The sequence below is a fragment of the Megascapheus bottae genome, chromosome 17 (assembly GCF_031878675.1).
Source record: "Megascapheus bottae isolate mThoBot1 chromosome 17, mThoBot2.hap1, whole genome shotgun sequence".
Classification (NCBI taxonomy): domain Eukaryota; kingdom Metazoa; phylum Chordata; class Mammalia; order Rodentia; family Geomyidae; genus Megascapheus; species Megascapheus bottae.
The window spans coordinates 50636031-50886457 of record NC_143525.1 but is presented as its reverse complement, the minus strand read 5'-3'; the positions used below and the strand labels follow the sequence as shown (position 1 = coordinate 50886457).

Sequence of the window (250427 nt, the reverse complement as noted above, 5' to 3'; positions counted from 1 at the left end):
GCTAGGATTACAGGTATAAGCCACGGAATGCCCTGCCTATCCCATGAATTTTTTTTGCCAGTCCTGGGACTTCTGACTTTTTCTGTGTATATGCTACCAAGGACTGGACCCCGGGCTTTGAGCACTAGGAAGGCCCTCGACCACTAGGCCACCCTTCCAGCTTGTGCTTTACTGCTTGAGCCATAGTTCTGCTTCGGGCTTTCTGGTGGTTAATTGGAAATAATGCTCTCGTGGACTTTTCCTGCCTGGGCGGCCTCAAGCCACCATCCTTGGATCTCGGCCTCATGAGTAGCTAGGAGTACAGGCCTGGGCTAGGGGCGCCTCCCTCTATGGTCTCAGAGCCATGGAACTAGGCTGGAATTTTTTTTTTTGCCAGTCCTAGGGCTTGAACTCAGGACCTGGGCACTGTCCTTGGGCTTTCTTAAGGCTTGCGCTCTACCACTTGAGTACAGCACCACGTCTGGCCTTTTCTATGTATACGGCACTGAGGAACTGAACCTGGGTCTTTGGGCCTGCTAGGCACATGCTCTACCACTAGGCCGGCTAGGATTCTAAGCTTGAATAAGATGGTACGTAATGGTAGAGTCCCTGCAGAAAGCACAAAGGCGAAAATGCAGTCACCCAACAGGTCCAACTGGGCTGTCCTGCAGACCAGCACGTGTGCCATTCGGTGTATGTGTGTGTGCTTTTTGTGGACCACATCACAGCCCTGGCAGTGCGCGCTATGTGCGCGCGCCAGTTCTGGGTCCATGGAGGTAGGTGCGAACTACCCTATCTCAAGAGAATTCAGGTGGGTTAACCCTCAAAGGTATGTGAGCTTGCTAAGCTTTATTACCAGTCTTAGGAACATGCACTGGAGGGCGGGGGCGGGGATGAGAGTCACTGGGGGAAATCTGGTATTAAAAATAGACTATTTCCTGGCTTTAAAAAGGCAACTGGCTCAGTGGCTCATGCCTGTAATCCCAGCTACTCAGGAGACAGATGTGAGGCTCACAGTTGGGCGTGTGTTGCCAACACAAAGGGGCATTGCTTCCTGTCCACATGACAGTGGCTACAGACACTGGGAGGCTGTGTAGAAAGATTTACCTAAACCAGGAGTTCGGCCTAGTGGCAGAGTGCTTGCCTAGCATGCATGAAGACCCAGGTTTGATTCCTTGGTACCACATACATAGAAAAAAAAGCTGGAAGTGGTGCTGAGGTTCAAATGGTAGAGCTCTAGCCTTGAGAAAACTCAAGGACAGTGCTCAGGCCCTGAGTTCAAGCTCCAGGACTGGGGAAAAAAAAAGTTACCTAACTTCTCCAGACATGAGCCTGAGGCCGCAGTGCTGTGGGCACTAGATACTGGAGGGAGGCCAGCAGAGGGCAGTTCTGAAGGCCCTGGGTGTTTCAGGGAGGCCAGCAATGCTGAGTGCAGGAGGTGGAAAGGGGGTGCTGGGCTTCCTACCAGGGCAGGCCCACGCGGCCCAGAGGTGTGGGGACCGAGCAGCCACATCACAAGCTCCAGGTGGGGAGTGAGGCAGCTGATGTGCTCCTGGGCCTGGGCTGTGTTGGGAGGCTGTAGGGGGGTCCAGACGCTCAGGCGGGGTGGCTGGATTAGCAAGGCAGCCTTGAAATCTCCAAGGGAAAACAGCAAAAGCTACGAGCTGGGAGCGGGGATGGCCGATGTTTTCTCTTTCCACACAGAGAGAGTGAGAAACAGATGTCAGTCAGTGCAAGGGGCCAGAAACCTATTCTTAAGATCCTAACTGCTCAGGAGGCTGAGAGCTGAGGATCAAGGTTTGAAGCCAGCAAAGGAAAACAAATCCAAGAGATTTTGCCTGCAATTAACCACCAAAAAGCTGGAAGTGGAGCTGCAGTTCAGCAATACAGTGCCAGCCTTGAGCAAAACAGCTCAGGGATGGCACATAGGCCCTGAGTTCAGGCTCCACAGTCCCCAAACTTAAAAAAAAAAAAAAAAAAAAAAAAAAAAAAAAGCAGATGTCAGGTTTAGGCCTTCTCCAAGGGCCTCTCTGTCCTTGGGGCCTACTTAGGAGGGCCTAACCCTGCCTTGCAGCCCTGGTTCCTGCCAGTGTCAACCTTCAGTGTAGTTGCCAGGCCAGACCTGGGTTGAAGTCAGGGCCTGAGCACTGTCCTTGAACTTTTCTCAAGGCTGGAGCTCTACCACTTGAGCCACAGCACCACTTCCAGCTTTTTTCTATGTATGTGGTACAAAGAATCGAGCCCAGGACTTTGTGCATGCTCGGCAAGCACTCTGCCACTAGGTCATGCTCCCAGCTCTCAGGCATTGTTCTTTGCAGGACGTTGCTGGTGAAATTCACTGGACATTTCAATCTTTTCCATTTATCCTACAAAAAGAAAATTTAAATCAGACTCAACATTTTGTGTGTGTGTTGGGGGGGGGGGTCATGGGCTTGAACTCTGAGTCTGTGCACTGTCTCTGAGCTCTTCAGCTCAAGGCTACCCACCTTACCCCTGGAGCCACAGTGTCAATTTCAGTTTCCAAGTAGTTAATTAGAAATAAGAGTCTCACTATCTTTGATGCCTGGGATGACTCTGAACTGTGATCCTCAGATCTCAGCCTCCTGAGTGGCTAGGATTACAGGTGTGAGCCACCACGCCCAGCTCCACAGGTCATTTCACAAGTCCATACTAACAGGCAAGGGAGCTAGGCACCAGTCAGTGGCTCACGCCTATAGTCCCAGCTGCTCAGGAGACTGAGATCTGAAAACTGAGATCCAAAGCCAGGCCAGGCTTGGCCCACACAGAATCATGGGCAATGCCATCTAACAACAGGCTTTGTCTTGATGTCTCCTAATTTCACTACTGTGACAGGCTGGACAGCTCATGGTCAATTTTTGCTGAAAGCCTCAAAAGCAAGCTATAGGCTGGGCACCATAGCTCACGCCTGTAATCCTAACTACTCAGGAGGCAAGACCATGAGGACAGCCACGCAGAAAACTCCAATCAACCAGCGAAATATGGCATGGCTCTAGTGGCAGAGCACTAACCATGAGCAAGAACGCAGAGCAAGTGTGAGGCTGAGTTCAAGCCCTGGTATTAGTGCTTGTGTGAGCATCACGCACACATGCACAGGCACACACAAGCCCCACTCCAAGAAAATACAAACAAACCGTGCCAGAAGTGTGGCTCCACTGGTAGAGGGCTATCTAGCAACCACGAGGCCTGAGTTCAAACCTCAGTACTGCTAAGCAGACACACGTAAAAGGACAGGAACATCCGATGTGTGGCTTCTAGGAACTTGCCAGAACAAGGCTTGTCAGTCCCTTCTGGGGGGGGGTCTTTGGCTGCTGGAAGCTTCATCGACCAGATGCTTCTCAGATCTGAATCACCACAACCCTTTTTCTCAGCTCCTGGGTGAGAGGAAAGGCTCACCTGGGGAGGACAAACTGCCTGGCCTGACAGATCTGCCCAGGGTGTCACTGCGTCACTGCTGCGGTGGCCACCACAGGTGGCTTCATCTCTTATGCTCCTCAGAGCTGGCAGTGCAGACAGAAACTTTCCACAACAGGAGAAAAGGCAATTTCCATATCAACGCAGGGTTCTCTCGCTTGGCTACAGTGGGGAAAGGTGTCTTTCAACCTGTAAACAAGTCCGAAGAAACAGCAGCAGATTCCTCCCATATGACCGACCAGAGGTTCATGTGACCAGCACTTCCCCAGGGCCCTGGAACTGCAAACATGCACACCACCCCCACGGCAGTCTCTGTGGGCCAGAATCTTGCCAGGTTCCAGGATGAGAGGCAGAGGAAACATCCCCGAGCTGCTCCGGTACTCCAGTAGTCTGTGGCACCCGGCTCTGCACCCAGTGTAATACACTTGACAATTTGACTTTGTCAGCTGCAGACATCTGCTGATGGCTCACGTGGTAGAGTGCCCACCTAGAGCAAAGAGCTCAGGGATGGCACCCAGACTCAGCGTTCAAGCCTCAGGACCAGCAACACAAAACACCAAACACCAAACACAAAAGGGGCAGCTGTCGGTGAAGCCTGCTGAAAGAGTCCGCGAGGGCGGGGGACATATCACCTTTAACAGGCCTTCTCTTTAGAGAGGAGCAAGGGTGCCATCCTTAGTGATGCAACCTGGCAACATGTCCAGAATGTGGAGCCAAGAGGCAGGATGGTGGGTGAAAACAAGCGAAGTGGGGGAGGAAGAACCAGAAATGGGGCTAACATGTGTCTTTGCACTGAGAGCCAGGCCAGGGCAGAGGCAGGCTTCTGAGCAGGAAGCTACCCGACCCCTTCAAGGCAATTCTGGGGAAATGGCTCTAAGTTCTAGAAGCCATGACCCTGAGAGGTGACAGGAAGAGGTGGACAAGGCTGCATGCCCAGTATGATGCGATAGACCTGAACCCCTTAGTATGGCAGGCAGCCCCGAACCTCACAGGAGGTAGGCAGGGGTGGTGAGGTGTAGACTGGTGGACCAATCTGAAGACCTTCAGGCTTCCTAAAGCCTTTGGGTCCTGCCTTGCCCTCCAGCCACATGCCCAGCTCTCCTCATGGGCTCCTTTTGCCCTCTGTAAGGCACAGACCTTTTAGGTCCAGCTGTGGGACAGAGAGCAGCAGCCAGGAAGGATCTGACCCCTTTGGCCCGACATGGTAACAGGTGGGTTGAAAGATGAGCCACTCCACAGGATCCTGTGCCAGGGCGGGGAGGGCGGCTCAGGTTCGGCCTTCTCCTGGACACGCATGACTTCGCAGCTTTATACGGCCCTGCTATCCTACATAAGCAGGAGGCAGGGGTCTGTCGGACCACACAGCTTCCTTGCCGATCACTGTGCCACAGGGTCCCCTGCGGGGCGGCCCTCCGGGCCCAGGATGGCCAGCAGCACTGGACGCTCCTCCCGGCAGTCCCCAGCAGCGGATCGAAGCGTGCGTGCTCCTCGTCATGGCCTCCTCTTGGACCCTATCCGCCAGGGTGGGCTGGCCCAGGTGGCGCCTCCTCCGTGCTGGGAGGGTCTCTTTGGACGCCCTCCACGCCTCCGGTGAGTGGGCCGGAGCGGGCCTGCTGGCGGGGCTGAGGCCACGGGCGGTCAGGGCCTTGGCCTCGGCCGCTGCGCCGTCCAGGCCTGGCTGCGCTGCACGAAGCCCTGCTTTCTGGAAACCTGGAGTGTGTGACGCTGCCGGTCAGATCTGGGGCCGACGTTCGCCAGCGAGACGAGACGGCTGGACGCCCTGCACATGGCTGCAGCGATGGGTCCCGGAGTAGCCAGTGAGACGGGTGGGGCCCCGGGGCGGCCCTCGAGGGCCTGAGCCGCGCGGCGGCAGGTGGGGCCGCCCTTCCGAGGGTCAGGTCTCCGGCCCCCGCCCCTACGTACCTCCTCTCCGCGGGCGCGGGCAGGGCGCGGCCACCGACGACGGGGCGCTGCCCGCGACCGGGTGGACCCGGACTTCCCGGGCCTGCTGGAGCTGCTCCGGGGCGCGCGGAGGGGCTGGGCCGGCCGGAGGGCCGCGGGGCCTCGGCGGGTTTCTCTTTGCACTTCCTCAATAAACGGGATTCCGAGCCGGCGGAGCTGGCTGACTGCTGGGCCTCGGCGAGGCTCCGGGGCGGCCGGGCCGCCGCGCCGCCGCCGCCGCCGCCGCCGCCGCCGCCGCCGCCGCCGCCGCCGCCGCCGCCGCGCCCCGGGCCCGCGCGCCGCGGCGGTCACGCGCCCGCCGGCGGCCGCCCCTGCGCCTGCGCGGCGTGTCGTCACTTCCGGTCGGCCCACCGGCGGCGGCGGCGGCGGCGGCGGCGGCGGCGAGCCGGGCGAGGTGAGGCGGGCGCGGCTCCGGCGGCGGGCGGGGCGCGGCGGGGCGGAGCGGGGCAGGCGCGGTCCCCGCGGGAGCCCGGCCGCGCCGCCCGCCTCGCCGCCCCGCCCCGGGGTCGCGGGATCGCGGGATCGCGGGGCGGGGCGCGGCCGGCGGAGGCGCGGGGGCCGGGCGCGGCCGTGGACGTGGCCGGCGGTCGCGGGGAGACGCCTTTCCCGCCGCAGCCCGGGACTCTGCGCCGGCGCTGCGCCTGGCGGCCGTCCGCGGCCACGGCGCCCCGGCGGCCCCGGCCCCGGCCCCGGGCGGGCGGAGGATGCTGCGGGCCGCCGCGGGCACCGGGGGCTCCGGCCGGCCCCGCTGCCCGCTCGCCCCACGTTGCTGCCGCCGCGGGCTGCGGGCGCCGTCCGGCGGGGCGCTGGCCACCCGCGCGGGCCCCCCCGGGGAGTGGAACCGGCGGGCCCGAGCGCGAGGCCGGAGGCCGGGGCGGCAGCCGCCGGGTCTTCCCAAGGCCCCGCCTGGGCCGCGGTGGGCTCGGCGTGAGGAGGCGCCCACAGACCCGGGGCTGTCCGAGCCCGCCCCCGCCCCCGGTTGGCCCATAAACCACTTCCTGAAGCGTCTCAGGCCGCAGAGGCCAGAAGAGTGGGGAGCACCCGCCATGGAGAGCCCGTGGTCAGCTGCGTGATTCTCTTGCACAGCATCCTGGCAGGGCGGCCACTGTGGCCGCGGTTGAGCCCGGCTCTGGCCTCCCTGTCCCCGTGCTGTCTTGTGTCCCACTCCTTGACCCCTGATGGCCAGTGAACATCAGAGAAGACATGGGCCTCGTGGCTGTGCCTGGAAAACAGACATTTCGGAAGCCTGGCAGGGGTGCGGCCGGTGGTTGAGGCAGGCTGGGGAAGAGGAGGCAGACCTGCTGCTGTGACCCCAGGTCCTGGCTGGGAGCCGAGGGGCACGTGGGTCACCTCGGCCTTCTGGTCCAGCATCGGGCGTGAGGGGTGTGTGTGAGGTGCCCACAGCAGAGCTGCCTGTGGCTGGCCATGCCAAGTCTGCCTGTAGCCAGGGGGCTGTCCAGTCACACGCTATTCTAGGCCTCCTTTCCATGAGTGGGCTGACTCTACATTCCACTTACTCTGTCTCCCCACAGGAACACACCCCCCCCCACCCAGTCCTGGGCTTGAACTCAGGGCCTGGGCACTGTCCTTGGACACTTTTTGCTCAAGGCTAGCACCCTTCCACAGCATAGCACCATCTCTGGGGTTTTCTGAGTACATGGTACTGAGGAATCGAACCCAGGGCTTTATACATGCTAGATAAGCACCACCACTAGGCACTAGGCTATGCTCCCAGTCCTTTTTTTTTTTTTTTGCCAGTCCTGGGACTTGAATTCAGGGCCTGGGCACTGTCCTTGGACACTTGTTTTGCTCAAGGCTAGCGCTCTGCCACTTGAGCCACAGCACCACTCTTGGCTTTTTCAGTGTTTGTGGTATGGAGGAATTCAACCCTGGGCTTCCTGCATGTTAGACAAGCCCTCTACCACTAGGCCAAGCTCCCTGCTCCCTTACACTGTGTTATCTCATGCTTACTGATCAGCAGGGCAGGCCAGCCTGCTTCTCTTTTTTTTTTTCTTTCTTTCTTCTTTCTTTCTTTCTTTCTTTCTTTCTTTCTTTCTTTCTTTCTTTCTTTCTTTCTGTGTTAGTACTGGAGCTTGAACTGAGGGCTTCTCCCTCTTGCTTGAGGTTTTTTTTTTTTGCTCAAAATTGTGCTGTACCTGGGGCCGGGAGTTTGGCCTAGTGGTAGAGTGCTTGCCTAGCATGCACTAAGACCCGGGTTCGATTTCTCAGTACCACATACTTAATAAAAGCTGGAAGTGGGGCTAAGTCTCAAGTGGTAGAGCTCTAGCCTTGACAAAGTCCAAGAACAGTGCTCAGGCCCTGAGCTTAAGCCCGGGACTGGCAAAAAAAAAAATTGTGTTGTACCAATTTTTTGTGTTGTACCAAAATTGTGAGTTAGATAGACCTTCACTGGCAGATTTTTACTGTTTAGTGGAGATAAATGCCTCACAGACTTTTCTGCCAGGTTGGGTTCAAACTGTGATCCTAATATCTCAAAGGCTCTTGGGTAGCTCAGAGGGGAGGCTCTTGTTGCTGGTGGGGTGTGTGGTGGCAGGTGGGGAGAAGCCTATTGATGGGGGATCTGCAGCTGGGAGCCTGTCACTGAGTGTCTTCACTGGACTCCAGACCCCTCCATCTGGACAGGGCCTTAGATCATAGTCTCCCAAGCTGAGAGGTTAGTGAGTGCCTGCTGCAACCCAATTTAAAAGGCACAGAGGCTGAAAATGTGGCCCAGTGGTAAAGTACCGACCTAGCATGCATGAAGCCCTGAGTTCACTTTCTCAGTACCACATAACAAAAAAAGCCAAAAGTGGCACTGTGGCTCAAATGGTAGAGCACTAATCTTCCGCAAAAGAGACTCAGTGACAGCACCCAGGCCCTGAGTTCAGGTCCCAGGACTGCCCCCCCCCCCCCAAAAAAAAAGCAAAGCAAAACAAAAACAGAAGAGCTATGGTTCAAGTGGTAGAGAGCTAGCCTTGAGCACAAGAGCTCATGGAGGGCCCGGAGTGTGGTCTAGTGGTAGAGTGCTCACCTAATATGCACAAAAGCCTAGGTTCAATTCTTGCTACCACATACATAGAAAAAAAGCTGGAAATGTTACTGTGGCTCAAGTGGTAGAGCTCTAGCCTTGAGAAAGCCCAAGGACAGAGCTCAGGCCCTGAGTTCAAGCCCCAGGACTGGCAAAAGAAAAAGCTCATGGATAGCGTCCTGGCTCTGAGTTGAAGAGCTAGAATTGCCGTGCCATTTGCTCACGCACGCGCACACACACACACATTCTGTGAGGAAATGACTAGTAGAAAGGTAGAAAGAAAGCGGAAAATAGCAGGGAGGTGTGGTGTGGAACTTGAGGTAGCCTTGCCAGCCTTGCTGTTTATCTAATGGTGGCCTGGGGGATAAGCCTGGGGCAGCTTTATTCACTCTACGGGGAATCGCCCCTAACCCTCAGCCCTTCCTGACCCTGGTCATTCTCCTTTACCTAGCTGTGACAGACAGCTTTCTGTGGTCCCATGAACTTCTAGGCTTTGCCGGGTGCTTCTGCAGTCTTGTGTGGGTCTCCCAAGCCCACTGGGCCCTGGGGTTCCGTCCCTGCCTACACACCTGTTAAGGGACCTTGCTCAGCTGGGGTAGTGCTTCGCTCCTTGACTGGGAGCCAATGCTCAGAGCTTAGGTGTCCCTCTCATGAACCAGCCAAGCCTGTGCCAGCAGGGCACTCAAGTAAGGCCATGGCATGTGTGCAAGCTGGGCAGCCATCAAGCTGAGGCCTCCTGGGGCGGGGCAGGATCGCTACAGAATGGCATTCTGGGGGCAGCATCCCTGGAGGAGCAGCCAGTCCTGGGCAGGAAAGACAGACTGCAGGGTCAGGAGGCCACTGAGGTCTAGGAGGCGACGGCAGAGACTGGCCAGCCCTCTGGCTTTGAGGGTATGGTGAGCTTCTGCCCTTCTGCTGGCATCTTTGGGGAAGGCTTTCCCCACTGCTGTGGCTCAAATGGTAGAGTTCCAGCCTTGAGAAAAAAAACAAAAACAAAGAAACAAAACCCAAGGACAGAGCTCAGGCCCTGAGTTCAAGCCCCAGGACTGGCCAAAAAAAAACAAAAAAAAAGGCCTATTTCCCCAGGACTACACAACTCCCCTGAGCTCATAGTGAGGCTGTGACAGACAGTGCCAGGCTTCTAGTCACTGGGTCCCGCCTGGCAGCTCCTTCTAGGGACTCCCCTCCTCTGGGGGGACATGCTTTTTCCTGGCCTGGTTCGGTTTGTCCTTAGGGCACTGACTGCTTACACGCCAGCCCCAGGGAGGGAAGCTGGGCCACTTGCTCAGGGAGTGTCTTTCTATTTCAGATAGGAAGCTGAGAGTCACAGTAGCCAGCAAGGGCAGAGCTGGGAGTGCCCATGAGCCCTTCTGCTCAGGAGATGAGTCTCGGCCTCCTCCTCCCTCCCTCCCTCCCTCCCTCCCTCCACAGCCACAGCCTGCCACCCAGGCTAGGTTTATTCCACTCTTCCAGGGAGGAGGGGTGTGCCTCGCCCGCTTTCCGCTTCCTGTGCTGGAGGGGTTGCTGCTCTGTCCCACTCTTGTGTTCTGGGGCTTCTGTTTCAGAGGCCAAGGGGATCTGGCAGCAAAGAGCTAGGACCGGACACCCCAGCGATGACCAGGTGGGTCTGAGGCAGGTGGAGGGGGGCTCCATTGAGGAGGGTGGGGCGTCCTGTGAGCCCCAGGCCTGGCCCCATCCTCACGCACTGTGCTCCCCGTAGCTCCCCCGTCTCCAGAGTGGTTTACAACGGCAAGAGGAACAGCAGCCCCCGCTCACCTACCAACAGCAGTGAGATCTTCACCCCTGCCCACGAGGAGAACGTGCGCTTCATTTATGAAGGTGAGTTGCAGTTGCCTGCACTGCCGCTCCTCATCTCAGAGCCCCTCCGGCTGCCCTTGCACTCTAGAGCGCCTCCCCATCTCTGTTCCCTGGCCCTGGGGTCCAGAGAGACCCCTGGAGGAGCGTGTAGGAAAGTGGGCCCGGCCCCAAGAGAGTGTGCCTCTGGAGCCTGTGCCCGGCCAGGGTGTGGCCGGCGTGCCAGCCGAGAGGTGGGGAAGGAGGCTGTGTGGCGTCAAGGATCCACCATACAGAGGAGAGGCGTGCTAGAGGAGCAGGGCAGAGCGCTGCCAGGACAAGGAGCGAGGGACAGGCGTGGAGGGAGGCTGCCAGGGCAGAAGTTTGTGAGGGGGAGGTGGGTCTGGGCAGCCCAGCATCCAGGCCAGACTCTGCTGGACCCTGACCGATGGCCTTCTTGCTACAGCCTGGCAGGGCGTGGAGCGAGACCTGCGCAGCCAGCTGCCGGGCGGGGAGCGAGGCCTGGTGGAGGAGTACGTGGAGAAGGTCCCCAACCCAAGCCTGAAGAGTGAGTGGGGGCTGCCCTAGGAGGGAGGCACTGGAGGGGCAAGGTGGCCAGCCAGCCAGCTTTCTGCCTGGTGGAGAGTCTCCCGAGACCGGGGTGGGGGGGGCAGTGCCCAGCGCCGACCTCACTGTCCCTGGCAGCCTTCAAGCCCATCGACCTGAGTGACCTGAAGCGCCGAAACACTCAGGATGCCAAGAAGTCCTAGGCCCCTCAGCACCCCTCCCTGGCCTGCCGAAGACCAGGATGCACTTGATGGTGGTCCCTGCTGTCTATGAGCCCCACTCCAGGAGGGGGAGAGGGGGCCAGAAACCCCAGGGCCAGCAGGATTGGTGGCCCACGCCGCCCCCCCTCCCTGAGCCTTCTATCCTCTCCGGGGATCTCAAGTTACCCTTGCCACTGGGGAAGCCCCAGAGGCCCTGACCCCCAACCTGTTCGGTCACCTGTCCCTGCCCTGCACTTTCCGGTTCCTGGCCCCTTCAGGCTCAGGAGGGAGACTCGAGGCCTGTGTGTCCTGGGCTGTGGGGATGGGCTGATTGTGTCCTGAGATGACCAAGAAGTGGAATGGGCCTGACCTGTGCCTGGCTCGCCCCTCCCCCACGCCGCTGCTCCTCTGGCCTGGACATCTGGGAGCGCTTCTCCCCTGCCCCCACTGCCCAGCCTGCCCCTTCCTTGCCTCAGCTTCAGAGTGGCACCAGCTCTGCCCGGGACGGTGCTGACCACCCTGAAGGGGTCCCCAGCCACCAGGCCTGGCTCCCTGGTGCCCGCAGCCCTGTGGCTACAGCGGTGCTCTCGGGCAGGGCCCCAAGGCCGACCTGAAGGAGTGGTGCTGCCAGGCCTGTCCTGGCTCTCTGGGGTGTGCTGGGAGGGTCACAAGGGCCCCCTTTTCTTCCTGTGCCCTCTGGAAGCCACGCGTCTCTGTGAATAAAGGAGGGTGGCACTGGGCGTGGCCTCGTGGTGGTCTTGTCAAACCCCTGTCCTCCAGCCCACAGCCCACACAGCCGGGAGCCCCACGTGAGTGCCGGCCGGAAGCCATGCGCCCTCCTTCATGGCAGTCTGCGAACACTGCGGGAAATTGGCCTGCCCTGTTAGAGAAACAGGCAGGTGCTGGGCGGGGAAAGACCTGCTGCGCTTGACCTTCAGGCGTGGGTCTGGCCCTGGAACATCCCCGCTCTGGAGGCAAAGCCAAACAGAATTGATTCCAGGAACACCCTTTCCCAGAAGAGTATTCCGGGGCTCGAAAGGCCCCAGGGAGCGAGTCACAGAGGGGACAGGGCCTGTGATAGATAGCTGGAGCCACGTGCCAGCCCACCCCTGGGAGCCACGTGCCAGCCCACCCCTGAGGCCTGTGCGGCCTGGTCCCAGCCAGGCTCCTCCCAGGCTGGCGTGGGTGGGTGGGGGCGGGGCAGGGTGGAGTGGGCGGGCCCTGGGCTGGGAAGCACTGGACCAGTGCACATGCCTAGTGAGGTCCAGCTGCTCTTGAACCCGGTCAGAGCTCCCGTCCCACAGGACGAGTGGGCTCGCACCTGGCCAGATAAGGCACTGCACACATGACCTTGAACCAGATTGGGCTGTGACTGGATTGTCACGGTTGCCCCATGCCAAGCGCCTACTGCCACCGTACATCTCCCCTGGGGGCACCTGGCATCGGGCAGGGTCTCCGCCACCCCTCAGGAGGATTCCAGTGCGGGCACTGCGGGCTTGCTGTGTGCCTGGGGCTGTGAAGGCCCCTCGCGTGGCTGCCGGCCAGACAACACTTGCTGCCTTGACAACTTTAGAACAGTACAAAAAGTTGAGCCACGCATGGTGGCTCACGCCTGTAATCCAAGCTACTCCAGAGGCTGAGACCTGAGGATGGTGACTCGAAGAAGCCAGCCCTGGCAGAAAGTCTATGTCCCTATTCAGTAGATGCAGTGGCTCTCTTTTTTTGTTTTGGTGCCAGGCATGGGGCTGAACTCGGCCTGTACACTACCCTCGGACATGTTTTGCTCAAGGCTAGCACTCTGTCCCGTGAACCACACTGCCCTTACAGCTTTTTCTATGTATGTGGTACCAAGGAATCAAACCCAGGGCTTTGTGTGAGGCAAGCACTCTACCACTAGGCTAAACTCCCAGCCTTGTCCTTAGGCTTTCTTTTTTTTTAATGAATTTTTTTTTCATTTTAGTTAACTTTTTTTTTTTTTTGACAGTCCTGGGCTTGAGCTCAGGGCCTGAGCACTGTCCTTGGACTTTCTCAAGGCTAGAGCTCTACCACTTGAGCCACAGCGCCACTTCTGGCTTTTTCTATGTATGTGGTACTGAGGAATGGAACCTTGGGCCTTCCTGCATGTTAGGCAAGCACTCTACCAGTAGGCCAAACTCCTGGCCCCTCACAGACTTTTTAGTGCCCTGGCTGGCTTTGAACCTTGATCCTCAGATCTCAGCCTCCTGAGTAGCTAGGATTACAGGCATGAGCCCCTGCACCCAGCCTCTGGCTTTTTCTATTTATTTGGTACTGAGGAATCAAATCTGGGTCTTTGTGCATGTTAGGCAAGCACCCACTCCGGGGCCCTCTGGGTGGTTCTTGTAGGGGCCCTGGGGTTGAGCTGTCCTTGGCCCCCTGGCATGTGTCCCTCACAGGGAAGCTCTGTCCTGCCAGGATACCCTGGGGAAGGAAGGACAGCAGGCCCCTTTGTGGTCCCCAAGTCAGAGCTGTCATTTGTGAGCACCAGACCACCGAAGGGGGTTGCTGCCAGTGCCAGAAAAAGTGAGGGGTGCCACGGCGCCTGGACACACCCACAATCCCTTCCCTCCTTGCTTGTCTTCTTCCAAGAGTTTGCCTGGTGAAGTCAGGAGGTCAGTTCATCTGGGCGGGACAGCAGGCTTTCTGCAAGGGGATGGGTGGCAGGTGCCCCTCCCGCAGCTGGCTCCCTCCAGCCCTCCCCCATTTGTTTTGCCGTTTGCTGGGCCAAGTGGTCCAGCAAGGGTGGCGGGGGGGGGGGGGGGGGCGGGGAGGGCCCCAAACGTTAGATCAGCTATCGGCCTGCACTGGGCCCCACCAGCGCCCTCACGCCAAACCTGTGTCCACCCAAAGGAGGCAAGGTGGACCTGCATCCAATCACAGCTTTCCTTCTTACCCAGCCTCTAATAGCACAGAGCATGTCCATGTGGCCTGAGCACAACCACATCACATCGTAGCCTGGGCATGGCAGTGTGTGCCTGCAATCCCACGTGGGGGCTTGAATGGCAGAATGCCAGTCTAGCAAGGATGAGTCCTCTGATGTCCAAGCACACTCAGGCAGGCCACGCAGGATTTGAAGGCCAAGGGCCCCATTCCCTGAGTCTGAACCTTTTCAGACTGCAGCGGTGGAGTTTTCCGTTCTCCCATCTGGGGAGGGGGCGGTGCCTCGGCACAGAGCAGCTGTCTCTGTCCCCTGTACTGTCTTCCTGAGACTGGACGCTAGAGAGGTCATTTCAGCCATCCAGTGGAAGGCAGGACCCTGTCCTGCCACAGGGGGAGCTGTTGGATCGGGAGCTGGCGGAGGGGTGGGGGGCTCAGCACAGGCAAGTGAGGGCTCTGGTCCTTGCAGCCTGGGTCTAAAGTGGATCTGGAGCTGGGGACGGACAGTGTCACTTAAGTGGTACAACAGCTGCCTAGCAAGCAACAGGAGAGCTAAAATTCAAACCCCAGTACCAAAAAAAGATCAAGTGGTGCGGCAGTTACCCGGGATTCCTGCCCTTGGGGGTGAAGACTGGGAAAAGAAAGACAAGAAAAAGATGGGGTCGGGAGGACTGCAGCCCAAGTCAGCAGCCCGAGGCCATGAGCTTAAGACTAGCGCCGTTCATTTCAAGTTCCAACCTTAAATACCTTTTTTAAAACCAGGACAGTGCCAGGGGTTACCTTCGTACAAAACAGCGATCAAGTCTCACATAGGTTAACTGCGAAGCGATTGACACAGCCCAAAGTCATGAGAACAGCTTCCTTCCTTGTATACTCAATTGTGCAGGTCCAAGGTCACTGACCCCTTACTCGGTCCCCAACAAAGTAGATTCCAGAAAACCAAGGGTTTATTATTTTGAGTGTGTGGGGTCACGGGGATTGAACTCGGCCTGGGCCATGTCCCTGAGCATTTCACCTCAGGGCTACCGCTTCGCATTTTCTGTAGTTAACTGGAGATAAAGAGTCTCAGGTCCGGGGCCGGGAGTTTGGCCTAGTGGTTAAAGTGCTTGCCTAGCATGCATGAAGACCCGGGTTCGATTCCTCGGTACCACATACATAGAAAAAAGCCAGAAGTGGTGCTGAGGCTCAAGTGGTACAGCTCTAGCCTTGAGAAAGTCCAGGGACAGTGCTCAGGCCCTGAGCTCAAGCCCAGGACTGGCAAAAAAAAAAAAAAAAAAAAAAGTCTCAGGTCCTTTTGTGCCTGGGCTGGCTTTGAACCTTGATCTGTAGATCTCAGCTCCTGAGTAGCTAGGACAACAGGCGTGAGCCACCACACTGGCTTGTTTAATTTTGCCAGTCCTGGGGCTTGAACTCCGTCTGGACACTGTCCCTGAGCTTATGTGCTCAAGGCTAGCACTCTACCACTTAAGCCATTCCTAGCTCTTTCTATTCAGATAAATACTCATGAAGTGCCTTGCCTGGACTGGCTTAGAACTATGATCTTCCAATCATGGCCTTCAGGGTAGCTAGACCGTGCTTTTGCTTAAGACTAGCATTCCACCACTTCAGCCATGGTGCCACTTCTGGCTTTTTTTCTATGTATATGGTACGGAGGAATCAAACTCAGGGCTTTGTGCATACTGGGTGAGCACTCTACCACCAGGCCAAACTCCCAGCCCTGCATTTCTTTTTCTAAGTAACATGTAAATTGTTACCTGTGTATTGTTACCTCAATGCATATTTGTGTTTGCCTTGCCTATCACCGTCTCTAGTTCTTTTTCTTTCTTCCTTTCCTTTTTTGCTAGTCTTGAGATTTGAACTCAGGGCCTGAGCACTGTCCTTGGATTTTCTCAAGCCTCGACCTCTACTACTTGAGTCCCAGCACCACTTCTGGCTTTTTCTATGTATGTGGTACCGAGGAATCAAACCCCTGTCTTTGTGCATGCTAGGCAGGCACTCTACCACTAGGCCAAACTCCTGGGCCCCCCTGGCATCTTTTTAGACAGAGTGTCACTGCTTAGGGAGCTCGATGGAAGCACAGGTCTCTATCACAGCATGGTTCCAATGCTTTTTTTTTTTTTTGCCAATCCTGGCTTGAGCTCAGGGCCTGAGCACTGTCGTTGGACTTTCTCAAGGCTAGAGCTCTATCACTTGAGCATCAGTACCACTTCTGGCTTTTTCTATGTATGTGGTACCGAGGAATCAAACCTGGGTCTTCGTGCATGCTAGGCAAGGACTCTACCACTAGGCCACGCTCTGGGCCCTGATACTTTTCTTTCTTTCTTTCTTTCTTTCTTTTTTTTTTTTTTGCCAGTCCTGGGCCTGAGCTCAGGGCCTGAGCACTGTCCTTGGACTTTCTCAAGGCTAGAGCTGTACCACTTGAGCCTCAGCACCACTTCTGGCTTTTTTCTATGTATGTGGTACCGAGGAATCGAACCCGGGTCTTCATGCATGCTAGGCAAGCACTCTAACCACTAGGCCAAACTCCCGGCCCTCTTTTTTTTTTTTTTTTGGTCTGTCATAGATCTTGAACTCTGGACCTGGGTGCTGTCCCCGAGCTCTTCAGCTCCGGTTTCCACTTCCGGTTTCCTAGTGGATAATTGGAGATAAGAGTCTCATGGACTTTAGTGGCCAGGCTGGCTTTGAACCGCGATCCTCAGATCTCAGCCTCCTGAGTAGTTGGGAGGATAGTCGTGAGCCCTGGCACCGGGCCTTTGGGGATCATGCACAAGCCAACCAGCTGTCCTCCTCCCTGCAGGGGCACACTCCCTCTGGAGCCCCTCACACGGGCTCCTCCCTCTGGAGCCCCTCACGCGGGCTCCTCCCTCTGGGCCGCTGGCTTACACTCAAGTATTGGCCCACCTTCCTCCTTTCTACAAGGTACCGCCCTGGGTCCTTACCTATTCCTCTGGAGAAGGGGACGGAAGTGCGGGACTGAGAGGGGACCAGGAGCTGGGGCCCAGGGCCGGGCGGCTGGGTTAGAAAGAGGGCTGCCAGGCAGTTCCTGTTGATTGGCTCTCACCTGCCCCCACCTCTGCCTCTGGTTCCGCTAGCCTGCTCCAGTTTCCCTTGGGGCAGGGATGGGGACTGGGGTAAAAGAGGACAAGGGCACAGGGACTCCAGAGGGGGAGGGCGTCAGAGCCCCGGGTAAGCAGGCCGTGGCCCCCCCAAGCTCAGCTGACGGGAAGGACAATGGCTGGCCCAGGGCTCGGGTCAGCACCCAGTGGTCCAGGCTCTGAGGGCCTGGGCTGTGTGACCCCAATGCAGGGGACCTGAGGCCTTCCGCAGGCGCAGCTGCCTCCATGAGCCCCAGTAACCCCGGTTGGGGTGACAGGGTGAGCCCCTCCACTGGGGCCCCAGCTCTAGGTGGGGAATTCTGTTTACCTTTCAGAGTGGCCTGCTGTCCTTCGATGTGCCTAATTAGCTAGGCTGTGCCTGAGCCGTTTCAGCCCACGTGTCCAGCCCTCCTGAGGCGCCCCACCCCTGGCTCCCAGCACCACAGGGGCACAGGTAACTGGCGGGCTTTCCCCCGCCACGGAGGCTGCCTCCTGGCTGACTGACCACAGCTGCTTGGGCCTCCCATGTGGACTGGCTTGCCTCGCAGCACAGGCCTGGGCTGGAGCCTGGCTGTGGCTTCGAGTCAGGGGTGTCCCAGCACCTCCTGGACACACCAGTGGCTTCCCTCAGACACCACACCCCGCCATGCTCCTCTCCGGGAAGGTGGGGCCCTTGGGGGACCGTGAACCCCAGGGGATCACTAGCCCGAGCCAGGACAGCAGGCCACGGGGAGAAGGCACTGCCGGCCACCTGGGGACCCTCCAGCCAGGTGGAGCAGGGGCAGAGGGTGCCCTCAGAGGACGTGCCGCCCCACACCACCCACTCCCTGAGCCCGGCCCTCCGCGCCCGTCCACCACACACTGCCTGGGACACGGCTCGAGCTCTTTACTGGAGGACACGTCCATGTACAGGAACCTGGGGGCCCCAGAGTAAAGACCACAGCGCTCCCCTGCCCAGCTCCCCACCACACCCACGTCCGTCCATCTGGCTGTCCCAGGGCAGGGAAAGATGCAGACATCCGGCACCGCTGCCTGGCTGCCCTGCCCCCAGCTGCAAGTCCACAGCGTGGTTCTGGAGGCGCTCAGGTCGGGCTCGCACACAGCCCTCGGCCAGCCAGGGGGGCCTCCACAGACGGGTCCCGGACGGTCCTGAGCTGGAGCTTCTGGCAGGGGGCCCCCTGGCTGCCGGAGAGCTGCTCCGCCCGCAGCACCTTGCCCTCGTGCCAACGTCGCCAACGCCGCCGCAGCTCCGCTTGCACCTAGGGATGCCAGGGCCATCCTGGAACCCGTCCTGGCCCCGTGGGAGCCCACCTTCCCGCTCCCCGGCCCTGCCAGGCCTCGCCAAGGAGCCCAGCTTCAGTCCTGAGGCTCCCCCAGCAAGGCAAGCAGATGCCCAGGGACCCCTGCATGCGAGGAGGCCCAGCCCTGGACCCTCAAATGGGAGGCTGGGATGGACACACAGGGGCGCGGGGGCAGAGCCTCTGAGCTTCCCCAGCCCAGGTCCCAGCCCCACCCACCTACCTCCCTATTGAGGAAGCAGTAGAGGACAGCCACCAGCAGGCCCTGGAAGGACAGCGTGGTCAGGCAGCAGCCTGACCACGAGCAGCCCCGGAAGGGCCGCGTGGCCAGGGCAGCAGCCTGGCCCCGTGGGTGGGAGGGAGTGGCAGAGGTCACCTGGAAGGAGCTGAGAAAGAGGTCAAAGAAGAGCTTGGCGGAGCGCAGGGTGCCCTGGGCCTGCTCGTCAGTGACAAACGCGAAGAGCATCTCGTGGACACCCAGGAGGGGGATGAGAGTCAGCGTGGACTTGGCCAGCCTGCGAGGGCCAGAGCCTGAGCACCCGCGGCCGCCTCCCCCCGCGCAGGCCCCTCCGCGTGGGCCCCGGCCCTCCACCGGCTCCTGCCGGCTCTGACGGGGCCTGGCCGAGCCCCCTCACCCACCGGAGCTTGTAGTCTGCGTAGGGCGTGCGGTGGGCCCGCAGCTTGACCACAAGAAGGTGGACGATCCGGACGAAGATGCAGAAGTTGATCTGTGTGGGGTGGACCCGAGTCAGTCCAGGGCAGCCGAGGACCAAGCGGCACCCGGGTGGCCCCGCTTGTCCTCTCCTGTAGGGGAGCCTGTAGCCAGGCAGGCCTGGAGCATGCATCCTGCGTGGGCAGCGCGTGGGGTGGGCAGCGCCCAGGGGGAGGCCGGGCCCCTCCTCCTCCTGGCAGGATACTGTTCTAGTCAGGCTGGTGAAGGCCAAGGAAGGTAGGGGAGGGCAGCGGGTCAAGAGTGCCTCCCTGTGGAAGCCGGAGCGGGAGCGGGAGCGGGAGCCGGAGCAGGGAGGCAGGAGCAGGAGCAGAGCGGAAGCTGGAGCGGCGGCCCGGAGGCAGGAGGCGGCTCCACGGCTCACCAGGATGGCCAGGAAGACGGGGACACGCAGGATCCACCAGAAACCCATGTTGTCATTGCTGGTCCAGCACCTGCGGGCGAAGCAGACCCCAGACCCCGCCTCCATGCTGCTGGGATCCCAGGATGCCTCTGGGAAGGAGGGGGGGGGCCCGTGCCTGGGCACTGTGGCCCCCAGCCCCACAGAGTCCCACCAGAGACCCAGCACCCAGAGCCCGATACTCACTGCACATTCTCAAACAGACCCTTGACCACCGCCCAGGGGACGACGAACAGCAGGGGCGCACCTGCGGGGGCAGCGGCTGTGTGCCGGGCCAGGCTCCCCCGCTCCCCCGGCCTCCCCCAGCCTGCTCACCCCAGCCGATGCCGAGGTAGGTGGCAAAGAAGCTCCTCTTGGGGAGGGCGGGGTGGCTCAGCAGGCCGTGCAGGTACAGGCCTTCCACCAGCAGCCAGCAGTAGTTGGCCACGACGCCGTACTGCATGACCACTGCAGCCACGCGGCAGCCAGCCACGGCCTGTGCGGGGTGCGATGTGAGCGAGGGCCACGCCGCCCAGAGGGCTGCGGTCACCCGGCCGGGCCTCCCCAGCTCACCCCGCTGCTGAGCCACACGCCCACACTGAGGTCGTCTCCGAGCTGCTGGCTGTAGCGGGACTTGAGCAGCCCGTCGATGACGAGCACCGAGCTGGCCTTGAGCACAAAGGACGCGAACAGGTTCCCGTGGACGTAGTTCCGGGTGCAGTGCAGCTTGCTGTGGGGACAGAGCGAGCGTCAGCGCCGCTGGCCTCCCCGCCACTGCACTGCCCGGGAACCTGCGGGTGCTGGCCTACCTGAGGCCCAGGAGGACGGCCAGGGCCAGGAGCAGGGCCCCCAGCGACAGGCTGTAGCCCATGGTGTAGATGACCTGGAAGCTGCTGTACAGCTTGGCCACCTCCCTCTGCAAGGCACGGAGCCGGTCAGGCAGGGCGACGGCCCGGCCCCCCGCTCCGCCTGTGTCCCCCGCCGCCCCAGGGCGCACCTGCACCTCCATCTCCTCGCTGTCCATCTGGCACTGGGAGGCGTTGCGCCCTGGCTGCCCCTGGGGGCCGGGGACCCACCGCCCATCAGGCCCACACCTCTTGAACACCAGGCGGTGCTGCACTGGGGCAGGGAAGCAGCTCCGGTCAGCGGCCCCCGGTCCAACCCCACCGGTCTCCCCGGGTCCTCCAGGCTACCTTTGTGATGCCATGGCAGGTACCAGGGACAGGAGACGTTGGCAGTGGTGTTGGGGGCGGTGTCAGGCCAGCAGGCATACTTGTCGAATGTTCTGTTGCAGACCAGCTCTGAGCAGCCAAAGGGGCCCCTTAGCAGGACGGAGACTGGCCAGGACGTTTTGTCTCCTTCCGAAGCCTTCTGGGAGACCGTGCCCACCTCCCCTCCATGCCAGCCCGGTCCTAAACTTGCTCAGGGCACCTTCCCTTGGTGCCCTTCTCTGCAGAGTGCCCCACAGTCGCAGAGGTCTCCCCTATCCTCCTGCCTTCAGGCCCTCCTCCTCTTAGCATCTCCCCAGAACCCAGCTTCCCTGCCAGCAGCGCAGGCTGCCCCCCTCTGTCTGAATGACAGCACAGCCCCTAGGGTGGGTTTGCCCCAATCTTTCTGCACCCCAAGTGACTGATGCTGGCCTGAGCCTTCAGGCCAACCCCCTCCCTCTCCCTGTGTTCTCTGCCACCCCACCTGCCCCTCTGTGTACTTGCCCATGGCAAGCTCAGCAGAAACACAGGCAATGTCCCGGGCTAGGCAGGGGGCCGCCAGCAGCAGGCAGAGCAGCTATGCCCAGGCCCAGGGGCATTCTGCCATTTCTGCTGTTTCCTGTCTATGACTGAGCAGATCACTCGCTCAGTTACCTCACCTGCAGATGCAGGCCAGGGGTGCAGCTTGCAGTGCCACAGTACCCAGGAAGCCTTCCTGCCGGAGGGCTGGGCGGGGCACAGCGGGGGAGGGGTGCTCGCCGGTGGGCGTGGCTCACCGGTGGGTGGGGGCAGCAGACTCAGGTTGTGGTGACACTGGTCGCCATAGAGCTTCCACTTCTCAAACAGGAAGTCCATCGCCTGGGCACCGGGGGCCTGGGGCTTCAGGACAAGAAGAGAGAGCGGAGACGTCAGCCCTGAGGGTGGACAGGTGCCCGCCCCCGGGGCAGAGGCCTGGGGGCGCCCACCTGACAGGCCAGCAGCAGCAGCAGCAGCTGGCTGCAGCAGGGCCCGGAGTGGGGCATAGCTCTGCGCAGCCGGGCCCCGCATCGGTCAGGGGCGCCCTTCGGGTCTTCCGGGGATGCACACCCTTTCTGGGGCTGCAGAGGACCAGAACGCCGGAGCCTGAAGAAAGTCCAGACCAGGCAGGGCCTGCCCCCTGCCCCGACCCAGCCCTACGAGCCGGAGTGCTGAGGACAGTAGAGGAGGCAGGGAGGGGACACAGGATGGTCGTCAGGTCCAGGCAGAAAAGGGGCCGTGGTTGGGGCTGTCTCACCTGCCCACCCCCGGCTCCGTTCAGTGGCAGCCGCTCCCTACCTGCTCACCCACAGCCTCCCCACCTACTCTAGGTAGGCAGCCTAACTCGGGGCACAGAGTTCAAGAGCAGGGTGCCTGGGCAAGACACCCCTGCCACTTGGCCCCAGTGCTAGGCCAGCTTTCAGGACTCCAGGAGCCAGGTATTTGCGGGTGGGGGGGGGCTGCTCAGGTGATCTTTGAACGCATCCTTCCAGGCATTTCTGCTCTCCTCCCGCCCCCCTGCTGCTCCTGGGCTTGAACTCAGGGCCTGGGCCCTGTCCCTGAGCTTCTTTTGCTCAGGGCTAGAGCTCTACCACTTGAGCCACAGCACCACTTCCGGCTTCTTCTATCTTCTTCTATTTATCCAGTACTGAAGAACCAAACCCAGGGCTTCAAGGGAGCTAGGCAGTCACTCTACCACTAAGCTACACTCCCAGTCCAGCCAAACCACTCTTGAGAGGTCCTTATTTACTTATCTATTTATTGTCAGTCCTGGTCTGGAGCTCAGGGCCTGAGCACTGTCCTTGAGCTTTCTCAAGGCTAGGGCTCTACCACTTGAGCCACAGCACCACTTCCGGCTTTTTCTGTGTAGGTGGTACTGAGGAATCAAACCTGGGTCTTTGTGCATGCCAGGCAAGCACTCCACCACTAGGCCACGCTCCCTTATATATTTTGTCAGCCATGGGTCTTGAACTTGGAGCCTGAGCACTGTCTCTGAACTCTTTTGCTCAAGGCTAGCACTTGTCTCATGGACTTTACTGCCAAGGCTGGCTTTGAACTGTGACCCTCAGATCTCAGCCTCCTGAGTAGTATGGCAGGTGGGGGCCACCACAGCAGTGTTTGTTCCCCCAAGTGGACCATGGCAGAAAGCAGGGCCGAGGCAAGTGCAGAGCTCTGGGTCACACAGGGCCTGGCAGAAGGCCATAGTATCTGACTTGGGGGTGGAGGCCTGAGCCCAGGCTGAGGGACCCACAGAGTGGAGCACCGGTGGGAGGGGCCAGACATCTCAGCCCTGGGGTCTCATTGTCCACCCCGGGGCTGCCCGGCCCTCCCCTAGAGCTGCTGGGCTCCAGCACCCAGGGAGGGAGCGTGGGACCCGGGCCACCACTGGGGGGTGGACACGGGAAAAGGGGTGCTGGCTGCCCTGGGAGGAGCCCAGTTCTGCCTCAGGATCCCTGCTGGGAAATGGACGATGCTCTCTGATGCCCAGTGAACTCTGGAGACTGAGGAGAGGGAGCGCGCACTCCGGGCGGGCTGTGGCCCAGCCCCTCTCCCTCCCAGGCCCCGGGGGGCTTTGGCGGCCCTGCCACCTCCCTGCCTTTCCTCCTGAGCTCACCCAGAGGCCCTCTCCACCCCCACTGCCAGGCTCGGGGCTCCCCCTGTAACCCTAGTTGCTCAGGCGGCTGAGATCTGAGGGTCGAGGTTCAGCCTGGGTAGCAAAGTCCATGAAACTCTTATCTCCAATTAGTCACCAAAAAGCTGGACAAGGAGCCGTGGCTCAAGTGGTTGTGCGCTAGCCTTGAGCAAAAAAAAAAAAAAAGCTTGGGATAGCCCTCAGGCCCTGAGTTCAGCCACGGACTGGGGAGGGGAGGGGAGGGCAGGGGAGGGGAGGGCAGGGGAGGGCAGGGGAGGGGAGGGCAGGGGAGGGCAGGGGAGGGGAGGGCAGGGGAGGGCAGGGGAGGGGAGGGCAGGGGAGGGGCCCAGGCCCGAGTCAGGCCTCCGGTCTCAGCACCTAAGGGGTCTCTGATAGGAATTTGGGAAGGGGCAGAGGCCGGCAAGCCCTCGTCTAAACACTCCTGTGACTGGCACGAGAGCGGGCGGGCGGGCGGGCAAGCCAGAGGAAGCTGTGATTTGGGGGTCTCTGCAGGAAGCGCAGGCACCCCATGGCCTGTGAAGAAGAGGGTGGACGGGAGGGGCCGGGAGCGCCGGGCGGACCGCGGACTCAGGGCAAAGGGCTCTGTCCCCGAGGGTCACCCACTGTGGGGTAAACACCGGGGTCGCCATCCACAACCTGGACAAATATTTGTGGAGCCAGCGAGCGCCTGGGGCCCAGGGTGACCGGCAGCCAGGTGTGGAGGGACAGCGCGGTGGCCCGGTGAGCAGGGGCGGTGAGGAGCGCGGCGCCGCTCTTCCCGCTGGACTGGACTCAGATCCCTGAGGATCTGAGAAGCCGGGTCCTCCCCCCTCCCCAGCCCCTCCGTCCTCCCCCTCCCGTCCTCCCCCTCCCCCTCCCCAGCCCCTCCCGTCCTCCCCCTCCCATCCTCCTCTCCCCCCTCCCCAGCCCCTCCCGTCCTCCCCCTCCGGTCCTCCTCTCCTCCTCCCCCTCCCATCCTCCCCCTCCCATCCTCCTCTCCCCCCCTCCCCAGCCACCTGGGCTGCCTGCTGCTCGCTGGCTGGCCGCTGGCCGGGCAGGACTCGGACCCCTCGCAGGGCGCAGGGCGCAGGGCGCAGGGCGCAGGGCGGGGTCTCCCCGGCCCGGGTCGGGGGCTGTTTTCGGAGGGGAGCAGCGCGGTCAGCGCTCGGGAGCGGGCGGAGCGGGCGGGGGTCGCCGGGCTCCCTCCCCTCCCCCTGTCCAGCGGCCCGGGGCGGAGCGGGCGGAGCGGGCGAGGGTCGCCGGGCTCCCTCCCCTCCCGGGCTCCCTCCCCTCCTGGCCCCGACGCCCTCACCTTGCTGGGCAGCAGGCGGTCAGGAGCGGGGCGGAGCAGCCCGGCCTTCCCGAGCCGCGGCCTCGCCGGGCGGCTGGACGGGGAGGACCGGAGGACGGGAGGGGGGAGGATCGAGGGAGGAGGACCGAGGGAGGAGGGGCGGAGGGAGGAGGACGGGAGGGAGGAGGGGCGGAGGAGGGGCGGCCGGGCCGGCGGGGGTCGAAGGCCGCATGCGGGCGCCCCGGGCGGGGATCCCGCCGCCCCGCGCCCCCGCTCCCCCCCTCCAGGCCGGCGCGGGGGCCGCTCCGCTCCGCTCTGCTGGGGACAGGGTCGCTGCCCAGGGGACGTCCCGGCGGGGCGGAGCGGGGGACAGCGAGGGGACAGCAGGGGACAGCGAGGGGACAGCGGGGGGACAGCGGGGGGCAGCGAGGGGACAGCCGGGGGCAGCGGGGGACAGCGAGGGGCAGCGAGGGGACAGCGGGGGACAGCGAGGGGACAGCGGGGGACAGCGAGGGGCAGCGAGGGGACAGCGGGGGACAGCGAGGGGCAGCGAGGGGACAGCGGGGGACAGCGAGGGGACAGCGGGGGACAGCGAGGGGCAGCGGGGGGACAGCGAGGGGACAGCGGGGGACAGCGAGGGACAGCGGGGGACAGCGAGGGGACAGCGGGGGACAGCGGGAGGACAGCGAGGGACAGAGAGGGGACAGCGGGGGACCGACCGGGGACGACGGAGGACGGCGAGGGGATGGCGGGGGGGACGGCGGGGGACCGGAGGGGGTAATGGCGAGGGGGCGGCAGGGGGGGGGCGGCGGGGGGACGGCAGGGAACAACGGGGATACCCGCCTTGGCCCAGCTCCACAGGTGGGATCTGGGGATCTGGGGATCTGGGGAACTGGGAATCTGGGGATCTGGGGACCTGGGGACCAGGGGACATGGGGATCTGGGGAACTGGGGACTTGCATAGGGTGGACGTGCGCGGGTGGACGTGGGTGGGGTGGACATGGAGTGGACCTGCGCAGGTTGGGGCTGTGACCGGGCCCTTTCCTGTCGGGTCTGGCCACGTGGAGGGCAGGGCTTCCTCCTGAATCTGGACGACCCAGCTGCGGCCAGCATCGTGCAGTGGCGCTGGACGGCAGGGGCGCCTCGGTCCAGGGCCCTTTGACCCTTCCAGGGAGCTCCATGGCCCCAAGCTGCCCACAGAGTGCTGCCCAGCCACCTGGGTCATCCCCACCGCTGTGCCCGGCTGCCCTCTGCCTCCTCGCCCTGTGCAGGGCATGGGACCAGCGCCGGGCCAGCAAACCCTGGGAAGCTTTCAGGCCTTCCCATGCCCTGTGGCCCCCGGGGCCCCACGGCTGTGCCTTTTACTACAAAGTTCTCCATGCTCATCCTACTGAGTGAAACAGGCCACGTTGCCACGTGCGTTTCCTCATGAAGGACATAAAGGACCAGCGTATGGGAGAGGAAAGGGGAGGTGGATAATCTTAAAATACATGGCACCCGTGTGTGAAGATGGCAAAAAAGGAAGTTCTCTGCAAGGCAATGCATGCAGGATAGGCGCCCCTCCCCAGACTCCCTGGCCCGCCCTCCCCACGCCTCCTCCTTGGAGACCCTAGGAGGCCTTCCACGAGGCACTTCCCCCACCTTCAGGCCCCCTCCCCTCCTCTGGAGTCCCCCCTCGGGTTCTCCTCTGGCTCCTGGGTCAGCTCCTGGGCTGAGGTCAAGTCTGAGGGGAAGACTCACCTGCAGACCTCGGCTCCTGCTCCGGGGGGACACAGGCCCTTTCGCCTGTGGGGCTGTGCACCTGCAAGTGTCGCCTCCTACCTGGTTCCTGTCCTTCCACACCCGTGAGGCACCCAGCTTGCTCTGCCCCTGGACCCCTGCCCCAGCCCCTGACTCAGGAAAAGCAGCCTGGAGTGTTTTGCCTTCTGCACCCTCCTTCCCTCTTTTTTTTTTTTTTCCCCAGTCCTGGGTTTGAACTTAGGGCCTGGCACTGTCCTTGAGCTTCTTTTGCTAGTGCTCTACCACTTGAACCACAGTGGCATTTCCAGCTTTTTCGTGTATGTGGTACTGAGGAATCATGCTGGGCAAGCTCTCTACCACTGAGCCACAGTCCCGCCCCCAAACCCGCTCTACCATCCTTTCTGAACCAGCTGAACCCCTGCCCCAGAGCAGCCTGTTCTGTTTTGGCTCAGACAGTGTCCAGGGGGCAAAGGTCAGGGGGCAAAGGTCTCACATCAGGTTGCACCTGTGTGGGGGAGCCTGGGTGGGGGCAGGGCAGGGCAGGTCTGCCAGTCACCCACCCCACACCCCACCCCACCTCCCTGGCTGAGCAGTGAGGGTCCTCTGGAGGTCCCGGGTGAGGGGCAGGGGAAATTCTGAACCAATGCCACCGTGTGGGGGGCAGGAAGAGAATGCGGGAGAGGGGAGAGGACCCCACACCCCAGGAAGGGGAAGCCACTCAGGACGGAGGGGACGGGAGAGGACCCCACACCCTGGGAAGGGGAAGGGAAGCCACTCAGGGCGGAGGGGATGGGAGAGGACCCCACACCCTGGGAAAGGGGCCTGGGTGCGCAGTCCACTGCTCTAGGCCCAGCAGGTCAGCTCAGTGAACCTGACAAATCCCCCCTGGCCAAACACTCAGGCTCCTCCATCTGAGTCCCACTCGTGGTCACCTGTCAAATCCAGTCTAAGCAGCAACTCTGTTCTGTCAGCAAGACCCCTCCCCTCTAGACAGGACGCCCAGCCCCTCTGCCCCGAGCACAGCAGAGGCTCTGGGGCTGGCCTGCCTTCCGCGGAATCCCACGAGGGCAGTCTAGCCAGAACCCTCCCTCACCCCCACGTTCCTACCAGCGATTTTCCACCCACTGGGCCCCACCAGCCCCTCGGCTCTCTGCTGCAGTGCTCTGAGCACATCCGACAACCCTGGATAAATCACGCTGGCTGGCCTCTCCACTGTCCACTTCTGAGTTTCTCTGACGTTTGAAAGACATAAACAGAGCTGGGACTGGGAGTGAGGGGGGCTGGGCCTTCCCACGTAGCCGGCAGGCGGCCAGCCTGGGACCAGGGCGCTCGGCACGTCCACCCGCCTTGGGGGCTCTGCACTGGAGGGGCTGCCAGGCCATGCCCGGGGCAAGCTGCAGACCCAAGTGCAGGAGCGGGGCCGGGCCTCCCATCAACAGGTCTTCTCCCTCCCTCCCTCCCTCCCTCCCTCCCCCCCTCCCTCCCCCCCTCCCCCCCTCTCTTTCTTGTGGGTCGTGGGGCTTGAACTCTGGACCTAGACTCTGTCCCTGAGCATTTCAGCTCAAGGCTACCCACCTACCCCTGGAGCCACAGTAATTAATTGGAGATAAGAGTCTCATGCTTTTAGTGCCAGGGCTGGCTTTGAACTGAGATCCTCAAATCTCAGCCTTCTGAGTAGCTAGGATTACAGACGTGAGCCACCGCGCCCGACCATGTCTCTCTCTCTCTCTCTTTTATTTTTTCTGCATTCTTTTGCAAATCTAGGGCTGTAACCCAGAGCCTGGCATGCTCTGGACAAGGGTTCTTCCACCTGGAAGCCTCCTTCCATGTCTTTCAGTACTTCTTTGTTTGCTGAAAGCTTTAAATTTGATTTGTAGTCCTCCCAACTCGGCCTCCCCGTGCTAGGATTACAGGTGTGTGCCGTGCTCAACTTATCTTAGTATGTGTCTTTCTCTCTTTTTGTCCTGCTGGTTCTGGAGCTTGAACTCAGAGCCTAGGTGCTGTCCAAGAGAGACACAGGGTGGGGTAGGGTTTGCCCAATGACAGCACGGTACCACTTGATCCCTAGCTCTGTTTATGGGTTTTGGTGGTCAGTTTGGTAGTTGACTGGAGGCAAGTTTCCTAGACTTTTCTTGACCAGGCTGGCTTTGAACTTCGATCCTCAGATCTCAGCCTCCTGAGTAAGCAGGGCTATAGGCTGAGCCACCAGCACCCAGTGAGGCAGTGAGGTTTTTTTTTTTTTTTAATTATCCTTAAAAAGTTCTACAATTCACCTTGCCACATGGTATTTTTTGTTTGTTGTTGGTCAAGGGGCTGAAACCTAGGGCCTCGACGCTGTCTCTGAGCTTTTTTACTCAAGGCCAGTGCTCTACACTTGAGCCACAGCGCCACTTCTGAGGTGAATTGGATATGAGTCGCACAGACTTTTTTGTTGCTATTGTTCAGACTGGCTTCAAACCAAGATTCTTGAATTTCCACCTCGTGAGTAACTAGGATTATAGGGTGAGCCACCGGTGCCCAGCTTTCAGTCTGGTCTAATGATATAGTGAATCACATTTACCGAGTTGTCAGTCATGGGGCTTGAACTCAGGGCCGGGTGCTGTCCCTGAAGTCTTGATCCTTGATCAAGGATGATGCTCTACCACTTTGAGCCACAGTGCCACTTCTGGTTTTCTGGTGGCTAATTGGAGGTCTCACAGACTTTGTTGCCTGGGTTGGCTTTGAACCACGATCTTCAGATTTCAAACTCCTGAGCAACTAGGATTACAGGGGTGAGCCATCGCCATTTGGCTTTTCAGGACATCTTCTTTTCTGCATCTGTCCCTTGGGCATTAGTTTAGTTCGTTTTCTTGCACTAAGAAAATGGGTTTGGGGTACCAGTAACGGTGACCTCACAATACAAGCTAGAAATTGTTCCCTCATTTTTTACTTCCTTCAAGTTTGTATAGATTTGATGTTCTTGCCCTGTGGACACAGAGACGGTCCCCTCTTTCCTGTCTTTGGCAGGACTGGGAGGTTGAATACGTGAGCTTGTGAGGTAGCCCTCTGGCATTCAGCCACACCACCAGCACTGCATGGAAGGACTAGAGTGCTTTTTTTAAAAAACAAAAACAGTCCTGGGGCTTGAACTCAGAGCCTGAGCACTGTCCTTGGGTTTTCTAAAGGCTAGAGCTCTGCCACTGGAGCCACAGCACCACTTCTGGCTCTTTTCTATGTATGTGGTACCAAGGAATCCAACCTGGGTCTTCATGCATGCCAGGCAAGCACTCTACCACTAGGCCACGCTCTTGCCCCTACTTTTTCTTTTTTTGCCAGTCCTAGGCTTGAGCTCAGGGCCTGAGCAGTGCCCTGGATTTTCTCAAGGCTAGAGCTCTACCACTTGAGCCACAGCACCACTTCTGGCTTTTTGCTACGTATGTGGTACTAAGGAATCGAACCCGGGTCTTCGTGCACACTAGGCAAGCACTGTACCACTAGGCCAAACTCCTGGCCCCAACTTTTTTTTTTTTGCGGGGGTGGGGGAGTCAGTTGTGGGGTTTGAACTCTGGGTCTGGGCCTGGGCACTGTTCTGAACTCTTCATCTCAAGGCTAGTACAGCGCCACTTCCCATTTTCTGGTCTCGTGGACTCTTGCCCTGTGTCTTCAGCTCTCAGCCTCCTGAGTAGGTGAGATGACATGCGTGAACCACTGCCACCTGGCTCAGGATGCTATGTTTGTTTGTTTTGCCAGTCCTGGGCCTTGAACTCAGGGCCTGGGCACTGTTCTTAGGCAAGGCTAGAGCTCTACCACCTGAGCCACAGCACCATTTCTGGCTTTTTTCTATGGTGCCAAGGAATGGAACCCGGGTCTTCATGCATGCTAGGCAAGCACTCTACCGCTAGGCCACACTCCCGGCCTCAGGGTGCTATTTTTATGGATATTGCCACATTACTTCCTAAAATAATTCTGCCATATTTCAGTGATGAGACTCCAGTCCTGCCAGAGAACTGGAGGTTACTCAGCTCTGCTGTGTGGAGTCCTGGGCCCCCAGCAGGCCTCCTTCTGCCATAGCAGTTGGCAACAGACAGATTAGAGGCTCCTTGGGGAAACGGTCTCCCAGCTGGCTCTTTAGCTGTGCAGACAGTCTAGGTCTGCTGGCCAGCTGGCGCCGGGGTCTCAGCTGGGGAGACAGAAACCTGCATCCTGCAGCACTCCCCTGGGCCCTGCTCTTCTTCCCACACACTCCGGGAAGGCTGCAGCAGCTTGGCGCCTGCGGCTAGCCTGGAGCTAGTGTGTGTGTGTGTGTGTGTGTGTGTGTGTGTGTGTGTACGCATGTCTCCATGTGTGAGCATTGGTATCTGTGTGTCCAGGTCTATGTGTGTAATAAGTGCATGTGTCTCTGAGCCCATGGGTGGTGGAGATGTGGGCTGGATTGTGTGAACCCCTGGCCTGAGGGGCTCCTGTAGGCCATGTTCTGGCACTTCCCCAAGTCCTAGAGGGCTGAGTGCGCCTCAGGGACCAGCAGAGGCAGGAACTCGGGCGGGCGTGGGGAAGAGGTGCCTGCTGAGCCCGGAGTGGAAGGCTGGTGAGCTCTCATCTCCAGGGTGGAGAGGTCTGGCGGGCCTGCAGGTTGGAGAGGGGACTCAGGGGAGACAATGCCTGCCCAATGCCAGCCCTACCCGGCCCCCACCCACCCTGACATCTTCAAGAGGGAAGGGTGCTGCAGGGCACACCCTGCTCTGGAATCACGGGAAGCCTGGGGGGTCAAGTCCAAATCCGTGTGGAGGCTGGAGTCTTGCAGGGCGAGTTGTGGGGAGGGCTCTGGGCCGGGTGACTCTTCCACAAGGGAGGCCTATGGCATTCTCAGCCCAGGCCTAAAGACTTATGAGGGGGAGCTCTTGGGGTGCCTGTGCCTGTGACAGGGGGTGGCCCTGCAGTGACCTCGGTGGCCGTGGCAGCTGGTCCCTGCTCTGGTGAGGGACTCAGGCTGACAGGAGGCCTGGAGGGGACACGGCATGTGGGGCCTAAAGTTCTCACCCAGAAAATAAAGCAGACCTGAGGGTGCCAATGGGGTAGGGTGGGGGAGACTCTCATGGAGATAGTAAGAAGAGTGGGTGGGAGCTAAGGGGGGGGCAGAGGCCCCGCCCCGCCCACCATGCACATTCCTGTACTTGTCCCAGGCCCCCTCTCAAGCACACCACCCTCAGTCACCCACCGTCCAGTCCTAGGTCCAGAGCAAACGTCACCCTCCCCCTGCCTCCCCAGCCAGCCCGGGTGGCTCTCCGGGAAAGGCGGCCTCTCCGCTGGCTGCCGTCCGCCCTGGCTCCCTGGGTGCTGGTGATGCTGGGGCGCTGCGGGGCTGCAGGCCTGCGGAACCCAATCCCACCCCATCCCGGGCGCCAGCTGAGTTCCGGGGCGGCTGGGCGGCCGGGCAGCACGGTGCCCCCAGGCCTGGCGGGCCCCCCGGCAGGAGGCGGCTGGCACTGACGTCCGCCCGGAGTGCGGGGCGTTTGGAGTGTGCAGATCGTTCACGACTCCAGCCAGGCGCGGGAAACACTTCCGCTACTTTTCCTTCGCTGGCCGAGGCCGGCTGGCCGGGGCGCGCCGCGTGGCCGCCACCCAGGGGCCTTCCGCGGACCCGCTGCGCGCGAGGCCGGCCCCGGGGCGCGGCCGCGGCGGGAAGGGCAGGCCTGAGACGGAGGAAGTCGCTCGGGGGAGGGCCCGGAGGGCGGAGACCGGCCCCGCGGGGACGGGCCGCGGGGGACAGCGGCGGGGCGGGCCATCGGCGCGGGAGTCCCCGGCCCGCGGGGCGCAGCCCGCCGGACGCGGGGCCTGGGACGAAGGGGTGGGCGGGGCCTGACGGCAGAGAGGGCGTGGCCCGACAGCCTGGAGATGCGGTGGGCGGGGCCTGACGGCAGAGAGGGCGTGGCCCGACAGCCGGCGGGGAGGTGGGCGGGGCCTGACGGCAGAGAGGGCGTGGCCCGACAGCCCGGCGGGGCGGTGGGCGGGGCCTGACGGCAGAGAGGGCGTGGCCCGACAGCCCGGCGGGGCGGTGGGCGGCCGGTGGGCGGGAGGGCCGGGCCGGGTCTGGGCTCCTCCGGCTCGGCTCTCCCTCTGGTTCCGGAGGGAGGCCAGGGAGCGCCCGGTCGGCGTCCCCGCGGCATCCGCACACGGGCCCCTGCGGCCCACTTGGGACCTCTCCGGGACCGCTGGGGCGGCCGGCGGCGCGAGCCTCCCCTCCCCGAGCGTCTGGAGCCCCCGGTCTTTGGGAGCCCGGGGCACGTGAAGCACCGGACCACCAGCCCAGACGCGCGGAGTCACCGGAGCCCCGTTGGTCCCCCCGGGGCCGTGAGGAGCTGGGCAGGTGGGGCGGGCGCCGGGGCCCAGGCCGGCCGGTTACGTCCCATTTGATAGCGGTTCGTGGGAGGGCGGAGTCCCCGTCCCCGTCCCCGTCCCGGTCCCCGTCCCCGTCCCCGTCCCCGTCTCGGTCCCCATCCCCCCTGCTCCCAGGAGGCTGAGACCCGAGACCGAGAGACTCTAAACCAGGGATAGGTGCTCGGCTCCAGGGAGGGCGGCAGCCTTGGGGCAGCGCCAGGCCGGGTCGACCCCAGGACCTCCGCCGGCAGGGGGTGAAGACGAACCGGGCGGGGGTGGCGGGGAGGCGGAGGGGCGCGTGCGGGGGGTGGCGGGGGGGGGCGTCCGCGGGGGGCGGGGAAGGTGGGGCCCCCAGCAGGGATTTCACACCCCACCGAGGGGGTTCCAGCTGAGTGGCTGCAGGATTGGCTCACATGCTGTCATTTCCAGGGCGCGTCCACCGGCCCCGGCGTTGGCCAGGCGGTTTGGGGAAACCTTGAGACTCTCCATGGCTTGGATTTCCGTAGAACCGAGTCTGAATTCAAAATGGCTGCGCTGTGGTTCGCGCTCTACGGCCGGGACGAGGCCGGGACGAGCCGGGAATGGGCGCTCATCGGTGACACCGACAGTGCAGCGGCCCGTGGCTCAGGTCCGTATTAGCTGCGCAGAAGGCTGAGATCTGAGGATCCATGTTTGGAGCCAGCCAGGGAGGAAAAAGCCCCAGGGGCTCTGTAGAAAAGCGGCCCAGGGACAGCTCCCAGCCCGGAGTCCAAGCCCTGCAAACGCACAATAAAAAGGGGCCAGAAGTGCGGCCTACTGGTACAGTGTCTGCCTAGGACGCACGAAGTCCCCAGTACCAAAAGCTGCAAGTGGTGCTGTGGCTCAAGTGGTAGATCGCTAGCCTTGAGAAAGTCCAAGGACCCAGGCCCTGAGTTCAAACCCCAGGACCAGCCAAAAAAAAAAAAGTGTCCAAGGACAGTGCCCAGGCTTTGAGTTCAAGTCCCAGGACTGGAAAAAAAAAATACAAATTGAAAAAAAAAAAGCTGGAGCAGTGACACAGGCCTGTCATCCAGTTGTGTGGGGGTGCAAGTAGGAGCTCAAAGTCCAAGCAAAAGTGTGAAACCCACAGACGCAGCACTGTGGTTCAAAAGACAGTGTATTTCCTTGAGCAAAAGAGCTCAGGGACAGTGCCCAGGACCTGAATTCAAGACCCAGGACAGAGGAAAAAAAAAAACTGCCCAAAGTAACAAAAGCAAGAAGGGCTAAGGACGTGGCTCAAATGGCAGAGCCACCCCTCCAGCACCCTCTCCTCCAAGTTTTCCTTCTCTCTCTTGAACAAGGACCAGAGCTTCTCCAGTCTTGTTTGTCCTTCCTAGTGTAAATTCCAGCTCCCTGGGGGTTCCGGGAGAGCACTGCCCTGGGGAAGGTCGGAAAGGTCAAGGCCCTGGGCTCTGGACTTGGCCGGGTACCAATTATATAAAAATCCTACTGGTGAAAGCAGCAGGGTAAATCATTCCCTGAAAGCAGATGCAGGCTCTGGGGGAAGATGCTGGTCGGCCACTCACATCCTCCACCTAAATCTGCTCAGGGCTGCGAGTCCAGAGTGGCTAGGACGCAGGCGTGGGCCAAAGGCCTCCCGCTCCAAAACCATTTTCATTTGATCAGTGTGTTATCTCCTTGCTTATGTTTTGGTCAGAATCCACTGAGAAATCTGAAATCATGAAAGAAGTGGTTGTATAAAAGAAAAAAAGCAAGATGGGTGTCTCTCAGTGAAGGAAGTGCTTAGCCCAGCCCTGGAAGCCTCAAGATGGGGCTGCAGCCATTAGGGGGACTTGGGTCGACCACTGCCAGTTCCTCTAATTTCAGGACCAATCAGAGGAACCAGACATGTGCCCCTGAACCCCACTGGAAGGCAGCCAGGTTACCCCCGCCTCCACCTGACCCCCATGAATTAACAGCCGAGCCCAAGGCCCAATCCCAGTTAGCCCAGTTACCTCTGGGCTTGTGGAGGGGGCCTGCCTGCCTGGGCTCCAGCCCTGCTTGTTTCCTGACAGTAAATGGTTGCTTTCTGTGGGTAAACTCGATCCTATAAGAAAAAGGCCTGAGACTGACGGAAGACTGCCCTGCCTTGGCACTGGGCCCAGAGGCCCAAGAGGAAAATGAATCAGCTCTTGGACCTGGGTTCACATGACCTGCAGATGGGCTGGGAAGGTGGACGTCACACAGGACTGGCTACTCCTCTCTAGCCTAACAGCCCGGCGGGGAGGAGGACAGAGGTTTCTACGGCAACGCTGCCCTGCCCCCAGCTCTGTACAGGGCAGGGAGCTTGGACTGGCTGGCATCTTCCCCTGCCCACCCCACCCTGCACCCTGCTCTGCATGGATGGCTGCCAGGCCTGACCAAACCAGACTGGGCAGTTTCTAGACATGAGAGGAGGCTGGGTGAGGTGGCAGCAGCCCTTGGAGGAGACCTCAAAGCAGTTTTGAGAGCCTGCCAAGCCAGCAGCCAAACCAGCAGCCAAGTCAGCAGCCGCAGGGTGTCCTGGGAGCACCCCACTCCATGGGGAAATTACATTACTTTTGATAATGCAGACATTAGAACCAGGAATTAAAAACAACAAAAAACAAGCAGCTAAGCAGGGTGGACCAGGTCTGTCATTCTAATTATTTGGCAGGCAGAGATCAAGGTATCCAGGTTTGGGGTCAACCTAGTGTAAAGCTGGAGATGAGGCCAAACCCTAAGCCAACCCAGGCCAGGCTCGGGTTGTACTGTGCCCCCCCACCCCCTGCAAGCCCCAGACCCCTGAGTGGTTTCCAAACTCTGTCCCTTTCCTGTAAGGGTCTCCTCCTCCCCTCCGACAACAGAATACAGCCTTCAACTGTGAGCAGTGTGAAACCAGGAATTCCACTCACAGGTGGACCCCAAGGGCCGGTGCGTGTGGAAACACCACACCAGAACCTTCTCAGCCCCAATCAGTAACAAGGCTCCCGAGTCCCTGCCACACGGAAGACAGGTGGTACCTGGCCCGGACCCTGTTGGTCATGGGGCTTGAACGCGGCCTGGGCGCCGTCCCTGAGCTCTTCAGCTCAAGGCTACCACTCTACCCCTAAGCCAAGCCCCGCTTCCTGTTTTCTAGAGGTTAAGTGGAGATACAGAGTTTTGTGCCTGGCTGGCTTTGAACCTTGATCTTCAGATCTCAGCCTCCTGAGTAGCTAGGATGGCAGGAGTGAGCCACCACACCCAGCCTGGCTCTTTTTAGTTGATCATGGGGCTTGAACTCTGGGCCTGGGCACTTGGGTGAGCACTTCAGCTCAAGGCTAGTGCTGTACCACTGCTGGTTTTCTGGTGGTTAACTGAAAATAAGTCTCATAGATTAGTGCCCTGAGCTGGCTTTGAACCTCAATCCTCATAGCTCAGTCTCCTGAGGAGCTAGGATGACAGGCGTGAGCCACGTGTGTGTGTGTGTTTGGCTGGGGTTCACCCTGAACTGTAATCAGCCCATCTCAGCCTCCTGAGTAGCTAGGAGGACGAGCGAGCCTCAGCCTTCCTAACTCCTGGTGGGCAGACAGCCTTAGTGCAGGAGCAGTGCCTGCCCTCTAAGGGTGGGTGAAGAACCAGAGCAGGCCACCTGGGTCGCTCTCCTTTATTAGACCCCTGCAGAGCCACGTGGGCAGCGGTGCAGACAGGTTTGGTGCCTGGCTCTGCACAGGGGGATGCAGGGCGCTTCAGTGGCGGGCAGGGTCACGTGACCGCCAGCGTAGAGGAAGCCAAGCCCTGGAGGACCATTAGCCCGCTGCTCTGGTGTGAGGGACGCGGGTGGCATCAGGTGGGAAGTCACAGCAGGCAGTCTTCTGGCAAAACCAACTACAGCTGGGGCTGGACATGGCACTGGATGCCTGTCCCAACACGGCAGTCCTGTTCACGGTCCCCTGTCCTGCAAGCGCTAGCTTCAAGGACTCGGGAAGAAAAGTGCACGAGGCCATGTGGCCCGGTGGCCAGCTGCGTGGACACTGGCTCTGTGAGAACAAACATGGGCCGGAGGAGGGGCTGCAGGGAGTGGGAGGCAGAGCCAGGAAGCCCCTCCTGGCGCTGGGCCGCGTCCGGCAGAGCAGTACAGTGCAGGGACCTGCCTGGAGCCCTCTCTTCTCTCCCAGGGGGCTGGGACAGAGCTGAGGTGACCTCCAGGGTGAGGGTGAGACAAAGGCCACTGGAGTCAGCCCGGCCCAGGCAGGTGGGAGCCTGGACAGCCCAGGGCCCAGGAGACCAGGGCCCTGCCCCAACCCACCGCTCTTCTGAGGAGCCCGGTGCCATGATCCTGCGGCATCAAGTCGGCACTCGGATGCCAAAGTGTTTCCGGAGTTGTTCCAGAAACACAAAGGTGAGCACAGTGTGGGGCACGAGACGGATGCCAGCGGGAAAGATGCCCTGAAGGAGACGCAGAGATGGAGATGGGGGTGGGGCAAGTCTTACCCACCCCACCCCGGCCCACCCCACCCTGCCATTCTGCCCCACCTTGAAAAAGGCCAGTGGTCCAAGCTTGGCGGTCTCCATGAAGCAGTGGAAAACACCCTAAAGAGGGAGATCGGGAAGACGAACAATGGCTCTCAAAGACACGCATGAGAGGAGGGAGTGTGGCTGAGTGGTAGAGTGCTTGCCTGGCATGATTCCTCAGTACCACATACACAGAAAAAAAACTGGAAGCAGTGCTGAGGCTCAAGTGGTAGAGCTCCAGCCTTGAGAAAACCCAAGGACAGTGCTTAGGCCCTGAGCTCAAGCCCAGGATGGACCAAAAAAAAAAGATACAGATGAGTGCCCAGGTGCTGGCTGGCTGGTGCGGGCCTGAGCACACCTGTGAGTGGCCTCTAGCCAAGGACCAAGGCCTCCCACGAAGGTATGCTGGGTAGCGAGGCCATGTGGCCTGCATGGTCCAGCCAGCCAGGGGCCATGGGCAGGGAGGATGAATGGAACCATGGAGCAGAGCGGCAAGGGAGAGTCAGGGCCACAGGGAGACAGACACACAGGCACACAGGACGGTCTGTGGGACAGGCAGTGGGCTTGGCTCTGTGCAGGGGTCAGATTGGGCTCAGGCAAACTCTGACACACGGGGGCCTACACTTAGGGCCTCGAGCAGCTCTCACGAGGTTTTCCTTGCTCACAGCCTGGGTCGCGGGGATCTAGACACCGTCTAGGGATGCAGTGGCTGTGTCCCCAGGACACCAGGGCTTGGAGCCAGGCCAGCAGCCACCCTGCCCTCAGGAGAGGCGCGAGGGGAGCAGAGCACGGTGGCGGGAGCAGCTCCTCACCTGGTACTCGCCCCTGGAGTTCATCAGGCGCGTCTTCAGCACATCCAGGGGCTGGCACAGGAACGTGGCGCAGCCGCCCTGGGGAGGAGGCTCCTTACCAACCAGCTGGTGGGCGTCCTGTCCACCCAGGCTGCCGTGGGCACTCCCGACCCCCTCCGCAGTGGACCCACGGATGTGGTCCAGCGGCTGGACAGCCTCCGAGCGGCGCTGGCCCCCCCCCATGCCCACTCACCGCGATGAAGCTGGCCACCAGGTGCGTGACGATATTGTCAGGCAGGTGCCCCGTGCTGAGGACCAGCTGCTTGGCCTGGTCATAGCAGGACAGCTGAGGGGAAGCAGCAGTGGTCAGGGCCCAGGGGAGCCCTGAGCTCGGGGAAAGTCGACTGCACCCCACAGGGAGGTCATGGGGGTCAAGCACCTGCTCGGCCTGTCACCCCATCAGTCACCACGCCTGGTCCGACGGGCAGGCCTGTGCTCACCCCCTCAGCGGGCCAGCGGCCCACGGAGCCCTCAGAGGAGACACGGGAGACTGTCTGCCCAGAGGGCCCGCCACGCCCGCTGCCAGCTCTGCCTGGCACAGGAGCCCTACCTGGCCCACGGTGACCAGAGCCCCGCGGCTGGACGCCATGGTTGCACCGGAGAACAGCCTCTTCATACCCTCTGCAGAGGAAGCACAGGTCAGGCGCTGGCCCCCGGCTGAGCCGCTACCCTTGGCCACCGCCACCGCCCCCTCCCACCACCATCCCACCTGCACCCGCCCCACTGCCCCCGGCCGTCCCGTCCCTGGCCGTCCCGTCCCCTCACCTTCTCGGGCCACGCGGTACAGGCCATCCAGGGCGTGGGCATAGCTGTCAGGGAGGCAAAGGGACAGGTGAGACGCGCCCGCCCTCTAGCCCGCCCCAGGCTCTGCAGGTGCCTCATCTCTAGGCTGGCTGCTCCGCCCTGCCTGCCGCTTCTTCGGGCCCGAGAGCCCAGCACAAGCATCAACCAGTGCCTTGCGGGGTGGGGGCTGCGGCACCCGGGTCCACGCAAAGCCGGCCTGCCACGCGCTGAGACCTTACCCTGCCACAAGGGACCCAGAAACTGCGGGGCCCCTGAGGGGAAAGCTTGGCGGGCTCAGCCTGTGACCCTGCAGCAAAGGCAAGGACAACGCGGCGGGGTAGGGAGTGGCCGCGTCTGGGGTGACACCGGTGGCTTCCCCTTGTACCCTCAGCCCCTGTGCGTGTGCACACACCTCCCCCGCCCCACTCCTTACAGCAGACTCCGCCAGCCACAGACAGGCCCAACACGGGCCCACAAGACTCCTCTCCACAGAGGAGCCCAGAGGCAAGGGACCCATTCAGAGTCAGGCCCTGAGCTCAAGCTCCAGGACCGACTGTGGGGGGGCCCTGGTTCTGGAGAAGGCCCGCCCATCCCAGAGGCCGGGCTGCTCAGAGGTCTGCTGGCCTCCGCAATCAAGCCCACTACTTACTTGCGTCGCTGGTCCGGGGGCAGCTTCACGTCGTTCTGCATCCTGAATCAGGGGGAGGGGCAGGTGTGGTGGGGTGGACACACCGGCCCCTCACAGGGGGCCAGCCCCCCCTGCACCAAACTGCAGATCCCAGCAGTCACCCCTGGGGACAGGTACACACAAACCTGACATTGACCAAGTCGGCAGGGGTCCCCACAAAGCCTCCAATTAGACCTGAGGCGACAGAAAACATCAGGGCAGAGGACAGGGGGCCAGCGCCCGCCCCCATCCCTGGGCGCCCCCATCCCCTGCCCAGAACTCACCACTGGCCCCGCCCAGCAGGACCTTGCTGTAGAAGGGGAGGGGGCCCTTGCTGTCCTTGGACAGGTGGTCTCGCAGGCTCTCGTAGATGGCAAAGCGCGTCAGCGAGTAGGTCATCTAGGGGAAAGCCTGGCTCAGAGGCCGCCCTGGCCCCGCAGGGCCTGACGTGGGGGCAGGAGGGGCGCCCACCTGTCTGGCCAGCGAGGCGCTCAGGCCATTGTAGAGGGCCAGGACCCCGTCCGTTCGCACCACATGCAGCGCCATGCCCGTCATGCGCATCTTCACCTCCTGCTGCGTCTGGAGGTGAACCTGGGGGGGGGGGCACAGAGCAGTGAGGGGTGCGGCCGGGGCCAAGGGCTCCTCTAGAGATGGGGACAGAAGCAGGGCCGAGAGGTGCTCCCGTGGGCTTGTGTCCGAGGCTCTGCCCAGGATCCTGCCTCACACAAAGACCATCAAACCAAAACAAAAAAACCCTGAGGGAACAGGGAGCGCGTGTGCCTGCCTGGCACGCAGAAGGGGTGCTGAGGCTCCAGTGTAGAGCACTAGCCTTGACAAAGTGCAAGCCCCAAGTCGAGATTTTTTATTTTGCAGGTCATGGGGCTGGGCGCTGTCCCTGAGCTCTTCAGCTCAAGGCTACCGCCCTACCCTTGAGCCAAGCCCCACTTCCTGTTTTCTAGAGGTTAACTGGATGAGTCTCAGGTCCTTTGTGCCTGGGCTGGCTTTGAACCTTGATCCTCAGATCTCAGCCTCCTGAGTAGTTAGGATGATGGGCCTGAGCCAACAATTTTTTCTATGAGCTTCCAATTTTTTTCTATGTATGTGATACCAAGGAATCCAACCCCGGTCTTTGTGCATGCTAGGCAAGCACTCCACCATTAGGCCAAACTCTGGTCTTTTTTTTGTTGTTTGTTTTGCTTATTTGAAGGTAAGAGCCTCATGGAGCCAGGAGTGTGGCCAAACTCTGGGCCTGGGCACTGTCTCTGAGCTTCTTTTGCTCAAACCTAATGCTCTACCACTTGAGCCTCAGCACCACTTCCGGGTTTTCCTATGTATGTGGTACCAAGGAATCGAACCCCGGTCTTTGTGCATGCTAGGCAAGCACTCTACCACTAGGCCACACTCCCAGGTCTCCAAAACTGTTTTTTTTAAGAGTCACAGTGAGCAGATGTTAGGAGAAGGAAAAGGCCTGACCATAGCCTTCCCTGCAGCTGGGCCTGCTGCCCACTGTCCCTTGACCCTGGCACTCCCCAGTCCAGAGGGCAGGCCTGCCCTGACTGGGTAGGAACTGCAACAGGACAGCACCTGAGCGGGCAGGGCAGTGACGTCTGAGGGGCCTTGGGGCAGTGGACCACAGCCAGCAGTTGCTTGGCCTTGAAGGCCCGGCCAGCCTGACTCCCACTGTGGAGGAGCAGATCCAGAAAAGTAGAAAAACAAAAACCAAACAGCCACCTCAGCCTGGAGGAGGAGGAGCCCATCCCCAAGCAAACTGGGCTTCCTTGCTTTGCCATTTCACCACTCCTGGCCCAGAGCGGCACGGGTGCAGTCCGCTCCAGGACAAGCCGGGAGGCCCAAGACTTGACTGAGCCAAACGCCGGCAGCCCTTTATGAAGCAGGAGCTGGACGCCCGAGGACAGGGCTGAGGAGGCAGGGCTGGAGGGGCCCGGGCCGGCGGGGCGGCTGCAGCCTCGGCTCTGCACACAGCCCCTCGGCCAGCCCCGGGAACAGGGGGAGGTCTGTCTCATGGTGCTCCATAAGGCAGTAAGAAAGAGCAAGTAAACTTCTCGGGTGGAGCCCGGGGCCTCAGACGTCGGGGGCCGCCACAGCGAAGGCCGCGGCGGGCCGGGCCGGGCCTGGGCCGCCTCCGGGCGCCCGAGCGGCATCGACCGCCGGCGGCCGAGGTAATCACCGGGTGCTCACCCGGGCGGGGCCCCGACCTCCGCCCCGGGCCCCGGCTCCGGCCCCCGCCCCGATCCCCTGCCCCGATCCCCGCCCCGGGCCCCGGCTCCGGCCCCGACCCCCGCCCCGATCCCCGGCCCCGATCCCCGCCCCGGGCCCCGACCCCCGCCCCGGGCCCGGCCTCACCTTGAGCAGGTCCAGCGGGTGGGTGCAGCAGGCGGCCCCGCAGGAGGCCAGGCCCCCGAAGTACCAGCGCGACACACGCACCTCCGACGCCATGGCCGGCCGAGCCGCCGCACCCGGCCCCTCCACGGCCGACGCCGGCGCGCAACTCCGGCCGCAACGACCCGCACCCGGTTCAAAGAGCCGGCACGCGCCCGCGCCGGCCGCAGCCAATGCGCCCGCGCGGCGTGGGGCAGGGCGGGGCCGGGGCGGCCACGCCCCCGGCGCGGCGAAGCCCCGCCCCCGGGGGCGTGGCCAGCGCCGGAGCGCCGGCGCCGCAATCCCTGGGCCGCCGGGAGCCCGCCGCCCGCCCGCCCGTCCCCGCCCCCCCGCGAAGTCACCCGGGTGGGGTCACGCGCCGCGGCCGTGGGCCGGCGCCCGCCCCGGAGGGCACATTCGGTGCTTGAGGACTGGACGACATCCCCGCGGGGCGGAGGGCGGCGCCGGGCTCGGCGCAGCCGCAGCTCCCGGGCCCTGTCCCGCGGACGCGGGCCGACGCGGGGCCGAGGCTCCCGGTGGAGCGAAGGCGTGAGCGGCCCAGACCTGAGCGGAAGCTGGGGGTCACCAGCCAGCCGGGAGCAGCCACCGTGGTGTGGTTTATGTAACCCGCGAGCGACCCCAGAGTGCGCACAGTGAAAGCAGCCCCGGAATGGCCCGTCTGGGTTGACGTAACCAGGACTCCCTCCAGCAGGGGTGGCGTTTGTTTTCCACAGCCCCAGAGCCGCCCCGGCCGGCCATCTAGGGCTCCCCCATCCCGCCCGCCCGCCCTCCCCCCAGGGCAGATGGCAGCCCCGCCTCCCCTCAGCCCGCTGCGCGGTGCCCGCTGCGCGGCGCCCGGACAGGGCCCAGAGGTCGCCCGCCGGGATAAAGCCTTGCTGAGACCTGGGCACCACACCAGGACCCCGCAGACTGGAGCTTGGGAACCAACAGACCACCAGTCAGGATGTAGGACAAGTGGTCCGTGGCACAGAAGTGGCCAAGCAAAGGGCTGCCGGGCCCCGTGTGGTATAAACGAACTGGGCTGGTCACAATGAGACCAGAGCAGGGGCGATGGAAACCTCAGTGCAGGCCGACCAAAGGCAAGTTCCCAGACCAGAGTGGAGGATCTGAGGGATAGAGCTCATCAAGGCCTCACCTCCATCAGCCCTCGGGGCGCCAGGAATAGGGTGAAGACCTGCTTGAAGAAGCCAGGCCTAGAGCTAGAGACGCCTGTGTTTGCGTGGTAATCTTGCTGTAGCCCAGTCTCCTCAGTGACTCTAGCTCCACACCCTCAGACCCAGCTTGAAGGGACTTTAAGCTGGAAATGTGAATAGCCAGAGATTGGAGGGGGGATATGAAATAGAAAACGTGTCAAAGATGGAAGCTTTCTAGGAAAATGTTCTTTAAACCCCAGACCAGGGAACCCAGTAAGATCCCCAAGGAGGCAGCTGGGTATGGTGACATGTAACTGTAATCCCAACCCTGAGGAAGCTGAGTCAGACTGGAGAGAGTTCAAAGCCAACCTCAATGTGGTAATACAGGTGCGGGCAGCTGGCCAGGGAAGAAATGTCAAGCCCTTGAGACTCTTTCCAAGCCAGAAGGGCCAAGTGCTGGAGTGAGCCTCACGCCGGTAACCCTAGCTACCCAGGAGGCTGAGGTCTGAAGCCAGCCCGCACAGGAAAGGCTGTGAAACTGTCTGGGCTGGCTTTGAACCCCAGCCTCCCCTCCTGAGCAGTTGAGGTTATGGGCAGAAGCCATGGATGCTCAACTCCGTGAGACTCTTAACCACCAGAAAAGTGGGAGTGGTGCTGTGGCTTTAAGCACTAGAGTGCTAGCCTTGAGTGTAAAACCTCAAGGACAGTGTCCAAGCCCTGGATGTGGTGCTACACCTGTCATTCTAACTACTCAGGAGGCTGAGATCTGAGGATCTCGGTTCAAAGCCAGACCAGGAACTGAAGTCCACGAGACTCTTACCTACAATTAACCTCCAGAAAGCCAGAAGTGGGGCTGTGGCTCAAGGGCAAGGGTGGCAGCCCTGAAGAGCTCAGGACCAACACCCAGGCCCACATTTCAAGACCCACAACCAACCGGCCTTGCACCAAAAAAGCTGAATGAGAGCACAACGAGTGTGGAAGCCTTAGTAGTGGTACACATGCCCACACAGCCCCAGAGGGAAGCCTGGACAGCTGGGTAAGACCCCTGACTCCGTAAGGCCCATGTGCACGGCACTCCGCAGCTCCTGCGGTTCCTGCAGCGTGGGTGGGCGTGGGCAAAGCCATGGGCTTTATCCTAGGCCACTCTTGACTGGCCTAATGACCTAGGATCTCCTTCACAGGTGACGGGGCCACCCCAGGTCCGCCTGGCTTTAACAAGCCACTTGAAGGATCAGCAGACAGGCACCTCCAGGGGTTCAGACCACCCTCTGCCAACACTGGTTCCAGCAAGCCCATGCGAAGGCCCTTCAGGGGTCACTTGCAGCCCACCGCAGGACGAGGGCCTCCAGGCGCTTTTCACCAGGGTGTTGCTTCCCGTCCACACTGGCGGTGCCAGATCCTAAACCTCAGGTTTCACCCGGGTGTGAGGGTGCCCGCCCAGGCCCTAGCTCCCAGCCCCCATGGCCTTTTTGCCTGGCCCCAGGTGCCTGCCAAGTAGGCTGACGTCACGGTGCTGTGCTGGAAGGGGCCCAGATTGCAGGATTGCCAGATTGCCCTGTTTCATTAGGTCTGCACCGTGCCACGCAGTGCTCCGCCATTGGCCTCCCACTGCCCTTCTCAGTCCCTCGGGCCAGGGGCCTCGAAACGGCCTCCAAGTGTCTGAGAGTGGAGAGAACACCAGTCGATACAGTGACGGGTGGCAGGGCAGGGCAGGCCCTGCACAGACTTATGCCACAGCCAGGTTTGTGGAAGGCACCATGAGCCAGCTGCTGGGTCTCCCAGGTAGCACCCCAGGGAGGTCAGAGGTGTGGCAGCCAAGCCCAGGACCACCACTGCAGCCCCCGGCTCACGCACACAGTGCTCCATGCTCGACTCCCAGACAGCCTCCTCGCTCCTCACGGCCTCAGAAGGACCAGAACACTGAGATGAGCAGAAACGAGCCTCGGGGCTCCAAACCCCAGGCCCTCCTCTGAGGGAGAGTTCTCCTGCACCAACGCCCGGTCCCACCTGCAGCTGAGCATGCCCGATCCCCACACATGCCACAGGTGCCACACGCCCAGTCCTGGGGTCCCCGTGGGCCTCAGAGCACAGTACCCAGGCTGCAGGTGAGGCCTTCCCCCTTCTATCAGAGACCTCATTGCAGTCAGCAGCTCAGCTCCCGTTTGCCTGAGCTGGGCTTGCACTGTGGGCTAAAATGGCCACCACCTAAACAGAACATTCCACACCCACACCCTGGCCCTGTGGCAGCCCTGGGGCCGAGAGGCCAGTCCAGACACCATCAGTAGAGGGACGGAGCATGGGCCACTGGGGAAGGTCCAGGCCACCCCCCACCAGACCGCCACCTTGATCACACCACTCCAAACATCCCGAACCGTGTATTTTCCTCAGCCGCACAAGGCCGTGTCAGCTCAGCAAGTCCCGATCCGCTCTGCGCCCCGGCACAGGCAGGGGCAGCCATCGACCCCGCCTCCCACCCTGAGGGCTCCAGCAGCTCAGCAGCCCAAGGCTTCCTCAGGAGCTCCGTTCTGGGGCGGTGCGGGGGGATGAGGCCTCGTGGGTCCCTTGAACCCAGTCCACAAGTCCTCAGAGGGGGCTACTCCAGCACCACCGTGCCTCCTACAGCCTCCAGAGCTGCCTTGATCTTCTCAGCCTCGGCTTTGGCGACATTAGCTTTGATCTCCTGAGGCAGGGACTCCACCAGTTTCTTAGCCTTCCAGAGATAACAAAACAAAATCAGAACTTAGGGAAGCCCGGCTGCCACAAGCAAGGTTTCCTGGAAAGGCCCAGCCCCAGGGCCTGTCAGCACAGGGCCGCAGGACACAGCCCCAGGGTTCGGGGAGGGGGAAGGGACCCACCTGGACCAGGTTTATGCCCTGTATGTAGTTCTTGATCTCCTTGATCAGTTTCACTTTGTCAACAGGCTTGGCCTCAGTCAGGCGGACGGTAAAATGTGTGCGCTCTTTCTTTGAGGAAAGGACTTCTTCTTCCGCCACCTTGGGGGGCAGAGGAACGCAGTGAGACAATGGGGCAAAGCCACCGTGTTTGCTGTGGGGCTGCCCCATCAGCATGCAGATGAGGGCCAGGCAGATCCCTGGCTTCCAGGAAGCATCTGCTTATTAATGACCAACCAGCTTGTTTTCTTGTGCTGCTGTAGCCTCAGACCTGACTGCTTCACCTAGAAACCTTTCTGTGGCCCCACAGGGAAATGCTGTGACATGAGCCTCGCACTCCTGGTTTCCTGACATGACACCTAATCTCTCACCTTGACAACTGTAACTTAGGGGCTGGGAGTGGGATTGAGAGCGGGCCAGGAGTTTGGTCTAGTGGTAGAGTGCTCGTCCAGTATGCACGCAGTGTGGCTCGGTGGTGGAGCAACTGCCTAGCACCTGTGAAGGCCCAGCTTTGATTCCTCAGTACCAGATAAGTAGGAAGGTGTGGAAGTGGTGCTGTGGCTCGAGTAGTAGAGTGCTATGGTCTTGAGCAGAAGCTCAGGGACAGCGCCCAGGCTCTGAGTTCAAGCCCCAGGACTGGCAAAAAGAAAAAAAATCAACAACCCGTAACTTACAGAGAAGGAAGCACAATACTCAGGTACGGGGGAAATACCACACTGTGCAGTGGTGGTGCCCCCGGTCCTCCGGGCAGGGAGGAGGACTGGAGGGCTGTGAGCCCCGCAGCGGGGCGGGAGTGAGCTGCTGGGGCCTGGATGGGCTCACCTCGGGGGCTGCGGCAGCAGCAACAGGCGCGGGGCCGCCCATCGGCACAACTCCCACGTCCTGGATGTTCAGTGTTTTCTGCAGGAGGAGCGGAGAAGGGGGCGGTCAGGCCTGGCTGGAGCCGGTGTGTGGGCGAGGCCCTCCCCGGTGGACACCGCGTCCAAGCGGACACCCCGTCCAGCGAGAACCCCGTCCAGGCCCACCCCAGCAGCCACCCCATCCAGGTGGACACCCTGTCCAGGCGAGAACCCCGTCCAGGCCCACCCCAGCGGCCACCCCATCCAGGTGGACACCCCATCCAGGCCCACCCCAGCGGCCACCCCGTCCAGGCGGACACCCTGGCCAGGCCCACCCCAGCGGACACCCCATCTAGGCGGGAACCCCGTCCAGGCCCACCCCAGCGGACACCCTGTCCAGGCCGACACCCCGTCCAGGCCCACCCCAGCGGACACCCCGTCCAGGCGGACACCCCGTCCAGGCCCACCTCAGCGGACACCCCGTCCAGGCAGACACCCCGTCCAGGCCCACCCCTGCAGACACCCCGTCCAGGCGGACACCCCGTCCAGGCCCTCCCCGGCGCCGCACCTTCAGGAGCTCGTTGAGGTCGGAGATCTCCAGCAGCGTGAGGCCGGCGATGTCCTGCACCAGCTGCCGGATCTTCGGCGGGTACTCCTTGGGGGCGCTGTCCAGGGGGGCGCCCGCCAGCGCCTCGCCGGGCCGCGGCCCGCTGCGCCCCAGCCGCCGCACGGCGCTCACGCTGGGTACCTGCGACCTGCGCGACCCCCGCCCCGCCCCGACCAGGCGGCTGTCAGCGACGGGGGGTGGGGGTGGGGGGGTGGAGGGGGTGGAGGACAGGGGAGACCAGGGGGACCCGGGGAGACCAGGGAGACCCGGGGGGACCACAGGGACCAGGGGGAGACCACGGGGACCAGGGAGAGACCAGGGGTACCAGGGGGAGACCACGGGGACCAGGGGGAGACCAGGGGTACCAGGGGGAGACCAGGGTGAGACCACGGAGACCAGGGTGAGACCACGGAGACCAGGGGGACCAGGGGGAGACCACGGGGACCAGGGAGAGACCAGGGGTACCAGGGGGAGACCACGGGGACCAGGGGGAGACCAGGGGTACCCGGGGGAGACCAGGGAGACCAGGGTGAGACCACGGAGACCAGGGTGAGACCACGGAGACCAGGGGTACCAGGGGGAGACCACGGGGACCAGGGGGAGACCAGGGGTACCCGGGGGAGACCAGGGAGACCAGGGTGAGACCACGGAGACCAGGGGGACCAGGGGGAGACCACGGGGACCAGGGAGAGACCAGGGGTACCAGGGGGAGACCACGGGGACCAGGGGGAGACCAGGGGTACCCGGGGGAGACCAGGGAGACCAGGGTGAGACCACGGGGACCAGGGGGAGACCACGGAGACCAGGGGGAGACCAGGGGGACCAGGGGGAGACCACGGGGACCAGGGGGAGACCAGGGGGACCAGGGGGACCCGGGGAGACCACGGGGACCCGGGGGAGACACGGCGCCAAGGTCGGCAGCCGCGCGCCCCGCCCGCAGCCGCGGCCGCCCCGACGCCGGGGGCCCCGCCGTACCTGGAGAAGCGGAGAAGCGCGGCCGGAAGGCCGAGGCGCGGCCCCCACGGGCGGCAGGCGGCCGCCGGCAGCATCGCTCCGCGGGCTGGAAGGTCACACGCGGCCCGCGCGGAGGCGACGCTCTAGCCGCGAGCAGACGAGCCGGGCCGGCCGCTCTAGCCGCCAGACCTCCGAGCAGCCGAGAGGAGGAGGAGGAGGAGGAGCGGGAGGAGCAGGAGGAGGAAGGACGCTCTAGCCGCCAGGCTTCCGAGCAGCGGAGAGGAGCCGAGGAGGGAGGCAAGAGCGGAAGGAGCAGGAGGGACACTCTAGCCACCGAGCAGTCGAGGAGGAAGGACGCTCTAGCCGCCAGGCCTCCGAGCAGCCGAGAGGAGCTGCAGCGGGGGGAGGGGGGGGAGGACGCTCTAGCCACCGAGCAGTCGAGGAGGAAGGACGCTCTAGCCGCCAGGCCTCCGAGCAGCCGAGAGGAGCTGCAGCAGGAGGGGGGGGAGGGAGGACGCTCTAGCCACCGAGCAGTCGAGGAGGAAGGACGCTCTAGCCGCCAGGCTTCCGAGCAGCCGAGAGGAGCTGCAGCGGGGGGAGGGGGGGGAGGACGCTCTAGCCACCGAGCAGTCGAGGAGGAAGGACGCTCTAGCCGCCAGGCCTCCGAGCCACGGGGTGGGAGCGGGGCGGGGCGCCGGGTACCACCTGCGTTTCCCCGCCGGCAGAGGCCTCGGCGGAGGCCCCGCTCCTGTGGCTCACGCCTGGAACCCCGAGATCGGGAGGGAGTCGGAGGGAGTCTCGTCCGAGGAGCCAGCGAGAGGCCGGCGCGGGGGCCAGGCTGGAGCCCCGGGGCGCGGGAGCCGCCGTCGGGGCTCTACGGTCCCGCGGCGAGACCCTCCTGGGACGGCCGCCTCGCGGGAAGCGCAGAGCCCTCCGCCCAGTGACCCCACCCCGCCTCGCCCCGGGGCGCAGGGACGGCTTGAAAGCGGGCCCTGCCAACCCCCCCTCCCTGGAGGCCCTGGGCTTGAACCCGGGTCTTCCTGCGCGTTAGACGAGTGCTGCTCCAGGAAACCACACTCCCAGCCCCACTCACACGTTTTGAAACACGTTTTATTATCACTGTTTTGCAATGGGGAGGAGACAGCTGAGAAGCAGAGCGGCTGGAGATGGTGGAACCTTCACCGGTGCTGGGCGGGAGTCAGGCCAGGCCCGGACACCACACTCAGCTCACTTTGGATGAAGGTGGGCTGCTCGCACGGGCCTGCACGTCCGCACTCCAGCCCCCTCTGGCAGCTGCCCCCTTACCACGCGACTAGGGGTCTGGAAGGTCCTTGTCCTTCCCTCCCCTCCCGGAGGGCAAGCTCTGGGGGAAAGTGAGAAACCAATCAGGACTAAAGCAGGGTGACAGGAGCCAGCAGACCAGGTTAGAGGATGGAGGGCTGGGGAGGGGCCCAGGCCCTGCTCTCAGAAGGGACACTACAGGGCACAGAGGGAAGAGGGAAGGCAGAACAAAACATCTAGTTAGACACAAAGGCGGTTTCCAATGAACCATAGTGTTACTCTGGGCGGTGCGTTCAGGGCCCCAGGATCAGTCGAATGAGATGAGCTGGGCTTCGCTGCCCTGGGCTGGTGGTCCCTGCAAGGGTGGCTGCTGGGTCACAGCAGGCTGCTGCTGAGGCGGGCCGCCAGAGGGCGCGATCTGCAGGAGAAGAGCCACAGTGACAGCCTTCCTTTTCCACAAAAACTACAAAAGCTCCATTCCAGCCCAGCTCCCAGCGGTCCCTGGTCCAGTCAGACTCAGCTTAGCCCCTGGCTAAAATGCAAATTTCTCTAACTACATCGGCGTCCTACATGTAACTGAAGAGGTCTTGCAAATCTGTCCCCTGTAAGCTGGTAAACGGGAAGGCCAGCAGGGATCAGCCCCCAGCCCCGTCATACTCTTCCTCCTCCCCATCTCCCCCCAAGGAAGCCAACTGTCAGGGAGGGGAACGGACTGGAGCATCTCACCTGCTGGTACATGGGCTGCTGCCCCGCCATGTAGGGCTGCTGGGGTGGCAGAGACGCATCCTGGCCGGGGAGGGTTGTCATGAGATTCTGTGGACAGGAAAACAGCGACACTAACAGTTACCTCCATAACCAGACAGGAGTCTTCTGGCTTAACAAAACCACGTACCCAACGGCAGGGACTCCAGGAGGGGCAGGTGAGGGCGGGCAGCGGGGCCTTCTCACCTGCATGCTGTACGGCTGGTAGCTCATGGACACGGACTGATTCCCCATGTAGCCCATGCTGCTGGACTGTGGAGGCTGAGAGATGGCTGGGAGGCTCTGAGGGGCCTGGGCGGCCACGTTCTGTGGAAGGAGATCCACAATGTAGAGATGGGGCTGGGGGGGGCGGGTGAAGGGGCCTGGGCAGCACACACACCTGGTAGCCTGGGGTGGGAGTGGGCTGGTAGGAGGAGTACGCTGGGCTGGCAGTGGGCCCGGCCTGCGTCCCCGGAGCCCCTGCTGGGTACACGTAGGCACTCACCATGCTGGGATCTGGGACAAAGGAAAGGCATGTGAGCGGGCTCAGCATACAGAATGGAGGTGGGATGGCAGGGTTTCTGAGGTGTTCCTTGTGACTTCTGGAACCAAGGTCATGTTTCACATTCTCAATGAAGCAAAATAATGGCTCACGCCTGCAATTCTAGTTACTCAGGAGGCTGAGGTCAGAGGATCAAAGTTCAAAGCCAGCCCAGGCAGAAGTCAGTGACAAGAAATTCTTCTCTCCAAATACAACAAATAAGGTGGAAGTGGAGATGTGGCTCAAGTAGTAGAGCACAAACCTTCAGCACTTAAAAGCTCAAGGACAACTGTCAAGCCCTGAGTTCAAATCCTAGGACTGGCATAAAATAAAACCACATGATATGATAAGGTACACTGAAAAATGGGGTGAACTCAGAACCAAGATGCCAAGTGCATTTGAATCCAGAGGACTTCATCCTGAAGGGATCAAGGACAGCCAACTCAAGACTTCTTGAACTCAGCTTGGGCCCTGTCCCTAAGCTCTACAGCTTAAGGCTACCATCTTCCCCTTGAGCCAAGCCCCACTTCCTGTTTTCTAGAGTCTCAGGTCCTTTTGTGCCTGGGCTGGCTTGAACAACTTGACTCTCAGCTTCCTGAGTAGCTAGGGTTACAGGCCTGAGCCAAGGCACCTGGCAACTCTAGTTTAGATTTCTGTGCCCAGGAGCAGGGCTCTACATGGCCTGAGGCCACAGACAATAGGAATGAAACACAGACTTATATCTACCTGGGGGTCACTTTCCCCACCCTGGCTGGGTTAGTGGTAGTCCTCAGAGGCAAGTAGACAAAGCTGGGCCCCTGGCTCACACCTGTAATCCTACTCAGGACGCCGAGATCAGGCACTACAAAATGAGACTTATCTCCAATTAACCACCAGAAAATGGGATGTGGCCCTGTGGCTCAAGAGGAGGTAGGGGAGTAGCCTTGAGCTGAAGAGCTCAGCGCCAGTGACCAGGCCCAGAGTTCAAGTCCCACGGCCAACAATAAAGAGAAAGTAGACAGTAAGGACAGTAGGGAAAGCAACTCTGTATTGTAGACAGCAGAGCTCCTGGAGTTAAACACACACAGACTTGTGTTGATAGCACCTAGAAACTGAGCACCAAGGCCTGGGAAGCTGCTTTGTTCTGGCTTTGCTTTGGGATTTAAACTTTGGGACCAACTTGCTGAGATCTTTTTTGTTTTTGTTTTTTTGTTGGTCCTGGGGCCTGAGCACTGTCCCTGAGCTCTTCAAGCTCAAGGTTACCACCCTATCCCTGGGCCTGGGTATTATCTCTGAGCTCTTCAAGGCTACCACCTTACCCTGGAGCCAAGCCCTACTTCCCATTTTCTAGAGGTAAATTAGAGATAAGAGTCTCAGTTTTCTAGATGTTAATTGGAGATAAGAGTCTCAGGTCCTTTTGTGCCTGGGCTGGCTTTGAACCTTGATCCTCAGATCTCAGCCTCCTGAGGAGCTGGGATGACAGGCGTGAGCCACTGAGCCCACTAATACCTTTAAGTTCCACAAATATTTTATAGTAAGATTAAAGTTGAGAGAAACATTTTGTGATTTTCATGTAAGTGGGAGATACAGATTGAAGCTGGCTTTTTCTTTAAATAGCACATTGTGTTTTATAGCTGGGGACTGAACCCCCGGCCTTGAACATGCTAGATTACTTGAGCCATATCCCTCGCTGTAGGCTCTTTTCTGTGCTGGTACAGGGGTTTGAATTCAGAGCCTCTTGCTCTGGCTGAGCTTGCTGGGTGCTTGGCTTTTGTATTGTGTGTTTATGTGTATGACAGTCCTGGGGCTTGAACTCAGTCAGGGCCTGGGCACTATCCCTGAGCTCCTTTGTTCAAAGCTAGCATTCTACGACTTTGAGCCACCGTGTCACAATTTCTGGTGGTTATTGGAGAGAAGAGTCTCATACAATTCCCTGCCTTGGCTGGATTCAAACCAAGATCTTCAGATCTCAGCCCCCTGAACAGTTAGGATTATAGGTGTGAGTCATCAGTGCCTGGCTGTATCTTATGGCTTTTTCACTGAAGGCTAGAGCTACCACCTGAGCCATGGCTCTACTTTTTTTTTTTTTTTGCCCAGCTGGCTTCCCAAAATGATCTTCACAGCTCAGCCTCCTGAATAGCTAGGGTTACCAGTGTAGGGTTACCAGTATGCACCACACACATCTAGCTCTTTAGTTTTCCTTTTTCCTTTACTGGTAGCAGCCTGTGCAGATCCACAGAAGAGAAGAAAAAGCAACTGAGAAATATTCACATTAGGGAATCTAGAAAATTCTTCTGTCGCATATTTGTGACAGTCTTTTTGCCAGTCCTAGGGACTGAACTAAGGGCCTGAGCACTGTCCTTGGGCTTTCTCAAGGCTACCACTCTTCCATTTGAGCCACAGCACCACTTCTGGCTTTTTCTATGTAACATGGCACCAAGGAACTGAACTCGGGTCTTCGTGCCCTAGGCCAAACTCCTGGCCCCCATAGTTATGACTTTCTATAAACTAAAACCAAGAGAAGCAGCTGTGGTGTGGGACCACCCTGGCAGGCAATGATCCTGACGCCCCGGCAGGACTTTACCAGTTGTGCTGCTGGGCATGCTGGAGTAGGGGCCGGCAGCCGGTGCTGCGGGGTTCACGTAGACACCGTGCATGGGGGAGCCCTCTACTGAGCTTGCTGGGCTGAAGGCACCAGGGAAGCTGGTTGGACCCGAGGGCTGGAAGATCACAGCCCCAGTTGTAGGCATGGCCTGGAGCTGAGGACAAAAGAAGAGATGGCAGTGAGTGGGATCTATGGCTCAGGAGGGGCAGGGCGGGGAGGACAGCACTTGCCTGGGCATAGGGCAAGGGGAAGGCAGGCATCTGAGCACGCATTTGGACCGTTTGCTTCTGCTGCTCTAGGCGCATCTGCCGCTCCTTCTCCTGCTCCTGCAGACGCTGGATGGCCAGCTGCCTCTGCACCTCCAGATACTCCTGCAGGGGACAGGAGCTGGTCAGACCAGCCCGGACTTCCCCTCCACCCCTGGGCTGGCTGGCTGGTGTACCTGCTTCTTCTGCCGCATGATCTCCAGCTTCTGGGCCAGCTGGATCTGGCGCTGACGCTCAGCCTCCTCCGCGGCACGACGCAGCTTCTCCCGGTGCTCCTCACGCAGGGCACTCAGCGCGCCCCTGGCATCGCGGATCTGTGCCAGCTTGTCCTGCAGCCCCTCATAGTACACTGCGGAGAGGAGGCAGGGCAGCTCAGAAGACACCAGCACGGGCAGGAGACGCAGAGGGGGCAGGGAAGGTGGGACCTCAGTGAGGGAGCCATATCCTCAGGGGACAAGAGTCACAGCTGCCTCTGGGCACCTGGCACCTACGCCTGCGCTCGTCCAGCTGGTTGAGCAGCTCCAGCAGCTGCGGGTGCATGCTGTTGATGGACTGGAAGAGCGAGAGCACGGCCGAGTCGTTGGTGATGCTGCGGCCCCGCATGTGGTTGCTCTTCATGCGGTTGACGAAGGTGGTCACAGCGTTCTGCAGCGCCTTCAGGAACTGCTCGTGGCTCTCCTCCGACTCCCCATTCTGGTACTGCTGCTGGGACACGCGGGAACACGGAGCTCGTCACACCCCAGGCTTGGCCAGCCTCCTTGGGCCGGCAGCGGCAGCAGCAGGCTGACTGGAGGCCAGAGGCGCCCACAGTGCTGAGGGCCTGCAGGGGACCCCTGGAGGCAGGCGGTTTACACGGGAAATAACAGGCCCCCGAGGCCAGGTTCCTGTCTATCAGCACCACGCCAGTTAGGGCAGCACTGAACACAGCCCCTGCCCTGGCGTCCCAGACCTGATCTGACTAGTGGGGCTGAATGGAGACTCAGCCAGGTGACCTGGGCTGCTCTAGAATGGGCTGGCTCCGTGGACCATGGCGCAATGCAGACGATGCCCGTCAGGAGAAGCCCTGTACACACAGCAGGGCCAGGGTGGTCATGATCCCCCCGCGCCCCCCCCCCCCCCCGTGAGGGGAGTCACAACCTACCTCAGTGAAGGGGCCGCGGGAGGATGGCAGGGAGTCTGCTTCTGGGAGGGGAGCCTGTAAGAGAGCAGTGGTGAGAGGGCTCCGGCTCGCTCTCTAAGGTCCAGGCCCAAGAATACACAATGACGTCTCACCTCCACCATACTAGCAGGGGCTACATGTCCCTCCCCAGGCTGGGTAGCCGGGTCCGTCAGGGGCACGGGCGCAGATGGCGTCGGGCTCTTCCGAGCCTCTTCCTGCTTCTTCTCCCAGTAGTTCCGGTTGAGGTATCGTGCAAGCTGCGCAGCATCAAGTGAGGGTCACTGTGTGTGCCAGGAGCAGGACTAGATAGCACCCACACCAGGGCCCTTACCTCAGGGTCCATGTCCTCAGCCAGGGGTGCCGATGAGTTCTGGGGACACAAAGAAAGGTTGAGGGATCATGGGCTAAGGGAGCTATGATGTGGCAGGGACCCAAATGGCACCAGACAGCCATGGCATAGCTGTGCCCGGGCACCTGACAGCCTCACTGCACAGGCAGCAGACGGACCATTCTCCATCTCTTAACACAACCTCAAGACATTGGGTCAGGAAGCTGCTGCACATGGCAGCTTGGTCCAGGGCAGCACCGGACCGCTCTCTTGAATTTCTAGGACAGGCACTGGGACGTTTCTCTGGCACATTCCTGGTGGGGCCTTCCTGACACCAGGGAAGGACATTCCTCACAGTGGAGTGCCAGTTGTAAAGCCTACAGAGTTTGCAGATGACCTCCTGAATCTGTCCCCCATACTGACAGAGTGTGGAAGGTGGGATATGTTCCCAAGACGGCCAGTCCTTTAATGTCCAAGGGAGCATTAGCTCAGGCCTGGCATCCTAGCTACTCAGGAAGCTGAGATTGGAGGAGCGCCATTCAAAGCCAGCCTGGGCAGGAAAGTCCGTGAGACACTCAACTCCAGTTAACCCCCAGAAAACCAGAAGTGGCACTATGGCTCAAAGTGCCTTCAGCCTTGAGTTGAAGGACTCAGGGACAGTGCCCAGGCCCAGAGTTGAAGTCCCATGACTGACAATCAATGCCCCGGTATGCAAGGAAGTGTGGAAGAGAGGAAGACAACTTTGGGGAGCTGGCACTCCTAGGGTGCTCAGAGGGAGATAAAGTTGTATCTCCTATCTGACCAATAGAAAGAACCCAGAAGCCAGGTGCAGTGGTTCACGCCTATAACCCGAATTACTCAGAAGGCTGCGATCTGAGGCTCAAGGTTCAAAGACAGCCCAGACGCAAAGGACCTGAGACTCATCTCCAATTAACCTCTAGAAAACAGGGGAAGCAGGGTTTGGCTCAAGGGTAGGGTGGTAGCCTTGAGATAAAGAGCTCAGGGACAGCGCTCAGGCCAAGTTCAAGCCCCATGACCCACAAAAAAAAAAGAAAAAGAAAAAGAAAAAAAAAAAGTGCCCTGCCTGCCTGGCCAAGCCTGGCACACTTACCACAGGGGAAGAGTACAAGCTGCTGGCCGGGGGCGCTGACGACGCCAGGGGCACAGGATCCGCCTTGGGATGTGCCGTGTATGTTGACTTCTGTCTCTGAAGCAGAACCAGGGGTCACGTGGGGATCGTGTGGCCCAGACCTGTTCCCACTATCTCCAAGGAGACCCTGCAAGGGTGTACAGCTCACCAGCCTCTCCTTTTCTTCGGCCTCTGACTGTGACAGGGCCAGGGCCAGCTGCAGTTCCTCCTCTTCCTGCAGGGCCGTCTCATCCCGCTTGGGAGGCAGCTAAGGACAGAGAGGGTGCATCAGGACAGCCCTAGAGAGGGGGTATTCTTGGGACTGCAGGGGCCATACCTGGGACTGCTGTGACAGGGGGCTGGTCAGGTACTCTGGAGGCAGCTCTGTGGTCGAGGCAGCCTTCCCTTCTGCTTTCCTAGGGGCAAGAGGAATGTTACAGGGGACTGCATGCTCATGTGAATCCTGCCAGCTGCCCAGGGTCTCTCTGGTAGGATCTGTAGTGCACTAATGGTGGTCACACAGGAACAAGTGACCATAGGAACAAGTGACCAAGGGGCTACCCTAGGAAACAGCAGTGGGGCCTGGAGTGCCAAGCCACCTGCCATGCCAGTGGGTTGCTTAGCCTACGTCATAGTCCATTTTCTTGGATCAAAGGAGTTCAAGGTTTAACTTTTATGGTTATGGAAACAGATCAGGGCTTTCTAGATTTCTTTTGCCAGGGCTTGAACTCTGGTGGTTAATTGGAGATAAGAGTCTCATAAGCTAGTTGGGCACAGTGGCACATGCCTGTAATCCTAGCAACTCAGGAGGCTGAGATCTGAGGATCACGGTTCAAAGCCAGCCCAAGCACTAAAGTCCCTGAGATTGTTATCTCCGATTAATACTAGAAAACAGGAAGTGAGACTGTGGTTCTGGGGGTAAGGCGGGACCCTGGAGCTGAAGGTCAGCACCCAGGCCCAAAGTTCAAGCCCCACGACCATTCCCCCTCCCCCCCCAAAAAAAAAAGTCTCATAAGCTTTCCTGCCCAGGCTGGTTTTGAACCACGATCCTCAGATCTCAGGGTAGGTAGGATTATAGGCATGAGCCACCAGTAGTGCCCAGCTCCCCAGCTCTTTTCTAGCAGAAAATAGGTAAAAACATGTGTCACAGAGGAGAAAGGAGAGGAAGAAAAGCGGGACAGCACTCAGGAGAAGAGTCACCCTCACATCCAGTGTCATGAGCACCATGAGGAGGAAACGGGCAGGTGCACAGCCACAGGACGGCCCCCGGCCTGGGCTCAGGTGGGACCCCACACACCACGAGGAAAGGAGCTGCTCCCCAGGAAGCAGCCTCCAAGGGTCATGGCACCTTTCTCTTGGAGCTCCTGCCAGAACACTGAGCTTGAGCCTAAGCACCAAGTCTCTTGGACATGAGTCTGCTCCTGAGGTGTCTACGTTCCGACAACAGAGGCAGCCAGGAGGAGGGAAGGCAGAGCAGTGTGCCACGTGACCTGACAGACCCTAGTAGAGAGCTGTGTAAGCACTTCCAGGGGCAAAGCAAAGCTGCATCCCCTCCTAATGCAGCCGGAAGTCACACGTCCTTGGTGCTGCTGATAGCCTGGCCTCCTTGGGAAACTTGCCAGTAGTGTTCAGGCATAAAGGACCAAAGAGCCCTCACTTAAATAGTGAAAGTAAAATAGCAGCCAGCAGCTAGGGCTCCTGCCTGTAACCTAGTACTCAGGAGGCCGAGATCGAGGGTGATCGTTTGAAGCCAGCCTGCGGAAGGAGTCCCTGAGACTCTTCCATTAGCTACAAAAAGCCACAAGCAGAACGGTAACGAGTGATAGACTGCTAATCTTTTTGTTTGTTTGTTTTTGCCAGTCCTGGGCTTGAGCTCAGGACCTGAGCACTGTCCCTGGACTTTCTCAAGGCTAGAGCTCTACCACTTGAGCCTCAGCACCACTTCCTGCTTTTTCTAAGTATGTGGTACCGAGGAATCAAACACGGGTCTTCGTGCATGCTAGGCAAGCACTCTACCACTAGGCCACACTCCCAGCTCCTAGAGTGCTAATCTTACACAACAAAGTGAAGCAACAGCACCTAGGCCCAGGGAGAGCTAAATACAAAAAAAACCCAAAAAACAAAAAACAAAAAAAAGCTGAGTGAGAATGCAAGGCCCTGAATTCAAGCTCCAATGCTGGCACAAACAAGTAGGCAGAGATGAAATATACATGACTATGACTATGGGCACATGCCTGGGCATTAGGAGGGGAAGGGAAGGGCCTGTGACAGGACACAGTGCCCACACCTGAGGGTGCCGCGGGAGGGGTCCGGGAGCTGAGCTGGGGGACTCACTTGTTGAGCTGCTCGTAGCAGGGCTCGCAGACGCGTACCTCCTTCTCGATGCCAAACCTGGGGATGGTGGAGTACTTGGAGGAGCACTTGCCACAGAAGATCTGCCCACAGGCCCGGCAGTGGTGCTGCGAGATAGGGCAGAGTGGACCTGGTCAGGGACCAGGGCTATTCTGATACCCACCTGCCAGAACTGCCCTAGACATGCCGAGGCTGGGAGCACGCTGACATCATGACAAACAGAATAAAAGCCATCTAGACACATTTCTAGGTACTCAACTTCAGTTACCATTTTGGGGAAAGGGAATAAAATAGAATAGAAATAGAACAGAAATGTGTTGATTCTACCAATGACAAGAGCTTTTCGGTGTGCAGCAGGTCCTGTGAGCCTGCTCAGGCCCCAGTAATTTCCCAGCATTCCCTATAAATAAAGCCACAGGCCCTTCAGTGGTACAGGACAGTAGCTCTGGGGTCAGAGTCCCGACTAGCTAAGTCTCCTGAAGAAATGGTGACCCATTAGAGCAGCCCTGAGTAGGTTCTCAGATCCCCAGAGTGCAGCTGGGCCTGTGCAAGGCAGGGATCCCAGACTTTAGCTGAGAGTACTCATTTCCACCAAATCCTGGTGCTCCCTCTCCATGCGCACACAGCTCCAAGAGGGATTTGCTTCCAGACCCACTGACGGCAGGAGAAAGCTCCATATCACACTGACAGTCAGCAGCCTCCGTGGTGGCCTCAGGGGTCCCGTGAGTGAAGACCCCAGGTGCTTGGCACTCACCTTTCGGGTCACCACCCCAAACTGCACTCTGCACCGGTGGCATTCCTCAGCGTCCACCCAGTCGGGAGCCTGGAGGGGGAGGAGGGCAGCAGACTCAGGACTACAGCCCTTCACCCCACAGCGCCCAGTGGCAGCAGAGAAGAGAGTCTGAGAAGAGCCCAAGGGCTAGAGCGGCATGGCCAGGCCTGCCCCACACAGGCTCAAACTGCTCAGCCCAATGTTTAGAGGAAAGAGTCCCACCGACGTTGACATGTGCCACAGCTTTAGGAACGAGGAAGCATACCTATCTGCATACTTATTTGAGAACTGTGTAGCCTTCGTCTATGTTTTTGTACATGTTTGGAGCCCAGTAGCCATATTGAAGGCCAGCACACACACGATGGAAGACGGAGATCTCAACCTCAGTCAGAACAGAGTGGTCCCAGTCTCTTCTTCAGCCCACCAGCCCCCAAGCAGTCCCACTCCCATCGCCCCCACACGCCCCGTTATGATCGCCAAGGCACTCACTCTCTCAGCAGCAAACATAGCGTCGCTTTCCTTGAACTCTGGAAAAACATGTCCTAGGTAGAGAGAAGGCTGTGATTGCCATGGGTCCACCCAGGCAAGCTGCTGCTCATCCCTGAAAGCTGTCCCCTGGCAGACATACCAATGACACTGGGCTCTAGGCACACAATATCCTGAGCCCCTGTCCGGCTCTTAAACTGGCTCCAAAGCTACTGTAGCAGCCGAGGAAGATACAAGGGCTCTGAGGGGAGACTCAATTACCATGGCCGAGCTCTACTCTGGGTGTGTGCTGCTTCTCTGACCCTCCACGTGGCACAGTCAGTGTGCTGGGGGCACAGGACCTCTGAACCACAGAGTTTCATGTTTCCCTCTTACGTTAGGTCCTGGAACCCAGGGGGCTTCTCAACAGGGCTTCATGTTCCCAGGGCCAGAATGCTCTCTAAATGAAGTTTTACTATATGCTGTCTTTGGTCACCACCAGTCCCTGACCCACAGAAGGAGGTTCCCAAAGAAGGAACTTTTCCCTCGCTCCCATCACCAGTCACTCAACGGGGACTGGCCTACCCTCCCTTGCCCCTTGTCACTGGGCCTATTTGGTTCAAAGCCACTCAGGAAGGCAGCCTTGCAGCTGATGTTAGCTATGTTAGAAGGACTCATCCCTGACTCCAACTCACCCTCCACCTTCATGATCTGGTAAGTGTCCTGGACCACCTTGTACTTGGGCTCGTTGCGGAAGGCATGTGCCCAGGCCTGGATCAGGTACAGGATCTTGTTGCGGACATTGGCTTCCACTTGCCTCTGTGGGGCAGGAAGAAGTAAGGAGGGCCTCAGGAGGCAGGAGGTGTCAGAGGTCTCAAGGCCCTGTGCAGACTGGGCTGGCACAGAGGCCAGCAAGCGTGGGGTACCAATCTGTCCCCAGCTCCTCTGCACACACCCTCACATGTCTACACTTGCTCAGGACGACCCTGACTCTTCTCTACAGACAGTAGACTCCAAGAGTCAAACTGTCCCAGCTATATGTCCCTTTATACCTTTCTCACTGGCACAGCATCCTCCTATATCCCCACCCATCACGGAACGGCAGGCACCACTAGCCTCCAACAGTCAGAGCCCATCAGACCTGGTCCATGAACCATCACCTCAAGCCAGGGACAGCTGCGGTGGAGCCTACGGCTCTTTGGCTCACAGTCCAGAGGTGCCAGGTAAATAGCCATTCCAGACGCTTCTCCACACGGGGGGAAGCTCTGAGCCACTGTGCCCACCAGGTGAGTGCACAACCTGGCCTGGAGTCTGGCCACTCCTGGCCCTTGGTGCTGACGGGACACGTGGGGGGGGGGGGAGGTGGCGTGTCGGGTTGGGGGAGCTGTTCTGAAAAGCTGCAGCAACAGTGATCACGCTGCCTCCCCCAGGAACAGCGGTCACACTCAGTCCACCAGCACCCTGCCTCCCCCAGGAACACGTGGCCCAGAGCACCAGCACCAACAGAAGGCAGTATACTGTGCAAGAGCAGGGGCAGTGTGCCACTCCCCCACCCTGCCTCCAGCCAGGATGATATGGGGGAATGGCCAAGGTTCTGAAGAGGCCAGGCTCCAGGTCGTACTGGAGAGGGAGCAGCCTCACCTTGGTGGGGATTCCCTTTTTATTTCAAACCCCTGCCATACCACCCCTGCCTGCATCACCACCCACATCACAATCCCTGCCAGTGGCCGCAGGGACCGTCTCCAGGTGATCAAGAGCGCTCTCCCCAGCTGGGGAGGAGTGGAGGACCCTCTTTCCCTGGGACAGCTCCTTGCTCTGCCATCTGCCTCTTCCGTGCCCTGGGGATGTGCCTGCTACTCAAGCCTCCTGCTAACGTGGCAGCTGTGACCAACCCGTATGCCCACCTCAAGACCCTGCTCCTATTCCCGCCATTTGGAACCACAGTCCCCAAAAAGCAGCTCTTTCCAGGCCCAGATCCTCCCTCTGTGCTGCCTCTGTGACTCCAGCACTGCAGCAGGCTGAGCCCGAGTTCACAGCTCCCACATTCACCCTCCACTAGGCCCAGTGCCCTTTTCCAATGTGGGTGCTCAAGAGCGCCCCAGAAATAAAGGGGACGATATCTGCCACCGGCCAGCCCCCAGCTCTGACACACCTTGAGCAGCTCCTTCAGCTCCTCCATGGTCTGCTTGTTAGCCACCTCATCATGCACTGTCTGGCCACAGTTCTTCACCACAGACTCCATGACCTGCAGACCCCAAGGGAGGAAAGGGCTGGGCCAGTAGAGAGACAGGCCTGCCAGGCTCTGCGGGCCATACAGCTTCTTGTTGGAAATGGCAAGTGGGGGCTTTGGGGGAAGGTGTGTCTCCTATCACATCCCCTCTGTGGTCATGGCCGTGGCCAAGCACTCAAGCGTTTCATGCAGGGATCAAGCCTGGAGAAGCAGTAGCTTCACTTCTTCCTGTCCCCACAGGGCAGTGGAGCTCAGTGGCACTGCTCACCACTGCACTCAAAGTGGAGGAATTCCACTATTGTCCTCTGCACAGGAATGTGGGACAGGCTGCCTAACTGCGAGTGGACAGTGACCCTCAAGGTAGGAGATCAAAACACACTGAAACAGAACTGAAGCAGTTACCTCTAGGGCGTACAAGGCCACATGTGGATTCTTGTCATTGACTTTCTTCTTGATGGAACTTACGGCATATTTTGCTCTGAAAGAAAAAGAGCAAAGCTAATAGCAGAGAGATAAATGATCTCAGCAAATTAGCTGAGGAACTCCATCTACCATCCTATTAAACAACCGGGTATCTTCAAGTTGTACAAAGAAAGTCCTTTTATCGTTCCAAGATAACAAAACCCCCAGCTCGAGGATTATGTGACTCTGTGCGTGCAGGCCTTGTGCAGTGAGCTGTCTGGGACAAACAGTGAGTACCCAGCACAGTCCATGGCTGCCCCTCCTTACTTACTGCGTGTCCCCCTGACGGATCAGGTCACAGATCTGCAGGATAGACTCCCAGTCCGTCTCCAGGAGAAGCTGGCTTGTGGCTTTGTCTAAGGGAAAGAGATGTCATCACAGGGGCTGACTCTCTAAGCAGCCACCAGAGCTGCAATTCATTCATTCCCCTTTCTTTCCCCCCAGTCCTGGGGCTTGAACTTGAACTCAGGGCCTGGGTACTGTACTGCAGCTTCTTTTTTCTTTCTTTTTTCTGTGGGTCATGGGACTTGAACTCCCCCTGGGCATTGTCCCTGAGCTCTTCAGCTCAAGGTTACCACCCTACCCTTGAGCCAAGCCCCACTTCCAGTTTTTCTATAAATTAATTGGAGATAAGAGTCTCAGGGTCTTTAGTGCCTCACTGGTGTAGAACCTCTGTCTTCAGGTCTCAGCCTCCTCAGCAGCTAGGATTCCAGATTCCAGGTGTGAGCCACCACACCCCAGCCTATGAGCTTCTTTTTGCTCAAGGCTAGCACTCTACCACTTGAGCCACAACAGACACTGTAGCTTTTCCAATTTATGTGGCACTAAAGAACGGAATCAGGGCTTCACGCATTCAGGGCAAGCACTGGACCACTAAGCCACACTCCAGCCCCATTCATTCCGTTTTTAAACACTTGGGCAGAACGGAAGACCATGAAAATGGCCACTGCGGAACAGCCACACCCCTCAAGACCCTGCTCCGACCATACTCATGAACCACTCCAACCTCAAAAATAACAAAAGAATGGCTATCATCCAAATGCTATCATTTGTGAAATCAATCAATTCTCCTGCAAACGAATTAGCTACTACCAGTTCCACCCCGCTCCCAGACAGAGGCCAAGCAGAGGCAGGGCCATTGCCTTAAGTCACAGCTTGCCACACACTTTGAAACATGAGCCTCCGCTACCTCTCAATACTGTCACCTGTCACTCAGAGTCCCTATCAGATGTTCTACCCCTCTGATTAGCTAGCTGTTACGGGGTAAACCCTCAGACACTCAACCAGTCTCCAGACCTCCACTTGAAGCAATATGTGGGGTGAAGGGAACTGACTTCCACGTTCTCCTCTTCTTTCCACACCCATCAACTCTTACAAATAGGCACTAAGCTACTGCTCAACTTTGCATTTTTTTTGGGGGGGGGGGTCCTTGGGCTTGAACTCTGGGCCTGATGGCTGTTCCTGAGCTCTTCAGCTCAAGGTTAATGCTCTACCCCTGGAACCACAGTGCCACTTTCAGTTTTCCAGTGGTTAATTGGAGATAAGAGTCTCAAGGGCTGGCTTTGAATCTTGATCATCAGATCTCAGCCTCTTGAGTAGCTAGGATGACAGGCGTGAGCCACTGGCTTTGCACATTATCCTATCTTTTTTGCTCATCTTAGAGAAGACACAGAAACAACCTGAGGGCTTGTAGCCTCAGTACAGCAAGCCCAAGTACTGATTCAGCTAATTTACAGATCCATTCTTGAAGTGTTGAACCATGCAATAAACTGAAATACTAAGCCTGTGCACCCCTAGAGGAGGAAGGTGTCTCATCCGAGATCCCCTGGAAAACATGTACATTGTGCCAGAAAGGAGCCCAAGATGAGCAAGTGAGAAAGGGTATGGTGCATGCAAATGGAGAGGGGTAAGGTGTCCAGGGTCAAAAAACCAAAGGAAGAGAGGAAGGCGAAGGTGGCCAGAGTAGTGAGAGCAATGGAGAGCTGTCTGAAAGGCGGCCAGGCACTGAAGAGCGAAATCCTGAAAGGGGCCCGGGGCCAGAGATGGGACCGGTGAGGGAGGGCGTGGGCACGGAAGGCAGAACCCGGCCTCAGAAGGTGGCAGGCCGGCGCCGACCAGCGCCGCAGCCCGAACGTGGGCCCAGTCCAAAACCAGGACGGAACGCGGACGCCCCGCCCGCTCTTCCCCGACCTCAGTCTGCAGGGGGCTCGGTGAGGGGCCCCTGGCGGCCCCCACGCCGAGAGTCCAGGCCAGCGTCCCCGGACGAGCCGTCGGGGCTGCCGGGTCCCCGGGAGCGGCGCGGGGCTGGGCCTCGTGACTCAGGACTCGGGCCCGAGCGGCCCGGGACCGTCGGCCGGGGCGGGGGGGGGGGGGGGAGCACGGCCCGGCGCGGGCGCCCGGGGCCCAGCGGCCGGCGCGGCCCGGGAGGCCACACCCGAGGCCCGGGGACGCCGCCGCGCGGCCCGGAGCCGCGGGAGGGCGGCCGGCCCGCTGCCTCGCGAGGCCGAGCGGGCCGGAGCGCGGGCGGGCGAGCGGGCGCGTTACCTAGGAGACGCTCGAAGGTGCCGCTGCCTCGCCCCATGGCGACCCCGGACCGGACCGACGCCGACCAGCTCCCTGGCTCACAGCAGGCGCGCCCCCCGACTTCCGCTTCCGCCTTCTCCCGCGCTCGCTCCCTCTCGCGCTCGCGCTCGCTCACCCTCGCGCGCACGCGCACGCCGCCGCGCCGGCTCCAGAGCCGTAGGGAGGCGTGGCTTCCCTGGGGCGCGCGTCGCCTCGATCGAGCGGCGACGGCGGAGCGGTGAGCCTCGGGAGCCAATGAGCAGGGCGGAAGGGCGGTCCATCCAATGGGAGCAGCGAGGGGGCGGGCCTTGCGGGGCAGGGCCGCGGGCGCCGCGGGCCGAGGGCGCGGGGTGGGATGTGTCTGCTGCTGGGCGCCGCGGGCGTCGGGAAGACGCTGCTGGTGAAACGCCTGCAGAATATCCTTCGGGGCCCGGCGCGGGGGCAGGGGCGCGGGCGGGCGGGCGGGGGGCCGGGGAGCCGGGGGCCGGCGCGGGGTCCCCCCTCGGCTGCTCTCGCGTCCTTAACAGTTGGCACAGCTGAGCTCCCAGGACGGCCCGGGCGACCTGGGCGAGCCTCCGCCGACGCGGCCCACGGTGGGCGCCGACCCTTCGTGCGGGCCAGGGGGGTCCCTCGTCGGGCTCCAGGGCCGGGGCCGCCGCCGGTGGACGGACCTGAGCCTGGCAGGCGCGCCTCCCTCCCCGGTGCCGGCCCGGCCCATCCGCCTTGACTGCCGGCCGCGGGGTCTGAAATGTTGGGGCGTAGGCCTCGTGCACTTGGGTGCTGGCGTTTATGTCTCGGCGTGCTTCCTCCCACAGGTGGGCACCAACCTTACAGACGTCGTGGCCCCGAGGAGGATCACCATCCGAGAGCTGGGCGGGTGCATGAGCCCCATCTGGTCCAGTTATTTCGGAAGCTGCCATTCTCTCATGGTGGGTCATGAACTTAGGAAGGTTTGCCCACACGTAGTCAGAGCTGCCAGGCCCCAGTTCCTACTTCGTTGTTGTTGTTTCAGGCAGTCCCGGGGACCGAACTCGGCCTGAGCACGGTCCCCGGGCTTTTCCACTTGAGCCCCAGCACGGCTCCCGGGGACTTCCTGCATGCTAGGCAACCACTAGGCCAAACTCCCGGCCCCCAGATCCTGCCTTACAAAGCACAGGGGTTGGGGTTCTGCTATTACGGAAGTGGGGCTGAGGCTGCGCTGGCCTCAATTAAATGAGCTGACTTTAGAGTTGCCCTGTTTTGGTCCCTGGGTTTGTCCTACATGTAGGCATGATTTCTACGTCCTTTTGGTTAAATGCCTCCTTGCAAGACCTGTGCTCCAGCTCTGAGATGGAGAACTGATTGCTACGTTGAGTGGACTACCCTGTAGGTGAAAGGAGCTAGTGACACTCTGCTTCTGCATAGACCCACATCTCTTTGTTTATTGTGGCCAGGTGATGTAATCCTAGATACTCAAGAGGCAGAGATCTGAGGTAGGAATTCCTGCATTGGCAAAAATGTCCAGGGGATCTACCTCCAATTAACCACCAAAGGAAAAAAAGAGAGAGAAAGCCAGGAGTGAAGCTGTGGCTCAAATGGTAGAGTGCTTACTCAGGGACAGTGTCCAGGTCATGAGGTCACACCCCAAGAATGCAAAAAAAAAAATAAAAAAGCTGGGCATTGGTGCTCACACCTGTTGAGGAGACTGAAATCTGAGGATTTCAGCTGGGAATCAGCATGGACAGGAAAATTCACCAGAGATTTTTGTTTTGTTTTGTTTTGTTTTTTGTAGGTCATGGGGCTTGAAATCTTGGGCCTGGGCACTGTCCCTGAGCTTTTCAGCTCAAGGCTAATACCCTACCCCTGGAGCCACAGCCCTACTTCCGGTTTTCTGGTGATTAATTGGACATAAGAGTCTCATGGCCTTTAATGCCTGGGCTGGCTTTGAACCACGATCCTCAGATCTCTGCCTCCTGAGTATCTAGGATTATAGGCATGAGCCACCGTGCCCAGCTCACCAGACTCTTATTACCAATAAATTATCAAACAAGGAAGAAAATAGAGTTCAAGCACCAGGACCAGCACACACACACAAACACACCAAAATATTATTTTCACTCTTAAAAAGCTGTCATTAGGGGCCGGGAGTTTGGCCTAGTGGTTAAAGTGCTTGCCTAGCATGCATGAAGACCCGGGTTCAATTCCTCGGTACCACATACATAGAAAAAAGCCGGAAGTGGTGCTGAGGCTCAAGTGGTAGAGCTCTAGCCTTGAGAAAGTCCAAGGCCAGTGTTCAGGCCTTGAGCTCAAGCCCAGGACTGGCAAAAAAAAAAAAAAAAAAAAAAAAGCTGTCATTAACTCAGGAGGCTGAGACCCAAGGATGAGGTTCAACGCCAGGCCAGGCAATAAAGGATGATAGACTCATCTCCAGTTAACCACTAGAAAACAGGAGATGGCACTGGGGCTCAAAGATAGGGCAGTAACCTTGAGCTAAAGAGCTCAGGGATAGTGCCCAGGCTCTGGGGTAGGGTGGTAGCCCTGAGCTGAAAAACTCAGGGACAGGGCTCAGACCCAGAGTCCAAGCTTCACGACAAAACCACAACAAAGCTTTTGTTGGAAAAAATTAAATAAAAAAATAAAAAGCCTAAAATGGTACTGTTCCTCAAGTGGTAGATCTCTAACCTTGAGAAAGCCCAAGAACAGTGCTCAGGCCCTGAGTTCAAACCCCAGGACTGGCAAAAAAAAAAAAAAGCTGTCACTAGCCAGGTGCCAATGGCTCAAACCTATAATCCTAGCCACTCAAGAAGCTGAGATCTGAGGATCACAGTTCAAAGCTAGCCCAGATGCTAAAGTCTGAGACTCTTATCTGTGGTCTAGGGGAAGAACGCTAGCCTTGAGCTGAAGAGCATAAGAACAGCACCCCCAGAGTTCAAGCCCCAGACTGACAAAACAATACATGTCTTTATGAGCCAGGTGCCAGTGGCTCACACCTGTAATCCTAACTATTCAGGAGGCTGAGATCTGAGGATCAGGGTTCAAAGCCATCCAGTGTAGGAAAGTCTGTGAGGCTTATCTCCTATTAATCACATGAACACTGCAAGTGGGAGGCTAGGATGTGTCTTAGTGGTAAAGTACTTGCTTAGCAAGCATAAAGCTCTGGGTTTTAATCCAGAAACAGAAAAAGGCAGAAGTGGTGCTGTACCTCAAATGGTAGACGGCTAGCCTAGAGCAGAAAAAAGTATAGGAACAGTGTCCAGACTTGAGTTGAGGCCCCATGAGTGGGGGAAAAAATATTGAGATATTGGGAGTTCAGCTCTGTGGCAGAGCCTTCGTCCCCAGGACAGCACAATTACACCTTCCCAAGACGTGTCTGCGGTGCTCAAGGAAACAAGTTTCACCAAGATTATCTTTTTTCCCCCCTCGGTTGTGGGACTTGAACTCTAGGCCTGGGCACTGTCTGAGCTCTTCAGCTTAAGGCTGCCACACAATCCCCTTGAGCCACAGTACCACTTTTCTGGTGATTAATTGGAGATAAGAGTCTCACAGAGGGCCGGAAATTTGGCCTAGTGGTTAAAGTGCTTGCCTAGCATGCATGAAGACCCGGGTTCGATTCCTTGGTACCACATACATAGAAAAAAGCCGGAAGTGGTGCTGAGGCTCAAGTGGTAGAGCTCTAACCTTGAGAAAGTCCAAGGACAGTGCTCAGGCCCTGAGCTCAAGCCCAGGACTGGCAAAAAAAAAAAAAAAAAAAAGAGTCACGGACTTAGTGCCCAGCCTGGCTTTGAACCGAGATCCTCAGACCTCAGCCTCCTGGGTAGGTGGGATAACAGGCGTGAGCCGCCATGCCCGTTTGGGGTTATCTTCTCTAGCAGGAAGTCACTCAATTGTTGTTTTTCTTTTCTAGTTCATGATCGATGCCTCTAATCCAGCTCAGCTCTCTGCGTCCTGTGTACATCTCCTGGGTCTCCTTTCTGCAGAACAACTTTCACAAGTTTCAGTCCTGATACTCTTCAATAAGATGTATGGATCTGTGAGCGGGGAGGTCATGTGAGGGGTGGCCGTGCCTGTCCGGGTGCAGCTGGGGCTGGGCATGTGTGTGGTCGCCACCACTCTGACAGAGCACTTACTTACAGTGACCTACCTTGTTACATGACCATAGAGGAGATGAAGTCACTGATCAGGCTCCCTGACATCATTGCTGGAGCCAAGCAGAGCATCTCGACAGCGGAAATCAGTGCCAGGAAAGGCACAGGCCTGGCTCAGGTGCTGCACTGGTTGCAGGAGCAGCATAGATCCGGTGGTTGACGACAGGCTAAACAAGTCTGGCTGGCTCACCAGGAGGCAGAGCTCCATGAATGCCTTCAGTGGTCTGACCCAGAAGAGAGGGCCATCAGTTCCTGATGTCTGAAGATGACTGTCCCCAGTGCTGGGAGAGGGCACTGGCCTGTGAGTGGCATCTGGGGATGATGGTCTTGGAATCATTTCCCTGTCCCCAGGAAACCCACTGGACTTAGGCCAAGGGGCTCTTATTACAGTGTCACCAGGGAGGCCTGGTGCTCTGCCTGTAATACAGGCTCCACCCCCTTCCAGGAACTAAGCCTCGAGTTAGAAACAAGAGCTGGCCCATACCAGTGGTCCCTGCCACTGGGGAGGATGGGGCAGAAGGATCACCTAAGCCCAGGAACTGGAAGACAGTATGGGCAAAACGGGTAGACCTTTGCAGAATGTAAATTAAAAGACAAGAGACAAGCCCCAAGCACTTAGCATTGTCATTGGTTTACGCCGCCCCCCCCCCTTCCTGACACAGCGCAACTGGTGACTACTGCTCCAGTGAGTCATGGCACTTGAACTCAGGGCCTTGCTGCTATATCTGAGATTTTTTTCTCTCTTCCCTTTTGAAGAAATTTATGGAAGCCCAGCACTGACGACTTACACCTGTAATCGTAGCTACTCAGGAGGCTGAGATCTGAGGATCACAGTTCAAAGCCAGCCCATCACTAAAGACCATGATTCTTACCTCCAATTAACCCTCAGAAAACTGGAAGGTAGGGCGGTAGCCTTGAGCTGAAGAGCTCAGCACCCAGGTCAAGTTCAAGCTCTGTGACCCCCCCCCAAATATTGTTTGGCGCAGATGCTCACGCCTGTCATCCTAGCTACTCAGGAGGCTGAGATCTGAGTATCGCAGTTCAAAGCCAGCCCAGGCACTAAACTCCGTGAGACTCCAATTAACCACTAGGATACAGGAAGTAATGCTGCGGCTCAAGTGGTAGAGAGGAAGCCTTTATCTTTGCTGGGGTACATTCACAGGCCTGGATGGGACCCATTGGATAACCAGATTTTCATGGATTTTTGGCCAGGACACAGAAAGTGAGAGGTCTCAGATGATCTGAGCTTTCCACCTGAGAACACTTCAAGATAGTCAGTACTGCCCTGCCATGCCATGTCCTGGCTGTCATTATTCCCAGACTGGTTCAGGGACTCAGGAGAAGTACTTGGTACCAGAGCCAGGACATCTGCAGACTCAATCCCAAGCCTGAAGCAACCAAGTAACTGCCAAAAGGCCTTTCCTACAAGAGCCTGGAAGAGTGGAGAAAACTCAAGCCTGGGGCACATACCCCAGGCAGGCCTCTACATGCCCACTGCAGCCAAGGGCTGGAAAGCAGGGTTCTACCAGTGTGTGATAACACACAACTGGGAAGCCAGGGCTCACGCCTCTAGTACTAGCTACTCAGGAGGCTGAGATCTAAGGATCGAGGTTCAAAGCCAGCCCGGGCACAAAAGGGCACAGAAGGACCTGAGACTCATATCTCTAACCTCTAGAAAATGAGAAATGGGGCTGTTGTTCAAGGGTAGAGCGACAGCCTTGAGCTGAAGAGTTTAGGGACAGCACCCAGGCCCAGAGTTCAAGCCACATGACACCCCCCCCCCAAAAAAAGCTGGATGTGGGGCTGTGACTCAAGTGGTAGACACTAGGCCTTGAGAAAGTTCAAGGACAGTGCTCGTACCCTAAGTTCAAGCCCCAGGACTGGTGGCAAAAAAAAAAGACTCATTTCAAACACAGCAAACATTCAATAAAAATAAACTTCATTCTGAAAATACAAACTTTGGCAAAAGCAATCAAGATCACACCCAACTCCAGAACTTCACAAATGCTCCAGGACTGCCAGTGTCACCCGAGCTTCCTGTGACCCTGGGGAAGGCGTGAGGGTCCCGCAGGCAGGCAGGCAGGCAGGCAGGCAGACTTTCTCAGGTGAAGCACGGGCTGTTCTTGATGAATAATCCAACCTGGATTTCTTGTGTCAGAACTGGGGCTGGACTCTGGCACTCTACGACTGGAAAAATACTTCCTCTTTCTGGCTTTTTGCTGGTTAACTGAGGGTAGTCTCTAGAATTTGTCTGCCCTGGCTGGCTTCAAACCTAAAATCAGGATGTGAGGCTCCTGAGCTGCTAGGATAGTAGACAGGATCCACAAGTGCACAGCCACACACTGCATCCATCCTCTGGCAGTGTTGGGAGACCACCTCAAAAGCCCCTGTTCTGGATAGGAGTCTGCCTTCTGAACAATCTCAGGCTAGAGACTGTCTCTTGGGAGTTCTACTCTGCTTCCTTGAGAGGTGTTATGTGGGACACAGACCTGCTTCAGTCCCCATGCAAGCTAGACTAGTCTTAGGGCTCTCTTCTCTGTAGGGATACTAACAAGCAGGCTGGGGCCCTGGCCCTCACAGCCATCTAGGTGCTGTCTGCTAGGCCTGCCTCAGAGCCTATCTACTCGCCACTGTCCTGCCAGCCCGTTCTGCCTGGCCTCTGCCTAAGTTGTTTCTGAGACACAGCTGGCCTACATTAGTAGTTTCAATAATTAACTGTTTACAGTCAGTTATGGAACTGAATTCTTCCTAAAGTGACTTTGAGTCGGGACTTTTCTGTTGTGAAACAGATAGGTTTAGTGAACAAGACCGTGGTCCCGTTGGCTTTGTCTCATTCGGTGCCCTTGCCTGTACAAAACACAGGATGTGCCCCCAGCCACTCCTGAAAGGACAGCTATTGGGGAAAGAAGAAGAGAAGACCTGAGAACAGATGGTGCATCTGGTTTCAGACTTTCTCCAGCAAATGCTGCCAGGTGGCTGGGCAGGTGTCCCTGCTGCCACCATGGTGGGGCGGAGGCAGCTGCTGCTACTGCTGCTGCTGCTGCCGCTGGAGCTTCTTCAGGGCTCTATATGCCTCCACAGCCCGCACCCTTTCTTCCCCCAGGATCCGCTGGCGGGCCAGTGAGGTAGTCAGAGGCTGTGCTGTGCCAGGGCTCAAAATCTTCTTCAACATCAGCGACTTCTTCCCAGGCTGAGGAGGAAGGGAAAGCTGAGGACAGGCTCGGGAACAAAGGGAAATAGCAAAGGGCTTAACTACCCAGAGAGCTCGAAGCCCAGTGACAAAGTACCACCAGATCAGATCCCGCAGCAGACAGCACCCTGTGCCTCGGCTACCATTCCTTCCTGTGCTAGGGAGCAGACAAACTGCTCCCCACCCCAACCCCTCCCCTCCCATGGCATGACCGAACGCTACATACCTGGTCTCTGCTGACACTCCTCCTGGGCTGTGCAGTCAACTCTGGGGGTTGTAGAACTACCTCTCCAAACTTCACGGAGTCTGGCGAGACAGGGCAGACAGAGCTCGGCATGGTGCTTGCACAACCTCCTCTGAAGGCCCAGAGCCCCAGCCTCAGGTCTTGCTTGACCCCTCCCCCACCCCAAGGACTAAGACACAGAACTCTGACTGATCCATGGGCCCAGCCACTGACTGCAGACCAGCGGGAGGTCCCAGACACTCGCAGGGGTCCGGTGGGAAAACAGGAGTGCTACCTCGCAGCAACTCCTGCTCCAGCATCTCCACAGCCTTTGCCTCCTTCTTCTGCCGGGCTTTATCTACTCGCCGCCTCTGGAACCTGGGAAGAAAGCACATTATCCAGATTGCTCGGCTCCAAGGAGGAAGCAGAAGTCACCCTGACCTCAAGGGGTATGGGAACAGAGCAGAGAGCCCTCTTACCACCAACTCCACAGCAGCCCGGTACCCTTCGGGTTGGTTCCCAGGGAACATCTGACAATGTCTGCAGACACTGGAGTGAGGGATACTCAGCACTCTATCTATGGATGCACAAGGATGGCTGCACCACAGAGGATCGTTAGTCAGTCCTGCTGCTGTGCCTACATGCCCTCACAAAACACCACCTTCGGGCCGTGGGTTTGGCTAGTGGTAGAGTGCTTGCCTAGCACGTACAAAGACCTGGGCACCACAAACTTATAGAAAAGCTGGAAGTGGTGTTGTGGCTCAAGTGGTAGAGCACTAGCCCTGAGAAAGCCCAAGACTGGCAGCCAGGACTGGAAAAAAAAAAAACAAAACCCACCACCTACATGAGGTGGCACCAACTGCACTCACAACAGTTGCAGAGGCCAATGTATCATAGTACTATATCAGTTAGGTGTTTTTCTTTTTTTGGTGGGTCATGGGGCTTGAACTTGGCCTGGGTGCTGTCCCTGAGGCTCTTCAGCTCAAGGCTACCGCCCTACCCTCGAGCTAAGCCTCACCTCCTATGTTCTAGAGGTTAACTGGAAAGAAGAGTCTTAGGTTCTTTTGTGCCGGGGCTGGCTTTGAACCTTGATCCTCAGATCTCAGCCTCCTGAGTAGCTAGGATGACAGGTGTGAGCCACTGTGCCCGGCTTCACAGTTAGGTTTTAGACAAGGTAATTTTCTTTGGCTCATAACAGTAGTCACAAGAATGCAAAGAAAGAAAAGTAACATGGCTTTTAGAGACTCAAAGTGCATGTTTTTCAATGCAGCAAAAAGGAGCGGCCGTGGCAGTTTTCCCTCACCTTTGGTGAAAGCCTAGGCTGATCCATCTGGGACACTGTGATCTTAGCTAAGATTACAGATAAGAGCCACTAATGCCTGACAGCACTTGGCTCTTTGACTTTTTTTTTCTTTCCCACTTTCCTACAGTAGCTAGCCCAAAGATAAACAACTGATGCTGTGTCTCCACTTTTCAAGAAAAGGGAAAATGTAAAGCAAGGTCTTTCCGGAGCACCAAGTCCCCTCCCTGCACCTTAAAAAACTCTGTTCTGGGAAGTGGCACTGTGAGTCAAAGTAGTAGTGCACTAGCCTCGAGTATAAAGAGGCTCAGGGACAGTGCCCAGGTCCCGAGTTCAAGGCCCACGACCAACAAAAAAAGAAACTCTGGGCCGGGCGTTTGGCTTAGTGGTAGAGTGCTTGCCTAGCATGCACGAAGACCCGGGTTCAATTCCTTGGTACCACATACACACACACACACACACACAAAAGCCGGAAGTGGTGCTGTGGCTCAAGTGGTAAAGCTCTAGTCTTGAGAAAGTTCAAGGACAGAGCTCAGGCCCTGAGCTCCCAAGACTGGCAAAAAAAAAAAAAAAAAAAAATTGATGCCCACTATTGACCAGGACAACAAAATGTTGCCTATTGTGTCCTGTCACCATGGGATACAGCCAGTTGAACCCATAACCCTGCCTCCTTGAGAATATAGTTCCAGCTCACTTTTTTTTAAGTGGGGGGGGGGGACAGTCTTGGAACTTGAACTCAGAGCCTGAGCATTGTCCTTGGGCTTTCTCAAGCTAGAGCTCTACCACCCGAGTCACAGTTACCACTTCTAGCTTTTTCTATGTATGTGATACCCAAGGACTCGGAGCTGGGTTTTTGTGAATGCTAGGCAAGCACTTTACCACTAGGATAAAATCCCAGTCCCTAACTCACGCTTTCTTCCGCTCAGACTTCTCCTTCTTCGGAGCTGCCTCCTCCTCCGGTTGTCGGTTGGCCTGGTTCTTGCTAAGGAAAAGAACATGCTGGGTCTCCTGTTCCATGCGCTGTATGTAGGCACGATCAGATTCCCCCTTCATCTGCCTGAACTTCGGAACAACTATGTCAGGTTCTGTTCCCTTAGCTTCCATCTCCAACGTGTTCTTGAAGACCACCTGAGCTGAAGACAAAGAGCAACCCTAGATATGGCATGACCTGAGAATCAGAACATTGAGTCATGCTCAAGGTTCCCCTCCCAGGTTATAGCCAAGGAAGACCAGGCTCAAATAGAGGCAAAGAAAGAGGGTATAAAATACCCAGCACAGGAGCTGGGAGTTTGGCCTAGTGGTTAAAGTGCTTGCACAAAGACCCGGGTTCGATTCCTCGGTACCACATACATACAAAAAAGCCAGAAGTGGTGCTGAGGCTCAAGTGGTAGAGCTCTAGCCTTGAGAAAGTCCAAGGACAGTGCTCAGACCCTGAGCTCAAGCCCAGGACTGGCAAAAAAAAAAAAAAAAAAAAAAATACCCAGCACAGGCTGGGAATGTGGCCTAGTGGTAGAGTGCTTGCCTACTATGCATGAAGCCCTGGGTTTGTGCACATACACACAAAAAGCCAGAGTGGTGTCTTGGCTCAAGTGGTAGAGCTCTAGCCTAGAGAAAGCACAAGGACAGTGCTCACGCGCTGAGTTCAAACCCTAGGACTAGCAAAAAAAAAATCATACTATTTATGTTTGCATGTGTACTGTATTAAGGACTAAACCCAGGACCTTCTGCGTGTTAAGCAAGTGTTTTAGTACTGAGCTACATGCCTAAACAACAGAATTTATACCTTTCCCCCCCCCCCCAGTCCTGGGCACTGTTCTTGGGTTTTCTCAAGGCTAGAGCTCTACCACTTGAGCCACAGCACCACTTCTGGTTTTTTTCTATATATGTGGTCCTGAGGAATCCAATCCAGTATTCATGCATGCTAGGCAAGCACTCTACCACTAGGCCAAACTCCCAGCTGGTGACTCATGCCTGTAATCCTAGCTACACAGGAGGCTGAGATCTGAGGGTGGCAGTTTGAAGCCAGCTGGGGAAGGAAAAGTCTTGAGACTCTTACCTCAAATTAACCACAAAAAGCCAGAATTACAAAAGACACTGTGCAAAATTAAATGTACTCATCATCTGACTCATGGAGTTGTAATCATTTTGTACATTACCTCTATAACAATAAAGTAAATTAGTTTAAGAAAAAAAAAAAGAGGGGGGGGGCGGTGTCAGGTGCTCGACCTAGTTGTAGCGTGCTTGCCTGGTGTGCACAGAGACCTGGGTTCGATTCCTCAGTACCACATACATAGAAAAAGCCAGAAATGGTGCTGAGGCTCAAGTGGTAGAGCTCTAGCCTTGAGAAAGTCCAAGGACAGTGCTCAGGCTCTGAGCTCAAGCCCAGGACTGGGAAAAAAAAAAGCCAGAAGTGGACCTGCGGTTCAAGTGGAAGAACGCTCGTGTTAGCCGAAGAGCTCAGGGGCAGCACCCAGGCCCCAGGCCGCGTTTCCGTGAGCTCGCAGCAGGGACGTGTACCTACCCTCCTTCTTCCTCTTCTTGTTACTGAGAGGGTTCTTCATCTCCTGGCGGCTCCTCATGATCTCTCTGAGCCGAAAGGGGATCTCCTGCTCCTCCCGGTTCTTGGGTTTGCGGTTCACTTCTTTCTTCTGTTGGCTGTAATGGAGAAGCTGGGGGTGAGACTCGCGTCCAGCAGGACACAGGCAGAAGCCGAGTGGAGTCCGGGCTCGAGTCCGGCAGTAAGTAAGTGCCCTCCACCGGTTCCTGGCCACGCCGGGGCGGCGGGCGCCCGGGCGGGGCCGGCCTCGGGGCCCTGGACCCCGCAGAGAGGCCGCGGCCCCCCGGAGTGCCTCCCGCGGGATGCTCACCCACCGCGGGGCGAGGGCCGCTGCCCGCGCCGCCGCCGCTCCCGCCGCGCCTCGGGCCGTCCCCGGCTCCCCGCCGCCGCCCGCCGCGCGGGAGCCCCGGCCCGTCGCCCAGCTCCAGCCATCGCCGCGCCGGGCACTTCCGCAGAGAAGCCACTTCCGTCCTGCGCCAAGGCCCCGCCCCGCCAGGGAGACTTCCGGTTCCGGGCCCGCCCCCGCTCTTCCGCCCCCGGCGTCCGGGGCCGGCCTGCGGCGATGTCGCTGCGGGCCGTGGGCCCGGGGGGCCGCGCCGTGGGCGCCGTCCTCCGCCGCTCGGCAAGTACCGGCGGGCGGGGTCGGGGGAGGGCCGCGCCGAGAGCCGCCGCTTCCGCCTGGCGCCTGGGCTCCCCGCGTGCCCTGGGGGCCCGGCGCTGGGCGGCAGGAGGTGGCACACGAGCGCAGTGTGCAGGGCGCAGGCCCGGGAAGGACGCCGAGGGCCGAGGCGGGGCACGAGGGCTCCCTCGGCGTCTGAGGAAGGGTCCTTGGGCTTGTCGCGTGGTGAGGGCCACCGTGACGCCATTAGACAGGACAGGCTGTCAGGGGGGGCCTGGCGGAGCGCGGTGCCCGTGCGGGGAGACGCAGGTGTGACCAGGAGCGCTTCTACCCCACCCTGGCCCCCTCCTCGGACCGTCAGGCACCCAGCCATCGGAAGGGGGGGCCCAGGCGCCCCGCCTGCCGGCTGGAGCACACACCCAGCACTTGACTCTGAACTCGGCAATTCTTACCGGTCCTACCTTGTCCTCTTCACACCGACCGTTATGTCCATTTTGGGAACGACACGGAGCCACCTGTGCAGTTAGAGGAAGGCTGAACATTCCCTAGAGGTGGAGGCCAGGGGGGTCTTGCTGGCTTCCTGGAGAGTCATATTTCTCTACATCCACAGGGAGCTCGCTGGCTCTCCATCTGCGACTGCTGCCAGAGGCTTTCTGGAAGAGGGACTGTTCTTCTGAGGCGCTACGCTGGAGTGGGAGCTGGTGATGGCCACCAAGATGTGGGGCTGGACCATGCGGAAGGGGGGGCCGAAGCAGGGACAGACAGTGCCAGGAAGCCACCCCACCCGTCCCTGCCCAGTGGGGGTCCCTTCGGATCTTCTTACCCTCTGCCACCAGAGCTCAAGCCTCCTACGAACTGCTGCATGAGTGGCTGTCCCAACTGTGTGTGGGTGGCTTATGCAGAGACTCTGCTGCACCACTACCAGGATGGAGGGGAACGGGCCTTGGCTGCCCTGGAGGAGCATGTGGCCGACGAGAACCTCAAGGCCTTTCTCAGGATGGAGATCCGGCTCCACACTAAGAGTAGAAGCTGAGCCCCAGACACCCTCACTTTGTGCACACACAGCACCTGTTCAGGAAGCAACTGTGCCCCTTTGTCAAACTCCTTTCCTGGGCTTGTGCCTTCTGGGAATAAAAAGGGCTGTCTCACTGACTACCTAAGAATAAATGAGTTCCGTGTGGTGGCTGCATAGGAAGCTTTTGTAGTCTCCTTGGCTGATGGTGACCAGCTCCTACCCACCTGCAGGGTTCAGGTGATAGGCTCATGCAGCATCTCCGGAGTCTTGCTGATAGTTCTCATTAGACTCTGAATGTCACTTGTGAGGCTGGGTGGGAAAGCCCTTAGCCCTTTTTATCTGGTAGAAGAGCTAAGATATCCACAGAGTGGGCCAAGAGCATAACCTGGTGGTAGAGTGCTCACATAGCATATATCAAGCCCCGGGGTTCAATTCAATTTCTCAGTACCACATACACAGAAAAAGCCAGAAGTGGTGCTCTGGCTGTAGTGGATAATGCTCCACAACCTGAGTTCAAGCCCTAGGACTGGCAAAAAAAAAGAAAAGACATCTCCAGAGAAGCCACTGGCTTTGCCCCTTGGAGTGGGTGGAGAATAGAACTATCTGGGGGAGGGGAAGCAAAAAAAAAACAAACCCAACTGTCTGAGCTTGACAATTCTGCCACATTGGCAGCATTGCTCTTTTATCCTTTAGTTTGCAGGTGCCTGCCTATCTATAAGTAACAATGCTGGCCTAGACACCCCTTTCACTTTAGTGAAAAAAATCAAAGCAGAACCCAAGAATCAGCCAAACATACATGCGTGGTAAGTGTGAAAGAAACTCCCACGTGAAGTAAGTATCCTGGTCTAGTGTGAGGGGACACTGCAGGGCTCTGGAGGGCAGGGGAAGAGGCACACGGGGCAGGTATAGAATCCTGAGGGTCAGGGAACAAGAAGCAGGGTGAAAAGAGGGGCAAAATAACCAGAATGCCTGGACCACACAGAGTTGGGACCATGAAGGCCGTTTGCCGTGGTGGGGCGGGCAGGACCAGTCCCAGGGCCAGAGCCAGCCATGACGTGGGCAGGGGCTTCAAGAAGGCAAGTCCACCTGGACGCAGTTCAGGATCACACTTGCTCCACACCTTGGCCATCCTTACAGTATCCTCCCCTCAGGCCTCGGACCAGTCTGAGCACCTTCTTCTACTTCCAGGATTGTCAGTTATCCTCCCTCAGCAGCCTGGTAATCTCATTCGTGGCAGTCAAGGGACTCCTAATCCAATCATTGGAAGCCAATAAATGCTGAGCCACTGCCTTGCCTAGCCAGGTCCAGCCACACTGGAACCTGTGGCTCCAAGACCCACACAGCTTTTGGTAAGTATGACCCACGCCATTGCCTTTCCTGGCAGCTAGGCATCTGCCCATCTCCCTGGGGTGGAGGGGAGCTCACCGGCCTTTACTGTTTCAGCGAAACCCTGAGTCTTCAGGAGCCTACCTTTTGCCTGTCATACCTATCACCTCTGCCACTGTCCCCAAGACCAGTGATGGTCTGGGAGCCTTTGGACACACGTGACCAGCTCCCCAGCCAGGCCAGCCAGGCTAGGGAGCGTTTCCATGGAGATAGCACTGAGTAGTGGAGAGCTACCCACAGGGCCTGGGCCTGGAGAGTGGGGTCTACCATTTGGAAAGTAAGGGACAAACAGCCAGGCCATCCTGGTTCTCTCCCAGGGTCCACCCCAGAGTAGAGAATGGGCCTCGGGAAAGGCACCCCCAGAAAGAGGCCTCCGGTCCTTGCCTCCTGGTCAGTCTCAGTTGGGATGTTCATCTGACAGTGTCCCCAGGCTGGATCAGTACCACACTGGAGGCCTGCAGCAGAGGGAACCTCAAAGTGGTTTCTGGGACATCCAGGCCTCAGCACTGTCTCCTGTCTGTCTTCTATGCGTAGCCTCAGAACCTTCTGGCTGTCTGTGAGGCCTGTGTTGGCCTGGAAGATTAGGATTCTCCCTTTGGCAATAGGCTTAGAGGAAGCTGAGCTACCCTTGGTCAAGGTCACTGGGGCTTAGAGCTTGGGGTGGGGGGGAAGAGACCTTTCAGTGAGGTGCCTGATGCAGAGCAGCGGTGTCAGAACCTGGAGGTAAGTCTGGCTCCGAGCAGGCCCAGGGACAGTGAGCCAGTGAACTGCTGAGGGGCTTGTCTGCCAGCCAGGGAGGGACAGCATAGCCTCCCTCTCCCTCCCTTTGTGAAAGGAGTCGGGGGGTGGGAGGGTGGCTACACAGCTCAACAGGAACCTGGTTCTGAGACAGACCCCTTCCTCCATTTTGTCAGATATTATGTATCATCCTTGTCCCTCAACAACAAGCAGATAAATAGAAACGAAGACTATCTCCCCAGCACATGGAGAGGAGGAACGTGGGCTAGTGTGAGGTGTGGATAAAGAAATCAGGATCTAGAGGCAGAAGCCATGGGGTCAGAGTCAGGAGAAGGGGCCTGGGTGGCTGAGGGCAGCCCAGAGATGACTGTCCAGAAGGGCCAGCCAGAGACCAGAGCAGCGGACCTGCAGGCCAGGTGAGGTCCGTAGGAGCGTCTTCTAGGCTTTCCTGCAGGGGCGGAGACGAGAGGTCCTGGCTTGACATGTCTCGGGGCTGAGCCTGTGGATCTAGGCAGCCACGGGGTGGAGGTGGCATCTGGTAGCTCAGGCAAGGGGACCAGAGGTCAGGAAGGGGACCTCAGTGGGCCTGGAAGGTGGCTCCTTGGGGCAGGAGCTGCTGCCTGGCTGGTCCTGGGTCCTGGGTCTTCCGTTCTGGTGGGTTTGGGTCAGACTGGGGGTGCGGAGCAGGAAAAGTGCCCGGAATCCCTGGCTCTCTTCCCACAGCGTGTAGGAAGAATAAAAACCCAGCTTGAAGCGGTCCAGAAGCCAAGGGTCCCTGCACTCCACCAGCCTCACCATGAACCTGGAGCCACCAAAGGTGGAGGTCCGGTCAGCTACCAGGGTGATTGGGGGACCGGTCACCCCCAGGAAGGGGCCGCCCAAGTTCAAGCAGCGGCAAACCAGGCAGTTCAAGAGCAAGCCCCCCAAGAAGGGCGTGCAAGGGTAAGCCGAGTGGAGCCGGGAGTCTTCAGAAAGAGGAGAAGTGGAGGTGGGGCTGGGGGAGCTTCCACAGCCTTGCTGGGGAAGTGTTCTCACCCTCTTAATTGGGGCAGGAACTTCCCGAGGCCTGAGGAGGGCTAGCGGGCAGGCGGGCCTGGCGGCACTCTAGGTACTGTGGGACGTGGGCCACTCCCTCCCAGAGTCTCAGCCAGTGCCTCACCCTAGGGAGTGTGTGTCCACAGTCACCTGTGTACGTGCACACACACGTACTAGAACCCAGCACGCTCCCATAGATGCCGCCTGTATGTGGCTACAGCAGAGTAATGGAGGCTCAGAATTTTTTATTTTCAGGTGTGACTCAAATGGTAGAACATCTGCCTAGCAACCACAAAGCCCCAAGTTCAAGCCCCAGGACCACCAAAGAGAAAAGGCTCTGTGCACAGCACTGCAGGGGAGATGGAACCATTGCCTTGGCTTCTGCTAAAGGCACCGTGGCTCCTTCACAGCCTCGCAGGTGGCATCATCTAGTGGGTGAGCCAGGGAGAGACTGATGGAAGCCAGACAGCAGGCAGGAGGCAGGCACCTACTCTGTAGAACTCCAACCCAGTCCCGTGAGAACCCACTGACACCTAGCGACCTGCCTCGGGCCCCATGTTACACAGTTACACTGGAGGATGGCTACAGAAGGCACCGGCACGCCACCCCCGGTGAGGCCGTACTGGGCTCTCGCACAGGCATGGCCGAGCCCCATGCACCTGGTGGCTACGACCCTTCGCTGCTGTAGCCTAGGATGCGTCTCCGTGTTGGTGGAAGGAACCCCTGCCCAGCGGCAGGAAGTTGAAGGGAGGGCTGTCTCTTCCCTGGACTCCAGCCTTACTTCAGGAGGAGCTGGGTCCTGACCCCTCTGTCCTTGCAGGTTTGGGGATGACATCCCTGGAATGGAAGGTCTGGGCACAGGTATGACAGTGGGCAGTGCCCCCTGGAAGGGCCCCCAGGGCCCTCTGGAGGTACTCCCAAGCTCCCTGCCTACTGCTTGGGGGGCACTCTTGGTCCCCCTCATTTCTGTCCTCCGATTCCCTCCCCTGATGTAGACTTATGAGGCGAGGGGAGTAGAACCATTTTCCTTGTCCCCAAGTCCCTTCCATAACAGTCCTTAAGTCTACCCGAGGGCACACCCTGAGGGCTCACCCTTAGACCCATTGTGGGGTCCAGACAATATTCCTGGAGAGCTAGGGTGTCCTGGGAGAAGAATCCTGGGTCTCTACTCCCATCCTGGGCAAATCGTCATCTCTACTTGAGGTGTGAAGAAAAGGGAGACGGGACAGGGTGGCCCCCGAGCTGAGGGACCTCATGACCCTGCCCTTTCCCGCAGACATCACCGTCATCTGCCCATGGGAGGCCTTCAACCACCTGGAGCTGCACGAGCTGGCCCAGTATGGCATCATCTGAGCAGACCCTGGCCTGGAGCCCTGACCCCCATGGGCCCACCGTGAGCCTGCTCAGGATCTTTGTGGAGCCTCAGACCAGCTGGCCTCCCGATGAGAAGACCTGAGGCCCTGAATACCAGTACTAGGAAGCCTGCCCGCTGCCCCCAGGATGCCCTCCGGCCTTGTAGAGGTACAGGCCCACCCCTCAGGTCTGCACCCTCCCCGTGGGCCACCTGGAGTCTGCACAGGGACTGTAGTACAGGACGGCTCCCACAGGCGGTCCCTCACACCCCAGCTCTGCCCTGCTCTCTGCGGGTGAGCAGCTCTCCCTCCCCACCACCCTTATACCTGGGTGTCCTGGGGAGGTTGTGGGCAGGCCGTGTAGGGAGGCCTGGAGGTCCCTCATTCCCACCAGTCGCACTGGCCTTCCCAGCATGGGTCACCTTTGTTTTTCCTGCTTGAGAATAAAACTAGCATGTCCTTGCTGGCCTAGGGTATGTTGGTAGGGGGCCTGGGTGAAGGGAAGAGGGACTATTCAGCCGGAATCATGGGAGAAAGCAGTAAGGCTTACCAGGTGGATGGCAGAAAACCTATTCATCACATACTTTACCAAGCCTTGTCCTAGCAGCCTTGGATTCCTAAGATAACTCTCCCCAGTCCTGGTGGCTGTGGTTGGTGCAGCAAGCACGCAGGTGAGAAGAGTAGACCCCCCTGAGGAGGTGGGGGTGATGAAGGCGTCACAGCACCACACACCATGAGTGGCCCATGATATCTCCTGTGTGCTGGCCATCTGACACCGTGCCCACCCATGTTAGGTGTATGCCATGTGATGTGGGGACTCTGCCAACCCAGGCGGGGACGAGGCCTCTCTGGCAGCACTCAGAACAACAAATGCTCCTTCAGCTGGACAGATGTGAATGTGGAGTTGGTCCCCAGGAGAAGCCATAGTGGTTCTCGGAAGGCCCTCTGTGACCCTGCTGGGACGGCTCACACAGACCATGCTAGCCCTGGAAGTGAAGTGAGCCCTGGGCCACAGGGTCTTAGGCCATCTTTTTTTTTTTTCCCCTCCAGTTCTGGGGCCTGGGCACTGTCCGTGAACTTCTGTTCAAGTCTAGCACTCTACCACTTGAGCCACAGAGCCACTTCTGTGTATGTGGTACCAAGGACTTGAACCTGGGTCTTTGTGCATGCTAGGCAAATACTCTACCACTAAGCCACATTCCCAGTCCTCTTCACCATCCTGAACTGGTATGGCTCCCAGGGTGGGAGAATCCAGGCTACTTGCCACCTGCAGTTTGCTGTAGGAATGGTAGTTAATTCTTTTTTCTATTTATTTATTGCCAGTCCTGGGCACTGTCCTTGGACTTTCTCAAGACTAGAGCTCTGCCACTTAAGCCTCAGCACCACTTCCTGCTTTTTTTTTCTATGTGTGTGGTACCAAGGAGTTGAACCTGGATCTTCATGCATGCTAGGCAAGCACTTTACCACGAGTCCAAACTCCTAACCCTTCTTTTTTTTTCTTTTTGTGGGTCATAGGGCTTGAACTCAGCCTGGGTGCTGTCACTGAGCTCTTCAGCTCAAGGCTACCCCTGCTGGAGCTGGCTTTGAACCTTGATCCTCAGATCTCAGCCTCCTGAGTAGCTAGGATTTCAGGCGTGAGCCACCGTGCCCAGCAATGGTAGTTAATTCTAATAAACAAACCTACTCTTCCCAAGGAAAAATCACCTTTTGGCGGGGGTGGTTGGGGGCTTATCCCCTACCCCACCAAGTACCAGGAAGGGGGATGTGGCCTCAGGGGAGGGCAAGTGTCCGGTGGGAAAAACAGGGAAACTAGGGGGCCAATTACAGGTGGATGGAGCCAAGGTAGGAGACAGCGATCAGAGGCAGGAACGCTTACCCCAAGGTGTCCCAGGGGAAGCAGACCTGGCCTGATGGAGGACCACGGGAGCCTTTGCAAGGAGCAAGCAGGTACCTGTGTGAGATGGAATGGCAGTGCAGAGAACTGCTTCTAGTTCTGGAGGCGCAAGAGGCGGGCCAGCTGAGGAGGAGGCCAGGCCTGGCAGGATAAGTGACCCAGGGTGTGTTTCCTGGCTGGTTATTCTGACATTGTCCTGGGAAGGGGTTTCTCCTCCTCGGATAGCTCATGAAGGCCGGAGTGTCTGCTGCCACTTTGAGGCAGCGAGGTCCCTCAGCAGCCAGGCGGCTAAAAGGAACTCAGCCCCTTGGGCCACAGTGAGGGTGATGGTACAGCCGCCCACCATCTGCACGTTGTCTCGTAGCCACTGCTGCAGCCTGGGTCCACAGCCCTGCAGGTACACTATTTGTGCAGCTCTATCCTCATCCAGACGCAAGGCCCCGAAGCCACACTGAGTGTTCATCAAATCTCCTTCTTCCCAGGGGTGGATGCAGCAGGAGGCAGGAACGCTGCAGGCCTGCACCCCAGGAGAGCTGCAGTTAAAGTACCTGTGGGGTGGGGCATAAGCGGCCTCAGTCCTGGAGGAGGTCCCAAGACCAGACCGAGAGACGGCCCCCTCCCACCTTCACATTTCCACTCCATATGCACAGGACAGGCACACACGTGCACACGTCTCCACACACACACACAAGGCCCCCTCCCACCTTCACATTTCCACTCCATATGCACAGGACAGGCACACACGTGCACACGTCTACACACACACACAAGGCCCCCTCCCACCTTCACATTTCCACTCCATATGCACAGGACAGGCACACACGTGCACACGTCTCCACACACACACACAAGGCCCCCTCCCACCTTCACATTTCCACTCCATATGCACAGGACAGGCACACACGTGCACACGTCTCCACACACACACAAGGCATGCAGATACAGTCCACAGTGTGCTCCTGCAGCTCACACCTGTAACCCTAGCTACATAGGAAGCTAAGATCTGACGACCAAGGTTCAAAGCCAACCTGGGCAGAAAAGTCCCATGAGACTCCTCTCTTCAATTAACCCATAAAAGCTGAAAATGGAGTTGTAGCTCAAGTGGTACAATAACAGCCTTGAGTAAAAAAGTTAAGGGAGGGACCAGGTGTGTGGCCTAGTGGTAGAGTGCTCACCTCACATGCACAAAGCCCTGGGTTTGATTCCTTAGTACCACATACACAGAAAAGGCTGGAAGTGGTGCTGTGGCTCAAGTGGCAGAGCATGAGCCTTGAGCAAAAGGTGTCCAAGGACAATGCCCAGATCCTGAGTTCAAGCCCCAGGACTGGCAAAAAAAAAAAAAAAGGGTTCAGAATCCTAGCTACTCAGGAGGCTGAGATCTGAGGATCAAGGTTTGGAGCCAGCCCAGGCAGGGAAGTCCCTGTGAGACTCTTACCACTAATTAACCAAAACTAGAAGTGGAACTATGGCTCAAAGGCTCAAAGGAATAGAATACTAGCCTTGAGTCAAAAGTTCAGCAACAGGGGCCGGGAGTGCGGCCTAGTGGAAGAGTGCTTGCCTGGCATGCACGAAGAACCAGGTTCGATTCCTCGGTACCACAAACATAGAAAAAAGCCAGAAGTGGTGCTGAGGCTCAAGTGGTAGAGCTCTAGCCTTGAGAAAGTCCAAGGACAGTGCTCAGGCCCTGAGCTCAAGCCCAGGACTGGCAAAAAAAAAAAAGTTCAGCAACAGTGCCCACGCCCTGAGTTCAAGCCCCATGGCTGACAAAAACAAAGCAGTTAAGGACATTGCCCTGGGCTTGTGTTCAAGCCCTAGTACCAGCATAAAAACAAAACAAACCCCCCAAATCCAATGAACAATACACATATATATGCCCACCATATGTGCATGCAAAAGGTATGTATCTGCATGTGAACACGGTACACGAGATACATGTGCGCATGCTTACACACTCAGACACACATACATAGATGAGCACACACACACGCATGCCTGACTCCCAGCTTCCCCTCTTGCTGTGCATGGGAGCTCTCTGCCCTTGTGCTGGAATCCTGGCTGTGTTTATTGGAAGGCTGGGGTGGTTAGGGAAGGTAAAGAAGCCTGCTCCACCATTGTGCGTTCATGTGAGCAGACAGTGGAGAGTGAGGGTAAGCCGGGCTGGGCTCTGCCAGAGGCTTCGGAAGTGGTCAAGGCTCGGTGAGAAGAGGCAACACTGGGCCGGAAGGAGCCGTTTGGTGCCTGTGGGGCACGGCTACCATCACTGCCCAATCCCAGATGCCCTTCTACCAGGCCAACGCCCGTAGGCTCAGACCTCAGTCCTGAGAATCCCCACTGCTGGCTACCTGCTGTTTCCCTACACCCATTAAGCAGGACTAGTTTTTAAGAGTCTTTTGCAGGGGGGGAGGGGACAAGAAGGGATGGTGGTCTGAGAATGTGGCCTAGTGGTAGAGTGCTTGCCTAGCATGCTTGAAGCCCTGAGTTTGATTCCTCAGTACCACATAGTTAAAAACATAGTACACAAAGTCAAAAATGGCACTGTGGGCTCAAGTGATAGAGTGCTAGCCTTAAACCCTGAATGGAACTCTGTGGGGAGAGAGACAGAGAGACAGAGAGGGAGGGAGGGAGGGGGAGAGAGGGGAGAGAGAGAGAGAGAGAGAGAGAGAGAGAGAGAGAGAGAGAGAGAGGGAGAGGAGAGAATGCACACGTGAGAAATCCTTAAATAGACCATAAATCCTGGATTGCCCGCCCTCTCCTGGTCTTATCGTCATACCTGGGGCCTGAACTCAGGGTCTGGGTACTATCCTGGAGCTTTTTTGCTCGGGGCTAGCTCTACCACTTTGAACCACAGCCAGCTCCCCTTCCAGTTTTCATTGGAGATAAAGTCTCAAAGACTCTCCTTCCCAGGCTGGTTTTGAACTGTGATCCTCAGGTCTCAGCCTCCTGAGTAGCAAGGACTACAGATGTGAGCCACCAGCACCTAGCCTGAACCGCTCTCTTAACAAAGGTCAGTCATTCGCGTATGTACACACGTCCAGCCATGACACAGAACTCTGGGGGGTTAGAACAAGAAGGGTCTCCTGAGTCACTGAAAACGTTATTTTCGCCGCTGCTGAGACATGCTGTGTGGTGGCAGGTAACCAGGTGACGTGCTGGCCTGCTGGCTCTGCTTCTCCCTCAGGGACCCTGTGTTCCTCTGGCCTGGAGCCAGGGTAAGTGAGGGGCTGGAGGGTCGATTTGAGCCAGAGCCCTTGGCTCAGGGAGGAGCAAGTGGTCGCTCCTATGTGTGTATGTGTGTGTGGGCCTGTAAGGACGGGAGGACGGGAGTGTGTGCGCTGTGCGGCCACGCGTGCCCAGGCCAGCCTGTGTGCACAGGTGACGGAGGGCCCTCTGGGCAGCGCCTCCGTCGCCCACAGCTGGACTCACAGGTTGTGCTGCCAGTCCTGGTAGGATGCTGCTCCACAGCAGTGCAGCCCCAGCTGGGCTTGGTCGAGGAGGAAGCGCAGGTCAGGGTCGTCCTGGTAGAGAGTGACGGCCATGGACAGAATGTGCTCCAGGCCATCCTGCAGCGGGCCCCAGAGGGCCAGCACCAGCACTCCTGCCAGGGCCTCAAGCGCCAGGCAGGCAAGGACAGTGCCACAGAAGCAGAACAGTAGGCAGCGGCTTTCACACAGGGCACCCAGGCAGCCGGCCAGGCTTACTGCACTGACAGCCAGCCCTCCCAGCGTCAGCACGAGCATGGGGTCTTCAGGCAGGGGTCCTCCCTGGTCACTCCCCAGAGAACCCTTAACCGCCAGGCCCCAGAGTCCGCCTGCCAAGGCCAGCAGGCCCACCAGGGAGAAGACGAAGTTGGACAGGAAAATCAGATACTTGACACAGCTGCTTCCCATGGAGAGGCTGGGGCCCGAGTCGCTGGACACAAGTAGACTGTTGGCGAGGGACGGCTTCCGGCTGGCAGCGTCCTGCAAAGGAAAGAGAGACCAGGAACCCTCCCTGGTAAGACCGCATTCTCTCAGACCCTGTGCCAGTCAGCCAGGGGGAGGCCTCACGGCAGAGGGCCGGGAAGGGTGGAAGGAATGGGAGGAATCAGCCTGGTGAAGGGTGGAGTGGATGCTGAAAGGCCTGGCGGGAGCCCGGAGCCCGCACGGGTGGGATGGCCCAGGCCTGTAATCCTTTTCAGGAGGCTGAGATCTGAGGATTTTGATTTGATTCTCCCCCATTACCCGGCAAAAAGCTGACGCTCAAGTGGAAGGATGCCAGCCTTGAGCAAAAAACCTCAGGGACAGACAGCACCCAGGCTCTGAGATCAATTCTCAAGACACTCTCTCTCTCTCTCTCTCATAGGTATACACACACACATACACACAAATACACAGACAAGTTAAGGGACAGTGCTCATTCTGGCACAAGAGAAATTAAAGAAAAAACTGACTCATACCTGTAATGGTTGCCACACAGGAGGAGGCTGAGATCTGAGTCTGAGGATCACAGTTCAAAGAAAAGAAAACCAGGCCATGGGCTGGGAGCGTGGCCTGGTGGTAGAGTACTTGACTTGCATGCACAAAGACCTGGGTTTTGGGGATGGGAGCATGGCCTGGTGGTAGAGTGCTTGCCTAGCATGCATGAAGACCTGAGTTCGATTCCTCAGTACCACATACATAGAAAAAAGCCAAGTCGGGCGTGGTAGCTCACGCCTGTAATCCTAGGTACTCAGGAAGCTGAGATCTGAGGATCAAGGTTCAACGATAGCCCCGGGACCTGAGACTCTTCAATTAACCTCTACAAAATGGGAAGTGGGGCTTGACTTAAGGGGTAGGGAAGTAGCCTTGAGCTGAAGAGCTCAGGGACAGTGCCCAGGTCAAGTTCAAGCCTCATGACCCCACCCCCCAAAAAAAATCCAGAAGTGGTGCTGTGGCTCAAGTAGTAGAGCTCTAGCCTTGAGAAAGTCCAAGGACAATGGTTAGATCCTGAGCTCAAGACCCAGGACTAGCCAAAAACAAAAACAAAAGAAAGCAAAACCCAGGCCAGGGCTAGGAGCATGGCCTAGTAGTAGAGTGCTTCCCTTGCATGCATGAAACCCTAGGGTCGATTCTTCAGTATCACATAAACAGAAAAAGCTGGACATGGTGCTGTGGCTCAAATGGTAGAATGCTAGCCTTGAGCAAAAAGAAGTGTAAGAGCAGAGTCCAGGCCCCGAGTACAAGTCCCAGGATTGGCAAAAAACAAAAAAATGAAAAAAACAACCCAGCCCAGACAGGGAAATCGAGAAAACTCTTATCTCCAATTAACTACCAGAAAACCAGAAGTGGAGCTGTGGCTCAAATTGGTAGAGCACTAGCCTTGAGCACAAAAGCTCAGGCCCTGATTTGAAACCCCACAATTGATGGGGTGGGGGGAGAGTGCTGCTGAGCAACTGAGCCTCTAACTTCCTTTCAAACGAGGAATGAATGCATGCTCAAGGTCTGGAGTGAAGAATGGGTGGTGCTGTCCTCCCTTCCTATCTGTGCAGTGAGTCAGGGCCCCTGTTCTGCCCACAATGCTCGTCCATGGCAGGCAGGATACTCTTCCTGCATTTGCTAGGGTCTGCTTGTAAGTGCACCCAGGAGGGTTTCTCATGCAGGCCAGAAAAGCCCAGGCCCTCCAGGACAGGAGCTGGTCCACAGGCTATCCCTTTTTCTTCCTCTCCCTCTGAAACCAGCTGTGCCGCCGTTCCAGGGTCCACTCAGCTAGTCCCATTAGTGGAGCCCAGGCTCTCAGGGCAGGGAGAAGGGCAGCCAGGTCACCGTGGAAGTCACCTGGAGGACGCAGAGCCTTCCAAGGGCCTACCTCACCCTCCAGCCCGACGCTAAGCCAAGCAGGCCAGGCTACAAGGGGCCTCTGGTCTCTCTCTGTGGGGCCAGCAAGGGAGAGACAGTGTCAGTCTGATGACCATTAGATTTAGGGGAGACGTAGGAAACTGTGGCCAGCTTTCTGGGCAGGAGTCCCATTCCAGGTCTGATTGAATCAAGGGCTCAATGATTCTGAGCTCAGAATAGAGGACATGAGGCTATTTTTCAGCTCCCAGGCTCCAGAAAGCATAGACACCTGTGGAGCTCAAGTGGCCAGATTCGATCTGTCCAATGCCATAGAGTTCACAGCTGGCCTCAAGAGACACTGTCTCCATCTGCTCTGGACCTAGACTCACAGAGAGACCCTGTAACGGTGGCACCCGGTTGAGAGAACTGCAGTAGTGAGTAAGAGAGGAACCTGATCAATGAAGATCTCCCTAATCCAGGCCAGTTTTGTCCACCAGCCTAACAACAAGCCCCAGCATATAAACAGGCTTAGGGTGGGGTTGGAGAGTGAAATGCCAGGTCCTCCTGAGGCTTCAAGGCTTGGACAGCCACTGGGCACTGACTCACCTGGGACAGCAAGGGGCTCCTTTCTCCCTCCTCCATCTGCCACGCTGGAAGGAGCAGTCCTTGGCACAGGTGCTAGGTAGCTGGTCTTTCTCGGGTAGCAGCCAGGGATCTGGCTTGATTATGAGTTTTGCAGCCCAGAGCTGCAAGCTTCAAGCTCTACCCGCAGGCCAGATCACAGGGAGATCATGTGAGAAGTCACATCTTCGAGTTTAAGGCGGGGGCTGCCAGTGGAGATGCAGATGACCTTTCTTCCTGGCCCTGAGGTCTGGGCCTTGGCTGTGGGGATCCCTTGTGCTCTGCGCAGTTTGAGGCGAGGTGGCCTTGCTCATGGCTATTGCTGCAGGTCTCCCGGTGGGCCTCGGTTCCTCCATCAGCCCGGCCTGCCTCCTCAAAGAACTCTGCCCACGAGTAGGTTCGCAGTCACACTCCCAGGCGCTCCCAGCAGCACACCAGTGACTTCAGCCGCCACCTGCCAGGTCTGATTGTCATGTCGGCGGGCTCAGGGGGCCCGTCCTTCGCTGTGATCACCACCGTGCTCTTGTGCCGCTACAGGAACAGAAAGCTCGCTCCCAGACCCTCAGTGCGGACTGTCCATGCGCAGCTCTGGGTTGCTCTGCCTCTGCCTGGGGTGCGTGTGACCTGTGGAGGCCCGGTGGAAGAGACATCAACAAGACCCTCTGCACCCCTTCTGCACGGGGCCGTTTCAACGCACCCTGAGATATTATTCAAAGGTGGAAAGGACGACAGTTCTGACCTCTGCCCTGGGAACGCGACAGTGAGGGACACAGAAGGTCCTGTCGTTGACTCCTCCTCCCATTAAATAGCAAATGCCAGACTGGAGGTGTGGCTCCAGGGATGGAGTAAGAAACCCGAGCGAGGCGGTGGCTCCGTGGCTCCAGCGGCGGAGTCAAAGACGGGACCTGACCTTGCGCGTCACTCCCGCCGTTCCAGAGCCAAGGCTTGGTGCGTGCGTGCGTGCGTGCGCGCGTGCGTGCGGTGTGCGTCTCTGCGGGGCGGGGCGTGGCGGAGGCGTGGCGGAGGCGTGGCCCGACGCTCTCACACTGCGCGTGCGCGCAGCCGTTGGCGGGGCCGGAACCTTGTTTCGGGGCTGCGCGCCCGGCGGAGCGCGTTCAGTGAGGCACCGGACGTCGGTCTGACTGGCGCAGCCGGGCGGCGAAGCTGGAGCGGCGGTGGCGGCGGCGGCGGCGGGAGGCCGAGGCCGGGACTGAGGCTGGGGCCGGGTTTTCGAGGCCCGTGGGGCGGCAGGCGGCGACGACGGCGGGGGCTCGGGGCCCGAGCCCGGAGACAGAAGCGGCCGCCATGGCCGAGAGCATCGTGAGTGGGGCGGCCGGGCGGGAGCGGGCGCCGGGATGAGGCAGCAGATTTGCCGGCGTCCTGGGCGGGCCCCCGCGCGGCGGGGCCTGGCGCGGCCGCGGAGACGGGGCCGAGGCGGGGCGGCGGGGCGGCGGGGCCGGGGACACTCGGCTAGCCCGGCGAGCCGCCCTTTCGTCCCGCGTCGGGACGCGGGCGTGGACTCAGAACACCACCAAGCCGGCCGGCGGGCGGGCGGACGGGCGGGCGGGCGCTCGCGGCGTGGCGCCGTCGGTGTGGCCGGCGGGCGGGGACGTGGGCTCCTGGGCCGGGTGGACTAGGCGGAGGAGGGTCGGGGCAAGGACGAGGGCAGGCGGGTAGTGGTCTCGCGTTCGCCCCTGGACAGCCTCTGCATGTGCCCCGGTGTCCGTGTCGTGGCTACCCGCAAAATCTAGCTTTGAGTTTAAGCCTTTTTTTTTTTTAATTTTTAATTTTGATTTTTTACCAGTCCTGGGGCTTGAACTCAGGGCCTGGGCACTGTCCCTGAGCCCCTTTTACTCGAGCCTAGCGCCCTATACTTGAGTCACAGCACCACTCCTGGCTTTTTCTGTGTATGTGGTACGGAGGAAGCGAACCCAGGGTTTTATGCATGGTAGGTGAGCACATTCCCAGTCCGGAGTTTAAGGCTTTCCCCTAAGGACTCCCCCAACCTGTTCTGCTGCGCTCAGGAGTCCTCTACCCACCCCACCCCTAATTCCCATTTCTCTCCTTGGAGATGGGCAGAATGAATACAACTCCCTAGGGAAACCTCAGACTGGCAGATACCTTTCAGAAATAAAATTTACCAGCATGGATGACTTGATCAGAAATATATCAGTTTATTAGCATGTAGAACTGCTTTCAAACTTTCTACTTGCTTTACTGAGTTAAAAGCTGGTCCCAGTGGGTTCTAGACTTTTCCCACTAATTCTCATGAGTCTAGCCTCTCATGGACAGTATTGGGCTTTAGGCTGCGACAAATTAAAACACCATTAAGAAATTGCTTTCTTTCTTTCTTTTTTTTTTTTTCCCCAGTCCTGGGCTTGAGCTCATTGCCTGAGCACTGTCCTTGGGCTTTCTCAAGGCTAGAGCTCTACTTGAGCCTCAGCACCACTTCCGGCTTTTTTTCTATGTATGTGGTACCAAGGAATCGAACCCGGGGCTTCGTGCATGCTAGGCAAGCACTTTAACTACCAAACTCCCGGCCCCCTTCCTTCTTTTTTGTTAAAGGTTTTTTTTTTTTTTTTTAAATCTGGGTGCGGTGGCTCACACCTGTATCCTAGCTACTCAGGAGGCTGAGATCTGAGGATCAAGGTTCAAAGCCAGCCCAGGCACTAAAGTCCATGAGACTCTTATCTCCAGTTAACTACCAGAAAACCAGAAGTGGCATTGTGGCTCTGGGGTACAGTAGCCTTGAGCTGAAGAGCTCAGGGACAATGCCCAAGCCAAGTTCAAGTCCCACGACCGACCAAAAAAAATTTTTTTTTTAAAGTTGCTTTTTTTTTTAAGTTCTGTAATGATTGTCATATATATTTTATTAATTCTTAACTCCACCCATTTCCTTTTTTTTTTTTTTCTTTTGCCAGTCCTGGGGCTTGAACTCAGGGCTTGGGCACTGTCCTTGGACACTTTTTTGCTCAAGGCTAGCACCCTGCTACTTGAGCCAAAGCACCACTTGTGGCTTTTTCTGTGTATGTGGTAATGAAAAATTGAACCCAGGTCTTCATGTATGCTAGGTAAGCAATTTATCACTAGACCAAATTCCCAGCCCTGTATTTTATTTTGTATTTACTATGAGAGGCCCAGTCAAACTTGAATGCAGTACCAGCTGTGTTTTTTTTTTGTTTTTTTTTTTTTTGCCAGTTCTGGGGCTTGAACTCAGGGTCTGAGCACTGTTTTTGGGCTTTCTCAAGGCTAGAGCTCTACCACTTGAATCACAGCTCCATTTCCAGCTTTTTCCATGTATGTGGCACTGAGGAGTCAAACCCAGGTCTTTGTGCATACTAGGCAAGTACTCTACCACTAAACCAAACTACTGGCCCTGTCCTTGGGCCTTCTCAAGGCTAGCACTATACTGCTTAAGCCACAGCCCTTCTGACTTTTTCTGTGTATGTGGTACTGAGGACTTGAACCCGAGTCTTTGGGCATGTTAAGAAAGCTAGGCCACTTCCAGCCAGCGTTCATCACTTTTTACATGGTACAGAATTGGAAATAGATTTCAAAATGGATAGTGTGAATATATTTACCTTGTGGTGTGTATTAGTAGATTTTTTTCTAAATATTGAACCTAGAGTGAAGAACACTAAAAATCGTTAGTCAAAATAATTAACACAGGCAAGTGGCACTGTGGTTCAAGTGGTAGACTGTTAGCCTTGAACTCAGTTGCTTAGGGACAACATGCAGGCTCAGAGTTCAAGCCCCTGGGCCAACAAATTAAATAAATAAATAATTAACACAGGTGAGGGAGAAGAAAATCAGATGTGACTACAAAGTAGAAGGAGGGGAGGAAGTTTGCCTAGTGGTAGAGTGCCTGCCTAGCAAGCATGAAGACCTGGGGTCAGTTCCTCAGTACCACATACATAGAAAAAGCCAGAAGTGGTGCTAGCCTTGAGAAAGCCCAAGGACAGTGCTCAGGCCCTGAGTTCAAGCCTTAGAACTGGCCAAAACGAAACAAAGAATTGAAGGAATTGGAGCTGGAGCTCAAGTGAGAGAGCGAGCCATGAGCAGAATAGCTCTGGGACTGCACTTAGGGCTTGAGTTCAAGTCCTAGGAGCGGCACACATATACATACCGCAGAAATGTACATAGTAATTTTTGCTCTTTAGCATTCATAATTTTTCAGCACAAAGTCTGAAAAAAAAGTTGGGAAAATGTAGTAGTAAAGTCAAGTGAAAGCTGTTAGAAGAGATAGGGTCATGCTATTGTAGGAAAATCTAGGTTACATATTTTATAGAATATCTATATCTATATATCTGTCTCAGGGACTGGGTGCTGTCCCTAAGCTTCTTTGTGCTTGAGGCTGCTGTTCTACCACTAGAGCAAGAGTGCTACTTCTGCCTTTTTCTTTTCTTTTTGTGTGTTCTGGGACTTGAACTCTGGACCTGGGCGCTGTCCCTGAGCTCTTCAGCTCAAGGCTACCACCCTACCCCTTGAACCACAGCCCCACTTCCAGATTTCTGGTAGTTAATTGGAGATAAGAATTTCACAGTCGGGGCCGGGAATTTGGCCCTGAGCTCAAGCCCAGGACTGGCAAAAAAAAAGAATTTCACAGTCTTTAGTGCCTCGTCTGGCTTTGAGCCATGATCCTCAGATCTCATGCTCCTAAGTAGCTAAAATTACAGGTGAGAGCCACCATGTCTGGCATACTTCTGGCTTTTTCTAAGTAGCTTATTGGGTTTGATTCCTTGGTACCGCATACACAGAAAAAGGCAGAAGTGGTGCTATGGCTCAAGTGGCAGAGTGTTAGCTTTGAGAAAAAAGCTCAAGGGCAGTGCTCAGGCTCTGAGTTCAAGCCCCAGGACCAGCAAAAACAAAACAAACAACAACAAAAAGGCCTGCTAAAGTTGATGATGATGTGAGACCTACCCACCTTCCTTTCTCAGCCTTTTACTTTTCAGGACTTCCTGCATGTTAGACAGGTAGTTAATGTTGTACCACTTAAGCTGTCCTCCACTGTCCACCTTTCCTTTTTCTTTTCTTTTCTTTTTTTTTTGGCCAGGAGTTTGGCCTAGTGGTTAAAGTGCTTGCCTCGCATGCATGGAGACCCGGGTTCAATTCCTTGGTACCATATACGTAGAAAAAAGCTGGAAATAGTGCTGAGGCTCAAGTGGTAGAGCTCTAGCCTTGAGAAAGTCCAAGGACAGTGCTCAGGCCCTGAGCTCAAGCCCAGGATTGGCGAAAAAAAAAAAAAAATAGAGGCTTCACGGGGTTCGATTCCTTGGTACCACATATATAGAAGAGCTGGCAGTGGTGCTGAGGCTCAAGTGGTAGAGCTCTAACCTTGAGGAAAGCTCAAGGACAGTGCTCAGGCCCTGAGCTCAGTCATCAGGACTGGCGGGGAAAAAAACAAAAGAGGCTTCAGGAGTTTGGCCTAGTGGTAGAGTGCTTGCCTAGCATGCATGAAGACCAGATTCTATTCCTTGGTACTACATTCATAGAAAAATGCTGGAAGTGGTGCTGTGGCACAAGTTGTAGAGCTGTAGCCTTGAGAAAGCTCAAGGACTGGCCAGAATAAATAAATAAATAAGGGCCAGGAGTTTGGCCTAGTGGTTAAAGTGCTTGCCTAGCATGCATGAAGACCCGGGTTCGATTCCTCGGTACCACATACATAGAAAAAAAAAAGCCAGAAGTGGTGCTGAGGCTCAAGTGGTAGAGCTCTAGCCTTGAGAAAGTCCAAGGACAGTGCTCAGGCCCTGAGCTCAAGCCCAGGACTGGCAAAAAGAAAAAAATAAAAAATAAAGGCTTCACAGTTTGCCATGGGAGAACACGGGGTTCTTCCTGTGCTGTCATCCTTCATTGTATGAAGACATTATTTGTCCCCTGAAGAGGGTGAAAAAGGCTAGGTACTGTTGGCATGAGCCACTGGTGCCTGGCTTAGATGAACATCTTACTAGCCCCAAGTAACCATCTTTTTAAAATTTGTAACAGATCATCCGAGTCCAGTCTCCAGATGGTGTTAAGCGGATCACAGCAACAAAAAGAGAAACTGCTGCAACATTTCTGAAAAAGGTATCATTGGTGTGCTCATTTATCTTTCAGGATCTCCTTCACTCTTCACTGCTGTGCTTCTCTTTTCCTCATTTCCTTTTTCTTTTTTTTTTTTTTTTTTTGCCAGTCCTGGGCTTGAGCTCAGGGCCTAGTACTGTTCTTGGACTTTCTCAAGGCTAGAGCTCTACCACTTGAGCCTCAGCACCACTTCTGGCTTTTTTCTATGTATGTGGTACCGAGGAATCGAACCCGGGTCTTCATGCATGCTAGGCAAGCACTTTAACCACTAGGCCAAACTCCCGGCCCCTCATTTCCTTTTTCTTCCATCAAACAGCTAAAGTTCCTGGCAAAATGCTCCCTTGGCAATAGTGTGTAGTGCTTTCTCTATAGAAAAACATTACTATGGAAGAGGAGCTGTGGCTCAAGTGGTAGAATGCTAGTCTTGAGCACAGAAGCTCACAGACAGTGCCTAAGCCCAGAGTGAAGCCCTAGGACTGGCTAAATAACCAAAGGGATCTTTTTCTTTCAGGGTCCTACATTTAACAGTAAGAATCTCCATGATGAGAGCTTTTTGTGTCTATTTGTCTTGTCTATCTACCTATCTACCTATCTGCCTATCTGCCTATCTGCCAGTCCTGGGGCTTGCTCTCAGGTCCTGAGCACTGTCCTTGAGATTTCCCAAGGCCAGTTAATGCTCTACCACCTGAGCCTTAGACACACTTCAGGCTTTTTCAGTGTACACGGTACTGAGGAACCCAGGGCTTTGTGCATGCTAAGCAAGCACTACCAGTAGGCCACTTTTTTTTTCCTTTTATTACAATGACTTTATTGTTGTTATTACTATAAATATTCTGTGAGTGTTGGTATTGGATCTAACTTGGCTTTTTCTTTCAAGACTGGGTTTAAGACTGGCTCAACCATTTGAACCACACCTTCACTTCCTGCTTTTTTTTTTTAATAGAGATAAGAGTCTGACATTTGTTTGCCTGGATAGGCTTTGATCCATGTTTCTCAGCCTTTTGAGAAGCTAGGATTACAGTGGGGAGTCAGGAGTCACTATCACCTGGCTTGAACTTGGCCTAGGCCTTCTCCCTGAGCTTTTCAGATCTAGGCTAACACTACCATCTGAGCCACAATGCTACTTCCTTCTGGCCACTTCCTCATTTTCTGGCTTTCTGGCAGGTAATTAGGAATAAGAATATCAGGACTTCCTTTCTCAGGATTTACTGGGCTGGCTTTGAACTGCAGTGCTCCAGTCCCAGCCTTCTGAATAGCTAGGATTATAAGCGTGAGCCACAAACTTGTATTCTTAACACTCAAAATTTCTGGGTGCCAGCAGGTAGTATTGCTCAGTGTTTGCTGAATTTATGTTTGATTTCTGGCATGTAGCAAAATGCCTTGCACAGAAGATATTTCTATTGACTTTGTGGTATCATTTTGCACTTCTTCCTGTTTTTAGGTTTCATATTTGGAATTGTGAGTTTACAGTTAATTTAAAAGTAAACATTAAACTTTGTAAACATTACTATGACTCTTAATTCCGACTTTTTTTTATGGAGTGGGGCACATAGCTGTACTGGATTTTAAACTCAGGGTTTTCTGTGATTGCTAGTTTCACATTCTACCAACTTGCCTTCTAGTCCTGCATTTTTTGTTGCCAGTTTCAGGATTTGAACTCAGGACCTACCCTGCCTGAGCTAAGCCTGCCTGCGTGGCTGACACTTAACACTCAAGCGATGCTTCCAGCCTATTGTTTTTCTAGTCATTTTGGACATGGAGTTTTTGTCGAGTTTTCTGCCTGGGCTGATGTCAAGGAATGGCTGGTCAGTGTCAGACTTCTGAGTAGCTCGGATGAGTCTGGTGCCCAGCCAGCTCTGCTTTTTGCTGGTTCTTTTGGAGATGGGAGTCTAGCATCGCTTTCCTGCCCTGGTAGCCTTGAACTTCAGTCCTCTGAAGATCAATCTCCTGAGGAGCTAAGATTATATACAACTTGCATTGCTGAAATATTTGTTTTGCCTGTCTTGGGGCTTGAACTCAGGGCCTGGGCCCTATCCCTGAGCTCTTTTTTTCAATGCTAGGGCTATCATTTTAAGCCATAGTTTCACTTGCAGTTTTCTGGTGGTTAATTGGAGATTAGAGTCGAGTAGACTTTGTTTGGGCTGGGTTGTCTGTCTTTTGTTTTTTTTTTTTTTTTTGCCAGTCCTGGGGCTTGAACTCAGGGCCTGGGCACTGTCCTTGGAAACCTTTTGCTCAAGGCTAGTGCTCTGCCACTTGAGCCACAGCATCACTTCTGGCCTTTTCTGTACATATGGTACTGTGGAATCGAACCCAGGTCTTCTTTCATGCTAGGCAAGCACTCTGACCACTTGGCCCTTTTTTTTTTTTTTTTTTGTGGGTCACAGGGCTTAAACTCTGGACCTGGGCATTGTCCCTGAGCTCCTCAGCTCAAGGCTGCCTCCCTACCCCTTAAGCCAGAGCCCCACTTTCTGTTTTTTAGTGATTAATTGGAGTCTCATATTCTTTATTGCCCAGGCTGGCTTTGAACCACAATCATCAGAGTACCTAGAATTACAGGCGTGAGCCACCGTGCCCGGCCCCTTCCATCTTTTTTGAAGGTTAATTAGAGACAGAAGTTTCATTGACTTTTTTTCCCTGCACTGGCTGCGAACTAAGATCTTTAGATCTTTTGAATAGGTAGGATTCAGTCTGAGCCACTGACCCTTGGCTTGCGTCTCATTTTTTTCCTTTTGAGACCAGAACTCAAACTTGTTATCTGATACTTGGGTTGTGGACTGGTGCTCTGCCACTTGACCATGCCTTCAACTTGTTGCTACAGATGTTTTGGTCATTTATGGGGCCTGAACTTTGGGCCTGGGTGCTGTCCTTGAGCACTTTAGATCAAGGCTATCACTTTACCTCTTGAACACCACTTCTGAGGTTTTTGGTGGTTAATTGGAGATAAGAGCCTCACAAACTTTGGTGTTTGGGATGGCTTTGAATTGCAATCCTCAGATCTTAGCCTCCTGAGTAACTAGGATTACAGGTGTGATACCTTGGATACCTTTTGCTCAAGGCTAGTGCTCTGCCACTTGAGCCACAGCACCACTTCTGGCTTTTTCTGTGTATATGGTACTATGGAATTGAACCCAGGGCTTTGTGCATTCTAGGCAAGCACTCTAACACTAGGCTATGCTCCTGACTCCTGGCCTTTGCTTCTTTGGGGCTACTTTTTCTATTTGAACTGGCACTTGCATGAATGGTGCAAATTTCCTTAAATGAGTGTGACATAATGAGTTTAACTAATGAGGAATCATGGCTCAACTAGAATGCCTTGATGTGTTGTGGTATGTGTCATAATATTGAACTAATTTTTCAAATCCGTTTGGGCTTCTAGGTTGCAAAGGAGTTTGGCTTCCAAAACAATGGCTTCTCCGTTTACATTAATAGAAACAAGACTGGAGAGATAACCGCATCATCCAGCAAATCCCTCCATTTGCTGAAGATCAAGTAAGTGATCACCTAGGAGACGGTGGCATAAGGGAGAGCCATAAGCCATTGACTACCTGAGGCTGCTTAGGACTGATCCTGTTCTTCCTCATGCTGCTGTACTTACTTTCATGTTAATTGATCCACAGCCCAGGGAATCTGCCGTTACTGCTAAGTAGGTCTGAATGATGTTACAGAACTCTGAAATATGTCTAGAGAAGTTTCTAGCCACAGTGTAGCTCTGCGGTAGAGTCCCCTGCTTGTCCGAAGGGAAGGACTTGCCTTGGAACACAGCTCTGTACAGGAAGAAAGGATTCCATGTCAGCGGTGCTGTCCAGTCCAGAAAAGCAGGTTGCAGTGTGGCTTCCTTTCCTCATTCCTTTGAGTCCATTGTGTCACTGAGGCTTCTGGGTGGGTGGTGTTTTGTGTATGGTATTTTGGGCACAGCTGTGTTGCTTGGCTGTTTCCTGGCCTTTTCCATTCTATAAGCATGGAGTTGAGTTGAATGTTCGTAGTTCATGTCTGTAAATCTAGCCACCCAGGAGGCTAAGATTAGGGTTCTAAGCATGTGAAGGAAAAAGAAAAGAAAAAAAGTCTGAGACTTTTATTGATTTTTGTGCTGATCCTGGGCCTTGAACTCCAGACCTGAGTGCTGTCCCTGAACTGCTTTGACTTTGAGCTCTTTGGTGGTTAATTGGAAATGGTCTGGTGCACCTTCCTGCCTGCACTGGTTTCGAAGTTGAATCCTCAGATTATAGGCATGAGCCAACAGAGCCCAGATAACTCTTGTCTTCAGTAAACTAACAAAATGCTGGCAGTGGAGCTGTCACTCATGTGGAAAAGTGCTAGCCTTGAGTGAAAAAGCAGGGTCAGCTCAATACTGATGCTCTGACTTCATGGCATGCCTCAGAACCTGTATCAGAACAATTGATTAGTTGTGTCCTGTGGAGATGAAAGTATTTATGTGGTACCAAGGAATTGAACCCTGGTCTCTGTGCATTCTAGGCAAGCACTCTACCACTAGGCCAAACTCTTAGACTGTTCTTTGGTTCTTTTTTTTTTTTTAAAGAATTTATTAACATTGATTTTTTTACATCATATTTCAAATGTCAAGTTTAACAAAACAAGTATTCAAGAAGGGAATCTCTATATACAATCACTGGCACGTAGACTTTATGTTCTTTGCTGACTAAATTGTGTAGGCACTTGCGCGTGCATTTCTGAGCAGAGAGCTTGATTTGCCTTCATTCTTCACTCTGGTCACTGGAGGTTGGACTGAACATGTAGGCGGGCCGCCAGGTGTTTGTTCACCAGTCAAAACAGTTTTCTTCTCATAGCTTGGCTACCTGTAGCTTGACAGGCTAGGGCAGGTAGGGAAAAAGACAAAGCATTTAAAGCATCTGTTTACTTGTTTTTCCACAATTTTTTTTTAGTGGATTCCTATGATTTAGATTGTATCATTCATTGTTGTTTGTAACCTTTTCCAGAGTGACTCCATTTCTCTTTTTTTTTCGGCTTGAAGTCTGAGGTTAATCACTATCTTTGAGCTCTTCAGCTCAAGGCTAGGGCTCTACTACTTTGAGTTGCAGAGCTACTTCTGGTTTTCTGGTAGTTAATTGGAGACAAGGGTCTCACAGACTTTTGTGCCTGGGCTGGCTTTGAACCATGATACTCAGACCTCAGCCTCTTGAGTAGGCAGGATTACAGATATTAACCACCAGTGCCTGGCTTAATTTTCATTTTTAAATAGTCTTGGATTTCCTGGCTGGATGTTTGGCCTAATGGTAGAGTGTTTGCTTAGCTCAAGTGGTAGAGCTCTAGTCTGAGTTCAAGCTCCAGGACTGGCAACAACAACAACAAAATAAAAAGCACAACAACAACAAAAAAAAAGTGTTGGATTTCCTTTGTAAGCTGGTTGTAGACGCCTGGCTCTCACAGTGGCCATGTTGCTCTTCCAGCTGTATCTGGAAAAGGTAGTGGGTTTTTTTTGTTTTTTGTTTTTTGTTTTTTTGGTGGGTTATGGCGTTTGAACTTGGCCTGGAACTGTCACTGAGCTCTTCAGCTCAAGGCTACCATCCTACCCTTGAGCCAAGCCCCACTTCCCATTTTCTATAGGTTAATTAGGTCCTTTTGTGCTTGGGCTGGCTTTGAACCTCGATCTTCAGATCTTAGCCTCCTGAGTAGTTAGGATAACAAGTGTGAGCCACCGTGCCTGGCTTGGGAAAGTTTTTGTTCTCATAGCAATTTGTGTCTGTTTTAGATTTTTTTTTTTTTTTTTGACCAATCCTGGAGCTTGGACTCAGGGTCTGAGCACTGTCATTGGGCTTTCTCATAGTGCTCTACCACTTGAGCCACAGCACCACTTCTAGCCTTTTATGTGTACATGGTACTGAGGAATTGAACCCGGGTCTTTGTGCATGCTAGGCAAGCACTCTACCACTAGGCCAAACTCCAGCCTCTGTTAGAATTTTAGTGCTTGAATTCTGAGTCTGCATCTAAGTATGTATATATCTGTCTGCCCTTGATATTGAACTTATTGCCCTTTAAAAAAAGTGTTTTTTTTTTTAGTTTTTCTTTTGAGAAATTATATGTGGTGGAACAGTTCCACAGAATCTAGATTTAACTTTCTATGAAGAAAGTTTATGTTTGGTCCTATGGTCACAAGGAGGTGCTATGGAGCTAGAACTTTGAGTTGAATCTTGGGGCTTCCTGATCTCAGCCGTCAGCCCTTCTCACAGCCTGGCAGAGAAGGCCCCTCATTAGAGCTAGCTTTTTTTTGGTGCTGTGTAGTGGATGGAGGCAGACAGAATTTTTCCAGTTTCAGCTTGTGGATTCTTCTCAATTCGTAGGTTCTCTTCTGTTACGTTGCAGTTTCATCTCAGGGCCTGGGCACTGTCTGTCCTTGGACACTTTTTACTCAAGGCTGGTGCTCTGCCACTTGAGCCACAGCACCACTTCCAGCTTTTTCTGAGTACCTGGGACTGAGGAATGAAACCCAGGGCTTCATGCATGCTAGGTGAGCACTCTACCACTAGGCCACACTCGTGACTCGACTGAGGACTTTATGATGGTGGAGTTTGCCCTCTCAGCTTGGAACTTGCATTTGGCACAGTCTGTATGTCTGACCCAGCAGAGTAAAGATTGTGCTGACACTTTGTATCTTTTGCACAGGCATGGGGATTTGCTGTTTCTGTTTCCTTCAAGTCTTGCTGGACCCTCATCAGAGATGGAGACATCCACCTCACTGGGGTTGAAGGCCTTCGTTCCCAGTGTGGTGGAGGACGAGATCGATCAGTACCTCAGCAAGCAGGACGGGAAGATTTATAGGAGCCGAGACCCACAGCTGTAAGTGCCGCCCAGGGCTCTGGAATACCTGTCGTCTCCGTTATTTTGTGTATTTTGAGATAGGATATTGATATGTAGCTCATGCTGATCCTGAACTTCATTCTTTTCTCAGCCTCTTGAATGCAGAGATGTTGTGTACCATGTTACCTTCCTTTCAAACATAGAGGACTTAACATCTGAGTGCTATTGACAGCTACATTTTCACTTTTTTTTTTTTTTTGCCAGTCCTGTTGCTTGAACTCAGGGCCTGGGCACTGTCCTAAGCCTCTTTGTGTTCAAGGCTGGTGCTCTGCCACTTGAACCACAGCAGCACTTCCGGCTTTTCTCTGTGTATGTGGTACCAAGGAATTGAACCCAGGGCTTTTGTGCATTCCAGGCAAGTGCTCTACTGCTAGGCAAAACTCCTAGCCCCACTCCTTTTTATTTATTTTTTTAAACTTCCCCCCTGCTATGTGAAATAGTTTATTACTGAGCTGTTTCCCAATCCTGGGACTTGAACTCAGGGCCTGGGCATTGTCCCTAACCTTCTTTTGCCTAGTGATAGCACTCTACCACTTGAGCCACAGCATCACTTCCAGTTTTTCTTCTGTATATGGGGTACTGAGGAATGGAACTCAAGGCTTCATGCATGCTAGGCAAGCACTCTACTACTAAGCCACATTCCTAGCTGTAGGTGTGATGTCTTTTACTCTATTCCCACTCTAAGAGCCAATCCATAAAGTTAAATTATTAGTAATTATTTGTTGCTAGAACAAATTAGCCAAGTTGAGCTGGTGAAATGGTCACTACACAGAATGTGTTATCACTACCAGCACTATGATGCCAATAATGAAAGCAAAGACATTGAGAGGGGAGGGAGCTCATGCCTGTAATCCTACCTACTGGAGGCTGAGATAAGAAAACCTCAATTCTAACTTACTTGCAAAAGATGTTGCTCCTTTGAATATGCACTTTTGACCAGATTTATATGAAACACTGGTGCTAGTGTGCATTATTTTAGAATTTGTTTATTTATTTCTGTCATCGGTCCTGAGCTCTGGTCCTGCATGCTATCCCCGAGCCTGAGCTCTGCACCTCAAGCCTATTGCTCTACCATTTGAGCAACAACATTACTTTTGGTTTTCTGGTGGTTAATTGGAGATAAGAGTTTCATGGCTGGCTTTGAACGTTGATCCTCAGATCTCAGCCTCCTGAGTAGCTAGGGTTACAGGAATTAGCCAATCCCCAGCTTTATAATTCTTTTTAAAGGAACCAGTTGAAAATGTCCGAATTTGAAATCAGATGCAAAATCATCTGAGCAAAGCCTATTTAACTCTGTACTGGAGGTCTTTTTCTTTCTTTCTTTCTTTCTTTTTTTTTTTTTTTTTGGAAAATGCATCCTTCTGGCTGGGTGCATCGGGTCACGCCTGTAATCCTAGCTACTCAGGAGGCTGAGATCTGAGGATCACAGTTCAGAGCCACCCCGGACACTAGAGAACTTGAGTCTATTATCTCCAGTTAATCACTAGAAAATGGGAATTGGGGCTATGGCTCAGGCATAGGGTAGTAGTCTTGAGCAGAAGAACTCAGATCTTAGGGACAGTGCCAGGCCGAGAGTTCAAGCCCCATGACCCACAAAAAAAAAAAAAAAGAAAAAAAAGAAACCAAAACAAAATGCATCATTCTGTACAAGTACAGTGTGCTGACATCGAGATGTTGGGATCCCAGTTGCTATATTAGCAGCTTTTATGTCTTAGATGGAGGAACCCTAAATGTTCAGCTAAAGTTGGTGTGGAGTCATTCGGTGATCAGAGGTGATCAGAGCCATTAGCTAAAACACCTCTTCCATTTGCCATTCCTCCTGGCCGTTCTGCACCCCTTCCCCTGCTGATGTGGGCCTCATTAGAAAGCGTATGTGCATGTGCGTGAGAGTTAATTCTGACCGGTCATCAGTAAAAGCGTCCTTCATCTGAAGGAGGCATCTCGGTTGTGGTGTTGAAATGTCAAACTCATACACACCTAAGAATTCTGATCCCATTTGGGGTGGGATCTGATTGGTTGAGCCTTGGAGGGACTGTAGTTTGACATTTCCACCATTTTCACCACTGTCCTCAACCAAGTAAGCATGTCTCTATTGTACATGCTCATGTTTTTTTCTGTTTTTTTCTTTTTTTTTAATCGTAATTAGTAAAAGGGTTACATGATATTTGCCAGATAGAAGGTGCATTAATTCACATACATTGATACCCTTTCACATGTCTTGGTCCACATTTCCCTCCCCCTCCCACACCCCCCAGCTCATGTTTTTTTCTGAAACTGAGAATGTCTTGAATTCTTAGAGCCAGGCATCGTCCAGAGTATGCATGAAGTAGGCATATTCCAAACATGGGTTCATACACTATTTTGGTTTTTTTTGTCATATGTATATATTACTGGCTTTCTTATTAATTCCTCTCCCCCTACCCCAAATCCAGAGTTTGCACTTGGTGCTTCACATTTTCCTTTTCTTTTTCTTTTTTTTTTTTTTTTTTTTCCCTTGCCAGTCCTGGGGCTTGAACTCAGGGCCCGGGCACTGTCCTTGGGCTTTCTCAAGGCTATTGCTCTACCACCTGAGCCATAGCACCACTTCCGGCTTTTTTGTGTATGTGGTATGGAGGGGTGGAACCCAGGGCTTCATTTATTCTGATCAAGCATTCTACCACTAGGGCAAGCTCTCAGCCTGTGCTTCACACTTTGTGTTGGTTACTAGCTCCCTGCAGCTCCCTGCAGACTCTTTGGCCCAGACTAGCTTCACACCTCAGTGCTTATGCTATCAGTATCCCCAGTCATTGGGTTACAAGGGTGAACCGCTGGTTATTAACATCTTATTACTGATTGATGGTCAGCATGGGGCCAGAACTCAGGGCCCAGGCACAGCCCCTGAGCCTCTCATTGCTCGAGACTAGTACTCTACCATTTGGGCCACAGTGCACTTTAAGTTTTGTGGTGGTTAGTTGAAGATAAGGGTTTCACAGAGCTGGGTCCTGGGGGCTCACGCTTGTAATTCTAGCTACTTTGGAGGCTGAGATCTGAGGATCTCTATTCACAGCTAGCTTGGGCACTAAAGTCTATGAGACTCATCTCCAATTAACCACCGTACAATCGGTCTTGGCACTGTGACTCAAGGGATAGGATGGTAACCTTGAGCTGAAGAGCTCAAGGACAGAGCCCAGGATCAGAGTTTAAGCCCCATGACAGACCCCCGCCCCCCAAAAAAAAACAACTGGGGAGACCGAGGCAGGATTCCAAGTTTGAAGGAACCTAGACTACATACAGAGACTGCCCATGTGGTAAGGGAAAGTGGCTGGGTAGATTGATACCTTTATACAATCACCGATTTGATGTGTCATTTGTTGGTCATTCTTTTCCCAGTACATGCTAGATTGAATATTAAACTATTAGGGGATGGGAGTTTGGCCAATTGGTAGAGTGCTTGCCTAGCATGCACCACATACTTAAAAAAGCCAGAAGTGGTACTGTGGCTCAAGTAGTAGAGCTGTACCCTGGAAAAAAAAACCCAAGGACAATGCTTAGGCCCTGTGTTCAAGCCCAGGACTGGCCAAAAAAAAAAAAGAATACCGTACAGCATTCTTTTGGCACTGTGGCAGGCTTCCCACCATCCTGGTTAACATTCCTCTAAAACCTGCTGTACTTTCTGTAAGAGGTGTGGCAAATACCAGCCTCACAAAGAGTACAAGAGTACACGAAGCTAAGGACTCTATTTATGCCTAGGGATAATGTCCTGATAACAGAGAACAGAGTGGTTATGGCAGTCAAACTAAGCCAATGTTCCAGAAAAGAGCTGAGACCACAAGAAGATTGTGCTGAGACTTGAATGTGTTAAGCCTAACTGCAGATCTAAGAGAATGCTAGCTATTAAGAGATGCAAGCATTCTGAACAGGGTAGAGATACAAAGAGAAAGTGGCAATTGACCCAGTTCTAAGTTTCAACTTTTATTATTATGAAGCCGGTACAATCGTGATGTCTTAAGTTTTGTCTTTTGTAATGAAGGCAATAAAATCCTGAGGTCAAATTAAAAAAAATAATATACATTTTAAACATGTAATAAGTGGGGAGGCAGCAGCAGAACAATAGCCTGAGTGTTGCTGTGCCTTCCTTCTGCCTGTGCTCTCTCCAGATGCCGCCATGGCCCCCTGGGAAAGTGTGTGCACTGCGTTCCGCTGGAGGTGAGTTTGCTCGGGGAGCCCTGCCACTCAGGATGGGGTGTGGTGCATCCTGTGCAAGCTGCCCAGAGGCTGGGCCTTCTTTTATTCGGGCAGCATTGTGGGTGGATTATGAATGGCTAAAGCCTTTGTGATGAAGGGCGGTGTGCTCCCTGGACAATCCTCTTAAAATCTGACTACGAGCTCTGCCTGTTGGTTTTGATTTACTAGACTAACAGGGCTGGTAAGCAAGGCCAACCTGATTTTCCTCTGGCAGCTTTTTAAAATTTCACCCTTTACCTTGTAGGTTTTCTTTTCCTTTTTCTTATCTTTTTCTTTTTTTTTTTTTAAACAGTTTTGGGGAAACCTTTTGTTATTTATTTCCAGTCCTGGAGCTTGAAATTAGGGTCTATGTACTGTCGTTGAGCTCTTCCAAGGCTAGCACTCTACCACTTGAGCCACAGTACTACTTCTGGCTTTTTCTGTGTATGTGGTACCGAGGAATTGAACCCACGGCTTAGTACATATCAGGCAAGCACTCTACCACATTCCTGGCTCTCTTTTTCCAGTACTAGAGTTTGAGCTTTAGACCTCTTTGTTGCTTGTTTGGCACTCTGCCACTTGAACCATTTTTCCAGGTGACCCTTACATTTGTCACCAGTTTGAACTTAGAGCCTCCTGTTCTCACTTGACTTTTCTTTGTTTTGTTTTTGTTTGGGGGGGTGGGTGTTGATCCTGGGCCCAGAAATCAGGGCCTGTGTGCTGTTGCTGAGCTCTTGTGCTCAAGGCTAGTGCTCTACCTCCTAAGAGTCAAAAGTTCATTTATAGCTTTTTGGTAGTTAATTGAAGATAATAGTCTGAAGGACTTTCCTGCCCTGGCTGGCTTTGAACCATGATCTTCAGATCTCAGCTTTCTGAGTAGGATTACAGGTGGGAGCCATTACTACATAGCTTAGTTGATTTTCTTGCTTATGGCTGGTAGTTAGCCACTTGACCAGTGCCTTCAATCCGTCATTTTGCTGGCTAATTTAAGATGGAATTTTGCAGACTTTTTCTATTTTTTTTCATTTTGCCAGTCCCAGAGCTTGAACTCAGAGCATTGAGCACTGTCCTTGGGCCTTCTCCTCGAGGCTAGTGCTTTGCCACTTGAGCCACAGTGCCACTTTTTTCTAGTAGTTAATTAGAGATAAGAATGTCACCAACTTTTGTGCCCAGGCTGGCTTTGAACGGCGGTCCTCAGATCTCAGCCTCCTGAGTAGTAGGATTACAAGGTGTGAGCCACAGTGGCTGGCATCTATCTATCTATCTATCGATCGATCGATCGCCTGTCCTGGGGGTTGAACTCAGGGCCTGAGCATTGTTCTTGGGCTTTTTCCTCTGCCACTTGGGCCACAGCACCATTTCTGGCATTTCTTTTGTTTTTGTAGGTCATGGGGCTTGAACTGTGGGCCTGGGCACTGTCCCTGAGCTCTTCAACTCAAGGCTACCGCCCTACCCCTTGAACCATAGCCCCACTTCCGGCTTTTTCTGTGTATGTGACACTGAGGAATGGAACCCCATGTCTTTTTACTCTACCTCTAGGCCATGCTCCAGCCTCCTCCTGCAGACTTTTCTGCCTGTGCTGATTTTGATGTGTGGTCCTGTAGGTGATAGCCTCCTAAGCAGCCAGGATTAGGGACGTGAGCCATGGACATGGAATTTGAGAACTTCTTTTCCTGACCTTGCTTCACACGTAGGTCCCCTGATCTCAGCCTCCTGAGTGAACAGGGTTATAGATGGAAGTCATCAGTGCCCAGTCTTCCTGCTCTCAGTGTTAGGCAAGCACCATACCCCGAGCAGCTGTTCTCCAGGCCTCTCGAGGCTTGCTTACATAGTTTTGTTGGAACTTACTTGGCATAAAAAGATTTTTATTTTAACTTGGATTCAGATAAGTGGCTAATTGGCTCACATAGAAAAACTTGATTCTGACCTTGAACTTCTGGCCAGGACACTGTCCTTGGACATTTTTTGTTCAAGGCTAGTGTTCTGCCACTTGAGCCACAGCGCCACATTCGGCTTTTTCTGTGTATGTGGCACCGGGAAATTGAACCCAGGGCTTTGTGCATGCTAGGCAAGCACTCTACTAGTAGGCCACGCTCCCGGCTCCATAACCTTGAACTCTTGAGGAAGCAGTACTGTCTCTCTTTGCCCCTTGTGTAGCGGGACCCTTAGGCTCCTGTGCCCTGGCTGGCTTGTGACCGCTCACTTCCTCTGTGTGTGTTGGCAGCCATTTGATGAAGACTACCTGAATCACCTGGAGCCTCCTGTGAAGCATATGTCCTTCCATGCCTACATCCGGAAGCTGACTGGAGGCGCCGACAAGTAAGCAGCCACTGTGGCCTTGGCAGGAGGAAAATTCCTTTTTGCATATTGGACAGTGGTTAAAGGAAGTAGGGTATGGAAGTAGGAAAGGTAAAATCAGCAGTGACAAAACCTTGGAATCTTGGATCCTAGGGGTTTTTGCTCGTTTGAACTTGTGTTTGAACTCAGGTCCTTATACTTGCTAGGCCGGTTCCGCACTGTTTTCTTTACGTTTTTTTTTTTGGTCGGTGATGGGGCTTGAACTGTGGGTCCAAACACTGTCCCTGAGCTCTTCAGCTCCAGACTAGTGCTCTACCACTTGAGCCACAGCACCACTTCCAGTTTTCTGGTGGGTCATTAGTGATGAGTCTCACAGACATTTATTATTATTATTATTATTATTATTATTATTATTATTATTATTTTTGCCAGTCCTAGGTCTTAAACTCAGGGCCTAAACACTGTCCTTGGGCTTTCTCAAGGCTAGAGTTCTATCATTTGACCTGTAGCACCACTTCCAGCCTCTTCTTTTCTTTCTTTCTCTTTCTTTCTTTCTTTCTTTCTTTCTTTCTTTCTTTCTTTCTTTCTTTCTTTCTCTTGCTTGCTTGCTTGCTTTTGCTTGCTTTCCTTCCTTCCTTCCTTTCTTTCTTTCGCTTGCTTGCTTTCCTTCTTTCTTTCTTTCGCTTTCTTTCTTTTGCTTGCTTGCTTGCTTGCTTTCCTCCTCTCTCTGCTCCCCTCCCCCCTCCCTCCCCTCCCCCCTCCCCCCCTCCCCCCCTCCCTCCCCCCTCCTCCCCTCTCCTCCCTCCTCCCCTTTCCTTTCCCCAGTCCTGGAGTACAAACTCAGGGCCTGAGCACTGTCCTTGGGCTTTCCTCAAGGCTAATGCTCTACCACTTGAGCCATAACAGCACTTCTTGCCTTTTCTGTGTATGTGGTACCAAGGAATCGAACCCAGGTCTTCATGCATGCTAGGCAAGCACTCTACCACTAGGCTAAACTCCCGGCCCTCCAGCTTTTTCTAAATATGTGGTTCTAAGGAATTGAACCTGGATTTTCATGCATGCTGGGCACACATTCTACCTCTAGGCCGCACTCCTGGCCCTCTCATGGACTTTTGTATCCGTGCTGGCTTTGAGTCTCAATCCTCAGATCTGAGCCTCCTGTGTAGCTAGGATTACAGGCGTGAACCACCAGCCTTTGCAATTACGCAATTACACAATTACGCTTTAATAAGAGAATGTCTTACAAATGTGTAAATATTGGGCTAACTAACTATGTTATTAGCAACAGATGAGGCTTCCTCTTGGGGGTATAAGTTAGATCAGTACATTTCCAGTGGTATTAATAGGTGTTAGGGAAGGACTGGGGGTAAAAACCCTGCTTCTGGGGTCGGGAGTGTGGCCTAGTGGTAGCCTGATTGCCTAGCAAGCAGTAACCCTGGGTTCTTTTCCTTGGTACCTTATACACAGAAAAGGCCAGAAATGGTGCTGTGGCTGAAGTGGTAGAGTGCTAGCCTTGAGAGAAAGCCCAAGGACAGTTCCTAGGCCCTGAGTTCAAGGCCCAGGACTGTCCAAAAAAAAAAAAAACCAAAAAAGCAAATTAAAAAACACCTTGTTTCTACAGGGCAGGCCTCAATAGAAAATGAAGCTACTGCTAGAGTCATTTTAACACATTTTCCTGATATGCTGGCCTGGAGGAGATGTCACCTGTTCCAATGCCCTTCTTGCTTCCAGCCAGACTCCTCACTATCATCACAGTGACTCAGTTGTTTCTCTTCTAACAGGGGGAAGTTTGTTGCCCTGGAGAATATCAGCTGTAAGATTAAGTCAGGCTGTGAGGGACACCTCCCGTGGCCCAATGGTATCTGTACCAAGTGCCAACCCAGTGCTATCACACTGAACAGACAGGTGAGATGTCCCTAATTTGGTTTTTGTGGCTGAGAAATTTGTCTTTGTTATTTGGTGCCGGGGTTGTGACTTGTTTGTGCATACTAGCCAAGTGCCTAAAAGTAAACAAGGCTGGGTTCCATCCCTAGGATTGGAGTGGGTAAAGAACAGACCAGATAGTACATATTTTGGCATGTTTTGGTATACAAAAATACATTGAATTGAATATCTTCATCTAGTTTACGTATTAATTCTACAGAAATACAGACATGTAGACAATATCATGTTTGAGAATCACACCGTTGCTGACCGTTTCCTTGACTTCTGGAGAAAGACGGGGAACCAGCATTTCGGGTACTTGTATGGACGGTACACGGAGCACAAGGACATTCCCCTGGGCATCAGGGCTGAAGTAGCTGCGATTTATGAACCTCCTCAGGTATGCAGTGCTGTGCAGCACCTTACACAACAAACGCGCACCTCTGCTAGTTGTCATGGGGAAAGTGGGAAGTGAGCTGTCACTTCTTCCCATGCACTTGTTGTTCTCTCTTGCACTGTGCATGCCCCCCATCGGTGGGAGAGCACACACATTTATTTCACTTTTTTTTTGGTGCAGGTAATGGGGCTTGAACTGTCACTTTGCTTTTTTTGCTCATGGCGAGCACTTTACCACTAATGTGCCACCAGCTCTACCTCCAGTTTTTTGGTGTTTAATTTGGGATAAGAGTCTCATAGACTTTCTTCCCTGAGCTGGCTTCAGCCTTCTGAGTAGCTAGGATTACAGGCATGAGCCTTTGTGCTTGGCTCTCACATTTGTTTTCTGAATACTATATTGTAGAAATATTCTCCGGCATGACTCATGTTTACCAACTTCAGTATGTTGAACAAGTACTGATACGCATGTCATCCAGTGTAGTGAGTGCCTCTGGCCAGAGCCGTTGCTCCTCACTGTGGTTCTACCTCTTCCGCCCTGCAGCAGGCAGGAGTGATGGGGTTTCTAGGGCATGACTGGTCATCTAAAAGTCTTCAGAACCTCAGAACAGGGCCCACTGAAGTGGCTCAGACCTGTAATCTCAGCTATACTCACAAGGCAGAGATTGCTTTGAAGCTAGCTCAGGCAAAAGTTAGTGAGCACCCATCTCAAAAAATAAGCTGGGCATAAATACTCCAATAATACATATGCTACTATACTCTACTATACTTTACTCCTATAATGTACTCTGGGATAGAAAAGTCTGTGAGACTCTTTAGTTTACCACCAGAAAACTGGAAATAAAGCTATGGCTCAAAATGATAGATCATTGGCCTTGAGCAGAAAAGCACAGGGACAGAGCCTGGACCCTGAGTTCAAGCCCCATGATTGACCAAAAGAAAGAGGAGAAATTGAGGAAGGACAAGGGAGGGAAGGAAAAACAGAAGAAAAATACATAACTGAAACAGAAACTAGCCTCCTGACTTTCATCTGCATCATTGGAGGCTTGAGATTACAGGTAGTGGACAGTCTGTGGATTGAGACTGCTGACCTCCTATTCATCCTTCCTTAGCCTCTGATGCCACTTGTTGCTCTGATTAAGTTGAGCTCCAGATTTTACCCATCAGTAGAAGTGGTAGTGTCCTCTATGTGAGTGACACCCAGCAGAAGAGAAAGTGGCTTACTGTTTTGTCAGAATTTGACTAATTTACAAGGATGCCCCACGAATATAACCCAGTTCTGGTTGCAGAGTTCCATCTTCATCCTGCACAGCTGCATTTAATGATTCCAGCTACAGCCATTCTCCATCCAATGCCCCAGCTGAGCACTGTGCCATTTGGTTTGCAAGTGTCAATCTGAGGTGCCTGTTCATCTTTAGTTCTCTCTGTGGCCCTGAGCACCACCCTTGCCACTACCACTCTCCATGGCAGGAAATGTTCAGATGCGCAATAGAGATAGCCTTCCTTTGTCCTACACTCACCCAGCCTGAAGCCACGGAGGAAGAGCTTGGTGTGGGCCTAGGTGTGGTTAGCCAATGTCTAGCAGGGAGGAGGCCAGGCGTCCTAACACTGAGTAGTAGTGGAAGGTGTACAGTCCTGTCTGTCCCCGCCTGCTCTCTGACTGCCTTCTCCCTTTGATCCCCAACAGATTGGCACACAGAATAGCCTGGAGCTTCTTGAAGACCCAAAAGCTGAGGTGGTTGATGAGATTGCTGCCAAACTTGGCCTGAGGAAGGTATAGGGCCTTCTGTCAGCCATAAGGACTCCGTTGTGGGGATGTGGGGATGTGCATGTGTTCACTGGGTGCTGATAGCTTTATGGTCCTCTGACTCAGTGAGGTGGGAATATTTCCTCAAGTCCTGAGCCACTGCTGTGCAGGGTATTTTCATCTGCTCTCCTAGCCCTTGGAAGGCTGAGGCAGAAGGATGGAGGCCAGCCTGTGCCACATTGTGTGACCCTGTCTCATAAAACCAAAGCTAAACCAAAACAATAAATGCATCATCCAGAGCAGTGGCCACAGCTACCACCTGGCATTATGTGCCAGCCACCATTCCTGAGGATGCAGCTCTGCTGCACAAATACCCACCTCTTCCACACTCATTTTCCGTCTTGTTCTTCCATCATGCTTTGATTTCCTGTTTATAACCTGGATCTACTTGACAAAGGGAACAGTTAGAAGATAGAAAGATAATTATATTTTCTGTACGTTGACCTGGTTTGTCTCGTGTCCTTAATAAGGTTTCTTAGGTCAGTGTTTTTTATTTTTATTTTTTTCACAGTATTGGGGTTTGAATTCAGGTCCTCGATCGCTCTGCTGGAGCTCTGCCCGAGCTCTGCCCCTTGGGCTACTCCTAGCGCTGATGTTATGGATCAGCTTGGGTACATCCTCATGGACTTTGCTTCTTGGGCTGGCCTGAAACCTTGATCCTCTGGATCTTAGTGTCCTATAAGAGAATTAAAGGCTTGAACCACCAGTGCTTCTTTGTTCAGTTTCTTTATTCAGTTGGGTTTATTTTTTTATTTTTTATTTTTGGTTGTGAGGCTTGAACTCTGCCTAGGCGCTGTCCCTGAGCTCTTCAGCTCAAGGCTACTGCCCTACCCTGGAGCCAAGCCCCACTTCCCATTTTCTAGAGGTCAGTTGGAGATAAGAGTCTCAGGTCCTTTTGTGCCCGGGCTGGCTTTGAATCTTGATCCTCAGATCTCAGCCTCCTGTGTAGCTAGGATTACAGGTGTGAACCACCACGCCTGGCTAATTTTTATTTTACTTTTGATATAGTCTTGCTATGTAGCCCATGCTAGCCTCAAAACTTGGGATAACCTGCTTCAACTTTCCTGTTGCTGGGATTATAGGTGTGTGCCAACATACTCAGCTATGTAGGAAACCACATAGTCATAGACCAGTAAGTCCTGCCCTGTATTTATCTAGCCCAGCAGCACCAGAAGGAGTTTTTGGGTCTGCCCAATGGGGCTTGCCTAATTCCTGAAAACAGGCTTTGAAGACACTTCTCAAACTTCCTGCATCATATATTTTAGGAGAGATCTTTAAAAGATACTTTTTTTCTTTCATTAAGGTTGGCTGGATATTCACAGACCTTATCTCAGAAGATACCCGAAAGGGCACAGTCCGATACAGTCGAAATAAGGTAAGTTGTAGGCTGGCTTGGCCTGGTAGCAGGGTTTGTACTGGTAAATGGAGGCTGAGTCTGTTTGGTGTGTGTGTCGACCCGTGGGGTGGGTTACGCAGAGCTTACAGCCCTCCTCTTGTGGGTGCTTTTAGATGGGACATCTGAAATGTGTTTGTGTCAGTATGAATTTTGAGATACTGGAGATTAGCTTTTAGTACTTTTCAAAGAAGAAATAGAAGTTTATTTTGACACACTGCTGTGAAGTTTATGTGGCCTTTCTCTTGTTTTAGGACACTTACTTTCTGAGTTCAGAAGAATGCATAACTGCAGGAGACTTCCAAAACAAGCACCCTAACATATGCCGTCTTTCTCCTGATGGGCATTTTGGATCCAAGTTTGTCACTACAGTAGCCACAGGTATAAATGGGGAGGGAACAGAATACTATAATATGCTGCCGTGTTAATGATTTGCTTTCCTTCACAGCATTTTTCTTTCTTTTGTGATAGTATTGAGCTTTGAACTTAGGGCTTTGTTCTTGATATGGGAAATTGTCTACACTAGAGATCCATCCCTAGCCTTCTGGTTTTCTGGTACTTCATTAGAGATGAGTCTCCTGCGTCCCCACCCCACCACCGCCCAAGTCCTGGGGCTTGATCTCAGGGCTTGAGCACTGTCCTTGTACTTTCCCAAAGCAAGTGCTCTACTACTTGAACCACAGCACCACTTCAAGCTTTTTCTTTTTTTTTTTTTTTCTATTTGTGAATCGTGGGGCTTGAACTTGGCCTGTCCTGGGCACTGTCCCTGAGCTCTTCAGCTCAAGGCTACCACCCTACCCTTGAGCCAAGCCCCAGTTCCTGTTTTCCAGAGGTTAATTGGAGATAAGAGTCTCAGGTCCTTTTGTGCCCGGGCTGGCTTTGAACCTTGATCCTCAGATCTCAGCCTTCTGAATAGCTAGGATTACAGGCATGAGCCACCATGCCTGGCCACTTCCAGCTTTTTCTGTGTGTGTGATATGAAGGAATTGAACCCAGGCCTTCGTGCATGCTAGGCAAGCACTGTACCACTAGGCCAAACTCCTGACCCTACATTCCAGTATTCTGTTGATTAAATAAAGATGGGACCTGGAGTAGTTTTCTGCCTGTCCTGGCTTCAAACCACAGTCCTCCAATCTCAGCCTCCTAAGTTTCTAGCAGTACAGGTGTGAGCTAGGGATTTTTGTACAGTGGATTCATTTTTTGTGAATCCGATGGTTTTTGTGTTGATGGTCAAAACCTGAAAAGCAGTACTCATCTGAATTAGTTAAGTCAGATTTATTTTCCTAAATTGTTGTTGGAGTCTAGTACTGAAGATTGTTGTTTTGATATGGCTGAAGGAACAGGGTCTACATAGTCTAATCAGAAACAAGTAACACAATAGAACAGTAGAGAAGTAGGTGCTGGGTTCATAAAATGAGCGAAGAAATTGTGCTTGATTCCTCACTTCCCTACACTGCTTGGAGGGCTATATGTTGTTGGCTGTGAGCCTGGGTGAGCTGGGAGAAGACCTTGTATCACCCTTGCTGTCCATACCATCATAGTGCTAGAGGTGATGCTTGGAGCACCAACCTGCTGGGGCCATGTAGGTTTCTTTAAGGTAGAAATGCTGTGTGTGACGACATGCTAGGACTGTATTATTGAGAATAGTTTGCAGCCAGGCATGGCATTGCACATCTCTCATTGCAGTGCTCAAGAGGGTGAGGCAGGAGGATCACATGTTCAGGGCCAGCCAGGCTACATAGCAATACTTACCTGAAAAATTAAAACCGGTCCAGGAGTGTGGCCTAGTGGTAGAGTGTTGTCCTAGCATGCACAAAGACCTGGGTTCGAATCCTTGGTACCACATGCATCGAAACAAGCCAGAAGTGGTGCTGTGGCTCATATGGTAGAGTGCTAGCCTTGAGAAAGCCCAAGGACAGTGCTCAGGCCCTGAATTCAAGGCCAGGACTGGCAAAAATAAATAGCCAAACCAGAGACTGCTGTTCATTCCTCTACACCTGGTGCACCCATCCCCTTCAGGTGAATCACCCATCCTGCTCTTGTTCCCTAAGATACTGAAGCTTGTAGGAAGGAGGGCTTTGTCTTTGTTTCTTGATATTGGTATAAGATGGAGGCCATGTACTTACTGCACCGCCTTGCAGTGTTGGAGCAGATTTAGCAGTCTGGATGGGGACTGTGTCAGCCAAAACCCATGACAGACCTTTGTTTCTAAAGAGCATAGGTTGGTTCTGAATGTCTTAGTAGATTCTCTTTGAAAGTCTGTCTCTTACAGGTGGTCCAGACAACCAGGTCCATTTTGAAGGGTACCAGGTGTCTAACCAGTGTATGGCACTGGTTCGGGATGAGTGTCTACTGCCGTGCAAGGACGCGCCTGAGCTCGGCTACGCTAAAGAGTCCAGCAGCGAGCAGTATGTGCCTGACGTGTTTTATAAGGTAAAAATGCCCCGGCGCACACCTTTAAGTTTACAACCTGACCTGGATGCCTCCCGTGCTGGTGATTCTGGACTAGTGTCCACTTGTCAGTCATTTTGTCACATTTCTGGGCCTTGGTGTCAGCTACTTACCTAGGCTTTGGTGGCAATGTGAACAGCATGCTCTGAATTTAGATATGTGACAAATCAGAAAATAGTTTTAAAGTTGAAAAGGCAATGAAGGATGTGTGAAACTATTATTAGAATTTGTGTACTGCAACCACTTTGTGTGTGTGTGTGTGTGTGTGTGTGTTAAGAGATTCTTTTTTGTTTTTGTGGGTGTGCGACCATCACAGGACTTGAACCCTTGGTGCTATTCCTGAGCTTTTTTTCCCCCTTCCCTTCTCTCAAGGCTAGTATAGTCTTGGAGAAAGGAAACTCCATGCAGTTCAAGGGGGAGCGGTGGGGAGAGAAAGCAGGCCATCAGGTGTACAAGATGGAGTCAGGCGAAGCCAGAGGGCTTTTGGCTGGAGGCAAGAGATTATAGGGGGAAGGGTCATAGCGGAGCAGGATGACCTCTGAGGATGGGGAAATGCTTTGGACTAGGGGACCCCTCTCCCTGCCTCCAGACATGCCAGTTGCCAAGGTTACAGCGCTGAATGGGGATTTCCAGGGTGCACAGGAGAGCGCCAAGGGAAGGAATCATTTATCTCAGGCAGACTTAGCAGCTCGTGCTTTTGTTTTTGTTTTTTGTCGGTCATGGGACTTGAACTCTGGGCCTGCACGCTGTCCCTGAGCTCTTCAGCTCAAGGTTGTTACTCTGCCCCTTGAGCCACAGCACCACTTTCAGTTTTCTGTAGTTAATTGGAGGTAAGAGTCTCATGGGCTTTGGTGCTGGGGCTGGCTTTGAAACACAATCCTCCGATCTCAGCCTCCTGAGAGGCTAGTGTTCTACTTGAGCCCCAGTGCCACTTGTGGTTAATTGGATACAAGACTCTCACAGACTTTTCTGATGGGGCTGGCTTCAGAGCACAATCCTTACATCTCAGCCTCCTGAGCAGTTGGGTTACAGGTGTGAGCCACTGGTGCCCAGGCCTCGGAGATTGTTACTGCACTCACTTAGCTACTTGAACTTAGCAGTCTGCTGATCTCTGTTCATTTTTATTTCAGTCTTTTTTTCGGAATGTTTCTATTTTGTTGCAGATTCATTATTAATCTTCTAGACGATTACCCATTTCAGTTATAATTTCTCCCCCTCTTTTTTTTTTTTTTTTTTTGCCAGTTTTGGGGCTTGAATTCAGGGCCTGGGCACTGTCCTTGAGTTTTCTCAAGGCTAGTGCTCTTCCACTTAAGCCACAGCACTACTTCTAACTTTTTCTGAGTATGTGGTACTGAGGAATCAGATCTATGGCTTCATGCATGCTAGGCAAGCACTCTACCACTAGGCCGCACTCCTGGCCTTTTTACTATCGTAAAGGTGCTGTACAGAAGGATTAGTACATGTCATATGTCAGGTAATGAGTACACTCTTTTTTGGACAGTGTTGCCTCTTCCTTTGCTCTTTTCCAGTTTTTTCTTCCAGTTCCTCACCAACAAGTTGTATGGTTCATTTTCATTATAGTATTTGTTCATCCTTTGTCCCTCCATTTCTTTGCTCCCCTCCCCCACCCCCCAGGACAGATAAACAAGCCAACAAGGAAGACTTTGAAATAGCTTTCTGCCCTAAGTACGCATGGATATATTCCATCCCTGTAACTGTCCCTGGTGTGGTGGCACACAGGCGAGGTGGAAGTGGCAGATGGCCCTTTCAGGAGGGCTCCTGGCTGGGAGGAAAGGCCTTTGGGGATTGTGTGTGCTTGATCACATCATGGGCTGGTTACCATCTGCAGGTCCGTCTGGAAGACTGCCTCTGGGAACCCCATGTAGGCCCAGGGCCAGGGTGGTTGTTTTGTTGGGGTGGGTTAAGACTGTCTTCCTGATTGCTTGCAAAGCATAGAAGAGACCTGTAGTTCTCATCATATCAGACTTGTGTAGCTAAGCTTGCAGCACTTGTTTTCTTCCTGCTTTTCCCTCAAAGATGGTACAATTAGTCACTTCCCAGGCCACACAACCAGCTGCTTCATCAAAAGAAAATTTGTTTAATAATGCTCATTATGCATTATGCTTGAATCTTAAGATTTCAAGTCTATCTAGTGATATCCATCAACTTCTTTATCAGGGCTTGAGTTCAGGGCCTGGGAGCTATCCCTTAGTTTTTCTTCTCTACCCCTTAGTTTTTCTTCTCAAAGCTAGTGCTCTGCTACTTGAGCCACAGCTCCACTTCCAGTTTTTTGTTGGTTAATTGGAGGTAAATATCTCATAAACTTTCCTGCCCGGACTGGCTTTAAACTGGGATTCTTATATCTCAGGCCTTGAGTGGCTACGATTCCAGGCATATAATATTGGTAGCCAGCAGAAGTCAAGTTTCACTCTTGAGCTTTGGATTGCTCTGACTCAAGAAAAGTGACTTGAAGCTGAGTGCGGTGGCTCATGTCTATAATCCTAGCTACTCAGGAGGTGATATCTAAGGACTGAGGTTCAAAGCCAGCCCAGACACTAAAGATCATTAAAATTTTTTTTTCTTTTTTTTTTTTTTTGCCAGTCCTGGGCTTGAGCTCAGGGCCTGAGCACTGTTCTTGGATTTTCTCAAGGCTAGCACTCTACCACTTGAGCCACAGCACCATTTCTGTACGTGGTACCGAGGAATCGAACCCAGGTCTTCGTGAATGCTAGGCAAGCACTCTACCACTAGGCCAAACTCCCAGCCCCCACTTCCCATTTTCTAAAGGTTAATTAGAGATAAGAGTCTCAAGTCCTTTTAGCTGTGGGGCAGGGCAGTGGCTGGGTCCTCAGATCTTAGTCTCCTGAATAGCTAGAATTATAGGTATCAGCCACTGGCACCTAGCTAATTGTGTGTGTGTGTGTGTGTGTGTGTGTGTGTGTGTGTGTGTGTGTGTGTTGCAATCCTGTGCCAGATTTTATTTTTCCTTGTGTTTTTATATAATCTTTGTCTTTTATTTTTTGGTGGTTGTGGGGCTTGAACCAGGGCCTGGGCACTGTCCTTCTCATTTTGTTCAGAACTGGTGCTACACTTTGAGCCACAGTGCCACTTCCAGTTTTGTGATAGATAATTGGAGAAGGTGTCTCATGTACTTTCCTCCCTGGTCTGGCTGGCTTTGAACCATGATCCTCAGAGCTCAGTCTTCTGAGGAACTAGGATTACAGTTGTGAGCCACCAGTGCTTGGCTCAGATTTCTCGGATGTTTGTCCAGGTCACCTAACACTTCCATAGCGTACTGGTAGTCTAGATCAAGGTTTTTGTGTCTCTGAAATGTGAATGTAGTTTTTATTCTTCCCTTGTCAGGGCCCAGTCTAGGAAGCACAAGTTGGTTCTGGATATGCTCTGAGTTGACCTACCCGTGCCAGGTGAGGGGTAGAGCATAGGGCAGCCTGGCACCTGAACTCCAAATGTAGACCGACTTAACTTCCTGCTCCATCTTTGGGGTCAACCTTGTGGCCTGTCATTTCTTACTGAATCTTAGGGACAGCTGTGATAGGTGCAGTCTGGGCAGGGCATGGCAAGCACTGCACCAATGCCGTGGGCCGTCCTGTGGTGTGAGACATGAGTTCAAAGTGCTCTGTTGACCGAGGGTGGGGATGCCAGCTAGCCCGTCCCGCCATTTCCTCATAGGGAAGCCCATGCTCAGAGCTGGGCCTACTTGCTCTGAAATGCAACCTGGTCAACCAGTACCACAAAGCCCGTGCCTGTGCTGTGGGGTGACAGAGATCTTGATCCTCTCTTTTCTGTTTGATGCACTGATGCATTTAGACCTGACCTTGCAAGTAGTGAGGCCTGATGAGCACAATTTCCAACTCTCTCACAGTCTTGTTCCAAGTGGAGCTAAAACTGCTGACACTTTGGCGGCTGGCATTCTAAGAATTAAGACATCTTCCTCCTAGCATATTCTGTCTGACATTTGCTAACGCCCATAAAAAAAGTAATTGCCTTTAAAAATGGTGTGTGGGGCTTGGAATTGGCTGGCAAGCAAAGGCATGGAGGAAAGGTAGACAGCACCTGTTTTCCCCAGGGAAGAAAAGAGGGTACGACACCTTTATTTTCTTTTATTTTCTTAGGGAGCAGAAAAGGTACAGTTGGGTAGTTAAGTTTAAACAAGAATAGCATGACAAAGAACAGGAGAGAGGGGCGTTTAGAAAGAAAATTCCCTAGAGGGGAAGATTAAAGTGAACAGGTGCTGGAAAAATGTTTCTGCATATTAGAGCTTAATTAGATTTGAAGATGAATTCCAGATGGGCTAATTATGTGTGAGTTGTTGCCGGTTGTATCTTGTAGGGGCAGTCTTGTGTTTTGGGAGGTGGTGATTTCGTTTGATTGGATTTGACTCCTGCCTCCATCTTGAAACTGCCTCTTCAGGGGCCCAGGAGCCCACCCCATTCAGCAGGTCCACCTCTTGGCGGCCCTCTTGAAGCTAGCAGAGTCACAGAATGCTGTGTGTGAAAGTATGTGGTCCTTACTGAGGGTGGTGGGAAGAAGGTCGCCTCAGCTTCACAGGCAGGAGCTGGAGTAGAGCTGGGGGTTGTAGAAGCGTGGTCTCTGCTGAGGCAGGCCGGGCATGGCTTGCTGTGATTCGGTGTCCTGAGCAGTGTGGGTGTACCAGAAACGCCTCATGGGCACATCCTGAGGACATGTACTTGGTAGTCATTTGGGGTCTGAGAGCCTCCATGGATGTAAACTTTAAAAAAAAATTAAGTATTTCTGCAAAGAAGTTTCAGTTCCGTAAGCCAGGTTATGAGTACAATGTCACCCTTCCATCCTTCCTCACATTTTACATGGTGCACACCACCCTTTCTCCACTGTTCCTGTGTCCTCTTCTTCCCTCCCCCACGGCCTGTTTCTGTACCCTCATATTTGGTGGGAATAGCTTTTTGGGTTTTTTTTGTTTTTTTTTTTTTTTTTGCCAGTCCTGGGCTTGGGCTCAGGGCCTGAGCACTGTCCTTGGACTTTCTCAAGGCCAGAGCTCTACCACTTGAGCCTCAGCACCACTTCCGGCTTTTTTCTTACATAGGTGGTACCAAGGAATTGAACCTGAATCTTCATGCATGCTAGGCAAGCACTCTACTACTAGGCCAAACTCCCTGCTCTGGGAACAGTTTTTGTTCAGTAGAGTTGCAGCACTGGATTCCTCCCCTAGTATACCATTCCTCTCCCAGTCCCAGGGCTTGAGCTCAGAGCCTGGGCTCTGTTCTTGATCTTTTTTGCTCAAAGCTCTACCATTTGATCCTTAGCTCCACCATGCTGGCTTTGAACCACAGTTCTAGGGTCTCAGCCTCCTGAGTAGCTAGGATTACAGATGTAAGCCACTGGCACCTAGTCTGTGTTTACTTATTTGCAGAATCTACAGACCACCTACCAGAGTAGTTACCCTCATATTCCCAGCAATGGAGTGGTAAGGTTTCTTCCTCTTTGGACCCCCACCTTTTTTGGGAGGGTGCAGTCATGGGGCTTGAACTCAGGGCCTGGACATTGTCCCTCAGCTCTTCAGCTCAAGGCCACCTCCCTACCCCTTGAGCCACATCCCCACTTCCCAATTGAAGTAAGAGTGTCATGTTCTTTAAGTGCCTGGGTTGGTTTTGAACCTCCATCCTCAGATCTCAGCCTCTTGAGTAGTTAGGATTACAGGCGTGAGCCACCATGTCCAGTTTGGGCACTTTTTTCTCAAGGCTAGCACTCTGCCACTTGAGCCACACTACCACTTCTGGGTTTTATTTGGTCGATCTTGGCTCTTGAACTCTGGGCCGTGGTGCTGTCCCTGAGTTCTTCAGCTCAAGGCTACCACCCTACCCTTGAGCCATAGTGCCGCTTTCTATTTTCTGGTCATTAATTGGAGATAAAAGTCTCACGAACATTAGTGACTTTAGTGTCTTCCAAGCTGGCTTTGTGTTGGGAGCTGAGTGCAGGGTCAGGCTGGCCCATGAATCTGCATCACTGAGTAAGATAACCTCACAAAGAAATGAGCTGTCATGTATGAACGCCATGCCTGACTTTGAGCTATATCGTCCGTATTGTGAATCACTTTCTGCTGAGACTTGATTACCATTGGGTACGAAAGTGTTGTTGCTTTATCACTCTCTGCTGAGACCATGGTGAGAGTAACACAGGACCTCCCCCGCCCTGCCCACCATCCTCAATAAATGAGTTCCTGCCTTGACAGGTCTCCCTGTCTCGTCTGATTGTCCTCTGGCGAGGGAGGGCTGGGTGTGGGCGGTCAGTCAGCCCTCTCCTTTTTCAGTTTATTCTGCTCTGGGCGCGTTCTCTTTATCTCTCCTGCGGGTCGGAGGGACCGAGGACTAAAAACCCCGACAGCTTTGACTCTCCAATCCTCAGATCTCAACCTCCTAAGTAGCTAAAATTATAGGTATGAGCTAGCTTGCCTAGCTTATCAGGTCTGTTTGTTTGTTTGTTTTGTGGATCATGGGGCTTGAACTTGACCTGGGCACTGTCCCTGAGCTCTTCAACTCAAGGCTACTGCCCTACCTCTTGAACCAAGCTGCTTTTATTATTATAGTTCTGTTCCAGCCTTGAAATTGTGATACTTGCACCACTGTTTTTTTTGGGGAGGGGTTACTCAAATTTTCTTTGTCCATTTGGAATTTTTTTTCAGTCCTGGGGCTTTCACTCAGGGTCTGTGCAAATTTTTTGCTCAAGACTAGCGCCCTGCCACTTGAGCCATAGCACCAACTTACAGGGTTTTTTTTTCCCTTCCATTCCTGGGCTTGGCCTGAGCACTGTCATTGGACTTTCTCAAGGCTAGAGCTCTATCACTCGAGCCTCAACACTACTTTTGGCTTTTTTTCTATGTATTTAGTACTGAGGAATTGAACCAGGGTCTTCGTGCATGCTAGGCAAGCACTCTACCACTAGGCAAAACCCCCAGCCCAGCAGTAGGTAGGTAGGTAGGTAGGTAGGGGTGTGTGTGTGTGTGTGTGAAATTGAACCTAAGGCTTTGTGCTTGCTAGGCAAACACACTACCACTAGGCCATGCTCCTGGCCCCTACATGAAATCTTGAATTCCATAAGAATCTTTGGATTGCTATCCCTATCTCAGTGAAGAAGACATTGGGATTTGATGGGTATTGCTTTGAATTTTGTAGATTGCCTTTAATTGTGGCTATTTTCACCATGCTCTTCTGTGTGAGTTCCTGGTCTTCTTTAATTTTATAGTTTTTGCCATAGAGGTCCTGCACTTCCTTTGGTTAGGTTTATTAGATAGACACTTTTACCGTAAGACACTCTAATTGCAAATTATGGAGGTGTGTGTGTGTGTGTGTATACTTTTTGTTTCTTGCCAGTCTTAGGGCTTGAACTCAGGGCTTAGTCACTGTCCTTGGGCTTTTTCAAGGCTGGCACTCTACCACTTGAACCACAGCACCACTTCCTTCCTTTTTCTGTGTATGTAGTACCAAGGAAGTAAACCCAGGGCTTCGTGCATGCTACCTCTAGGCCATCCTCCTGGCCCTGGATTTTTTTTTTTTTTTGGTCATGGGACTTGAACTCTGAGCCTAGGCATTGTCCCTGAGCTCTTCAGCTCAAGGCTGCCTCTTGAGCTGCAGCACCACTTCTGGTTTTCTGGTGGTTAATTGGAGATAAGAGCCTCAAGGATTTTAATGCTGAGCTGACTTTGAACCGTGATCTTCAGATCTCAGTCTCCTAAGTAGCCAGAATGACAGGTGTGAGCCACTGGGCCCGGCTGGATGTATGTTTACTTATGGCTCACACCTGTAGTCCTAGCTACTCAAGACAATTGAGAAATGAGGATCGTGGTCAAGGTTCAGAGCCAGCCCAGGCAGGAAAGTCTGTGAGACTCTCATCTCCAACCACCAGAACACCAGAAGTGGTGCTGTGGCTCAAGGTGGTAGAGTGCTAGCCTTGAGCAAAAGGAGCTCAGGGTCAGTTCCCAAGCCCAAGTTCACCCCTCCCCCATTGCTGGGGGTACATATACAATATTTTTATTCATAAAAAATGTACATCCATGTGCATGGCTCAGTGAACAATTTCTGTAAGTTGAAATGATTTCAATAGGTATTAAAACTCACCTTGTAAAATCTTTAATGAAAGCTCTGTTTTTGTGAATGTATTTCTGGAGCTTTGTTTGAACCCAGCATATTTGACATAAATCAGACCTAATTGTCATTTTATGATTAATGAATGTATGCTGGCCGTTTTTCCCCATAATTAAACTTTATGTTCTGTTCATCTGACAAAGTAAAACAAATTTAGACTTTGACAGATTGGTAGTAGGGATTTTCCATGTCTGCTGTGTGTGCGTGCACGCGTGTGAGTGTGTGTGCATGTACTCATTTGTGCATGCCTTTCTTTTGTCACTATGTAAGTGGTATGGTTTGATAAGTTTTGGATGTGTAAGACTTAAGAATTAATATCCTGTAATCCTAGCTACTCAGGAGGCTGAGATCTGAGGATCACAGTTCAAAGCCAGTCAGGGCAGAAAAGTCTGCGTGAAACTTCTCTCTCTGGTTAACCACTCAAAAACTGGAAGTGTCACTGTGGCTCACAGTGGTAGAGCACTAGTCTTAGGCAAAGAAAGAAAGAAAAAGCTCAGGCATAGCATCATCAACAACAAAAAAGAATTTATATCCAGACAGGCACTTGGGTGGTTTGGGAGGGGAGACTGGCTCAGATCTTGAGCAAGGGCGCACAGGCTCCACTGGTTCCCTCTCAGAGGGTCTTGCTGCGACCTGAGGGGAGAGCCTTGGTGCTCTCTTGAGGCATGTTGTGGGAGTATGGCTGTGGTCTCGGTCATGCCATTCTGAAGAGCTCTGAACGCAACACATACTTATTTTCCTGTACTTCAAGAAAAGCTAAGATCGCAGTGTGAAAAGAACATTCTCACTGGTTGGTTTCACTCGGCTGTTATTCACCTTGATTATTTCAGGACATAGACAAGTTTGGCAACGAGATCACGCAGCTGGCTCGTCCCCTGCCTGTGGAGTATCTGATCATAGACGTAAGTGCTGCTGAGACCAGTAGGCCAGGGCCCCCAGGGGTCAGGGCTGCTTAGCGGGGGTCGGGGGGGGGGGGTTCTGTGGAGAAGGCTGTGGGAGCTAGTGTCCTTCCTCTGCCCTGAGCAGTGCGGGGGAGTGTCTTTGAACCAAGGTTTTTGGAAAGTTGGCAGTGGGAAGGAAGGGCTTTTCCTTTGAGTTTCAGGGTTTTATATTCTTAAAAACACCTTGGGACTTAACTTTGTCCATACTAAAGAACTACCCATTGAGACTGAATTTCTAAGAAATGAACTAGTGCTGTTTTGCCTAAGTGTAGTAGTTACTGTGAAAGTAAATATTAAAGCATTGTAAAGGAAAGAGGGGGGGAATAAAAGAACCACCTGCCGCCGCCCCTAGTCAGGTAGGCCTCTTCAGAAGAAGGTGTCTGGCCAGTCTCCACACACATTCTCCACTTGGCAGGTGTCTTTCTGCAGTGCACCTCCAGCATGTGACACCCTCGTCAGAGTGTGGCTACATAGCCGTGGCACTCAGATGGCCACCTCTGACTCTGTGTCCAAGCTGACCTCCTGGGCAGATCTCAAGGGGAGTGACTGGCTGTGCTACTTTCTCTGAGTCCCTGCTCCTCTGTGGAGGCATTTGGTGCTGTGGACCCCAGAACAATCAGTGCCACAGGACAAAGTCTAATGACTTCGCAGCAGCTGGGGTAGTGTGCCTGCCAGAGCTCTGTCCAGAGGAGCAGGAGATGGCTCACTTCCTGCACTGCTGCTGTGCCAGAATCTATTCAGGCTGCATTTGGACTTGGGGGCAGCCATGTGCTTCAGGCAGTAAATATCATTGCATTTGGAGCAGCAGGTTCCCCAGAACCAGGCCCATCCACACTCCATTTCACCTGACAGCTCCAGAGAACATATTTATTACCTAGGCCGCACAGGCATCTGTTTTTTGGACTGCCAAGGGTGTAATTAAGACCAAAACAGATTGACAGAGCACACTTAGGAGGAGTGTGTGTGATGTAGAATCAGCTTCCTAAGACCTTCTCTCCCCAGCACTTGCCAGTGCCTTCTTCTCCTGCAGAAGAAGTGGAAGTGAGACCCGGGAGCCCCACACGTGTGTGCCTGGACCAGGGCTGGTAGACATAGGGAAGGGTGACTTTGCCTGGACTTTCCTGATCTGGCCGACAGCCCGACTCTGGGACAGGCTGGATGTGGAAGGGCATGAGCATGGGACAAAGAGCTCACCTCCAGCATGTGCATGCTTTTGTTCTGTATTTCTCCAATGCCACAAGGGTACAGGTGAAGGAAGGCCCTTTTGGCGGTCAGAGGGGGTGTGTGTGTGTGTGAATTGGGAATTGAATATCCAGGACCTCATACATGTTCAAGTGCATTGTTACTGAACGACATTTCTGTTCCACCTCCATCCCCCCACCAACCTATCTGTTCTTGTTGCTGGTCCTAGGGGTTGAACTCTGGGCCTGGCACTGTCTTTGGGCCTTTTTGTGCTCAAAGCTAGAACTTTACCACTTGAGCCACAGCACCACTTCCAGCATATTCTGAATACCTAGGATTATAGGTATGAGACATTGGCACTGGTCCCCAGCCCCTGTTCCCCCTTCCACCTCACCCCCCCCTTTTTTTTTTTGAGTTGTGGGGCTTAAACTCTGTGCCTGGGTACTATTCCTGAACTCTTCAGCTCAAGGCTGGTGCTCTACCACTTGAGTCACAGCACCACTTCCAGTTTTAATTGGAGATAAAAGTCTCATGGACTTTCATGCGTGGCCTGGCCTTAAACTGTGATCCTCAGATCTCAGCCTCCTGAGTAGGTAGGATTATGGGTGTGAGGCACTGCACCCCACTTAGCTTTTTTTTTTTTAAAGACTAAATCTTGCTGAGCTGCCCTTCAATGGCTGAGATTGTTGCATGAGTGGCCATACTTAGCTGGCACACCCTCCCGATTACTCATTAGTTTACTTCCTGCCAGCTCTTCTACACTTGCCCTTCCTCTCCTGTTCACAGTGTGGATACAGCTTTGATACAGCTGAGGTTGCATCCAGCCAGTCTCACCCTGGGAGCCTTCTCCTCACCTGTCTCCAGCTCTCCCGCTGAGCAAAGCAAGGCCCTGGGTCCCAGTGTGCATTGCTGGCCTAGTGCTGTGCAGGCTCGTCTGTAAAGGACTCTGGCATGGCTCAGGGCATTGCGGATGGCTTCTGTCCTTGAGAGCCAGTACCCAGAACGAGTAATGTGCTTGTCTTCACAGCTGCATCCAGAAACAGCTTGCCGCCTTTGCTGATAGAGAAAGCAGAACACCATTTTCATTCTTTAGAAGTATTCCCTCAGGAGCCAGGATAACTACCCTGTTTCTGGAAAGGGTCTGACCTACTCTTGCCAGTGTTGAATGCAGAAACTAAGAGCTGCTGTGTCAGCCAGAGGTGTTGCTAGTTCACACTTGGTTATGTCTGTCTGTGGGGAAGGGCATCTGCCATTAGGAATAGAGCTGTTTCTGTTGAGACCCTGTGGCTTCTGTTGATTACTCTTGTTACTGAAGAGTGCCAGAGCCACGTGAATGACTTGGTCCATGCCTGACCAGCGGAACCCGCCTGGCCCCCAGAGCAGCGTGGAGCAGCCCTGGCAGAAGGCAGAAGGCCACTGGTTTTCAGACCCATATTGGCAACTCTGCACATTATTTGCCTCCTTAGTTGGTCTTTTTTTCCTCTCCCTCCATAACCTTGTGTACTTCTGTTGGCTTTACCAGAGGCAAACTGACCTCTTTTAAGATTTTGGCAGAGCAGCACCTGCAATGGCGTCAGATTCATTTGGGCTCAGCATGTCACTGGGGTCCCACAGAAGGCTGCCGGGAGATGTCCAGGTGGAGGTTTCCTTCTTCCCTCCCTCCCTCCCTCTTTCCCTCTCTCTCTCTCTCCCTCTCTCCCTCTCTCCATCCTTTCCTCCTGTGTGTCATGGAGCTTGAACTCAGGGGCTAGGCATTGTCTCTGAGCTCTTTTGTTCAAGTCTAGCACCCTAACACTTTGAGCCACAGTTAGACTTGTGGTGGTTAATTGGAGATAGTTTCACAGACACTCCCACTTGAGCCACAGCACCACTTCCGGATTTTCTATGTATGTGGTACCAAGGAATGGAGCATGGCCCCCAGTTGGCTTTGAACCAGGATCCTTAAATCTCAGCCTTCTAAGTAGCCAGTTGGCATGAGCCACCAGCACCCAGCCAGGTAGAGGTATTCTTTTCTTCTTTTTTCTTCTTTCAGTGTTACTTCTTTTTTTTTTTAATGTTCTTTTCTTTTTTGTGGGGTATGGGGCTTGAACTCTGGGCCTGGACCCTGTCCCTGAGCTCTTCAGATCAAGGCTACCACCCTACCCCTGAGCCACAGCCCCACTTCCCCTTTTCTAATGATTAATTGGAGATAAGAATCTCAGGTATTTAGTGCCTGGGCTGTCTTTGAACTGTGATCCTCAGATCTCAGTCTCCTGAATAGCTAGGATTGTGGACATGAGCCATTGCACCCGGCTTTGTTACTTCTTTATTCTTATTTTTTTGTGTCTATGTGGTACCAAAAAATCAAACCCAGGGCCTCATGCATTCTAGGTAAGCTCTCTGCCCCTAAGCTACACTTTCAGGTGGAGGTATTCTTGAACACACATCCTTCTGTTTGTTTCCCACCATCTGTGTTCCAGAGTGTCTTTTGGGGCTGACGGTACACTGGGACACAAACTTGTAGGATTCAGAGTTGCTGTGTATGTGTAACTTACCTGCTGGAAACACATCTTATAATTGTATGCTTTTGTTCATTAGATCACAACAACCTTCCCCAAGGATCCAGTTTACACTTTTTCTATTTCTCAAAGTCCGTTTCCTATTGAAAACCGGGATGTGCTGGGGGAGACGCAGGTAAGCTATATTTCAAGGTCTACAGCAAGGAACTGCTCCTGCTTTAGCTAGCATTGCTCTGGTCTTTCCAGATGTGCCATACTTTTACACCTCCCTGATTAGTTCTGTGGTGAGCCCGAAAAGGCTTTTTTTTTGGGGGGGGGGTTAGGGGGCTGCGGCGTGGAGGGGTTGTGGGCAGTCCTGGGGCTGGAACTGAGGGTCTGAGCACTGTTCTTGGACTTTCTCAAGACTAGAGCTCTACCACTTGAGCCATAACACCACCTCCGGCTTTTTCTTTTTTTCTACTATGTTGTACTGAGGAATCCAACCCTGCTCTTTGTGCATGCTAGGCAAGCACTCTACCACTAAGCCAAGCTCCTGGCCCCTAAAAGGTTTTTTTTTTGTTTGTTTGTTTGTTTTTTTGGATGGATCCTGGGGCTTGAGCTCAGTCTGGGTGCACTGTCCCTGAGCCTTTAGCTCAAGGATATTGCCGATATTGCCCTACTCCTGGTCCTGGGCGATGTCCCTGACCTACTCATCTCAAGGCTACTGCCCTACCCTTGAGCCAAACCCCACTTCCTGCTTTCTGGAGGTTTGTTGGAGATAAGAGTCTCAGGTCCTTTTGTGCTCACTGGGGAGCTTGCCAGCTACAGAGTGGCCCTTTAAGGGTCCCATGTGGTCCTGCTGCACATGTATGGGCTGTGTGATAGTGGTTCTCCCGTTCCTCCCCATTCTTTCCTGAACTCACATGGGAGTCCTAGACAGACAGAGGGCTCTCCTCCCCACACTCCTCTGCACCTCCAGGTGACCTTCTGTGTCTGTCTCGCCATTCAGATGTGGCAAGCGCTCAGCTCCTCCATGGTGGAGATGGGTTCCGGGCTTCCCGTGGGGAGGAGGGTGGAGTTAATGGCCCCTAGGTGGCCCTTTGTACCCCTCTTCCTGTGAGGGTGAGGAGGTATTAAATCATAGGCGCACTCTCTTCCAGGCTCTGGCACTGTAATGGAGTATTTATGATTTTTCCTTGTTTTCTGTCCCCCTTCCAGGACTTCCACAGTTTGGCCACCTATTTGTCCCAGAATACCTCATCTGTGTTCTTGGACACCATCTCAGACTTCCACCTCCTGCTGTTTCTGGTCACCAATGAGGTCATGCCTCTGCAGGTACAGATGCAGCTGTGGCAGCCCTACCCCTCTTGCCTCTCTCCCCTCACTTGCTATCAGGAAGCTGTGATAAAGCTTGGTGCTGAGGTCCTCTCTCTGCTTCTGTGTATGGCAGTCTGAACACAGAGCTGTGCGTGCGGCCTGTGGTGTTTCCTCCCTTAGCCTTTGTGGCAATGTCTGTTTCCTTAGTTATAATCCCCTAGAGAGGGTTGGTGAAGGAGCCATGCCCTCCGACCTTTACTGCTGTCTTCCTTCCCCTTGAGGAGGCGGTGCTGTTGGGTTTTTGTGTTTTTTTTTTTTCTTTGCTGGTCATGGGAAGCTTGAGCTCTGGGTTAAGTGCTGTATGTAAGTTCTTTTTTCCTCAAGGCTCGCTCTCTACCACTTGAGCCACAGCTACTTCTGGCTTTTTCTGCGTGTGATTGATTGGGGTTGGGTCTCACAGACTTTCCTGCTGGGCTGGCTTCAAACCATGATCCTCCAATCTCAGCCTTCTGAGTAGCTAGGTGTACTGGCGTGAGCCGCAGTCCAGGCCAGTGTCAGATGGTTAGGATGGCATCATGCAGGTGGTTAGCCAGCGTGGCTGCTTTCATTCACCTGGTAGAAGACATTCTGTCGTCGTCATATCACCCTGTAGTCATACCTGACACCGCAGGCATGAAATGTGTTTGTGTTTTAGTAGCTCTCATGGTGCCTTTAAGCCCTTCAATGCTTTGTCAGTCTCTATAGGGATTTGATTATATGTATGTTAACCTTCGAAACCTAGGATATCGTGTAGTGTTTTTAGACAGGGTAGAGAAGCAAGAGGCAGAGAGAGAGGGTTAGATGTCACACCCCGGGTTCCTGTTTACTGTTTGACCTGTAGTACCAGGGATGTGTGTTTTTATTCTCTGGTTACAGATACCCACTTGGGACTATTTGTGTAAAAAATAATTTTATTTTTTGTTAGTCCTGGGCCTTGAACTCAGGGCCTGAGCACTGTCCTTGTGCTTTCTCAAACTAGGCTACAGCTCTACCACTTGAGCCCAGCACCACTTCTAGTTTTTTCTGTGTATGTGGTACAGAGTAATCTAACCCAGGTCTTCGTGCATGCTAGGCCAAACTCCCAGCCCTGTGTCAATTTTTGATCATTTTATTGACCTCAGTTGTGACAAATTGTGGGGGTTTTGTTTTTGTTTGGTTTTTGTGAGTCATGGTCTTGAACTCAGCTTGAGCTCGCTGTCCCTGAGCTCTTCAACTCAAGACTATCACCCTACCCTTGACCCAAGCCCACTTCCCATTTTCTAGAGGTTAATTGGAGATAAGAGTCTCAGGCCCTTTTGTGCCCGGGCTGGCTTTGAACCTTGATCCTCAGATCTCAGCCTCCTGAGCCACTGCACCTGGCAACAAATTGTGTTTTTATAATGACATCCTCTAAGGTTTTGTTTACTTATTTGTGACAATGTTTTGCTATGTAGCTCAGGACTTAAACTTATAGTCTTGACTTCAAACTCAAGAACATGCTACCTCTGCCTCCCAGATGCTGGGATTACAAGTGCATAGGCTTTTAAAATTTCCTCTGTAATAGGTCTTGATGGTAAGGAAGAACCCTTTGAGCACAAGGTTGAAGCTATGTTTGGTTTTTTCCTCCTCCTCCTCCTCCTCCTCCTCCTCTTCCTCTTCCTCCTCCTCCTCTTCCTCCTCCTCCTCTTCCTCTTCCTCTTCGTCAGTCCTAGGACTTGAACTCAGAGCCTGAGCACTGTCCTTGGGCTTTCTCAAGGCTAGAGCTCTACTACTTGAGCCACAGCACCACTTCTGGCTTTTTCTATGTATGTGGTACCGAAGAATCAAACCTGGGTCTTCATGCATGCTAGGCAAGCAAACTACCACTAGGCCCCACCTGGTTTCTTATAGGACAGCATCAGTCTGCTGCTGGAGGCTGTGAGGACCAGAAATGAGGAGCTGGCACAGACGTGGAGGAAGTCTGAACAGTGGGCAACCATTGAGCAGCTCTGTAGTAAGTATATCCCCATCCCCCACCTCCTGGCCTACCACAGGGCTCCAGCCAAACCAGAGTGTGTGTGCACTCGATTCCCCCTCAGAAGCCCTGGGGCTTCTCCCCTGGGTGCAGCCTGGCTCCGGCTACCACTCTCCTCACGTGGTCCTCATCCCCCTGTCCTGCCCAGCTTTGTGGTGCACTGAACATTCACACTAGGTAACCCTCATCTGAAAAGTACTTGTATGTGGACATGTCCCCGTGAGACACCTGCTGCATTCCTCTACTTGTACCATCCAAAGAATCCAGCTTGGGGCCAAGAGTGTGGCCTGGTGGTAGAGCTCTTGCCTCACATGCACAAAGACTTCCACGAAGACCTGGGTTCAATTCCTCGGCGCGCACCCCTAGCTTCCACAGTAGTGGGCGGGACACACACACACACACACACACACACACACACACACACACACACACAATAGTGGGCGGTGGCAGGTCCAAACTAGTCACTTGCAGCAGCTTATGCCTGAGAACTCTGTGTGCATCAGTCTTCACTGTGATGTGTTCACCTATCTATGTATAGGACTGGTAATGCAAACCAGCAGTGCTGTTGTCAGAAACATCTCAAAACATAGGACTCAGCAACAGTGTGGGTGAATTAAGTAAGCTCTCTGCACTAAAGCACATTCCAGAGAGCTGGGGGTAAGCAGGACACACGTGACTTCTAGCTGATTCTGTAAGATATTAGGCTTCCAGTGCAGTCCCTTCAAAACCCCACAAAGGCTTTGTTTTCATAAACATCTCTGCAGTAATGCAGAGCCTAGATGACCTGAGACAATCTTGAGAGATAGGGTAAAAAAAAGACTTGGAAGCCTTGCACTGCTGATTTTTTAAGGTACACAGCTTCAGTGACTGAATTGTTATGGTATTGGTCTAATGAGAAATTGCCTGGTGAGCCAGAAAATCGAGAGCAAGCAAGCCAAAGAGAAAATGGAGAGGGTGCTGAGACAGCTGGGCAGAGTCCCCTAACGGTAATACCTACAGTGTGAGGCTTCTCTCTCCAGGTACTGGGATTAGGACTGTGAGCTTCATGCTGGCTGAGCCGGTATTCTGTGACTTAAGCCATGCCCCCAGCCTGGCTTTTCACTGCTTGTTTTGAAAATAAAGTCTTATACTTTGCTTCCTGGGCTAGTATGTTGTTTGGGGTTTGTTTGTTGTTTTTGTTTTGTCCAGCCCTGGGGCTTGAACTCAGGGTCTTGGGAACTGTCCTTGAGCTTTCTCAAGGCTGGCACTCTACCCTTGAACCACAGCACCACTTCTGGCTTTTTGGTGATTAATTGGAGAGTCTCACAGGCTTTCTTACCCAGGCTGCCTTAAAACTACGATGTTTAGATCTCAACCTCTTGGACACATTCTGACACACACACCAGTCTCCTAGCTTCTGCTTAGCCCAGTCGAGTGACAGTCAAAATGAATACAAATGCAAAAAACGCAGGCCACTGGGAGAACTGGATGTGTCTTAGACAACTCAGCATGGACTGTCCCCTGTGGTCCAGCCCTGAGACATGATAATGGACTGGGCAGCTAGGTTTCTGGGCAGCTTTGTTCCTAGTAGCTCACAGTTGGGAGGCACATACGTGTTCATCAGCCAGGATACGGAGCCCATCCCAGGAGCAAGGAGTGGCCTGTGCAGGCCTGGGGCAGGGTAGACCCTCACAGATGGTGTAGACCATCGTGGGTTTGTTGCAGGCCGTGTGATGGTTGTGCCTAAAACTCTGTAGAAGTGAGCGTTCTCTTGTCTTTGCTCCCTGCAGGCACCGTTGGCGTGCAGATCCCTGGCGTGCACGAGTACGGCGCTGCTGGAGGCTCCGCACATGCTGCGGGCGCAGCCATGTGGTCCTGTCAGCACTGCACCTTCATGAACCAGCCAGGCACAGGCCACTGCGAGATGTGCAGCCTCCCCAGGACCTAGTGCTCTGGCCCTCTCTGAAGCCAGGAGCCCCACGTGTTCCCTGTAAGGCCTGGAGGTGTGGGCAGGCTACCCCAGGGTCTCACACCTAACGAGGCTCTTCAGCGCTGTTGTGGAGTGAAGGTCCCTGCGGCTGCACTAGGCCTCCACGGAACTTCCCGCCTGGAGATGCAGAGCGCCCTGCCTGCGCCACGCACCTCAACCGTTTCCTGCTCCTCTCCTGTGGTGGAAGGACCAGGCATGTCCAAATCTCCATTTGGAGTTAGGGTGCAGGGAGTGGTGGTGGCTAGCACCCAGCTTTCCTCTCCTTTCTTCTCGATGCTTTTGCTCTCCATTTCCCTGCTGTTTTTGTTGGGAGTTCCTAGCTGCCTCTCTTGTGCTCCTCTGGGGTGAAAGTCCTGCCTGTGAGAGTCACATCCCTCCCTTCCCGTGGGAATGTGCGGCTGGGCCTTGGCCACAGTGGCCTGACCTGCAGGTCAGTGTGCCACCACCCCCCTTTCGCTGACATCAGGTGGGAGCTTAAAGTCTACATTGGTGAGAATAGTTGTTACCAGTAACTCCTGCCTGGAAAACCTTTATTTATTGTTTTTAAGATAAAACTGCACAAAAGGGAAGCGAGTGGCTAGTTTTTGCCTCCTTTCCTCCTTCCGTGCAGCCCCTCGTGGGTGTTCAGGGCGGTGGGTGGACAGGCCTCCATCAGTTCTTTGACGCAAACCTCAGTGCCTGAGACTTTTCTACCAAGCCCCTGGCTGTGGCCCTGGCCTGGCAGGCCACCTGTCAGGACAGTGTAGATGCACTCGAGCTGGGGATCTGGTTCCTGCTTCCCCAATGTTGCTCCTCAGCCGTCAGCCTCTCCAGCTTCTAGCCTCTAGCAGCGTGCGGGGCCACTGACACGGGATCAGGTGAGAGCATTTGTGGGGCCTGCGCAGGTGCATGCATGGTGCAGTTAGGATGAGATCCAGAGCGGTATCCAGTGGTCTCTTGAGTGTCCAACGCGGCTGAACTGAGCCTAACCCTTTTTCAGACAAGTTGTGGGCATCTTAACGTCTCTCTGCCTTATTAAGAGCGGAACCAGCTGTGTTGCGCTTGGAAAAGGCTGGTCCCGACAAGGAGACTCGGGCAGCCTCTCCTGGAGGAGGGTCACGTGCCGACTCCCATCCTTGACCTTGTAGACAGAGAACACCCGTTTGTTGGGCTCTTGTGGCAAGACCATAGCACCCCCTAGGTTTACCTGGTTTGGGGTTCCAAGTCAAAATCTGTAGTGAGAGCCCAGCTGGAGCCCAGCAGCTTTGGTCTGGTCTTGGTAGGGCTATCCTGGAGCGTCAAGAGCGGGAGGATCAGGAAAATGAGTCTCCCCAGATGTGGGCCAGCACGTCACCGTGAAGGTGCTGGGGGGCGTCGTCCTTGTGATCTGTCCCTCCTGGCCTCTGCTGTCGGTCCGCCGTGAGCCTGGGCAGCCTGCCCCTGCCCTGTCATGCTGTTCCCTCTTTCCAAGGCCATTCACACCTGTCCTGTTGCCTGCCTGCCCATCCTGGCCCAGTGCTGGACAGCACAGAGCAAGGCCTGTCTACCACTGCACCATCACTTTCTCTCCCGTTTGTTCCATCCAGCTAATCTTGTGTATGTGGTTTGGTTTCTCCTCAGCCAATGGTTTTCTCACTCTGAAATTCTGCCATCTCCATTCATTTACGTCTTCAGCTTTTAGCTAAAGAAAAGGTTGTGTTTCTCTGCTTATGGTTTTGAGTTGCTCTTTGTTCAGTAATGCACTTTATTTTATTGTCCAAAGAGAGTCAAGCTAATGTTACCAGCTTGGGGTTCTCCCTGCAAAGGTGCAGGCCTGGGCCGCTCAGCCATCTTCTGCACGTGGTGGCCCAGCCCCACCTCCTGGTCCAGAGGGGTGCTGAGTCCAGTGGCTGCCACAGTCCCTCCAGGCCCAGAGGCGGGGCAGGTCTGGCTCTGGCTGCCTCTGGCCAGCCTGCTCCTGGGACATGGGTGCTCCGCTTGGGCTCTGCTTTGGGCTCACAGGTGTGTTGGCTGGGTGTGGACTAGCCTTACCTTAACCCCAGCCCCGCAGTGAAATCTAATAAAAGCACCTGAAGCGACTGTCCTGCTCTCGTTGTGTGTGGTTCCTGTGCCCGAGCGGTGTCCTCAAGCTGTGTCTAGCGGATGTTTTGGTGGGCAGTGATTTGGCAACACCCCTTTCCCCAGGATTTCTGCCTGGGTGCCTGAGCACTACTCTTCCAGGCCATGTGGATGGACGGTAACAGTAGCCTGGCCTCCTTGACACCTTTCCTGCTGGCCACATGGTCTCTCCTGGGTCTTGGCGTCTTCCACAGTGCACGTGGCCATGAAGCTGAAGAAAGGTCTAAGCAAACCCAGGCTGCATACATGGTACAGCAAGGAGTGGAGACCAGAGGGCAAGCTCTCCTCTTGAGCTCCACCCGTGGGGTGATGCAGCATTGGCTTCTGGGGGGCAAGAAAAGAAGGTTGCCCTTGGCACACCGCCCCCACTGAGATTGGAGCAGCTTGGCCCTGGGCTGTGGGGTCTTAGCTCAGTGGGAGAGCACTTACCTGGCAAGGGCAAGGCCCTGAGTTTGGTCCTCAGCTCTAGAAAAGAAAAAACTTGGGGTCTGTTGTGTCCTTGCCCCCACATGTTCTTTGGGGCTTCTGTGCCTCCACACAGCCTGTACCTTCTTCCCCAGTGCTCCTTTGTTCCCTGAGCCTGATGCTACTCCAGTCCTCACTCAAGAAGTTGGCGGGAACCCTAGCTGGCCTGCAGTCCCTAGTACCAGAATGGCCCCCAGTTCCCTAACTCCAGGCACAGTATAGGGCTGGATGGGGGCCAAGAAGCTGCCAGCCAGCAGATGTGGTGGAGTGGGAGAGTGACCAGAGCAGGGCACCTCCCACATCCATTGCTCCCCAGGTGGTCACTCAGGGACAGGCTTCACCTGGTTTCCTCTATGTTGTAAGCAGTCTAAGAAAACGGACAGGAACTAGTGTGCATTCACAAGTGACTCAAAGAATGGGGACAGGGCCAACGGTGTGGCCTAGTGGTAGAGTGCTCACCTAGCATGCATGAAGCCCTGGATTCGATTCCTCCGTTTCACATACTCAGAAAAGGCTGGAAGTGGAGCTGTGGCTCAAGTGGCAGGGCACTAGCCTTGAGCAGAAAGTGTCCAAGAACAGTGCCCCAGGCCCTTCAGTTCAAGCACCAGGACTGGGGGGAAAAAAAGGATGGGGGCAGTCTCAGGATTGATTACAGTTGGTCAGAAGAAAGCTGAAGGTCCTTGTGCACTTGAAATCCAGAGTTAACAGGGCTCAGAAAATGAATGTCTGGTCCCCAACCCTCAGCACCAAAGTCGCAGACCAGCCCCAGGGCAGCTACATTGATAGAACGGTGTAGTCTCACTAGAAGGGAGACTTACCAGTTAGCTAGGTCTGGTGATGCATCTGGTTGTGCTCCACATCCTTTTCTCCTGGGTGTCTGACTTCCCCAACGTCACAGACAGGGTCTTTACTCTTTCAGAGACCCCGAGTGATAGACCTTCCTCAGCTCAAGTGGCTGGGACTGCAGGGGAATGCTGCGGGCCTCCTCCAGGGTGAGGCTCCCCGGCTCCGTCCCTCACCCTAACCCTGAGGTGCCTCTTACACTGGAGCTCACTCATTCCCACGTGCCCAGGCGTGGCCCACCCTTGGGATCCCAGGCATGGGGTCCTGAATTCCAACCCCTGATGCTAGGGGTGATCTGGGGCCGCCCCAAGACTCCTAAACTGGAAGCCTTAATGCAAGGACGGCCCTGCATACCGCCTCGCCCCGTGGGAGCCTCTCCTGGCTAGAACCTCTTCCCCAGAGCTGAATCCACCCAGGCAAAGACGGGAGCCAAGGAGCCTTCCAGGCTCCAGGGCTTGGGCCTGGGCCTGGCCTGGCCTGGACCCCACCACTCCAGCCATCCCACCCTCCACCCAGAGCCCAGCGGGGCGGGGCAGCCCTCGGGTCTCCTGAGTCCTGCCGTCAGCACGTGGGCCCGCTGTCCGCTCTGGTCAGCTCTGATCAGTGGCTGGTCCTGATAGGACTGCCAGGGCTCCCACACAGGCTCCCCAGGGTGGCCCCCGCTCACACCCCAGGCCCGGCTCGCCTCCGGACTGGCCCCGCCCACCCCCCAGGCCCGCCTCCGGACTGACTCCGCCCGCCCCAGGCCCACCTCCGGATTGGCCCCGCCCACCCCAGGCCCGCCCCCGGATTGGCTCCTGCCCACCCCAGGCTCACCTCCGGACTGGCCCTGCCCAGCCCAGGCCCACCTCCGGACTGACTCCGCCCGCCCCAGGCCCACCTCCAGATTGGCCCCGCCCACCCCAGGCCCGCCCCCGGATTGGCCCTGCCCACCCCAGGCTCGCCTCCGGACTGGCCCTGCCCACCCCAGGCCCACCTCCGGATTGGCCCCGCCGACCCCAGGCCCACCTCCGGCCTGACTCCGCCCACGCCCCAGGCCCGCCTCCGGATTGGCACTGACCACCCCAGGCCCGCCTCCGGATTGGCACTGACCACCCCAGGCCCGCCTCCGGATTGGCCCTGCCCACGCCCCAGGCCCGCCCCCGGATTGGCCCTGCCCACCCCAGGCCCGCCCCCGGATTGGCCCTGCCCACCCCAGGCCCGCCCCCAGATTGGCCCTGCCCACCCCAGGCCCACCTCCGGACTGACTCAGCCCACGCCCCAGGCCCGCCTCCGGATTGGCACTGACCACCCCAGGCCCGCCTCCGGATTGGCCCTGCCCACGCCCCAGGCCCGCCCCCGGACCGGCCCCGCCCCCGGAGCGCGGTTTACGGCGGAGGCCGCGCGGCGCGGTAGGCGGTCGTAAACTACTCGAGGCGGCCCCGCCCCGCCGGGCTTCGCTCCCGCCTGCCGCCCTCACGATGGCGGACGCCGCGCGGCGCGTGAACTACCTGGCTGGTTTCTCTTGCCCGCTCGAGGGCCTGGCGGCGGGCAAGCCCCGCGTGCTGTGCCACGAGGCGGAGGTCTTCGTGTCCACCGGGAGCGAGTTCGTCTACGTATACGACCAGGAGGGCGGGCTGCTGACCGTGAGCGCGGGGCCGCGGGCGGGCGGGCGGGCGGGCGGGGGCCGGGCGGGCGGGTCGGGCCTGACCTCGCTCTCCCGGCGCCCAGGCCGTGTACCAGTTTCCAGACCAGGTGTGGCATCTGCAGCTGCTGGGCCTCCGCAGGGCGCTCTACGTGCTGTGCGCCCGGAAGGGCGTCTACTGCCTGTCGGTGGAGCCCCGGAGCCGGTGAGGGGGGCGTGGCCCGCGGGGCGGGGCCATGAAGGGGCGGGGGCCGGGCCGGGAGGGGCGGGGCCTGGAGGGGCGGGGCCTGGAGGGGCGGGCCCGGGGCCGGGGGCGGGGCCCGCGGGGCGTCTCCTCCCCCTCCTCCCGGGCCTCCCGCGGTCTGGGCGCGGGGGTCTGCGGGCCCGCAGCCCCGTCGGAGCCCGTGCAGGAGTCTGCTGTTGGAGCCGGTGCTCGCGTGGTGACGTGCGCGGCTCACCCTGCTCCCTCCCCTTCCTCCCCTTCCTCCCCTGCAGCCCTCGGAGGGGTCCCGAGCCGGGAGGGTCCCGGCTGGAGGGGCGGCAGCGGCGGAGGCCGAGCCTGCCCTGCCTCGGCCTGACCGAGGTCCCACTGTTCCCGCAGTGCTGCAGGCCCGGCGCGCGAGGAGAGGCCCGGCGGCGGGGAGCTCCCCTGCGCCGTGGTCCCCGTGGCCCCCGAGGCCTGTGTCCTCCCGGAGGCCGCGCTCTGCGCCTTCACCGTGCTCGAGGACACGCTCGTCACCCTGGTGCAGGGCCCCGCCCAGTGGAAGGTGCAGGTGTTCGAGCGCCCGGGCCCCGGGGAGGCCCCGCAGCCAGGAAGACAGATCGGAGAGGTGGAGCTGTCCACCTGCAGCCCCCCAGCGGGGCTCCCGGAGAAGCCTGCGGCCCCCCGCTTCCTGCCCGTGCTGTGCTGGGCGTCCCCGCCAGGCGCCAGGGGTCCTCACGGCCACTCCCCGGGCTCTGCGGGCTTTGTGCTACAGGAAGCCCTCTTTGGACTGCTCTTCGGAGCCGACGCCATGCTCTTGGAGTCACCTGTGATCCTCTGTGGCCTCCCCGATGGCCAGCTCTGCTGTGTGGTCCTGAAGGCCCTGGTCACCTCCAGATCGGCCCCAGGTGACCCAAAGGCCCTTGTCAAGATCCTCCATCACCTGGAGGAGCCTGTCGTTTTCATCGGGGCCCTGAAGACAGAGTTGTTGGCCGGGGAAGCTGTGGAAGAAGAGGGGCCGCCTGACGAGGAGGGCAGTTCTGACTGCCTGGTGGCCCTGGGGTACCAGGGCCGGGTGTTAGCTATCAAGGCTGGCTGGAGCGAGTCTGGGAGTTTGGTGCCGGAGCTCCGAGAATATTGGCTCCCCGGGCCCATGCTGTGCGCTGCCTGTGGGGCCGGTGGCCGCATGTACCTCAGCTCTCCCTCCGAGCTCTGCGTGGTAGACCTGGCCCAGGGAAGTGCCCCCTCGAACACCCAGCAGCCCCACGGAGACCTGGGGAGCCTGCCCCTCGAACTGTGTCCCACCAGCTTGAACATCTGCAGCGTCCTCACGCTCTTTGTGTCATCTGGGACATCTGCAGGTATACGCTGCTGCTGAGACATGAAAAACCAACCCTTAGGGTGAGGCCTCTCTCTTTATAGCCATCCCTGAGCTGGTTTGCCCTCTCCCCAGCTGCTTCTGACCTTCCTACGCCGGTGACTCATTCACTTCTGTCAGGGGTCAGGGAGCAGCTGGAAGCAGGTCCTTCCTGGGCCCGGGGAGAGGGCTGCTGCTGGCCTAAGTGCTCTGGTGCCTGACTCGAGTGGCAGAGCACGTGGCTGAGGAGGAGCCAGGGGAGAGTATGTCCTCAGCGGGTCTGAAATCAGGTCACACTGACATTTCACGTGGAGTAAGGGGCTGAGACACATCTTCCTAAGCTGCTCTGCACTCAAAGCCGAGAACAACTCAGAGCTCTCAGGCCGGAGGTCTTAGCTGCATCTGCTTGATATTGGGGAGAGAGGAAGTTGCTTTCCCATTGGGATGAGAACACTGGAAACCTTACCAAGGAAAACACTTGCTAGGGGGACTGCTTTGATGGGAAGCAAGTTGGGGGCAGGGTCAGTGATGAGCCACGCACCTCAGTAGAGGTCGTGGCCACCGCTAGGAGGGACTGGAGGGCTGGGTCAGTCAGGAGCTCGGAAGGTGGAAGAGGACCCCACAGGTTGGGCCAAGAGGCTGTCCTCCACAGCTCAGAGTGCCTTGCCGCGTGTGCCCAGCTGGAGGTTGAGTTCTGTCCTCATTTGGCCACTTGGTCCAGTCGGTGCACACCGCATCCATTTCCCACCATGCTTTCTCCTCCGTGCTGACATGGCAGCTCAGGGAGGCCCTGCAGGACGTGTGAAAGACGGGTCTGCCTCCTCACACACTGGCTTGGCCTTCCACCAGCACTTGGCCCAGAGCCCAGGGCAAAGGCCTGGCAGCTGCTGCCAGCCTGCTGACCGACACTTTGTCTATCTGTCAGGTGGCACGGAGCTCCTGGCCCTGTCTGCCCGAGGCCGCCTGATAAGCTGCAGTCTGGACCTGACCCCTGAGAGGACGAGTCCTGCCAGAATGACCATGGCCAGTGCAGGCCAGAAAATTAAGGAACTGCTCTCTGGCATTGGTGATGTCTCTGAGAGGTGAGCGGTGGCTTTGGCTCCAGTGCGATGGCACTGCCTGTTTGCAGGATGGCCTCCTGGGCCGGCAGGTCTTCAGGCCATGGTGCTCACTGCACCTGGCAGTCTACCCTGGGCTCTGTTGAGAGCTCAAAGGCCTGCACAGAAGGGCAGGTGAGAGGTGCCCCTTTCCCTGGCTGCGAACGGCCTCCGCAGGCCACTCCTCCCCTGCTCTACGTGTCTCCTCTGAGGCCTGTGCCTGCCACTCTTCATAGAAAGTAGGGCTGGCACAGTAGGCAGTGAGGGAGCATGCCCCCCACCCCCCACCCCCGTTCCTGTGGGTTCCAAGTTCCTGTGGCTCAGGTCTGTTTCTACAGTGCCTGCCATCCACTGTCTCCGTAGAGTTGCTGCCACAGAGGGAAGAGGTGACCAGCACGTGTGGGGGCCCGGCCGTCCCAGTCAGAGCAGCCAGTGTGGCTGGCAGGCTGGTGGGTAGCCTGTTGGCACCCGGGAGCCTGAGCCCCTCACCTGTTCTTCGCAGAGTGTCTTTTCTGAAGAAGGCCGTGGACCAGCGGGACAGGGCCCTGACCAGCCTCAACGAGGCCATGAGTGTCAGCTGCGCCCTGCTGTCCAGCCGGGAGGGCCCCCGGCCCATCTCCTGCACCACCACCACTGCCTGGAGCCGCCTGCAGCTGCAGGACACCCTGGTGGCCACCTGCCTGCTGCAGAACAGCAGCTGCTTCAGCCTGGAGCAGGGCTGGACCCTGTGTGTCCAGGTGCTTACCAGCTCCTCTGCCTTAGACCTGGCTGCAGCCGGCTCCGCTGTCACCTACACCATCCCGGTAGACAGGCTGGGCCCCGGCAGCCAGCGGGAGGTGACCCTGCCTTTGGGCCCCAGCGAGAGTGGTGAGTTTGACCTGCCCGTGACTGTGTCCTGCGCGCTCTTCTTCAGCCTCCGAGAGGTGGTGGGCGGGGCCCTGGCCCCCCCTGGTCCCCTGGAGGACTCCTTTCTGGACGAGCTCCCCCTGGACCTGCTTCCTGAGCAGGAAGGCATCTGTCTGCCTCTGAGCACGCACACGGTGGACATGCTGCAGTGCTTGCGCTTCCCCAGCCTGGCCTCCCCACACACTCAGACTCCTGGCCTGCCTGGCCCCGCACGCGACCCTGTGGACGCCTTCCTGGACACCTGCCAGCCGCCGGGCAGAGAACCATTGGGCGCAGCCTCCCTGCGAGCCAAGTTCCTGCCCCCATCCTCAGCCTCTATCAAAGTATCTGCAGAGCTGCTCAGGGCCTCCTTGGAGGCCGGGCACTCAGGTTGGTGGCACTGCCTGGCTTACTTCTGGCTCTCAGGCCTTGAGGCCCGAAATGACCATGGGTCGTTTTCCCCCTCTCCCAGCGGCTCCTGGGTCAGCCCTGGGTCACAGCCTTCCGAGTTCTGCCACATCCTGGCAGCTGTTGGGTTTTTCTTTTGTGTTTCTCAAAAACTGTGTCTGGAGCCTGACTTGAGCACACGCAGTTGTCACTGGGGAGCAGCGTGGCGAGTTTCCCCACAGCGAGAACTCGCGTCCCTCATGTGCTGCCAGAGCTCGGCGCTGCTCAGAACGGCCCCTGGGCTCCCTGTCTGCTCTGTGTCTGGCTTTGCTCCTGTGTGTTGTGTGGAGAATGGGCCCTAGCTATCAGGGTGCTTCTCAGCACCCAGTGGGTGTTGGGTGGTTTCTGGGCAGGGTCTGGCACTTCTACAGCAGCCTCAGGGACCCACATGGAGCTCCCTGTTGTCACTTGCCACCCTGTCAGAAGAGCCTGGCACAGGGTTCTCACCTCCAGGCCTCTGGACAGCTGGGACGCCTAGGTGGCCCTGGGAGGGTACATTTGAAAGGGGCCACCAGCACCATTGCACAGGACCCGCTCACGGGCCTGACTGGCGCCTCTTCCCCAGGTGGCCCCCTGTGCAGCTCCACCCTGCAGTGGCTCCTGGCTGAGAATGCTGCTGTGGACGTCGTCAGGGCCCGCGCGCTGTCCTCTGTCCAGGGAGTAGCCCCCGACGGCACTGACGTCCACCTCATCGTCTCTGAGGCAAGATGAGGTCCTTGTCCGCGGCGGGGAGCCGGGCCTCCATGCCCACCGTTCCGTGGGGTCCCTAGAGGAATCGGATCCCCAGCCCCTCTGTCACTGCCAGCCACTAAGGACCCTCCCCGGTGCCTTGTGCTTGGCGACTCGTGCCAGCAGCCGGACAGACACACGGGAGAGAAAGAACAGCCAAGGCCAGCGACTCATATCTGTAATCTGGCTACTCCATTCAAAGCTAGCCTGCCAGTAACGTCCATGAGATTCTTATCTCCAGTAAACCACCAAAAAGAAAAAGGCCAGAAGTGGAGCCATGGTTCAGGTGGTGGAGCATGAGCAAAACAAGCACAGGGACAGCACCCAGTCCTGGGTTCAAGGCCCAGTCCTGGCTCGTGGCAGGAGTTGGCCTCTGAGGATCAGGCTGGTCTCAGGCTGATGGCAGTGTACAGAGCTAGGCGGGTGCTCGGGAAGCAGCCTCCCCTGGGCCTGGGCCAGGGCAGAATCCCCCCACTTCCACCCCCATCGGAGATTTGACTGCAGAGCTTCACGGGATTGAAGCGGGAAGCCCAGGTGCGTTCCACGTGCTGAGCAGACTCGGAGCTCCTGAGATCCCAGTGCTCCCCTGAGCCTCACCTCCACTTCTGGCTCTTTGCTGGTTAATTGGAGATAGGGTCTCAGATTTGTCTCAGGCTGGCTTTGAATCGTGATCCTGGGACCTCAGACTCCTGAGTAGTTAGGAGGCACGAGCCACCAGCTCATGTCTCCTTCCTGCCCTCGGCGGGGCCTCACGCAGCCAGGGCCCTGCTAGCAATGAGGGCCCTCATGTGTTGCAGGTGGCCGTGACTGACCTGAGCCCCGCAGGGCCGCTCCAGGCTGTGGAGATCCAGGTGGAGAGCTCCTCCCTGGCCAGCATGAGCAGGCTGCATCACGCCATCGTCGGGCGCATGCAGGTACGGCGCCCGTGTGGCCCGAGCAGAGGGAGGCCCTGGGGGGTGGTGGGCAGGGGCAGAAGGCGCCCGCGTGGTCACAGGTGCAAGCCGCCGTTGCAGCAGGTGCATCCGTCTCCAGCCGTGGTCAGGTCCCCGCTGCCCCTGTGGCTGAGGGCGCTGCTCTTCCCGAGCCCCACGCTGGCCCCAGGACAGTGTCTGCTGCCTTGGGTGGTCAGGAATGTCAGGTCTGCTGAGTCCCCAGTGGTGGTCACCAAATCCTAGCTAGTAGACTGTCCAGGAAGGGCCAGTGTGCTGCCTTCAGGCTCTGCCCATGGGGCCTCTTCTGACCGAAAGTCTCTTCTGGTCAGGACAAGTCACATGGCACCTAGGGGTCCTAGTGGCCTCATCTGGGTCATCTGCAGAAGTCCCATGGCCAAGGGTGGTACATGTGAGGTGCTGGGTTAGGGTTCTGCCCGTGAGCCTATGGGTGCAGTGTGGCTGGCTTTGCCACAGGGCGCTGGCTTGCCCTTTGCTTGTCCTTGCTTGTTTTGCCCTTTGCCTGCCTTGGCTTGCTCTGGCTTGCCCCCTCAACAGGCTGGCCCGGGCCTTGTTACTTTGCATGTCAGGCTGCTTTGGGGAAGCAGAAGTTAGTGGGCAGCCAATGGAGTGAACGAATGGGCTGTGAGGAACCCGACTCGAGGGGTCCCGTGAGAGGCCCCCACCCCGCGGTCCCAGCCATAGGCAGACCAGCAGAGGGTCAGTTTAGATCTGAGCACAAAATGGTTCTTTGGGAATGAATGGAGCCACAGAGCCGACCAGAAGGTGTGCGCCAGGAGAGGATTTTCTCAGGAGGGGGCTCTCCCCGAATCATGGGGACAGCCGGAGATCTCGGAGGGTTGAGGGGTACTGATGGGAAAGGTGGCCCTGCCCTGAGGCCCATCTCCAGATGTAGGCGCCTGCCTCGGTCCCATGGGGAACCCTCCAGCCTCGGCCCCTCCCCTGTGTCCCCCAGGCAATGGTCACAGAGCAAGCTGCCCAGGGCTCCAGCCCACCCGACCTCCGCATACAGTACCTCCGTCAGATCCACGCAAACCATGAGGTGAGCTCCGTGCCAGGCCGGGGTGGGGAGGGGCTCCGGAGAGTGGGCAGAGCGGGTGGGGTGGGTCTGTTTAGCCACACGCCGCCCCCCACAGGCCCTGCTCCGGGAGGTACAGGCCCTGCGAGACCGGCTGTGCACCGAGGACGAGGCCAGCTCCTGTGCCACGGCCCAGAGGCTTCTCCAGGTCTACAAGCAGCTGCGCAGCCCCAGCCTGGTGCTGCTGTGATGGGGGGTGGGGGGCGTCTCTGCCCACCATCTCCAGCCCTCACAGAAGGCCAAGGAGTGCTGGGGGGGCATCTGTGCCCCTCTCTCCTGCCCTTTCTGCTGAGCAGACCACCCTGCTGCTGCCGGCGTGCCCCCAGCCTGATGGCTCACCCAGTTCTGACTGATGTGCACACAGGGTCCTCGCCCAGACTTAGGGTGCAGTGGTGCTGCTGCTGTTCCCGCACACTCCCAGAGCCCCGCCACCCCTCGGGGGGTCACCACCGGCTGGGGGCTGCTCCCCACCAAGCACAACGACCAGGCCAGGGCTCCTGCAGGCGCTGGGCCTGCGCTGCACCCAGCATTGTGCTGTCTTCAGGGTCACTTGGGGTGGGGAACCGCCTGGGCAGCCCTGGTCCCGGCCTCCTCGCCCAGCCGGGTGCTGCCCGGCTGCCGGTGCTGCCCGTGCTGCTTTTACTGCGGGGGAGAAGCACGTGCCTGGACCTGGGGGGCTTCACCCACCACCCGTGTGTGTGTGTGCCCTCTGCCTGTGTGCAGGCGTGGCTGGCAGATGACACTGTCTACTGAGCGCCTGGCCTTGCTGGTGGTTTGTTTTTATCCCCTACCCCCTCCCCCCCCCCCCCCCCCCGTGTCCACCCTCAAGCTCTCCCTACCCGACCAACTTCTTGGTCCTGGGGCTGAAGGTCCAGCAGTGGGCTGGAGGAGGGCTGAGAAAATGTTCCCTGGCCGAGGCTGGCCACACAGGACCCCTTCTATGGCCTCCCTGACCTGGGAGAGTCCAGCTCTGGCTGCCGGCCGGTGCTCACGGACACGTCTGGCTCTGGGACCACTGGTCAAGAGGAGGAGCCAGGCCCACACGCAGGACCTGCAGGGGCTGTGTCCCAGGCGCTGCTGGCTTCTGCCTGTCAGACTTGGCACCTCCTGCTGTCCCCTGCTGGATACCCAGGGTGCCGCAGGCCTCCAGGGCCCCAGGGCTGGCCCGAGGCATCCCCCCAGTGTTGCCATCCAGCCTTGATGGCCCTGGGCCTCCATTTACTGCCAGACCTCAGACAGAAATGAGACCTGAGACCGGACCGGGGGCTGTGATGGCCTCCGTTGGGATGTACAGCTCATTCGAGGGGATTCATGTCATTTAGTACGCAGGCCTCACCCAACAGCACCCTGACACCCTCTGCCCCTGCCAGGCCCTGGGAGAGCTCTGAGCCCACGGGACACGGCCTCCCGTGTGGTCCTGGGCCCTCTGGGGAAGCCAGGGACAGGGCCCTTCCTTGTTTCTAAACGGAGGGTGCCATCCAGCTGAGAGCCCCTTGCCAGCCTCCCCCACAGCTCCCCAGACCCGGCCCTAAACTAAGGGTGCCCCTGCAGTCTCTATGGCAACAGCCGGCCGAGCGGGGGGTCGGGACGGGGCAGGGCGGGTGGGTTCCTCCTCTCCTGTCCCGACCCGGAATGCGGGGTGGGGCTCTGGGGCGCGGACCGACGTCCCCCCCGCCCGAGCCCTGGGCAGGCAGGCAGGCGGGCACCGGTGTCCACGGTTTAATGCTGGGGAGGGGTGCCGGGGCTCGGCCTCAGTACTCCCAGAGCGCGGCGCCCGCGGGCGCGTCGGCGTCGGCCCGCAGCAGCCCCGAGGCGCCGCCGCGCAGGTACTTCCCGCTGCCCGCGCGGATGGCCAGGCGGCCGCGCTCCCGGAACTCCAGGACGAAGTCCTCGGCCCGCTCGCCGTCGCTGCACACGCTGCCGTGGCTGCCGGTGTACCAGAACCCGCCGCCGCGGCCTGGGGCGGACCGGGGCCGGGGTCGGCGCGGGAGGGCCGGACGAGGGGCCCTGCGCCCGGTGACCCCCCAGCACACCCGTGACCCGCGCCCGGTGACCCCCCCACACACAGACCCGCGCCCAGTGACACCCCACCCCCGGCAGACCCGGGACCCGCGCCTGGTGACCCCCTGTAGACCCGCTCCCTGCGGCCGTGACCCGCGCCCGGTGATCCCCTAAAGACCTGTGACCCGAGCCCTGCGCCTGTGACCCCTCCCGCAGACCCAAGAGCCCCACGAGGGTCCAGCCCCGCCCCTCCCGCAGGCCCCTCCCCCTGCCTGTCCGGCCCCGCAGCCCTCGCCCCACTCCCTGCCTGTCCGGCCCCGCCCCTCCCGCAGACCCGCCTCGCTCCCTGCCTGTCCGGCCCTGCCCTTCCCGCAGGCCCCGCCCCTCCCCACAGCCCTAGCCCCGCTCCCTGCCTGCCCGGCCCCGCCCCTCCCGCAGACCCGCCTCGCTCCCTGCCTGTCCGGCCCTGCCCTTCCCGCAGGCCCCGCCCCTCCCCACAGCCCTAGCCCCGCTCCCTGCCTGCCCGGCCCCGCCCCTCCCGCAGGCCCCGCCCCTCACCTCTGATCTGGTAGGCGCCGTCGCGGAAGCCCAGGCGGAACACGTCGTAGACGGAGCGGTTGGTGTCCAGCTGGTTGGAGCCCCGGCGGTGGCAGACGAAGCCGTCCAGGCCGCGCAGCACCAGCAGGGGCCGGTTGATGAGCTTGAGGACGAACTCCTCGTCCGCGCCTGCGGGAGGGCGCCGTGAGACCGCGGGCAGGGCCGCCGCGCCCGTGCCGCCCCGCCCGGGCCGCCCTGCTCACCGACGAAGCCGCTGACGGCTGCCAGCTGCCCGTTCTTCTTCATGCACACGTAGCGCCCATTGCTGGCCTTGAGGGCCACCCGCCGGCCCCGCCATTCTATCTCAAACATGGTGCTGGCCGAGCTGCAGGGATGGGAAGGCTGTCAGAGCAAGCGCAGGGTCCGCCCCGGGCCTGGACCCCCGCCCTGGCCCCGTCCCCGGCCCCCCCCGGGCCTAGACCCCCCCCAAGCCTGGACCCCCCGCCCTGGCCCCGTCCCCCGCCCCGGGCTTAGACCCCCCACCCGCCCTGGACCCCCCCCCAAGCCTGGACCCCCCGCCCTGGCCCGCTGACAACCCCCCCCCCGGGCCTGGAGCCCCCCCAGGCCTGGACCCCCGCCCTGGCCCCGCCCCCCACCCGGGCCTGGACCCCCCCAGCCCTGGATCCCCCCAGGCCTGGACCTCCGCCTTGGACCCGCCCCGGGCCAGGACCCCCGCCCTGGCCCCGTCCCCCGCCCCGGGCCTAGACCACCCCCCTCCCCCCCCCCCCCCCCCGCCCTGGACTCCTCCCAGGCCTGGACCCCCCCAGGCCTGGACCCCCACCTTGGCCCCCCGGCCCCCCCCAGGCCTGGACCCCCCCTGCCCTGGACCCCCGCCCTGGCCCCGCCCCCCACCCTGGGCCTGGACCCCTCCCCGCCCCCCCCCCAGGCCTGGACCCCCCCACCCTGCCCTGGATCCCCCCAGGCCTGGACCCCCGCCTTGGACCCGCCCCTGGCCTGGACCCCTGCCCTGGACACACACCCCTCCACACCCCCCATCCCCCCCACACCCTCCATACCCCCAGGCTGGCCTCCCTGCCCTGGCCCCCAGGCCCTGTCTCCCCACCCTGTCCACTCCCGGTTTCACCAGGGCATGGCGGGAGCCTACCCATCACCATTTGGAGCTACCCCATCCTGGGGTGCATTTCTTTTTTATTTTATTTTCTGTCTGTCCTGGGGCTTGAACTCTGGGCCTGGGCTCTTTGTGCTCAAGGCCAGTGCTCCACCCCTTGAGCCACTGCTCCACCTCCAGTTTTTCTGGTGGTTCCTTGGAGATAAGGGGCCCACAGTCTTTGGTGCCCGGGCTGGCTTTGAACCACAGCCTTCCCATCTCAGCCTCCTGAGAGGCTGGGATGATGGGCGTGAGCCGCCAGCCAGTGTGCATTTTCTGTGTGCTGCAATAGTGGTTGCTGCGGCTGAGGTGGTGGTGATGGGGAGAGAACGGGGGTGGGGAGGGGGGGTTGAGGTGCTGGCCTGGTGGCCGGGGGAGGCAGGTGGAAGTCACGCAGCGTGGGTGCACTCACACTTGTGTGGCCGTGGCCTGAATGCCCCCGTGGGTGACCAGGGCCCAGTAGCTCCCAGTGCTGGAGAAGAAGGTACATTTCTTTGTCTGCTGGTCAATCTGCATCAGGAAGGTCTCGTGGTCGAGTTCTTCGTCCTGATTGGCTGAGACGTTGACCCCTGGAGGGGAGATGGGAAAGCCTCTCGCGCCTCTCCTGGGGCCATGTTTGGGGCATCTCCCCTAGAACGCTGCCCTTGAGAGTCAGAAGACAGCGTTCATAGGGCACTGCCCCCCCCCCCCCCCGCAGGCCAGCCTAAGGGATCCTGACACCACTCGTCCCTGTCTGCAAATCCTCACCTTGCTCGCTGCAGTCAATCAGCTCTTCCAGCCTTCCCAGGCCTGCCCGGCCTCTGTAAGGCACCCCGAAGCTGCCCGTGGGCACAGTGGGGTCTCCACCCATGTACACAGCCCAGGTCACAGCCAGGACACAGGAACCGGGAAGCCCTGCCCACACATGCCCTGTCTCGCAGGGCTTGTCCCGGGGTCTCTGGCTGCCGTCCCCCCACTGGGCCCTGGACAGAGGGAAACGCACGCTCTGGGCTGGAGGAGAAGCACACGTCCCCCGATTCTGGCTCTGGATTCTGGCTCCTCCCTAAGCCATGTCCATTCCCATGACAACTAGCTACTCAGCATTGTGGAAGGCCGCTGACCCAGAGACTCTAGGTGTGTCCAGCTAAAGGGGTGCAGGCCCCCTGGCCACTGCTGCACCAACCCTGAGAAGTGGGAGTCAGAGCCCGCCTGAAGCTGCCCTGAATCACCTCCACCCAACCCATCACCTCCACCCCCACCCCATCACCTCTACTCCAACCCCATCACCTCCACCCCCACCCATCACCTCCACTCCACCCCATCACCTCCACCCCACCCCATCACCTCTACTCTACCCCATCACCTCTACTCCAACCCCATCATCTCCACCCCACCCCATCATCTCTACTCCACCCCATCATCTCCACCCCACCCCATCACCTCTACCCCCACCCCATCACCTCTACTCCAACCCTATCATCTCCACCCCACCCCATCACCTCTACCCCCACCCCATCACCTCCACCCCATCACCTCTACCCCCACCCCATCACCTCCACCCCCACCCATCACCTACACCTCCACCCCATCATCTCCCCCCACCCCATCACCTCTACTCTATCCCATCACCTCTACTCCAACCCCATCACCTCCACCCCACCCCATCACCTCCACCCCCACCCCATCATCTCCCCCCACCCCATCACCTCTACTCTACCCCATCACCTCTACTCCAACCCCATCATCTCCACCCCACCCCATCACCTCCACCCCCACCCCATCACCTCCACCCCATCACCTCCACCCCCATCCCATCACCTCCACCCCCACCCATCACCTCCACCCCACCCCATCACCTCCACCCCCACCCCATCACCTCTACTCCAACCCCATCACCTCCACCCCACCCCATCATCTCCCCCCACCCCATCACCTCTACTCTACCCCATCACCTCTACTCCAACCCCATCACCTCTACTCCAACCCCATCATCTCCACCCCACCCCATCACCTCCACCCCCACCCCATCACCTCCACCCCATCACCTCCACCCCCATCCCATCACTTCCACCCCCACCCATCACCTCCACTCCACCCCATCACCTACACCCCCACCCCATCACCTCTACTCCAACCCCATCATCTCCACCCTACCCCATCACCTCCACCCCCACCCCATCACCTCCACCCCATCACCTCCACCCCCACCCATCACCTCCACCCCACCCCATCACCTACACCCCCACCCCATCACCTCTACTCCAACCCCATCATCTCCACCCCACCCCATCACCTCTACCCCCACCCCATCACCTCCACCCCATCACCTCCACCCCCATCCCATCACCTCCACTCCACCCCATCACCTCCACCCCCACCCCATCACCTCTACTCTACCCCATCACCTCTACTCCAACCCCATCACCTCCACCCCACCCCATCACCTCCACCCCACCCCATCACCTACACCCCCACCCCATCACCTCTACTCCAATCCCATCATCTCCACCCCACCCCATCACCTCTACCCCCACCCCATCACCTCCACCCCACCCCATCACCTCCTTCCCCATCACCTCCATCTCCATCCTTCATCACCTCTATCTCCTCCATCCCCATTATTTCCATCTGTATCACCTCCATCCCTCATCCCCCGTCACCTCCATCCCCCATCACCTCCATCCCCATTACTTTCATCACCTCCATCCCTCATCACCTCATCACCTCATCCCCCGTCACCTCCATCCCCCATCAACTCCATCACCTCCAGCCCCATTACTTTCATCACCTCCATCCCTCATCACCTCATCCCCCGTCACCTCCATCCCCCATCACCTCCATCCCCATTACCTTCATCGCCTCCATCCCTCATCACCTCATCACCTCATCCCCCGTCACCTCCATCCCCCATCAACTCCATCACCTCCAGCCCCATCCCCTCTATCACATCCATCCCCATCAACTCCACCCCCCATCAGCTCCACCCCTTTAGGTATTTTACTAACAGTGCTCAATGCCTTCTTTGCCCACTTTGGAAAGCTCTCACACCCCCGAGTCCCAGCATGCCACCTTCAACTCCAACCCCAGCACCTGGCCATGTGCCTAGACATGTGTGTAGGAGGTGAATAAAGTCACCGCTGTGGTGGTCGGACCTGCAGACCCATGGAGCATGGCTGGCCTCTACCCCCTGGGTGGATGCAGGTCCCCAGAGAAGCTGGCACCCTGGTTGGGGCAGGGCTCCACTGGCACAGGGGAACTGCCCTTCACCTGTGCTGGCCCTGGGGTCAGAGTGGACAGGGGGAGCTACTGACCTCAGAGCCCCGGGCCAAGATGTGTGTGGCCGTTCTGGAGCCCTGGGCGAGGCCTGCCTCCAGCATCATGGCGGGGACGGGGCTGCCTCGGCCTTGGTCCACTTGCACTGGAGGTAACACTGGTCTGTGAGGCTCAGCTGGTCAGGTGCATTGCCATGGTGACCCCACCCCACCCCACCCCAGTGTCCTCTGCTCTGCCCTGGCCCCTCCTCTCTCTCAATCACTGGAAAGCAGGTCAGAGGAGGGACCCAGGGCTGGCTTCCCGCCTAAGCCTCGTCCCCAGCTGGTGTGAGCCCTACCACCCACCACAGGGCTCTGCTCTGCCCCAGCCCCACCTCTGCAGCCAGAGGCCGGAAGTGCAGACACTTCAGAGAAAGGCCAGGGCTCCCTGTCTCAGATCCAGCCCCTGGGACCCCGTCTGTGTGCAGACACACGTGTCCCTACACACACACACACACACACACACACACACACACACAACACAAACACACATACACAAAACACATACCCCCCCATACACAACACAACACATACAACACATACACAACACAACACACATACACAACACACACCCCCACACACATACACCACACAACACACACATACACACACATACACAAAACACATACACAAAACACATACCCCCCCACACAACACAACACACACAACACACACGCACACACGAGTCCAGGAGGTCTGGGACCCGTGACCGGCCGGCCCCACCTTGCCGCACAGAGACGTAGCGGTGGTTGGCCGCCAGGAGCACCACCTGCGGGGGGCTCTCCTCCAGCTCAAAGAGCTCGTCCTGGCTGGGCCGCGTGTCCCGGCCGGCCTTGAGCGTGCCCGCGGGTCCCACCGGGGCCAGGTAGCGCCCGTCGCAGTCCTTGAAGGCCAGCTTGCCGGCCTTGAACTCCAGCGTGTAGCAGGCCCGGGCCTCGGGCTCCCACACCAGGCGGCCGTCGCTGCGCAGGTAGCGGCTGTCGCAGGCGCGGAGGCAGTACCGCCGGCGGCGGAAGGTGAGGGTGAGGAGGGCGTCCACGCCCCAGGGCGCGTCGCCGGCGGCGGCCAGCGCGTCCTCCCGCGGGCACAGGTGCACGTAGCGCCGGCGGCCCGCGCTCCGCAGGTGCGCCTGCGGGTGGACGGCCAGGTGCACCGTCCACAGCTCCGCCGCGGACACGGCCGTGGCAAAGCAGGACAGCCGTTCCCCGGTGCCGCCGAAGAAACGGCCGTGCGGCTCCGACTGCAGCGCCCAGCGGCCGTCGGGCTGCGGCAGGACCAGGAAGCGGCAGTCGCGGCCCGGCTGCTCCGCCTCGCAGGCCACGCGCCCGTCCTCTCCGGCAGACAGGTAGCGGCCCAGGTGGCCGCTCCGGAAGAGCACGGCGGGGCCCTGCCCCGGGCCCGGCTCCAGCACCCAGATCTGCTTCCTCTTGAGGCCGGGCGCCGAGGCGTTGACCTTGAAGCCGAAGCTCTCGGCCGTCAGGTAGCGGTCAGTGTCGCTGAGGAGGCCGAACTGGATCCTCAGCACCTGGTGCAGGCCGTCGGTCGGCATTGTCCGGGCTGGCCAGGAAGCTCTCCCCGAGCGCCCCCGGGGGCCCAGCCAGCTTCATGGACCCCTCGCCCACTGCCGCACTGCTCTCGCCCAGTGGCCTCCGCCGGCGGCCGGGCGGAGGGCGGGAGGAGAGAGGTGGCTTAGGAGCCCCGGCTGCCTTTCATGACCCCCAGCTTGGATTTCAGCCGCTCCCGAGAGCCCGGAGGCCGGGGCCCCGGCCCTCACTTGTGGCCGCCCAGGTCCAGGGCCAGAGTCGTCAGCCCCTCCTCACAGCCGCTGCGCCTCCTGACCGCTCCTCTTGCCTACCACTGCCCGGGCCTCAGACCCTCGGGCTCAGCCTCCGTCAGACCAGACCAGCTCTTTCCGGGTAGAAAGAGCCGCCCAGTGGAAAACTCACAGCGGCGTGGTAACTGGATCGCAGCCCTCCACCCTCACGGCGCCAGGCAGGCCCTCGGCAGGATCCAGTTACTGCTTCTCTGATTCCTGCTGCCAGGAGCCCGCAGACCCGCAGACCCGCACCCCAGCCGCCCGGAGCCCTCGCCTGGAGCCCATGCTCGGGTGCTCCTTTTCCCCTGAGGCCTGCTGTCGCCCAGGGCTGGCCCAGAGGCCCAGGTTAGAGAGGTGGCAAGAGGGGGTCAGCCGGGCACAGCATGCAGTTGGAGGGAGCACAGCGGAGTGTGCTGGTGCCCTGGGCCGCATGGGCATGCGCGAGCTCAAGACCGCGGCCTCGCCGGCACACGCCCTGCTCAGCTCGGACCTGGGGCTGGCCCCTCTCTGGAGGCAGCTCGGGAATCAGGCCTCTGATGGCCTCAGTGGACTGTCTGCTGCTCAGATCACCAGGCGCCAGGCCTGACTTCAGACTCAGGTGCAGGCGGCCGTGCAGGGCCAAGTCTGCCCCGGGGACTCAGGCAGAGGGACCAGCCGGCCTGGAGGTGCTGGGAGCCAGCCATACTTGGGTCCTGGCCCCTCCCAGCCTGTGGGTCCACCCAGCTGCGTCTTCTCAACTCCGAGCTGAAGGGCACCCTTGCGGGACTTCGGTGGGCCTGTGCAGCTCCTGCCTGGGCATCCTGCACCTGCCTCGGGGGCCCAGAGCCAAGCAGGGAAACCCGAGCCGCCCTCCTGGGCCAGACTTGGTGCCCTCTGTCCGCCTCAGCAAAGCCTGCTGTCTTCAGGCTCCTTGGAACCAGGGCCCATGGGGCTGCGTGCAGCCCCGGCCCCGGCCGTCCTCCCCTGTGCCCCTCACACGGCCCTGCTGGGCAGACTGGCCTGGGCCCCTTTTCGGCACAGGTGCAGAGGATGTGCCAGCCACTGGCAGTCACCGAGGAAGAGGAAGGAACCGGCTCCAATTCGAGGCTCAGGCTGTGGTGTGCAAATCTGTCTCTTCTCAGCTTCCCCTGCAGGTTGGCCTCTGCCTCTGTGGCCCTCACAGTGGGCAGGCACTGGCTGTGCCCCCCCAGGTGTGGACGGACCCCAGCCACTCCTCAGTCCTCTCCCTGAGCCGCCTGCAGAGAACCAGGCGTCTTGCCTCTCTGATTGGCGTAAAGGTGTCACTAGCACTGACTGGTACTGGCAGAGTGTTGGCAGGAGGAAGCTTGGCCACCAGGTGCTAAGTGGCCTGGCTTGGGTCTCCTGTCGGTGGCAGAGCCGGAAGCAGCTGTGGCCTTCCAATTCTTTTTTTTTTTTTTTTAATTATTGTTGGCTGCACTAGAAATTGAACTCAGGACCTTTTGCTTTCTAAATAAGCACTTAGCAACAAACCACGCCTCAGGCCCTCAGGCCCCTCAAGTTGGAGGATCCAGGAGGCTCCCTGGGGAAGCACGGGTTGCATGACCCCTTCCTCCTCCACACGCCCCAGGGCTCAGCCCAGCTGGCTCAGCTGTGCTGTGCAGTGCTCCTTTTTTTATTTTGCCAGTCCTGGGCTTGAACTCAGGGCCTGAGCACTGTCCTTGGGCTTTCTCAAGGCCAGAGCTCTATCACGTGAGCCACATCACCACTTCTGGCTTTTTCGGTGTATGAAGGACTGAGGAATTGAACCTGGGTCTTTGTGCGTGCTAGGCAGGCACTCTACTTCTAGGCCACGCTCCTGGCCCCCAGGCTTCATTTTTTGTCACAGCAAGGTTTCTGGTCACAGTGGCTGCTTACTGAGTCGCTGTGACTGGTGTGGGACTCTGGTTTCTAGGTCATGACAGGCCGTGTCTCTGCAGAAGGAGGCAGCGCTGTGCACGTGAGGCTGGCCAGCGTGTGCAGGCGCGTGTGGATGGATGGACTGAGCAGCCCGGGACCAGGTAGCCCTGGAGGCTCTCCTGGACCTCAGCCTGAGCACAGCCACCCAGGACTGTGTCCACAGCAGCCGGGAGCACATGCGGAAGGATACAAGCTCACACGGACCCTGGGCATCAGTGTGTGCCACGTGGCCTCCACCCTGCGCTGTGCCGCGCTCCGTGTGAGCTCAGACAGGCGATATGTGTGGCTGCTGCTGCACTGGACCCGGCCCCCGGGCCGGCTGCCCACCCAGCACTACTCGCCAAGGCAGACCCACATCTTCCTGAGGGCCGCAACAGCCATGTGGGAGGCCAGCCAGCTGGGGTCATCCACAGAGAACCGAGCAGAGACCCCTGGCCTCCCGAATGCCCTCAGGGAAGAGCTGCCTCCCTCGGGTACGGAAGCGTGGGCCTCCTGGCCACACAAAGGTAACGGACTGTGGCCTCCAGACCGTCCTCTCAGCTCCCCACAGGGCTGGACGTGCAGCCCTCCGGGTGGGCCTCCACGGCCATGGCAACTAGCATGTACGCGCACCCGGCTGGACGTCTGGCAGCACCGCTTGGCACAGGCCTGTGTACACAGGGAGGGCAGCACCTCTGGCTGGCCTCTAGCCCTGGAAACTGGAAACAGAGCCGCAGCCCTGTGTGGGGGAGGGGAGGGGAGGGGAGGGGAAGGGAGGGGAGGGGAGCACTGGCTTGGCCACACCCCTGCCCTGAGGGACATCTCTGCCCTCATCCTGGTCCCCACTTCTGCTGGGCCTCTGGCATCCAGGCTCCCTGGACCTGCATGGGGGAGTGGGAGACCCCGCCCCCCACCTCATCCGGACTAGAGCTCTGTCTTCCTCGCCCTTGGGCCAGGGCCTGAGCCTGGCGTGTCAGAGGTGCTGTGTGCAGGGCCCTCATGAATTCTTCATGGCAGAGTGCTCTGCGCCTGGCAGTTCCGTTTACGCACAGCAAGGCCAGCACAGTTCCCTTTCTCTGGCCCAGGTTGGTTTACTGGGGCTTGCAGGCCTGGTTTAGGGTGACAGGCTCCCTTCGGTGTGGGGGGGGGGTCCAAGCCACCAGCCCTTCCCTGTTGTCCACCGCCCGGCAGGGCAGCTCTCTGAAGCGCCTGCGTCTGCGGCTGGGCCCCGTCAGGAGCCTGTGCCTGGCAGGTGCACGGCCCCGGGTTTTGGTCTCTAAAACTGCACACAGGCACAAAAGCTACAAACTACTCAAAAGACCTGTCGTCTGGCTCTTTTCTTCCCTTCCAGCAGGGGTGGCGCCAAGCACTTAAAACCTTTTTCTGGGCTAGTACTGGGGCTTGAACTCAGAGCCTCGAAGCTGATTGGCTTTGTGTGCTCTTTAGTGCACCATCACTTGAGCAATGCCTCCAGCACAGCTTTTCCCGTTACGTTAGAGGTGGAATGTTAGGGACGTGTGTGTGTGTGTGTGTGTGTGTGTGTGTGTGTGTGTGTGTGTGTGTGTGGGCATGCGCGTACACAGTCCCAGGGCTTGACCTCAGGGCCTGGGCCCTGTCCTTGAACTGTTTTGCTCAAGGTTCATGCTCTACCATTTGAGCCACAGTGCCACATTTGGCTTTTTGTGGTTAATTGGAGAATAAGAGTCTGGTAATTTTCCTGCAATCCTCAGATGGCAGTGTCCAAGTAGCTAGGAGGACAGGCCCCCATCATCGTTTGGGACTCCTCAGGGCCGTGCTGTGCTCTCTGAGCGGGCTGTGTGTACAGGTGAGAGTCACTGGGCTTCACTTGCAGCCTGGCTTTTGGTCCGTGCAAAGCCACATGCTGAGCAGCCAGCCCCTCTGCCTGGGCTTGGCCTGGAGGAAGGAGCACCTCCAGACGTCAGCAGAGGGGAGACCAGAGCTTTTGCACCACTAGAAACCCCAAGGCTAGCAAGTCTGAAAACTGGGGCAATCCTTCAACATCCAAACCCAACAGAGGAGCCTGCTGAGAGCAGCTATGGCTGAGCCTCGGCCGGGGCTCAGCCATACCTGGGCTCAGCCATACCTGGGCCTCCTCAGCCAGGCACGGTGACTCTGGAACCCTTCCTGGCCTCAGCGGGGTCCCGTGGAGGCATTCTTCCTCACCCGCTCAGAGACCAGGACTCGCCTGTGTCCTGCCCACGAGTGACACCGTGTGGTCACTGCCTCATCTCCTGTGCCCACACAGGGACGCCCCCTGCTGGCCCTGTGCCCAGGCTCCTGCCCATGGGAAGGGACTCTGCTCCCAGCCAAGGCCTGCTTGGGAGAACTGTCCATGTCCCAGGAGCCCTGTCCCCGGGGGTGTGAGGCCTGGGAAGGTGCCCTGCCACCCCTCTGGCCCAATCCTACTGCACTGGGCAGACAGACACACAGGCCACTGTGCATGAGGGACACAGAGGACCCGGGCAGTGGGCAGAGGGGCAACCCGGCAGGACAGTGACCAGGATGTTAACCTGCTCTGGAGCTCGCCTGGGGAAGGGGGGAGAGTGAAAAACACGGGACGGATAATGACGTCCAATGAAAAATATGCTCACACACTTACAACCCTCTGAGCATCACCCCAAAATAACACTGTTTTCTTGTTTTGTTTTGCTTTGTTTTTAAGAAGCTGGGTGCAGTGGCTCATACTTGTAACCCTAGCTACTCAAGAAGCTGAGATCTGAGGATCGAGGTTCAAAGCCAGGCCGTGAAACTACATTTCCAATTAATCACCAGAAAATGGAAGTTGTACCATGGCTCAAGGGGTATAGGCCTTGAGCTGGACCGGGAGCGCTCAGGGACAACGCCCAGGCTCAGTTCAGGTCCCGCAAGAACAAAAAAAGAGGGCCTGGATTGTGTGGCCTAGTGGTAGAGTGCTTGCCTAGCATGCATGAAGACCTGGGTTCGATTCCTCAGTACCATGTAAGTAGAAAGAACCAGAAGTGGTGCTGAGGCTCAAGTGAACAGTGCTCAGACCCTGAGCCCAAGCCCAGGACTGGCAAAAAGAAAAAGTTAACCTGTTCTGGACAGCCTCCCTGCTCTGCCCACACTGCTGTGTCATTTTAGCCAGACCCACTGAGTCCTCGGCGGCAAAGATTTCCCTGGGAGATAGGAAGACTGGAGCAGACCAGGGGTGTGGGCAGGCACCACCCAGACCACAGGAGAGCACTTAGATGCGGGGACTGGCCGAGAGCCAGGCTCAGCAGGGCATCAGCCCTCCCTCAGGGCCCCTTCCTGCACGCTGGGCGCAGCGGCCATCCTGAGGTCCCGAGGAGGGAGTCATGGCTCAGGCTGCTCCACTTCCTTGGCTCTGGTCCCCTCTGTCCCTCAGTGCTCCCGAGCCAGGACTCTCCATCCCAGCCCACTTGGGAGCCCCACCTACAGTGAGCAGGCCTGCTCCACACACAGGGGTCCAACTTCTCCAAGCAGGCCTGTGCCATGGGCCCTGGGCCCCCGTGCTGGGGACAGGACAGGGCCACCCGTGGGGATGTCCCCACAGGCAGTGGCACTCTGCTCACTTTGGGGCAAAGAGACAGCCGGACAGTGGTCAGAGGCGAGTGAGTAAGGTGCAGACGTGAATGGTGGGTAGCAAGCAGCTGGCAGCTGGCTCTGAGGGCTGAGGTGGGGAAGACTTCAGCTTCCTGCAGAGCTTGCCTTTTGTGAAGGGAGGGGGCTGGGGAGCAGGTGGCACAGACTACATCAGGGCCTCAGAGCACCTGGGGGGGCTGGGGTGAGGCCCTCAGACACAGCCACCAGCCTTAGGCCTGACAGTGCCTGTTCACCCCCCACACACACACCCAGGGCGCCAGGCCCGAGGAGGTTCTGAGGGCTGCTTCCAGACAAGGGTCCAGCTCCCAGCCCCACCCAGGCCCCAGCCCTGCACACGACAGCTCCCCCACTTTCTCCTAGAAAACAAGGCCAGCAGAGCCGGCCCTGGCACTGGTGCCAGGGTGCCCACCCAGCCCTTCCAGAATCTTCCAATCTGCAGTGTGGTAAGTCTTGACCCACCGCAGGGCCTTGGCTTCCCCCAGCTTCCCTGGTGAGACCCCTGGGGTGGCTCTGCCTTCCAGGTAGCTGGAAAGACTGCATCCACTCAGCACCACCAGTCGGCAGACCGCAGGGCTTCCACCTCGGCGGAAGGGGGTAGAGAGAGTAAGGGACCCTGACCCTGTTCTTTTTCTTTTCTTGTGGGGCTTGAACTCCGGGCCTGGGAGCTGTCCCTGAGCTCTTCAGCTCAAGGCTAGGGCTCTACCACTTGAACCACAGCGGCACTTCTGGTTCTTTAGTGATAAATTGGAGACAAAAGTCTTATTAAAATTTGACTTTGGTGCCAGGGTTGGCTTTGAACCTTGATCCTCAGATCTCAGCCTCCTGAGTAGCTAAGACGATGGGTGTGAGTCACTGCGCCCGGCTCCTGGCCCCATTCCTGAGCTCACACTCAAGAACAGATAGGTTGAGGGGCCAAGTAAAATGGCTTTTGCCTACAAGGTGGCTCTTAGGGCCCTCTGGGCCCTGGAAAAGGGTTCAGCTAACAGAGCGTGGCCCCTGAACACCCCGGGAACTAAACAAGCAAGCAAAGAGAAGGAACACTCTTTTTCGTAAGTTTACTTTTTTTCCGTTCTGTTTCTTTTTCATCAGTCCCTAGGGTTTGAACCTGGAGCTCTCTTGCTCAGGAGCAGCACCCTGTCACTTTGAGGTGCAGTGGCTCCCAGTTTTCTGGTGGTTCAGTGGAGGTGACTCACAGACTCTCTGGCTGGGGCTGGCTTTGAGGCGGCATCCTAGGATGCTAGGATCTCAGGCCTGAGCCTCCAGCGCTCAGCTGGAGTTTGCCTGCACTACAGGCAAGTGACAAACCTTCCCGTCCTCAGAGGGGACGCGCGGCCGGCCCCCTACGGGGAGGTCCACCTTGACCTTGTGTCCCGGCTGTTTGGGGTGCGGCGGCCACGGCGAGGGACCAAGCGCAGGGTCCACCACAGCAGCTGGGCGAGTCAGGGGTGGGGATGTGGGGTGGGCGGAGGCGGGGACGGGCGGGAGCCGGGGGCCTGGGGCTGCAGATCAGGGAGCAGAACCCGAAAGGAGGAGCCGCCGCGGACGCACGGACGAGCTCTGCGCTGGGGAGCCGGCGGTGCCCTCGGCCCTGCGCGCCCGCCGCGCCCCTTTGTCTCGAGGGCCAATGGGCGGCCCGCGTGACTAAATAAGGCGAGGAGCGGCGGCGCCCGGCGCTCGTCCGCCCGTGACTCAGGCGGCCGCGGGGCCCGCGGGCGGGGCAGGGCCGGCTTCCCAAATATGGCCGCGCGCCGCGCCGCCGCCCCCCGCGCCCCGGGGCTGCGCCCGCGGCGGCCCCGGCGGGCGGCGAGCGGGGTCCCCGGAAGTCCGGGCGACGGCGGCCCCAGGCTGGGCGCGGCCCCGTGCGCGCCCGGAGCCGGCGGACCCCCGGCCCCCGCAGGCCCCGCCCGCTGCGCACGGCCACGCCGGGCCTCCGCGTGCCCTCCCGGGGGCTCCGCGCCCCCCGCACGACCTCCCAAGGGCCGGGCGGCGCCCGCAGCCCGGAGCCCGCGGCGCCCGGGGCGTGGCTCGGGCCGCGCGGCGCAGGGTGACAGGTGCGCGGCGCGGGCTTCCGGGGAGGGCGGCGCGGCCTGAGCCGGGCTGCCGGGACCCGAGGCGGCAGCCGAGAACCGGGCTGGGCCGGCCGCGCGCCGGGGGTCAGGGTCCTCCTCGCCGTTGCCGTGGAGCCTCCGTCCCCGCGAGCAGAGGGCGCGCAGTGCCCGCGGCGGGGCGGGGTCCGCGGGGCCGGGGCCCGCCCGGCAGGGTCGGGGCGCAGCGGGCCGGCACACGGCGCGGCAGTCCCGGGGCGGGCGGGGCGCAGCGGGGGCGGGCGGAGCGGGCGGGGCGGGGCGCAGCGGGGCGCAGCGGGGCCCGCGGCCGGCGGGCTGGCGGGCGGGCGCGCGCGCGCGGGGGCGGGGCGGGCGGGCGGGGCGGTTGGCGGGCGCGCGGGCGGGGGGCGGGCCGGGCCGGGCGGGGGCCCCACGTGTCCCGGGCGCGCGGGCCAATGGGCGCTCGGCTTTCGGAAAGATCGCCATATATGGCCATGTTCTGAGGCCGCGCGCGCCGCCGTTCGCGCGCGCCGCCCGCTTCCGCTTAAAAGGCGGCGGGGGAGGCCGCGGTCGGTCTCAGTCGCCGCCGCCAGCCCGGTTCCTCCAGCTCCCGCCGCGCCTCCGCCTCGCCCTCCACCGGTAAGCGGCCCGAGCCCGCGTCCCCGCCGGCCCCTTCCCCCGCGGGGCGGGCCCCGAGTCCGCCGCGCCCGGGCCGCGCCGCCCCGGCCCCCGGCCCCGTGGGGAGCCCGGGCCGCCGCCGCCGCCGCCGCCGCCGCCGCCGCCGCCGCCACCGCCACCACCGCGGGGTCCCCGGGCCGGGCGGGGCCGGGCCGGGCGCCGCCGCCGTTGCGGACGGTTATGCCGGCGGCCCGCGGGGCTCGCGGCGCCCGGGCCGCCCCGGCCGCCCCGTCCTGAGCCGCCCCCTCGTGTACAGGTCGCCATGGAAGAGGAAATCGCCGCGCTCGTCATCGACAATGGCTCCGGCATGTGCAAGGCTGGCTTCGCCGGCGACGACGCCCCCAGGGCCGTGTTCCCCTCCATCGTCGGGCGGCCGCGGCACCAGGTGAGTGGGGGCCCCGGGCCGGGCGCGCGGCGCGGCGGCGGCGGCCGGCCCGACCCCCCGCCTGAGCCTCCGCCCCTCCGCCCCTCCGCAGGGCGTCATGGTGGGCATGGGCCAGAAGGACTCGTACGTGGGCGACGAGGCCCAGAGCAAGCGCGGCATCCTGACCCTGAAGTACCCCATCGAGCACGGCATCGTCACCAACTGGGACGACATGGAGAAGATCTGGCACCACACCTTCTACAACGAGCTGCGCGTGGCCCCCGAGGAGCACCCCGTGCTGCTGACCGAGGCCCCCCTGAACCCCAAGGCCAACCGCGAGAAGATGACTCAGGTAGCTGCGCCCCCTGGGCCGTCCCCGCGCCCGGCCGGGCCCTGGGCCCGGGCCCTGCGCCCTGACACGCAAGGTCTCTTTGGTGTTCCAGGCTCTGTTCCTCTCCTGGCGGGCATTCATTCCCCTCCTGAAGCCTCCAGGTCTCTCGTGTGTGCGGTTCTGCCTGCGTTCTGTCTGCTCACTCCTCACTCACCACTCGTGCATGCTGCATGCGGGCGGGCCGGGCCAGCCGGGCGCCGCGCTCACCCCCTTCTCTCCCTACCCCAGATCATGTTTGAGACCTTCAACACGCCGGCCATGTACGTGGCCATCCAGGCCGTGCTGTCCCTGTACGCCTCGGGCCGGACGACCGGCATTGTCATGGACTCTGGCGACGGCGTCACGCACACGGTGCCCATCTACGAGGGCTACGCCCTGCCCCACGCCATCCTGCGTCTGGACCTGGCCGGCCGGGACCTGACCGACTACCTCATGAAGATCCTGACGGAGCGGGGCTACAGCTTCACCACCACGGCTGAGCGCGAGATCGTGCGTGACATCAAGGAGAAGCTGTGCTACGTCGCCCTGGACTTCGAGCAGGAGATGGCCACGGCTGCCTCCTCCTCCTCCCTGGAGAAGAGCTACGAGCTGCCCGACGGCCAGGTGATCACCATCGGCAACGAGCGCTTCCGCTGTCCCGAGGCGCTCTTCCAGCCCTCCTTCCTGGGTAGGTGACCTCGGTGACCCCACCTGGAGAGACCCCCCCCTGGGGGGGGCAGGGTGAGGACTGAGGGAGGGTGGGCGTGGCCCCCGCCTGGCCAGGCCGAGCTGCAGAGCTGAGGGCTTTGTTCTCTAGGCATGGAGTCCTGTGGCATCCACGAGACCACCTTCAACTCCATCATGAAGTGTGACGTGGACATCCGCAAGGACCTGTACGCCAACACGGTGCTGTCCGGGGGCACCACCATGTACCCCGGCATCGCCGACCGCATGCAGAAGGAGATCACGGCCCTGGCACCCAGCACCATGAAGATCAAGGTGAGGCCCGGCTGGCCAGACGGGGGGGGGGGGGGGGGGGGGGCGGGAGGACCAGAGGACCAGGCCCTCGGTCCTCCCCCCGGCCTGCCTGCTCACAGCCTCTCCTCTCCTGCAGATCATCGCCCCCCCGGAGCGCAAGTACTCGGTGTGGATCGGCGGCTCCATCCTGGCCTCGCTGTCCACCTTCCAGCAGATGTGGATCAGCAAGCAGGAGTACGACGAGTCGGGCCCCTCCATCGTCCACCGCAAATGCTTCTAGATGGACTGAGCAGGTGCCAGGCGCCTGCTGCACCAGCTGATTCTGAAGCACCCGTCTGCCCTGGCGAACGCAGGCACCTCATGCTGGCCTCACGACTGGAATAAGCCTTTGAAAAGAAATTTGTCCTCGAATCAGCACAGGATTGTAGAACTTGTTGCTGATTTTGACCTTGTATTCAAGTTACTGTTCCCTTGGTATATGTTTAATACCCTGTGCATATCTTTGATTTAAGCCTTTTAGCCCACGTGGTTCGGTCACATGGCTAACATGAGCTCGCTGTGGGAGAGCCCCAGGCCTGGTGGCTCTGGAGCTGGAGTGCAGTGTATCTGGGCAGGGTATTGACGGGTCAGAGCTGATGGTTCCAGGATTTCTAGAGGCTGGCAAGAGTTCCTGAACCAGTTGTCATTTCAGTCTTGCCAGTTCTCACTGGGTGGGGAAGTCCGAGCCTTAGAACCCAGTTTCCGTTCTTTACTGGTGTTTCCCTCCCGAGCGCTGTGGGTTGTTACTTGCCTTGAGTTGGAAACGGTTTGCATTTACACCTGTAAATTTATTCATTTAATTTATGTAAGGTTTTTTGTACTCAATTCCTTAAGAGATGACAACAAATTTTGGTTTTCTACTGTTACGTGAGAACATTAGGCCCCAGCAACACGTCATTGTGTAAGGAGAAATAAAAGTGCTGCAGTACACAGGATTGTCTCTTCTGTGGGGAGGGCTGGGGGGCTTGGCATTCTGTGCTTGGCAGGTCTAGAATGAGACTCCTGCAGACTGGAAGCTGCAAGGAGACATGCCCCAATACCTCAAAATCTGATTTTTTTTTCTTCCCGTACCAGTCCTGAGTTGCTACTTCCAACCTTTTTATTGGGGGGGGGGGAGGAATCAGACATGGGACTTCAACAGCCTGGTCACTGTCCCTGAGCTCTTCAGCTCAAGCCTACCATCTACCCTTGAGCCAAATCCCACTTCCTTTTTTCTAGAGGTTAATTGGAGATAAGTCTCAGTCCTTCTGTGTCTAGGCTTTGAACCTTGATCCTCAGATCTCAGCCTCCTGAGTAGGTAGGATTACAAGTGTGAGCCACAGGTGCTGGGGTCATTCTTGTCTTTTTGATCTTTGTTGATCTTTTTATTTTTTTTTTGTTAGTCATGGGGCTTGAACTCTGGGGCCTGGGCACTGCCCCTGAACTCTTCAGCTCAAGGCTACCACCCTGCCCCTTGAGTCACACCACTTCCCATTTTCTGAGGTTAATTGGAGATAAGAGTCTCAGGTCGGGGCCGGGAGTTTCGCCTAGTGGTTAAAGTGCTTGCCTAGCATGCATGAAGACCCGGGTTCAATTCCTCGGTACCACATATGTAGAAAAAAGCCAGAAGTGGTGCTGAGGCTCAAGTGGTAGAGCTCTAGCCTTGAGAAAGTCCAAGGACAGTGCTCAGGCCCTGAGCTCAAGCCCAGGACTGGCAAAAAAAAAAAGAGTCTCAGGTCGTTCTGGGCCCAGGCTGGCTTTGAACCTAGGATGACAGGCCTGAGCCACCACACCCAGCATTGCCATTTTTTTAGGATGACAGGCCTGAGCCACCACACCCAGCATTGCCATTTTTTTTTTTTTTAACTTAGTGGAGATGTAGCTGAAGAACTTCATTCCCTGAGTAGCTAGGGTCCTTGCTTCTGGGTGTTTTTTTTTTCCCCTCCCTTTGCCAGTCCCGGGGCTTGAACTCGCCTGGGCACTGGCACTGCTCCTGAGCTTTCTCCAGGCACGCACTGAACGGCTTGACCCACAACCATTTCCAGCCTTTTCTGTGTATGTGGTATAGCAATGGAACCAGGGCTTTGTGCATGCTAGGCAAACACTACCACTAGGCCATCTCTGGCCCCCTGTTGAGATTTTTTAGTTTTTTAAACTACTTGTTCAAGGAGCTCATTCTTAGCAGGTATGGGTTCTCTGCTTTCACAACAGGGCTGAAGATGGGATTTATCCAGCAGCCATGAGATTGGCCTCAGTCCTGAGGGCCTAGGATGGTGACCCTGCCATGGCTTCCTGGTTTGCAAGATGAACCTTGGGCTGGGGCGTGCCGGCCTGCTCCCACAGCTGGCCTGGTCAGGGGGTGGCCAGAGCCTCTTCAGTTGCTTTAGATTTTTGGACCCAGGGTTAGGGAGGTAAGAGTTCTGAACTTCATCTGAAGGGACACAGGTCAGGGGCTACCCCTTGGGGGCTGGGTCAGAGTGGGGCTCCACCCCTTGGGGGGCTGGGGCTGGGCGAGGCTCCACCCCTCCAGGCCCCTCTGCTCCAGTCTTTCCAGGTCTTCATGCACCAGTGGTGTCTACACTGGCTCCACAGGAAGTGGAGGGCTGTGTGGGCTGGGAACCCCACTTCTCAGGATGGCTGTGAGTGGGGTGTGCAGGAGTGAGGCAGCTGGGAGGGGAGTGGGACGAGGAAGGCACATCCCTCAGTGAGGTCGTGCCAGGCCACCGAATGGCACAGCAGCAGTGCAGGACAGGAGGTTTCTCCAGCAGAATTCCCCACTGTGAGGGCCAGGCAGAGGTGTCCGCACAGGGAACAAGGTACAGAGGTCTCGCCTGGGCGAGGAGGGAGGAGGGCAGTGAGTGCTGGGCAGGCTGGCAGCTCTGAGGTGTGGCTGCCAATGTCCCATGGCCTGGACACAAATGGAAGATCCCGGCTTGGAAGTCTGGCCTGTGGGTGGAGGGGCGCGGAGGGCTGGGCTCTGCCTGCTCCAGAGGGGACCAAACCTCTGGACAGAACCAGCTGGCCACATCCGGAGTGGGTGGCAGCCCCCGAGGCCTGGACGTCACTCCTGGATGTGTAGATGACAGGAAGCGGCTCTCTCTGTAATTCCAGTGAGTCGGGAGACTGGGATCTGAGGACTGGAGTTCAAAGCCAGCCCGGGCGGAGTCCAGGAGACGCATCTCTAGAAGGGGGCTGTGGCTCACGTCACAGAGTGCTGGCCTTGAGCACAAACATTCAGGGACATCACCCGGGTTCTGAGTCCCAGCCCTAGGACCAGGAGACCAGGAGGGCAGGGAGGGAAGAGGGAGAGAACTAAGAGTCTGTTTTGCTTTGCAAGAGCAGAGGACATAGAATCTCCATGCAGACTGCGCCACCCAGGGCTGCACTGATGGCAGGGTTACATGGTCAGTCGTGGCCAGAACCCCACCCTGCCCTGTCTCCTCAGAGTCCTACCTCCAGTGTCCTCATTACAATTGTGTGTGTGCGCCCGTGGTTTCCTGCCCAGGTTGGCTTTGAACTGTGATCCTCAGACCTCATCCTTGTGAGGAGCTGGTATTTCAGGGGTGCGCCACAGCACCCAGGTTCTCTCCTTTTCAGCAGTTACTGGGGGTTGAAATCAAGGTCTGGAGCTTGCCTAGACTTTGAGCTATAATTTTGCTTCTTTGGCTTTTTTTTTTTTTGCCCATCCTGGGGCTTGAACTCAGGGCCTGAGCACTATCCTTGGACTTTCTCAAGGCTAGAGCTCTACCACTTGAGCCACAGCACCACTTCTGGCTTTTTTCTATGTATGTGGTACCGAGGAATTGAACCCGGGTCTTCATGCAAGTTAGGCAAGCGCTCTACCCCTAGGCCGAACTCCCACCCTTCTTTTGCTTTTGAGTGTTTCATTGTTTTTGTTTTGCTTCTTCAGCTAACTTTGTGGGCTGGGCTCAGGTCTTCTTCACCCTCCTGTCTCCTGGAACTCGGGCATGTGGCTCGAACTCATCCCTCTGGCCTGCCAGTTCCTCCTTTCTACAGGAAGGCAGGAGGTAGCTGACAGCAGCCCCCTGTGGTCTGTCTGGTTCTGCAGGCTCTTGAATCTCCTGTCAGTGTCTGCATGGGCCAGTTTAGTCTGACTTGGGTTCCGTGACTCCAGCAGGAATACCACAGGTGATGGCCTGCGTGAGCCTGGCTGGGAGGCCAGCCGGGCCTGGCCCTCCAGTGCCCTCTTTCCTAATAGGCTGCAAATGGCGACTTTCCTCCTTCCTATGTCGCCCTTGAAGGAGGCTGGCGGGGCGGGCGGGGCGGGGATGAATGAGCCATTCCCTCAAGTTTCCAGACTGTGACCAGTGTTTCTAAACTTGATTTTCTCAAAGGTCATCACCTTTGAGACCTATGGTCCTCTGCCCCCCCACCCCCCGCCCCCCGGGCTCTGCTGGGTTCCCGCCTGGAGGAGCGGAGGCGCCCCAGGCGCGGGGCGCTAGAGGCGTCAGGGCTGTCCATTTCCTGCTGCTGACAGCGGCAGCTCTTCCCCAGCGTCCCGGACCCTTGTCACAGAGAGGAAGTCTTTAGAGACCACCGCGTGTCCCAGAGAGATGCCTCCTCTGAGAAGTGGCTGTGTGCCAAGGCCACCTTTCCCCAGGGCCGCCCTGGGGCTAGGGTGGGACGAAGGACAAGAAGTGGCCCAGGCAACAGGGGGCTCTCTGGGGATGTGGTCTCTGGGGATGTGGTCTGTCCATCCAGGCCCTTCTGCCAGAAACCGCAGCCCCAGGCAGGAGATGGACACGGTCACCTTAGAGCGAGGCAGGTCCACCCTGGAGCAGCTGGGCCTGGTGACAGCCCCCCTCCCCCAGGACCCAACAGAGCTTGGCTCCTGCTCTTCCTGCTCCTGTGGGGCCCAGCCCCTCCCTGGAAGGGCCTGAGCTGCCAGTGGAGGAAGAGCAGACCCTGTCCAGAATTGGGGACAAGTTAGGCAAGCACTCTACCACTAGACCACGCTCCCCACCCCAGCCCACCAGTTTTGACAAATGAGTTAATGTCTTTGTGCATCATCACAAACCATGAATCTTTTCTTGAGCTCTGGGCCTGGGCGCTGTCCCTGAGCTCTTCAGCTCAAGGCTACCACCCTACCTCTTGAGCCTCAGCACCCCTTCCCATTTTTTAGTGATTAATTAGAGACAAGAGTGTCACTTCTTTTTTTTTTTCTTTTTTGGCCACTCTTGGGCTTGAGCTCAGGGCCTGAGCACTGTCCTTGGACTTTCTCTATGTACATGGTACTGAGGAATCGAACCTGGGTCTTCATGCATGCTAGGCAAGCACTCCACCACTAGGCCAAACTCCCAGCCCGAGTATTACGTTCTTTATTGCCCAGGCTGGCTTTGAACCAAAATCCTCAGATCTCAACCTCCTGAGTAACTAGGATTACAGGTGTGAGCCACCACGCCCCACTTGAATACTTTCATGCCTCTCCCTCCCCCCCCTCCCTCCCTCCCTTCCTCTTGCCAGTCCTGGGGTTGGAATTGAGGGCTCTAGGCTTTCAGCCAGTGTTCTAGTCACACCTGGTTCTCTACCAGCTTTCTGTGTGTCAATTAAACTTCTCAGGACAATGAAACCTACTACAGCTGCAAGACAATCTGCCCAGACCGCCTTTGAACCATGGTCTTTAGATCTCAGCCCCCTGGTAGCTGCGTGACAGGTGTGAGCCGCCATCAGCCAGACGTGTTTGCACCTCCCCCGAGCCTCTCCGGAGGTCTGTGGCGTTGCCTTTTCTAGTGTGCTGTAGAAATGCCTCAGACAACAGGGAGCCCATGCTGATGCCTTTTGTCGACGTCTCCCCCGCCCCAGTCGTTGGCCAGTGTCCAGTTCCTCTTTCTCCCTGGCTGGCTCGGTTCTGATGGGAACGCCAAGCCATGGTTTGTTTCTTCACCCGTTAAGGATATGGTGTTTCTTCCCCATTTTCAGTGATTAAGAATAAATGTTGTTGGGCTAGAAGTGTGGCCTCGTGGTAGATCTCACCGAGCACGCACAAAGACCACATACACACAACAAAGGGAAGCGGTGCTGTGGCGGGCTCTAGCTAGCACTCTACCTTGAGCAAAAAGTGTCCAAGGACAGTGCCAGGCTCTGAGTTCAAGCCCTGTGACTGGCAAAATAAATAAATAAAATAAAAATAAGCATTCTTTACGCTGGGCACGGTGGCTCACGCTGTCCTCCTAGCTACTCTGGAGGCTGAGGTCAAGGTTCAAAGCCAGCCTGGGCACAAAAGGACCTGAGACTGTTATCTCCAATGAATCTCTAGAAAAGTAGGGCTTGGCTCAAGGGTAGGGCGGTAGCCTTGAGCTGAAGAGCTCAGGGACAGCGCCCAGGCCGGGTACAAGCCCCATGAGTCACAAAATAAATAAATAAATAAATAAACATGTTGAGGTTTTAGTGTGGACCTGTTTTTCCCACATTGCTTGGAGCAGTTTCTGGATTGTGTGGTAAGGTGTGTTTATCTTTGTAAGAAACTGTCAGACTGTTTTCCAAACTGGTTGTCCTGTTTTCATCCCTGCCCATGTGGAGTGAGAATTCACGCTGCCCCCCAGCCCTGCCAGCTATGAGCACTGACAGGTTTTAAATTTGTGTGGTACATTTGCCATCCTCACTACATTTAAGTGGTGTTCACACAATTGTACAGCAATCTCCTGAACTTTTCTCTTCCTTCCTGTAATAACCTGTCAAGCTTAGCCACCAAATTCTGTTTTTGCGAAAATGCTTAATCTGCTCCATCAGCTGCGAGTGGGTTTGTCCTGTTGTCATGGACTCACGGTGACATCGTGCAGTGACGACCACCTGTGTGTAGTGTTTACCTTTAAAAGCTCAGCCCCACTGAAGCTCGGGGCTGCTCTCTACCAGCCTGAAGGTGAGAGCAGCACTGCCCGGCTGTTAGAACGAGTCCTCACGCAGTTCACTGAGTGCTGGTGACTTCAGTGCTGTGGGTTCAAGTCCCATCTGAGCGGCTGGGATACAACCAACCGACCCTCCCTCCTTCCCTTCCCCCTCCCCCCTCCCTCCTGTGCTGGTACTGGGGCTTCTCAAATTCTTGTTTGACTCTTTTGCTTCAGTTGACATTCTACCACTTGAGTTACAGCTCTATGATTGGCTTTTTTCATGGTTAATTAGAGGTAAGAGTCTCACAGGCTTTCCTGCCCATGCTGGCTTCAAACCTCGCTTCTCAGATCTCAGTTTCCTGAGTAGTTAGGGTTATAGACGTTAGCACCATGTCTTCTCCTTTGGGGATGGGCTTGTAGAGAAGGAACTGAGGGCCTTCCACAGGCTGGGCAAGCAATCTACCACCCAGCTACATAACCAACCCCGTCCTATTTTTTTTTTTTTTTGGACTTGAACTCGGGAGGCCTGGGTGCTGTCCTTTAGCCTCTTAGTGCTCCAGGCCAGCGCTCTACCACACAAACCACACAGCACTTCCAGCTTCTTCTGGGTAGTTTTTTAGGAGATAAGAGTATCACGGTCTTTCTGCCTGGGCTGGCTTTGAACCGCAACCCTCAGATCTCAGCCTTCTGAGTAGCTAGGGTTATAGGCATAAGCCACTGGTGTCCGGCTCATTTTCTTATGTTCTCTCTTCCAAGTTATAAAGAAGTGAGATTTTCAGGGCAAGGAGAATGAGAGTCTGAGGCCAGGGTGGCAGAATTAGCAAAAATTTTTAATCTCAAAACAAAAGGGCTGGTCTACCTCAGTGGTCGACCTACCAGGCACAAAGCACCAAGTTCAATCCTCAGTACTGCGGGGGGCGGGGCAGGGGTCAGCAAGGTTTCCTTTGGCTTTGGTTCTGGCGGAAGGCGGAGCTGAGGGCCGTGTGTGGTGGGGGCCTTGCTCCCCGGCCCATCCCGGGCAGAAGGGCAAGCCAAGCGGAGATGGGGAGGCAGCTGCTGCCGTCCGCAGCGTCTTCTGACCTGGCTGCTGTGGCTGCTTCGGTGGGGACACAGCCGCGCTCCTCACTCGCATGCGTGTCCGCTGATATGGGTTGACACATCCGAGAGTGATGCCGCTTGTGTGTGTGTGCTTGTGTGTGTGTTGTGGGTCGTGGGGCTTGAACTCGGCCTGGGCGCTGTCCTGAGCTCCTCAGCTCAAGGCTACTGCCCTACCCTCAAGCCAAGCCCTACGTCCTGTTTTCTAGAGGTTCACTGGGGATTAGAGTCTCAGGTCCTTTTGTGCCTGGGCTGGCTTTGAACCTTGAGCCTCAGATCTCAGCCTCTTGAGGAGCCAGGATTACAGGCGTGAGCCACCGTGCCCAGGGCCACTTGTGTTTGAACTTATTCCTGCCTTGCGCCTCCCTCCCACCTGTGTGGCCTCTGAGGGCCACCATGCTTGTGGCTGCAAACACCCTGGCTTGTCCCTGCCACCGTTCTCTCCCTTCGGCTTGAGCTCAGGGCCTGGGTGCCGCCCCTGAGCCCCGTGCCAGGACTGGCACTCTACCTCTGGGGCCCCAGCTCCACTTCTGGCTTTCTTTGGTGGGGTAAGAGTCTCGTGGACAAGCCTGCGGAGGCTGGCCTCAAACCACGATCCTTAGCTCTCGGCTTCCTCAGTGGCAAGGATTACAGTGCAGGCCACTGCTGCCTGACTTGGTGACACTTTAAGCCGTAGAATTTGTGGTTGGGGACAACACATTCCCGGTCCTGGGTAAGATAGTGAGGGGAGACAGTTTGGGTGAGGCCTCCTCAGAAGGCAGGCAGAAAGCGGGGGACGCGGGCCCCACGCGGGGCCCCTAGGCCCCTGCACCTCGGCTTGCCCACAGCACAGCTGTGCTACCAGGCTGTCCGCGTCTTCTTTTGTGGCTGCCTCCAGGCTCCATCTTGTGGGAGCATCTCCTCGCGGGGCTCTGGTGAGCCGCTGGGCGGGAGTTGTATCTGGTCCTGTCAAGTCTCACACAACCAGCCTCATTCTTTCCCAGTTGGGGATGAAACCCAGGACCTCACGCACAAGTGCTCGACCATGAGCTCCGTTCCCAGCCTAGGGCTCACACGGCTTCCTCTCCCCTGCTCTCCACTCTGCCCGTCCTGGACATAGCTTTGTGCCCAAGCCGAGGCAAGGGAGTCTCTCCACTATCCTCCTGCAAGGAACAAAAGCCACGAGCTCTGGGCAGACCTGCCAGTGGTGAGCCCTGTGTTCTGACTGGAGGAGACCTGGAGGGGCTGAACCAATCACACTGCAGAGCCAGTGTGATAGGCTGGGGCTGCTGCCGGGCAGGTTCTGGGCCCGCAGACGCCGTGGGGACCAGGGCCTGGTGAGCTCGGGCCATGGAGAGGGGAGGTTTCCATCGGGAAGCTGTGAGGGCCCTGGATCAGCGCACAGACCAAGAGCCAGGCACCAGGATGAGAATCAGGCTTCCCAGCTGCGCTGACAGCTCCGGCAGCCTCTGTGCCTCCCTGTCCCGTCTCAGCTGCAGGCTAGGGACCTGCCATGAGCTAGCCTCTGTGAGTCAGTGTGCTGTCAGCCCATCTTGGCTTGCTGGGCAGCCACAAAGAGCTGCCCGTCTGTGCTCTAAGAAAGCATTGGCTGAGCACCACGGGGGCGGGGGTGAGAGCTCTGTCTGACCCCTGCCTGTGCAGGGAGGACGCGCCCCTGTAGGGCACACAGGAGATGGGCTCCCAGGAGATGGGCACGGGGCTCAGACGCGAGGGAGGGTCAGGAATTTTCCGGAAGAAGGACCTAGAGCAATGAACGATGTCATGTAGACAGCTGATGCCTTGAGAGCTGGCCCGCGGCCTGGGGACGAGGTCCTGGCCAGAGAGTGGCACAGGGAAAGGTGGTCAGACCAGACACCATCCCAGGCTCGGGCCCCTTAGCAAAGCAGCCCTTAGCCAGAAAGCAAGCTTTCCTCCTCCTCCTCCTCCTCCTCCTCCTCCTCCTCCTCCTCTTCTTCTTCTTCTTCTTCTTCTTCTTCTTCCTCTTCCTCTTCCTCTTCCTCTTCCTCTCCTCCTCCTCCTCCTCCTTCTCCTCCTCCTCCTTCTTCTTCTTCCTTGGCCAAGTTTTAGTTATTTTATTTTATTGTGGGTCATGGGGCTTGAGCTCTGGTCCTGGGCACTGTCCCTGAGCTCTTCAGCTCAAGGTTACTACCCCACCCCCTGAGTCACAGCCCATTTCCCCTTTTCTAGTGATTAATTGGAGGTAAGCGTCTCAGGTTCTTTAGTGCCTAGGCTGGCTTTGAACGGTGATCCTGAGATCTCAGCCTCTTGGGTAGCTAGGGTGACAGACGTGAGCCACTGCACCTGGCTTGCTTCTATTTTTTAAAGGTCTCATGCGTTTTACCCAGGCTGGCTTCTGGTGGCCAGCCTGCCTCCCTCTCCTGAGTGGCTGGGACTACAGTGCCGGGTTCTTTCTCCAGCTATTTCTTCGGATGGTGTTGTGGGGTGTGATGTCACCAGCAGGTTTGTGTGTTAGCTGAGTGTTGGGCACAAATATAATCTCAGCACATAGGAAGATGCGGCAGTATTTTAAGTTTAAAGTCAACTTGAACTACATCGTGGGGCCTTACCGAAACAACCACCACCACAAAAAGCTGGGCGCAGGTGGCGCTCCGCTGTAACCCTAGCTACCCAGGAGGTGGGTGGAAACAGGATCACGGTCCAGAGCTGTCCCAGGGGCAGGAAAGTCTGTGGGACTCGTATCCCCAATAGATGACTCAGGAAAAGCCGGAAGTAACACTGTGGTAGAGTGCTAGCCTGGGGCACAAAGAGGCTTAGGCGGAAGTTCAATCTCCAGGCCTGCTAAAAGAAAAAACAGAAGGGCCCATACACCCACAAACGGGGGAGTTCCGTGTGGTGCAGGGAGGTCCCCGTCCCTGGGCTGACGTAGGCCCGGCGTCCAGTTGAGGACCACTCCTGCCCTGAGGCAGCCCTGGAGCCCTGAGCTGTCCCATGTCCTCATCCAGGAGAGCCACCATTCTGTCCTGCTCTTTGGGCTCCACAGACCTGCATGGCCAGAAGGGTGGGGGCTGGGTGTGAGCTGCTGGCCCAGATGAAGGTTGTTGTGTGTCAGGCTGTTTGCTGTAACCTCTGATTAGCCAGCTTTGTCACAAGGTGGCTGCACGGCCTGCAGTCTGCAAGGGCCTCACCGCAACGCTGAACGTGGCTTTCTGTAACCTCAGATGGCCCAGCCTGTCCAATGGAGAGGGACTGCATACTCCCCCCACAGTCTTGGGGCTTTAACTCAGGGCCTGAGCACTGTCCTTGAGCTTTCTCAAGGCTAGCATTCTACCACAGCACCACTTCTGGCTTTTTCTCTGTGCGTGGCACTAAGGAACAGAGCCCAGGGCTTCATGCATGGTCTAGGCCAGCACTCTACCACCAGGCCATGGTACTAGTACTGCCCCTTAGCTTTTTTCTGCACAAGGCTGATGCTCTAACACTTGAGCCACAGCTCCTCTTCCAGCCTTTTGGAGCTAAGAGCCCCAAACTTCCCTGTCCAAGTGGGGTCCTGAGATCTCAGCCTCCAGATCTGCAAGGATTCTAGGTAAGAGCCACATACACCTGGTGTGCTGAAAATGCCCGTATTTGCTGCAAATAAATCCCTTTTTGTGATGTGGATTTTGCCTGTCCCAATGTAAATTCAGGAAGAAACAGCCTCCAAGCCACCCCCTGCCAGGCCCCAGAGGGGCCAGCACCCAGCCTCCCCCACTGTCCAGACGGCGGCGAGGCAACCAGGTGGCCTGAGGACCCGCTGGGCCTCCAGGACGGACAGGTGTGCAGGTTGTGCCTGCGCTGGCAGGGCCTGCGGGGTGGTCAGGCCTCCAGCACAAGTGGTCTTGCTAAAGGTAAATGAAACGTATCGGTGCAGAGAAACGTCAGGGAGCACCGAGGCAGGAAGAGTTGGTTGGCTCTTTCCGGTGTTCCTAGGGCTGCTACCGGTTTCCAGTCAACCACAGGGCCCAGCAGGCTCCTCGGAGGGAGCCGGACTCCACTTGAGCCCCCCATCTAGCTTTTTCTGTGTCTGTGGTACCAAGGAAATGAACCTAGGGCTTCATGCATGGTAAGCAAGTACTCTGCCACTAGGCCACACTCACGGCACACATAACTTGTAAATACTTTAAGTGGATATGCTGTACATCATGAAAATTACTGCTTTAGCCAAGAGCCTGTAATCTTAGCTGTTCAGGAGGTTGAGATCTGAGAATCTCAGATCTAAGCGAATTAACCAACAAAAAGTCAGAAGTAGAATAGGAAGACAGTAAGGATGTGGCCAGAGGCTGGGAGGAGACAGAATAGGAAATGACCGCTTAGTGAGAGCAAATTCTCTGGGATAATGGACGTGTCTGCCGGTGGGTAGTGATGAGGGTTACACAACACTGTAGACGAGCTGTATATTTATACATCATTAGGATGGCAAATCTTCTGCACATACATTCACCACAAGTAAAAAATAATTTTGGAGCCGGGAGTTTGGCCTAGTGGTAGGGTGCTTGCCTAGCATGCAATTTCTCGGTACCACATATACAGAAAAGGCCAGAAGTGGTGCCATGGCTCAAGTGGTAGAGCCCTAGCCTTGATAAAGTCAAAGGACAGTGCTCAGGCCCTGAGTTCAAGCCCCACGACTGGCAAAATATAATAATTTTGGAGGTACTCAGGGCTCTCACCTGGAATCCAAGCTACTCAGGAGGTTGGAGGATTAAGGTTCAAAGCCGGCCCCAGATTACAGGCAGGAGCCACCATATCTGCCCAGATTTTCTCTTTTCAGTTGAGACCAAGTCTGCTCTTGAACTTGAGATTCTCCTGCTTCCACCTAGGAGACATCTTATTCTTCCCTTCCCCTAGGAGCGGCTTCAGTTTTGGTCCTCTAGTTGCCCACAGTCCAATCAGGATGCCAGGCCCGGTGGCCGGCGCCCCACCCCATCTTCCCTAGCCAGCCAGGGGAAGGAGGGCGCTCCCGCCCATGGCCGCTGGAGGGCGCTCCCGGACCGCTCCTACCGGCCACCTGGCGGGAGGGCCCCCAGGAACCTGCTGCGTTGATCTCCTGGTTCACACTAGGAGAGCTCACGGAGAGATGGAGAGGGTGGCTGCAGAGACTTTAGACTGCAGTCCCCGACCCACTAGGTGGTGACTTCACCTCTCAAGTTGTGCTGTGGTTCAATGAATCAAGGCGAAAATGTAGAAACAGCTCCCCGGGCTAAATGAGCACCCTTCACCCCTCCCAGCATCCCGTCCACCTGGAGCCTGCTTCTGTGTCCAGTCCGTCTGCAAGCAGCTGCCAGGTGCCTAGGGCTGGGCACGCAGCACAGGCCAGACCAAGCCCCTCTGACCCACCCTCAACCATACCCAAGTTCTACCAAAGGCAGGTGGGACCTCAGATGGCCTCCACACAACAACCTTGTCACCCTTTTCCCCAAAGACTGCTTCCTGCCTCTTTGTCTCCCTGCAGCTGACCCAGGCCACCTGGAAAGTGGTCAGTGCCACACAGTTTAAGGGCATGGCAGAAGTCCTGCAGGCCCCAGAATCTACTCTCAGCGGCCGACAGCCATACATTCCCAGCTATTTCCTGCACGCTCAGCCAGCGCCCACATGTGCAGTGTGCATTGGGCAGTGTTTTCTAAGCCTCCAGACAGGGCGATCATAAAGGTCCTGGCCTGTCACTCTCCTTTTCTTGGGAGTGTGCAGATAGGATCCCGGATGCCTCAGACGAGGCGGTCACTTGGGACAGAAATGGTCTGTAGTTCAGAGCAATGGTGAGAGTGCTCTGGGGTGGGATTTAAGAATGGTACCTTCCTGGGCGGAGAGTGGCTTGGCAGACTGTGATGCCGTGGGCTGGGAGCTTGGCTGACTTTGGAATCCCTGCCCTCCCGGTCAGGCCCTTGGGTCTGGCCTTGGGCAAGGATGCTGTCGAGGAAGTGTGCTTCCATTCTTGTTCACACAGGGCCTAGGAGCAGCTTGGGACCAGGGTGAGCAGCAGCTGCTTGGGCTCCCAGGCGGGGCTGTCCCCAGCGAGGTGGGTCACCAAGCAGCTGGCACCTAAATCATTTCTGGCCTGCCGCAGGAGGCGGCCCCAGGCAGCACCCCTGCATCTGCTTCCTCTTTCCTCTGCTGCCTCCTCCAGGCCCCCTGGCAGCTACCTTCTCAGGAGAGAAGCTAGCCTGTCTTGAGAGCGCTCCTTGGTCAAAGTGCTGAGGGCTGGCTGAGAAGCCTAGAGCTCCCCTGCAGTAGCAACTTCCTGTCACCTGCCTCCCTCCTGCCAGCACAGGGTCCCTTTCCCTTCAAAAGCAAAGGAGAGACCCTCCTCTGACCCTCGTGAGGCAGAGCCCATCCCCTGGACGCCAGGCCCTGCTGCCCCCAGCTCTGCTGTCCCTGGCTCTGGCCCCTGCTCTGCTGCTCTCTCCCCTCCCACTACCCCCATTCCAAGACATGGATGGGGCCTCTTTAATTGACTCAATTTGTCCAATAGTGAAAACACTCTGCAGATGTCAGCCAGCTAGCGTTCCATCCTCAGGGAAGCTGCTAAGACTCTGCTGCTGGAAGTCCTCCCCGAGTCCACCAGTGCCAGGCTCTGGGGTGGCCCTGGTCTTCATGATGCCTTCTGGAAACGAGAGGCAATGGCCCAATGCACCAGAAATGAGGTTCTACCCATGCCTCACCAACAAAATGGGCTCTTTTATAGACTGTCGGATCTGGGGGAGATGTGGGGATAATCTCACTTGGGTTGCCACTTTGGGCTCCCTCTTCCCCTCCTTGGGATTTGGGGCTCTTTCAGCTGAGTGAGAAGTGGGGCCTGTTTTCTCGCCTGCAGCCTGACTGGATGCTGGGCGTGTGTCCACAGTCTCCAGCACCTGGGCCGCCAGCCTCTCTGGGAAATGCTCTCAGGCAATGTTCAAGGGAAGGAGGTGGGCCTAGAGGTCAGGAACCCAGCCCTGAACCCCTGACCCCCCCCAACTCAGCCAGAGCCCTCTTCCTGAGGCCACTGTCACTGATGGATTGAGTGAGGGGGAGGGGAATGGATGGAGGCCTAGGGGTCTGATTCAGGGAGAGTGTGCACAGCTGTCCAGGTTGAGGCCCTGTCCCCACCCAGCCCCACCTGAGAGAACTCCCAGCCTTGGTCAGGCTGGGACCTGGCGCAGGGAGTAAAGCCTGGCCACCTGGTATCCCCTGCTGGGCAATCTCCCGCATGCTCCCTCCCAGGAAAACCTCAGAGCCCTCCGTCACGGACGGCTGGGGTTTAGAAGAGCCCAGGCTCGTCTGCTGGGGGCTGTCCTTTGCCCCAAGTCCCCAGACTCGGGGGAAAACGAGGGCAAGAAAACTGGGGCCACGGGGGAAAAGGCTCGCCAAGGCCAGGAGTCGCAGGCGGCGGGTCCGAGGGCCGGGGCAGTCCGACGGGCCGGGGCGGGGGCCGGGGGAACCCGATGGGCTGGGCCGAGGGCCGGAGCGGAGGCTGGGGGAGCCCGACGGGCCGGGGAACCCGACGGGCCGGGGCGGGGGCCGGGGCGGGCGCGCGGCGCGGGCTCCAAGAACAAAAGGGAGCCCCGCCCCCTCCGCGCCGGCCAATCAGGGCGTCCGCGACTGGCCGCGCTCTGCCATTGGCTGCCTGGCAGCCAATCGCTCGCGGCAGCCCGCAGCCCAGACGGCCCCACGTGGGGCGGCGCGGGGCTGCCGCGGCGGGCGGGGCGGGGCTCGCCGCGCCGGGTGAGCTCGGAGGCCCGGCGGCGACCCGGGCCGCCCGGTGCCCCCGCCCGCCGTGTCCCCCCCGCCTGGCCCCCCGCCGTGTCTCCCCCTCCTGCCCCCCCGCCTAGCCCCCCCGCCTGCCCCCCCGGCCCCCCGCCGTGTCCCCCCTGCCTTGTCCCCCCCCCCGCCTGCCCCCCCCGCCGTGCCCCCCCCCGCCTGCCCCCCCTGCCGGGTCCCCCCCCGCCTGCCCCCCGGCCCCCCGCCGTGTCCCCCCTGCCTTGTCCCCCCCCCCCGCCTGCCCCCCCTGCCGTGTCCCCCCCTGCCATGTCCCCCCCCCCGCCTGCCCCCCCCCGCCTGCCCCCCCTGCCTGGTCTCCCCCCCCCCCCCCCCCGCCGTGTCCCCGCCGAGTCCCCGCGGCAGGTGCCGCCCGCCGTCCCCAGCGTCCCCGCCGTGGGGCGGCGCCGAGGCTCCCCGGCCCGCATGGGGCCGCCGCCGGCGGGCGGGAGGAGGGGGCCGCGGGCTCCCGGTGGACGCGGCCGGCCCCGCTCCCCCAGGCTCCCCGCCGCACCACCGGGCTGGAGCCGCAGCCGCGTCTTGAGAGGGGCGGTGGACGCGGCGTGGTCTTTGTGGCCCCCGGGGCGGCTGCCGGGGAGACCGCGGGGCCCGCAGCGAGCCGGGCCCGGAGCGGCCCGGCCCCGGCCTCCTCCGGCCTCTGCCGCCGGGCGCCCCCTGCCGCGGTGACCGCCGAGGGCGGCGCGGGGTCGGGCCGGGCCGGCTGGGGGAGGACAGGGCCTGCCCGCTGCTGTCCTTCAGAGGCCGGTGCCAGGTTCAGGCACAGGGCAGACGACCTCTGCGTTTGGGCTCCGCGGAGATGAGCATTCCCGGGCGCTGGCGCTGGGGTCTGGGGCCTCCCGTCCTGGGGTGCGGCGCTGGGGTGCGGGGCCTCCTGTCCTGGGGTGCGGCGCTGGGGTCTCTGGGGCCTCCCGTCCTGGGGCGTCTTCCTACAGAGCCCCCAGAGGAAGGGGCGGTGTGGGAGGAGTCAGGTTCCACAGTGGGGCCGAGGACAGGAGGAGAGCGCACCACCAACATAGAGCCCTTCGAAGGGCTCTGGAGGGATGGCGAAGTGGGAGGGGTGGGCAGGGGACATCAGTGTGACAGGTGGTGGCACCCGGTGGACCGTGGCTGTCTCTGCCACATGGGAATCAGTGGACCTCCCAGGGTGACGATAGTGGGATTGCTGAGAAGGACATGTGTGGTGTGTATAGCCCGCATCTTGCACTTGATAATGACAGGCCAGTAATGCCCGTGAGCTGTCAGTGCCAGTGTTTGCCGTGGCCAGGGAGGTGGTGGCGCGTGTGGCTGCCCCTGGGAACAGCGGAGGCTTTGATGACAGGGAGTTTTTTATTGGAAGGTGTCATGGGGCTTGAACTCCGGGCCTGGGTGCTGTCCCTCAGCTCTTCAGCTCAAGGCTACTGCCCTACCCTTGAGCTAAGCCTCCCACTTCCCATTTTCTAGAGGTTCATTGGAGAGAAGAGTCTCACAACTTTGTAGTGCCCGGGCTGGCTTTGAACCGTGATCCTCAGATCTCAGCCTCCTGAGTAGCTGGGATGACAGGTGTGAGCCCCCCTGCCCGGCTTTTGAGGATGGAGTCTTGTTCTGTCACATGAGGCAGACATTGCGAATCCACCAGCTGCCATCTCGTGGGCCCAGGATGGCCCCGGAGCCCCGCTGCGCCCTACTGCACCCCAGGCCTGGCACCTGGGCCCCATTCAAGGTTATGTTCGATGGCCTTGAGTCAGAAGTGCTGGTTCCAGATCTGGTGACTTGGGGCACACAGACAGGGAGGAGGTGGAGGCCAAGGGGCTCCAGACAAGCAGGGGCCTTGTGTGGTCAGAACAGCCGAGGTGTGGAAGAGTGGGGCCCTGTCTAGGCCGGAGAGAGACAGCAGGGTCCAGATGGAGTGCAGGGCTCTGCTTTTGTGCAGAGCTGAGCCTGGAGGTGGAGGTGGGGCGGGGCATGAGCGAGGGGCTGGCCGGCCCGTGGTGTCGCCTCTCCTGAAGACCACACTCGGCTCCTCCTGTCTGTAGTGGGGTGGAACGTAGGCCCTGCACATGCCTGGCGAGGGCACCACACAGAGCCACCGGCTCACCTGCTGCATTTTGTTAAAAATCTCAAAACCTTGAGGTGAGTGTTGCTAGCCAACAGTGGCCCGTGAGTGACTGTCCCTACCTGAGAGGCTGAGAGCTGACGATGGAGGCTCGATGCCATCCGGGCAGGAAAGCCCACGGCTCCTGTCCCAGTTAACCACCAAAAAGCCAAAGTGGAGTTGTGGCTCAAGTGGTAAAGTGACAGCTTTTTTTTTTTTTTTTTTTTTTTGTCAGCTGTGGGACTTGAACTCTGGCCCTGAGTGCTGACCCTGAGCTCTTCAGCCCCACTTTCAGTTTTCTGGTGGTTCATTGGAGATAAGAGTCTTATGGACATTAGTGCCCAGGCTGGCTTTGAACTGAGATCCTCAGGTCTTGGCCTCCTGAGCAGGCAGGATGACAGGCGTGAGCCACTGTGCCTGGCTACGTGACTGTGGAGCAATGAAAGCTCAGGGAGTATGCCCCAGCCCTGAGTTTAAGCCCCGCTTGCAGCAAGTGCCCCTCTCGTTGGCCACGGCCTGAGCCCCTCCCGCCCAGAACGCAGGGGCGCTTTCACACCTCAGGCGTGGCCTGGCCTGAGGCCGCACAGACTGGCCTCCCGAGGCCTCTTTGCTCACCACAGTGGGGTCCTGTTTGGGGGACACGCCTGTGGCCGCTTCCGCAGTGGGTCTGTGTTCTGTGCAGGGCGCCGTCTGCAGGAGTTGGAGCTGGACTGACGTGGAGCTCGGCAGATCCTGGCTGCCTCTCGTGAGCCTCCCAGGGCCCACGCAGCACGTGTTCTGTGCTGCACTGCACTGCACGGGTGCGAGTTTTTTCTGGTGGGGAGCTGGGAAGGGATGGGCGTGCTCCTTCCCTGATCCTCTGGAGCCCCTGCGCACTCCGGGTCGGGGAATCCCAGCCTCAGCCCTTCCCCACGTCTGCGTCAGGAGGGCGAGACGGAGCTGTGAGCTGCTGGAGCCGCAGTGCAGGGTCAGGAGTGAGGAGAAGAGAGCGGAGTGGGGGCTCTGGGCTCTGAGGGAGGGCCGGGGGGGGGGGGTCGGGAGCAGCAGGGCCTGGAGTGGAGGAGGGCTGGGAGGGCTTGCCGGCCCCTCGTGGGTCCAGGCACACATGGTCGACACCCGGCTGGGGCCTTTCCTCGTGTGAGTGAGGCCCTGGGAGGTGGCAGCCACGTCACCCACATCAGCAGGCAGTGTGTCCTCAGAGACACCCACAGGTGGCCGGCCCGCGACAGCCAACTCTAGGGCAGCCACCGCCTTGGTGCCACTGTGCCCTGGGGATTCGTACCTCTGTCCCTGTGCAGGGGAGTGGGGCGGAGGTCTGGGGGAGAGGCCGGGGTGTGGAGAAGTGGACAGATGGGACATGCAATGGAGGGCAGCCTGGGCGCGGGGCAGGGAGGGGAGGCCCGAGCCAGGCCAGGACCAGAAGGGCCTCCACAGAACCCCCGGGAGCCAGACTTGTGGGTTCCAGCTCTGCCCTCCGCAGACGGGGCTCCTTCCTCGCTATCTCAGGTGCTGCTCACTGCCAGCCGTGTCGTCTGGTCCAACCAGTGGAAATGGAGCAGGCCACCGGCTGCTTAAGGATGCGTCTCGTCGCTGGGTCCCTGGCTGAGGGAGCCCCGGGAAGCTGGGGAGGTGTGATTGTGACGGGGGGGGGGGGGGGCAGACAGGTGCCAAGTCACAGGCTGCGTTCTGACCCGAGGACAGTGGAGGCTACACAGAGGGAGCAGAGTTGATGTGAAGGCCGGAGGTGCCCGCTGGCTCCGCTCCACAGGGCCGCGTCCGGCACTCACCACGCCCCGTGAGCGTCCACCCACCCTCTCAGGTTTCCACAGACAAGAGGCCAGGTCTTGGGGAGCCCACGGCTGAGGAATGAGCCAAACATGGCCATCGCTCCGGGGCTCCCGTCCCCAGGAGGCCCCAGGGCTCCTTTCTTGCCATGCTCCCTCTTCCGGGGTCCTGTGGGGCCCAGAGCTGTCACTGCCTCCCTCTCTCCCAGTCCTCCCTTGCTGGCCCTCACAAGGGGCGGGGGCAGAGGACCTGTGTGCCTCGGTGGAGTCCGTCGGAGGGCAGAGAGAAGTCGGCCCGTCGCCCTAGCTCACCGGGCGGCTGAGATCTGACCATCGTGGTTTGAAGCCAGCCTGGGCAGGGAAGTCTGGGAGACTATCTTCAATAAACTGCTAGGAAAAGCTGGAAGTGGTGCCATGGCTCCAGTGGTGCTCACACCAGCCTTGAGCATGAGCAGACTCAGGGACAGCGCCAGGCTCTGAGTTCAAGCCTCATGCCTGGCAAAAAAGGTTTTACAAAAAGAAAATACAGGAATGCTATTTCTCAGCCCTGACAGGTTTTGTTGTTTTGGTTTGTTTTCAGTCCTGGGCTTGAACTCAGGGCCTGGGCACTGTCCTTGGACACTTTTGCTCAAGGCTAGTGCTCTGCCACTTGAGCAAAGTACTACTTCTGGCCTTTTCTATGTATGCGGTACTGAGGAATGGAACCCCGGGCTTTGAGCATGTTAGGCAAGCGCTCTACCCCCGGCCTCCTGACAAGGTTTGTGGGTGGCTGTCTCCAGGGAGTTTTCATTTTCGTTTGTGCCCATTCTGGTGCTTGGACTCAGGGCTTGGGCCCTATCTCTGAGCACTTTTGCTCCAGGCTGACACTCTACCACTTGAGCCATAGCTTCATTTATAGCTTTTTGCTGATTAACTGGGGATGAAAGTCTTACAGACTTTCCTACCCAGGCTGGCTTTGAACCAAGATCCTCAGGATTTAGGCATGAGCCACCAGTGACTGTCACTCTCCCTCCTCCTCCTCCCCCTCCTCCTCCTCCTCTTCCTCCTCCCCCTCCTCCTCCCTTCCTCCTCCTCTCCTCCTCCCCCTCCTCCTCCTCCCCCTCCTCCTCCTCCTCCTCCTCACCCTCCTCTTCTTCCCTTCCTCCTCCCCTCCTCCTCCTCCCCTCCTCCTCCTCCTCCTCCTCCTAACCCTCCTCCTTTTCCCTTCCTCCTCCCCTCCTCCTCCTCCCCTCCTCCTCCCCTCCTCCTCCTCCTCCTAACCCTCCTCCTTTTCCCTTCCTCCTCCCCTCCTCCTCCTCCCCTCCTCCCCCCTCCTCCTCCTCCTCCTCCTCCTCCTCCTCCTCCTCCCCCCTCCTCCTTTTCCCCTCTTCCTCCCCCTTTTCCTTCTTTCCTCATTCTCCTCTTCCTTTAAGGAGGCCAGATGTCATTACATTTCCCAGGCTGGCCCTGAGCTCCTGGGCTCCATCGTCCTCCTTCATCCTCTGACTAGCTGGAATGACAGGCGGGTGTGCCCGCGCCCCCCGCCAGGGTGCTTTCCATACCTGCAGAAGGGTAGCAGGAACAAACAAGTAGAGTGGGAGCAGAGTAAGCCTTCACCTGAGCTGCAAGCTTTCCAGGCTGGGACCGCAGCCCAGCTCCAGCGTAGCCTCTGGGCTCCTGTGCGGGGCAGGGGTCTGCTCCTGGAGGAGGGAGCAGGGATGGGCAGCCAGCGGCGTCACATGGTGGCCCCACGTCCCCTGTAACTCACCCCACGTCCGCTGCTGTCGGGGGCGCCTCCCTCTTCCCCAGGCGCTGTGCCCCTTGTCCACCTGCAGGTCAGCCTGAAGCTACGCCCTTCTCCTCTCTTCTCTGGAGTGGCCTGGTTGATGGTTGTGCCCTCTGGTCCCTGGGTCAGCATCCTCCCATTAGGTGCCATGCTACAGATGGGCACAGCTCCGGCTGGTGACGGGTGGCAAGCCCAGGGCACTGCTGCGCCAGCGGGACGCTTTAGCTTCTTCTCTGGCTTCACCTTAGGGCCCGGGTGTGCTGTCCCTTAGCTTATCCCACTTAAGGAGCTCTACCATTTGAACCACAGCTCTACGTGTATTTCCTGGTCAACTGAAGATAAGGGTCTCAAGAATCTCTCTCTCTCTCTCTCTCTCTCTCTCTCTCTCTGTCTCTCTCTCTCTCTCTCTCTCTCTCTCTCTTTCTCTCTTTCTCTCTCTCTCCCTCCCTCCCTCCCTCCCTCTTCTCTTTCTTTCTCCTTCCTTCCTTCCTTTGGCTAACTTCAAATCTCAATCTTCAGTCTCAGCCTCCTGAGTAGCTAGGATTATAGGCATGAGCCACTGGTGCCTGGGTTGGTTGAATTTAAATTTCAGATGAAGAAGGAACACTATACATCAAAACATTGCATGAAATATACTTAGGCTATAGGCAACTTGTTTTTCCTCTGAAATTCAAATTAAGCTGCAAGTGATGTGTTTTTATTCAGTAATCCCAGCAAGGAGTCCAGACTTCTGTCAGGGCCAGAGCCCAAGACCAAGTGAGGTTAGCGGAATCACTGCAGTCTGACTTGGCATCCTTGTGGGCTGCCTGCAAGAAGCTCCATTACCCTGCAGGGTCGCAGGAGCAGATCCTGACTGGCTCAGCAGAGATCACGTGCCTGCCTCGGGGCCAAGCACTATGGCTCTGATTCACCCGTCCTCTGCCCTGTGACCAGAGAGCAGTTTTGGAAGTCCTCAGAATGGCGGGTGGCTGCAGGAGGCACCTCTGGGGGGCTGGGGGTGGACAGTGGACCTGCAGAGCCTTCCAGGGCCTTGGCTTGGGGCTGTGTGGCTTTCCTTGCAGGCGCCCACAGTTGCCTAAGGTCCCACAGAAGATGGGGTCCTGAGCCTAGGCTGCCCTGGGACTGGTGAGCTGCTTCCACACCACCTCCCAGGGTCCAGCCCAGCCCTGCAGGCTTCCCCAGAGAGCCCAGCCTGAGTGCTCACCCAGGGGGGAGTGGCAGCCGAGGGCCGGTCAGCTGGCTGCCTGGGGCTGCTTTCTTGTAAGTAAAAACAGACTTCCCGATGAGGGGCAGGACGGCAAACTGTAAACTGAGTGGTTTTAACTTTCCCTTCTCAGCAAACACAATTGTGAGGTGGCTGCTAGACCATGCACGGCTGTGGGAGCCTGGAGAGTCGGGGATGGCTGGCTGGGAAGGAGCAGTTTGTGTGCAGGCCGGGGGCCCAGCCCATCAGTGGAAGCTGAGAAACCGTGCCATGCATGGAGTCCTGCTCTGAATTGCAAGGAGCTCTCAGGCCTCGTCTGCAGAAATGTCAATTCTGAAGTGTTTGATGTAGGCTGGAGGCCTTAGCTGCTTCCTTACCAGCCCTGAGTATATGTGCATGGTGTGGGGGGGCAGTACTGGAGAAGGCCTGCATGTGAGCAGTAGATGCTGGCCTGTCACACCAGGGTGCTATATTCTCGCTCCCTCCCTTCCTTCATTTTTGCTGGTCTTGGGGCTTGAACTCAGGGCCTGGGCATTGTCCCCGAGCTTCTCAGGCTCAAGGCTAGCTTCTACCATTGAACCATTCTGGCTCTTTCTGAGTAGTTCACGGGAAATAAGAGTCTCACAGACTTTCCTGCCCAGGCTGGCTTGGAACTGTGATCCTCAGATCTCAGCCTCCCGAGTAGCTAGTGTTACAGACGAGATCCACCAGCACCGGATACTCAGGTTGCTCCTTTCTTCCTTCCTCCCTCCTCCTCGCTCTCCCTCTCTCCCCCTCCCCTCTCCGTCTCTCTCTTTCCTTTTGTTGGTCCTGGGGCTTGAACTCAGGGCTTGAGTGCTGACTCTCAGCTTTTTCACTGAAAGCCGATGGTCTACCACTTGAGCCACAGCTCCACTTGTGGTTTTCTGATGGTTAATTAGAGATAAGAGGCTGAAGGATTTTCTTGCTTCGGCTGGATTTGAACCGCAATCCAGCCTCTGAGCAGCTAGGATTACAGGCGTGAGCCACTGGGCCTGGCTTTAATTTCTGTTTTTGAGTGCTGGCGCTTGGGAAGCTGGTGAGCAAGGAGCCCCATCCACGTGGATTCGTGGCACCTGCTGCTGTGATGGCCACCGGTGGAGGCAAAGGTTCAGGGGAGCAGTTTTCTAGGTTCTCCATCTGCAGGCGCCGGGGCCGTCCTGCGCCTCCACAGGCTGCCTCTGGCTCCTCCCTGCTGTCCCTGCTCCAGGAAGCTGCCTGGCCGTCCTCAGGGCTGCAGCTGGCTGTCAGGACATGTCTGTGCTTCAGAATGGACACAGTGCTTTGGCCACAGACTTGATCTGTGTAACACTGCCCCAGAGGGGTGGGGAGCCTGGGCCCAGATTCCTGCCCCCCCACTGTCTGGCTGTGTTGGGGAGGCCCTGGTACCGGCAGGGAAGCTGCTGCCCCTTCCCTGGCCTGCACTGCACTGGGGCGTGCAGCGAGGAAGCCTCACAGCTAGCCTGGGCTGCCGGCGAGGGGCGGGTGTGGGGTCCCCGCGCTGTGCTTGATGCCCACACCTCATCCAGCAGGCTCTCTGGCCTTGCAGCCTGCCTTAGCTCCAGTTTCAGCTGGTGGGCGGCGGCGGCGGAGGCGGTGGCGAAGGAGGAGGAGGAGGAGGAGGAAGAGGAGGAGGAGGAGGAGGAGGAGGAGGAGGAGGAAGAGAAGGAAGAGGCAGAGGCCGCAGCGTCAGAGGTCTCCACCTGCCCTGAGGCCTCTGCTGTCCCCTCTGGTCCTCCTGTGGCCCTCCTCCTCTCAGCCCCAGCCCCAGACAGTGTGGAGGGAGAGGTCTCTGGGCAGGGAAAGAGCCGCTTGCAGCCCCCCTCCCTGTGAACCCAGAGCAGGACCTCCAAGGAAGCCCTAGTCTGGGCTGTACCCCTTGAAGTCCACAGCCACCGGGTCTGTGAGGAGCAGAGTCGGGGAGGGCAGGACCCTCCCCCACGAGCCTCAGGACACCCGGCCACGGCCAGGCCCGGTCGACTTCCCGCAGTCCTGGTGCACATGCCAGGTACGGATGCTTCTGCGGCCTGGAGGCTGAGTTCTGTGGGGACCACGGGGGTCTGCGTGCAGGTCGGCTGCCTCCATGTGCTGAGCTCACCCTGACATGCAGGTGTGTGTGTGAAACAAGGTAAGTAAAATCTCATTTCACCAGGGAAAACAGGCCTACGACATGGGAGGAGTGAGGCCTCACCTAGAGGGGCGGACGGGAGGGTGGAAGTGGCCCTGCACCCCTCTGCGCCTTGCTTCTCCAGCTGGGGGCCTCCCAGTCTCTCTGTGGTGGGCGAGGGGACCGGAGCTAGCCAGGGACAGGCCTTGACTTGCCAGCACACTCGCCCAGGCCGGCAGGGAGGCCTCGAGGAGCAGCGTAGAGAGGGGGAGGCCAGGAGTCCAGGCCCTCAGAGGAGGATGGTGGTGGCAGGCGGGATGGGTGGCAGGAGGAGGGGAGGAGGATGGAATTGGCAACGGGTGGGGGCGCCCCAAGTCTTGAAGGAGCACCAGTGCCCCCCCCCAGCTTCTTCAGCTGGCTCCCCCTCTCCTCTTACTGCCTTGCAGCTGTGCAGACTCAGAGGCCACTGGGGGTCCAACTTCATGGACCCCCAACACCCTGTAGCCTCTGGGAGGGTCAGCCCTCCCCCATGCCAGGCCTGCTTAGAGTCTCACTGCTGGCCAGCTCCGGGCAGCCTCAACTGGGATGGGGGCCAGCAATTAAAGCCCCCTCGTCTCCAATTGGTTTGTGGTATTAAAAACGAATTGTGATCAGCGGGGCTGTCATTTCTACCTGATAAAACATCACTTTTATTGATCTCATCACCCAGTGCCATCATTTATCTTGCTTCAGCATTTCACATAATGGCTCGTTTGTCTTGATCACAGTGTGGTCTTGCATGTTTAACCCTCCGCAGCCTGCGACCTTCCCTTCACGCCCTGCCCTTGGCCAGGCCTGGTCTGGGAGCAGGCGACCACTGTCTGGGGGAGGAGGGGTGGGGACGCTGGGGCCGTGGGCCCTGGTATGGCGTCGGCAGAGGGGCTGAGCAGTGCTCTGCCCTGCGTCCCTTCTGCTCCTGCAGAGATTGGTGGGGAGCCAGCCTGCACCCCATCACTCCCTTTCCTCCCCAGGAGACCATCTGCCCCCCTCACTCGAAGCCTTCCTCTGAGTGCCACCCCCCCCCCATTAGGGCCAGGTGGCCTGCCCCTCTGATTTAGCCCCTCGGGCCTCAGCGGGCACCGCAGGCCTGTCTGCTGTCCCCACCCTGTCCTCCGGTCTCCAGCCGCCTGCCATCTCTCCATAGTCTGTGGCTATCCTCGCCGGCCCTTCCCCGGGCTTCTCCACTCTGCCCAGGTACCATCTTTTCTGGAAGCTTCACAGAGCACCCTAGAGACCAGAATACCAGCTGCTGGGTGTGGACATTCCTGCGTACTGAGCCCAGTCCTGGCTCTATCAAGCCCCCCTCCTCGCTAGACTAAGCATGCTGACCTCGCGAAGCTGCAGGAAGGGTTCCTGGCTCCAGGGCCGGGTACCAGCCCTGCTCTCCCTCCCTAGGCTTCTGGGAGATCAGAAACCCTGGACTGACCCAACCCCGGGGAACGAGGCCCTTCAGGACTGCAGCCCCCCTGGCCATCCTGGGGGCCCCATGGCCTGGCAACTGGGCTGTGGACGGCTCAACTCGAGTTGGTGCATGGAGGCTGTGAGCTCGAGTCCTGTGGCTTCCAGAGCAGCTCCCCTGCCCAGGCCAGGGCTGTCTGAGCCTCCTCCCTCCCTGCCTGCTGTGGGCAGTGGCGGGGGAGGGGTGGGCTCTTTGCCTGCTGGCAGGTGACTAACAGCACCGAAGCTGGGTGTCCCCTCACTCGGGCCCCCAGACTACCTAACGCCCACACTGGCCAGGCCCCCAGGCTGGGCCCCCAAGCAGCCCTCCCAGTCCTCCCGCTGTAGCAAGGCAGGGCCATGGTGTTGCTCTCACCGGGAGGGGTCTGGCCTGTAGCTTTGGGCATGGCCATTTCCCATGAGCACCACCCAGGCCGGGTGTCTGATCCCCGCCGCAGGACGGGAATCGGTGGCTCCCTGTTTTCACACTCGATTCTGGGTCCTGGCTGTGTCACGTAGGCCCTTGGACCCACCCTGTGCGTACAGACACACCCGTGTGTCTCAGGAACAGGTGCTGTGTGCACGTGGGAGGTGGAGGGGCTCTGGCCTGGCTCCTGATCTTTCACATCTGCACGGTTCTCTGCGCAGGGGTGTGGAGGCGGTCAGGAGAGCAGGGTTCTTCCTGTCCTGGGGAATGTTAGGCAAGCTGGGGCAGCAGCATCCGGGCGGGGGGGCAGTGTACCTTCATTCTGGACACAGCTCCCCTCAAAGGGGCTGAACCCAGCAATCGGTCCCGTTGCTGTTTCCGCATCCCCCTGCGCAGTGTCTGTTGAGTGAGCCGATTCCTGCCCCCCCCCCAGCACCCTCTCCATGCCTGCAGGGCTGCAGGGGGCCCATCTGGCCTTTTTCTGGGGGCTCTCAGCGGGGCTCACAGGCTGGGGTCCCGAGCTCAGCCAGAGCTTCCAGGTACCCCGTCCAAGGCCCTTCAGACTCGCTGCAGTCGCCGGATGGCTCTTCAGGCCTGGAGGGCTCATCAGACACGGCGCGGCGAGCCAGGAGGCTCCTTCTGAAGTGGGTTAGGTGGCTGCCCGGGGCCGGGGCCCAGGGCTGGCCGTGTGCTGTGCACACGGGAGTTAGGCAGTCATAGTCCGGACCACTGATAAACCTGTACAATAGTTCATAGATTTATTCTTAAGCAAGTTATCAATAAAAAATTTAATACTAAAATGCCTTTACATAGAGTTTGCTGTTCATAAAACCTTTTTTTTTTTTAAGTGTTTACATTGAAAAAAAATTCCAACCATCCTTAGTTTACACATGTACAAGACTCGTGCTTTGCCACGGTTAGCCACAGGTAGGGAGGGTCACGCCAGACACACACACACACACACACACACACACGAGGACAGCCAACAGAAGGGAAAAGAAACATCCACAAGGCGGCCAAGGGTCCGTCTGTCTGTCCTTGCTTCCCACTGTTTGGGTTTAAGACAGGTTTCATTCTTCCTTGAGGACTGCTGATGCCCAAGCTCTGAGCAGGACCTCGGTGGCCACCTGATGGCCACCGGGAGTGAAATATTGCACTCATGCCGAGACGCAGGTAGACATGGGGTGGGAGGGGGCGGCTGGGCTCAGGGGACCCTCTGTCATGAATGTCCTGTGGGGCCATGAGGTATGGCCCTTAGGTGACGGGGCAGCAGGGAGGGACACAAGGCTCTGGGATGGAAATGGGTTCCTGGGAGGGCCCCAGTGAGGGCGGGAACCCCTGGACACACCCCTGCTTCCAGGAGCTGCCTCACAGCATCCTGGGAGCCAGGGCAGGCATGGTCCCCGATGCCTTTCAGACACAGACCTGGGTCTGCTGTTGTCACGGGTCAAGTGAAGGGTGCCAGGTTCTTCTGGTACCCAGGGCCAAGTGGCTGCAGAAAAGGCCCTGGAGCCCCAAAGTGGGGAATGTGGAGAGCAGAGGAGTCTGAGGGCTCGGGGCTGAGCGTCTCCAGTGCGGGGTGTCACCTGTCTTCTTACTTTCCTTTTCCCCAGCTGCAGCCCTCAGGCTCAACCTCACCCCCCCAACTCAGAGCTGGTCAGAGCGGGTAAGGTGCTGGGAAAGAAGGTCTGGGTACCTCATCCACCTGCTGGGCCTGAGGAGGGCCTGAAGCAGCAGCAGCCCCTTGGAAGGGGCTTTGCGTCAGATGCTGGGATCAGAGAATCACTGTTCAAAGCCAGCCTGAGCAGGAAAGTCTGCGAGACCCTTATCTCCAACGAGCCACCAGAAAACTGGAAGTAGAGCTGTGGTTCAAGTGGTAGAGCATTAGCCTTAAGCACAAAAGTTCAGGGACAGCCTGAGTTCAAGCCCTATGTCTGACAGGAAGAAAAGAGGCCTTGGAGAGGGAAGTTGAGGCCCAGGGGTGGGGTGGGGTGGGGAGAAGAAGCAGGAATTCAAATAGTAGGGACAGGGCCCTGAGGCTGACTCTCCTCCCGGGACAGGCTGGCCATGGAAACGGAAATAAATTGGAATATTCAGGAAATACACATCTCCTTTTCTTATCAATACTTTGAAATATTTTGTTCGTTTTGTTTTAAACAGAGGTAAGAAGATACTCGTGGCTGCTGCTACCCTCCTGACTGGGGAGGGTCACCTGATCCTGGTAGGCAATCTTTGGGGGTGGGGGGACGACCTCTTCACTGTCCCCCAGCCCCGATACTTCTTTGATCCAGATGCATGGGACGGGAACCTGAGTGTGAATCCCGTCAAATACAGCGGGCCCCCCAGAGGCCTCCGGGTCCTCCAGCCTCTGATCACAGATGCCCCGCCAGGCTGAGAACAGTGCACTTCCAAAGGAAACTCCAGAACAAAATACACAGACAATGGCGCACACGCACGCACACACACACACACGCACCCTCATCACACGGGTGGGGAAAATCCTTTTCCACTTCCTTTCCATAAAACTTTCCCCGCAGAAATACAGTATTTACATAGAGAAATAAATAGACAACACACCTGATTTCTGCTTTCCCTGGTGGGCAGTCAGAGGTACTAGGGAAATATGGCTTGGATTCTAATCTCGCAAAAACTGTGGGGAAACAGAGTGGCCGTGTCCTCTCGGGGTCCTGGGGGGCCCAGTGCGGAGGGCGGGCCTGGGGTCCACACAGAAGTGCTCTCTTTCCAGGGAACAGCATGGAGGCCTGGTCTAGCCTCGGTGGGTTTGCATATTTGCTCTGGGCGGCCCGGGCCTGGCCGGGGCAGGTGGGCAGCAGGGGCGGAGGGTCAGCACAGGATGGGCACTCCGTCTGCGGTCACCAGACGCCCTGTGGTGGGGTCATAGGTGCCCGCCAGGTAGTAGAGGTCCTGCCGGTCCTGGTACTTGCGACTCCGGGTCATCTGCTCGTACTGGTCCCGTCCCACGACCTGGCACTTGTGGGAGATGGTCTGCACGTCGTTCTCGTCCTCGTGGCACGACTGGTACAGCGCGTTCTGCCGGGTGGGCGTGCACCAGGTCAGGGTGGGCACCGGGGGACGATGCCGTTCTCTGGGAAGGATGGGTGGGCCGGGAGGGGCTGCCGTAGACCTCAGGCATGAACTAGACTCGCCTCGTACCAGGGGTGGCCGTGGGTCACCGCACCAGGGGTGGCCGGTCACCTCGATCTTACTGACAGTGTAGGGGAGGTGGCTCCGGGGCACCAGGCCTCTGATGGAGAGGCCAGAGAGGTAGCCCTGCTGGGACTGCCCTGGCTGGCTACGGAGGCCTGGACTCACCCCCCCAGCCCTGTGAGGGGCTGGACCCACCCTCCCCCCCCAAGTCCTGTGAGGGGCTGGACTCACCCTCCCCCACCCACCCCCCAGCCCTGTGAGGGGCTAGACCCACCCTCCCCCACCCCCCAAGTCCTGTGAGGGGCTGGACTCACCCCCCCCACCCCCCAGCCCTGTGAGGGGCTGGACTCACCCCCCCCACCCCCCAGCCCTGTGAGGGGCTGGACCCACCCTCCCCCCCCAAGTCCTGTGAGGGGCTGGACTGACCCTCCCCCACTCCCCCAGCCCTGTGAGGGGCTGGACTGACCCTCCCCCACCCCCCAAGTCCTATGAGGGGCTGGACCCACCCTCCCCCACCCCCTAAGTCTTGTGAGGGGCTGGACTGACCCTCCCCCACCCCCCAAGTCCTGTGAGGGGCTGGACTCACCCCCCCCACCCACCCCCCAGCCCTGTGAGGGGCTGGACTGACCCTCCCCCACCCCCCAAGTCCTGTGAGGGGCTGGACCCACCCTCCCCCACCCCCTAAGTCTTGTGAGGGGCTGGACTGACCCTCCCCCACCCCCCAAGTCCTGTGAGGGGCTGGACTCACCCTCCCGTCGCTCTGCCGCTTCCCCAGCTTCGTCTCCTCGGGGTGGTAGAACCACTTGACCCTCACCACCATGTTGCTGCCCCATGACTCCCACATGCTCTCGATGCGGCCGATGTAGGGCAGGTTGGGCCGCCCAGCTGACAGGAAGACGGCACAGTCCCCGACCCGCAGCGTTTCCTTGCCTCGGACAATGGCCTTGTAGAACAACTTCCGGGCCTTTCCCTTCATGCCCCGCCTCTGTGGGGGAGGACAACAGAGCTGGAGGGGCTCTGAGGGGGTCTGAGGGCACTGAGGGGCTCTGAGGGCTCTAAGGGACTCTGAGGGGCTCTGAGGAGGTTCTGAGGGGCACTGAGGGGTTCTGAGGAGGGTCTGAGGGGCACTGAGGGCTCTAAGGGACTCTGAGGGGCACTGAGGGCACTGAGGGGTTCTGAGGAGAGTCTAAGGGGCTCTGAGGGGCACTGAGGGGTTCTGGGGAGGGTCTGAGGGGCACTGAGGGGCTCTGAGGGGCACTGAGGGGTTCTGAGGGGGGTCTGAGGAGGGTCTGAGGGGCACTGAGGGGTTCTGAGGAGGGTCTGAGGGGCTCTGAGGGGCACTGAGGGGTTCTGAGGAGGGTCTGAGGGGCTCTGAGGGGCACTGAGGGGTTCTGAGGAGGGTCTGAGGGGCACTGAGGGGTTCTGAGGAGGGTCTGAGGGGCTCTGAGGGGCTCTGGGGCCTGGAGGGAGGCTATGGCCAAAAGGCTCAGAGAAAGCAGGCCTGAGCAACAGTTGGTGTGTGTGCATGCACGCACACACACACAGGCCCAAAGGTAACTGCATTAGCCCTGGCGGGAGGCCATGGAAGCGTGGCTCCCAGCCGAGGCAGGCCATGATGGGATTTGCTTTGCATACTGGTCACAACAGAAAGATGACACGGATTCGAGGCCCACCATAGCCAGGCTGAGCATTGTGTAAGGAGTTCAGTGCAGCATGTTTACCCCAAACTGGTCGACCGCTGCGGTGGTGTTTGAAAGTCCCCAAACGACCACCACAGGCCCCGTCTTACATCCAGCACCGACTAAATGCCCAGCCAGGCGCCAGTGGCTCACACCGGCTACCTAGGGGGCTGAGGTCCGAGGATCACAGTTCTCAGCCAGCTTGGGCGGGGAAGTCTGCGAGGCTCTTATCGCCAATTAGCCACCAAAAAGCCAGAAGTGGAGCTATGGCAGAGTGCTAGCCTCTAGAACAAAGCTAAAGAGGCATCACTGTGGCCCCGAGTTCAAGCCCCAGTGTTGCACCAATAAAGGAGGGCCGGGAGGGAGGGAGGGAGGGAGGGAAGAAGGAAGGGAGGGAGGAAGGAAGGATGTGTCCCTGCAGTCCTCCCACAGCTGGCTAGCTTACTACATCAACACCGCACGCCAGGTGACAGGCCGACATGGAAGTCAAGCACATGACGTGAGGGCCTCTGCCCCCTGAGAAGGGAAGGCGAGGTCTCCCGCACAAATCTAGATCCTCAGTTTACCTCCCTGAGCTCTAGATGGGATCTTGTTCTTCCCTGCGCATCTCCACACCGTGTACTTGAAAGTAAATGGGATTTGAATGAAGAAATGCCGGGGAGCGGGGCGCCCGTGTCTCCAGGTGGGAATGTAGCCCCCCAAGACGGGCCACCTACCTGTGTGGGGTTCCCCGACCACTTCCACAGCTGCCGGGCGGGCAGGAAGGCTGAGATCTTTGGCCGGTTTTCCACGGAAGGCAGCCGCTGCCTCCGAGAAAGCTCTTTGGCTTTGGAGAAACTCAGGGCCTCCTTGCGCTTGAGCTTGGGTTTGCCCCCGCTAGGGCCGGCTCCTGTGCCCGCGCCCGCAGCCCTGGACAGGAAGCAGCGCTGGGCGTGGGTGTGGGGGCCGCCCCCCTTGGAGCGCAGGGCCTCGGGTGGCGCCAGGAGGGTGGGCACGGGGCGGGAGAGGCAGGTCTGCAGCAGCAGGGCCGGGTCCTCGTCATCTGAGCTGTAGGAGGAGTCCTCGTTGTCTGAGGAGCAGAGGCTGGAGGTGGACATGGAGCCGGAGGACGAGGAGGTGGACGAGCCGGAGGAGGAGGAGGACACAGACAGGTGGGTGAGGAAGCGAGAGGGCACGCCCGCCGCCAGCCCGGGCCCATCCTCATCCTCCTCCGAGTAGGAGCTGGGACAGTCGCTGTCGCAGGCCAGCGGGCACTCGGCCGGGCCGGCGTACTTGCGCAGCGCCAGCTCCACGGGCAGCGGGTGCACGGGCGCCCGCCCCTTCTTGTCCCTGCTCATCAGGTGCGCGTAGCCGGGGGTGGGCAGCGGCCGTCCCAGCTTGGGGCCAAAGTCCTTGTCCCCCGTGAGCAGGGCCTTGCAGTTCTTGTTTTTGGGGGAGGTCACGCCCTCGTGGTCCAGCTTGACCAGGAACTCACTGGCTGGCCGCCGTGGCCGCCCGCCCTTCTCAGCCTCGGCCCGCTCCACCTTCTTGGCCCTGAGCAACTTGTGGGCCCCGGCGGACAGGCCCGTCCCGGCCGTGCCCACGAAGGGCACGTAGGAGCTGGCCAGGCTGCTGAAGGAGTCGGCTCGGAAGCCGTTGCCGAACACGGGCGCGGCCAGGCCGTGCACGGGGAGCAGGCTCTCGTGGGCCCGCAGCTTCTTGGCGCTGCCGTTGAGCTGGAAGAGGCTCTGCAGCCCTCCGGGCCCCGCCGCCGCCGCTCTCCGCTTGGTCTGTGCCACGGCTGACCAGCTCAGCAGGGGGCCGCCCCGGTGGCCTAGGAAGTGCTCCGGGGCCCCCGAGGCGGACTTGGCACCTGAGGTCAGGAGGTCAGCCTTGCCTGGGGTGGGGGGGGACGCCAGGTAGAGTCAGTGGCGCTGGCTAGGCCAGCCAGCCTGCCTCCACCCCTCCGGCCCCCCTCATCGACCCCGCCCCCTGCCCACCTCCCGCCATGTTCTCCAGTCCTGCAATTACCAGCTTTGTCTTTACTGAGGGATTTCTTCCCGGAGGTCTTGGGAGCTTCGAGGCCGCCCTGCACTTTAGGGGACAGGCTGGGCGTGGGGGCTTCGCTGGGCGGGGGGCCCTCGCTGGACACCTTCTTGGTTCTCCGGCAATTGCTGGACACGAGCAGGGCTGGAGAGGGCTCTGTACCTGCAGGGCGGGCAGGCGGGTTCAGGGTGTGCCCACTGCGGTGGGCAGAGGCCAGCTCTTGTCCTTCTCCTGGGGAGCCGGGCGGGAAGGGCCGGGGGCTGACGGGGGGAAGGGCCCACCCCGGGTCTCAAGTGCTCACACTGGATCTTGAAATCTGGAGGCAGAAGCCTGATGTTAGAGACGGCAATATGGCCGGTGTCCCCGTCATCAAACTCCACCAACACCGAGTCCAAGTCCTCATCGTCGCTGGAGGTGCCTACAGAGGAGGGGGATGTTGAGGCCTGCCACCCCTGCGGTGGGGGGGACGGGAGGACGGGACTGCGGACGGCAATGCTGGGTGGAGGGCACCGACCCACCCACTGGCCTTGCCTGGGTCAAGAAGTGTGGCCCAGCTGAGGTGTGTGTGTGTGTGTGTGTGTGTGTGTGTGTGGTGTGTGTGCGTGTGGTTGTGTGTGTGTGCGTGGTGTGTATGGTATGTGTGTGGTGTGTGTATGTGTGGTATGTGTGTGTGTCTGTGGTGTGTGTTGTATGTGTGTGTGCGTGGTGTGTGTGGTATGTGTATGTGTGTGGTGTGTGTGGTATGTGTGTGTGTGGTGTGTGTGTGGTGTATGTGTGTGTGTGTGGTGTGTGCGTGTGTGCGTGGTGTGTGGTAAGTGTGTGTGTGTGGTGTGTGTGGTGTGTTTGTGTGTGTGGTGTGTTTGTGTGTGTGGTGTGTGTGTGTGGTATGTGTGTGTGGTGTGTGTGTGGTATGTGTGTGTGTGTGGTGTGTGCGTGTGGTGTGTGTGGTATGTGTGTGTGTGTGGTGTGTGCGTGTGGTGTGTGTGTGTGGTATGTGTGTGTGTGTGGTGTGTGTGGTGTGTGTGTGGTATGTGTGCGTGCATGTGGTGTGTGTGGTATGTGTGTGTGTGTGCGTGTGGTGTGTGTGGTATGTATATGTGTGTGTGCGTGGTGTGTGTGGTATGTGTGTGTGCGTGGTGTGTGTAGTATGTGTATGTGTGTGTGTGTGGTGTGTGTGTGTGTCTGTGTGTGTGTCTGTGTGTATCTCAGCCCTGCGGCTCTGGGTCTTTACCTTCTAGCCTTTATCTCCTTCCTGCCTTGTTGGACGTGGGGTCACCCTGTACCACACCCCCGGTTTCCCAGCCAGTGCAGGGACCTGGCCACACAGACGCAGGTCTGCTCAGACCCCACACTCTCATCCTCAGGACAAGACGCATGGCGGGGTCTCCTTTGGGAGCTCTGTGGGTCACGGAGGGCCCGGCCACACTTACCTCGGACCACATTGCCCGGGTACAGGCAGCGGGACTTCTGGCTCCAGTAGGCACAGACCCGAGTTCCAGGTGGAAGGTACCGGCTGGATTGTGGCCGGACATCGAGAACCTGCAGCAGGCGGCAGGGCAGGGGCCGGTGAGCAGGCGGGGCCAGGCGTGGGGCGGGGCGTGGGGCAGGGCCCGGAGGCCTGTGAGCAGGGGTGCGCAGGGGGCCGCGGGGTCATTCTCACCGCCTCCTGCAGCAGCTGTTCCAGAGAGTAGATCCGCTGCCGGTTGCCTCTCTCTCCCTCGATAACGATGCTGTAGCTGAGGGCACAGGGCAGGGGGACAGCGTGAGAGACCTGTGGGGTCTCCCTGGCTGCCCGACCGCCGTCGGGGCGTCCCTCCCGCGCGGGCCTCACATGTCGGGGGGCTGCAGGGTCCTGACGCTGCCGGCGTAGAGCAGGCTGTCCTCTTTGGGGATGAGCACCGGCAGCCCGTCCTGCAGGTCCTCCTTCTGGATGGTGCAGGACCGAGCTGTGGAAGAGGACGTTAGCGCGGCCTGCCTCGCCCACGGCCCCGACCTGCGCTGCCGCCCGGCCCGGCCCCGCTCACCGAGGGCCGCGCTCTGCTCTGCGCTCAGCTGACCCCCGGCGTCCTCCTCGTCCTCCTCCTCGTCCTCTGAGAAGCTGCTGCCGTCGTCAAACTCAAAGTCGTCTTCGACAGTGAAGCTCTCCAGCAGCCGGCTCACAGCCCGGCCCTGGCCCTGGGGGTTGCGGGGCTGGGGGTCAGGGGGTGAGGTGGGACGGGGGTCGGGGGTGAGGCGGGCGGGTGGCTACCTGCTTGCCGACAGTCTTGCTCTTCACCTTGCCCAGCTTCCTGCCCTTCCCCAGGATGGCGCTGGCATTGCGGGCGGACAGGGCGATGGACAGGGCCCCGTTCTTCCGCTGTGAGGGGAGGACAGAGGAGGACGGGGTGAGGTGGAAAGGTCTCGTAGACTCAGGCTGACCTGGGACCCAGGAGGTGAGGGGAGAGGGCAGTGTGTGCTCCCCGAAGCCTCTCCTCCCCGAGTCCTTTCCTGGGGACCTGGCCCCTCCAGTGTCCCCCGGCCGCCCGCGCTGGCCTTACCCGCAGCACCGGCTGCAGCATGGCGCCCTTGCGTGTGGCTCTCTTGAGACGCTCGCTGGCCAGTGTGCTGCCCTCCTCGTGGGTGGTGAAGGCCCGGGTGGTGCTGAAGAGGGCCTCCCGGCCGGTGGCGGCCCCGGGCTGCACGCGCAGGCCGCCTTTGGGCTTGCCCTTGCCTTTCTTCTTGCCTGGCACCCCTGGGGGCCGGCGCCCCGGAGCCTGCTCCAGCTTGGGACCCACCTTGGTCCTCACTGCCCGCCTCTTGACCTTGACTTCACTTTCAGGGCTAGACAAGCGGCAGGCCCCTGTGGGGAGGGAGGGGAGGCCGTCACTGGGGTCCTGGCGCCGGGGCCCTCGCAGTCCCACTGGACCTTGGCCCGTCATCGCCTGGTGCTTACCTAGCAGGCTCTGCCTCTCCTTCTTCTTCTTGGCCTTCTGGTTGGCTTCCATCTTGACCACCGAGGAGGGCGAAGGCCCCAGGGCGGCCGTGCCTGCCCCCATGTGCAGGACCAGCTCAGACTCTCTGGGAGCGGCCTCTGTCCCCAGGAAGGCTTGGCAGTCCTCACTGTCATAGCCGCTGCCTAGGAGACAGAGAGGGGACTTGGTGAGCTTGCTGATGGCCACGGCCCGGGAGGCCTCGCCAGACCTGCAGCCGTCACTGTTCCGGCTGCCCCAAGGCCACGTTTGGGGAGAGTGGGAGCCCCACCCCCATACTCAGGGCACTCGGCAGAGGACAGAAGTGGTTCTTCTAGTCCCTTTCAAGGCTGGGGCCCTGTCCCCAGCCCTTCCACTCTGCAGTCCTGTCCCCAGCCCGTCCCCTCTGCAGCCCCCCCCCCCCCAGATGGCTTCCTGCCTTCCCTGCAGCACCTCCTTTGTTCTTTCCCAGGCTTCTGACCCTAGAGAAGGGGCTGGGAGGAAGTGTATTTTTCCAGGCTCTTGTCTGGACACATGTCTGCTCGCCGGCTGGACACTGTGAGGGCAGAAGCCGGCGCGGGCAGGGCTATTTTTATCCCACTTCCAGGATGTGTCCCGAGGACCCTCACTTCCCTGCACAGAATGCTGATGAGTGCCCCAGGGCGGGGGCCAGGTCCTCGTCCCCGGCCTGTCTCAGCCACAGCTTGCCTGTGGCCTCCACCAGGCTGCGGTGCTGGCTGTGGCCCCGTCCACCCCTCCTCAGCCCCCAGGAGACCGTGGCCACTCAACACCTACAACTTGCCTGCCTCCTGTGCCATGGCCACCACTGGCTGGCTGGGGAGCCGGGGCAGCTCCCGGTTGCCGTCCACGCTGGGCTGCGGGAGCCGGGCTGCCGCAGCCACCTTGGTGCTCTTGGCTCGGGACAGCTTCCGGAGGCGCCCACCCGGGGCGGCCCCCTTCCGTGGGAAGGCGCTGACGCTGGTCGGCAGAGCCTTGGTCTTGACTTCTGGCTTGTGAGCCGCCGAGGACCCCAGCTCCCCCTGGCCACTGCTCTTCTTACACCGAACCTTCTCCTGTAAAAGGGAAGGGGTGGCTGCAGCCCAGGAGCCCCCTAGGTCTCTGAACTTCCCTCTTCTGACACTGGGCTCAGAGAGTGGCAGCATGGGGCTGGTGCCCTGAAAAGGGGCTGAGGACAAGTGGACCGGCCTGCCCTCTGGGGCCACAGTGAGGGCTGAGCAGCCCAGGCTCCGATGTGCCCTGCTGTGCAGGCGAGGACGGCAGCGGGTAATACAGGGCCAGGAGGTGATGGTGTGGTAGGTAACAGCCATCTGCTTTTCTAAAGGGAGGGATAGGAAGAGTGGCAGCGATGGCTCACACCTACAATCCCAGCTACTCAGGAGGCTGAGATCGAAGGATTCCAGATCAAAGCCAGCCTGAATAGGAAAATCTGTGGGACTCTTATCTCCAATGAACCATAAGAAGTCAGAAATAGAGCTGGAGCAAGTGGGAGAGCACTAACCTTGACCAAAACCAACAACAACAAAAGCCCTCAGAGTCAGGGCGCAGGCCCTGAGTTCAAGTTCTGAGACTGGCAACGCCCCCCAAAATCAGAGTGCCAGCCAGCCAAACACAGTGCCTGACCTGCATCAGTAAGTGCTTGGGGAGCACAGAAGGGAGATAGCACTGTTTTGAGGCTGGCCCACCCAAGAGTGGGTGTGACCCCTGGTCAACAGCAAGCCTCTGATGTGCCTGTCCTCTCAGCTACAAGGGAAATGTGAGCAGGGGGCTGTGGAACAGGTTGGCTTGGGCATGACATTACTTTAAGAAAATAACCAGAAGCAGAAAGGGAGGTGAGGATTAAGTAAACTCAGGGCTGGAGTTCAAACCCTAGTATTGCCAAAAGAAAAGAAGAGGGGCTGGGAGCGTGGTCCAGTGGTAGAGTGCTTGCCTAGCATGCACGAAGCCCTGGGTTTGATTCCTTGGTACCACATACTCAGAAAAAGCTGAAAGTGGCACTAGCCTTGAGCAAAAAGTTTCTAAGGACAGTGCCCCATGACTGGAAGGAAAAAGAAAAGAAAAAAAAAAAAGCCAACAGGTCACAGTGACCTGGCAGGGGACAGGCAGACGGCACTAGGCTAGGAATCAACTCTTGGCAGCCCCTCCTGGAACCCCAGGAGGGGCAGAAGGAGCACGGCCTTGCTGGCTCACACGGGATGGACAGGGATGGCGTGGGGTTCACAGCTATCCCCAGAAGAGCTGATCTGGATGGATCCCCTTCTGGATGAGCCAAGGGGAAGAATATGGGGGTGCGGGCAGCAGGCAAGGCCTCACAGGCAGACCTGCCGCCGAGGGCGAGGGCATGACCAGTACACGTGGCGTCTCCACGTTCTGCGATGAGGTACGTGGGTCTGGTACAACGTGGGCGGGCACATCTGGACATCCCAGCAGGCTGTGGGCTGGGCAGAAGTCCAGCACTCGATCCCTGAGCTCAAGGCCTCCAGCATGGTGGGGGGCGGGACTCACCGTGGAGGGCGTCTGCAGGCCCGCATAGATGCTCCTTTCCAGTCTGCTCTGCTTTCTTGGGGGTTCATCGCCTCGAAGGTCAGCACACAGCAGACTCAGGCTGGCCCGCACTGCCCTGGGGACAAGGCAGCAATGGGTATGGGGCAGGTGCCCAGTGACCACTGGGGTGGATCAGGAGGAGCAGCCTCTGAGCCCAGGACAGCCCCTGCCTCGGCGCAAGACCCTCTCATAGGCAGAGGAGCTCTCAGAAGGCCCAAGAGGGCCGCGGCAGGTCTGGGCTCTTCTGGACTCCTCTTCCCCACATCTGCCCCATCCTCTGCTGGGCTGGGAACGTGGCACTGCCCTGCCCATGCCCTCCTTGCACCCTGCTGGGAAGAAAGTCCGTGGGGCTCATAACCACAGTGACCCAGAGCCGGAGACGTGGGCACTGTGGATTGGCACAGACTGAGGCTTCAATCTTTCTACCTGGAAAGTGGGGGCAGGGGTGTGTGTTCCAGAACCAAGACACCGCAGCCCCCCAGAACAGGGTCCACTGGCCACTCATCCTCAGCAGCCAGAGACCCCACTGCCAGAGTCAGGCCTCCACTGGGGTCCTGGGCAGGGAACCTGTATCCATCCCGGGTCCACTTTTCAGATGAGGCTGGGAACCACTGGGGGGCTGCCTGTTCCCCACCCCCACCCCTCCAGGCTGAGAGCCAGGTCAGAGGTCAAAATGGGTCCAACAGCTGCTGCAGACACAGCACAAGGGGGGCCCTGCCCCACCCATCCTTCATGCCACCCTGGCACCATCTGCCTGGTGCCTCCACTGCTTTCTTAGACTGTCTCTGTGGGGAAACTGAGGCTGCCTCCCACCCACAGGGTGTAGAAAGGAGCTGGGTGGTCATGAAAATGAATGGCCTGGTGTGGCCAGATGCGCCTATCACCCTTTCTGTCCAGAGAGTAAGTCCTGCAACTCTGAGGAGACTCCTAGCCCCCGGCCTCCCACTGTCCTACAGGAATTAGGCTCCGGCCCTGGACTGGGTGAGGGTGCAGGCTGGCCACTCGCTGGCTTGGTTAAAGGCAGCTGCTTTGGAGTCATGAGGCCAGGTTTCCTGGCTGAGGCTGGAGGCGGAGGCCAGCATGCGAACCGCGATGCAGGCCAGCCAAGGAGAAGCCCCGATGTCCACGCTGCTTCTGTGCAGGTCCCTCCACGAGGCCCCCCGCCTCCAGTGTCCCTGCCCTGCCCATCAGCTCCAAGGCTGCTGGTTGGTTCTCAAAGGGAGACCCGGGAGCCTCCCTCCAGGTGATGGGAGGGCCAGGCGGAGGGACGGCTTGATCCGGCCCCCGGCCATATGGTGAATCCCCTTGGTGCCTGCCGCCCACGCAAATTCCCCCGCCCCAAAAACCTTCTCTGCATTTGCTAATGTTTTGTGACATAAAGCCCTGAGATTAATTTTTTGCCTCTGTCTTAATTGAAGGAACCATTTAGTGCCGATTTAACTATTATTACCAAATCATCAGGATTGATGCAGTGCACACACACGCGCGCCAATCGTGTTTGGAGGAGCTCGGAGGATTTATGCAAATGGGCCTGCCGGGAGAGGCAATTTGTAGCCGAGAAGGACAATTATACCCGGCCCGGGAGTGCGCCAACGACTGCGCCGGGCGGTAATGGATAATAACATTGTGCGTGCGGCAGCCGTGAGCTGCAGCACAGCGTGACCGATGACTTTATACAGTGCAGATAAAGAGCCTTTTACACAACGCCGCCTCACACGCAAGGGGCCGGGGCTGGCCCGTGGTGCGGGTGGGGGGAGGCCATGGCCTGGGCGGGGGAGGAAGGGCCCGGGGAGGGGTGTCTATGCTGGATAGACTCCGTCCCCACCTGCCCCTGTGGGTCCTCTGGACCCTTGTGAAGGCTCTGAGAGAGTGGGCTGTGCCTTCAGTCAAGGTATGCAGAGGACCCACAGGCTGGGGAGCTGGGGGCGGGCAGGGAGAGAGGATTTGGGGGCCCCTTGCCTGGGCAGCGAAGGTAGCCCCTCAGGTCCACCTGTCCCGTCCCTGGCATCCAGGACTCACTTGGCTTTCTTGCCTTCGCTCCTGGAAAGCTGGCCCCCAGGACGCAGGGTGGGCAGTGAGCTGGAGTGTTTGCGCTTCCTCGGCCGGCCAGGCCCCCGCCGTGCAGGGCTCCGAGAACTCTCCTCTCTTCTGAGGGTCAAAGGAGGGCTTGTCAGAAGTTCATGGGCCCCGGCTCCTGTAGTTTCCTCCCTCTACCCTTTAGCCGAGAGGGATGCCCTGAGCAAAGCTGCCAGGGGCAGGAAGCTCCAGCCAGGCAGGCTGAGGGCAGGGCTCAGCTCGCCTGTCTGTCCCTGCACCGAGTTCCCCTGTCCTGCATATGCCAGCCCTGGGCACTGCCACCCCCGTGTCACCTGCTGTCCCCTCTGCCCACCTGCTGGCCAGACACCCTGGGACATGTGGTTCCCACTGTGGACAGGTCTACTGTGTACGGTCTCTGCTGGGCCACAGGCTTTTCTGCCAGGGCTGACCAGAGCTGGGTTTCCTCTTGGGATGAAAGCCCTACCCCTGGGCTCAGGGACCTCTAGACCCAGCTTCCCAGGAACCTGACAGACGGGGCCTGGCTCGAGCCCACACCTGGCCCAGGAATTTCCCGAGAGGCCAACAGTGCCCACAGTCCGTGCATGCCCCCCCTGCATGCCCGGCCCTGGCGTACTCATGGTCGTGTCTGCGCTGCAGGCGCGCCAGCTCCCGCTGCTTCTCCTTGTAGCGCCGCTGAAGCTCTGCGAGCTGCATGCGGATTTCCACTTCCTGTGTGTCTAGCCGGTCAATGGCAGCCTTCAGGGGGCATACCTGTGTACAGGGAGGAGCCTGAGGCTGGGGGAGGAGCCTGAGGCTGAGGGAGGAGCCTGAGGCTGGGGGAGGGCTGAGGCTGGGGGAGGAGCCTGAGGCTGGGGGAGGAGCCTGAGGCTGGGGGAGGGCCTGAGCTGGGGGTGTAGGGCTTGCCCCCACCCTGCTGTGGCCCTGGGTAACAGGTCCCCCACTTACGGGCTTGCTCTTGGGGGTCCAGGTGTCCTTGCGCTGCTGGATCTGCATGCGGGGGGTGAGCCTGGGGCTGCAGCTGAGGTCAGTGCATGGTTGCTGGGCCGAGGTGAGGGGGCTCAGGCCGGCAGCCTCCACCAGGGACCAGGCTGTGGCCAGGGTGGCCAGGTGCTGCAGGTTGAAGGTCAGCACATCCTCGTCCCCTGCTGGGGACAGGAGGGTCTGTGTGGGTCCCCTCAGCCTCCACCTGAGCGTAACCCTGGCCCTCGGGACATGAAGACCAGGGACAAGGTTAGAACAGAGGGCTGGGGCGATGGCCAAACTAGGGGGGGCCCAAAGCAGACAGGTGGGTGATGCAGGATCTTGGAGCACCACCAAGAAGCATTGCTGAACTGCTGCTGGCATCGCTGGTGCCACCCAGGGGCTTCGGTCTGACCAGGGAATGCGCTGAGCCTCTAGTCACAGACCAAGGTCCGGGTCAGGCAGGCAGACACTGCCCATACCGCAGGCCCTGCCCCTGGTGCCGCCTCCTGCTGCCTCTTCTTGGGGGACACCACAGTCCCCATCTCAGTACAGAGCACTAGAGCCGGCTCCTCTGCATCCTATGTAGACTCTGGGGGTATTGGCAGGCTGTTTCTGCCCTTTCTCACTCAACATCACATCCAGGTCCAGAAACTTCCAGCATGCCCTGGCCCTCTGGGAAGGGGACGGGGTCCCTGCGCCTGGAGGGGCAGGGGCAGTGTGGGTTCTGCAGGTCACAGACACAGCGAGTGAGCCTGGTGGTCCCAGGAATGAGGAGAAGACCTGGACAGCCCAGCGTGGGGTCACAACTCCAGCGGGCAGCATCCGTTTAGGGGAGAGGCCTGGAGGCGGAGGACTGAGCACAGAGGCTGACCCTGAGACGGGAGTCCCTCAGCCACAGCGCTGTCTGGCCAGCCACCATCTCAGTACTGGGTGGGACCAGTGAACGGGGTGGGGGAGGAGTGACAGGGAGGGGTGAGGTGTGGTGAGGCTGCTCATGACCGTCCCCACACAACTGGGACTGCAGGCCAGGCCTGGCCGGACAACATCACGCCCATACTGGCTTAGGCATGTGGGTTTCCACCCAAGACCTGTGCCCTGTACTTATTAACTCAATGGACACGCTCCAGCCCTGCCAGCATCCACAGGTTGCACACACAGACACACACATGCACACACCGTGCTCCCATCTACTCCATGCCCGAGACCTCCTCTTGGGACCAGCCAACCCTCACACGGGTCTCCAGAAGCTTGACCCTGGCGCTGGTACCCCCATTGTTTTCTAGCCCACATGGCAGCATCTGGCTGGGGACCTGTGCCAGGCAAGGCTCCCGTTTACTCCCCTCTGCAGGTACAGCTACTCTGTGCAGCAGGGCCTCCAGGCAAGCTCTGCCTGGTGCTGCCACAGCCCAAGACCTGGCCCAGGAGGCCCAGGGCCTTCAGGGAAAGGGCCCTCCCAGAGGCACTTGTCTCCACTTGGCACGAAGGTACGGGAGCTTTCTGCATCAGGGAAGCAAGGCTGAGCCCACGGACCTCCTCACAAAGCCTGGCTGGGGTGCTCCCCCCTGGGAGGGGCTTCCTCCGGGACCCCAGGGGAAGTTTGGAGGTCTGCTCTGGCAGTAGGAGGGGTTTCTGGGGGAGAAGGGGAGCTGTGCAGGGTTCCTGCTGGGTGGGGGCTGTGGGCGTCTGAGGGGCAGGGTCCCTGCCAGGGAGGGTCTTGGTCTCCTCTCCTCTGCAGTCCCAGCACATCCTGGGGCCCTGGGGTGGCGGAGCCCAGACGTCAGGGCTTCCCCTCCCAGCCAGGGTCTCCTCCCCTGGAGCTGACTGGTGAGGACCGGGAAGAGGCGGCCACATATAACTTCCTGCCTAGCTTATGGCATCTCCCGTGAAGAAATGGAGGTGGCACAGAGATCCGCCTTCCAAGGAGTCCCTCTAAACCAGCCATGGAGGGGAGGTCTGGTCTGGGGGGCCCGGCCTGCCCAGGTCCCAGGGCTGGAGAGGGTCTTGTACTGGCTGGCACATGGCCTTGGACTTCCATGGAGAAGGATGCTCCGCAGGGGCTGTCTTCTCCTTGGGGACATGCGAGCCAGGCCACTGCCGGGCCAGCTGGCCCTGAGCCAACCTGATGGCCCAGCTCACAGAGTCCAGGAAGGGTCACTGGAGCCACGGCTCACCTTGTGTGGTGCACTCACTCCTCTGCCGCTGAATCTCCAGGTCGGCTAGCTCGCTGAGCAGGGCAATTCCATGAATCCCTGAGCTGCAGGGCTGGGGGGCCGTGCTGGGGGACCCCGAGGCCGCGGGGGGCTGAGGACCCGGCAGACGGACGCCGGGTAGGTCTCCTAGGTCCACAGTTGCAGCCACCAGGGCATCCAGGCCGGGCAGTGTCCTGGGAGGGTGACCGCTGCTGGGAGCGGTCCAGCCCTCCTCGGAGTCCCCTACACTGTCCTCTTCCTCCCGTGGCTTGGTCTTTTCTGGGGCTTGCTGTGTTTCCTCCTCTTCCTTGTCCAGGGTACCTGAGCTCCCTGCCTGCTGCTCCAGCGCTTGGGGGGAGGCACCCAGCGGGGCCCCCTCCTCTCCAGTCCTCTCCTCCTGCGTCCCTCCCTGAGTAGAATTAGCCTGGCCAGCAGCCTCAGGGTCCCCTCCCTCCAGGAGGTCCCCAAATCTCAGTTCTCGTAGCCCTTCAAGAGGACTGGGGTCCTCTGCCTTCCCCGGGGACCCCCGCTCTGCAGGGTGGGGTGTGGCAGCAAGGTCCTGAGGGGCCTCCATGGCCCCGACCAGCAGCTCAGCTCCCTCCAGGCTCCTGGGGCTGCAGGGGGTCAGGTCCCCGGGCGGCAGCGTCCTTGTCCTCACGGGATCTGACTGGGCCCCTGGGACAGACGTTTGCATAGTTTCGGGCTCTGGGAGGTCTGAGGAGTGCACATCTGAGGGAAGGGAGAAGCCCACGCTGGCTGTGGGGCGCAGGAATCCTGGAGGCAGGTCTGTGGAAGAGGGCAGGGGTCAGAAGGCCGAGGGCACGTGGTGGGGGAGGGGGAGAGCAGCCCCTTGGCTGGGCAGGGAGGGGCTCTCCTGGACTCCCACCGGGAGGGAGGGAACTCCACCGCTCTGGAGGGAGGAGGGATGGGGTAGCTGGAGGTGAGGTGTAGGGGCAGCCCCTCTCCTCAGGAGTATCTCGAGGGTGGTATGGTGTTTCTTGGTCAAGAAAAATGAGTGATTTTAAAACACAATGTTTGAATGAGCGTTTTCCCTGAACCAGAACAAGCTGGCAGCATGGCGGGGCATTATGCTCCATTAAGTACAATTTAAAAAAGGGGGGGGGCGCGGAACCCTCCAAACCAAACCAGACCAGAACCCTCTGGGGGCTCAGGGAACTGGGGTGGGCTGTGCTGGCTGCGTGGATTCAAGCTGATGTGCAGAATCACACAGGAGAGGGGTGCAGCCCCCACCCCGGCCCAGGCAGTGAGGTCTGCTCTAATGACTGCTCAGCTTTGCTGGAGCCCAGCTGGACCAGGGCCAGGGCCTGTGTCTGGTGCCCTTGTGTCCAGCTGCCATCACAGGCAGGCAGGTACAGTGCTGGCCCTGCTGGCCAAGGGGGCTCAGCCTTCCTCAGCTGCCACCTGCCAAGGCATGGAAGACAGTGGGGACCTCGGGAGCTTTTCCAGGGATGGAGAGGAGTGTGGAGAGGGAAGAGAAAGGAAGCCACCACCCCCCCCCCCGCGCCCCACCTGACTGCCCACAGGGCATGGAGATGGAGGGGGGCAGGGCTGCACGCCTGGCTGGTAGGGCCTCTCACCTGGTTCCAGGGAGGTGAGGTCAGCTCCAGGCCGTCGGCCCTCTCGCTTGTCCTCGGCCAGGGGCCCCTTGGAGCCAGGCCCAGGGCTGCGGTCCCGACAAGCGGATAAAGTGCAGGGGGCACTGGGACGAGGCGGTGGTGTGGGGCAGCTGGCGGGGGTCCTCAGGGGGGGAGAGTGGCAGCAGGGAGACAGCTTGACCGGGCCTGCGGCGGCTGCGGCAGGTGAGGGAGTGCCCTTGGCCGTAGGGGTTAAGGCAACTGGCTTGTGGGTAGACTTCAGGGCCTTCTCCTGGGCCGGCTCCTCCATCTCCACGTGGTGGTCCTCAGGCTTCCGCTGGTGGGCAGGGGAGGGGGAGAGGCTCAGCAGCAGCCTCTCCACACCGTGGGGATGCTCCCCTGGCGGGAGGCATGCGGGAGCTCTCTGGGCTGGCAGGGATGGAGCCAGGGAGGGTCCCGGGCGCGTGCAGCGCTGGGGATACCTGGAACTGGGCAGCCCGCTGCAGCTCCAGGGCCTGAGCAGCTCGGTGGTGCTGCTGCTGCTGCTGCTGCTGCTGTTGCTGCTGCTGCTGTAGGGCATAGAGCTCCTGCTGCCGCAGCAGCTGGGGCCTCGAGTACATGGGGAGCTGCCCGGGGTGCTGCATGTGGGAGGCAGGCCCTCGGCCCCCGTACACGGGGGGCCACAGCGAGGCCTGGTCCATGACTTCCGCTGTGGGTGGGGCCAGAGAGCCATCAGCTCTAGCCAAGGAGGTGGGTCCCCCCTGGGCTGCTGCCCCCAGCCCATCCATCACAGCCCATCCCCAGATGACCAGCATCCCGGGGCCTCTCCCCCCAGGCACCTGCCCTGCCCCTCTCCAGTGCCTGCCACCCTCCTTGGACCTGCCAACAACCCCGGGTGTCAACCATGAGGCAGGGCAGCCCTTACCGAGCGAGTGGGGGGCTGTGTGGGGTGTGGGCTCCGAGGGCAGGATGACGAGCTGCGCCGGCGTGTCCTGGGACAGAGGGAAGACCGAGGACATGGAGCCAGGCACCGAGGCAGGGAAGCCGGACGGCAGGTTCTGGTGCAGGGCAGGGTGGCTGAGGCCTAGGAAACAGAGGCACGGTGCTCAGGCCAGCGGAGCCCGGCTAGGAGGGGACCGGTGCCAGTTGCAGGCCACCCTCCGAGTACTGACCATAGGAATGGCCCCCCATCCACAAGGAGGGGCTGCGTGTGCGGGGCAGCCAGGGAGGGTGGGGGGCGGGGTCCCCACCCAGCTGGCTGCCCTGCATCATGAGGTGGGGGGCCAGGTCTCCGGGACAGCTGCTTGAGGGGTGCATCCGGGCAAACTCCACCAGGTCCTTGTTGTCCCTGGAAGATAGTCGTGGTTAGCTTTGTCCCTGGCTACCCCTGAGCCTCCTTCGACCAGGGAGAAACAGAGGCCCCCATAGAGGTTTCTGAGCCAGAGTCTAGCGTCTGGGCCCCACACCTCCCACCTTCCCCTGGGAGCAGGAAGCTCCCCTCAGCCCCCCTCCCTCCCCCCGCAGCCCTCATGGCATCATAGCCTGGCTCTTACTGTAGCAGCAGCTCTCGGCCAGCCAGTCCCAGGCGGTCATCGCACAACCTCGTCCTCTCCTCCTCACCCTCTAGGTCCAGCACGTGTGCAGCACGTGGGCCCCCACCAGCTGCACAGGAGCAACATGAAAGAAAAAGGAAGGACGTTGTGGTGGGCAGAGGCCACCAGTCGGAGCAAGCTGTGGCCCTCAGTGAGTCAGGGCCATCCATGATGGGAGTCTTCTGACCCTGGGGGTCTCCGGGGGACATTCCGGGGCCAATGTGGGTGTCCCCGCCTGAGGGTGCTGTACCTTTGAAGGTGGAGGCGCTCCTGCCCTGCCGCCCACTGTTGGCATTGTAGCCCACGTCTGGCCTGCTGGCCGTGTCCTTCTGCCGAGCCAAGGCCACGGCGATGCCCACGGGCGGCTGCCGCACCTCTCCGTCTCCGTGCACAGCGTCGTGCTCCCGGATCCGGGCACAGTCTGGCCTTTCCACTGGGCCTGGGCCCTTGGAGGCTGGGAACTTGGCCTCCTGCTGGACACAGCTGGCCTTAAGGCCACCCAGGCCCACAAAGGGTGTCTTCTGCCCCACAACCAGGGCCTGGTTGCTGTACTTGAGCAAGTTCTTCATGGCTGAGGCCTCATCGGGTGGGGCGGGCAGCTCCTGGGATAGGAGGGCCGCCTGCTGCAGGCCACCGCCGAAAGGGTCCAGGTAGGAACTGCCCTTGCGCTCCTCGCTGATGGCCATGGCGGTGGCCTGGCCTGTCTGGACACTCCATGGGGGCAGGTGGGGCCCGCTATAGCCCAGAGACGCCAGCTCCAGGGATGGGCGCTTGGCCTCAGCCCCGCCCGCCCCGGTCTCCAGCTCCGGGGCCGCCAAGTGCTGCTGGTGTCGGATACGGGCCACCTTCTGGGCCCCGTGGGGGCCGGCGCTGGCCTCCTTGTTGGCCACTTTCTCTAAAGTGCAGCAGGCCTGGGCGGCCTTCCCGCCCAGGGGCTCCTGGTGGCTGGGCCGGGCGCAGTCCTGTGGGGGGGTGGGCAGCTCGAAGTAGCCACTTTTGTCCAGACTGCCCTTGGGGAGTCTGGGGAAGGGGGGCTCGGGGCCCGGGCTGAGGTACTCCAGGCCTTTCAGCCGGGGGTGTAGGGCAGTCTGGAAGCCGCCGGGCCGCCGCTCACCCTTGCCCTCGGCCTTCAGGTGGGCATAGGAGACTCCATAAGGCGTGGCGTGGTCGGGAGCCAGGGCCCCGTCCAGGTGCCGGTCCTTGCCCTCACCTGCCACGGCACAGGCCTCGGTCGCCTGGAAGGGGCGGCTCTTGTCGGCCAAGTGTCCCACAGAAGGCACAAAGGTGGGCCCGCTGGCCTTTAGTTCCCGGGAGACTTTGTCCTGCAGCGGGCAGAGCCCATCAGGCCCGGAGTGCAGCTGCAGGCAGGGGAAGGAGCCCGCGGCTGTGCTGAGGGGCGGGGGTGGCCCGGCAGGCAGGCCAGAGGGCACTGTGTAGGACACTGCGTGGTGCAGCATCTGCCGCCGCTCCAGGCACTCGCTGAAGGCTGGCCCTGGCTCCACGGGCCCTGCCATCTCCTTAGCGCAACGCCCCGCGGCTGCCAGCCCGGCGCCAGGCCGGCCCAGCACGCCCCCTGCGCAGCTGGCCAGCGTAGCCTTGCCCACGTCCCCGTTGAGCACCTTGGTGTTGAGGAGGCAGGAGGCGAGGTGCTTGGGGCGGTCTTCACAGGAGCCCCGGGCGGCAGGGCCCCCCTCCTTGCAAGGCCCATCCGCTGGCATGGGGGGCACCAGCTTGTGCCGCTCTTTGCCGCCGCTGTCCTCCTCCACAGCAGGCCTCTCCCTGCCCTCCGCCCCCTTGCTGGCCTTCTCTTTGCCCAGCTCTTTGCCCATGAGGAAGCGGTCGAATTCCTTGGGGCCCTTCTGCGGGGGGGCGGGCTCGGCCCGGTCCCGGCTGCAGGAGCCGATGGGCAGAGCGGGGGCGGCCCGGGCCACGCTGGGGAAGCTGTGGTTGGCAGGGAGGATGGCAGCAGGCTGCGGGGGCAGGTTGCGTAGGTAGAAGTTATCTGTGAACCAAACAGCCAAGATCAGCAGGAAGCCCGGGAGGCCCGGGGAGCCCAGGTCCCCACCCCTACTCCTGAGTCCTGTCTAGGGACAGCTTCTGCGTCCACGCTATTTGACTTTCCCGTTGACACTGAGACTTGAACTCAGGGCCTTGATCCTGTGGTCTATACATGAGCCATGCCTCCCCTCCTCGGTTTTGCTTTTATCGTCTTCCCAGGTATGACCTTGGCTTCTGCCCTTTGCTGGCATGGGCGCATTCCTTCCCAGTAGCTGGGGAGACAGTGTGTATCATTGGACTAGCTGGATTCTGCCTCCCCCACCCCTTTCTCCCTCAATGTGGAGAAACAGATCCTAGATAAACTGCAGCGTTCTAAGCATTACATGGGGTTGCTACACCATCAGCTGCCAGAACTTTCCAAATTCTAATTGTAGCTTCCTCCCATAACACAGTACCCAGAGCTGTGAAAGCCCCTGGCCTCCTGGCCCCTGACCCCACCAGTGCCCCTGCACAGTGGGGACCTGAGGGCAATGCAGTCTATGGCTCCTACTGGACTGGAACCCCGGGGGGGGGGGCGAGGCCTAGGGTGTCTGAAGGACATCTAGGCCACCCTGGGAAGTTTGCTGTACCCACCTGTCCCCCACCTCAAGTCAGGCTGGAGGTAAGAACCCACTGCCTAGTTGGGGCCTTTGGGGGCAAAGCCTTCCTCTAGATTCTCCCAGCCAACTCACAGCCAGGCTGGAAGCTGGGGCGAGATCGGAGCTTCTGGGAAATCTGGGTGGGCAGCAGGTGAGGCTTAAAACTGAGGAACCAAGGGGGTGGGAGGTGGGGCGGGAAGAAACTTTTGGAACTTGTAAAACTGTCCTCAGTCATGTAAATTCCTTGTCAATTTCCTGCTAATTAGAAACAAGGGGTGAGGGGAGTGGGAAAGGGGAGCCCAGAAGAAACCTAATTAGCTCAATTTCCAAAACCAAATAATGTTCTTGGATGAGACTCTACCACAATATTGTGAAAATCGAGAGGCCTAGCCAGCAGGCTGCCGATCCACTAGGCGCCTGCTGCCCAGAGGGAGTCCCTGGGCCCAGGTTTGGGATCGGGTTTCTGGAGCTGGGACCAGACACCTGCCGGCCTCTGACAGATGCTGTCAAAACAGCTGCAGGCTTTGGGTGTGTGGCCAGGGGCTTCGGGGACTCAGCCAGGCAGGCAGGCTGGGCTCCTATGTGTCTGTGAGGGTCTGCCCAGGCTTACAGCTGCATCCCCTGGGGAGGGGGCGGGGGGGACATTCCCGGCCCAGCCTCAGTGGCAGCTGGCCCATCTGAGTGAGGCCAAGAATCTCCTGCTGAGGGCAGGACTGGCCCAAGAACCCAGACCAAGTTGGCACACCCAGGTCCTGGGGCCTGAGGACTGTAGGAGGCCCCCTCGCCAGGCCCGGCTTCCCCTCCTGGGGCACTCCAGGACTGCTGTGATGGAATCCCTGCATCTCCCTAACTCTCCACACTACATGACACAGGCCTAGCCGCCGGCCAGCTTCCCTGAGTCAGAGCTGACTCCATCCCAGACAGCCTGCCCACTGCTGGAGCTGGAGTGGTGATGACCTGAGGGCCCGCCCCGCCCCTCCTCCCCGAGTCTCTGCCCGTCCGGTCCGTTCCTTCTGGTCCTGTGGATCACACAGACAGTCCTGGCCTTCCAAGGGTCACCCTCAACCGATACGCACTGACTTAACACCATCCTGGCCCCTGAGCACTACACGGGGGGGGGGGGTCACCCTCCCCATGACAAAGCTCCATGACAAAGCGGCCAGGGCTGCCACCACGGGCTCCCGGACCCCTCCCTCCCACTCTGGGCTCAGCGGGCGAGGGGAGATGCAATGCAGTAGTAGTCCCTGGGTCTCCCTCCGTCCCCCTCACTAAAGGCGCCCCTGGGCAACCTCAGCACTGGGGGTGCAGGGCAAGGCCAGGCCACATGAGGCTTTTTTGTGCTCTTGGGATGAGCCGGGTGGCCCAGGGACCCAGTTCCCATCCTCGGTGGGAGGGCTGGCCTACACTGGCTGTCCTCGCTTCAGCTCGGAAGCTCCCAGCACCCCCCTCCAGGACGTGCCCCCCCCACCCCCCGCCAGGCCCCCCAGCACTTGCCTTTTTGGGCTCCATAGAAACGGTGGTGCTGCCCGTAGAGAACGTTGCTGTTTCCATGGTGATCCAAGTGGCTCACGGGTAGGAAGGTGGATGCCAGACTCCCCGAAAATCTGGGGTACGCTGGAGCTAAGGAAGTAAAAGGACTGGCTGTAGAGGTGGCTCCTGGCGCCCCGGCCCAGACCACAGCAGCCCCTGGAAGGTGAGAAGCCCCCAGGTGCACGGCACGCCGCCTGCCTGTGGGAAATCAGCCCATCAATACATCATATTAACTCTGACTCCACTAATACCATCCCTCCGGTGCAGCACAAATTGAATTGCTGATGGGCTGGAGAGGGGAGGCTGGAGGGGCTGCTTTTGATCCCGCCCAGCAGGCTTGCTCGGCCTCAGCTTCCAGGCCAAGCAACAAAAGGCCTCAAAGAAGGGTCTTGAGAGGAGGTGGGAAGTGGTCAGACTCCCCGTGGAGCTCCTGCCTAGGGGGAGCCAGAGCCAGGCCTGGCCACCATCCACAGGCCCCTGGACCAGCAGAGCTCTCCACCCAGGTCCAGCCTCTGTGGACTGAAGCTGCCCTCGGTCCCCAGCCTGGGTGCCCGGGGACTCCTTTCCGGCCCAGGCCACGGCCCCCAGCCACTGCCCGGTGGCTCTGAGTTGTGCCAGGCAGGCCTCTCTCAGACCTGAGGGTCCAGCTGGCCCTGGTTACCTGATCATACCCCTCCCCCTCCCTCTCCCTCCAGGTCCCTGCCTGCAGGAGACAGCTCCTAAGGAAGCTTGCCCCCCCTCCCCCCTGCAAGCCACCAGGAGTGTGGTTTCTCAGTGCGTTCTTTCCCACCTGACAGTGTCACCAAGTGCTGGCCCCGAGGTTCTGTGGAGGAGGTAAACCCTCCTCTGAGTCCCAGAGGTACTGAGAAGTCTCATTCTCTTTCTAGTCCTCAGTACCAAGCCTTTACTCCCCAGCACTGAGAGGACGGAGGGGTAGGCAGGGAGCCCCACATTTCCTTCAACAAGCTGGCAGCAGCCTTCCTCATCCTCTCTTGCTGGGCTACAGCCACAGCTAGGATATGGAGGTGGGGACAGCCCCGGGGGAATGGCAGGGGGCTGGACAGGGGTCTGTCCCCCAGGTGAGATGGCCCGTCTTCAGCTTGGGCATTAGATGCTGCCAACTCTTGGCTTCGTCTGTGTGCCCGTATGGGAGGCCAGCTGTGGACACCTGAGACCCATGGCTGCCCATGAACACCAGTGGCCCAAATTGCCCCTCCAGGATGAGCAGAGGGAACTGGGGGAGTGACAGATATTTGAGGCAGGACACCCTCCCCTACCCCATAGAGCAAACCAGACCCGAGAGGGGGATTCCGCCTGGCTCCAGGGTATGGTGCCACATCTCTTGAATGTCCCCAGGGCGGTGGGGCCCAGGACAATCCTGCTGCCCTGTGCTTTCTGCCCTGTTGACTTCCGGCGGAACAGACTATGCCAGGCAGTGATGAAGGCGGGTGCCGGCCTGAGGGCGCCTCCCCAGGAGCAGGGTCGGGGTCCGGCTGCCTCCCTGCTGCCAGTGTGAGCTCCAGCCACCACTGTCACTGGCCCAGGGGGCCAGGCTCCAGGAGCCTCGCGGCAGCAGACAGCACCAGGACAAGCCCCCCAGCGGGACTCGGATAGCACTGCGTTCCCAAGCACTGCTGCACAGAGAAGAAACTTGTTCCCTGGCTTGCATGCTCTGAGTGTGACCCCCTGCTCCTCCAGAAGGCCCTGGAAGAGCTCTGCGAAGTCCTGCACAGGGAAGCCTGATGGACAGAGTGCAGGTCCCCTCCCAGACCGCGTGAGAGGGCAGGGAAGGCACCAGCCGCCTCGCCTGTCCTGTCCCTCACAGGGCCTCCTGCTGGAGGCCAGGGCGATAGCCTGGCTGCTGCGGGGGACACATCTGCAGCAGATGTTTACCAGATTAAGCTCAGCTCCTGGAAGGCCCTGAGACTTGACAAAAGTTGAGTAGGGCGGGAGTGGGAGCAGCCGGCCAGGGCCTTGGGGGAGTGAGGGGGGGCTAGTTAAACCATGGCAGCTGTCCCCCTGTAATTGGCTGCTGTTAAATGTTTTACGGGCCTCGTTTTGGTAAACAGAAGTCTGTAAATTCCTCCTTCCCAGACGCCGTTTCCCAGCCGGACCCCCCTGTGCCCCTCGGGAGGTCTGGGCCTCTGGCCTGCTCTCCCAGGGGGCAGGCACTGAGCTGGCTTAGAGGCAGGCTCTTTCCTGCCTGGTGTCCTTTTGGGGACCATGAAGGGCACAGGTGGCCCTCTGTGTGTCCCCCCACCCGCCCAGCCTGAGCTGGTGGTGGCCCAGCTGAGGTGTGGGGGTGAAACACGCAGGGTCCAGCCCAGACTCTGAGGGCCTCCTACCCTCAGAGGCCCCCAGAGGGCGAATGGTGGCAGAGGAAGGGATGTAGAGGCAGGAAGACGTGCAGGGTGGGGAGGGGGTGGGGAGCCCTGGGGGCGCAGGGAGGGAGGGAGGGTAGAAGGGGCCTCCTACCCCAGGAACAGAAAGGCCCCTTTCTTTTCTCAACAAGACTATACTCTCTGGACTGTAGAAGAAAACAGAAAATGATTTTTATGAATCGGAGCAGCTGCTCTGAGCCCAGAAGCCAGAATTCAGGGCCTGCTGGGTGATGTGGCGTGCTGGAAGGCTGCAGCCACTGATAGCTCAGGGCCGAGGATGGAGACCCCAGCAGCACAGGGGGTCTGGAACCCAGGGGCCAGGGCTCAGGGGGCCCAGCCATGGGGTTAGGTGTCAAACTCAGGGCCAGGCGGCCCAGAGACACGTTCCTGCTGGGAGGTTGAGACCCGGGAGCTCTTCCTCCTGTCCTGCCTGGCTGAGCACAGGTGAAGTGGCCCTAAGGGGCTATGGAGGGGTCCAGGAGGATTCCCTCTTCCTGCCTGGCCCCTGCCATAGTCAGAGGAGATCCAGTGCCAACGTCAGGATAAGAGCTGCCCCAAGAAGAAGGCATGATAAGGGGGGGGGGCTGCAGAAGGGAATGGAGCAGGCAGTGGAAAGACAGAGGAGCCGGAAAGCAGTGGGGGGGGGCAACAGGGTGGGGCAGCTGTCAGGTGGGGGCCCCTCCTGCCCACTCAGAGGGGCAGATGTCCAGTCCTGGGCCATGGTTTTAGCACCCTGCAGACTGGGAGTGGGCCCGCCCACAGATGCCAGCCTGGTGGGGATTTTCCCTGTGGGACCACAACCTTGCCAGTTCTCCCCAACCCTGTCACCTCTTCTCCCACCAAGCTCTCCTGCTTTATCCTCAGGTGCCCTCACCCCAGGCGGCTGCGAGGCCTTGTGAAGGACGTACAGCCCCCAGGACTGACCACCCCAATTCCTCTCTGGGCTGGGGTGCGATGCTGGTCCCTGCCGCCCGGGCAGGCTCCATGTGTCCACATGAAGGAATGTGCCCCTGACTTGGCCGCTGCCCCATGGAGAGGCTCCACACAGGCCAGGCAGGTGGGGAGACGAGGGGCTTCAAATGGACATGACCCCCAAAACCTTCGCCAGCTTGGACTCCCATACCTCTTCCCCGCCCCGCCCAGAGGCACACTATGCCAGGACCTCCGCTCTCCACAGGCAGTGCAGGAGCACCTGGTGGGCGGCTGCCCCAACACGGCCAGGTGTGGGGGCCCCTCCAGGTGAGTGTAGCTGTCCCCCCTCCAGGTGTGACAGCTTGACAGCAGTGTCCTGTTGCCCTGGCTCCTGAGAGAACAGCTGGAGAGATGAGGCTCTGAGTCTCACAGCTGGGCAAATCTACTTAAGGCTGACCCAGCTCATGGGCTATGGCCACCAAGGCCTTGTCTACCACTGCCCGAGGTGGAGGTGAGAGGGGCACAGGTCTTGTGCAGCCTCTGCCTCTGTGGGCACAAGGAGAGACTGAGGGTGCAGAGAAGGGCTTGGGAGGACTGGGCACACAGCCACAAGATGCCAGGGGAGGTATCTGAGGCCTGGTCAGAGCATGCCTCCTCTGACAGCGGTGACACTGGCTCCCCAAAGCACGGCCTGGGAGCCCACCAGCCCCATGCTGTCCCCAGCTCTCGGGGTGGACAGTTTTCCCTCACGTGCCCCGTTGCTCCCTGGAGCTATGGGCAGGGACACGGGGAAGCGCAGGGCCTGGGATGTGGAGTGGACCCGGAAGAGAGGCTAGGCTGGAGGGGCTCCTGGGGGTCTCGCCAAGGGAACACTGCAACCACAGCTTGGGGTGGGTCCCAGGATCTGAAGTCAAGGGACAGCAGTCACTGTGGAAAAGGCAGTTCCAGAGGACAGCACCCGAGGGTCACGAGAGCCACTTGCCACCTCGGAGGGTGGACGCGGGGAGACCTCGGGCCCACCTCGGAGGGTGGACGCGGGGAGACCTCGGGCCATCTCAGGCCTGGCCCTCTCAGCTGCCCCGCAGTCCTGTAGGCCCCGAGGCTTTGGAGAGGACGGGGGTCAGCTGCCAACTGGCAGCTGCAGCGTCTGGAACAGCTGGGCACACTTGGTGGCTCCTGTGTGCAGCTCCCACTCCCACTGGACCCAGCCAGGCCTCCGTGGAGAAGCGGCCACCACAGAGGGTGTGGCTTCGGCAGAGGCCAGCCAGGCAGATGCCAGAGTTGGCACATGTGCCCTCTGCTCCCCCTCCAGGTGGCACAAGAGCCCAGGACGAGCCTGGCTGGGCTCCCGCCCCCTCCCCAGCTGACCCCCTAGGAACAGCATCCCCTTTCATTGCCCTGTGGGTGGTCCAGGCAGGCGGCTGACAATAGAACCAGCTGTGCTGTGCCCACATCCGAGCTGATCCGCCAGGCCAGGCCAGCACAGAGCCTCACCTCTGCCCCAGGCTAATTCTGCCCCCATCTCAGGCCCCAGGGGGTCTTCTTCTGGCAAGACCCCTCATCTTGGGTGAGCCCAAGGGCCAGGCAGCCGGAGGCTGAGCAAACAGCCTCTGTCTCAGGCCAGATGTTCTGGGGTGGTTCCTCTAACTGGGGTGCCGCCCTAGACCCCCAGCTGTTCCAGGGACACAGGAAGCCCAGGCCCCCCCCACTCTAGCAGCTGCCCTGCAGATGGTGAGGTGGGGGGGGTCTTCCGGCTAGCTGGGAGGCCCTGCTTAGAGTGGGGGACACCTGGGACCCCCTTGCCAGATTCACCCTGGCGGCCCTGCGCTGGGCAGAGAGGGAGCAGGGAGCGGCTCAGGCTGGGGGCTGCCCTCCTGCCCGTCTTGGGGTGGTGGCTGCAGATCAGGCCGCCCACCGTGCCGGCAGCCCCCACTCTTTGGCCGTGTCGCGTGGCCCTGCCCGCGTGGCCCCCGCCCTCCTGAACACACACAGCCGAGAAACAGGCCCCAGCACGTGGGAGCCAGCTGGCACCCCGTCAAACTAGCAGCCAGGCATGCTGCCAGGGCAGCCAGCCAGGCTGCCACTCGCTGTAGCCCCGCCTGCACTAGCCTCTGCCGCGCAGAGCTCACAGCTGGCCGGACCATGTGGCCTGTCAGGAGTGAGGGGGGCAGAGGACCCTGGAGGAAGGGGATCCCGGGGCAGGCCCGTTAACTGGAAGGAGGGAGGGAGGGAAATGGAGGCACGGGCCAGGAATGCTCCCCAGCTAACCCTCCCTAGGGAAACCTGGAGAGTGGCAGAGCCACGTCCTGTGCCCCTTTAGACTGTGCCCACCAGCGCTCAACTTCCCTTGCCTGGCCTTGGGCACAGAGCCTGCACAGCAGGGGGCCGAGTGGGGGCTGCGGCCCTGGGAGCTGCTTTGAGAGACAAGCGCCTACCCAGTGCGGCATGGCGAGCCCTTGCTGCCTTGGACGCAGGATGCAGGACTGGGCAGGGGAAGATGGAAATCAAGGTGCTGGGATGTCCCCGCCCCGGCATGTGACCTGGACCCTGGCCATGATGGCCTGATGGAGGCCCTTGGGGCATGGAGCCTCCTGAAGTTGGGCTCCAGCTGGGGACTGGGATTGAGGCATGCCCAGGGTACACTATAAGCCGCTCTACTCAGGCAGCCATTGGCACCGGGGGAAGTGAGAGGCTGGAGGCGGTTGGCTGTTTCCATCCCACGGCCCACCTACTGGCGCTTGGGTGGACCCCGGAGGAGGACAGGGCTCCAGGGCAGGTGGTACTGCCTACAAACCGCCCTCCTGGCAGGCAGGATCCCCGAGGGTAGGCAGGGTGGAGGAAGAGTAGGATAGCACCCCTAAATGCAGAGCCTGCAGCAGGCTGTCTCCCCCGCTCCAGGAACTCATCAGTTACGAGAAGGGAGGAGAGCAAACCGTGTGTACCCGAGGCCAGGGGCCGGGGCAACCTCGCCTTGGCTGCGGTGGCCCTCCATTCCTGCCTGCTTCCCTGCCCGGTCCCCCTCCACCCTGACACAGGTATCCTGGGTGCCAGATGCTGCAGCCTGCCAGGAGATGCTCAGCTGACATAAGAGTGGTCAGGGAGTCCCGGTGAGAGGCCCAAGAAGGCCTGGGACCCACAAAGCCAGCAAGGAAGCCTCATCCCAGGTCCTGGCTTTGCAAGCCGAGTCTCCCTAGGGACTCTGCTGGGCTCCAGTAGCAGGTGTTGGGGTGGGGCACAGGTAAGCATGGGCTAGGACCTTTCTGTGACCACTTGGCCTTGGGACCTGAGGAGAGCCCTAGCCTTATCGCTAGCCCAACATGTGCGCCTGAGCAGCGCCTAAAGCCCAGATTACTTCAGCAACTGTCTCTCACTTGTCACCTGTCCTGTTTGGAAAACGGCCCCTTCTTGTTGCACAAAGAAGGGTTCTCTGGCTTCCAGCAGCGCCGGGCGCTAATCTCCCTGCCCGGAATAGGGCAGGCGGAGCACCGTGTGTGGGTCGCTGCACTCTGTAAACACGACGCCCGAGCACCAGTCATTGAGTTACGGCACTGCCGAGTGCCAGGAGCAAGAGCCCTGTGTACCCGCTGCCAACTGCAATTACCTCCAACTGTGTGCCAGGCTGGGGCGGGGGTTAACCCTTCCCCTCCACAGGGGTGTGCACCAGGAGAAGCTGGCTGTGCCGAGCTCATCTCAGTGCTGAGCAGACCCCGGGGAGCTGGGCAGGGCATGCCGTGGTTTGGAAAGGCCTCCAGACACCCTGGGGTCCAGAGGGCCTCCAGAGCCTCGGGCCTGCCCCGACGTCCGGTCTGACAGCAGCAGGGATTCTAAGACGTTGACCGTGTGCTCAGAGCTGGGAAGCTGGTGGCCTGGGAGGGGCTCTTTGTCCCGGGACAAGGCCCCAGTGGGACAGCCTGTGTCTGCTGACCAGGCTTTCCTCTTTCCTCTCCTGCCCAGCTGGCACATCTGGAACCCATGCTTCCTTGAGTCTAGGAAGGTGGGGTACAGCCTGTGGCAGAGGGTGCGTCCCCATTCGCTGGCCCAGCTGTGCTCTACGTTTCCTCAGCTCCCCCGAACCCTCTCCTCCCAACCCCCTTTCTCCACCTCTGCCCATCTGGAGCGCACATCTGGCCAGGACCCATGCCTGGTGGGGGGAGCCCCATTTCCAACCAATTACCACCCCTCCTGGAGACCTCCTTGGCATGGAGGTAGACCCCACCAGAACTGGTGTGGCAGGGCCCACCAGCCAGGGCTCACGATGGTCAGCCTGCGGCTGCAGGGTGGCGGAAAGTCCAGGGCTCTGGCTTACCTTCGTGGGAGTGGGAGAACCAGATCTGCGACGTGGCAGGATGGGAGGCGCGGTAGGCCTGCTCCGAGGGGGAGGGGGCGGCGCCACTGGCGTGCGCAGAAGCCGCCGAGCCCAGACCGCTGGCGAGGAAGCTGCCCATGAACGAGGAGGCCGGAGGGTTTCCCATCAAGCGGCTGCTGGCTGTGGACACAGGGGCACGAGTGAGTCTGGCGGCATCCCTGATGTGTGCAGCTCAGGCAGGGCAGAGGGAGGGCGCATCTCCAGAGCCCTCCTTCCAGAAGCCTCCTCAGAGACCCCAGCTCCTTCGGAGACCTGATCTCCGAATGTGTGGGAGACAGAGGCGGAAGGCGCTGCCTTGTCAGGCAGAAGACAGTCACACCCGACAGTTCCGAGTCTCCCTGTGCCTCCCATGACTGCGAAGCCAAAAACGAGGCCACCTTTGCTCCCTTCCGAGAGCCAACAACCACACTGCCTCCACCACCCCAGGAACTTACTGTCACTGCAGACCCCCACCACATCATGACACCCAGCATATCCTCCAGCAGCATCAGCCACATGACCACCGCCACCGCCTCCACATACCACGGTACGGCCACCCCAGCATCCCCACCATCGCCACCACCATGAACCAGGGGCTGAGGCCAGTGCCATATGCACTTTCTGGCCCCGTGGTGGATGACCGGCCCCTGGGCCTTTTCTGAGGCACAGCACTCTACTGAGGCACCCAGGCGGTGGTAGTTCAGACCCAGGCTTTTCAGATGCTGGTGGACCGGGAGGAATGCTTTGCCCGTGGTTCCCCGAGGACCCGGCAAAGCACGGGACCATCAGGGCCTCAGCCAGAGGCCACGAGCCAGGGCTGTGGACCCGTGAAAGGTGTGCGTCTTCCTTCAAGGCGGGGTCTCCGTCCTTCTCTCCAAGTCCACTAACTGGCTGTGGTTAGACTGTGGTACGCCATCCCAGGTGAGGGGGAAACTGAGTCGGGAGAGAGGGAGGTGGGAGGGTGAGGCAAGGAACTGTGTCTACCAGTGCCGAGTCCTCCCAGCCTGGCCAGGGCCAGGCCCTCCCGACAAGGCACCCATTGAGTGGCACACAGCTGTTTATCCCAGGCTCAAGCGGTGGTGGCCAAAAGCTTCCAGGGCCCGGCCATCCTGCTTTGTATTTCCCCTGGTGTTCTAGAACAGGAGATAGTGAGCTTCCAGGGCAGGGGCAGGGCCAGGCTGGCCTCCATGCCCACCAGCCTGTCACATCCTTCATTCCGAGCCATCATGCGCCATGCCCCCTCTTTCCCAGAGTCCAGCAATCAAGGCCAAGCCCTGGTTGCCATGGCTACCAGATCTTGCACACGCACAAAGTACATGCACACTGAGAGCGCTGTACACACGGCCATGCCGTGGGGGGGTCTGAACTGCACTGCCCTTTCTGCCCTTGCAGGGCACAGGGTGCCTCTGTCCCAAGGCATGGAGCTTGGCTTGAGGCCATCCTGGGGCTTAGAGTGGTGCAAGGCAGAGGGCAGGGCCCGACAGGGTTCCAGGGGCTCGGAAGAGATGGCAGGCTAGCCCTAGGTGCCCGGGAGGCCGGGGACTGGCGCATTTGTGATGCCTCATCCCAGCTGGCGTGGTCCTGGGAGCTTCCCAGATTCGGGTGACTCAGCAGAGTGGCGGCCAGGCCAGGGGGGGGGGGAAGGGCTGCTCCCATGAGACCCAGGCCAGGGGGAGGGCTGTCCCCAGGAGACCCAGACAGCTGTACTGTGTCCCAGCACAGGTTGGAGCAGAGGTGGCTCCTCGACTTCTTGGTGTGAGGCAGAGGGGCGCACATGGCTTCAAAGGGCTCTCCCAGACTTGGAGGGGAAGGGTCTGTGAGGGGCCCCTGAGAGGACAGAGGAGGGTGTGTGGAAGGTACCCAGAAGCCAGGGACTTCCCAGTCCAGGGCTGGGACTGCCTGGGGCCCTGGCCAGACCACAGGCGTGTCCAGCCCCGGGAGGGGGGGGGATTCCGGGCTGGGAAGGGAAGTGCCGGCCTCCTGCCCTGCTCCAGGGACCTGTGGGAGGAGTGTGGCAGCCTCTGCTGAAAGCCTTCTGCCCTGCCCAGGCCCGCCAAGTCCCCTAGGCCTTCCCGCCCCCGCTCCCTCTCAGGGAAACCCGCCCACCCTTTCCTCCCCAGGATGGTGGGAAGCAATCCGGTCCAGAAGCTGGGTCTGGAGAAAACATTTCTCCCGCTCCCAGCCTGGGAACCCCATACCTTGAGCTCTCTCACACCACAGCAGGCAGTGGTTGTGGAATCCACAGCTCAGCATCCCACACTGAATCCAGGGAAACTGAGGCGGGAAGACAGCTCCGCCCCCGATTCCCTCACCCTGGGGTTCAGGAGGAAATCTCCCTGGCCAAATACCCACATCCCTCCAAAGGCTACCCACGGGGCCCAGCACTAGGGAGAGGCCTGTTGGGGGTGGGAGTAAGTGATCGACCAAGCCCTGAGCCAATCCAGGGTGGGGTGCTCAGGCGACCGCACGGCCACCCTCTGGGGTCTGGAAGGGGACCTTGCCAATGCCAAAAAGAGGTCCCTCGACTCTCCTCTCCTCAGAGGCTTTGTGGGCAGCTCTGAAGTCCCCACAGTAGGAGGGCCTGGAACCCCTCAGGGACCAGCTGCACTTCCTATTATGACTGGAGACCCAAGCCCAGCACTCCAGACGGGTGTGTCCTATAACTTGGTGGGGTCCTAAGAGCAATTCCTCCACAGCTGCCTTTTCTGAGCCTGTTAAGGTGGGGACCCCTGTTCCAGAGTCAGGAAGATGAGGGACACAGGTTAAGGACTGCATCCACCCCTGCCCCCTGGACCCCCCCGGACCAGCCACCTCTCAGACACTCGGCAAGGCTGGGTCCCACCAGTGTCACTTTTTTCATATATTTTTTTATTGTAATTAATAGAAAGGTTTCATGATATTTGCCAGATAGATGGTGCATTAATTCCTATACATTGATACCCTTTCATATGTCTTGGTCCCCATTTCCCTTCCCCCCACTCCCACCCCTACCCCTCATCTTGTCCCCCCCCCCATTCCCTATCCAATTCCACCAGTGTCATTTTCTTTTTTTTTCCAGTCCTGGGCTTGAGCTCGGGGCCTGAGCGCTGTCCTTGGACTTTCTCAAGGCTAGAGCTCTACCACTTGAGCCTCAGCACCACTTCCGGCTTTTTTCTATATGTGGTACCGAGGAATTGAACCCGGGTCTTCAAGCATGCTAGGCAAGCACTTTAACCACTAGGCCAAACTCCCGGCCAGTGTCACTTTTAATTGTACTACGGACTAATGTTCAAGTGGCAGAGCACCAGAGAGGATGTGGGTGTTGCCACAGTGCCCTGACATTGCCAGAAGTGAGGGGACGCCTCTTCTGATCAGGGGAGCACATGCCCTTCTCTGGAGGACCCCTCGTCTCCCCGCTCTCCTGCAGGAGCTCTCACTTCTCTCTCTGGGAATCTGAGCCCATGAGGGCAGCCACTGCCCAAACATCACCCCGTGGCCAGGAGGCCAGCAGCTCAGAATGGCCTGGGAGGGTCCAGGCCGTGCAGGCCACAAGGGAGCTGTGACTCTGACTCGGGAGTGAGACCCTGCTGCCCCGAGCCTGCCCGGAAGAAGCCGAGGGTCCCACAAGCCCTGCCAGGTGGGCATTCTCATAGGGGTGCCCCCCTGTGGCTCCTGTAGACCCTCCCTAGCCCGCCTGGCTCCGTGGCCACTTGGGAAGACCTGGGACAGAGTATCTGTGCTCTTATTGTCACCTCTGTCTCTGAGGACTTGGAAAATGGCACTGTGCCCGGCCAGCAGAGCCACAGGCAGACCTAGCTGCTGCCTCCCTGCCCCCACCTGCCGGCCAGCGGCCACCTCCAGATGGCACTGAAGCGGTCGTTGCTGGGGAGCCCAGTGCGGCCTGGGCCTCTGCCAGGCCAACGCCGTGGGCCAAGTCCAGCCTCAACGGGGCTGAAGGCGCCTTCCTCTTGACAAACTCCCGGCCTACTGAGGGCCACAATCGCCAGCCCAGGAGGGGTTGGCAGGGAGCCCTGGGCCCCAGAGGGCCCAGAAGAGCTGATCAGGGCCCCCCAAACTCCTGATGGGAGCCTCCAGCCCGGCACCCATGCTCTTGAACCTACTAGCTTGGCATCTCTTGTCCCAAGGACCTTATCAACCCACACACCTCAATGCCACCAGACTGCTAATGGGGGAACTGGGCGTGGTGGACTCTGAATCATCCATCTGGCACCCCAGCCTGGCCATAAGAAGGCTGCCCTCCACTCCCAGGTGCACGCCCACAGCTGCCCAGGGCCCCAGAAGCCCTGCCTCTGCCTTGGTCTCCATGCCACAGAGATGCAGCACGCAGAGGGATTTCCCAGGAAAGGGGCCCAAGGGCTAGGAGGCGTGGAGGCAGCCTGCCTGCTCTCCCTCCCCACTGTGAGGGTGCCGCATGCACGCACGTCGGCCCCTCTGCCTCTGCCGCAGCTCTGGGCACAGGGCAGGCTTCAGACCCCGCTCTAGGGCCACCTCAGCTCTGCCGGGACACCAGGGACGCCTGGCTTGGGCATCAGGCTGGCTGAGAAAATCACTCTGGAAGCCAGTATGCCAGGAGGCCCTGCTGACACAGGGGTCACTATGTCTGAGGCACGGCCCCCATCTCGGGAGGCCAGTCTGCCTATGTGCCACGGGGTAGTCCACCTACACAGAGGCTGCTCAGGCTGCCCGCTGCAGGGGGCTGGGAGGACCGACGGCCTGCCTTACGGGCCCTCCACACCTCGACGGCCCAGGCTCTTGAGCAAGGGGCGGCACAGGCCCGCTGGTGGGGCTGAGCACACACTGAGGTAGGGAAAGTCCGTTCCACCTGGCACCAGAGACTGGGTGGTGTGGGGGCTGGCGTCCCTGACTCTGGACAGTCTTTCTGGCTGACCACTGAACCCCACCCAGAACCCCTGGATGGGAGGAGTGGCCCGCGGGGTGGCAACAAGCTCCGACAGGTACAGGATACAGCGCTAGGCAAGCTGGGGGCCACGCACTTGCCGGGCCCACTTGCTACGGTAGCCCAGGTGGCACACAAAGCTATAGCAGCCTGCAGGGACAAGGGTGCGCTGGCCGACGAGCCAGGTGTGGGCAATCCAGCGGCTCTGGCAAAACACCTCCCAAGCAGCTGACAGACCGTCCCTGCCCAGAGGCACAGCAGAGGCAGGGCCTGTCGGCTGGATGGCGAGGCACCCACCTGCTGGCCTGCCAGGCTGTCCCCGTTCAGTGCCATGACAGAGCCCGAGCCAGGTGAGGGGGGGCAGAGCTGCAGAGAACAGGCATTTGTTTTGAGTTAAGCGAACACTGAGTGTCCTCCCTCTCTGGAAACTGTGAAATGGGTTGTTAAAAAAAAAAAAGCTCACTGAGATGGCGGCGTCTCCCAAGGAGTGAGTCCCTTCCCAGGCTCTCGGCACTCCTATTGCTTCCGGAAGCCCAGCTGACGGGCTCTGGCACGGGCGCCTGGGGCTCTGGGTCTGGCTGCTGCACCCGCTGCCCGCGCCAGCTTCCACCCTCCCGCTCGCTCACACTCGCTCGGCTCCCTCTTCCCTCAGCACCAGCTTCCGCTCCCTTTTCCCTGAGCCTCCTTCAAGGGCCACCCAGGCGCTGGAGATGCCTGGGCCTCTGGTTTCCCCAGGGGATGGGAGAAGCAGCTGAGGCTGGGGGCGGAGGGGGGGATTGGCTCCCCATCCAGGCCGCCTCTCACCCCAGAGTTGAGTCCTGGAGGAGCGGAGAATAGATAGTCCCAGCCCCACCCTGCATTCCTCTCATTCCAGGAAGTGAGGCTTCCTATGGACTCGGGATCCTGGAGGATGGAAGCAGGGGAGGCATTTGAACTTCCAGCTGCCAGGGAGGGGCCGCTCTGAGTCCCCTGAGCCCTCACCACATGCTGCCCTGTGGGCACCGTCTCGGCCTGCAGGAGTCACCCTGCACAGCCTGACTTCCCTGTCACCCCAGCGCCGGACAGTGCACCTAGCTATGGCAGCTGAGGCAGGAAGGAGCTGTGTGGGGCTCTAAGCATGAGTACACCTGTGGGGTATCACATGTCACGTCCTGTGCACGCGTGGGTGTGCATGGGTGCTATGAGCGTGCAGGCATCTGGGTGTACGACACGTTTGTGTGTGACTATGGGTGTACAAGCCTTAGCAAATCCAATTCTCAGTCCCACAGGTTCCCTAAGAAGCTTCTTCCCAAAAGGCAGGCCTCCGCCAGCCATGGCCCTGACCGGCCGTCCAGGTCGACTGGCCTGCCTACCTCCTCCACTCACAAGGCGACACATCCAGGCTCTTCTGTGAAGAGGAAGGCTCTGGGCTCTGGCCTCAAGTCTGCACCTGACTGCAGCTCTGAGACCCTCACCCCAACAGCCTGCAGCACCCCAGCCCAGCACAGACAGACGGGAGCCTCGGGGCCCAGCTTCAAGCTCACTGCCACCAGGTGTCAGTCTGTACTGCGGCGGCCCACGGCTGGCGCTGAGCCCCTCCTGTGGCTGCCTCAGCCCTGTGAGTGCCTGAGGGCAGCCTGCCCGGTAGCCTGGCCCTACCACCCATAGCACCCTTAGCTGAGGGGGGCCGAGGGAGAAGAAAAGGCTGAGCGGGCTTGGGAGAGGGAGGGAGGCAGAGGCAGGAAGGCTCTGGAACTAGTCTTGGACTGGGGGTGGGGGAAGAGCCTCAAGGGGAGGCCAAGAATGTGAAGCAGTGGGCGGAAGGCCTGGCCCACCCCTGGGGCGGCCTGGGAAGCCCCTCAGCCAGCCCAGGAGAACCTTCCGGAAGTCCCTGCTGGCCCAGAGGAAGCCCCTCTCAGGCCATAATAGGAAAGCTCTGCGGTTGCTAAGCCACTTGACCTGCAAACATGGAAACGGCCGGGAGGCCGGGACAACACCAACAGCCCAAAACTAATAAAAGGAAAGGAAAATCGGATATAAGTCTGGTTCTTATTAAAAGGGTAAATTTAGCCTTTGGCTAGTACAAAGGGCGGAGTGGCCAGGGCTCCCCGCTGGGGCGGCCTGGGCCCCTCCACCTCCTGGAGTGACTCAGGGTTTCCAGTGTGGCCCGCTGAGGGGTGGGTGTGGTGCAGGGGCTGGGGGCTGCCCACCGCCACCACGCTCTGCAGCTTCCCCTGGCACCCCTGGAGGGACAGCAGGACAGGCAGCGGGACGGACGCATGGGAAGGTGACTCCCACCCCAGCCTGGAGGAGCTTGGCCAAAGCAAGCGCTCCCCTGTTCACTGTCTTGAAGTGAGCCAGCCACGAGGGAGGGCCCTTTCCCGTACAGAAAGAGGGACGGCTCCCAGACACCCATGTGGACACTCACACTGTCACCAACCCAGGTGCGGCCTGCACACACGTCACACCACCCACATGCACTTGGCACACACATGTTCCCATGTGTGCACTTTCATGCATGGACTCACAAATTCACACACACGCACGCGCGTGCACACACACACAACCCCCAGCCTCTGAGTACCTCAGAGATGCCACAGGCTCCTAAACTGGGCATGGTGGTACATGCCTATAATCTCAGCTCCCTGGGAGGTAGAGACAGGACAAAATTAGGGAGACCTTATCTCAGGACTAAGACACAAACAGAAAGCCTGAAGGAGAGAGAAGAAGAAAGAGGAAGAGGAGGAAGAGGAGGAAGAGGAGGAGGAGGAGGAGGAGAAACAGGAGGAGAAACAGGAGGAAGAAGAGGAGGAAGAAGAGGAGGAGGAGGAAGAGGAGGAGGAGGAGCAGCTTACACAAGCTGGGGTCAGCAGGAGGATCATAGTTTGAGACCAACCCAAGCAAAAAGATAGGAAGGCCCCGTTTCAACAACAAAAGCCACACAAGACCACTCCTGTGTATAATCTCACTGTTTGAGACATATGGGTAGAAGGGTGGTAGTATGCCAATGCTGGGCAAAAATATAAAACACTATTTTAAAAAGTAACTAAAGCAAAAGGGCTGGGTGATGGGTGGCTCAAGTGGTAGGGTGCCAGCCTAGCGAGCGCCAGGTCCTGTGTGCGGATCCCAGTACTGACAAAAGGGGTGAGGGAGGAGGAGGCGACCCATCTGGGCATCCCCACTGCTCCCCTGCACTCAGCCCTCCAGGGCCCTCATGCTGCACACCCCTGGTCTCAGCGGAGAGGAAGAGCAGGACAGAGGGCAGGGACAGGAAGTCGCCAGCCTTGCCGGGCCAGGGGGACAGGCCCCTGCAGAATGGGGCTGTGGCAAAGTCTGTGGACGGCGACTTCCCACTCCTGTCTGGACTCCATCTGCCAAGCACCTGCTGTACATGGGACCCGCCCCCAGCCCCTCAGACAGGACACCGCGGGGTCAGGGCAGCCTGGGAAGCCAGGGAGGCAGAGGGGCAGGGCTGGAGGCTGCCTGGGGGGTCCCCTTCCTCTCCTGTCCATGCCCCCTCAGTCAATGGCCTGCCTACCTGGAGGCATGAGGCCCCCAGCCCCCAGGGCACAGGCCTGGCACCCTGGTCCGCCTGGGATTCCCAGCCTGGGGTTCTCGGTGGGCATTCACAGCCACCGAGTTAGCATTTTTTTTTCTGACATCTCCAGCTCTGCCTGGAGGTTATCCGGTGCCCATCCGGGCCTGGCCCTGGAGCAGAGGGTGTCGGTGTTCCAGCTCCCCCAGCCTGTCACCGTCACTCCAGCCCCAGCTACGGCGACGGCATTTCCAGGGACTTGCACGCATATCATCTTTGCTCTGGCCACGGGGTCACCAGCCATGTGCGGCCAAGGGGGCCAAGGGGGTGGGCTGCAGCGAGGACATGGGCCAGCTAGCTTCTGTTCCCCAGGAAAAATGGCACCGAGGACCTGGAGTCCAGCACGGGGTGGAAGTTGCCACACTTGGGGATAGAGAAGGCCCTTTCCTGTGGCTGTGTCCCTACCCGGCCCCAGCTGACAGGCCTCCCTGGCAGGGCCCTCCCCCGGGGCCCCTGCTGTGTATTCAAGGGGCTTGGCAAGCATCTGTCCCCTGCCACACCTGGCACCATGCCAGGACCTCCATCCCTGCTTGCTTGAATGGGGAACTCTGGGTAAGGAGGGCAACTAGAGGGAAACTGAGGCAGTGGCTGCCTGACTCCAGGTCCTGGCTCTGGGGCAACCTCCCAGTCTCTGGGAGCCCCCAAAAGGGAAGGTGCGGAGGCAATGAGGTCAGAGACCCAGGTGGGAGCCCAGAAAACACTTCCTGGGGACCGGAGGGGCAAGGACACAGGGATCCGATTACCATGAAATGTTCAAAATGCTGTTATTTCTCAGTAAGATTGCATCACTGCACCAGGAGCTGGGGGGGAGGGGGGACTGCTCAGCCCCTGAGGACACTGTGGCTGCTTGAAAGCCCAGTCCCTCTCCCGCTGTCCCGCAGTGGCTGCCAAGTGGGGACCCTGAGGCCCAGAGGCCAGCGAGGCACCACACAGCCAGGCTGAGGATGAAGCCTGGCGACTCAGATCTTGGCTGCTCCAGAAGCAGTGTCCCCTGTCCCTGCTCTGTGGCTTCATGACACTTTCTCAGGCAGCAGGCAGAGCGCCCACTCCCTCCCAGCAGGGAGACGGGGGCTTCCTACCTCCAAGGACAGTGCAAGGAGATAGTGAACCCCAGCTTCCTCGGGCAGGTTCCTAGAACTCTCATGAGCAGAGAGAGGGGGAGTTTCTGGAGCAGAAAACTGGTACCCCATTGCACAGGGGACGCCCTAGGATGAGGGCAGAAGGGCAGCCAGAGTGCTGGAGCAGGTCCGCTAAGAGGACCAGGCCAGGGGGCTGAACTCCATCGAGAGACCTGACTGAGAGAAGGCCCAGCACGGTGCTGGTCAGCGGCCACTGCAGGAGAAGCCCCACAGTTGTTGGTCCAGAGGTGACCACAGGCAAGCAGGCGACCTGACTGAGCTTCCGCCATTCTGACAAGACCTGCTCCCAGCGCTGGAGTGGCAAGGCCCGGCCTCCACGTGGGAAGCAAAGGGCAGGGCTGACCTGGGCAGGGGCCGGTCAGCTTGGTACAGCTCGGTATTGTTCCCCACCGCTTCAGAGGGTCTAGACAGACCCCCAGATTCACGGTAGTCCTCAGACCATCGGGATCTGACGCAGGCCCGGGCCAGCTCCTGACTCCAGCAGAGTGGGCAGGGCGGGGTGAGGCGGCTCAGCGCCTGTCCTGAGCCTGGACTGGCCCGAGGCGGGCTGGGAGCTGACTCCACGCAGGCAGGTGGCTGCCACGGAGTCAGCCAGAGAGAGTGCTGCCCAGACTGGTGGGCCTGGCCTCCAGGGTCCTAGCCACAGAGGGAGCCCTGAGTGCCACCTGGAAGGGGCAATGCCCCAGCTCACTCATTAGACCATCTGAGTGTCCACCCTGGCCAGCACAACCTGGTCCTCCTCTCCTAGTGGCCCATGGAGACCCCAGTCAGCTTACTTTACCCAGCAGGCAGCGCGGGACCAGCCTCCCACAGGGTAAACACGGGGCGGGGTGTGTGGAGGGCGGCCGGGCAGGGCATGATCTGGGCCCTGCTGGAGCTGACAGCACAGAGCGGCGTCTCCCAACACCGAGGTCGGTGGATCAGGAAGGGAAGGGGGGGGGACATGAGGGGTCAGCAGAGGGAGGACACAAAAGAAACGGGGAGAGGGAGGGGACTGCAGTGAGGCCAGGGCTTGGGCTGGGTCCCTGGCAGCAGGGGTCTCAGGAAGAGAGAGATGGCCCCACAGCCCTGATCCCCCCCATTCGCCCCAACCACAGCTCCTCTCCTTGCAGACTGTGACAAACACGAGGGGCCATCGCCGGGGGTCAGGCTGGAGAAAGGCTGTGGTTGTGTCTTGCGCCTCCTGCAGCGGCTGCCTGAGCAGCCTGGCCCGGAGGAATTGAGGTCCTCCAGCCGCACGCGGCCAGGTCCTGCGGCCACTTGTTCCTACCACAGCCGCTGCAACGCTGAGCGTCTGCATGGAGGCCCACGTGTTTGATAACTAATTTGGACCCTGGCAAACAGCTAACTGATACAGAAAGAAACCAAAGGGCTGGTGAGCCAGAGCAGGCTCTGACCCTCAGGAAGGTGAAGGGAGGCGGGCACAGAGCACAGAGCTGCTCCTCAGAGGGGGCCCAGCACAGACTCAGGCTCGGGCCTCCTCGGGTGGCGGGGCCCGCAGACCCGGGGGCCTCAGAGCAGCCCTGGGCTCCTCAGCAGTGACGCTGACCGTCCTGCCTTTGCTTAGCTGGCCTCTAGCTGGCCTCGGAAAGAGCGTTTCCCCTTCCAAGCCCCACCTCGGGGCCCTTTTGGACCTGGTGATTTTGCAATGTTATGATTTGTCACCAAATCTGCAATGAATTATGCAGGACAAGGGTGGCAGTGCGGATAGTTTTCTAATTTCCCTGGCTTTATCTATATCCACACACATTAAGGGCTTTTTCAGGGTTAGCCTAAGATGCATTATAATTTAATTTAGAATTAATTTTACTATTAATTTAAAGCAAATTAAAAGTTTATTTTTTTAGGACATCCACAGGGATGCAAAAAGTCTCACAAAGGGGACTGGCTCTCAGGCAAACTGCCCATGAGGTGACCTGCTGGCCAGAAGCAGCTGCCCCTCGACGCAGACCTGGCAGGTGCTGAGAAGCAGCGGTCAGGCTGCTTCTCAAGCTGCACAGGGCTCAGTGGCCTGTCACCAGCTGTCACCCTCCTGAGACCCACCCCTCTCACCACACGGGGGTCCCTGCCCCACCGCCAGCCTGCTGGGGGAGGGGCTGGGGGAGGGGCCGGGGAAGAAGGTGGGGAGAGGGGGTCACATCAGGATCTTCCTCATCTCCTCACCAGGCTTGACCACAAGTGGAGATGGGTAGAGACACAAGTGTGTGAGTAGCAGATGCCTTGCTCTTTAACAAAGGGACTGGTCAGGACGGCTTCAGACCCTGGCAGTGGCTTTCGGCTTCTATTCTAACTTCTTTTCCTCAATACGCTCATTTATTGCCCCACCTTTTTTTTTTTTTTGGTCCTGGGTCTGGAACTCACGGTCTGAGTTCCACGGACTTTCGTGCCTGGGCGGCTCAGCTTCCTGAGTAGCAAGGATGACAGGCGGAGCCACCAGCGGCTGGCAGTGGCAGTCTGGGAAGAGCAAGGCCGGCTGGAGGCGGTGGACAGGGCAGGAATCCCAGCATGGGCGGAGGTCACCGCAAGCCCTCTGGTCACAGGGACTAGATGCAGGCTGTCAGGGCCCCTGGGGCAGCCCTGAAGAAGAGGACTGGGAAGAGGGAGTGAGGTCTCACTGCCCAAGGAGACACGGGAGGTGAGGGGGACAGTGGGGATAGGGAGTGCCTGCGGGCTACACATCAGAATCATGAGGGTCTGCAAGAGACTAGTATGTTCTCAGGATTCGGGGTTCCTGCAGGGAGCCCACAACTGCCTCTAGAAGCCAGCAGGTGATGAGCGGAGCAGGGAGGCAGCCGTGGAGGGGCAGGGAGAGGAGAGGGCCAGTATTGGGGGACAGCTGGGAGGCAGGAATGCAGTAGCCTGGCTGGGTGCGTGGGCCCTTGGGGACTTCAGCAGGAAAGGGGAGGGGGAGGGGGAAGAGGTGCCAGTGGCGGCAGCCACAACAGAGCTGACCAAGTGCAGAGGCCTGGGGTCCAGGCAGCCGTGAGGGAGGAAGGCAGTGTCTCGGGTGCAATGGCCAGGCCTGCGGTGGGAAGGAGCCACGTTTGGGACCTGATGGGGCTCCTGGGGGTGTCGGCCCTGAATTAGACGGGGGGCATCTTCACGCAAAGCAGGAGCCTGGAAAAGTGCAAGGCCAGCAAGCTCCAGGGAATCCGGCGGGGTCTGTGCACACTGCAGGGGTCATGGCTGGCCAGCTCGGAACCCTCACGGGGGGGCGGGGTGGGGGGTGGGGGAGGAGGGGGGGGCCTGCAGCTCCACTCCCTCCGGCAGGCCCTGGGCACCAAAGGACCCCAGGACAGGAAGGAGGGGAAGGGAAGAGCTGGGCAGGCTCTGGAAGGCAAGTGAGAGCACGTGAGGGGAGCTCGCATGAGGCGCTTGGCCTAGGGTCCTGGATGCGGTGTGTCAGGGCTTCCAACCTGCATCCTGGCCAAGGCCCCGTCAGTTCTAGGCTGGGCTGCCGCAGCCCTTCTCCATGCTCACCATGAGTGGGACGGCCAGGAGCGGGGGCAGGGGCTGTACTGAAGGCCACTCACCCCAGGCTTGGAGTCCAGTCCTCAAGTTTCCCGCAGGCCCAGCCTCTGCCAGCTCACACCCCACCCCCACCCCAGCTCTGCTCCCAGTGTGCAGGCCTGGCTCTGAGGCAGGGCTCCCGGCCCTGTGGAAGGATGGGGAGGAGGTGGGGTGGGGGTCCTGTGGGACCCACTGCCTGTGAAGATGGCGGCAGGCCAGTTCAGTTCTTAGTTGGACGAAGGACCTTTTTGGCGGAGTGCCTCCAGAAAGCACCCCGCCATGGAGCTCTTTTCTTTGGAGACCCCAGTCTTCTGCCGAGATGCTTCTACCAGAGGCACACCCCTTCCTCTCCGTCCTCCCCCAGAGCACTCCCGGCCCTGCGGGGCGGGGGAGGGGCCGCGGCGTTCGTCCTTCCTGCTCCTGGCGCTCTGGGGACCCTCGGCCGGGCCCAGCAGCACTGCGGCAGGCCTCAAAGCCTTCCTGTCTGAGGACACTGTTCTCTTTGTTGGGGTGGGAGGAAGGGGGGCGCAGCCCAACCCACCTGTTCACTCCCCCAGGTCAGAGTGTAGGAAGCACTTCCTGGAAGGCTGTCCAGTGGACAGCTGCACCGCAGGCCCCAGCACCAGCCCGCCAGCCACTGCATCCCTCCACCAGGCAAACCTGGCCCTTTGCCTCCGGCCTGGGCACCCCACGCCACCCCACGGGCAGACGCCCAGCACCCCTAGCCCCAGTCTGTGGTGGCAGCAGCTCGGGGGCCACGGACAGCGGTAATATTATAGATTACGACAAACAGGGCAGCCCACTGACAAATAGGCCTACGTGATCTAAACGGTATATTATCCCATAAAAACGTCAGCGGGCGGCACGGCCCAGCCAGAGCCCAGCGCCATCCCACGCCCGAGGCCCTCGGAGGCACAGCCAGGCTGCAGGGTGATTTCCTACACAGGGCACGCGGCTTGTGATTTTGGTTTTTGCTCGTTACACCATGTCTGTGGAGAAGGGGCGTGAGGTCTTGGAGGTGAGCGGGACCCGGGAACCCCAGGAGAGCCATTCCCTGGAGGGGACGGGGGCAGAGACGGGAAATGTGCTTTGTATCCTGAAGCGGGTTCACAGTGTGTCTATGAAGGGCACAGGCGCGCGTGCACGTGTGCACACACGCGCGCGCGCGCACACACACACACACACACACACACACACACACTCAGCAGAGGCCTCCCCCACCTCTCCAGGGGCACCCCGGAAGGTCTTCCCCAGGAGCTTGTCAGGGAGCCAGGGTTCCAGAACCTACTCTGGATAGGACAAGGGGCCCTAGGCCACTCAGTCTGTCCCTGGCTTTCTTAGGACAATTCGCCAGAGCCATTCTTGAGGATGCTGGTGGATGAGGCGGGGAGCCCCAGGACTCTGAGGACATCAGGATGTGGTCTTGCCCCGGCCCCCGCCCCCTCCCCACCCCTGCCCCTTCCGCTACCAGCTTCTCCTGGGGGTCACAAGCCCCCCCCCCCCAAAGGCCATATCACAGGCTGAGCTCAGGGGCACAGCAGGCATCTCCTCTGGAGGGGTGTCAAGGCAGCTGGGGACCCATATTCTTATGTCTGACAGGGAAGAAGTCAGGTAAGTGGTCAGAGGCCCCAAAAGAAGGGCTAGGGGAGGGCTGTGATGGGGCCCAGGACCCCCTATTTTCGCAGAAAGCAGTTATTCCCAGTGGTGCTAACTGAATTCTATCTATGCTCTGGAATTCCCAGCTCAGGGACAATGGAGGGTGGGGGGTGTCAGATGCTGGAGCTAGACCAAGGCCTTCTGGGAAATGTAGTCCTTGGGGAATTAGGAGGCCCAGTCAGGAAAGTAGGGGGATTTCATTAGGGAAGAATGATGGAAAAGCGGAGCAAAGGGAGTTATCCTAACCCCAAACTCAGAGTGGAAGTTTATGACCCTTGAGAAACAGCAGCACTTAAACATCAGTTACCTAATCCTAGTCTGAGACCTATGTCCACAGTGGTTTTTCAGATTCCTGATGCTCTTATTATGGTAGGGAGACCTGGGACCTCCCCAGAGAGGAGGGAAGTTGGCCAAAGCATCCGAGTTAAAAGGCATTCAGTGCCCCCCTTCCCTGACAGGGAGCTGCCCAGGGAGTCAGCTGCAGGGGGTACAGTGGTGGGGTGCTAGCTGCCGGCCTCAGCCTCAGGGAAAGGCTGCGGTGAGCCTTCTGAGCGCCCCCACATTAGTTATGCTCACAGTCCGCGCTGATGACATATGTAAGTTGACAGTGAGCATCCTATCAACTTGCTGGAGTGTATCTTGATTGTTAAAACACACTCTTAAAGGTGTACAATCATTTATCAAATTAAAATAGCCACACTTGCGTGTTCCCTTTCTGTCTTCCCGGGGCCTCCCTCTGCCACTGGCCTCCTGGGTGTCCCTTCCCCAGTCCAGCCCACCTCCACCCCCTGTCCCATCCCCGCATCTAGTGTACTCAGGCACCAGGCCCTCCTGGCAGCCCCCTCACCCGCCCCAGGCCAGGGCAAGCCCACTAATCGCCAAGAAGTGACAAACGCCAGAAGCCCCACCAATTAAATTTAAACTCATGCAAAGCTCAGTGGCTAGTAAATTATTATTTTTATTAGCTTGAACCAAGTTCCCGTAAGAGAGAAAGTCAACTTGCTCCCATGAATGGCTCTTGTATAATTTATTTAACTCTGCTCTTTGCCAAAGCCTGGAATATTTTTAGCTCGTTCTGTTGTTGGATTTGGCTTTTTTATGTGTGTTTCTGAGGGGTATTTTTAGCCTCATCCATGTTATTCTAACAACCTCCTATGCGTTTTTGTCCTGTCTGTGCGGGCTGTTGAACCCTGTCTCACAGGGAGCCAAGGGAGATTTCTAAGAATAACCGTGGAGCGTTTGGGGGTGCTGTGTGTTTTCAGGGGAGATGTGCTATTTGCACAAAGCCGCTCCCTGCCTCGGTCACTAATTTGCCTTATTGCTCACGTGACCCGGGTATTCCTACGGAGAACGCGGCATCTCCTTACAGGACTAATCAGACTCGGTGGCAGCACCACCCCACTGAGAAAAAACCCACATTCCAAAAACAGCTTTGGCGGGGTGGGCGCGGCCGCCACAGCCGGCCCAGCCGACGCGGCCGCCAGAGTCCTGGATCCCCGCGGCTGGGCCGGCTGCGGTGGCTTTGATGTCTAGCTCTGTCACTGGGAGAGCAGGATGGGTAGAGGCTTCGAAAGTAACTCTTTTCACACCTACTTAATGTTGGTAACTGCTGCAGAGGCACTGGTCCTGTCATGGAGTTAATGAGGTATTTACGAAAATGTATTTTTTCTTTACACACACACACACACACACACACACACACACACACACACACACACACACAGACGGAGAGGGACCTTCCATAGGATCTTTTCACACAGGAAATGATCATTTTTTTTAAAATCTCTACAGGGCTGGGCGTAGTTTTTGGCAGATTGAATATTTATTTATTTTTCTACTTAGTGTGATGGGCCGCCCTTATGTACTTTTCAGAGGAAGGAGATTGGCAATTCTTCTCCAGAACCAGCTCAGGTCCCACGGCATCTCCAGACAACGCACAGGCTTACAGACCAAGCCCAGACCAGGGCAATTCACACCCCAAACAGAGAAAGAAGGAGGAGACCTAAGAGGACTGCAGCCCGCCTGAGGAGCTCCCACCCCAGGGGTCACTGGGAGACAGACAGGACGGGAGCTGAGCCAGCCAGAGGGGAGGGGCGGCACACTCTTCTCCCGGACTCCCCTCCCCCTGCAGATTAAACGTGCCCCAGTGCTCCTGGGAGCTGAGATCCCCAGGCAGGAGCACTGATGAGAAATCTTGGGTTGTCTCTTGTTGATTTTCATTTTTTTTTAACCTCCCCCTCCCAGATTTCACAGCTTTGCCTCCAGACCATCTGTATTAGAGACAAAATCTAACACTGCACTAAAAATAATGGTCCCAAACATTTTAACTGCACCTCTTGGTGACAAGGTTACAGGAACAGCACTTTACCATGAGACCCTACAGGAAAAAAGAAAGAAAACCTACAGACCAAATATACAGCCAACAACACTTTCACTTTTGGAAGAACAACAGGAGAAGCCCCGGTCCTGCAGGCTGTGCTGGGTAGGGAGGAAGAAGGACAGACGCGGTGGGAAGACCCAGAGCCCAGCCCCAGCGGCTGACCCAGGCCAGGACACACCAGGCCAGGCCCACAGGGAGAGTGGTCCAATACAAGAAGGTAGGACGTGGAGAGCTAGGACTGCAGCCCTATGGCTGGATGCTCTGCCACCTGCCTGGGAAGCGGCCCATTGAGCGGGAGAAGCCACCGACAGACTCTGCTCTCAGCCGGCAGCCTGCGCAGGGAGGGGCCGCTGCCACCCTGCAGCTCAGCCTGCGGGCCAAGGCTGTCCATGCAAATGGACACTTGGAGATCTGCACAGAAGGCTTGAAACGAATTACCTAACTCACGACACTTCTTTCTAAACAGACAAAAGTAAAGGCAGCCGGGTGTAACTCCTTAAAAAAAAAAAAATACATGGGGCACAATTTTAGAACGAACACAACATCCTGACTTGAGATTGCAAAGGGCTTCCAGCCACATGCAGCCCTGCGAGCCATGCTTCCCCCTTCCCAAGCCAGTCCAACACCTCCACGCACAACAGTCCCTCCAGTTCCCAGGAGGTGGAAACTGGGGCTTCCAGGACCAGGGACACGTGGCCTTCCAGCCCCCAAGGAGGGAACCCCGAGGGACCCCCTTCACCCTCGAGGGCCCCCTGTGCATGGAAAGGAGAGGAGGTCTGGGGTCAAGTCATACAACAGAGGACACAGGCCAGGGCCTGGCGCAATTCCTCACAGCCCTCTGTGGCCCGCACTCCAAGAACCACGTGGTCCAAGTTAGAATGGGCAAGAAAGACAAAGGTCCAGGCGGCCACATCCCACCTGACTGGGTATCACCTACATCGGAAAATGAGGGCGGAAAAGAGAAATGGTGGCTGACCCACAGACGGGCAGGCTTTGGGCTGGTGAATGGGGTCGGGAGGCAGCAGTGACCTGAACTGATGGGGAATGTGGCCTGTGCTGTACTCCCCAGGGGGGCCGCCCCAGCCAGCGAGGGCACCGCCGTGAAAACCTCTCAGCAGCAGCAGGGCCCCTCCTCTCTGCATTGCTGTGACCACAGGGCAGGGGGGGCCCAGCTTATTGGAGGGGGAGGGGGCGGAAGGAGGAGGCTGTCTCCCCATCCCCCAACGGCAGGCTCAGCATCCCCACCCCCAGCACAGCCAAAAGCCTGCGGCCTGTAGCCAGGGCCAGCCTGGAAGCCCGGGACCTGTCCCTGCAGCCGGATTCCCTCCCTCAGCTTTCCAATGGGGTCTGAGTCCGGTGGGCAGCATTTCAGGCCAGGGGTGGGCAGAGACAGTTCATAACCCCAGTGACAATAGAGAAAAGGTATTTCTAAATCACCATTTGCTCAGGCAAGTACTTTTCTCTTCCTCTCTCCAGATATAAAGCTAGGAGAGGAAAAAAGAAAGGGACAGAAAGAAAAATGGAAGAGAAAGAAAGAACCTGGCTGGGGCATCTCCCCTGAGCGGGTCCACCCCTGGTGATGCGGGCCCCTGGCTGGGGCTGTTCACTCCGTGTAATCCTCCACCAGCAAAGCCTGGAGGTCTCTTGGTAATTAAGCAATTTCGAGTTTGGTGGGTTTTGTCTTTTTTTTAAGGAAATGTACTTTTTCTTTTGGATGGCCGTCCTCCCCTGCGTTCCCCTCCGGTGCTCTTTGCCATCCGTTCTAAGCCACGCACTCACTGTAACCCCATTAAAGCAGATACAGTTTTATTAGTACTCGCAGCTCATCAAGCCAGTAGTCGTTACTGTTACCGTCAAAAAAGACTTCTTTAAAGCGCCGAGCCACATTTCTGATGTGTAGAGCAAACGGTAAACAACGTCCCGCCAACCTGCAAGGCCCCCCGGCCTCCGGGCTGGGCCCGGCGGGGCCAGCGCGCGGAGGGCCAGGCTGCGGGCCGCGGCCTCTCCGGGCGCACGGGCGCCGACTCGGGTGCACCGAAATCCCGCGCGCGCCCTCCGCGGCGCCGCCGCGCTCGGGCCCCTGCGCGCGGCCTTCCTCTTGGCCCGGCTTTCGCGGGCCGCCCGCACACCCGTCCCCGCCCTGACGCTCCGGGACTCGCTCCGGTGACCCGGGCCCCGCGCCCGGCGCCGCCCGGTTCCCGCAGACAGGGCCGCGGGCCCCCCCCCCACCCGGCGTCTCCGCGAGGGGAACGCGGACGTGGGGCGGCCCCGGGGGCGGCCCTCCGCGACCCCGGCGAGACCCGGGGAAGGCGCGGGGCACGGGGACCAAGCCGAGCCCCTCCGACGGCGCCGGGCGCGGCGGGCGGCGCTCGCTCGGCTCCCCCCGTTCTCAGCGGGGCCGGGGTCCCCGCCCGCCCCGCCCGGGCACTGACCTGCGTGAGACGCCATGGGCAACGGCGACGGGAAGTATTTGCCCGGCTGGAAGTGCGCCGGCGGCTGCGCGGCGGGACCGGCCGGAGCGAGGCGCGCGGCGGCCGCGGCGCTGCGGTGGCCCAGGCTCCCGCGTTCCGACAGCAGATGCGGCGGCGGCGCGAAGTCTCGGCCATCCATGCCGGGCCCTGGCCCCGGCCCCGGCCCGCCGCCGCCTCCGGGGAGCAGCGCGGCCGGGGCCCGGGGACGGCGGGAGGCGCGGGCGGCGCGGAGGAGGCGGCGTCCGGGGTCACCGGCGGCGGGGACGGCGGAACCCGTCAGCACGCCGGCGGACCGGGCTTCTCGGCGGGCGGCCGGGCACCGAGCCGGCGGCCGCCGTGAAGGTCCATGGTCTGCGGAGGCAAGCGCAGGAGACTCGGTTACTCGGGGGGCTCGGCTCGCCCGGGGGTCCCCGCCCTGCCCGCTCTCCCCGCCCCCCTCCCGCCGGATCTGCCACCGCCAGACCCAGAAACGCGGCCCCCAGCGCTCGGCGCGGCTGCCCGCGGCGCTCGCCGCGCCGCCCCGCGCCCGGGTCCCCGCGCACACACGCACCGTCCCGGCCGCGTGGGGCCCGGAGGAGCCGGGACCGGCCGGCCGCGCCGCGCGCCGCGTCCGCTCCCTGCGGGTCCCCGCGGCGAGGGCGCCGTGGCGGAGAGGCGGCTGGCTCCGCCGGGTGATAAAAACCCAAATCTGCGGAGCCATCACGCACACCGGCGCGCGCACACACTCGCACGCACACCCGCTCCCCTCCCCCGCCGCCCGGGGGTGTCTCGGAGGGGAAGGCCCGGGGTCCGCGCGCGCTTTCTTCTCCTCCCCGACATGCGGAGGTCCAGCTTTTACTGCATTCCGCCTAACCGAATAACCATGCTAATTAAGCGAGTAATTTTATTGATTGTAACTCTAGAGTTTTTTTTTATAACCCTTCTTTTTCTCCCCTCTCCCATCCCCCCCATGCGTCTTTCAGTCCATTCTTTTGAATCTGTCGCCCCCCCACCCCCCAACAGGACCGGCCGGGTCGCCCAGCACCGTGGCCGGCCACGATCCCCGGCCAGGTCCCCCGCGCCCCGGGCGCCCCGCGCCCGCCGCCGGCATCACCTGGGCCGCCACGCCGCAGTGCCTGGCCCGCCGTCCCCGCGAGCCGGGAGCTTCCAGGCGAGGCTGGAACAATCACCCCGCCCCCCAATCACATTCGCCCAGGATCTTCTTCTGCGAATTGGGGGCTTGGGGAGGGGGGAGCGCTCCGAGAGTCAGAAATTGTTCTTCCTCGGCCTCCCAGAGGGGCCGCGGCATTTCTCCACTCCCAGCCTGCCCGCGACCGCCCAGCCGAGGCGCCCGGAGACGTGGGACCGACCCTGCAGCTCGGAAGGCGGACTGGGCCCTGGGCAGCCTTCCCCGGGCCCGGGGCCCGCCGGCCCCTGCCCGCCGCCGGCCCCCTCCTGCGGGGGGGACCACTGAAAAGTGCCCTGGCGCCTCCCCTTCACCCCTCCCGCCGGCGCGTCCACCAGCGAGCAGGCAGAATTGGGACAATTTCAAACTCGGCCGGGAGCGACCCAGCCGGGGCTGCTGGCTTCTCCGCCGGGCACGTGCGCCGCCGGCCAGGCTGTTCCCATTTCTCCTTATTCTGGAGCACGCATTGTTTGAATGTGTGGTATCGCCTCCGAAAGCAGGGACGTGGTGGACGGACTCCACATTCTCAACTGGGAACTTTCTAGAAAAGCTCGCGTTTGTTTGTTTGTTAAAGCCAACCCGCGGTAACAACAAAGCGATTAAGATGTTTTCTGTTTTGAAAGGCCATTTAAAATTGCTGTATTTTATGCCGTGAGTTCTACTGCGTTTTTATTTGCAGACTATTTTGTGTCTGATTTAATCTATAACCAAAAACATAATGTATTAAGTGAATACATATTTGCTAAGCTGATAAGCTTTTTTTTAATATTTATTCGGAGGGCCTCGGCATTGTAAATAAGCGGGACTGCACAAAGAGTGCTCTTTGTCTCAAAACGGCATACAAAGGAGTTTGGGGCTCCCTTCCCTCGGGGATCGCCACTCTTTCCCCCGGTGCAACAAATAACCCAGCGAGGCGCGAGCCGGCCGGGAGCGCCCGGCGGCGGGGCCGGAGCGCGCGGGGCCGACCGCAGCCGGCGCCGGGGTCAGGGGAGGGGCGGCCTGGGCCCTGCGAGGGGCCGGCGCCCGTCGAGCCCGGGAGGGCGCCCAGCGGGACAAAGGGAGAGAAAGAAGGGGAGGGAGGGTCGGGAAACCGAGGCTCCCGGGGCGCCGAGGGCGGGAGCGGGGTCGGGGGCTCCGCGCGAGGGGCCTTGGCTGCCGGGCGGCCTCGGCTTTTGTTCAGGGCTCCCCGAGAAGGCGTTTCCGAGAGGCCGGGAAGGCGCGAGCGGCCCGCGGTTCTTGGGACGCGGGCTGCGAGGCCCGGAGCCGGCAGTGCCTCCACCCCCCGCGGGGCGGTCACGGGTCCGGGGACCCTTCCTCACCAGCCCGGTCTTTTCCCCAGACCAGGGGCGGACGGTCGCCCGCTCGCGCCACGGCCATCCGCACGGAGCTGGAGGCCTGCCTTCCCTTTGTGTTCTTCCCTCCCGGGAGCGGCCGCCGCGCGCCGCGCCGCCGGCTCTGCCCACACCCGGGGCCCGGGAAGCCGGAGCCCGCCGGGGAGCGCGCGGGAACCCGCCGCCGGGGCCGGGAGGCCCTGGGACGGAGCCTCGGCGCCGCCGCCCGCTGAGCCTTAAGACTCGGCGCTCAGCCGGAGCCCGCGCCGCAGCCCCAGCCCCGGGGTGGGCGGCCGAGGAGAACGGCGAGGCCGGCGCCGCAGCCCCCGGCAGGTCTGGATCCAACGCGGCGACGGGCCGAGGCCCCCGCGCCGGCTGGAGAATCGCTGGCAGCGGCTCTGCGGAGAGAACCGAGCTCCGGAGCCTCTCCCCAGCGGGGCGGGGCGGGACCTCCGGAGCCGCCGCAGCGCCAGGCCCGAGGCCCGGGCTCGGCTCGCGCTCCGGGAGCGCAGGCTTAATTCCGGGTGTGCTTTGTTTTCAACTTTTGCGCTCCAAGCCCGCTCCCACTTAGGGCCTGCGGTGGGCGACCGGGACTCGGGTCCGTCGGCTTCCCCCCGGCCGGCTCTGGGGCGCGCAGGGCGCAGCCGGGCCCGGCCGGCCGGCAGAGGCCGGGCGCGCAGCGGGCGCGCGTGGCCCCGGCGCCGCGGCAGAACCCGCTCCCTGCGAAACCGCCGCGCGGCCCCCGCCGCCCGCCCGGGAGAGGAACGAGAGTTGGGGTCGCCGGATCCCTGCCCCCCCGCCGGGACGCAGCGGCTCGCGGAGCCCGCGACTCCGAGCGTGGCCTGAGCCCGCGCGGGGTCCGGAACCCACGGCTGGAAACGACCGCGGCTCAGCCCCCTCCTCCACCCTCCTTCCCCCAGAAGGAGAAAGGAACACCCGAAACGTTCCCGGGTGGACGTCCAGGCCCCGGGAAGCCAAGCCGAGACACTCGACACCACCCCTCCCTCCCGAGCGCCCGGGAAAGCCCCTCTGGGCAGCGGCCTGGCCCACCCGAAGCCGGCGGGCTCCGGCGCCGCGGAGCGGCCGGGCGGGGCCCGTCCACGACTGCTGGGGGAGGGGAGGAAGAAGGGGGCGCAGATCGCCGGGGTCCGCGCCGCTTCCTCCGGAGCCGGGCGTTCGGTCCGCCCGCGGCCGTCAGTCCCTGTCCTGGCTCGATTATTTATTTTTAATGCTGGGTGTCGATCGAGACAAGCGCTCAGAGCAAAGCAAGGACGCATTACGGGGGGAATTTTAAACCGATCGATAAGATTTTTCAGAGAAAAAAAATCGCACTCATATACAGTCCATCTTAGAAAAAAAATAAGGCCATCGACATTCTAACGGATATTTTAAAAGGGAAGACATTACTTCTTAGCACAACCCTGAATTTCTCTTCGCTTAAAAAAAATGTAAATCCCCAAAGCCATAACAAAAAAAATAAAATAATAATAAAAATATAAAAGCAAAAAAAAAATGAAAGCAATTTCAGTTACTTACTGGAGGCTGTTTCCTGGATACAATTGAATGCAATACAATTAAATCAGTAAATGTGACTTTGTTTTGTATTCCTATTGGTATTTTCAATGTGCTGACTGTTGCACTGTAAATGCACGGCTTCCACAACAACGACTCTAGCGAGCCCATCCAGAGCGGCCCTCAAACCTGCAGCCCGGCGCGGCGAGCCACGGGCCCTGCATACTAATAAGCTCGTGCCGCGCTGCCCGGAGCAGCCCGCGCGCTGATTGGCCGCGCGGCGCGCCGCGGCCGGGAGCTCGTGCCACTCATTCGGCGTAAACAGGCCTCCCAATAGGCTGGCGCCGGGCCAGGGAGCTGCCAATCAGCGAGCAGCAGGGCTACTACCCAGCCCGATGGCGCCTAATTCAAGCCTGGCGACTGCGCAGCTCCTCTGCGCAGATCGTTGCTGCTGAATGGGGAATGGGGTGGCGCCGGGCGGGAGAGGCAGCCAGGGGCGAGGGCGAGCGCGTGTCCGGGCGCAGGGAGGCAGGCCTTTTCTTTTCTTTCCTTTTTTTTTTTTTTGCGTCTGGCTCTCCGTGCGCCCCGGGGAGAGACACCCACACGCGGTAAAAACAGACGTCCTTTTCATACCTGGGACCGCCTGGCAGGTGGCAGGAGGACCCCGACTCAGGTAGGCCCCACCTCCAGGCCCCCAGGCCTCCCGCGGAGGCCCGGGCTTTCTGCGGCTGGGACTCCAGCTCAGGAATGCGCCCCCGCCCCCCGCCTGACCACCTGCTCGGGGAGAAAGGCTG

At 58.4% G+C, this 250427-nt stretch overlaps 15 protein-coding genes and 1 long non-coding RNA gene across 21 annotated transcripts; 8 read left to right on the top strand and 8 right to left on the bottom strand.

The window, feature by feature from the left end:
• Positions 1-5723: 5723 nt before the first annotated feature.
• On the top strand, positions 5724-11702 carry Mcrip1 (MAPK regulated corepressor interacting protein 1). The gene is made up of 5 exons (XM_090351373.1): positions 5724-5767; positions 9967-10022; positions 10122-10240; positions 10662-10763; positions 10901-11702. The coding sequence occupies exons 2-5, from the start codon at positions 10015-10017 to the stop codon at positions 10963-10965; spliced, it is 294 nt and encodes a 97-aa protein (XP_090207499.1). The 5' UTR covers positions 5724-5767; positions 9967-10014; the 3' UTR covers positions 10966-11702.
• Positions 11703-17823: 6121 nt separating this feature from the next.
• Positions 17824-21717, bottom strand: Gcgr (glucagon receptor). The gene is made up of 13 exons (XM_090351374.1): positions 21533-21717; positions 21344-21446; positions 20553-20660; positions 20357-20478; positions 20169-20275; positions 19933-20089; positions 19696-19855; positions 19567-19627; positions 19345-19414; positions 18890-18978; positions 18627-18765; positions 18474-18515; positions 17824-18211 (listed from the first exon to the last, which is right to left on the bottom strand). The coding sequence occupies exons 1-13, from the start codon at positions 21587-21589 to the stop codon at positions 18035-18037; spliced, it is 1392 nt and encodes a 463-aa protein (XP_090207500.1). The 5' UTR covers positions 21590-21717; the 3' UTR covers positions 17824-18034.
• A 10588-nt stretch (positions 21718-32305) lies between these two features.
• Positions 32306-33384, top strand: LOC150052110 (uncharacterized). The gene is made up of 2 exons (XR_016538377.1): positions 32306-32588; positions 33029-33384. It is a non-coding gene; the product is annotated as an uncharacterized LOC150052110 (long non-coding RNA).
• A 3421-nt stretch (positions 33385-36805) lies between these two features.
• On the bottom strand, positions 36806-41934 carry Slc25a10 (solute carrier family 25 member 10). Its single transcript, XM_090351371.1, has 11 exons — positions 41735-41934; positions 39842-39961; positions 39655-39769; positions 39517-39565; positions 39353-39394; positions 38686-38729; positions 38471-38541; positions 38114-38206; positions 37882-37959; positions 37091-37147; positions 36806-37003 (listed from the first exon to the last, which is right to left on the bottom strand). The coding sequence occupies exons 1-11, from the start codon at positions 41825-41827 to the stop codon at positions 36902-36904; spliced, it is 864 nt and encodes a 287-aa protein (XP_090207497.1). The 5' UTR covers positions 41828-41934; the 3' UTR covers positions 36806-36901.
• A 3325-nt stretch (positions 41935-45259) lies between these two features.
• On the bottom strand, positions 45260-48328 carry Mrpl12 (mitochondrial ribosomal protein L12). Its single transcript, XM_090351778.1, has 5 exons — positions 48216-48328; positions 47202-47388; positions 46617-46694; positions 45759-45896; positions 45260-45613 (listed from the first exon to the last, which is right to left on the bottom strand). The coding sequence occupies exons 1-5, from the start codon at positions 48287-48289 to the stop codon at positions 45497-45499; spliced, it is 594 nt and encodes a 197-aa protein (XP_090207904.1). The 5' UTR covers positions 48290-48328; the 3' UTR covers positions 45260-45496.
• Positions 48329-49286: 958 nt separating this feature from the next.
• On the bottom strand, positions 49287-65180 carry Hgs (hepatocyte growth factor-regulated tyrosine kinase substrate). Of its 3 annotated transcripts, none has more exons than XM_090351365.1 (22): positions 65049-65180; positions 62776-62860; positions 62445-62520; positions 61965-62057; positions 60508-60631; positions 59837-59889; positions 59330-59398; positions 58558-58682; positions 56561-56639; positions 56393-56491; positions 56206-56301; positions 55098-55136; positions 54880-55023; positions 54749-54802; positions 54099-54312; positions 53784-53956; positions 53572-53712; positions 53321-53495; positions 50617-50732; positions 50424-50543; positions 50202-50288; positions 49287-49893 (listed from the first exon to the last, which is right to left on the bottom strand). In XM_090351365.1, exons 1-22 carry the CDS (start codon positions 65083-65085, stop codon positions 49783-49785), a joined length of 2310 nt encoding a protein of 769 aa, XP_090207491.1. In that variant the 5' UTR covers positions 65086-65180; the 3' UTR covers positions 49287-49782. The 3 variants fall into 3 exon arrangements, with proteins under 3 accessions (XP_090207491.1, XP_090207492.1, XP_090207493.1); XM_090351366.1 differs by having other exon boundaries at positions 54099-54309; positions 65049-65179; XM_090351367.1 differs by lacking the exons at positions 61965-62057; positions 62445-62520; positions 62776-62860; positions 65049-65180 and adding an exon at positions 60973-61122.
• A 231-nt stretch (positions 65181-65411) lies between these two features.
• Arl16 (ARF like GTPase 16) lies at positions 65412-69628 on the top strand. Of its 2 annotated transcripts, XM_090351369.1 has the most exons (5): positions 65412-65483; positions 65602-65659; positions 65882-65995; positions 68950-69065; positions 69179-69628. In XM_090351369.1, the coding sequence occupies exons 1-5, from the start codon at positions 65422-65424 to the stop codon at positions 69348-69350; spliced, it is 522 nt and encodes a 173-aa protein (XP_090207495.1). In that variant the 5' UTR covers positions 65412-65421; the 3' UTR covers positions 69351-69628. The 2 variants fall into 2 exon arrangements, with proteins under 2 accessions (XP_090207495.1, XP_090207496.1); XM_090351370.1 differs by lacking the exon at positions 65602-65659 and having other exon boundaries at positions 65415-65466.
• A 1484-nt stretch (positions 69629-71112) lies between these two features.
• Ccdc137 (coiled-coil domain containing 137) lies at positions 71113-76892 on the bottom strand. The gene is made up of 6 exons (XM_090351368.1): positions 76771-76892; positions 76425-76558; positions 74814-75036; positions 72899-72981; positions 72607-72686; positions 71113-72380 (listed from the first exon to the last, which is right to left on the bottom strand). The coding sequence occupies exons 1-6, from the start codon at positions 76890-76892 to the stop codon at positions 72216-72218; spliced, it is 807 nt and encodes a 268-aa protein (XP_090207494.1). The 3' UTR covers positions 71113-72215.
• Positions 76893-77006: 114 nt separating this feature from the next.
• Positions 77007-78268, top strand: Oxld1 (oxidoreductase like domain containing 1). The gene is made up of 2 exons (XM_090351537.1): positions 77007-77304; positions 77690-78268. Exons 1-2 carry the CDS (start codon positions 77023-77025, stop codon positions 78110-78112), a joined length of 705 nt encoding a protein of 234 aa, XP_090207663.1. The 5' UTR covers positions 77007-77022; the 3' UTR covers positions 78113-78268.
• Positions 78269-80341: 2073 nt separating this feature from the next.
• On the top strand, positions 80342-83059 carry Pde6g (phosphodiesterase 6G). The gene is made up of 4 exons (XM_090351362.1): positions 80342-80634; positions 80942-81160; positions 82074-82114; positions 82530-83059. The coding sequence occupies exons 2-4, from the start codon at positions 81015-81017 to the stop codon at positions 82604-82606; spliced, it is 264 nt and encodes an 87-aa protein (XP_090207488.1). The 5' UTR covers positions 80342-80634; positions 80942-81014; the 3' UTR covers positions 82607-83059.
• An 852-nt stretch (positions 83060-83911) lies between these two features.
• Positions 83912-91842, bottom strand: Tspan10 (tetraspanin 10). The gene is made up of 3 exons (XM_090351364.1): positions 90898-91842; positions 87923-88458; positions 83912-85047 (listed from the first exon to the last, which is right to left on the bottom strand). Exons 1-3 carry the CDS (start codon positions 90931-90933, stop codon positions 84726-84728), a joined length of 894 nt encoding a protein of 297 aa, XP_090207490.1. The 5' UTR covers positions 90934-91842; the 3' UTR covers positions 83912-84725.
• A 201-nt stretch (positions 91843-92043) lies between these two features.
• Positions 92044-138388, top strand: Nploc4 (NPL4 homolog, ubiquitin recognition factor). The gene is made up of 17 exons (XM_090351361.1): positions 92044-92232; positions 96895-96975; positions 100349-100461; positions 103612-103785; positions 107943-107991; positions 110234-110328; positions 112089-112212; positions 112451-112630; positions 114311-114397; positions 115734-115805; positions 116078-116204; positions 118096-118256; positions 127243-127314; positions 131113-131208; positions 132231-132347; positions 134238-134340; positions 136131-138388. The coding sequence occupies exons 1-17, from the start codon at positions 92218-92220 to the stop codon at positions 136286-136288; spliced, it is 1824 nt and encodes a 607-aa protein (XP_090207487.1). The 5' UTR covers positions 92044-92217; the 3' UTR covers positions 136289-138388.
• A 2795-nt stretch (positions 138389-141183) lies between these two features.
• On the top strand, positions 141184-148735 carry Faap100 (FA core complex associated protein 100). The gene is made up of 9 exons (XM_090351777.1): positions 141184-141360; positions 141446-141564; positions 141961-142922; positions 143844-144000; positions 144518-145290; positions 145913-146049; positions 146874-146990; positions 147982-148068; positions 148163-148735. Exons 1-9 carry the CDS (start codon positions 141196-141198, stop codon positions 148292-148294), a joined length of 2649 nt encoding a protein of 882 aa, XP_090207903.1. The 5' UTR covers positions 141184-141195; the 3' UTR covers positions 148295-148735.
• A 1120-nt stretch (positions 148736-149855) lies between these two features.
• On the bottom strand, positions 149856-156649 carry Fscn2 (fascin actin-bundling protein 2, retinal). The gene is made up of 5 exons (XM_090351776.1): positions 155824-156649; positions 152223-152379; positions 150906-151027; positions 150664-150831; positions 149856-150061 (listed from the first exon to the last, which is right to left on the bottom strand). Exons 1-5 carry the CDS (start codon positions 156647-156649, stop codon positions 149856-149858), a joined length of 1479 nt encoding a protein of 492 aa, XP_090207902.1.
• An 8370-nt stretch (positions 156650-165019) lies between these two features.
• Actg1 (actin gamma 1) lies at positions 165020-167822 on the top strand. 2 transcript variants are annotated; one of them, XM_090351360.1, is made up of 6 exons: positions 165020-165102; positions 165398-165526; positions 165618-165852; positions 166120-166563; positions 166693-166874; positions 166990-167822. In XM_090351360.1, exons 2-6 carry the CDS (start codon positions 165404-165406, stop codon positions 167131-167133), a joined length of 1128 nt encoding a protein of 375 aa, XP_090207486.1. In that variant the 5' UTR covers positions 165020-165102; positions 165398-165403; the 3' UTR covers positions 167134-167822. The 2 variants fall into 2 exon arrangements, with proteins under 2 accessions (XP_090207486.1, XP_090207485.1); XM_090351359.1 differs by having other exon boundaries at positions 165618-165857; positions 166125-166563.
• A 28046-nt stretch (positions 167823-195868) lies between these two features.
• On the bottom strand, positions 195869-245764 carry Bahcc1 (BAH domain and coiled-coil containing 1). 2 transcript variants are annotated; one of them, XM_090351357.1, is made up of 28 exons: positions 245587-245764; positions 225960-226139; positions 218325-218450; positions 214445-216196; positions 214156-214264; positions 213775-213950; positions 213528-213686; positions 213181-213311; positions 213085-213117; positions 212606-212939; positions 210990-211793; positions 208801-209000; positions 208469-208605; positions 207817-207945; positions 205759-205873; positions 204034-204308; positions 203220-203398; positions 202825-203126; positions 202536-202643; positions 202312-202462; positions 202119-202233; positions 201948-202023; positions 201718-201826; positions 200589-200705; positions 200273-200449; positions 198979-200138; positions 197332-197568; positions 195869-196466 (listed from the first exon to the last, which is right to left on the bottom strand). In XM_090351357.1, the coding sequence occupies exons 1-28, from the start codon at positions 245762-245764 to the stop codon at positions 196260-196262; spliced, it is 7776 nt and encodes a 2591-aa protein (XP_090207483.1). In that variant the 3' UTR covers positions 195869-196259. The 2 variants fall into 2 exon arrangements, with proteins under 2 accessions (XP_090207483.1, XP_090207484.1); XM_090351358.1 differs by having other exon boundaries at positions 208801-208997; positions 213085-213311.
• Between the last annotated feature and the right edge of the window lie 4663 nt (positions 245765-250427).

What these genes read in the sequence shown, in the direction of transcription:
- Mcrip1 (XM_090351373.1), top strand. An exon ending in CGTGCGCTTCATTTATGAAG is followed by an intron (nt 10,241 to 10,661) that starts GTGAGTTGCAGT and finishes TTCTTGCTACAG; the next exon opens with CCTGGCAGGGCGTGGAGCGA. An exon ending in CCCCAACCCAAGCCTGAAGA is followed by an intron (nt 10,764 to 10,900) that starts GTGAGTGGGGGC and finishes TGTCCCTGGCAG; the next exon opens with CCTTCAAGCCCATCGACCTG.
- Gcgr (XM_090351374.1), bottom strand. Translation starts at nt 21,589, where the DNA reads ATGCCCCACTCCGGGCCCTGCTGCAGCCAGCTGCTGCTGCTGCTGCTG. An exon ending in TCTGCTGCCCCCACCCACCG is followed by an intron (nt 20,661 to 21,343) that starts GTGAGCCACGCC and finishes TTGGCTGCTCAG; the next exon opens with AGCTGGTCTGCAACAGAACA. An exon ending in GGTCTGTTTGAGAATGTGCA is followed by an intron (nt 19,415 to 19,566) that starts GTGAGTATCGGG and finishes CTTCGCCCGCAG; the next exon opens with GTGCTGGACCAGCAATGACA.
- Slc25a10 (XM_090351371.1), bottom strand. Translation starts at nt 41,827, where the DNA reads ATGGCGTCGGAGGTGCGTGTGTCGCGCTGGTACTTCGGGGGCCTGGCC. An exon ending in GTACCGCGTGGCCCGAGAAG is followed by an intron (nt 38,542 to 38,685) that starts GTGAGGGGACGG and finishes CTTCCTCTGCAG; the next exon opens with AGGGTATGAAGAGGCTGTTC. An exon ending in CTCTGGTCACCGTGGGCCAG is followed by an intron (nt 38,207 to 38,470) that starts GTAGGGCTCCTG and finishes GCTTCCCCTCAG; the next exon opens with CTGTCCTGCTATGACCAGGC.
- Mrpl12 (XM_090351778.1), bottom strand. Translation starts at nt 48,289, where the DNA reads ATGCTGCCGGCGGCCGCCTGCCGCCCGTGGGGGCCGCGCCTCGGCCTT. An exon ending in ACCTCAACGAGCTCCTGAAG is followed by an intron (nt 46,695 to 47,201) that starts GTGCGGCGCCGG and finishes CTCCTCCTGCAG; the next exon opens with AAAACACTGAACATCCAGGA. An exon ending in CTGCTGCCGCAGCCCCCGAG is followed by an intron (nt 45,897 to 46,616) that starts GTGAGCCCATCC and finishes CTGCCCCCCAAG; the next exon opens with GTGGCGGAAGAAGAAGTCCT.
- Hgs (XM_090351365.1), bottom strand. Translation starts at nt 65,085, where the DNA reads ATGGGGCGAGGCAGCGGCACCTTCGAGCGTCTCCTAG. An exon ending in AGCTGAAGGAGCTGCTCAAG is followed by an intron (nt 60,632 to 61,964) that starts GTGTGTCAGAGC and finishes CCTGCCCCACAG; the next exon opens with AGGCAAGTGGAAGCCAATGT. An exon ending in GCTTGTACTCTTCCCCTGTG is followed by an intron (nt 55,137 to 56,205) that starts GTAAGTGTGCCA and finishes TTGTGTCCCCAG; the next exon opens with AACTCATCGGCACCCCTGGC.
- Arl16 (XM_090351369.1), top strand. Translation starts at nt 65,422, where the DNA reads ATGTGTCTGCTGCTGGGCGCCGCGGGCGTCGGGAAGACGCTGCTGGTG. An exon ending in CTGGTGAAACGCCTGCAGAA is followed by an intron (nt 65,484 to 65,601) that starts TATCCTTCGGGG and finishes ACAGTTGGCACA; the next exon opens with GCTGAGCTCCCAGGACGGCC. An exon ending in GAAGCTGCCATTCTCTCATG is followed by an intron (nt 65,996 to 68,949) that starts GTGGGTCATGAA and finishes TTTCTTTTCTAG; the next exon opens with TTCATGATCGATGCCTCTAA.
- Ccdc137 (XM_090351368.1), bottom strand. Translation starts at nt 76,892, where the DNA reads ATGGCTGGAGCTGGGCGACGGGCCGGGGCTCCCGCGCGGCGGGCGGCG. An exon ending in CGGCCCTCGCCCCGCGGTGG is followed by an intron (nt 76,559 to 76,770) that starts GTGAGCATCCCG and finishes TCTCCATTACAG; the next exon opens with CCAACAGAAGAAAGAAGTGA. An exon ending in GGAGCAGGAGTTGCTGCGAG is followed by an intron (nt 72,687 to 72,898) that starts GTAGCACTCCTG and finishes CTGTCTCGCCAG; the next exon opens with ACTCCGTGAAGTTTGGAGAG.
- Oxld1 (XM_090351537.1), top strand. Translation starts at nt 77,023, where the DNA reads ATGTCGCTGCGGGCCGTGGGCCCGGGGGGCCGCGCCGTGGGCGCCGTC. An exon ending in GTCCTTGGGCTTGTCGCGTG is followed by an intron (nt 77,305 to 77,689) that starts GTGAGGGCCACC and finishes CTACATCCACAG; the next exon opens with GGAGCTCGCTGGCTCTCCAT.
- Pde6g (XM_090351362.1), top strand. Translation starts at nt 81,015, where the DNA reads ATGAACCTGGAGCCACCAAAGGTGGAGGTCCGGTCAGCTACCAGGGTG. An exon ending in CCCAAGAAGGGCGTGCAAGG is followed by an intron (nt 81,161 to 82,073) that starts GTAAGCCGAGTG and finishes CTGTCCTTGCAG; the next exon opens with GTTTGGGGATGACATCCCTG. An exon ending in AATGGAAGGTCTGGGCACAG is followed by an intron (nt 82,115 to 82,529) that starts GTATGACAGTGG and finishes CCTTTCCCGCAG; the next exon opens with ACATCACCGTCATCTGCCCA.
- Tspan10 (XM_090351364.1), bottom strand. Translation starts at nt 90,933, where the DNA reads ATGGAGGAGGGAGAAAGGAGCCCCTTGCTGTCCCAG. An exon ending in GGAGCCCCTTGCTGTCCCAG is followed by an intron (nt 88,459 to 90,897) that starts GTGAGTCAGTGC and finishes TTTCCTTTGCAG; the next exon opens with GACGCTGCCAGCCGGAAGCC. An exon ending in CAGGACTGGCAGCACAACCT is followed by an intron (nt 85,048 to 87,922) that starts GTGAGTCCAGCT and finishes CCCACCCCACAG; the next exon opens with GTACTTTAACTGCAGCTCTC.
- Nploc4 (XM_090351361.1), top strand. An exon ending in CTCCATTTGCTGAAGATCAA is followed by an intron (nt 100,462 to 103,611) that starts GTAAGTGATCAC and finishes TCTTTTGCACAG; the next exon opens with GCATGGGGATTTGCTGTTTC. An exon ending in CTATCACACTGAACAGACAG is followed by an intron (nt 112,213 to 112,450) that starts GTGAGATGTCCC and finishes TTAATTCTACAG; the next exon opens with AAATACAGACATGTAGACAA.
- Faap100 (XM_090351777.1), top strand. Translation starts at nt 141,196, where the DNA reads ATGGCGGACGCCGCGCGGCGCGTGAACTACCTGGCTGGTTTCTCTTGC. An exon ending in AGGAGGGCGGGCTGCTGACC is followed by an intron (nt 141,361 to 141,445) that starts GTGAGCGCGGGG and finishes CCCGGCGCCCAG; the next exon opens with GCCGTGTACCAGTTTCCAGA. An exon ending in TCCACCTCATCGTCTCTGAG is followed by an intron (nt 146,050 to 146,873) that starts GCAAGATGAGGT and finishes CATGTGTTGCAG; the next exon opens with GTGGCCGTGACTGACCTGAG.
- Fscn2 (XM_090351776.1), bottom strand. Translation starts at nt 156,649, where the DNA reads ATGCCGACCGACGGCCTGCACCAGGTGCTGAGGATCCAGTTCGGCCTC. An exon ending in CAGGCCACGGCCACACAAGT is followed by an intron (nt 151,028 to 152,222) that starts GTGAGTGCACCC and finishes CCATCCCTGCAG; the next exon opens with CTCGGCCAGCACCATGTTTG. An exon ending in CGGCGCCTACCAGATCAGAG is followed by an intron (nt 150,062 to 150,663) that starts GTGAGGGGCGGG and finishes GGTCCGCCCCAG; the next exon opens with GCCGCGGCGGCGGGTTCTGG.
- Actg1 (XM_090351360.1), top strand. Translation starts at nt 165,404, where the DNA reads ATGGAAGAGGAAATCGCCGCGCTCGTCATCGACAATGGCTCCGGCATG. An exon ending in CTTCCAGCCCTCCTTCCTGG is followed by an intron (nt 166,564 to 166,692) that starts GTAGGTGACCTC and finishes TTTGTTCTCTAG; the next exon opens with GCATGGAGTCCTGTGGCATC. An exon ending in CCAGCACCATGAAGATCAAG is followed by an intron (nt 166,875 to 166,989) that starts GTGAGGCCCGGC and finishes CCTCTCCTGCAG; the next exon opens with ATCATCGCCCCCCCGGAGCG.
- Bahcc1 (XM_090351358.1), bottom strand. Translation starts at nt 245,764, where the DNA reads ATGGATGGCCGAGACTTCGCGCCGCCGCCGCATCTGCTGTCGGAACGC. An exon ending in CCCGGGCAATGTGGTCCGAG is followed by an intron (nt 200,706 to 201,717) that starts GTAAGTGTGGCC and finishes CCTCCTCTGTAG; the next exon opens with GCACCTCCAGCGACGATGAG. An exon ending in AGCGGCAGAGCGACGGGAGG is followed by an intron (nt 196,467 to 197,331) that starts GTGAGTCCAGCC and finishes CCCACCCGGCAG; the next exon opens with AACGCGCTGTACCAGTCGTG.